The sequence below is a fragment of the Gymnogyps californianus genome, chromosome 5 (genome assembly GCF_018139145.2).
Source record: "Gymnogyps californianus isolate 813 chromosome 5, ASM1813914v2, whole genome shotgun sequence".
NCBI lineage: Eukaryota > Metazoa > Chordata > Aves > Accipitriformes > Cathartidae > Gymnogyps > Gymnogyps californianus.
Window position 1 is genome coordinate 59,198,733 of NC_059475.1, and position 227,620 is coordinate 59,426,352.

At 42.1% G+C, this 227,620-nt stretch overlaps 6 protein-coding genes and 1 non-coding gene across 13 annotated transcripts; 4 read left to right on the forward strand and 3 right to left on the reverse strand.

Annotated features, from left to right (window-relative positions):
- The first annotated feature begins 5,813 nt into the window (after positions 1 to 5,813).
- On the forward strand, positions 5,814 to 53,656 carry WDR20 (WD repeat domain 20). 4 transcript variants are annotated; one of them, XR_007766528.1, is made up of 5 exons: positions 5,814 to 6,062; positions 35,386 to 35,568; positions 40,533 to 41,810; positions 43,587 to 43,653; positions 53,239 to 53,263. XR_007766528.1 is itself a non-coding variant. In XM_050897740.1 (4 exons), the coding sequence occupies exons 1-4, from the start codon at positions 5,814 to 5,816 to the stop codon at positions 53,290 to 53,292; spliced, it is 1,764 nt and encodes a 587-aa protein (XP_050753697.1). In that variant the 3' UTR covers positions 53,293 to 53,656. The 4 variants fall into 4 exon arrangements, 3 of the variants coding, with proteins under 3 accessions (XP_050753697.1, XP_050753699.1, XP_050753698.1); XM_050897740.1 differs by lacking the exon at positions 43,587 to 43,653 and having other exon boundaries at positions 53,239 to 53,656; XM_050897742.1 differs by lacking the exons at positions 43,587 to 43,653; positions 53,239 to 53,263 and adding an exon at positions 51,433 to 51,441.
- A 5,829-nt stretch (positions 53,657 to 59,485) lies between these two features.
- On the reverse strand, positions 59,486 to 79,459 carry MOK (MOK protein kinase). The gene is given in 15 exon segments (XM_050897914.1): positions 59,486 to 59,593; positions 59,679 to 59,822; positions 59,824 to 59,881; positions 60,867 to 60,903; positions 60,906 to 60,976; positions 61,209 to 61,382; positions 61,804 to 61,905; positions 64,303 to 64,481; positions 65,414 to 65,462; positions 65,972 to 66,050; positions 69,782 to 69,852; positions 71,456 to 71,545; positions 73,352 to 73,466; positions 78,090 to 78,164; positions 79,444 to 79,459. Coding segments are annotated over 15 exon segments (1,368 nt in total).
- Positions 79,460 to 79,675: 216 nt separating this feature from the next.
- On the forward strand, positions 79,676 to 79,749 carry TRNAI-AAU (transfer RNA isoleucine (anticodon AAU)). Its single transcript has one exon. It is a non-coding gene; the product is annotated as a tRNA-Ile (tRNA).
- A 1,274-nt stretch (positions 79,750 to 81,023) lies between these two features.
- Positions 81,024 to 92,838, forward strand: ZNF839 (zinc finger protein 839). The gene is made up of 8 exons (XM_050897737.1): positions 81,024 to 81,180; positions 82,120 to 83,049; positions 85,072 to 85,323; positions 86,107 to 86,199; positions 86,548 to 86,700; positions 88,388 to 88,528; positions 89,547 to 89,685; positions 91,468 to 92,838. The coding sequence occupies exons 1-8, from the start codon at positions 81,085 to 81,087 to the stop codon at positions 92,457 to 92,459; spliced, it is 2,796 nt and encodes a 931-aa protein (XP_050753694.1). The 5' UTR covers positions 81,024 to 81,084; the 3' UTR covers positions 92,460 to 92,838.
- A 2,840-nt stretch (positions 92,839 to 95,678) lies between these two features.
- On the reverse strand, positions 95,679 to 102,857 carry CINP (cyclin dependent kinase 2 interacting protein). 2 transcript variants are annotated; one of them, XR_007766529.1, is made up of 6 exons: positions 102,813 to 102,857; positions 101,751 to 101,919; positions 100,463 to 100,589; positions 98,749 to 98,878; positions 96,373 to 96,650; positions 95,679 to 95,734 (listed from the first exon to the last, which is right to left on the reverse strand). XR_007766529.1 is itself a non-coding variant. In XM_050897751.1 (5 exons), the coding sequence occupies exons 2-5, from the start codon at positions 101,825 to 101,827 to the stop codon at positions 96,448 to 96,450; spliced, it is 537 nt and encodes a 178-aa protein (XP_050753708.1). In that variant the 5' UTR covers positions 101,828 to 101,919; positions 102,813 to 102,857; the 3' UTR covers positions 96,316 to 96,447. The 2 variants fall into 2 exon arrangements, 1 of the variants encoding a protein (XP_050753708.1); XM_050897751.1 differs by lacking the exon at positions 95,679 to 95,734 and having other exon boundaries at positions 96,316 to 96,650.
- A 298-nt stretch (positions 102,858 to 103,155) lies between these two features.
- TECPR2 (tectonin beta-propeller repeat containing 2) lies at positions 103,156 to 149,913 on the forward strand. Of its 3 annotated transcripts, XR_007766504.1 has the most exons (21): positions 106,759 to 106,798; positions 107,650 to 107,934; positions 108,048 to 108,176; positions 108,601 to 108,732; positions 110,293 to 110,450; positions 111,585 to 111,897; positions 112,691 to 112,823; positions 114,165 to 114,635; positions 115,287 to 116,281; positions 117,738 to 117,921; positions 119,908 to 120,081; positions 122,344 to 122,524; positions 124,013 to 124,154; positions 125,492 to 125,732; positions 127,147 to 127,236; positions 128,087 to 128,320; positions 131,951 to 132,099; positions 145,868 to 146,009; positions 147,250 to 147,399; positions 147,667 to 147,884; positions 149,199 to 149,913. XR_007766504.1 is itself a non-coding variant. In XM_050897229.1 (20 exons), the coding sequence occupies exons 2-20, from the start codon at positions 107,701 to 107,703 to the stop codon at positions 147,822 to 147,824; spliced, it is 4,410 nt and encodes a 1,469-aa protein (XP_050753186.1). In that variant the 5' UTR covers positions 103,156 to 103,188; positions 107,650 to 107,700; the 3' UTR covers positions 147,825 to 149,913. The 3 variants fall into 3 exon arrangements, 2 of the variants coding, with proteins under 2 accessions (XP_050753186.1, XP_050753185.1); XM_050897229.1 differs by lacking the exon at positions 106,759 to 106,798 and adding an exon at positions 103,156 to 103,188 and having other exon boundaries at positions 147,667 to 149,913; XM_050897228.1 differs by having other exon boundaries at positions 147,667 to 149,913.
- A 16,364-nt stretch (positions 149,914 to 166,277) lies between these two features.
- Positions 166,278 to 167,404, reverse strand: ANKRD9 (ankyrin repeat domain 9). Its single transcript, XM_050897759.1, has one exon. It carries the CDS (start codon positions 167,399 to 167,401, stop codon positions 166,466 to 166,468), a length of 936 nt encoding a protein of 311 aa, XP_050753716.1. The 5' UTR covers positions 167,402 to 167,404; the 3' UTR covers positions 166,278 to 166,465.
- Positions 167,405 to 227,620: the final 60,216 nt, after the last annotated feature.

The following is a 227,620-nucleotide window of genomic DNA, read 5'->3' on the forward strand; positions in this document are numbered from 1 at the left end:
TCTCCTCCTACGACTGGACAGAAAGCAGATATAGCCATTCTTCCTCTGAAGCTCTCTGCAAATGTTTGAGATAATATTGCCTCATGTAAGAAAGGTGATAAGGGAATGTAAAATATGCTAACAAGTTTTCAGTCCCCCTTAGAGAAATACACCAAAGCAACAGAGAAAGAACTCACCATCAATTAGGTAGATGACCTGGGGGAGACTGAGGAACCTAGATAAATTTATAGACATAGATAAATTTAAGAACCTAGATAAATTTAAGACATCCATGCACATACCTCTCTTAAGTGCAAAATGTTCAGAGGCTCTTGATTCTGGTCACCTTTTAGAACGTACTCACTCACTTCTTTGTTTTAGGCTGGTAATGCTTCCCTTTCCTTGGCTGTTAAAGTCCGTTCTTTCCAAGGACACCTTTCTCAGCTTTCCTGATTTCCTGTTCTGCTTAGGGAGTCTTAAATCACACAATGGCAGCCACTTTTCTTGCATGGATGACTGTTAACTAACTGTTGCTCACACCAACTACAGGTTGCTTGGCTGACCTGCAACACCTATCAATAACCACGTATTATCATAACATGATAACCACAGGCTTCCCAGTGAAAACCAGTTGAATGAAATAGCTGATTCTGATGGAAGAGAAAATAATTTTGAAGCATTTATGTACTGAATCTTTTGTTGCTTAAGTTACAAACACACAAGAGTCCATTGCAGACTGCAGTTTAGGAGTGTTCTTGGCCTTCTCAATGGCACTACATTTTCACACTGCAGCACTGATAAGCGTCACGGTCTAGAAATTCCAGTTTTGTAAGAAATGCAGTCGTTGCTGCTGGCCAACAATCAGACCTTACTTATTCACAGGTTTGTCATTCCTCAGCTGGATTACAGCAATACCGTATGTATGGATAAGATGTCTTCCATATTTAGGGAGTTTTGAGAAGTACATAATGCTGTAGCACATCTTAGAAACACAAGCTATTTGTAGGCATATCAAACCAATCTCTCTGGCTTTCCATAGAATTTAAATTAAATTCATTATCTCAGTCTCATCTTCAGAGAACATAATTTCCAGGACAGCTACAGCTTCAAGATAAGAACTGTTGCTGACAAGAACAGCACTCTTCACTATGGAGGTAAGGTAGTCTGTTCAGGAGACAACTTACAGAGAGGTGATTGCAAACAGCAAAATGAAATCTTCCAAAGACACAACAGAGTGCACTGTCATCCAATCCCAACTGCAAAGCAGATTTCTTTTACCTTGCCTTCTTCAATCCAAATGTTTGTTTTTAGAAATATCCATTTATTTTTAAGTAATAAACCCCCCCAACTATGAAAACAAAATGTTTCACATGCTTTTGCTCTTGAGGAGGGATGAGAGTACAAACAACATGCACTGTATTCTAGCATAGCAGAAACTTATTTGATAACACCCTTTCACTTTGTAATGCATATCATAATGCATTATCTCATGTATTTAGTGTTAAAGGTATGTAGTGGTTGAGAAGAGATTCTTAATGCAAATAAGGAGCTATGAAACTATGCCATAAACAATATTTTCTAATGATGAAAGCAAGTTAGACGTACTTTAAAGTCCATGTAAGTAATTGGAAACATATTTCCAACACTGTAGTTCTTTTTCTTCTCTCCATATTAAATGGAACTTGCATGCCATTCTCCTCACCAGCATCAATCTTTTGACTAGTTCAGATGTGTCACTTACATATCTCTGTATGCCTTTGTCTGTTAGTAATTCACACACATTCATAACTTGTTAAAATTTGACACATTGCAGAGCTTTTGACTCTTAAGCCAGTCACACACTAAATGCCTAAACTGGTTTTGGCATCAGAAGTCCAAGCAAGACTTGACAGACCTACTATAGTTGACAGACACTGCAGAGATGGTCTCCTGATTCCTGCATCAAAATCTGCAGGCAGTGCATGCTAAATACTGTTTGCATGATGGAATATGGGTGTAGTCACCATCCTCTTACTTTTTTTTTTGGCTCAGAAGAGCTGGTACAAGCATCATTAATATCAGTTGTTGCACTTTTAGGGAAGTAACAGATGGCATTCAAATTCAAGCATAGAAAAGTTTTGTTGATAACTGTACTTGTATTGCATAAGTTTTAAGGCTGCAGTCTCCTCATGGCCAGCAAAAGCACTATTAATAGTACATCCTGAAAAGTTGCAGGACCAGTTTATGCTCTGCATAAATCAATCTCAAAGGACCACACAGTTTTACTAATGTTAGTGAATTTTGCTCATGTCTGTTTTCCAGTTGTCCTAGTTTTGGCTGGGATAGAGTTAATTTTCTTCTTAGTAGCTGGTACAGTGCTGTGTTTTGGATTTAGTGTGAGAATAATGTTGATAACACACTGATGTTTTAGTTGTTGCTAAGTAGCACTTATCCTAAGTTAAAGATTTTTCAGTTTCCCATGCTCTGCCAGCAAGCAGGTGTGCAAGAAGCTGGGAGGGAGCACAGCCAGGGCAGCTGACCTGCACTAGCCAAAGGGATATTCCATACCATAAAACGTCATGCTCAGCATATAAATGGGGGGGAGTTGGCCAGGAGGGACTGATTGCTGGTTGGGCATCAGTTAGCAGGTGGTGAGCAATTGCATTATGCATCACTTGTCTTTTCTTGGGGTTTCTCTCTCTTTTTTGTTATATTCCTTTTCGTTACAATAATTATTATGTTTTTATTAGTAGTAGTATTATATTTCATTTTACTTTAGTTATTAAACTGCTCTTACCTCAACCCACAAGTTTTACTTTTTTTTCCCGATCCTCTTCCCCATCCCCCTGGGAGGGGGAAAGGGTGAGCGGCTGCATGGTGCTTAGTTGCTGGCTGGGGTTAAACCATGACACGAATTTGCCAAAACATTTGCAAGAAGTAAAGGTACGAGATGGACGTGATTCTGACTAACTTCTATTTATTGGTTGTGCGGTGCATACAAAACAACACATCTAGGGGTGTCCTCATGGGATCATTTCAGAACTATCTTCTTTGGTTAGCTTGAATCAGAAGAATTTACAAGTGGTACAGAGAATTTTTTCATAAGGCTTATCTCTGTAATCTCTTTTTTCCCATTCTTTAACCAAGTGTTTGATGAGCATTGTTGATGGAGCTGTACAATAGTGTTCTTGTGACTTGCAGCTGTGTTTTTCAAATGAATATTTGTCTTGGATTCTCTGTGGAATCTCTCAGCAGCTTTTATTGATGTTTCTTGGTAAATGTTAAACACTACATCAGTTCTTTGACTTACTGCACCATCATATACTGCTGATAACCAGGTATTTGTTAACTTTGTTTATTCTTTGGATCACACTCATTCCATCAGTGACAGATGGCCTGCTGTGGTTTCAGTACGATTTGCATTCCACACGGTCCCTCTACCAAAGTTGCCTGCTTTGTTCTTCAAAGTGATCTATCCAATGTTGTCAGTGTGTAATGAACAAGACATACTGAGTATGATGGCTTGGAGCAACGCATTTTTTTTTAAATTATTTTTTTTGTTGTTAAATCCTTGTCTGAATAATAATAATAATAATATTATTATTATTATTTAGAGATCCTTGCATTTCCTGCTCTTCTTTTGGTGACTGAAAACATTCTGACCTTCTCTCTGGAAGTCCATTCATGAAATTTCTGCATGAAAGAACCACTCTCGAGACGATTCTTAAAATACTTGCAGGTCTGCTCACCTACTTTATGTGCTTTTAGGAGGTCATCAATGCCATCTGGCAGGGCTGGCTGATAAGCTGACAAGATCTATTGGTCATTATTGATTGGCTTTATCTTAAGAATTTCAAGCAAGGCTTCAATACTTGGCCTTTTGGAAGTCTGATTATCTGTACTTGTTCAGATATTCACTCAGATACATACTCTATTCTGCATGAGTTAACCCAGAGATCCTTGGCTGTTTCATGTTTCTCAACTACCTTGTACTAATATTTTGATGTTCAGCAGCAAGATCGTATTTAGCTGCAAACTAAATCTCTTTGAACTAAATTGATTTGAAACTAAATCCCTTTAACCCCCTGGCGTCTGAGTGGACTTCTGTGGTTGAGCTGATCTAGTGGAAAGAAAGGGAGGTCCTGCTTCCCTCCAGCTCTGCTGTGCATTCGTGTCCCCTCCCTTACATAGTCAGCGTTTTTCATTTAACCCTATTCATTTCACATTTGCAGGGAGTTTAATTCTCTATCCATTTATCTTTCAGAAATGGCTCATCATGAGGTCAGATGAGCACTGCTGCTTGTGAAAGAAGCAGCAGCAGCAGCTAGTCACAGTCAAGAAAGAAGAGAGCAGGACAACCCCTTTGGTAGCAGCCACATTAAAGCAACACAGCTACAGCATGAAGCTATACCTTGAAAGTGTGTTTTTTATTGTTAATATAAGATGATCTAACTCTGTGCTGCTTATCTTCCGCTAGTTGCACATTCCCAACTCCTTCCTTATTTTGGCTCTAGCAATTCTGTGATGAGTTGGATCAGCCTGGTTGCTGATCAAGTTTGCTTACCTGCAAACCCATCATTTCTTTGTGTGTGTTAGTTTTCAAGTGGATCTGACTCACCCTTTGGTTGCATGATTACTAGAACTGATGCAAGGGAGGTAATGGAAATATGTACCTGAAGATAGAGGAGAGGTCAAAGCCCCTTTATTACAGTTGGAGATCAGTCTTAGGTTAGCTTGAGTCAATCATGAGGCTGTAGTTAGACAAACTCTTTAAGCTGAAACTGCTGCCAAAAGAAACAGTCCTGCCTCCCTGCCCAGTGAAAACAATCCTTTCCAACCCTATGCCACTTCCTTCTAACATTGATCTGGTTCACCCTGCAACGCAGCTGCTTGTATAGTTGCATGATGATCAGAACAATGAAGTGAGTTATCTGACAACCAGTTTTTCAGGTTAACATTTCAGGTCAACTCCCCAGCCTGGCTCTGCGTGCAGCTGGCAGTTTAGAGGCTGGTGCAGAGCCGGAGGGATGGTGGTGCTGTCTCCTTCAGGGGCAGCGTGGCCTTGACATGAGGCGTCCAAGTACTGCTGCACACTCGTATTTGCCGTCTCTTAGCTGACTTACCATGTCTCTTAGCTGACTTACCCATGGCACTCTCCCGGCGGGGCTTAGCAGCCCCACCTGACCAGGCTTTCAGGAGCCGGCAGGTGTGCTGGCAGTAACCTGTGGACCAAGCCGGCCAGGGCCGAGGCACACGAGCCTATGAACGCAGCCAGGGTGGTGGCACCCCGTTTTGGCTGCCTCGCGGTGCAGGCTCTCACCTGGGAGCCACCACCCCTACACAACGGCGCAGCCCCAGCGCACACCGACACCTCTCCAATTCGGCCCCTCAGGCGGTGGCGGTCACCATCTCACCCCACGCGCTGCGAGGGGCAGGCGCCCACGTACTGAGGCGACGGGTCCCTGTGGGCCCGAAAAGCCTCTCCTCAACCCACCAGCCGGACCCCGACCCTCTTCTCTCCCCGTCCCCCACAGCCCTCGCCCTGCACCGCTGCCCCCCGCACCCCGCCACCATGTTGAGCGACACCCCCCCCTCCGTGGGCGGCCACTGCCCGCCCCCTCCCCCAGCGCCCCGCCCCCCACCCCGCAGGCCCGCCCCTTCCCCGCGAGGGCCCACCCAAGGGCAGGCAGCCCGGCGCGTGCGCAGACGCGCAGTAAACAGGCGCCGCCGCTCCTCCCCCTTACGCCGTTTGCGTGGCCGCCTCCGCGCAGGGCCGCGCGAGCGCCGGCGGCGGCGGCGGTTGCGCAGTGGCGCTACATCCGGGCACTGGGGCAGGATGAATGCTCCTTTCCAAGATGGCGGCGGAGGGAGGAGGGAAGGAGATGAACGAGATTAAGACCCAGTTCACCACCCGGGAGGGGCTGTACAAGCTGCTGAGCCACTCGGAGTACAGCCGGCCTAACCGGGTGCCCTTCAACTCGCAGGGCTCCAACCCGGTCCGCGTTTCCTTCGTCAACGTCAACGACCAGAGCGGCAACGGGGACCGGCTCTGCTTCAATGTGGGCCGGGAGCTCTACTTCTACATCTACAAGGGGGTCCGCAAGGTACCGGGGCTCGGCCGCTGGGCTGGGGGGGGAGTGGCGGGGGCTCCGCGCCGGCCGCCTGCCGAGGGTCCGCTGGCTGCCGGTGGGGTGTGGGAGCCCCGCCGCGGGGGGCTGCGCCGTGGGCGGGGGGCAGAGGCCGCCCCGCCGGGCCGCCTCTCCTTCGCCCCCCCCCGCCCCGGCGGCCTTGAGGCTGACAGCTTGTCGGTTGCGGCCTGGTTGGGGCTGGGAGTTCAGCCGCTCTCCCAATTAACTGGCCTGTGGGGTAGCGGTTAGGGGAGGGGGAGCATAGGCCTGGGCTGGAGGGCTGTGTGAGGGGACCGGTGCTGGCTCAGTACTGGTGGGTTACGTCAAATACTGTGTCGCCAACGGTAGGTGCGTGTGGGAGGGCCCTTTGGAGGGATGCGATTGCTTGGGCCCTCTTTGGCGTGCAGGAATGAGGGTTGGCTTTCTATTGGCAAGGCAACCCTGGGCCTCCTTCACCTGCTGCTTCAGGTCTGAGTTTGCTGTATACTAATGCCTGTCGTGATTATGGTGGTGTCAAATCCCTGCTTCCAGGATCTTTCTGGCTTTGACTGAATGGCTACACTATTCACTGTAAGTTTAGGCCTTATCGTGACTTTGAAATGTGGACTGATTTTAGGATTGTTTCTAAATGGGAGCAGTGCAGTGAGCTGAGTTTTAAATGTCAGTTAATTAACACAGAGAAAGTTGCTTTTACAGGAAAGAACCATTGATGCACTTGAGAGAGATTCCTTACCTGTCATTATTTGATGCAGGACTAACAGTGCATGCATTTGATCTCTCAGGTCACCATATTTATGAACAAACCCTTTCTACTTGTTTCTTAAGGCCCTTGATTTTATGGGATTTAGAGAAGGATTTAGAATTTGTCACACCGAGTGAAGGTGTGTCACTCCTAATATATGTAAACACAGATGTAATGATTGTCAGCTTTCTATTTTATGTTTCAAAAAGTGGGTGTTCATTATCTTACATACTTGGGGCTCAGCTACTATAATGTAAGTACCTTGAAATCTTCCTGCTCTTAGCCCACCATTCAACGTGGGATGAAGGCAGAGAGAACTAGTGACGTATGCAAGGCTGTGCAGGAAGCTTGTAGATGAGCAAGGAATTATACCTGAATGTACTATGTCCTAAGCTAGTGTCCATATCACTCCTCCTCTGTATAAAATGTAGGCACCAACTGGAGAATAAAGCCTACGTGGTTATGTGTTGACTGTGACTTAACAGATCTGATATGTCCTGTATAATTATATGGAAAAGTGTGCATATGGATTTTAATTTCACGCTTTAATGAATTTTAATAATCTAGTTATGTTTTAAATAATACTTGGACAATAGTTTCTTTAAGCATGCGATGAGTATTTTGTATCAAACAGTATTTGCTATTTATAAGCAGTTGCTATCTTTACTATTTACAAGGTATTGTGGCTTGCAATATCTCTGAAAATCTGTATCCTAAATTATTACCATGTTTGGATTCTGATATCTTATGTTCGTTTTTCCATACAAAGTAACTGCAGAGTTCTCTCAGATTACAGAGCAGGCCTTTATGTAGTTTAGTAATGGTGCATGTGATTCTTGCAAGTTGTCTTAGTCATCTCTTGCCACACTTCTGAAAAATAAAAATCTAAAGCCTGGAACTTCATTGAAAATAGGGAACTGAATAACTTTTTCAAATTATAAAAGTCACTTTGAGCCGAGTATTTTAATTTTTTTTTAGATGCTGGTATGATACACAGTAACTGAGAAAATTTTAGTTTGTCAGATTGTTGAATTGTGAGCTTTGAGATGTACCCGTTACGGTGTTAAATACTTTTTTCTCTGAGTAGTGTAAAACATACATATTGTTAGAACAGAATTTATTTCAATGACCTTTTACAGTGTTAACAATTTAAGATACACTGTATATTCTATATGTCTAATATGTTAACTAGTAAACTAAACTTGGAGAAGGAGCTGAAATAGATTGAAACACACTTAAGGAAAATGCTTTAAATGAGATTGGGGAAGATGGTCTGTTTTAAGCTTGTAATACTTGCTGCTTTGGAATTTATTTTGAAACTATTCAACTGGAAGTAGTTTTGTCTATGTACAAAGTTGATATAAGAACAGGCTGATGGTCTTTCAACTGATTATTTGAGCTTTTCAGAATCAAAAGTTATATCTTGTGGCTGTCATAAAAGGGAGAGTGCTATTGTTAGCTAAATTGACAGTATGTAATTCTGCCTTAAACGGGACAAACTATCAGACTCGACATGCCTTCCTGTTCTTGGGGACAGGAGGGGGAGAGGGATTTCATCTGTTGAAGACCAACCTGTTTGCGATCCTCTGCATAATACAGATACTGATAACTTCTGTTTTAACTGTTAGTTCATAATTATCCAAGTATCCCTTTAAAAAATTTCCCGAATTACTTTAAGACTATAATTTTCATTTTGGCTAAGTCATATTAGAATATTAAAGTAAGAGTTGAATTTAGTGAAGCTGTGCTGTGTGTATATATCAGGTAGCTATGATTTTGTCTTTTTTAATCTTTTTTTAAGGTCTGCTTCTTTTCTTGCTAAGAAAATGCTATCATTTTACTAAAATGAGTGAAAGAACCACTGGGACTTTATTTTAAGTAACCCTGTCTGTTAGATACTGAGATAATTCTTGCATCAGTAATCCATTGCAGATCAGTACATATCAAGTAAGAGTCACACTTAAGCCATGAACGACACTTAAGAATAAATAATGTACCACTTGGAAGGATATTTCTTGAAATCAATGATGCTAAGGTTTCTTCTTTTAGTTTCCCTTAAATCCTAAATACGTTGCATCTGCTACATCTAGTTTGTAAGTCATCTTTTTAAGTAGACTGCTAATATATGTGTTCTGTTGAGGATATTTAACCTATATAAAGAAAAAATGTTTCCAGGGATGTTTCTTTAACCTTGATTCTTCTTCCAAGAAACTTGGTTGAAAAGTTACGTCTAGTGTCCAGGACAGTGGTGTGGAGATTGGAGTACTAATAGACAATGATAGTAGTTTAGTAGAGAGACAAGAGAGATTTTTGGACAGCACTTCAAGCTGTCTTTAGAGGCTTTTTGAAGCAAAAAGGTATTTTGTCCCAACTTTGTTCTTTGCCTTTTTAAAAAGGAAGCTGAGTTTTTACTGGTTTATGTTTCCATGTTACCATTAAACTTTACCATTGCCATGAAACATGTTACCATGTTTCTGTGTTTTCCATGTCATAGAAAGCACATCAATTATGAGCCAGTGCATTGTTGTTTTTATAATGAAAATTATGCAGCTCCCTTTGTCTTAATAAGGCTATGCAGGCTTCCAGAAAACTGCTGCTTTCTGATTTGGATCCACTGAAAAAAGAAATGAACCTATAGTTTAGTAGGGAGAAATTAAACTGTGATGGAATGAGATATGGTTGCTTTACTTATGTAAGTATATAATTATTCTCAACTGCACTGAGTGTCAAGGGGCTTTCCCTTTCAGTCCTCCTTAACTTTGGCTTAAGGTTAGGTGTGTACAGTGATCTCCTGTTAAACAGAAGGGGTACACTTTCATGAACTCAACTGATCTAGTGACAGCTGAAAATGATGGTCTAGCAGTATAGCATCCTCTTGGCAGTGCACTCCTCTCTCCTTGCTGTCTTTGGCAGTGCTCAGCCTCTGGTTGAGCTGGTTCAGCTTGCTAAACCAGCAGCAAAGTATTTGCTGTTTTTCTGGGCAGATTTTCTCTTGATTTGGTGAGTTGAACGGATATTAGCAGGCACAGTGAAAGCGAAGGAAGGGTTGGGGTGGGGGGAAGGAACAAAGCTACCCTCTTCAGTGGCCTGGGCTGTCAGATCAGATCCACTGCCTTATGAGGTCTCTCCTGAATAAAGCCTTTACTTCAGCCTTAAGTCAGATTCAGAGTGATCTGTTCTTGGGGGATTGTTGTCTTAATTTTGCTTAAGAGAGTTATAGGTGTTAAAGGAAGCAATTTCTATTATTTTACGCATTTAATTCTTCATGGAGTAGGGTTATAAGGTAATAATTCAAAAATTGTTGCTCAAACTATGATGCATTGATGCTTTGGATGGGTTGCCTTTTCCTGCAGCCCCAAATTAGGAGTGAGGGATGTTACTTGATTCTTGCTTATGAGACAGTCTTGGGGTACTTAAATATGGTTTGTGGCTAGCTTTGCAAAATGATTTGTTAGTTGATTCATTAGGCTGGAAAAGGAGAGTGCTATCTCATCTTCCTTGTCTTAGGAATGACTGACAAAACAAGGCTTTCTAGATTGCAGCTGACATTAACTATCAAATCTGTTTCCCTTTCTACTAGGAAGCTAGTACATTTTCCTTTAAGAAATTGTGTGTATGATAATTAATATGTTATTCTCTGTATATTGTAAAGGTTTCTGGGCAAGTTAGTCTGCAACTGTCACTGCAATACAGTCATATACAGGTATATATTAGCAATAGTGTTGCATGGTGCACAGTCTTAGTTTTTATGTAACATATTGGGAAGTTACGAAATTTGAATGTGTAGTTTAGCTTATTACATTATGTTAAACTTTTCGCATTGTATTTAAATTCTGGCTACCTACTCTTTTTGTAAACGTGTGGCAGACTTTCCTAACATTGGTTGGTTGTTTCACTTTTTGGAACCTGTTTCTCATTAAAAGAGACTTTGTCTTTAGTTCTACTTTTTTCCTGCAGCTACCTAAAGCAGCAGTCTGTCAATAACTATAGAATATTACAGTATGTTGTAATGGTGTTGGAGTAGAAACATATGTATGTGATAAGCTCAGGTTGGCAGAGGCACGGAGGGCAGAATCTGTTGACGGTCTTTTTAACCTTATGTAGAGCAAGTGGCTTAGAAGTAATTATATTTGTACTAAGATGCAAGGAATCTCGTACCTCAACTTCTTTTATTAAGAGTTAGCATACTGGCAGTCCCTGGTTATCAGCAAAAATACTGATGACATGTAGGATTCCTTCCTTTGCAGTTCTCTAAATTACCTTTTTTGTGTCTGGCTTGATACCGGAGTCTTTGTTGTCCAGTTGAGAAGGGTTATCCTTGGTGGTGACTTTCATTCTATAAACTGTTTATCTAGGATCTTGTTGCAATGACAGAATGATAACGGGTGGCATTTGTCACTGTGCTTAATATATTGCTCTGGGAAGACTAGTGCGAGACAGTTCTGGGTTGGAAGCTGGAATCTGTGGAGAAAACCAGCAAATCTTCTCAAGATGTGGTGGGAAGATGAGTTTATATTACTGTATATTTAGAGATCGCTAAGCTGTGTCAGGCCTCCGAAAAAGATGTATGTTTTAATAGCATATATGAGCTATAAAAATGCTGAGATTTGTAAGGATCTTTGAAGATACACTTGCTCTGAAGCAGAGGGAAGTATACCTACATCTTTGTGACCAGTTCTTAAACTTGCAGTCACAAGAATTCCACAGCCTCCCTAAATAACTTGTTTTGGTGCTTAGTTTTCTTTCTCTCCCCCAATAACTAACTAAACTTCTTGTTCAAGGAAAAAAAAAAAACAGGCTGAATGCTGTTATTTACTGTGGACATAGAGAACAGTTGACTATTGTCTTTGGCTTTTACATATTTGAAAACTTGTTAATTTGTCCTCTCATTTTTCCTAAGGTAAATAAATCTTGTTCCTTTAACGTTTCTTCTTAGATCGTGAGTTCCAAATGTTTGATTGCTCTCCTCTGTATTGACTTCTGTTAGCTTGCATTTGTGGTACCTAAACTAGATACAGTACTTCCACCATGACTTCAGTGCAGAGTAAGGGAGAATTATTGCCTGCTGTGTCTGTCTTCTAATATTCTCGTTAACATATTGAGTAATGTTGACATTTTTGAATCCTGCTCATAGTGTTGACTCACTTGGATTGTTTCTTATCATATTGCAGCTTTTCTCCATTTTTATCCATGCTTTGATTTTTGTTGTTGTTGTTGTTTATAAATGCCATGTAGCATTTTCATTGAATTTTGTTCTATTAAGTTTATTAGAGAGTGGTTTTATTTCCAATTCTGTGCTGCATACTGCAAAAATCCTTCCAATGTTTGTCATTCACAAATTTGATGTGTACTCTCATCCATTAACAAAAGTATCTCATAGAACTTAAAAACCATGTGTTGCATTTGCTGCTGACATTTTTCTCTAGTCCGGTTATTTTTTCAGAAGACAATTAGATTCGTTTGGTGCTTGCTTTTGGCAAGTTTACGTTGCGTGTTTTTTCCCCCCTTTGTCTAGGTGCTTACAGTCCAATTTGTTTCAGTGGTTTTGATACCAAAGAAAGGTTTACTACTATGACTGTTGAATTCTGCTACACAGTGTTCGGTATTTAAATATTTATTTATACCAGAATCAAACATCACTCTTATTGTCAGAGATGACAGGCAAAGGTGGCTAATGGAAGTACCACAGTAAAGACAGCAGAACTTTTCTCAAAGGTATCTGGTGCCATCCTGCAACTGGGAAGATACTCTTTTCTGTGCTGGAGGAATTTGCATAGTCCACATTTCTCAGGTGTGCTGGATGTAACACTCTGTAAATCTATTTTGTTCCTGTTCAAAAGGGTGTTGTAGATTTATTTTTTTTTAAGAAATCCCTTAATTTCTTGCTGAATTTTTTCTTATCTATCTTGTAGATAATAGTTGTTATGTTGGGACCGGATTTGCCAGTCCTGTGGAGGTACTGTGGCTAGGTCAGTAGTACTTTACCTGTTGATCTGTGCTCGTGAAGGTATTTGAAAGTCTCTTGGAAATTTGTTTCAAGTGTTTAATGGATGGATATACTTACCACCTTGAGTTTTATGATGGAGATAGATGTTTTCTTTCTTCATTCTAGCTGGGCTGTACTAATGACTGACAAGACATGTTACAAAATGTTCCTGTAGAGTTTTCTGGAGGGTGGGTTTTTCAGTAACCCCTTTCTTTCAATGACACTTCTGGAGGAAATAGTGAAGAGCTAATGTAGGTTACAGGAGTATAGGTAGATTTAAGTGTTTAACTTTGTTGTGATGCTTATATAGAGCAACTAGGACTGGCTCAAGTAAGAGGAAGGACTAAAAAGCTGCTCTAAAGACTAAAAGGCTGCTTTAAAACGATACTGTTACACAGTTAAATGTTTCTTGCTGTGGTGGAGAACAAAATGTCTGCACTTGATGGAGCTTGCAAGATGATTATTATCTGGGGGCTACTTCTGAGTTCTAGATAGTGGCATTAGTCTGTAGTGCTTTTACTTCTCCTAGTCTGTGCTTCAAGCCTGTATCACAACTGTTTGACTTCAGTAAGCTATTGCAGTATATCCTCTGAAGGATTGCTCTCCAAGGTAATAGATCATTTATCTATGGCTGCCTGTTTGGCTGGCATGTTTGAGAGTGAATACTAGGCTATGCTGGCCAAATCCCAAGATTGGTGTGCAGTATTTTATAGGCAGTGAATTTGTGTGTGTGTGTGTATGTGTGTGTGTGGTTGGTTGGGGTTTTTTTGCCACTGCAGGTATAATTTGGTTTTTGTTTTGTATTGAAGTGTATTTGTAATAATATTGCACTTGCATCAGTTCAGTTGGGGAATTTAAATTAGTGTAAAACCATTAATTGTGGCACTTACTCTTTGCAGATTGACAGAATTTTAGTCGTAATGCTTCACAGATGCAAATAATGGTCATTTGTAACAAACATTTCTGTGTCTAGTGAGTTTTGTGGGCCAGCTTTGTCAGAATATTTTACAAAAGTGTTGTGCTATGTGCTTAAATAAACAAGGAGTTTGCATTGTGCTTTGACATCTGACAGTCTGCAAAACAGTTTAGTTAACTGTTAGTAGTTAAAACATACATTGAAGATGCCTCAAACAAATTAAACATTGCCTAGACCCATCTCTGAGAAGATTGCAAGCCATAATTGTGTGACATTCTAGAATCAAATTTAATGCACTAGTTTGAACTATTATTGTAGTTCTCTGGCTAAAGGGAACCATCTGAAATACTTTCTTTTGAAGGACGTATCCAAAGGCCACTTGCTGTCCAGTTGTCATGACTGAGTTGACACACTTGGACAAATTACTATTTGAAAACGGTGCCATTTCGTGCCAATAGTGCCCAATGCATTGTCCTCTTAGAAAGCTTAAGGAAACTAAGCAGTAACGTTAAATGTGCCATACTGTAAGTTAAAGTAGTAATATTCTGTTGTGTCCTTCTCAGAATTCAAGTATTTTTCTTTCCTTAAAAGTAATAACATTCTGTTGTGTCCTTCTCAGAAATTGAGTATTTTTCCTTCCTTACCTCACCCCACTTGTAAGTCCAAATGTGTATGCAGTCCATCTTCTAGCATCTACATCCCTCCCATTTCTTGCCCCCTGTAACTTAAAATAAAGCAACTGCTTTTGCTTGTTCCGGCTTCTGTTTAGCAGACTGTTGGCAGACTAGATATAGCCCTGTAGTCTTTGTGGGCAGGACCACCAGCCACTGCAGTTGAAATCTTTCCAGTGGCAGTGTTATAACTTGCGTTGGGATTTTTCTCTTGCATTATTCAGTAAAGCTGTTCATAATGGAATGATCCATCTCTAATAGATACTTTCTGCAAATTGATTTCAGTTTTGGTTTACCAACTATAATCGGTCTTTAATTTCCTGAGTTAATCATAAGGTCCTGATGTGGCTGTAATGGTCAAAGAAATAATACTTACAAATTTTTTTTATTTTTTATTTTTAACTCTGTGTGGGATTGGAAGGTGGCTGTATTAAGCAGTTCTTGGTTTAATAATGCCTAATTTTTGTACACCTAGAGAATGTGAAGTGCTATATTAGACTAAATGCTAGTCTAAGCAAGAACTTTAACTTAAAAATGCCCTGGAGTAGGGAGAAAACATTGGATGTCATGAACAAACTTCATTATCCCCAATCTCCTGGGAATAAAAAAAAGTAATTCTTACTGCCTTACAGGAAGTTTACATACATTTGATCAGGAAAGTGATACCACATAAAACTTTGAGAGGACTCCAGTTTATGGCTTTGATGCTCTCTTTCAACTAAAGAAAGGGAGAGCAGTGACAACAGGAGACTGAATGGATGCCAATATATATTGAAACTATCTGTTAAAAATCCACGAGTCTGGTGAAATAAAGTATTGGAACGATGCCTTAAGGACGCTTTAGCCTGCACAGTCACAAGGATAACTCAGTAAATCTGAGTAACATAAATGTCTTCTCTTCCTGACTTATAAATGTAACCATAACAAATACGTAATCCTACAAGTCATAGTCTCATCATATTTTAACTATGGCAGTTTATTTCTAAGGAAATTTTTTTTGGTCAGAGTTCTTGTAACTAAGACTTGTACAAAAGTTGTGCAGGTTTTCTTTAGATTTGAGGTGGATATTGGAGCATGACCCTGATACAAGTTTGAAGCTATCATTGAAATGAAATTTTGGCAGAAGTTGTTGTAAAATATTTTTCTTGTCTTGATTTTTCTGGTTTTCTGTTAGTTGTTGTCCTCGGTATTACAGAAAAATAGTTATGCAATGATTTCTTTTTTAAATCATGTTCATAAGATTTAAATTATAGTTTAGATGTTTGGATTTGCATAATTTAGTGGTCTGAATGGTAAACACTACCTCTAAAAATCAACTTTAATACGCTATTGTGAAGCCATAGATAGAGGCTTAGTCTGCATTTTCCTTCAAATTTCCACCTTTCTTTCCTACTGGGCTCTATATAGCACACAGTTGGATTTATTTTTCAGACTTTCTTTTTAAATGAAAGTATTTCTAGAGCTTTTTTTTTTTTTAAGCCTTTTTAAGAGGAGAGTGGGCCAGAGACCTTCAATAGATACCTGTTTGCACTTAGGATGTCAAGAGGATCTGTGTTTAAAAAAGAATTTATAAGGGCAGGAAGAGTTGCATGGTTAGGCAATACCGCTTCTGAAGTTTGATACCATGTATACTGCTGAATGCAGTGTTTCTTACCTGTCTTATAGCCCATCTTGTATGTGTCAGTTCAAATTATTACTCTGTTGCTTATAAATAACCAAAAAAGATTTTTTTTTTGTAAAGTGTGCCTTTTCAGTGTGATATATTGATCCAGGAGGCGTTTTTCCCAAAGACGACTTTCAGAAATACAGGGTGGAGCTTGTAAAAGAAAGATGCTTGGATTGACTAGGAATTGTTGCTCTTTAATGGCATTAGCTATATGTCTCAACAAGTGACTTCTAGCAAAATCTTACTGTTACTTCAGAATGTGAACTCACGCTCTATCCCCTCTAAAGGAAACTGTCCAATTATGTTCACATCAGTTTAACACATGGGGATGGCCTACCTTTCTCACCTTCAGCAGTGAAACTGTGGTCCCTTGTACAGAATAACTTACGGCTCAGTGTCATGTACAGTTACCAAACACCTGCAAAGTTTTAAGATGCTGTTCTAGGTGAAGTTTCTGACTTTCTAACAGTGTTGGCAGAATAGACTCTGTGCCAATGAAGTGACTGTTCAAGTGTAGTTCTGTGTTTTAGCCAAAATGCAGCCTCCATAGATGCACTAGACTGAACTGGGATGGTTAAGTGTGGGCACATGTTTTAGTGCTTTTGAATCAGAGAGATGGGGCAAATAACTGTCTGAACAACTCATACAGATGCCCAGATGAAGCTGCCTTTAGTGGTGCTCAAGGTGATTCATACTTTTCCTCATTGTTAGAGTAACAAAGTGCTCATTGTCAATTAAGTTACTGCAGCAGTCTGGAGGCAGCTTGCTTAGCTGCTCTAAATCTGTGTTGCACTGTAGCAGCATGCATGTCTGTTCCCTCTGAGCAGTAGGTAACCCCCTTTGCAAAAAAGTGTCGGGCTGGCATTGATCTGTGTATTGTTTTTTGTTAGTCCTAAATTGATAGAGGCTTTGCTTGTACATCAGAGAGCGCCAAAGGGGAATGCTGGTAAGATCAGTGCTCGGAGAAGTCCAGTCTTATGATACTAGAACATGCTTCTGCTGTGCTTTCTCTTCAGTCATTTGGGAACCCTTTCTTCATTTGTATCACCTCGGATTAGTAGGTGTCTTGCAGCAGTGCAAGCTGATATAAAGGAGAATTTAGATTTGGACAGTCTACTGATATCAGTGCTGATTAAAGGTATGATTATTTTTGACAACAGAATGCATAGTATTAGTATGCCCATATCAATGGGAGGGATGATTTAATAGCTGGGCTGTGTTCTGTCCATAGCCCTTATATAGGCCTCTGTTAGAACCTTTAGCAAAACACCTGAGATGTGGGCAGTTACTCAGTGGCCAGCACTACTGTCTGCAAGAAGATCAGTAGGTGACAATAGATAGTCTGATCACTCCCTCCTACTCTTGAGACAAAAATCAGCCTGAGGAAAGAGACAATGTTGTGTGTCCATTTGGTATGTTAAACACTTTTAGCCTTTTAATGGTAATTTTTAAAGAAAGTGATTAATAGCAGGCAAAAGGGATTTTTTTTTTTTTTCCTACATAGTATCTGTATCAGTGTACTGTCAGCACTTGCTATTACTTAAGGTATCTTAATACTCTGCTTACTTTAAGGCTGTTGGGAAAGCTAGTGCTGAAATTGGGAACGTGCTGCCTTTTGCTCTAAAACTTCTGAGGCAGGATTCTGGTTTGCAGACTAGGTGATATCCTAGAACTTGTACGTATAGGATTGTGGGAAATCTGAGTTCACTGCAGTGTATCTGTGTTAGGGATTTGGTCCTTGATATTTGTTTTCTAGTAGCCTGTGTTCTTGTTCTGTAACACTTTTTGCCTAGTTGGGTTGTTATGAAATGTCTTCAGCTCCAGAAGGAACATGCATTGCAAATTAACAACTTCAGGACAAGAGTTAAGGCAAATATGTTATTTTGTCTGTCTGTTACTAAATATGACCACAAAAAGCATAAACCAATGGGCCTCATTCTGGTTTTGGAGCATAGGTTATACATTTGGTCGATAATTTATTCACGTAACTTCTGTAGGACTGTTCTGGGGCTCTTAGAATAACAGCCAGTTACATCTTATTTTTAGTACGAAAGTAATTAGGGCTTTGTTCTAGTAATATTTCGTGAACATGCTGCAACATGATGGAGTTATGGGTTTAATAAAAACACTATCAAAAATGTCCAGCATTCCTGTAGGGCTTGCAAAATCCAACAGTAGCCAGAAGAGACATTATTCTGACTTGCTGGACAGACATTACTGTGTTGTATTTGACTTTATTGAGCTTTGCAATGAAAAAAATATAAATTGATTAACAATTAACTGCTACAGTGAAGTAAGTTTCTATAGCAACAGGGCAATGCAAGGTACAATTATTCAGACTGCTTTTCTGTCACAGATAATTTTTTCTTACAAGCAGTGAATTTACACTGTTGGACTAAAACATTGTTTTGTTATAGCAACGGATAATCCTGAGCTCTTTTGCTGCTGCCTTCCCCCTGCCAAGGAATAACTTTTCCTCTTATGTGCTGAAAAGGGGATGGGGGAAACTTTCAAAGATAAATATGAGGGTGGTAGACTGGTGGAAACTCAACCTAATACTACTTGCCTGTATGTTATTTAGTATAATGGAGCTATGCTGGATAAGTTGTTATGCAGTATGAATTTATACTTCACTTCTCCCTGTTGACAAGTCTACATGAAACTGAACTTGCTCTAATTTAATAATAATGATCATATAGTAGCTTGCAAATTTCAAGTAAATCAATTTATTCCGAATGCTGATTCCCTGAATCAGCCAGGCTTTTGGTTACTTGTTCTTTGTATGTTTAAAGTCTCTGTATATTTTGTTTGTTTCAATACTTCTGGATACCCTTAAAGAGAGGAATGTTTTACTTAAGCTTCACTGTTAAAATTGGAAATGATTAGGGTATTGTCAAGGGACTGCAGGTGTTGGGGGTTTTTGCCATAAGACACACTTGTAAAGCCAACTTTTCAGTGTTACTGTGTTTTGATCTTTTTCAATGTTAGAAGAAATGAAATCTGAACAACTTCAGTGATGAAGCTACAGCAGCCTTAGTCTTTCAACAGGTAACTTAATTCTGTGTGATGTATTTTAAGGATACTTTGGATGTCTGATCCCTTGAAAGAAGAAACAAAAGCAGCAGTTCTGTCTCTGGCAAGCTGTATATACAGTCAACCTCAAAGGGTGCTATTGATAGGTATGCATGTATTGTTAAAGTGCATTTTTGTGATATCATAACAAAACCATACCAATGGTTTAGAGAAGAAGAAAATAAGATTCAAAGCTAAAGTGAAAGTAATGGCTTTGAAGGTGTGACTGACTAGAACACTAGTCCAGCAGGTCAGGTAACTTTTTTTGTGTGTGCATGGGGAAGAGATGAACAAGTCAGAGATGACGCTATCATTAAGTCATGCGATGTTTCCAGTTTGTTCCGTGTTTTGGGGGCCATCTAAAAGCAGTCTGCCAGCTCTAATTTAAATGAGTGTCACCTTTAACAGGTATAATTTTCTAACCAGTTTTGCTTGCAGAGCTGAGCCGATTTAAACAATTTCCCAGTGAAAGTAACTTACTAAGCATTTAATAAGTATCTCAACTGAGCCTGTGAATTGAATGAGAACAGTTGCTGAATTGTGCCAGAATGTGTGGTTTTACTTGGAATCCATTTGATATTTACATACCTATTTTCCTTACTTTAACTTTTTTCTTACATCTAGTATATGTATCTTATCTTTGTTCAGCTCATCTGAATCATGCCTCATTCAGCATTAAAAACAGGTGAGAAAGGACTGATGATAAGTGTAGGCAACAGTGTGACTAGACTGTAGGAGTAGGAGGAAATGAAAGGATCCAGTGGAGGATAAGGAACAAGGAGATCAGAAAGATAACTATTACTTTCTTACTTTAGAGCTATGAATCTGTTATAACTTACTAGATTGTAACTATTGAGAAAGGAGTTGGTTAACTAGGCATAAATCTTAAGTGAACCTTGCAGAACTTAATTATGAAGTGTAGTTAAGGAAAGAGATAATTGTTACAGTACACCTAATTTTCTCAGTTCCTCAAAAGTGAAGAGACTAAAATGTGTGCTTCAGTGTATTCCAGTCTTTACAGATGGTGATATATTCTTTACACAGCCTGTGACAGTCCATAAGTAGTGTTGTAGCATGAACTTTATTCAGTGCCTGCTAATATTTGGTGTGGTCTCTACTATTCTGAAATCAGTTGCTTTTTAATTCACCGTATTCCTAACAGTGAAAAGTTCTGCTAAAAACCCTTTGACTGCCTGTGACTCCAATGACAGACAGGTATTTTCTTAAGGCTTATCCTTGATTGTATTTAGGTAGAGAAAAACATGCAAGAGTGCTACTCAACACGCACCCAGCCCCACCACCACAACAACAAAAACCCCAAAACCTGAGAATTCTCAACTGCTTCAAGTTACTTTCAGTTTTAGCTTTTGAAGTTCTGAGGTAGTAGACTTCTGTGTTACTTTAAGCAGAAAAAAAAACCCCTAAAACATTGTCTCCCTGCAGTGGGAAAACATTAATGTGTAACATGCATTATATAGACAGCTTTATTTGAAGTTCAGGTGCTCAGCTTTTCTAGTGTAACACTGTGGTAGTAAGAGAGAATTGTAATTTAAGTTCATGTCCTTGTATGAACTGGCAATTTTAGATTGGTATAATAGATATTTTAACTGAGGGAGTTCTAGAACCTTAAACTCATTCTGTTCTGAAATGGGGAGAGAATTAAAATGCTTAGTTCTTGATATCTTTTTACATATTTTACTGATTACAGGGACTGTAACAACTGTTGAGAAGAGACCTTCAAGTTGAGGTCTTCTAGGAGTGGTTTTGGAAACAATATTTTCATTGGTGACATTGGGCAAAGAAGTAAGAGCACGTACATGACGGCAAAATTCTCATAATAAAGTTGGGAGGCATCACTGTTCATAATCAGAGTATTTTATGAGGAGAAACAAGCTGATATCAGAACAGTAACTGAAGTGAAAATTCATTGAAAAAAAAATACAGTTAGGGAATTTTTCCTTCAGCCAGAAAATTTTGAAAAGATGATAACCAGAGCGTAATGATGATTACAAGCTGAGCCAACTCGTGATACAGCTGTTAAAGGCAGGAGGAGATAAATGCAATTCAAAGATGTATCAGAGAGACATTGCCAGATCTCCCACAAATCCCAATCATGCAAAATTTACTATTAATTCAGAAGGATTCTGGTCTTTGACCAGCCCTGCTGTAAGCTATTGCTAATAGTTGGACTGCACAATGAAAATACTGTGGTGTGATAGGCTACAGACTCTATGGGAGGTACAGAATAGATTTTAAGAAGAGGCAGAGCGTTTAATCCAGAAGCTTCTTAGAGCTGAGCCAGATGAACGGAATGAAGAAAATGTATTTATAGTGATACAAGTCCAACTATCTGTGTGGTACTCGGTGAGGCTACCTTACTGGCTTTTAGATCCAGGAGAGGAAAAGTAGTATAAGATACTGAGGAGCTGGAGACAGTAAAGTCTAATGGAAGTACAGCTGACTTTGCAGATATCATGGAAAGAGCATGCTATGTTTTATGGTAACAGTATGTCAGTAGTTTTGTAGGGAAGCTTCGGGGGGGGGGTTATTTTGTGTTTTAGGTATTCTTGAAGATGATTCTCTGTATTGTAAGTCTGCATTTATATAGCAGGCATTGAAGGTCAGAACTATTTCATACTATCTTTAACCATAAGCAGAGTAAAGGATGAGATTTCCTTGAATAGTAACATCAGGTAATAGTGGGTGCATTAATTCGTTATAAAAAGAGGTGACCAGCCAACCCTTACTTCTTTTTTTTTTTTTTTTTTTTTTTAGTCATATGGGGTAGTGAGTCTGAAAAAACTAAGCAGTAAGCCTTTTTTTTTTTTTCTGGTTTTCCTAATCTGTTTTTTACTTACCTCAGCACACTAAAATTTTATATAAAAGTATTTGGTATGTTTTCTGGGAATTAGGAAAGATTCCATGTGCTTAAAACAGATGTTTTCTTGTTCATGATCCTGTATTTGAGATAAATGTTTGAAGAAAGATCTTTCTTCAAAATGGAAACTGAGAGAAGCTAGCAACAGTGGCTTGGCTTTGCCCTGCTAATGTTAATCCTAGAACTTCAAGTTAGCCAGTTACCTGGCCCCTCTTGCACCAGAACAGAACAGTTTTCCAGCAGGGTACAAGCTTTAACGTATGGAAACTGTCTTTTTCATTCAAATGCACTCTTGGAACAAATTTTCCTTTCTGACATGAATGCAACGTCTTGATTCACAGGAGAGGAGATAGTGTCAAATAGCGACTCTTTGCTGTTCTAATGTAGCTCCTTATATATTGAATATACCCCGTTCCTCACATCTGAGTGCATTCTCTTTATTTGGTAGCTATTTATGCACATCTTTGGCAATGACGTTTCCCCATTACCCTCCCATATTAAACAACAGCAAAAATCCTTTGAGGTTTGTAATAGTTAATAAGGTGATTCCTGCAGTAGGAGAATTGCTCTCTTCACTCTTTGGAATACATTAGGATGTTAATGTGTCTTGGTCAATATGCAACACTAAACAGTTAAACAGAATTTCAAGTAGAGGCTCAGGCTGCTTAGTTACCATGGCAAACACAGTAGGAAATTCATGCCAAAGTTTGGAAACTAAGATACACAAAAGAAAACTTGTAAACTGAAATAATCACTTCGGAGAGCAAATGTAGTTGTTTATAATTTATTAGAGTCTGTTTTTTCAAAGAATACTGTTTTAAAATCCTATTTTATCAAGCAAATCTTAATTGCCAGTTCAGAGTTTTACACAAAGCAGGCAATATTCACAAGCAGGGAAGAGTGACATTCTTTGTTGGCTTGCCCTCTAACTGTAAGGGCATTGAGTGAATAGAACAGCCTCTTGCAGACAGATAAATTACTTAAGTACTGTAATCAAGGTTGACGTATTTTCAGTGTGCCATGTCTTGTTTAACAGATGTGACCAGGATAGTCTGTGTGTGTATATATATAATGATTTGTCTGTGTTAATGATTATGTATATTATTTTTTTTAATGATTTGTGTATGTTAAAGATCTTGCAGTATTTAATTCACTTTCCCACAGTTGTTTGTCTTAAGGCTTGCTAACTGTAACAAAGATCTATATGTTGGTATTTTAGTGGGGTGATTTTCAGTTTGATAGGTTCCCTGTTTAATCAGCTGTCTTTGAACTGTCTGTGAACACAGTATTTCACATTGCAGTCATGTCAGTATATTGTGGCAAAATCTGATATTTTTGCATGTGACTTGCTGTACAGTTTTCCATAGGTGTGGTCACATGCAAATCATGCAGTTATTTTTCTCTTTGTGAATGTAAATTAGTATGTATATTTACAAGCATCTTTTCCAAAATCTCATCCCCCAAAGGGGAAACTGTTATATAGAAAGGCCAGTCTGTGGCTTGAGAGACACTACTTCTAAAAACTTCCTGAAGATCAAGGCTAGAGTTGGAGTTAGACATTGAGATTGTGTGCACCTACCCTAACATGCGACTCAACCTCATCACTTTATGCATTGCATAATCTGGATTGGAGATTATGTTAGATAGTTGGAGGCTAAGGGAAAGCAGTTTAGGTTATTATTGAGAAACTATGATTAATTTGCCTCTGCCTTTATAGTACATGGTGTCTTGGGAAGGAAGGCTTGATGTCATGATAACTAGGAAGTGGTGTTACTGGAACATGAAATTTTGGAGGTGATGGAACAAACAGTTTAGTGTTAGGTGTTCAGGAGTTCTCATGAGTTTTAAGTGTAAAGAGGCTGAGCTGTAGACTTAGAATCATAGAATCATTTAGGTTGGAAAAGACCTTTAAGATCATGGAGTCTAACTGTTAACCTAGCACTGTCAAGTCCACCATTAAACCATGTCCCTAAGCACCACATCTACATGTCGCTTAAATACCTCCAGGTATGATGACTCAACCGCTTCCCTGGGCAGCCTTGTTACAAGTAGTAAATGTTATATTGAATTACAGGTTAGTCTGTGCTTTTTGCTGACCTCTTTAATAAGGAATCACTCATTCACTTTATAATTAAAACAAAAGTAGAATGTGAAAACATCTGGAAGATTATACTAGGGTTTAACTCAAAGGAAAGTAAGGAGGCCACAGGAAGAGATGAACTGTGCCATTGATTAGCCGCAGTAAATAAAACTTTAAATAGCTTTCATCCCACTAAGTTTAACATATGGTAATTTGTAGTTCTGTGGTAGATCCATAACTTCAGAAAAAGAAATAAAGGAGAAAAGCTGCAGAAATCGAAGGTGGACTAATTTGACTAACTGGCAAGAGGCAATTATAAGAAACTTGGGAGGTGCAATTATGTTAGGTGAATGAGCAGGAGTGTTTGTTCCCACTCATCTTTTGGTGGCACACACTGGAGGAAAAAACTTGAGTCAGTTTGGAACCACTACACAAAAAGAAGAGGGGATTGCTATAGATGATTGCCTTAATTGTTCAATACTTGAGTTCTAATTTTTCTTTATTGTAAGAAATGAAATGGGGAAGAATATTAGAAACAAGAATGGAGTAAATCATATTGCATTGTATAAATCAGTAGATTTCTGTAAGTGTTCATACAGGTCAAAAAAAAAAAAAAAGATTCAGAGAAATGGTGAAAATTGTGATAGCTGAAAACTTCCGTGGAAATACTGAGAAGGATGGGACTGCTTATTCTAGTAAGCAGTACAAGTGCTGTGTATGTAAAGAATGTTAGGCATCATTGTCTTTTCCTGGGAACAAGAAGGTATTCAGTAAAATCAGAGGGGAACAAAATTCAGAACTGATACTTTTTTGCACATATTTAACTTTATCAGGATGTGTTGCTTTGGTCATCTAAGTAAATAATGAACAGAAAGTGGGTGTTAAAATCTGGCAATATTTGCAATTCCATGCAGTAGTTAATGTAAAAAAAAATCCTGTAAAGGGTTATTAAACTTCCATATTTGCAATGTAAATGGCTTCCTGAAGGAAATCTAGGATGGACAATAATCCATTAATGCAGCTAACTTCTTGAACTTACTTCTGGAACATGTATCTACCCACTGTTGAAGAAATGGTATTGGAGTAAAAAGTCCTGGATTGTGGTCCAGTTCTGCAGTCCATAATTATGAAGTATGTATGTGCCATGACTTGTTAAATCTGTGTCTTAATTTTTAAGCCAGTGAGGGAGAGACCAGTATAAAAATGTGACCTGTCACCCATGGTTTATTAATAGCCCTGAGAGATCATTGTTTTGAACTTAAAACTGCACAGTGAGATATTTCTTACATATGTCCTTAAAAAGAGCTGAGTAGGGGGAGAAGAGGAGGAAGGTGTCTGCATTGCATGCAGAACATACGTGATTCTGAATTAGATTTCTGTTGGAGAGGTGTTTATCCAGCAGGCTGAGCTACAATTGAGCCAGGATTCTGTAGACCAGCCACTGGGAAGAAACAATAATACTGATATCACGCCTTCTTTTCCCTTATTCCTATTAAAAAGGGTAACTAATTGATTAAACCAAAATAGAATATCTAATTCAGTTCATGTCTGTTGGGAGTGTGTGATACAGTGACTATATTCAGAGTTGTTTGAGTTTAACCAGCCTGTTTACAGATTTAGTGTGGCCAAACGCATAACACTGAAGTCAAAGTCTCAATTTTTATCTGAATTGATCATGTCATTAACTGACACCCACAAAAGGTGAACTTTGCCAAAGGAACTGTGAAATACTGCTTTTGTTAGCTGTTCTTCAGTGTGGGTTTCTGAGTGGTTGTTGAGGTGCTCAAGAACAAGTTAAGCTCTTGTGCTATTTCTGTATCACAGTAAAGCAGTATTGTGCAAAGCCGGATGTAAAGGGTTGGAGTGCTTCTAGGGAGGAAAGGGACAGGTTTTCTTCTGCAGGTATAATAAAAATTAAATTTGTTAAACATGTAGAAACAAACACCTTTTGAAAAGTTAAGTTACAATGTCATGTCATTTCCCTGAAGTTTTAGTGATTTGATTGTAGTGCAGCTGAAGATTGCTCGAGTTACTTGGAGTGCTTCCAGTCTATTTCCTGGCGTGAGCAGGCTATTTGGTTTCTTTTGGAGATGCTAAGCTCACAGACCTTTTCAGGACTGACCAGGACTTGCTCTGAAGAGCTGTGCTGAGGGTTGTGGTCAGTTCATTAGAACACTTTGGGTCTGACCTGGCTCTTTGAACAGCATTGTCACAAGTTGTATGTTTTGGTCTTCCACTCAAAAGCAGCACTGTCAGCATGGGTGTAAATTTTGCCAAATGAGTAACGCGTTGAATTGAAAATGCTTTAAGTTTCTAAAGGAACAATTTCAGTGACTTGAGACCTCTGTTGGGTTGTGACAGATGGAGGCAGCAGCAGCGTTCTCTGCTCAGAAGACAGAGGAGGTATTTTTTGTGTGGAGGAGTTCAAAACCTTGTTTCAATTTCCCTCAACCTCCCTGGCCTACAGTAGTTCAAATGTGTTAACATTACTGTCCTACTTTAATGCCCTTTGCCCAGTCTTATAGAGAAACAAAGGGTAAGTTGATTCTATATGCACCTCTAAAGTGAATGGGGATTTGCAAACAAAAAAGGATTTCTCTTTTTTGGGGGGAGTCTGCTGTTCTGGATTTTTGAACTCTTTTTAAATAAAAATTTCTACTTTTTCTAGAGTTATTGGTAGACTGATGCTTTCACCTTAGATAACTTCCAATAGGATGTGCTGTTCTATGCTGTAACCAGATAAATATTTTGGTTATAGCCTTACTAAAATGGAGTTAACATTGTTATGGTAAGTTGTAAATCAAACAGTCCTTTACACATGTTCTTTATGGTGTTCACATTCACTTTCTTGATCTTGCCTATTATATAACCATTGTTTCAGTCAGTAACACATAGATTTATTTCAAACCAGTGTGTGCTCTCTGCTCTGAGTGCTTAGAATAATTCTTCTCGAAACAGATTATTATTATTTTATTGGATGCTTCAGAAAACTAAACTGATCTTTGCCTAAATATGGATTTATGTCCAGTTGTCTGGACTAGAGCTTTTATCATAATGTATGTGGTCATAGTTGTCTGCTGTATGAGTAAATGCTGAAATCTTGTTAAGTAGTGCTTTTCTCCTTTCGAGAGTCATGTATGTCTTGTATGGCCCCAAGTGGAAGCTAAATCTAGAAAGAAGAGTATCAAGTAGCTTCCCAAATTTGCAAGTGGCTTTGTACAAAATTGATTTTTAAGACTTTGTTATGGATGAATTGCGTGGAACACTTGAAAAAATTAGGTTAAATAAAATTACTTGGTGTCCCTGTTTTACTAACAGAGCTGTTCTTACACAGTATCCTAGAAACTCTGTCACATGCCTTAAGTGTTACTGTTCAGCATTTAATCAAGTGCTTTGTAACTGATAAAAAACCTTCTGCAAAGATACAGGAACCCATTTATGAGGAACAGTGTTGTTTAGGAGAGTAAATGTTCTGTTGAGTGGAAATAAATCTTGAAATGCTTTTGTTGGGAGCAGGTATAAATGCAAATTATTTTAAACTTTAAGTAAGATAGTTCAAAATATTTATGTATTAGAAAAAGTACATCCGAAGATATGCCACTGAAGCCAAATGAATAATGATCATGTCTTGAAGATCAAGATCTTAAGATTTATGAAAGTTAAAATGGCACCAATTGGCAGCTACACTTTCTGGAGACTTTCTAGAGAAAGGAAGCTGTAGAGATAGCTTAATGGAAAGTCTTTGAGGCAGTACGTTAAAAGTAGCAGGTTCTTTTTCCTGCATGCTAATTGTTTTTGTCCCAATTTCTTAGTTTTTAATTTTCAAAATTCATGTTGTCCAGCGCAACTTTCATCCCTTTCTCTTAGGTTCTCTTGCCTTCAATTAGAGAGGAATAAGGGAAAGTGAATGCATGTGCTTGTTTTTAGTGTTGGTTCATACTTGCCCTTATATTAATTGGCAGCAAATCCAGCATTGGTTGTGCTGTTGTGAGTGTTAAGCTATTGGTGCTTCAATTCATAGAAGGATCAGCAAATTTTAAAAGCAAAACTAAAAATGAAATAATAGTTTTCTTGAGGTTTATAAATGTGACTTTAATATAAAGCAGGTGCATTGAAGGCAATATTGCAAAATAAAGATCTGCAATTTCCCTAGCATTAATGGCTTTGCAAGGCTTAGGAGACACTTAAAACTAGTCTGTGTGTACATAGAAAACACCTATTATGCAGCCCTTAAAGCTAAGCACATCACTTGGGTATGGAAAAAGCAGCTCGCTCTTATTTAAGAAACTGTCCTTACATTTAAGAAACTTATTGTAGCTGTGTATAAATAGGGCAGCTTTACAAATGGTGATTGTCTGATGGCTTTTTATAGAATCCTGAAAAGAATTTATACCTTCTTTTTTTTTTTTTTTTTTTTTTTTTTTTTTTTTAGTTTGAGTGTTCCCAGAAGCTTTCAAACTAGTTGATAAATTTTTCTGGGGGCTTCTGAAGTGGCCCTGAATGTGTGTTCACTTGTACGCTACCTGAAAAGTTCATGCTGTTGCATCTGAAGAGACCCTGCAACTGATGTGAGTTCTGGCGAGACCTTAAACTTTCTACCGAGAAAGCTAAGGTCATTAGTCAGCAGTCCGTCAGCTTACATGCAGTTATATTTGTAGAAGCCAGTTTATTACTGATTGGCACTGTCAACTGCACTGAAGAGTGTTTTATTAGGGCTTTATAGTTGCAGGAAGCATTGCCTGGACTTTCTGTTGTGTGTCTCATAAATTAAGCAGAACTTTAGCTCTACATCAGCGTTCTTTATAGGGAAAGACAACTACCTTGTTCCTGTAGTTTTCTTCCTGCATGAAGTTCCTTTAAGACGTAAGCCAGACCTGTTAAGTAAGCTGGCAGTGGCCATGTTGCTGCTGCTTTGGATGATCCTAAGCTTAGGATCTCCTGGTCATTCAGGTTGGAAGGACCTCTGAGAGTCTCTAGTCTAACCTCCTGCCCAAAGCAGGGTCAGCTATGAGATCAGACCAGCTTGAAGCAACAGTGAAGTAACTACAACTGATTCTATTGCTAATATTGTGAGCTGTATTTGGGCTCTGCAAAAAAAATCTGGAAATCTACTCCTTTGATAATAAAGTAATTAGAGGAATTTCCAGTGTGAAGTATTGAAGCTAGTGTTTCTGTCAGAAACACTTGTGTACAGAAACAATGAACAGTTTGCCAGAAAATTCTACAAAAGTCCCTAGGATAACTCAGCTTTCTTGCCTTGTTCCTCAACTTTCTCTGTCCTTCAGCTAGCTCTGCAGGAAGGAGAGGGAGACCAGCACAGACATGGAGGAACAATAAACAAGTTGTAAGGGGCCTCCTGGTTTAGTTTTTCCTGTCCTTGCTAATACAATTAGCAAGTCTGTCCTGGAAGACTCTGCCCTGTTCACTAGGGGATACTGTAAGGCAAAGTGCTGCAGCAAGGGTTACCTTGCCTGTTTTTTTCAGCTAGGGTTTAAAGAGCATCTGTGAAGTTCAATAAAGTTCACTTAGTAATAATTCTAAGGGTTGATTTCTCATGTTACTTGTATAGCATTATAACAAGCACAGCTTTCTCAAATTGTTCTGTTTATAGATCAGGGACCATTAAATCCCTGGACAGCAAGGTATTGAAGAAGTATCAAGCTAAAGGTAGTAAGTTGTGAATTCTAAACTCCAGAAATGCTGAGGAAATTGTTTTCAAAAGTATAATATCTTGGTTCTTTGTGTCTTCTCTTCTCTTTTGCGCTGGAGCTCCACACACATAGCCAATCTGTAATCTGCCATTCAAGATCAATTAATTCTCTGGACAGGAGAGATTTTCTGAAGAGGATTTTTGGAAGTAAAATTTTTATTAAATGTTTCCCCTCACTTCCAGGCTTAAAGACCTAATATTCTGTCTTGATCTCACTTATAGCTATGACCCATTGAAAGCCAGTCTCCTGGCAAATGTGATATTAAATACTATTAAGTATCTAAAGGAAGCATCTTGATGACTACAGTTGAAATTATCTGAGATAAATTAATAAATAACTCGTTTCCTTTCTGATCTCAGAGATGTGTTTTAGCTTGGAAGGCGTATTGGGTTTGCGTGGCAAGGTTTTGGTAGTGGGGGGCAACAGGGGTGGCTTGTGTGAGAAGATGCTAGAAGCTTCCCCTGTGTCCAACGGAGCCAATGCCAGCCGGCTCCAAGACGGACCCGCCGCTGGCCAAGGCCGAGCCCATCAGCGACGGTGGTAGCACCTCTGGGATAACAGATTTAAGAAAGGGAAAAAAAAGCTGCACAATAGCAATTGCAGCCAGAGAGGGGAGTGAGAATATGTGAGAAACAACTCTGCAGACACCAAGGTCAGTGAAGAAGGAGGGGGAGGAGGTGCTCCAGGCACCGGAGCAGAGATTCCCCTGCAGCCTGTGTTGAAGACCATGGTGAGGCAGGCTGTCCCCCTGCAGCCCATGGAGTCCATGGTGGAGCAGATATCCACCTGCAGCCCATGGAGGACCCCACACCGGAGCAGGTGGATGCCCGAAGGAGGCTGTGACCCCGTGGGAAGCCCGCGCTGGAGCAGGCTCCTGGCAGGACCTGCAGACCTGTGGAGAGAGAAGCCCAGGCTGGAGCAGGTTTGCTGGCAGGGCTTGTGACCCCGTGGGGGACCCCTGTTGGAGCAGTCTGTTCCTGAAGAACTGCACCCCGTGGAAGGAACCCACGCTGGAGCAGTTTGTGAAGAACTGCAGCCTGTGGGAAGGACTCGCATTGGAGAAGTTCATGGAGAACTGTCTCCCGTGGGAGGGACCCCATGCTGCAGCAGGGGAAGAGTGTGAGGAGTCCTCCCCCTGAGGAGGAAGGAGCGGCAGAAACAACATGTAATGAACTGACCGAAACCCCCATTCCCCATCCCCCTGTGCCACTGGAGGGGAGGAGGTAGAGAAAATGGGGAGCGAAGTTGAGCCTGGGAAGAAGGGAAGGGTGGGGGGAAGGTGTTTTTAAGATTTGGTTTTATTTCTCATTATCCTACTCTGATTTGATTGGTAATAAATTAAACTAGTTTCCCCAAGTCAAGTCTGTTTTGCCCGTGACGGTAATTGGTGAGTGATCTCCCTGTCCTTATCGTGACCCATGAGCCTTTCGTTATATTTTCTCTCCCCTGTCCAGCTGAGGAGGGGAGTGATAGAGCAGCTTTGGTGGGCACCTGGCGTCCAGCCAGGGTCAACCCACCACAGAAGGAAATGTAGCATCTGTGATACATTTCATTCAACTAAAATTTGCAGAAAGCTGCAGATGTAAGTTAGGAAAAGAAAAGATACAGGAAGAAATCACATCTGTCAAGGAGAATATTTCAAGTCAGCATTTAATCAATGTGATTCACTGTTTGGGAAATCTTAGTATGAAAGCTGTAAGTCTCGGATCAATAGTGCATAAAAAGAATGACTCTCGGACAGATATTAATCTGGCTTTGACCTTAGAATTATATAGAGCTACAGAACCAAGGTGGTTGATGCCCATCCTAATCAGACATTTCAAACATCAGAATCGGAAAACTTAAATATTTGCTTCAGATTGAGGTAACTGATCTCTGTCTGTGTGTGTCCCCGTCCCGTCCCCCACCCCGCATTTTCTTCCTAGTGTTTAGGTACTTAAAGCTGTGGTTAAGATGTTCCACTTGACTGCCTTTCTGCTGAAGTCATGATTCAGGGTGAATGGGCAACTGCTGGACTGTTAGATTGCCACACCCCCCCCCCCCCCCAGCAGAGTAGGGGTAATTTTGCTGCAATAACGTGCTGTGAGAGTTAAATAAATGAGACTAGGAAGTCCCCGAAACAGTTACATGGCTCACATTTTATTTCTAGAGTACAGTTTCATCACAAAGAACTAAATGGCAAAGTTGGTCCATTTTTCTTCTGTAAGTGTAAGGTTCTCTAGAGAGTTTTAATCTGTTCAAAGACAGGACTCAGAAGCTGTTGATGCCCAAGGTACACCTATTTTGTTAAGGTGCATCACTGACTTTAGACAGGTGGTGTGTGAGATTCCTCTTGTTCTTGTTGCCTGATAACCATTATTCCTTGTTCCGTTGCCCAAGGGGTACTTGAAATACCACTGTATGTTGGAAGGAACAGACTTCTGACGCAGGTATCAGTTGGCCCAGGTGCTAATACCAGAGTCTTGATTAGCAAAGATGTACTTCAGTAGCTTGCACAGATTTTTATTTGAAGGGCCCATGGTATTGATTCTTAACCTTGCATTAGATGCCCCAACCTTCTTTCAGTTGTGATTAGACTTCAGTTCTAATTACAAAAAGTTGCTCTCATCATGAATCATCCACAATGGAGTAAGTTTCTCAAAGTGGACCAGCTGGAATAGTGCTGAGTATTTTTTCAGAAGGAAATGTTAAAGGAGCTGGGACAGGAAGCATGCAAATAGCTTGCTACCAGCTCAAGCAGAGGTGAGGGTGCCTGATCCTGTGCTTTTAGCCTCCATGTTTGGTAACAGTTAAGATCTTTCTGTTCTCTGTCAAAGTACATCACCATTCTTCTCAGAGTGGGGGCAGTTCACATCACCTTGTTCAGTAAATAGTGTCATATCCTAGGATTTGACAGTTGTAGACTCAGATCTCATGTAAAAACTGTTTTCTGAGAATCAAATCTTCCACAAAATAGCTATAGGAAATGGACTTAGTGGTGAGCTAATGAAATGCTGAGTCCCAGGCACGACTGAATTTTATGAGTAAGGTCTTTTCTTGTTCTTACCAAAATCCAATAGCAACCTTCAACTGTGCAGAAATAAAGAAAATGTCTCCTAGTTCTTATGCTCATTGATTCTACCCTCTCTTTCAGTTAAGAGATATCAAGACCAAAAGAATACTTTTGTGCTTGTAGATTTGACTTATTCCATGAGACAACTATATTATAACTGAAAACACTAGCTGCATGTAAATAAAAGGTGGGGCATCCCTGTCAGAAGCCTGCTAATTCTGGGTTGAATTAGTTTATTTATACTCCATTTAAGTTCAGACAGATTGTCGCTGCCATCTGGTTCCCAGAGAACAGCTAGAACAAGCACAGTGAAGTCTGTGCTTAGCTTTAATTTATCAGAATTTCATGTCTTGCTAGATCTGTTATCACATAATTTCAGAAGATGGGGAACTTCAGTCACACCAAATTTGTCGGACAACAAAAGCAAAAGCTAGTGATATAAAACCTCAGCCAGACAAAAGAGCAAGGTATAGTTCCAATCTGAAAATAGCTGCCTCTTGATTCTTTGCTGCTTAAAATGCTAGTGAGGATTCAGAAGGAGAAGAACCTGGGAATACGCATGTTTTCTGCTGGCTGGGAGAGTCTATGGTTCTCTGATCATTCAGCATGATTCAGGCTGAGTTCTATTTACTTTAAAAGGGATCTTCTTTCTTAGGCATTGGGTCCTGCTGGGACTTTTGTCCAGAGGACACAACCTCAAGTCTCATAGGTGAGAGGAGAGAGATGCGGTACCTTGTTACTCTGCATTTCTTTGAGGTATGGAGGGATGCATCTATATGTTTCTGTAGAATGGTCTTCCAGATAGAAACACGACCTCAATTTTGAGAGTTATCCCTTGATATCACTTATTTTGTAGCGATACAGGACAAGGGAATCTTGCACAATATGAGACATAACTGTATGGCCTCTAGGATTTGATCTTTCAGCTTCAAATTACAGATTTACATGTGTCTGTGAATGCTTCTTGGTAGGCATGTGCCTTATCCTATGATCTCCCAGTACAGCTAGTATTCTATTTAAGTTCTCCTTGAAGAGGTATTGCTAATATTCTTTTTTAGCTTATAATGGATCTCTGGGCTCTGGAGAATGACTTTTTAATCTGCTGACTTTGGAAGCTGAAATACATCATCTCATTTTTCAGTTTTCAGCCAGGGGGCCGTACACCTGATTAAACTGGTTTATAATATATGCTGCAAAACATAAGTGCAACTTTAATACTGTTGCGTATATATGCTTATCATGTATATCCTGTAGTTAAATTTGCCTTGGAAATGGCTCGCCTGACATGATTCACTGTGTAGCTAGTTATGATTTTTTCCCTGCTGACAGGTCTAGTTTCTGTCTGTATAACTCCATGCACACCAAGGATTTGCTGCTCTGTAGACCTCATCCTCGAAGATTTAATACGCTGGAGCAGTTTTCTTTTATGTGAAACTTATCCTCTTCCTCAAAGAAGTTTTATTTCTTATATTGCTGGCCCAATTTCCTCTGACTAAAAATACTGAAAAAGTATATATCAAAATTAGAATTCGAGTCCCAAATCACAGCTATGTCTCAGGTCTGTAATATTGTTGAGTATTTGCAGCTTTCTAATTACAGACTCTGAACCTAGTAAATAGGGAGTTTAAAAAAAAAAAAAGTTGAACCTGATGTATGATCTTACATATTAAATGTGTGGGTTTTAATCGCTGGATGATAAAAGATTAGGTTGCCTGTTCAGAAGTGATATAGGGATAAACATGGGTTACACAACTGAGAGAGCATTTTAAATTGCTTTTCTGTTCCTTTTGATTGTTCTGACACTTTAGTGCCAGATCTTCAGTTGTTTATATTGAAGTTCCTCAGTTTTGTTAGCACTTATTTTGTCTGAGCTGTGTTTGTGTTGTGTTCAGTGTCAGAAGCACAATTACTTTGTAGCTTAATGGCTTAAAATGTATTTTATAATCACAGTATCAGCATCTTGAGTCAGTGTTCCTAGAAAATGCTCTACTAGGATCTAGTTGATCATTTTTTAAATTGAGACCAGTACGGTATGTTTGCCTGTTACAAAAGGATAGACTTACACTACAAGAATCAGGTGATTGAGAATATGCTATTTTTAATCCAAAATTGGTTGTACTCGATATTGAGAAAGCTGCTACTAGGAAAGTAGAAGATATCTTGTCTCTTGTGTGATGGAATGCCTCTTCTGGCAGGAGAAGCCTTCTGGGAATAGGTTGATCTTGAGGACTCACCGGAGCCTTTGTGTTACTGAATGGTTGTCATTGGTTTGCCGTGTGATGTAGTTGCAAAGGCTAGGTAGGTATAGTGTTTAGCAAAATTGAAAAACACAAGTATTGGATTATATGAAAAGATAAACCTTTTGATGACATCTTGAATGTCTTTGATAAATACAAAGCTGCTTTTTAAAGTAGGATTTTGTGACTGCCTAAATTGTTGCTTAGTATAAACATTATTTGCAAATAGAACTGGTAATCTGCACGCATTGTGATAAACTGTCTTAATTCTGTTTGCTCTCTTTGCAGGCTGCGGACTTGAGTAAACCAATAGACAAAAGGATATACAAAGGAACACAACCTACTTGCCATGACTTCAATCACTTAACAGCCACAGCAGAAAGTGTGTCTCTTCTAGTGGGCTTCTCTGCAGGCCAGGTCCAACTTATAGACCCTATTAAAAAAGAAACTAGCAAATTATTTAATGAGGAAGTAAGTAGAAATCTTAACATTGTTGCATGCAATGTATTTGTGATATTAATGATCCTAGATTCTCAGAGTTCTGTAGATGGCTCCGTTTGCCTATGGAGCTTATCATTCAGTCACTACCTTTGTTTTTCAGCTGTTTTATTGGCTTGGAATACCTACACAAAAATGTTATTCATGAAGGAATCTTTCAGGGTTTAAGATTAAAAATTAGGACTTTCTAGTTTGGGTAATATTGTAACTAGAATTAATGACAGTTAACTGATGGAAAAAAGGTCTACAAATCTAAATATTGCTGCATGTGTGCTGCAGTCAGTTGTTTCTGAGGCTTCTGGTTCCGAATGAAGAAGAAAACATTTAAGCCCCTATTTAACTAATATATTATGGTCAAAATATTAAACAAGGTAAAAATACCAATTTTTATGGTCAGGATGTTCCAGCAGAAACTGTCTGTATCAAAGATTCCTAAAGGCTTGCTTGGGGAGGACTAGGATATCAAGCTGAATGCTGCATAGAAAAAGCTGAAGGCTTATGAGGTCTTGGCCATGTGATGTTCCTGAAAGAAATTCTCCATCTGCTTTTTCTGCTGCTGTGCAATAAGGAAAGATAGAAGGGAGTACTGGGCAGGGAGAACTAATGCCAAGTTACAAGACCACTGGCTCTGATTATCTGGTAGTATTGGCATTCTTAGAAGAATAATTGTCTAGATGCTAACAAGGAAAGAAATCTGGTAACTGGTACAACTTTTGACAGCATTTTCTGCAGAGGATAAGCTACGGGAATTTGGGTGCCTTGGGGGGGATGATTGCTTTTTTGGGAGTGTTTTTTTTTGCTCCTTTTTGTGTTTTAATCCAGCTGCAGGTGAATTGGGGGGGAGGGTAATAAAGAGCTTTGCAGGTCTTTTGGTTTTTTTTTAATAAATTTCAAATCTGGATAAGAGCTTTGCAGATGAAGTTAAGCCTTGCTCAGCTTTCAGACTGAGCAAGCATATCTTTCCCACCTCAGAGAGATGTGTTGCCTTGGTCTGTCTTTGTGCAAAGAAGATTGAAGTATTGTTCTCAATGGGGATGTTTTATGATTAGAACTGTCTAATTCCTCCTCAGCTTTCTAAAAATAGCTACATCTAGATCACAGGAGGGGTGTTTTTCTTCTTACCTAGCCTTTTCCCACCTGCTCTGTCTCTCTGCTTGTGTTGAGTGGGAAACAGTGCTGGAGAATCTCTTAATGTTGCACAAAGTACTCTGTTTGGTAGAAACCTCTGTATAAGTAGTTGAAATGTTCATTTTAGCATTGTCCGAACACCTCTCTTCCCCCCCCCCAAACCACAACCCATTCGTATGGTCATTGGGGCAACTTCACCACTGCGAGTGCTAGTCTGATTGTGAATGAGTTACTTGTGTAAGTACAGCTCTGATGTAATCTTGTGTGATAATAGTGTAAGTATTACAAATGGCAGTAGAAATACTATAAACAGAGTTTCATATCACAGAGCAGTTCCCACTCTTGTAGCTGAACTATAGTTGCTTTGAGAAAAACATCTGCTGAAATACTTACATAAAGGTCCAATGCACGTTTACATGCCTTGATGTTAACTGTCTAGCGTCTACAGTGTAAAGCTGTGTTGCAGGCTGAATAGTTCTGTGGTAGTCCACAAATGATGGAAGCACTGAAGCCACTTTCCATTAGACAGTATTGTCTTTTCTTTGTGCTATAACCAGCGTTACTTGACTTTGGTGGGAATACATCCTTGGACAGTTTGGTGGAAATTAAATGAGATGATCTATTTTCTACAAAGCTAACATAAGGATTTGCTCAGTGCTACCAAAACTACGTGCACAGTAGGCTAGAGTTAAATGACAAATTCTTGTTTCCTATACTGATCTTATCTGCAGTTAAAACCAATTCTATAACTTTTATATATTTTTTTAGTCTGTCAGTTACAGTATTGAAGTTTGCCCTGGACATGTTCAGAAGTTCTGGCTTGTATCTAAAAGCCATTTCAGAGAAGCATTAGTGAGCATTGATGTTTGAGCCAGTTTGTTTGCTTCAAGATGAAGATGCATGTTGGGTTTTGAATATATTTAGAGTTTAGGTAGTGTTTGAGAATAAACATGTCGTCACAGGCAGAAGGTGGTCTAAATGAGTGTTTACATCTTTCAACAGATTTAGCACTAGTGCTAGAGGTAATAGAATTCACCACCTGTCCTACTAGTAATTTGGTGATTCAGGTAGCCCAAAGCTTTGTTTTGACTATCACCTGTGATAAAGCAATCAGGATAACACTTAATTGTATGTGATATGTGAAATAACCTTCTGTGTCATAACAGGTTAAGTTATGTTGAACTTAAAATGCAATAGCCTTAATGCAGTCTAACTTGTTACTCTTCCTTTTTTTTTTTTAAATTCTATTGATGTAGAAGACAATAGGGACTTGAAAGGCTGAGGTGAGTGATACTGTGCAGCTTGTGGCTGCCTACCTAAATCAATCTGTATCAACAGTGGTATTCCTTCTAGCTGTGTCAGAATTAAATTAGTGATATTTTCTTATTCCCGAAACCAACCAAGTATACCTCACAGATTCAGTTGTTTCCAGGTGGTAGTTGGTTATTCTCAGGCTAGCCAATTGAATTATGTTTCTTTAATCTTATTTTTTTTATTCTTTTTTTATTTAAACTAAAGCCTTAAGCTGCATTTTTTTTCCTAATAAACTTTTCCTGTACCTGTGTTGCCAAAGCTCTTTGTCAGACCTTAATGCACATTCCTTGATTGCCTCAGTTTTTTCCACTCCTTTGTGGCCTATGCCTGTAATTTTGTCCCTTCAAGCTTGTTCAAAACATGGCTACCAAGATAATCTTGGCTTGTCTTCCTGACTGGTGACTGAAGTTCCTTCACTTACTATTCTTTCACCAAGCTGAACGTAAGCTCCTTATCCCAGCTACTCCACTGATTTGCTTGATACTGCATTCAGTCCATTCTTGTAGTGCATCTACCAGTCATACTGACTTCAGGTCTTGTTTTGTTGTGCTGAGAAGTGTGTGAGCCCAGTTGAAAGCTTTTAAAACTTCAGAAAGTCATAACTTCAGAGTTTTTATCTTCCTGCTGAATTTAAAGCTCTGCTGGTTGAGAAGGGGATGAGTTGTAGTCACTTGCTACATATCAGCTTAAAGTCTCTCTGCATCTTGTCTCTTTGAGCTAATCTGTTCTCATTGCAGATTGCAATCTTCTGTTTTGTTCATAGCCTCCTTGAAGTAAAAATCAGGTTTGCAGGATTTCTGTATAGTATTTAAGATCGTGTAGCCCAGCATGATTATGGACTTAAAATGCCATTTCTGATATAAAAGTTGAGCAGCTGCTGTTATGAGTAGAGGTTGTATGTCAGGTTGAGCTGCTCTCGTAGAGGAGAGCAAGAAATTTCACTTTGTTGCCATATTAGCGGTAGTTTCGTAATGAGAAGACTATTCCCTGTAGCAAGCCAGCTGGGCTGATATTCCCTGTCCATATTCTCTTGGTGTGTACCAAGTAACTTTCTGTCTAATATTTCTGATATCATCATTACTGAGACATGAATGATATATATCAATGAACACATGACAGACTATTTCAAACATCACAACGGAAGCTAAGAATATGTTATTTCAAAGCTACTGCATTTGAGGAAAAGTTCCCAGATTAAGTTACATCTCTTAGCTCTCAAGTACAAAATGGCTAATTTAACCAATGAGAAATTACAGAAGAGAGGCTTCCCGGTCTTACACTGAGGTTGACAGCAGCAAAAGTATATGCAAAAGTACAATCTAAAATGACCAGGTGCTGCTGTCCAGTGATAGTTACAGGCCCAGAATGGATAACAGTCAATGTATTATCCATTAGTTTGTTTTCTTTTGTTTGTGATAAACAGCATAGCAAGGTTTTTTGAGGATTTGTTTTTTCTTCTTTGTTTTTTAATGCTTTTGTAACTTGTTCTGGTATTTCCTTAGGCTCTTTGTATTTGCATTCTTGCCTTTTGTGTAGCTCAGCTCTTCTTTCAGCCTATAATCAATCTATGCCAAATACAAATCCTGAATGTGCATGTAAAGAATTACTTGTCTCCAAGTTGTAGTTGAGTGATGCCGTGGCTGACTTGGTAAGTTTTAGAAGTCCATCAGAACTACACTAGCCAACTCAAGGAGTCAAACTTTATCTCTCAGTTCTTACAGCATTGAAGACATTATGATCAGGAATGTGTGTTTAATGTGTGTGTTCATTCTTTTGCAATGATAGACTCTATTAAAATGTTTTTCTTTAAAGGAAAGTTCTTGATCAGGTGGTAACAGAGAGTATTGACAGGTCCTTGGCTAATGAATGAAGAGTAATTGGAGGGTGGGGATTCCAAGGTGAAGAGTATGTGGTGCCTTCTGAATTCACTGAACCACGTGCATTTAACTACTAACTTTCCAGCCACATAACAGGGTCACTGTGTATGTAGCTTTTGCTCCCTGGATCAGTAAAAGCTGGTAAAGGCTCCTAAAGCCTCTTTCTTTCTTTTTTTCAGAGGATGGATTTGTTGATTTGTAATCTGTTTGCTATGTAGTACAGATGAGTAACTGCCTTTTTTCCCTTTAGCTCAGTCTGTGTTTTATTGATTGTTTTCTTCTCATGCTCTTCAACCTACACAGCGAAAAATAAACCTAAGAACGCTACCTTTAGATTCATAACAACAGATTGGCTTGATTGAAGTATGTTCTTTGTGGAATGTGACTGAACCATAATAATAACCTTTGGTAGCACTTCGTCTAAAAATAATTTCCTCTTTACTGCCTGATAAGATGCTAAGTTTTTGCAAATACAGTAACATAGCTCCTTTCTAGAAACTTGAGTTCACTTTGCTTAAGTATTGTTCCCCATCCCCCCAGCAAGCTCAGATTTACAGTTAATCATTAAAACTTTTTATTTTCAGACTTTCTGATGTGTATCTTCTTTGTTTTTCACAGAGACTAATAGACAAGTCGAGAGTAACCTGTGTAAAATGGGTACCAGGTTCGGAAAGCCTTTTCCTAGTAGCTCATTCCAGTGGCAATATGTACTTGTATAATGTGGAGCACACTTGTGGTACCACAGCCCCGCACTACCAGCTACTTAAACAAGGAGAAAGTTTTGCAGTTCACACTTGCAAGAGTAAATCCACAAGAAACCCTCTGCTTAAATGGACAGTAGGTGAGGGTGCCCTGAATGAATTTGCCTTTTCCCCAGATGGGAAGTTCTTGGCGTGTGTGAGCCAGGATGGTTTTCTTCGTGTGTTTAACTTTGATTCAGTGGAATTGCATGGTACAATGAAAAGCTACTTTGGAGGACTGCTCTGTGTGTGTTGGAGTCCTGATGGGAAATACATAGTGACAGGTGGAGAGGATGACTTGGTAACAGTTTGGTCTTTTGTGGACTGTCGAGTAATAGCGAGAGGCCATGGACATAAATCGTGGGTCAGTGTTGTTGCGTTTGATCCATATACCACTAGTGTAGAAGAGAGTGACCCGATGGAATTTAGCGGAAGTGATGAGGATTTCCAAGACCTTCATTTTGGCAGAGATCGAGCAAATAGTACGCAATCTAGGCTATCCAAAAGGAACTCTACAGACAGTCGTCCAGTAAGTGTTACATATAGATTTGGTTCAGTAGGCCAGGACACACAGCTCTGTTTGTGGGATCTTACAGAAGATATCCTCTTCCCCCACCAACCTCTCTCAAGAGCAAGGACACATACAAATGTCATGAATGCCACAAGTCCACCTGCTGGAAGTGGTGGAACTAACCCAGGAAGTAATGGAAACAGTATCACAACACCTGGAAACTCTGTACCCCCTCCTCTTCCACGGTCAAACAGCCTTCCACACTCTGCAGTCTCAAATGCTGGCAGTAAAAGCAGTGTCATGGATGGTGCCATTGCTTCTGGCGTTAGTAAATTTGCAACCTTATCGCTACATGATCGGAAGGAAAGACACCATGAAAAAGATCACAAGAGAAATCATAGCATGGGACATATATCTAGCAAGAGCAGTGACAAACTGAACCTAGTTACTAAAACCAAAACGGACCCAGCTAAAACTTTGGGAACACCTCTCTGTCCCCGAATGGAAGATGTTCCCTTGTTAGAGCCTCTTATCTGTAAAAAGATAGCACATGAAAGACTGACTGTGTTAATTTTTCTTGAAGACTGTATAGTCACTGCTTGTCAGGAGGGATTTATTTGCACATGGGCAAGGCCTGGTAAAGTGGTAAGTTTTAATCCTTAATGCTGCATCAAAGAACTAGAACTCTGAATAGGTAGTTTTCTTGAAATATAAATGAATGTTGAATATAAAATTTCTTTATGCTTAATGTAAAAAAATAAAAAAAATAAAAAAATCCTCAGAGCCATACTTTTGGATACTGCATGCCATATTTCTGAATGATTTGAAGTGTCTTGGATACAATTATTAAGTATAGTTGCCTTCCAGCAGAAGAAATAAATACTGTGCATCTAAACTATTGATCATTGTTCTTATACTTAAGCATAATCACAATATGGTGAAAGTTATTTCTGTAAAAATTGAAGTAAAACCTGTCAATCACTAAAATAATTATAATCCTAATGTTTTCTACAAAATACAGCACTCCCAATGAGAGTAGCTTATAAAAGCTGCCGCTTTTAAGTCTGATGAGAAATGTGAGCCTTTGAAAAAATTAAAACCAAAGTGTTTTATTCCTCCATACTTTTCTGTGGTGGCCTGCCGTTAATGTAAAACCACTTCTTAAAACGTCAGCAATTTTATGCACAGATTTGTGAGCCCTTTACTGACTGTAGTTTATGCTCTTGAAATTGTGAATCGGTATTATCAAGGAACTCTAATTTTAGCCAGGTCTTGATTTATGCATTTGTTAAGTGAGGGAAAATCATGCAAGCTTTCTCTAAGTAGTTTCAGTGTTATGTTACTGTCAGTTTTGTTAGGCAATTTGATCATCGACAAGCTGTGCTTTTTGATGGCACCTGTTCTATCAGTTGAACCTTCATTAAAATATATTACTAGTTTTAACTCTTGTTGTTAATGCACTTGAACACAGATAAAACTTTATTTTTCTTCTGTCCAATGTATAGCAAGCTAAATTTTGAATGAAGCTAAAAATGGTGATTATTTTATTAAAAAGTACTTTGTGCTACAATAGCTTTGTTTGCCAGCAACATTTTAAAGGAATACAGCTATGAAAATATTACCAGAGTTGATCTAGCAAAAAGGACCATTATTTTTGTGAAAATTTCTGAAAGGGCATGTAGGTAATCACCTGAAGAAAAAGAAATAATCTGGTAATACCTGAATATTGCCACGTTGGGCAACCTAAATGAAAATCTGATGTTCATTAGGTTTTAACCATTTGGTTCATAAATCTGACTTTTGAAGTGGAGGTACTGTATATATTTATATAGCACATCTTCATTGCTATAAACTTTTAAGTAAAACTCAATAATTTTTCTTAAAACTGTTTGTATAATGTAAGTTTCTTTGAGATGTTATCAAATTTGTCACTACATAGGTATGCATAGAGAGCTATGTCCGCTCTGCATCTTAATACGTATTTAAAGGTTGAATCTAAAACTAAAAACTGTAAACCCTTTTCTGGGCAGAAGGGAGGAGGGTGTTATCTAAAAGTATTTTTTTGCCTAAGAACTACAGATCCAGCATTAATTTAAAAAAAAAAAAAAAAAAAGCACCCCCCAAAACACTAAACTATTTAAAATGTTTGTCCTAAATGAAAATACTAAAGCAGTTGTCACTTCTGTGACTCAGTGCAATTCACATATCTTATGCATTAACTTTATACACATACAGCAGTGCCTCAGATTTCTGTTGTGACCTATATTTTTTTTTTTGTTCTAAAACTCCTTTGTGTACTACTAAACACTACACTGTTAGATTTATTTTCAGTGGCTGAGGTGGGTTTTGTTAGACTGGGTATAACTTAAATATTTTTGTGTATTGACTTTGATTTGGAATATGACATTTCAAATATTTCAGAGATAAAGTATGCAGTACCAAAAATCAGGATTTATGTATTGGCCAATATGGAAAACTTTAATTACAGGTAAGTAATTTTCATGCTGAAGTTATCACTTTCAAAGTTAATATATTGCACACTGATGTAAATGCCATATTGTTTAGGAAGTATTTACTTAGAAATTTTCAAATGAATTTGTTTTTCTGATTTCACTTGCATTTCTAGTGAGCTCACTCTGCTGGTAAAAACTAAATTTTGGTGGCATGTTTACAGGGCTTTGATAGGAAAATATTTGTGCCAGAAGGATGTTACGAGCATCCTTTTTGTTTATAGGAAAGCACTTAATAATTTTATTTAATGAAAATTGTCAAAGTATAAAACACTTATGGTAATGTCTTTCTTACTGGGTTATATACCATTCATTTCTGTCTCGCCAGCTGTTTTATCCTATAGGCTATCCCATTACTCTGGGGTTTAAAGCTGCTATTTCTAGTCTTCCTTTTGAAATATGGGTCCCCAAGTGATCTTAAAACTCCGTCACTTTTTTGTCTGCCAACTCTAGAGTGAAAGCCTCTGAATCTTGCTGCTTCTTCCATCATTGCCTCAAAAGGCCTTCATTAAATTCATGCCACTGCCAGCCTAAGAAAGAATTGGATGGAAAACTGAAGCAGGCTCGCAGTGTCTAACGTAATTTCCATTGAGCCAGTGCTACCTTTCCCTCTCATTTTTAATAGCCATCAAAAGAAGCACTGGATAATTGGACAGTGTATGACAACTTCTCTTCATTTTTCTGGTTGGGCTGGTGCTGCCCTTAGTAGAAAAAAAATCCAGAAATGTCTCTTCAGCCATGATCTTTATGATAGTTGATAGGCTGTACAGTACTTACAGAGTGTCCTGACAGTTTGTTTATAAACTTTCCAAATTACTCCTTCAGTGTATACATAATCATACCTTGAGCTTCCTCACTTGGATATACCATTCTTGCATTACACTTCCAGAACTGTTGTGCTAACTCCCAGTCAGAGTGAGGTGAAGTGAATGGCAAAATTCAATTAGAAACAAGTTGAATGAGGCTCAGGGTTCATTAGTTTCAATTTTTTACTCTCATTTTTTTGTTAGACTGTTTTTACGGAAGAAGGTTCAGGGTGGCGAGAAAAATAGGTTGCCTTAACAAGAGTATGAACTTTCTTCTCAACATGGTGACAGTTAGCTGTCGCCTCTCCCCCCTGTCCTTCCCAGGCCCTGATGGGAAACCTAAATGGGATTACAGAACTGTTGTATTAATCTGAAAATGTAGAAAAATAATTTTAAACGAACCAAGGTAAACTTCATGTGCTATCTTTATAGCGGATTCAAACGGAATTACAGGACCTGCAGAAGCAATTAAAAAAAAAAAACCACCCAACCCACAAAACCCAACAAAACCCCCGAAAACCCAAACTGGTACCTGGATATGCAAAGCAAGTTTTCTCTGAACTTAGTGGTCAGAGGAACTATCTGTGTGGTTTCTGTGTTTGACTTCAGAATTAACTGTTCACCATCTTGTACAGTGACTCCATTTTACCTAGAAAGTTGCTGATTAGTTGTTTCCTTTGTAAGAAAGCTCAAGGTAGGATTGGCCAGAAGTATCAACAGGTGAAATGGCAGTGTATAACCTAGCAAGATAAACATGCTACCATTTTGTAAAACAAATGCACATGGAATTTATTTATTTGACTTATTGTACAGGAAAACTTAGACTTAAATTATAACATCCTTGAATTTTCTAGTTAACTACAATTGTAGTACAGTATCATGTTTTAGTATGACTTCTGTTTTAGTGAAAGTACTTTAACATTCATGTACTATATTTGAGTGAGATGAGCAGCTATACATACTAATTCTTCCTCAATGGAAAGGAGCATTTCATCATTACAATTGAAGTTCAATTGCTGGTATTTAAGTACTATCAAATAGATTTCTTTCAACGTGATACGGTATCTGTATAAACTTCAGGGATGATTATAGTAAAACTGAAACACAGCTATATGACTTCAGGTTACCATGCTAAAATTTGAAGCTTTCTGTAATGTGCATAATGGCAAAGTTGCACATAGCATACCCGCATTATCAGGGTGAATTTAAACCTAGTACACTGGTGTGATATTTATAGCAAGGTATGTGTGTTTGCGCGTGCGTGAGAAGGTGTGACTAGCGGCTCCAGTAAAGCCAGGAGAGATCATAACCCTGTAAAGGCTTTATGATGAGGATGTCTGGATTAGGAAATAACATGACTTTTACTAAACACTTTTTAGAAAACCCACGTTCTGAATTATCACCTCTTAAAACTTGATTATGTACTTGGAATGACTGTATATGTCTGCCCCTTTAACAACATAAAGCTACTAAATTAATATTTAAAATGCTGGCCTGCTTATGTTACAATAATAAAATTTGTGTCAGTTAATTTACTGTCAATTTACATGTAAAGATTAAACAATATTTTTTCTGCATTTTATGAATTCTGTATACTGGAGTTTGTTAAAGATTGACATGTTAGGTGATACTGTACAAAATTGTATTGACTACCTTTAGTGAAAATCAAAAGTAAAATTCATATGTATTTCCTTTTTACACTTCCATCTAATTTCTTGACAACTTGAATAAATTTCATAGAGCCTTTCTAACATGAACTATTGTTAATTTAACTGTTGCAATAATTAAGCTTTAAGAAGTATTGTTGGTATATTTATAATTTTAAGATGATCATGTTTGTTTCATACTGCTTATTTTTAGCTGTTCTATTGTCACTGTTACAGCTGAAGAACTTTACTAAATACTTGACATTACAAAATAACTTGCTGGGGTTGTCCTCTGTATACTGATGTTAAATAAAAATGTGTGATTGAACTGTAAATGTAGATAACTTTCAATAGTCCTTTCCACATTTGAGTTTTAATTTATCTTGCAGTCCTTAGGTGGTCTTATGCTATCATACTGTGCTGAACAAATGGCCACAATGAAAGCTGTTAACTTGCCATATTTTAAAATAAGAAGTTGATCGCATCCTGTAACCTGCTCTGAGTAAATGTTTCACTTCATCTCAAGACTATGCAGACGTTTTGATGTTTAAATCTTGCTGATAAGGTCATGTCTCATGATACTTTTTTTTTTTTTTTTTTTTAGGACTAGAGTAATGTGAAATAGAATACTTATCAAACCACTTATCAAACTTGTTTAAACTCAGATTCAGTAAAACGCGGACACGGATGTATCCAGATTCTCTCTGCCTACCTGTCAAATAGGAGCTGGGGCAGAGCGTTGTCATTCCTTCTAGGACTCTACAGGAGCTCTTTCCTCTGTGGACTCTGGTGCAGGGCATGTTCTTTATTCCAGCTTTAGATCTTGACATTTACCTACTGAATACTGAATTTGCAGCCGTGAGGATATGGCTCACTCAGATGATTCAAGCATGTTCTGTCTAGAAAAACTGTGGCTAGTCTAGAACTAAACTCGTCTGAACTAAAACTACACTAGTCTCAAACTTTGGCTGCAAAATTTCTTGGAACCAATTTAGGCGAAGACTTAAGACGTTGCCCTCCCATCTGAGCGGACTAGGGATTGCGTCACCCTTGCAGCAGTGGTTCTGTGTTAACTGATGGAGCCAAACAAGTGATATTTACTAAAGCGTTTCAAAGGCACTTTTGAGAAGTTTCAGTGAAAAAGTTAGTTAGTTTGGGCCCAGTCTGAGGTAGGACTGTGTTTGTCTCTTGGGCAAAAATACTCTGTAGACTAAAGCTGAGGAAATCATCTTTCTTATGTGAACTTGAGAACTTTCTGGTACTTCAGAAGGTATTGATTGACCACTATGATGGTCTATACATATAATATACATGTATATTTAAGAACAGGTGCCAGTGGAGGAACAAAATTAAATCCGTCCTGAAAGCTTCTGGGAACATCCAGTTACATCAAATGATGGAAGAACTGGATGGTCAAACCAGTTTCTCAACAGTCAGTGTGAGCATGAAACAAAACCAACTTCCACAAGTCCTGTGGTCATAGAAGATACTTTGGCAAAAGATGTCTTGGAACATGAAAGTGTCGTCTTGCTTGTCTTTATTTAATAACGTTGCACAAACTTCTCAAGGAAATAACTTGTATGGTCACATTATTTTCTGGGTTTTGAAGTTGGATTTTAGGTAGGTGCTGGTCAACCTTATCAAATTCATTTGGCTCATTTCTTCTCCTGCTAAGACCACACTTATTTTACAACTAACCCAAATGGGGTTGCCTTAAGTCATATGCTTTTCCCTGAGGTTTTCCCTGGTTTATCTCAATTTCATTATTTTCTAATCTGAAAATTTTAAATGTTACTGACTTTTATAGTTTGAGGAAGCTAGAGAAACAACCGTTCCTAAGCATGTGAGCCCTTACTACCTAAATGAAGCTTAAGGTCCTATTGCTCGAGCCAGATCAGGTTTCTGCTGGCAAAAGCCTTTTTTGCTTTTCCCAGCACACAAGTAGTTGCATCTTTAAATTATTTTTTTTTTCTCTTGGACATGCATATCTCCCATTTGCCAATCATATACTAGTCTTGAACTAATGTTGCCTAATACCACTAGACAGATTTTTAGTTGGTCTTAAGCATCTTAAGTTTGTCTGGCTTTCTAGCAGCCTTGACTTTTCTTTTTGTTGACAATGAGTAAAATGGTGATAAACTTCGGTTAGGACAAAAACTCCTGTATGTACACAGAAGAGAAGTTGCAAGTGAAACCTCCTTGATGCTACTACATGCTTTCACAAGATCTGGTGTCAAATGGTTTAAGCATTTATACTTTTCTGTAACACTGCTAGAACAAAATAAAAGCGGCGAACAGAAGACAAGTAGTACACTTAAAACTGTGTTAGTGAACACAGACTCTAAAGATAGGTATCAGCTTTGCTGTGTCCCCCTAAATCCCATACAAAATATTTCTCTGTAGTAGGTTATATGAATGTTCAGCATGTGCTTCCTTGCACTTTCTCAGTTAATTAATTTTATGACTCCATTAGAGATTAATATCTGATTTAGTGAGTATATGCAGTTCAGAGACTTATGCTAATAAATGCTGATTCATTTGGATAAGAAACTGTTGGGAGATTTTGTTCATGCAGATCTTAAAACCAATTCAGCTAATTTGACTACAGAATTTTAAACAAATGTGAAAAATCTCATTCTGTTTTGGCATATTATTATTGCTCAAATACTGTATTGGACCGTGGGCTCTTTTGTCAAGCAAAGGTCTCAGTCCAGATTTTTCAAGTTACTCCAGGAATATCACAGTTCTGGACAAGAATAAACTACCCCTAGAATATTCTTCAAATAATAAATTCCCATTATTTCATATACTGGCAATAGCAGAAACAGTTTAACAAATCAGTGCTATTTTTGTACGGGCATTTGTTAATTCAGCCTTTTTTTTTTATTGGTTTAATTGCATTAGTGAAGTGTACTACGAGACCTTTTTTTTTTTTTTACATTGGTTGGTTGTTACATTGGACCCTTTGCTTTGTTTTTTCTACCTTTCAATTTCAAAACAGAAAGTAGGAAAGACATGCGGAGTTCTGACATCCAGCAAGTTACCGAGAGTCAGCTGAGCTGTTTTATGAAGGAGCATGCTCTTGTCCAGGGCGAAGGCTGAGGGTGTGCCAAGAGTGTTGTGAAGTAGCACATAGGCATTAACTTCCCATATCCTGCTCATGTGTCCAGACTTGCAGTTCATTATCTAGATCAGTGAAGCTACACAGGGTTGCATCTTTGGCTCCAATTAATCCCATTCTAATTTACATGAAGAAAATATTAACTCAGTAGTTACTGATGGCTTTTTTTCTACTTAGTAGTGTCTTCCTGATTTTTTTTAAATATAGCAATTACACGCTGATCTTTCATAGAATTAGTTGCTGTTGTGAAACCTTGTGTTTCATATCTTCAGAAAAAAACCAAACTTTTGGCTAGAGCATATGTGGAATTTTTAAAAAAATACACCCCCCCTGCAATCTCATGAATTGTGAGGAGGGCGAGTCCTAACACTGCTGCAGGTCTTTCTGAACAGACCACAGCTAGGAGTGCCATGAACCTTGGGTGCAAATGACCTTACTGATCGTATTTGTTACGGCTTTTCATTCCTACCCATGCAAGCCTATTTTTACCAAATATGCAAAGTCCTGTGTGTTTTGGGAAGTCAGAGAATGCGTAGATGAACATGGAATAGCCCTAGCAACTAGTGCTGAAACAGTCTGTGTTCAATACTCTCACATTGCTAATTGATGTAAGAAAAACGACCCTGTCCTCTGCAAAAGCAGCACATTTCAGCCGTAGAGTATTCCATTGAGATGGCAGATGATGTAGCACCTACTTGGAGGACCCCCTCTGAGGTTGTGATGAAGATTGTTTTATCAAATTCCTGACTTGGGTCTCATAACTGTTCCATTTCCCACCCCCTGCTAGACCCACATGCTGACAAAATAATAAAAGACTACATTTATTTTTCAAAACTTTTTTGAACAGTCTCTTCATTTGTTTCTGCTGCTCGCTCAGTATGATCTGTTTGTTCTTAAACTTTAAGCTGATGTACTGTACCGCGTGGCAGATCCGCAGTTGTCGCATCTCAATTCTTCTGTGTTTTCTGTCATGGCTGTTAAACTGTGCAGCTTTGCTGTTGTGCTAATAAGTTGCTGCAGCTTTTGTTCAATCTTTTACCACCTGGTTGACTACACTGAGTGGTTTCATCACAGAAAGCACTGCAGTCTAATTTCTTTATTCTTTCTTTACAGGCAGGAGCTTTCTGTATTTTTTCATAACCTTATCCATCATATTATTCCAGAGAATACAATATAAATATTCTAGTCCCGCACCCTTTGTATTATAGATCAGACTCTTATAGGGTAACTTTTGTGTCAAAACTCTAATTTTTTTTGAGCCCTCACTTGCTTTTCTAATGTGGCTTTCTAAAGTTTCCCATGTTACACCTAACATACCTTCTTAAATGGCCTTGCTGAAAGGCTCTGATATAATGGCAAAATTCTGTAGAATCTTTTTTGTTACTCAGGACCCACCGAGAGCACTTGCCAATTCCGTAAAACTTCTGTGCCTAAAAAACGAATTCTTATTCTTCCTTTTCTTGTATGAACATCTAAGGTCTAAGATGTCTTCTGAAATTAAGTACTTGGAAGAACTCTCAAAATTTCTGATCTGTCCCACAGAAGTGAAGTTCGGGAATGGCCGTTGTAGCCTGGTCAAGTTTTAAGGCAGTACTCGCAAAGTTTTTGAAATGTCTGTCTGCAGTAGCACAAGGATATTGATCTTGAGATTCTTTCCACTTTGGTGTTCCTCTGGCTTGCCTGCTCAGAGTTGCAGAATTAATTCAGAGCAAGGGTTGAAATATAAGGAGTTCCTAGTATTCACTTACTCGGAGCCGCCTGCACTGCACTTCTGCTCTTTAAAGCAGGGAGTATTCACGGCCTGGGAGATGAAATCAGGACTGAGTGACTCCTTGTTCCTAGTCTTGGAACTTGAATTCCAGAGTGTCTGGTAGTTCACAGGGAACGAGGCACCACACTGAATTTCAGTATGTGCCGCCTGTTTCTAGAGGAGTTGTAGGAAAATGAATGACTCTTCATTTTGTTTCCCAACAATTGGTTGCCTTACAGTGTAAATCTGAGATTAGAATAGTGCTTATTTCTCTTCGTCTGTATAGCATGGTTATGAGCCTGTTGAAAAAGACTTCATATTATGCCATCCCTAGTACTTTCTATGTGCTTATAAAGCACATATTTGCATATGAACAGTTTGGATCACTGATTTAGTAAAGACTGAAAATAATACCTTTGGATGTCTTTTTCCAGGGTACTTGAAAGTTGCTTAGTGGATGTAATCTTCTGGCAAGAAAGACCTTCCAGTTGCTGCTGGATTTAATAGGCTTCTGAAGAATGCTTTGGTAATGAACTAGAGAGTTCTGATTCATCTTCATCGCTTTCCAACAAAACACTCTTGGTAAAAATTTTCCAAAGTGCTTCAGTAGCTTGTTTGCTCTAAAATTCTGTCTTTTTTCACTATCTATTCCTTAACTAATAACTAGGAAACTTTTTGTTCTTTTCTCATGAAATATGCAGTATCTTTGCACATCCTGAATGTCAAACAAGTTTAAAGACCAACCTACTTCAGGCTACCTCAGCAGTGTTTGAATCAGATAGCTACTACATAAACAAGTAAAAATAAAAAACCTGTTCTAGTTCCTGCAGGTGTGATCTATGGAGGGCACCAAATTAAGCGCCACATACTTCATTATCTATAAATGTAATATAAAATGTGTGCAGGTGTATATACACGCATCCACACACATACAGTCTGCTTTAAATCCTACAAATGTGTCCAGATTCATAATGTGTCTGAACTGGTAGATTAGATGGTTTTTAAAAGGAAGGGCTATGGTTTTAGTAGAAACTTGATGACTTGAATCCAGCCAGTCCAGCCCTCCTTCCGCCTCCTCTGTCTATGGTCAGGGTTTTCTTCCATCAGTCATGACTTTTCGGTTCTTGGGCTAAGCAAGAAAGAGCTCCTGTAGATTCTGAAGATGTGACCTAATTCTACATTCTGCGCTAATTGCTGCCTGAGCTTTGTCTAGTTTGATGGATCTGAGTCATAGGATCTTAATTTTGAGGTAAGAACCTAAGCTGGTAGCTGTTCAGAGGAATTGCTACAAGTGCATTTATCATGCCTACATAGTAAGGAGTTGCACAGTGATACTCACTGGTGTGCTTCCAGCTTAGCTGCCATTGTGCTCCTCAGCCTGCTGGCACTCGTTATAACTAAATCATGACCTTGCAAGAAGACTAAATTGTATTTTGATATTAAGCTTTTCCTAAATAAGTCTGATATACGGTTACTTGTATGTGAATGATGAAAAGGGGCTACTATACATAAATCTGAAATGGAGTCTGTCCATTGATATCTATCTGTAAGGTGTAGTTGCCTTAATCTGGAACGGTAGCCTCTGTCTCGCAAGGGGTGCTGTGCAGTTGCAGGATTATGTCTGAAATGAAGTAAGTCTCACTTTATTTGAATGGTGATGTAGTTAAATGAGCTGGTAAAAAGTTTTCCTGAATGCAAGCTTAAATTGTAATGGGAAATTTTTACTGAACTCTTGCTCAGTGTTTCATTCTCTTTTAAAATTACCAAAATAAATATTTGGTTAGATAATCTATTTTTCTATTCAAAGCTTGTAATATTCAATAGCATATAAGAGATTGAGCGTTTCCCTGTATCAGGTTAGCTGTCAAAGTTGTTGATACTGGCATAGGTTTGTTTGTTGCTACCCTAATAAAATGCTGATCACTTTTTTGGTGTATGATTTTTAAAGTTTCACAGTTCACAATGACTCAAAATGCAAGGTAGATTAAATCAAATGCTGGGATCCGATTCATCGTGTGTCTTAAATGCACACACTTTCTTACTTACTGAAAGCTCTTTTGTATGCTGCTTGACTGATACAATAGTGGCTTAGATTCTTTTGTAGGAAAGAAGGTGCTGATGTCTAAAGTAAGCAAGTGGTGGTGAAAATAAATTGTAATCATTGTAGCTTCAGGCTAAGAACTTTATAAAATTCATGTCAGGTTCTCTTGCTGGATTAATGTAAACTGCTTTGTTTGCAGGGTTTATTGTCATCCCAAAACCAGGCCAATTCTCCAAGTGGAACTGTAGTATAGCCATCACACTACTGCTAGCAAATCTCTGAACGCAGGACAAGAAGTAATGACAGTGGAACCAGGAGCTGTTCTTCAGGCAAAGAGCATCACAAATTATAATGTGGCAGAGTGTAAACATGGAATTATGTGAATCACATAGTAATCTGCAAAGGAATAATGTAATGAGTTCTTATTACAGCTAATACTGCTAGGCTGCTCACCCAAGGAAGAGTTTTCATTTAAAAAAAAAAAAAAGCTTCCTTTGGTGCTGCAGGAAAAAAATAGTAACATTTTTGGTTTTCTTTATACTTTTCAAGTCCAGTGTAATTTAATCTCTCTCTATAAATATATAAATAAAAGATACATATATATAGTGTAAAATAAAGTATGTTTCTTAAATTCAAGTAAGTTCAATGGTTAAACTAGTACTTCACCATTGTTTATTTTGCACTGATTTTTTTAACCAGAGATGGCTAGAAGACAGCCTGGAATGCACTCATGGAAAATGAAAGTCATTACTTTCTGGCTTCAAAATGTTATTCAGGAAGATGGATGCTGCAATCATAGATTTTTAAAACAAAATTGTTTTGCACTTAAATAGTTTAATGCTAATAGAGAATTACTTTAAAATTGGTGTCCAGACACCAGAAAAACTATGTTGTGGAGAAAAGATCCTTTGTATCTATTAAACATTTATTTTAATATTGTTGTTTCCAACTGCAATCGGCTCTGTATTATATGTATAAATAATGTAATTCAGTGATGGGGGATGGGCGTAACGGATCATTACACTAGAAATTCTCATTCATTTAAGAAAGTGATATTTCTAATTCAGAAAATACATATTAAAATATCTTGAATATGCATTTTTGTTTACTTTCTGTTCAAATTTGATCACTTTTAATGTAATCAATCCTTTGTTGAATTAAATGTTTGGTACAGAAATACCATCTAAACTTTGTAGAACAAATTCCTTTCAAAGGTATCTCATCTAGAACATTGCTTCATATTTAATATAGTTGAATTTCAATTGGGAAAGTGAAATAACATTGTTCTGTTCTCGTTCTTAATGGTTTATCTCTAAATACATCATACAGCGGATATCTGGCAGACAGACAGCTTTGTGGGGTAAGGATTTTGTAATCCCATAGTCCTGTATATTTGTCTTGGGAGTTGTGAAGTGAAAGATCCAGCAGTAGTAGATGTACACGCTTTCTGACTTGGCAATCTAAAATTAGGTCAACAGATTGGAGTAGATGCGTTTCTGAGACAACTTGTTTGTCTTACCTCAGGCACCTCATTTATAATTCAACGCTCTTATACTGATAAGCGTTATGGAGATAGACATATCCATGTATTTGTATAGTGTAATGCTGCTTGTCTGAACACACATTACTTTTAATCAGTCAGCAACAGAACACTTAAATTACTTCCAGTAGTTGCAAAGATTAAAAAATCCCCCAAGAGATGTTGCTCCGTGTCAAGCCCCAGAATGACAGAAGACAGATGTATGTGCCACATCTTTCCCTTTATCCTATGTAGCAATATTCGCAATTAGGCTTTTGCTGAATCTTGCAGCCGGGCGGCAGGCAGGCAGAGTGGAACGGCGGCCGCTAGCCTGGGAACGCAGAACGCTCCTGAGTACGCACACGCTGTATCTGAGGGCACACAGTAATGTCCTTCCTGTTCTCCAACAATAAAACTGGGTAGAATTTTTTAAATTGCAAGTAAACTTTAGACATAGAAAAGTTAATTTTTTTCAGGAAATGAATGAAAATTTGAGGAGAAACAACTGCAGTAGCTACTTGTAACTAAGTCTTATTCTTGTAATGCAGCTAGCATGTAGAAAACTGCCAGATACATTTATAAGCTGGCAATTAGATTGTCTACTTTATTAAAGATGGAGCTGTACTTTACAATTCTTATCTACTTATGTTCTTCTAAAATATGAGGAAAATACCGAAACTGAGCAGGATTATTGTTCAGAAGTTTTGTTTTATTAACATAGTGGGTTTAACTGTTAAAATACAGATAAACCTCATCACTGAAAACTAGTGTAGTTATCTCCCTGCAGACTTCTTTTATTTAAGTGCGTGCTTTATACGGTCTGAGTCAAAATGAAACAGTTGAGAAAATATGTAATAACTTTAGAAGACTTTTTTCCTTCAGCTGGAAAACTACAAAACCAGTATGGAAAGGACGGTAGTGTCCAACATTAGGGTAATAATAGCAGCTACTTGCATATGCATTTGCAGAGTATGTCCCTACTACAAATCACAGTTCAACAGCATCCAAGGAATGTATGTGGTTTTTCTTTTTTCAGCCTCTTCTTTACTACTAGGCAGTCATCTAGAAGCTTGAACTGCCCATCCCACCCTTTACTCCATATGGAAAAAAATTATTTTAGGAAGAAAAGGGATACTAATAACTTACCTGGAAAGAATGGAGAGCTCTACTATAGATACAGCTCTTAATAAATAACTTTTTCCTACTATGTGAAAAAAAAATTGAAAAGTGAGTGGAACACAGATCATCTCAGTATGAAATTTTAGCTGGAAGAATGAGGGTAGAAACAATACTTGCCAGTTTGTAGTTTAAAGTTGAGTGTATTTTAACTATAAAGCAGGTGGGGAAACTCAAGTTTGCCTACTAATCCAACAGCCAGAGGAGTGTAAGCTGTCTCCAGAGGTGTAACGGCAAAGAACTTGTTATGAAATAAATACCCATGAAGCACCCTATGTGCCAAACTGTGTAAGATCCACCTGAAAGCGTAAAATAAATGAAGAAAACGTTCCAATGTGGCCCTTTGCTTCAAATTTCCAATTTTCATGGCAAGAACAATCTGCTGAATGTGAAATTGCCTTCTTCATTATAACAGCCTGACAGTCCCAGATACAGAGTACGTGAGAGAGCATTGCTGGTAACATACAAGATAGTACTCGGATAGCCTTTTCTCTCCAAGTTAAAACTTACCAAAAATTCTGACTTCATCTTTTTAAAAAAAAACACTTTCCTGGTGTATGAATAATTACCTACCTGTTATATTAATTATAGAAGCAAACAGTTGCAATAACACTTTTGAAAACAGGAAAGTATCTTGTGCATACGTGATCTGAGGGATTTTTTTTTTTTTTTGGTTGAAATGTTTAAATATTTTAACTTCAGCGTCTGTGGTTTGAGGTTTCCAGAAAAAGATTATGGGAAGCTCCCAACACAATTAACATATCTCCATCTGGAACGTACTCTTGATCATATGAGTGTTGGCCTACTGTATAATGCTAGGTAAGAGAGCTCTGAGCCTGAATGATCAGTCAAATGTGGGTAGTAGGATTTGTCTTTTTTTTTTTTTTTAAATCTTGTAAGAAATTAATAACTGCGGAGAGCAAGATCCCTCAGATACAATAAGTTACCTATTTTTAGACCATCATTTTTACTGCTGCACACCATGCTCAACTCCAAATATATTAGCACCACGCAACTCACCATCTTCCTCTCTGGAAAAAACACTGGATAAGCTCATGGCACCTTTTGCTCAGAGTTTGAAAGGTAAGAAGTCAGAGGTTACTGTTACACTGTGTTGCCTGTAGAGCTGCAGTCCTTAATTCCACTTCCTAAGCTTAGCATCACACCCTTCTTTTATATATAAATATATATAAACCTATGCTAGGTTTATATAATTTATTTTATATATGTATAAACCTATGCTAGGTATTCAAACAAATATTAGATTGCCTTATTGTTGAAGTTCTCTATCTGTTTTATCAGTATGAGCTGCTAACATGAAAGCATGACGAAGTGGGGAGATGACTAACTGTAACAGAGCAGTAAACTCAGCCAGTCACTCTGTCTTTATGTACCCCCTGCTGCACTTTGAGATTGGTCAGGGGCGTATTTGCTGCTTAGAACTGCAGGAAAGACAGCATCCGTCCAGTATGAGTTTCAATAAAGTGAGAAAGAGCAGTTAGCTATACCATTATGTTCTGCTGTTTAATTCTTCCTTTATTATGATGTTCTCACTCTACTAGTGTAGAATGCTTCCTCCACTAAAACTCTGCTTATGTATTTGTTCAATCTTATGTATTTGTTCAATTGACGAGTAGCAGCAATGCAGGTTTCTCTGCAGAGCCTTGTTCATGTGCTGTAGGTTTATTTTAGAAGAATTCTTGCCAGGGCTGGGATGTTTTTCCATTCTTGCTACTGAGATTCTGAAAGTTTGCTATGAAGAAATGGAATAAAATGAGCAAAGGTACAGTAGGCCACGATGCAGGTGCAAGATATTCAACTTGGACACTCAAATTTGAATCAACACCAAAAAATGATTCCCATGGTATGCACCACAAATGTTTAGCCTGCTAATATTTTCACATTTAAAAAAACTCTGCTAGTAAATGTCATGTTGATCCTCAGTACAGTATATGAAAATAATACCTTCTTCAAAACATGAAGATAAACATAAGATAAACAGGTGCTTTTAAGCAGTTGATCTCAAAAGTATCATCAAGAACTTGAGTCTCATGAGCTTCCCCACATTGAAAAGCTACAATGTGGAATTTGGGCGTGCTTGCAGTTCTCCAGCAGCTGAATGGCAGAACAAGGAATAGGATCTAACGCAGTCACAACAGAATCCTGCAGGTGTTGAGATGCCACTTCTTAAAAAAACAACCAACCAACCAAACACAACAAAAAAGCTACCTACTGGAAAGCCTCTAATAGAGTGAGAAGAATCATTATTTTCACAAATGCATAGCCTAATAAAATCTCAGAAGGAGAGCTGAGAGCATAATGGGCGTAACTTTTATTCTAGATGACTAGTATTTTTATAAAATCTTTACGTTAACGTGTATTTTACTGTATTGTTTGAGCTGCATCATAACTGATTAGAATAAATAGTTTGTCTGGATTTAGAGCATCAATCTCAAATTGGTGCTTAAGGGTTGGCTTAGTAACTTTAACCTGATCTGCAACCGAGTGCATTTTTTTGTAGTGCCTCATGCGCAGCAGTGATTTCTAATACAACATGGGCCTTGCCTGCCTTATTGCTTGGGTTTCACTTTTTTGTTGCACAGAAAATTCTGAACAGCAGCAGCAGTCCCAGAGGTGTTTGGTTACTGGAAAGAGAGCTGATCACTTCCCAATTATGAGCAGAGTAACTTTTACAACTATTAAAAAACCAAAAAAAGTTATTTGCAAAACCTGTCTTGCATGCATACTGGTAGGCAGAAGATTTTTAAACCCCCAGCTAAGTATGACTTGCACAAACTCATTTGTTTTTTAAATAGCAAAACTGTTTCGTAACACATCACCAAATTTAAGTATTGCAAATTAATTACTGCAAATTTTTAAGAGATCTCAGGAGTTTTAAAATCAATGGTATCAAATTGCAATAACTACTCTTTCCAAGTAAGCTAAAAATGCTGCCTTTTAACTCTGACCTTTTATAGCACTAGGAAACGGTAACATTATATTAAATTGTTACTGGTGATCTGTGTGCAAAGTTTCTGAAACGTGATAAGCTATATGCCTTTACTGCTCTTTTAAGCAACTAGCTGCAATATCAGTACTGTTAGAACTTTTGATTAATTTTAAGATCAATGGCTTGAAGAAAACTATGACTCAATTTTATTTGCTTTTGAATCAGATAAAAAGTTGCTTTAGCTTTTAGCTAGATTATAGTTATATAAAAATATTCAGCAGTTACAGAAACTGCATCAAAATCAAGTATCTCTCATGACTGCATAATCTGCACATTCTCAATAAAACTTGAGGTTGAATACAGGAGGTGAATACTTTCCAGAGCTGACTGAAAAATAAAAAATTTTTACACCTAAAAAATATACAAAAGTTAGCTGTCATTTATAATATAATATGAAAACATATTTTGTAGATAACATTCCATTCCTAATACTGAAGCTCAAAGAATCCTTTCACGTTATTTTTAACCAACCTCCTCCTCCATCAGGTTCTAAAAGGAAAAAATACTTAGAAAGTTCAATACAGAGCGCTCTCTAAGCTCTGCCAGGACAATGCTTTAATTAAATGTTGATACTCTTCAGGAAGAGAACCTACCAAAATGGTAGGTAAGCAGCCCTCATAACCTTGTGGGGTTTTCCTACAAATTGCCAGAGAAACACAAAATAAGGCACTGGTGTTCTTGTTAGATCTCTAACAACGGAAGCATGATGGGGTCTCCCTCACTGCATAGTCGTGCTTTTCCTCACACTCCAAATACTTTACAAGGTGGCCAGTAACCTCCTCCTCCTCATTCTATAGCAGGTAAGTGGAAATGTTTCGGGGAAGACTTCAGTGCCTTCTGTTTCTCAGACTGTTGAGGAAACAACAGAAGTTTGAAATACGCTCTGTAAAACACATTTTGCTATTAACTTTAATGAGCAAGTTAGAGTCTGTACCTTGATATTTGATCCAATAAATCTAGCAGACTGTAACACAGGGGTTTCACCACTTTCCTTAGGTGCCCAGAAAACTGAATGCAATGTAGGAGTAGGACAGGAAGTCAATGTGGCTACTCCAGAAAGATTTAATTTTGGTAATTCCTCCACCAGAAGGTCCATATTCTTCTTTTGTTTTTTTCCTGGACTTTCCTAAGACAATGCTTTTAAAATAAATAAACAAGATTCAGTTTCTTTCTGAGAACGTCTTAAGGAATGAAATTAAAAGAGAAAATCCAAATAATCAGAAAAAAAACCCAACCAAACAAATACTACTTCAGCTAATTCTTTTTAAAAAATTACTGCCTTACTTGATGTTTCTTGCAATTTTTCCTGAAGGAACTTCTTACAAAGCCTACATTGATGAACCCCAGAACTAAATTGGTGGAAAAAGTGGCTGCTCCTGTGGAAGGAGAGTTCATGCTTTCAAGGTTAAATGCACAGCAGAAAATAATGTATAATTTTTGCTACTGTAATTTGATTTTTTGAGAAAAACCTGTATTTGAGAGTTTTTCAGGTAGTACTAACTTCTGTCTCACCTTGCAGATATAGCAAACCCTTAAGAGTGAATATGATGTTGAGTATTTTTCACACAGCTTGAATATAAACAAAGTTTTAGTTTGTCAGAATTTTTAATCAGATTTTAATTTTTTGATTTCCAGTGTCAAATACAAGTTTAGGATTTTCCCAGATATCATCTAAATACAGGATAATTAAGTTTAAAAAAATTTTTATTTGCTCAAAATGTAGACCGAAGGCCTGAAAAGGCAAAAGCACACTTTCTGTCTCTGCTACAACTTCATCTGTAAAACTCTTTAACTCAAAGGCAGACAGCAAAAAGAGGAGGAGGATATTTTTTTTTTTTTTAAATGTGGAACTGACCCTTTAAGTAATAGCAACTATGACTATGACAAGAGTCTACTGAAGGGATTACGTGGTATCACAGCTTCTAAATTCTAAAAGTCATGTGTTTCAGGGCTTCAGGGGGAGGGGGAGAACTGCATCAGACCAAATAAAGATCAGTGCTTAGGCAGACTGAATAAAACCAAGTAATCAGCTTAAGTAAAACATTTGTGTCTAGCTAATAAGCTCAGTGCCACAAATTACTTTCTCTAAATGGGCTGACAATTCTTCCACTTAAATATTAACTGTCTTTGACTTTCCTTTGAAATTTGCCACAAATGAGAGATACTTGCCCTGTTGTATTTCCTAATAATCTTAATTTTTTGTGCATGGCCAAAGCTTGCGTATCAGCTGCCCTAAAAAGTTTGGGAAAAAAGAAAAAAAGAGAAAAACATCGGTTGTGCTTTAGGTGAAGTTTGGACTCAATGCAAAGAATTATGTTGACTGAATTATGTTCATTGTATTGCAAGCTAAGTACTAGCACTGTAAGCAAACTTCATTTCAGTCCACTTTAAATAATAAGCACATAGCACTCCCCCCACTTTTTAATTTTAGTCTTCAAGACTGAAGTGATTTGAAGTCACTTGCCAGAGTCCTTGAAAATAAGGGTGCTGTAATGCTTGATGGGCAGCAATTCTCTCATCAGGATCATAGTTTATCATTGCATACAGGAGAGAGAAGCCTTTGGGATACAAATTGTGCACAAGAGGAGGTATTCCTTTTCCTTTTTTAAAGGGGAAATCAAAACTTGCAATTCTTGACCTGTGTTAAGCAAGTTGAGAACAAACAGTTATTCATGCATATTCAGAGAGAATTACAATTTACTGCAAAAAATTATTCTCATCTGATTTAGGTAATCATTTATTAGGGACAAGTAAGTGATACTTGGGAAAAACAATGTTTTCTTTCCTAGCAAGTTATGTCATTGGCCTTAAAGACACTATGGAAATAAAAGGCCAAATAAGATCGATACAGGCTCAGATTTCCTCTGCTCTGCCTACAAGGCTCATGAATGTGTGACTGTTTCTGGGCAGGGACAGAAGACACTGCTCTTTGGTCAGCAGCCATCACAACAGAATTAGATTTTTGTGGTGGTTCCCTGAGCAGAAATTGCACACAGTTGTACAGTTATATTGTGGATATTTAAACAGCGAGACTAGTAACTATGGGAGTGCATACTTACTGCTTGAACTTCTTGAGAGTTTTGTTAGCAGGAGTGCCTATAACATCATGGATTTTTGAAATTTGGTCCAGCTCATTAGATCCAGGAAAGAGAGGCTGAAAACTGCAAGGTAAGAGATGGTATTAGCACTAGAGAAGACACAATTAAACTAGTTTAAGTGGCATAGCTGCCACTTCGGCTAAAAAATTTTCATTTACGAGGAAGATACATTTTAGAATTATTCATTTGTGGACAGTTTAATACCAACCAACAACTGAAGGATAACATGTGAGCAGCAGATCAATACAACTGCATGTTTGGATGGAAAGAGTAGTTTGGGTTATTAAACGGAAACCTGTAGTTGCCCTCTCCTCACAGGCTTGGGGTAAAATATGTAAAGAGAACATCCCTCCGCGTGAAAGGCAATGGATATGGGATTGTGTTTTCTTCTAGTGAAGTGGCAGATCCCAGAAGACAACGTGTTTTCCTCATTTTAAGACAGCAGCAGTCCCTCTTGCTATGTATGCACATAGAAATACATATTTATAAGAAGTGTTCCATTCCTAACACACAAGTTCTTTGCAAGCAGCAATACTGGAAAGATGCTAATTTGAACTGCGTTCCTGAGCTTGATCCTCAATATAAAACTTGCAGAGTCCTTGAAAACACTGTTATCACAACAGAGCAAGGTGACTTAACGAGTTAGGTCCACTAACATTTGTTTCTTGCACATGTTGCTTTTTTCCATATTAGCAGAACATCTCCTTGGGCTTATAATTTAAGAAACACTTCAGTAGCACCACATGATTCTTGAAAGCAAAACGCTCAGCCCTCTTTGTAGACAGGGGAAACTTCTTTTAACTGTTTGCAAATTCAATCAAACAGCTGGCTGCACGCTTCTCTGAATGTCTCCATAAAGCTTTCAGCAGAGCAAGGAGAGAACAGAGATCTGACTCATGTTATGCAGCTATATCAGGACAAGCAGTTGGGAGTAGCTTTTGTGTGAACTACAAAAATGTGCTGTCTCTAAATGTAAAACTGTAACACAGTGAAGAGCAACTGTGCAATCCACAAAAAAATGTAATCCAGGAACCATGATTTATAAGAAACAGAAAGAGGGAGACCAAGATTTGAAAGATAAGCATGGCTGAGTAAAAGACTAAAAATTCTTGCACAATGTGGTGTAAAGCATAAAGGCTTACACAGATGTTCAACAGCAAAAACTGCACGATGCACTTAAAAAGAAACAAACCTGTCCATAACTTCCTTTAGCTTGGCAAGACTGTACCTTTTTTAATTCAATAATTTCCAATAGACATCCCTCATTTCTCTCTGAACACATCTGTCAGGTCTCTGAGAATGTGCAGTGGTTACAAAGAATGAAATTTGTTACATTAAGCTAAAATTACAAGGAAATATCTTTAAGTTTTTTTGCCCTAAGAAAACTTAAGTTTGCAGCGTGTAATTTTCTTGCCAAACTTCAAAGCCCACCTGATTCAAATTGAAAACCAAAACCACGGCATTTTTAAAGCTTTTGGTCCTAATTTACTTTGCAAGAGAACTGCCACATTTGGGATTTTTCTGTTAACAGTTTTCTGACCGAAGTAGAACTGTTTCTACAAGTTAGCAGGCAAAGCATAAGGGTTGTCATTTAATGTGATGGTGATGGCAGCAGCTGCACTTGCCATGTGGAGGAGGAGGAAAGAAGCAAAGCAAATGTTATCACTCCTGGTTGCATATCAGAGACAGCAGTGTGGGAGGAGAATAAAGAAGAACTGCTGCTGTTGCTAGGGCACAAAGATACTGGAGAAATACTCATGGTGGTTATTTTTCCTTTTTTCTTGAAGACCAGTGACAAATTTTTGGAGTTATAGTTTCATCATCATCAAAAAGCTTAAAGGACTTTAATCCGGGTTTTCCTGAACTCTTCCTTCATCAGAATCTGACTTCAAAATATTCCAGGACATAAGGTCCTGGCATAAGGGTCTTAAACACACTACATTATAAATCAAAGTAGTAAATCAGAGGGAGCATCTTCTCTAATCTCCTCTGTTTTTGCAGAATAGTAAGTCAAAAAAATAGAGAAAAATTTTACCATCAAGTGCATTAACAAGATTGAGGATAGTCAGTGATGCTCATGAGAGGAAATGAGCCATACTCTATTCAGAGACAAAGCAGAGAAAATAGATTTTTACCAAACTCAAATATGAAGCCAGTGGGGGGAGGGGAACAAACAACAAAACAACCAACTGTTCAAAAATGTTATTTTCCTTATAAATAATTTTTTGTTGGTACTATGTTCTCTTGAACATCCCACTGCTTTATTACTAACCTGCCATAGGGTGAAGAGACAGGACAGGATTACTGCCTCATGAACCCTGCAGTCTAATCACAGAAGCAGCTTCCACAAAACCACGGAAACAAAGATCATATTACCCATACCACGTGCTCCTTATTTGAGTTATTTACCTTTGATTTTCTTGATTAATAATAAGCAAAATCCTCCACTGAACACCGTACCTTGTGATTTCATAGAAAACACAGCCAGCACTCCACATACCAATTTTGTAACTATAGTAGCTATTTGTAAGTAAGCATTCAGGTGCTCAGTACCAGCGTGTGGAGATATATTCCATATGTGGCTGCTTAGAATAGATACTCCTACAAGATCCAGTATCTCCTAACTTCAGGGTATTCTGCTGCAAAAATAAATAAAGTATTTTGACAAATGAGAAACACTGAAATATTCAAGCAAAGATTTTCCTTAAATGTGTGAAGTAGTCATCATAAAAGAAATCACAGATTACTTTAAGAATAAACTTGCAGAAATCCCAGGGGTAGTATTGTAGCAGTAAAACTGCATTTAAATAGCAAGTAGCTCCAGGCTTGAAGATATCTGTGTCCCATAATATGTACAAATACCATTCTGTACATCATTAAAAGAAAGACCTGAGTTAACTGAAAAGCATATGGACTATTACTGAAGGGAAGACTGCTAAATAGGACATCTGGATTAAGTTATTTTCTTAGAGTTCTTGTGTTTAGCAGTGATATAATAGGTGGCTTTGGCTTCTCTTTGTAACGGCTTCTCCTGTAGACTTCTAAGACTTAAAGAAAAATTTATCTCCAGAAAATAAGATTTCATAAACTGAATTTTGAAATCCTTGCTTTTCAGACATTAGCAAAATAACATTCTGAAACTGTCAGGAGAATAGATTTCAATGAAGAAATCTTCTGAAAGCTAATACCTTCTGCTCTCTTTTGTATGAATAACTTCCACTAAACGTAGGAATTGAATGTAGAAAAAAAGAGATGCAGAACTGAACCCTACCGCTTATTTCTAGGTTAACACAGAAAGGAAAATATATATTAATAGAAGATAAAGAACAGGTTTTTAGATTGGAGTGAACACATGCAGGCTGTAATGCATCTGATTCATTTCAGGTTTTAGCCAATAACAAACTTGCTTGTTCATTCCTCTAGATCAGGAATACGGTATTAGAGGTAACTGGCTATATATTTTTTAAAAACTGTACTTTTATTCATGAAGAAACATTACCTTCTCAGAGTAAAGTGAAAAATACTGATGTACTTCACTTTCAGTTAAATATTCTCACATAAAATTAATTACCTTTATTAATATGTTTTCTGGTTTCACACCTCTGTGAAATATCCCATTTCTGTACCAATATAAACACACCAGAGAGAATAGTTCTGTGAAAAGATAAACATTATCAGTGCTTCCAGTTATTTGTACAAAAATACTTAAAGAAACTAACACTTTCTTCAAACTTATCAACAGCATAGTAAAAAACCTGCATTTTGCCACCACGGTGAGACACCAGGTACAGGTATGGGAACGGGGAAATGGCAGGTCCCAGGAGGGGAGGCCAGGCTCTCTGCTTTTGCTCTCAGCAGGGTTACCAAAGGATTGCAAGGGCCACCCCCTCCCAGGAGGGCTTCCTGCAGCGGGTGCTGGAGCTCCTTCGGGGTGCTGGCAGCAGCATGGGCTGCCTGCCTCCTGCCTTCCAGGGCCCTGCTATAGGCAAAGATGCACGTGGGCAATGGCCTTTTTACTCCCTGCAGCGGTCTGCCGCCCCAGACAATTGTATGTCTCTACTTAGAGATGACCCTGAAATAAATGTATGATACATTTACTGTAAAGCTGTTGCTGAACCAGTTCTCTTACCTAGGTATGTAATCAAGAGATTTGCATAACTGGTACACGTAGTTCTTAATTTTTTTTTCAGGTAATGGCTTTCTCCTTCCTAGAATTAAATTTCAAGTTGTGCAAGTCCTTTTTAGCAAACAACAGAATACAAAAAAATTACTCTTCAGCTTCCAATAGTGCATTGATACTACCTTTTTCAATTATACTATTTCTGTCATTTATAGCTAGCTTTGTAATCCATTTTCCACTCGATTTCAGACATAATTTAGATTTCAGTGTGCACCAGAATAGCTCAGCTAACAACTGTCAATTCAATAGTCTGTAATCTGCCTTAGCTTTTACTACATGTTTTTCTTGCAGTATCAGTCTCCCAGGTTCTAACAGAACTGCAATATTTCGCTTCTAAACATCTAATTTCCTCTCTAAACAAATAACTGCCCTTAAGGTTCAAGATTCATATCAATCACCTCAAATTACCGCAATGCTTAAATGATTGTGATTCACATTTGACTTGCAAATTAAAGGTTAACCTATGTAGTTTAGCTTGCTATTGCTGTTGCACAATAATGACAGTTATAAAATTTATCTATTTTTCAGAGCCATTCAGTAACTACTCAGCTTTTTTCTTTCATAGGCTCCAAAGGCCTTTTAAGCTTGCTGTAATGCCTTTATGTAACGCTGCAATGTCATCAACGGAGGCAGAAATGATTGCAGTTTTGAAAAACAAAGCAGGTACTGATCCGCCTGATGACAGTAGTATGAGTAATTGGCTGGGGAGGAGGAGGGAGATTATCAGGACACTAACTCATTGAGGCTGCAAGTCCTAGCAGGCAGCGGGACTTGTGTTCCTAACTGATTACAGCACTCCTCCAGTCAGCCACATAATCCACTGAGCAGGATTAGATAACAAAGCACTTGAAACGGAGTGCCATTTACATCAGGAATTGTAGTATTATCACTCCAGTAGAGATAAATGGTATTTTCAACATCAGGATTTTTGCCATTTGTAGTAGAAAAGGTTTTATAAAATGCAGCTATTCAAATCAACTCAGATTATTATTAGTATTTAAAAAATTAGGCCCTCATGAAAAGAAGTCATGCTCAATTGTTTTTTCATTACAGGTCACTAGTAAATTCTGGAGCAGATGCTTTTCTACTTCCAGATTTATCATTAGAGAAACCTTATTTGGAAGTAATGATGAAGCGAATCATAAGGTGGCAGCACTTGAGGCTACGATCGTTTTCGCTTAAGGTATCTTCCCCACCTCTCTCTGAGCCATATTTTTTTCATCGCTTTAAATGACCAAACTGTCCTTGATTAAACAAAAGGCAAGACTGTTTTTCAGTTATTAAATGACCTGTGATACCACTATAAATTAATACCAAGAGAATTATGACTTTGTGTAAAGACAAATAGCCTTGTCTTGATTGAAATAACATGAATCTGTCAGTTTATTAAGGAAAAAACCAAAAGGATCAACTTTCCACATTAGCAGCATTACAGTGAACTGTTCTCCTAATTACAGAAGTCTCCATACACCTTGTTAAATTAGAAATTCATTTTCAGTCAACCCCTGCTTCAAGTTTTAATTCATTACAAAATTTCGTACAAACCATGCTTGCCTCTAAATTTTTCTAAATAGGGCTTTTTTAAATTGTTCTGCACCTCTATTAAACTTAATTTTGCAAGATACAGAGTAGTCAGGAAATGACAAGCATTCGCATTACTATACACGGTAGAAATTTACAAAAGACTACAAATCATCTGAAATGTAACTACTTTTGTACACTCTGAAAACTTTCGTGACAGAGCATCGCTAATGAGCAATTTAATTGTTCTACAAATTAGTAATGCACTCCTTCAAATCACAATGCTGAAAATTCAAAAGGAGGTCCTTCTACTTGCCATTGTTATCTAGATATCCTCAGTCAGTAAGTGTTCTGGCTCAGAACTAAGATTAATTTGCCAATTTAATTACGTACTTGGAATCTTTGCCATATTTATTGCTTGAAATGACTGCCACGTTACATTTCTTGATTTTGCAATAAGCCACAAGTAGAGCTGTTTGGGGGAGAAAACAAATAAAAAACTATTTCTGCCCCATAGGAAATTGTGGTGTCGACACATCTACTTTGAAACACCAAAATTAATTTCTGAAAAATGCAAAACACTTGACACAAATGAAATACTTTAATACTTCAAAATATCACAATACTTTTTTTTATTTATTATAATCTCCATAGGAATCTGTTGTTCATTTTACCATTTTATTCTATGATTTAACAAGCTCCACCCCATGTGCCACCACCTTATACAAGGTGAAAAAAAGACATTGTATCATGGGAAACACAATCCAGACACAAAATCCAGGCCATAAAGAAGAACCAGCAATTTATAGAAGTCCAGGTAGACCCAGATTAATGTTCAGATAACCCCTAACTGCAGCATTACAATTGAACACAGATTTCATTTTTAACTGATTCACCATGCCATACAAAAGGAGGTTTTTAAAACTAAGTGGTAGGAAAACAACCTTCTTATGGAAAACTTGAATTTGATAAAAACTGTATTTTAAAATAAAAAAACCACAGCAGAACATACTGAAACTATTAGACTAATTTCCATCTGTATACAATGCTTAATACAGCAGGCTTTTTCACATGAAAAGAATGAGAGAAACACTGAGAGAAACACTGAGAAATGTAATGAAATTAAAGCAAATACTCTGTGGTAAAAAAAAAAAAAAGACAGTTAAAGAACACCCTGATTTTTCATAACTGAAGTACAGTACCTTTCCTGAAAGGAAAAGATGCAGGATTGTTTTTAATGCACTGGACTAACTTATGAATGAAGACTCCTTCCTATATGCTATTACCCTGACTTTACAACTTAAAAAAATTATCCTGGAAAAATAAAATGTCTTATTAAAACCAGCAAATACTAATGTCTGCTTCAGTGATCAGCAGACAACTGTATTTTAATCTCAAATTTTTATCTAGGTCAGGAACAGGGTTACTCCTTTTGTTAAGAGACCTGAATACTCAGTGTCACTAATGTAATGTTTCGGAGCAAGTCTTTTATCTATTCTGTTACACTGAATGACAGTTGCATGCTCGGTTATTTAAATGAATCTCCCAACTGTTAAGACATTACAAATTTTTAATTATTCAGAAAAAAAATCCTCTTTTAATATTGAATTGTAAGTAAGTGCCCCTTCATTTGCTCTATCCAACTCCTTTGGTGTCTATATGAGATCTGGTTTTAAATCAGCATTTGTTCTAAACTTTCTTGTAGGAACTCTTCCTTAAGCTTTATGGTCTCCAAAATGCTTTGACAAACAGCTCCAGAATTTTTAAATATAGGAAGTTTCAGGGAACAATGTTATTTTATAGAGATAACTTGGTAAAAGGCATTTTTACTAGATATAAAAACTGAAATAATTATTCATTGATTTGGTAGTTTTTGAAACAAATGGGAATAATTTTCTCAGTCCTGACCTAACAAAGAACCTATTTAAGTTGTACTTTTTGTTACATAAAGCAATTATTTTGCGTTTTGCACTCAAGGTTGTTTCCCTGTTTTCATGTAAAGTTTGACTGTAGAAATAGATGGCCATTGACCTGACTCTCTAGAAACCTTCTGCATGCATCCATGCCTTAAACAAGTGGGTATATGGCACTGGAAAGAAAGAAAGAGTAAAGCAGTACGGCACAAAATTTCCCTATGAATTTTATAATATGTAACGGTGAACAACAAAGTGAAAAATAATTAATTCCACTTTGTGATCTATACAAGAAGGGTGTGTTTCTTAAGCATATGCTACATACTTTTTATCAGGTCATAAATATTCATGTCCGTAAGTTCACATATCAGTGAAAGGGAGCCAGCTTTTTTATCACTGAAGAAACAAATAAGGAGACTTTAAGCTAGAAATGTTGATTTGTACACAGCGTAGAAAAAAGTACTTAGTTTAACCAGTATTAAAATGGATGTTTTCATTTTTAATTGATACTTTCTCATAGAAGTTTTTCAACTTAGGATCTGAGGTATCATAGTTTTAGTTTATACTATCCAAAGTGTCCGTTGCAAAAGTTAACTAATTTACTCCATGAAGTTATTTGAAGGCATGTTTCCTGGGCATACTGCACTGTTCAGTATCAAGAAATTTCCAGTAAATTAACTGATACAATCTTACAATAAAAGATAGGAAAGCCATTACGCCATATATGAAAATACTTTCTAGTTAGGTCACCAATAGTGTTCTATTGCATGGAAATTAGTATCTGACTGGAATCTGTGTTTTGCTGGCAACAGCAGTTTTAAGTATTATCACGATATGATAATACATCTGACACTTTATTTTCCATTGCACTGCCCTGCAGACATCTTTAGGTCTTCAGTTTTTCTTATAAGATAATTGCATTAAAGTACATCCCCTCTGCACTGTTCCATTAACCCAGACAGCAAAAGGTTCAGGGTACAATCTGCAATCCAGTTTGCAGACAGACTGTGAAAGACCTAGGCGAGCTGGCTGGCCATCTGGATTACACTTCGTTAACAACACGGCAGCTGAAGCTGAGAATTCCAGAAAGCTAAGCTGCTGACAGTTACTGGCTTTCCATATATTTGTAGAAAATGGGCCTGTCAATAACAGTATAGTACCAGAGCCTTGAGCAGAGGAATAAGACAGCCTGAAGAGCAAGAAAAAAAAAATTTAGAGCAGTCAACAAGTTTTGTGTCAAGTATTTGAATAATGATGAAGTATATGTCTGCTGTTGCATAGTGATGAAGTGTAATGCATGGTAATGGAGTAAATGCTGTCATAAAACCTGATCTCTTTGTGAGACAGAACATGTCCCCAGAAGCCACTTAAGTGCCTAATGAGGCTAAGGAACCCAACTTCATCACTGATTGATCTCCTTCCAAATTCATAGCTCAGCTGCTGCCTAATTCAGAGGTCTAAACTTCTATTATTTGCAAAGGGGTGTCTGTAAAGTTGCCTACGAAATGATAGTGCCAAATAGTTTGCTTGGATCCCTAGTTCAAACTGACAAGTCAAACCAATATCCTTGAAGTACCAGAGCCTATTCCAGCAGATAAACTCTGAGCGTGCCTTACCAAAATAGTGTCTCCTGTAGAAATGATATTGTGCAGTTAAAGCACTCACTGGATATGGGACATGGGTTGAAATCACCAGCAAGTATTACATATTATGATACGAAGTTTAGCTACGCTTAAAATATATCTAGTCTGTAATTTTAATACTGACGTTGAAATATTTTTGGTCTGCTGCAAAAGAGCCAGAGAAAGTGAGAGCTACATCAGATTTGCTTAACAAAAAAGGCATGAAGACTTCAGAATTTGACAAATTTGTTGTTTTTTTCTTTCTGTTGGAATAAAAAGCTGGTTAAGTGCCTACAGGTTGCCTCTAGACCCAAAAGTTACTGAATATCGTTCAAATAAAGGAATAAGGAAGAAAGAAATGAATGCACCATACTTACAAAACAACTTCATGTAACACAAGGGTATTAGGATGCGTACTCAGCCTCCTTAGTGCTTCTATTTCTCTCAGATTATTCACTTGTTCCGTACTGAAGTTGAATTAAAGAGAAAAGAGGAAGACTGACTTGCAATCAAAGAATGGATTATAATTGTCTTTCTTCCCTGCCATGAGACCGTCAGAATCTACTCCACTTCAGTCTGTAATTGAACTTTCAAATGTAGGACCTGATAAATTGTTTTCCTGCTTTGTTTCTTTATAGAGCAAATCAGTAATCAGGAGAATGGCTTTATTCCTTCTTGCAGCGCAGAGGAGCTGGACTTACCCAAACAAGATAAGTAGTAATGTTATTGTGCTCCAGACATCAGTTACCATGCCAAGGAGCTATCTGGGAGGAATTTTGTGTTGCATAATACTATGTATGATACTGTTTATTCTGCGCTGGTGTAGCATACATTCCAACTATTGCTCAGCATGATGCTGAAAGTGACAATCTAGCCTTGCCAAATATAACATTTAAAATTAAGTTTTGATGGTAACCTCTTACATGAAAAATAGACACTATTCAACTATTGTTTAATTATTATGTTGCCCTCCTAGACTTTAATCAACAACAAAACTACACGCTACAGAAACTCTGGGGAGGAAGCAGGAAACAAAGAGCTTTGCACACTATTTAATGGATCAGAACAGGACATATGCACCTTTTCACAGTCAGACTTAAAGCTAAACACCAAAACAATATTTTCCAATTTGAAACTAGGAGAAATATCTTGTATGGGCAGGTTCTGTTTAAAACACTGTTATCTGTTGCTAAAAGAGTTCATTTCATCAAAAGAATTTGTCAGTCAATTTATCAAAGGGTTAAAGGGCTAAAAGATGTTTTAAACATGCTACATGAAAAAAAAGAGTCTGCTTGTTATGCCCTATTGTTATGCCCTACCACTGAATTGTATACCATCTGCCCTTGATATAGTTAAGCAGTTAGTTTAAATACTCTTTTGATCATAAATTGGACAATTTGGTCAGTTGTAGGTAATGTATAAATGGACCAACAGTTCTCTAACAACACAAGAGAGAATCAGCAGCCACATTACTTGAAGATATTTGAGGGGGTTTTTTTAACTTACAGTCTTTGAAGCTCTGAGTTACATTGTGAAATCTCACCTAAGAGCAAAATGTCCCATTTTACTTTGTATGTACAAATGTGTCACTCCCACTGATTTCACTAGGAACTTAATATATTTAACTGAGAATACAAAGTCAGTGACCCAAAAGGCACTGTTTGGCACTTACATATTTGGAGGAGAACGTCAAGTCTATGTCTACTTCCACACAGCCCTCTCTATTTTCCTAACTGATAAAAAGCACCTATTTTGTGACCATATAGCATCTTGCTGATGGATGTAATTAAATATAAATGCAAATATGAAGTAGAACTAATGCTATACATGGACTAAGGATAAATACAGTGTTTTCAACTTGCAATAAAACAGTATTTAAAGTAAGACTGAAAAAAGTATTGTCCAGGGGGAGGACTGACACATTTCCTCCTCCTATTACTACTTACAGCAAAAAGAAAACCAGCACAAGTATATTCAGTGCATTTGGAAAGGCAGAAATCAACTATTTAGTCCTCATTCTTCTCATTTCACCCTCAATGCAGCGGCCAGGCAGCATTTAGTACAGTGGATGACATCAATTAGAGTACTCAAGGAAATAGCCCCAATGCCAAATGGGAAGGCCCTGCATAATCAGCAGCAGAGTTCCCTTTCTGTACTACATGCAAACCTTTTTAATACATGTGTATTCAAAAAACTTCACTTAGTCTTAATTTCACATTTCCCCACAGAATTTAAATAAGATTTTCTGTAGTACTATGATTAATTACGCATACCTTTCAAAATGTTGCTTCGTGTGTTTATATGCATAGTACTTTCCATCCCTAAGACTCAGTGTCTTCAGAACATCAGAAAATGTTCCCTCTCCTATCTTACCAACTGGCTTATATTCTAAAAACAAAAATATAGCGTTTCAGTATGTTTAAAATAGAAATTGTTATGAAGACTGCATATCAATCCATACTTGATTTGTTAAATTCTGACTAATGGAAATTTTTTAGATAAAAGGGTTTTTTTGTTAACATGTAAGTTATTTGAGACAAAATATAATAAATAACAGCAAATGAAGTTTTTCTGCCCGTATTACAGAAATCTATATTCCTGAAAGTAAAATAGAGTAATTCTATCTTAGACAATAAACTACTACCTCCTTACTCAGAGACATCATGCCTCTGCACACAGCACTTCATACCTTTTTTCTGCTGCAGCACATTAGCAACTCATACCTGAACTTATTATTTGCTTCTTTCACCAAACTCAAACCCTCCTTTATTTACATTGTACTGAAAACATAAAATTATCTTGAAAATCAAGTGTATCTTGTCATTGTTCCAACATGGGGTTTTTTGTTGTTTTGGTGGGTTTTTTTTTGTTTTGGGATGGGTGTTTTTTGGTTTTTTACACAAAGCAGTTGCTGAATTTAAAGCTTTATTCCCATATTAAATTCAGATATGAGTTTTGCACTAGGCCAAAAATAATGCTTGGCTTTGATAATGAATTGCACCAAACACAAGGATGTGAAAATCAGTCAATTCTAGTTCTGCAGAATTTAAGAGATGAAGCAGATAACAGAACGGTTAAAAAGAAAGCTTTATTTATATTAATTTCTGAGTCTTCTCCTAATTTCCTTCATAACTGACGTTTCTTTTCTTTCCTCCTTTATTGTCCTTCAGCTTTGTCATTAACTGGTCCTTACCAATCCCAGTGCCTGGTTCCCTTCACCCACTTTGTCCTCCTGTTTCCCTTTATTTTTAGCACCTACAGAGTCTATCCTTGATAATTCTTCCAGTAATTTCATCTGAGCAAAACCCAATTCTGGTTAGCTTTATACTGCTATTGCCTTTGACATAGTCTTATTATTTAAGAAAGATCCAAACCCAGTCATTTTGAGGGAGGCAGAGCAGGAAACCTCTTTTATCATATTCAACCCTTTAAGGGAGTCAGAATAACTGTAGGAGTCTTAAGCTATGTTAATAGCAGTAAATTCAATGAAGTGTAGTTGTCTGTATTAGTTACTGTGACAACGGTCCCTGGCATGGATTTGGCCTGTGACAACCAGCACTCTCCTAGGCACCTTCCCAGCCTGATGTGAGGACTCCTTCTAAGGTCATTTCTCAAGCAGTTTCTGTCCTACTGCCTTGTTTTGGAAGATAAGAGAATGTACTAGCATAGATGTGGGCCATTTCATGCCAGTTGCTCTTTGTGTCCAAGAAGATTTCCAGATATGTTTAATTTACAAGTATAAATACAACCTCACAGTGGAGAAAACCTGCCAAGAAATTTTGCAGAGGGAAAAGTTACTTAGGCAGGGGCATTCTAATGCTGTCTTCCAACTAGCAATCAATTTGTGTTGTCTTCATCTCTTTTCTCCTCCCCAACTTTCACACTTACTCCTGCTTAAAAAAAAAAAAAAAAGTCTTTCCTTGTGATCCAAATGCTTATATTTTAATCAGTAGAAACCTTCCCCTTGCAAATCCCTCTTTCTCCAATACAGTAGCAGCACCTCTGTGAGAACTCTCAGTTGCTCTTCTCATTTTTATCACCTGCTGCTTAGGTTTTCTGATCATTATCCATCATGCTGGATCATAAACTAATTAGGCCATCTAAATTTGAAAAACAGGAAACAGCAGAGTAATTTAAAATCAATGACACCATCTAATGCACTCTATACAGACAATTTATATATAGAACTATTTTAAAAGCAGAAACAGAATTCAAAAATCATTATGGGTAAAGGAGGCAATCTCTAACAGAGACTCCAAAACAGGGAAGAGACCATGAGACTGTTTAATTCATGTGGCTATTATTTGATAACTGGTCAATTAGTCCTTTAAGCGAGGTGATCCCTAGCCTTCGGCATTCACTAAGCAACGTGACTGAGCAAGTAACATGCTTTGTCAGCAGAAATCACACTTTGCACCGTGCTCTCTACCCCCACCTTAAGTTTTAATTTCCTGTCTAAATAGCTAAATATAAGATGGAGATCGTAAATTTAGAATACTTAAATCCCACTCTTACAGAATTTCAAAGAAAAAGTGTCAACAGATTTTTTTGGTAGCAACTGATACTCTCCAATCAGTTCAGATACACACTGGCTACGTTATATGTTCATATAATGTCAGAGCCAGTCCCTGCGGCAAAAAATACCCAAGGCAGATGATACAAAAAAAATTGGCTATTTGTTGACCTACTCTTTGATTCTAATAAATGGCAATCCCATATTTTTCTTTTCTTAAATGTGAGTAATTGATTCTCTAGCACAAAAAAAAATTCAAATCATACGATCTGAAAATAAGGTCTTAGTATCTATGGTATACCAGCCATAGGGGTTAATGAACCAAAGTACTTAGGCAGAGAAACACAGGGAAAGCATTATTGTACAAATTTATTGAAAATATTTTTAGATATATAAAGAAGTCAGTATATGTTTATATAATTTGTTTTTGTTTATATTTTCTTCTATACATGTATTCTGCTCCTACAAGAGAAGTCCAGATGACAGTGGAGGGCTCAAAATAATTTGATTTTTTTTTAAATTTTAAACTGAAGAGTTCTAATAGTGTAAGAAGAGTTAATTCTTTACACACTTTAAAACATTTTTACAGCACTAAAGATTTTTTTCATGTAAGCGTGTAAGGTTTGTTCTTTTAATTATTTACAATAGAGTGCTATATATACAAAATAAAAACCCCACACATAACAAACAACTGAGGCTTTAACCTAGCACTTGAGACAGCCATCCAGTGAAAAGCATGACAGCAAAGACCTGAATAATTTCAATTGATTGAATAAAGTGCAGAATCAGAAATTAAAATTGCATTATTTGAAATGTCTCTTTGATGCATAAAATCAACGTGTAAACTCTCAACAAAACAGGTCACTGAAGATGAGACATCTTTTCTCATAGGCAGAAAATGAGAATGATCATGTGACAAGTTAGTTATTGTTTAATGAGAAGCTGAAAGGAACTCGGACATTGTAAGAATAATAACATAAAAGTTTATATAGAATAAGAAGAAATAAAATTTAGACTTCAAATGTACTAACAATTTAACACAAATTTTGAATTTGCATCCACAAGCCAAGATTTCCGGAGATTCTTAAAAATCCACTTCAGCACCACATAACTGATCCTTTGAAAGTGACCAGGTGGCAAAAAAACCCCACCAAAACAACGGGCTTCAAACACACACTGAAAGAGAACAGTCAGGTCAAAGCCTGCCAATTTTAAGCTATGAAGCTTACTACAGCTACAAAACAAAACTAATTACCAGTTAGTTTACCTGAATTTGTGGTACTCAAAGATGAAGAATGACAGAAATGTTAACAATTCTATCAGCATTTTAAGACCGAAAGCTTTGAGGATGAAATCAAATAAAGTGTTTTAATTACACTTGCATATAACATTAAAGAATAAAGAAGACATAATCACCAGTTAGCAATTCTTTCATGGCATCTATAACAAGCTAGATATTACCTAACCTCTTCCTTCCCTCCCCTCTGTTTCAGCACACACAGATGTTCAGGCTTAGAATGGTTAGCGGAAAGGCAGATAAAGGTTAGGAAGAATAAGTTGTAGCACAATCTGAACTAGTCTAACACCAAAAAAGTGGCCATGAAAATGGCAGAGGTAATCATTCAATAGAAGGACAGTTTAATGTGCAAGAGGCTACAGGACCCAGGAAATTAAGAACCATGTAAATTAAAATTATGGGCAAGTGATGGAATTCAAAGACTACACCCGTATTACTGTAACTAGAGAGCACAGAAAATCAATCATCATTTGGAATTAAAAAATCGAATGCAAAATGACAGAAAAGATAGCACTACAATAGTCAAAACAGGATATTATAAAAACCTAAAGAAGATATTTTGTTGCGAAGATGCCGAGATGCTGAGGAAGAAAAAGCCATGACATTTAAATATGGCATTGATGCATGTGAGAAGAAATAACCAAAAAAATGAAGAAAGCAACATGAAGTTCAGCTTCAGCCACAGTCACAAGGCCATGGCACATAATTATTGCATTCAGAAACATGCCAAATGTGTAGGATGTGACATGGGATGATTTGAAGAAGGATGCTAAGTAACGGGAGGAAAGGCTTGCAGAACGAAGAATGAAAAAACTTAGCAATTTCTGAGAAAGTACTTAGAGAGACCAGAACACAGACAGGCTACTGCTTCACAGGAGTGGGAGAAAGATTAGCACCCTATTGAAGAGGACTGGCATGCAGAGAGAGACCAGCATTTACATGCGCGCTCTAGGCAGGGAGATCTAGGAGCTAGCAACGGGCTGCAGGGACGGCGGTTGCCAGGGACTACAAAAGCACCTACGACCACCTCAGCCCGGGCGCTCCCCGCGCGGCCCAGGACCCCGGTCCCCTCGGGCCACGGTCACCGGTGATCGCCGGCCTCATCAGAGGCGCCAGGGCCCACGCCACCCCTGAGGAAGGGCCCTCTGCCCGCGGCCTCCACACCGAGCAGGACCCGCTGCTTTCCCCCGCACCCCCTTACTGTTCGTCCTGCGCTCGCCTGCAGGTCTCGGAGTGAGCGAGAGAGCGGCCGAGCCCCCTCCCGACCGCCGAACACCTCCCAGCCCAGCCCTCAGCGCGCCATGTTGTATGCCCGTCACCCTGGCAACCGCGCAGGCTCCGGCTCCCCGCCCCAGGCCCCGCCCCCGCCCCCGCGGCGTCCCGTCCCGTCCCGTCCCGTCCCGTCCCTCTACCTCACGACACGCCGGGCCACGCAGGCGCAAGGGCAGCCGCCCGGCCGGCGGGGCGGGAGCTGACGCACGCGCAGTGGGCACCACGCAGGGGCAGCCGCCTTAATTGCCCCGCCTCTGCCCACGCTCCGCTGTCGGGGTCGCGCTGCGGCCGGGGGTCCGTCAGCCGGCGGGCCGGTTGTGCGGCGCTGCTCGCTGAGGGGGGGCGGGCGAGCGAGCGCCGGCGTGTCGGGTGCCCCTTTCGGCCAGGGAGCGTGTGGCGGCCTGGCGTGTTCGCCTCGCGGCGCCGCTTGGGCCTTCGTACCTCGGCGTGCGTCTTGGTTTGTGTGGAGCGATTCTTCTCGGCGCGCTCCACGGGCCTGTCTTTCCTGGGACGGTGGCGTTGAGCCTTACCTTGTTAAGGGATTAATGCGTGCGTTGAGCCTTACGTTGGTAAGGGGTTAATGCGCGCAGCCCTCGGTCCCAGTGGATGAGTAAATCCAGCGGCGGCATCGGCGGCCCTGGCTTGTGTCAGGCACTTGCACGCAGGCGGCCGGTGCAGGCGCTTGGTCTCCGCGGCGCTCCCACGGGCTCGAGTTTCTCTTCGGTGATCTCCTGATCCCTGGTGGTTTCCGTGTGCCACTGCAGGTTTAAGTTACGCGGGCTTTACTTCTGGCTTGGTTAGGGGAGTGCGGTGCGCGTCTCCAGTTCCCAGCTTGCACGAGGAGTAAATGGAGAGAGGAAGAGCTGGACGGTGGCCCCGCTCCGGATTAACCACGTTCTCCTCACCGAGCTGTAGTGAGCCAGTCTCCAAAAAACCCCCTGCATTTTGGAGAGGTGTCCTCACCCCTCCTTCATGGCATTTGCCTTTTGCTAAATGGACATAATGTATTTTAACGTAGGCTTCAAAGTTAGAAGTTGTCTTTTAAATGCTGCATGGGTAGCAAAAAGCAAAATACTAGGAAAAGGTGAATCATTTGTCCATGCAAAGTAAGATCCTAACAGTGCATTAAACAGCCAGAAGAGTAAATGCTTTAAAATAAATGCCCAAAGTAAATATTTTAACTAAATGAAACTGGAATCGTATCCTAGAAAACCTGGGGAAGTATTAGCCTATTGACTTAGAGGTGAAGTCACCCCACGAACGTGTCCTGTGGTGGTCGTTACCTCCCAGGCGCCGCATCTCCGTAGGCGAGGCAGAGTGCTTTCTGGTTGAGCTGATCAGTTAAGCGTGCGTGCTCACCTGTGCGGGCCCGGCGCCGGCGCTCTCTGGGGTCGAGGAGGTCCCTGCCTGCCTCCGTCCGCCTGCCGCCTCCCCTGCTCCGCCGCCCCGGCCGGGATAGGGGCGGTAGGACCGGTGTGTCGTTATCTGCCCCGGGGGCAACCCCCACCATCAGCTGGCCGGTTAGCTCAGTTGGTTAGAGCGTGGTGCTAATAACGCCAAGGTCGCGGGTTCGATCCCCGTACGGGCCAAGCAACGGCTTCTTTTTTGCCCCCCACCCCTTCCCATTTTGTCCCAGCGCCTCCCGTCCCGTGCACCGCACCCGTTTCTGCGTTGTTCACTCGGCGTTGCCCCTGCACAAGGACACGGCGGCGGGGCGGGGGGGCCTTACCCAGCGCGGCTGCGGCGCGGACCGTGCTCCTGTGGCTGATGGAGCGCGGGCCGACCCCGGCAGAGCGCGGGTTCCTACTTCTGCGAGGGCGGCTGCCACGCCGGCTGGCCTGCAACGTGCTCGGGTCACCCCTTCGGGGGCGTTTTCCTCCGTGCGGGTTCCACTTCACGCGTGGCACACGCTCACTTACCACCTGCTTGTTGGTCTTACTCCCCGCGGGCGTGCGAAACCCCACCCAGTAAGCGTGAGTGACGAGTCGCGGAGCGCACGCTTTGTCTTAAGAGAGGGGAAACCCGACTCGCGTGAACTGCCTCCAGCCGGTTTGCATCACTCGCGGGTCTCACCCCCAACCCTGCCCGGGGCCACGCGCTCCGGGCGCCGCACCTCCGAAGGTTTTTGCCCCCGCGAGGCCGCCGTCGGTGCCGGGCGGCCCCGCCCAGGGGCGCGGCGGGCCGCTGCCGCGGGCGCCATTGGCCCGCGTGCCGCCGGTGCCCCCTCGCTTCGCCCCGCGCCTCCGAGACCTCCCCGGGGGGGGCCGATGCGGCTCCCGCCCGCTGACGCCTGCCAAGATGGCGGCTCCTGAGGAGGGGGGCGCTGAGGCGCCGCCGCCCCCTCCTCCCGCTGAAGACGAGCCCCCCGGAGGGGCGGCCGCCGCCTGCGGGGTTCCCCTCAGCGTGGCGGTGGGCAGGGCCGCCCGGCCGGCGGCGGCGGAGGGCGGGGGCGCGGTGGGACCCGTCGGCCCGCCGCCGCCCCCCGCGGAGGGCCCGGAGCTGCTGGCGGTGACGGAGGAGCTGGCGCAGAGCTTAGCCGCCCTGGAAGCCGGCGCGGCGGCCGGCACCGTGCTCTACCTGCAGGCGGACGGGAGCCTGGTGGAGGGCGCGGGGCTGAGCGCCGAGGAACAGCGGCGGCTGCTGGAGCAGCTGCTGGCCGCCGCCGAGAGCCCGGGGCCGGGCACGGCGGAGCCGCCGCCCCCGCCGCCTCAGCACGCCGCCACGCCGCTGGCCCCCGCGGAGCTCCAGCGGGTCATCGAGCAAGTGAGCAAAGCCCAGGAGCAGCAGAAGCCGCCGCCGGTAGCCGCCCCGCTGGAGCCCTGCCCGGGGCCGCCGCCCTCCCGCGGCGGGGGTGCCCGCCGCCCCGGGACGCTGGCCCGCTGCCGCCGCAGGCCTGCGGGGCCGCCCCGCCGCTGGCCAGCATCATGCACAACGCCGCCCAGCAGCTGCAGAGCGTGGCCCAGCAGGTCGCCCTGCAGCAGGGCAAATCCATGGCGGCTGCCCGGCTCCTCCCGCAGAAGGTAACCGAGGCGGGGGCTGGGGAGGGAGGGAGCCTGCGGCACCCGTTCGGTGATGAAATCCACCGCCGAGGGCAGGTCTCGGGGGGGCGGGGGGGTTAACGTTTTCTAACTCTTTTTTTGCCTTCCTCCTCAGTCACACCTGCCCTTGGGTGTAGACTCGAGTCTTGCAGCTGAAAGACAGAACTTTCAACATGGTTTAAAAAAATCCGCATTTGAATGTAGATACTAGTTGCTGTGGTCAGTATTTCTGTCCGACTGCACGTGGAGCTAAAACAGCTTAGAAGAGCGGTTTCGTAGTGGTTAAGTGGTGACGCACAGGTAGATAATGTGTGCCACTCTTGCAGAAGGTGACAGTACCTGGGCTTTCAGCCCACATTTTGGGGTGCAGGCGTTGTCAAGTGATTGGTTCGAGCTGAGGCAGAAATTTGGATGAGGAGGAGAGACTATGAGGGAGATGAACAGTAACACATACCTCCTCTTAATCATCATCACAAAGTTTTTTTTGAACTGAGCACTTATTACAGTACGTCCTGGATCTGGTATTTGTCCTGTGTCATTAGCAGGCTGCAGTTCTCCTGCGTTCGGTTTGCTGAAGGTTATGAATCTGCCTAGGTGATGGCGTTGGCTCCGCTGTTCCAGAACAGGCCTGCTAGCAGGAAACAAAGCTGTGACATGGCCTAAGAGCAAACTTTACATGCTTTAGTTGAACAGCAGTCACATTACTCAATGTGCAGGAAAGCCTGTAGCTTGAAGGAAGGGAATCTGTGCTTTGATGTTAAATCTGTGCTTTGATGCATTAAAATGGAAAACTAATGATGCGCATTGGTTTCTTTGTGCTTTGCTTTAAGGGCATGTGTATATCATCTTGATAAGTATTGTCTATATTTATAAATACTGTATTTGTGTAATTTCAACTCTTCCTTTTTTCCACAAAAGCAGCTGGAAGCCATTTGTGTCCAAGTTCAGCCAGGACAGATGAAGGAAACTGAAAGGCCAGTGCCATCATTGGCACCAATCCAGTCCAAAACTGTAACGCTGAGTCAGTCGGTTGGTAGAAATTCTAGCATACCAGGACTTGGCATTATTAATCCCCAGATAATTAGGATACAACCTGTTACAGGAGCTGAGCAGCAGCAGCAGCTATTCCTGCATAGTTCTTCCGAGTCTCCAATTCAGTTGCTTATGCAGAGGCCTTTACCATCTCATGGATCAGTGTCTGTGAACAAGATTCCTACATCTAAGACGCTAAACGGACAGAAAGCTGCATGTGCCACAGTATCGGCTACAAGGTCTCCAAATATTACCATGGTTGCAGCCAGTTCAGCAAATACTCTGATACCATGCCTTGAAAAAAAACAAAAAGATGAAAAGCTAAAAAAATCCTTGAAAGTGAAAACTCGTTCTGGACGGATTTCACGCCCCCCAAAATACAAAGCTAAAGATTATAAATTCATTAAAATGGAGGATTTGGCTGATGGTCATCAGTCTGATTCTGATGACTACTCTGAGCTGAGTATAGAAGATGATGAAGAAGGAAAGGTGAAGGGAAAGGATGCATTATTCAGTTCTTCAAATTATAATCTGAAACCCAAAATGTTTAAATGTCAGACTTGTGAAAAATCCTATATAGGAAAAGGAGGATTAGCAAGACATTATAAACTTAACCCAGGCCATGGACAGCTGGAGTCTTCACCTCAAAAAATACCTTTAAATAGGCCTAATGGAAGTATATTTGTGGACAATGCCTGTGGAATAAGAGAGGAAACAATGAGTCTAGCACATTTGGATTCAACTGCTGTCACTTTAAACAATGAAAATGCACTAGCTACCAATCTGGAAGAAACTGTTGATTTGAAGGCTGGAGAACAGGTAAAGTGTGTTACGTAGAAAAGCTGTCAGTTCTGTGGAAAGTAGAATGGCAGTTTTGTAGCCATGTAGTCTTGTACTGCTTGGAAATATCCACTGATACAGTAAATTAAACAAATTTCCCATTGAAGTGCTTTAAAAATCAAATTATTGTCTCTTGCAATGTTGCAGGAATAGCATTGTTGCACGGGTGCATAAAACAAAATGTTCACTGAGTGTTCATTTGTTACTGGTTTTCTGACATCCAGTTTTCAGCTCAAAAAAACCTTGTCTGCGTAAATAGCATTCTTTTCTGCATTCGGATAAGAATACTATGTTGTTCAGTTACAGCCTTTAGCATGACAGACAGCAAGACATCATCTGCTGTATCAATTTCTGTTACTGAAATAGAGGTTTTTCTGTGATGACACTTACTTGGAATCCAACGGTGGACTGCAGCTTTTCCTAGAGCAGGTTTTGAAAGTGTGGCTTAGCTACCCCTGCAAACCAAACACTTTGGTGAAACTTGAGTCTCTGAGTTGGAAGCTACTTTAGCTGCAAATTTTTTTCTGTGGTGTTTTAAACTGGTCACTTCAAAGTAAAGTTTCTCTTTTAATATTAAAATTACTCTAACATCTTGCAGCAAGAACTGATACAGCTGCTGTCTAGGAAAAAATAGTCGTTTAGATGTAGCAGTGTCACATTTATTACTTTTATTTGTAAATGTGAAGTTGTTCTCAGAAACGTGAAAATTTACAGCTTAAGATGCCACTACAGCAAACCAGCCTCCCCCATCCTCTACACTCTTCTATCATCTGTGGAAAAAGAGAATTGCAGAATATTGAAGTCTACTCTCTGCATTACTATGTAGTTGTTACTGCCCTGTGCACCACTTATTTTACCCAGGATGATGGGAATTTAGAAAAATTTCAGTCAGTCTCATACATAATACTACTACTGACTGCTAGATTGCTATTGCACCTGCTGCTTTTAACTAGCAAATACGGATTCTACAAATTTGCACTTTAACTCATTGATTTGTTATGGTTTTTGGCCAGGTAAATACTTTTTAGAAAGAATAGCAGGATTATTAAAACTGGTACATTAATACAGACAGGAAGGCAATCAAGATCCCCATGCTCAACCTAGTCTTATGTCATATTTAGAACTAATTTAGTAATTTAATCCCTGGATAGAACTGACATAAATTTGCCCTTTTTAGAGCTTTCCTAATCACTAGAATAGTAGGGAGCTACTGAACATTGGGATGAAAATGTACTGATTATGAAAAGAAACCTGATATACCTCAGTACTATTGTAAACTCCTCTCTTAAAAAATACTGGGACATTCTTAGAAATTCTAGCTTGGAAGGGCAGACAAGATGTGTTCAGTACGAAATCACTGCTTTGATCAGTAAAAAAATTTTGCACTGAAATCACAAGGATAACAATAGAAAATGTACTTGGAGTTTGCCATGTGGTCTTAGAAGCTACTTCTTAGCTGTGTTCTTAGGGAAGACTAAGGATTTTGAAATGTGGAAACTGGGCAGTGTATTGTGATTTTTAGTTACCGGGTTTGTGACTGTTCATGGCTGTTCAGAGTTTTTGTCTTTCAGATAAAGTCTTCATGTTTTGACACAGTTACAGTGAAACCCAAATTTTTCTTTGGGTGTGTTTTACTGCTAATTATTTCTACATCTTTATTCAAAGAGGACATATTTTACTTCAAAAATATTAAACATATTTAACTGACATAAAACGGCTCTTTAATTCTATTCCCTTAATCTTTGTGTTTTGTATGACATTTTGTGGATCAAAAATGCTAACGTTGCAAATTATGGCATATATGTGTTGCAGAAGTAGCAGTCTTACTAATGTGTTGGATTTATTCCACAACTTACTTTGCAGTTATGCTTGTATCCAGCTTTGCATTTATTTAATATGCTATTTATTGTTTGCATAGATGAAGAACTTAATTATAAAATTGTCTTCCTCAAACACTGTTTAAAATGGTGAATAAATACTTTTCTCTTTCTTTTAATTAAGACTTGTAAGTCTGCAGAAAGCAGACTAATGTTGGCAGAACAACAAAATGAAACCAGTTCAGGACACCGGGGACCCATAACACCAAAAGGACCTGGAAGACCCAGACGACCAAAGAGACGTGGTCGACCAAGGATGGGTGGAAGATCTAGGTGTTCTGGAAGGCTTAGCAGACCTGGTCAGTCCCCTTCAAAGTCACTTAGTAGTGTGTCAGCAGAACACAATGTATTCAGAAGAAAAGCTAGGTTAAAAGAGGTATGGTTCTCTTCTGCAATTACTTCACAAGTATCTTCCCCCCGCCCTCTTTTTTTTTTTTCTTTTTTTTTTGGATCACTTATTTTTAAGGAATCATTTTCAAAAAGATTGGTTTTTTTTTTTTTTTTTTTTTTTTTTTTTACATCCTTGTGTACTGACAAGATGAAAGCCTAAGCCATCTTCTAAGAAGAAAACATTAAGTTGTCTTTTAAGGAAAAAATACTTCTAGCAGAACACTGGACAAAGGGAAAATGGGAACTCAGTCTGGAAAGGGACTTTTGACACGTAGATATACTCTCGCTATCCTTTTTCTGGAGAAGGAAAGTTACTAGCTACTATTATGTATCTCCTCCAACACAGTAAAAAGAAATAAATCCAACTGAAGTTGGGCAACATCGAAAAAGGAAAAAAAACCAAAACAAAACACGAACCTCTTGGGGGAGGATAGAATGGGGATTAAAATCCATGCAACTAACACAATTTTTTTTTTTGTTTCCTGTGTGTTGTAGAAGATTCTTTATGGCTACTAAATCTACTGATGTTGCTCTTTCTATGAATTGGCAACATTTGTGCGACTGAGTTTTGTCCGTATATGGGTAGTAACTGTTTTGAGGTTTTCTAATTAATCTCCTCTTTTGGTGTTATGTTTGCATCTATTCTCAAAGCTGCTTAAACATATAGTGTGTCTTTCAAAAAAAGTAGTGATATTTTATGTTCTGAATGTGGGATGCATAGCCTCTGTAGGCTGCTTTGCTCTCATAAACTCATTCTGGCTTTTGACAGCTAATACAACAATGCGACAATGAAGACTTAATGGAGCTGGCTCTCCCACGTCTTACAAAGCTCGTTACGGTATATGAATTTCTGTTGATGAAGGTGAGTTTTTTATGTAAAAATGTTAAATTGTTTTAGGGAGACTTTCATTAGTATACATAAAAAGATTCCTTTAGAGATGTATCTGAATTTCCTAAGTTAGAATTGTGCAGAATGTAGATGTACTGCATGTTGCTTCAGTCTTACACAGGCAAAACTCTGGTAGGTCTCTTGATTGAAAGCCTTGCTTTTTGCTGCCTGGTTCAGTGGCATTTTTGAATATTCCATAATCTTTTGACTTGATTGTTTCTATTTTAAAATGTTGAACAAAACAAACTGACAGATTTTAATTTCATCTTTTTTAAAATATAGGGGGGGAAACAAACCCTTTTTTTCCCCTCTTATTTCTAGGTTGAAAAAGGGTATCCGGCCAAAGCTTACTTCCCAGATGTGTATAGGGAATTTGAAGACTTGCATAATATGGTAAAGAAAATGGCTTATGATCACCTCAGTAATTCTGATTTGCTGAGTTGCCAGCAGCCTGTTGAAATAAAAGATGCTAAGGTAATAAAGCACTCCATTTGGAACTGTGTTTTTTTTTTTTGTTTGTTTTGTTTTATTTATTTTAGATGCTTTGCATTTTAATTTTTCTCTGATAAGCTTTGTCATGCTGGTAAAGTTATTTGAAGAAAACGTGGTTTTTGATGAGCAAAAATAGACATTATTGTAAAAAGTCCAACAACTAACCAAAGAGAAAAAGAAATGCATAATAAAACTACAATTCTGGTTTATAGCAGTAGATACAACTAGGAATATTAAAAAAAAAAAAATTCTAGCAGCGCTGGTATCTGTCTTGCATATCTAGGGTAGTATGAAGCTGCATGTTACTGCAAGGTGTATTTAGCATTAACTGCTATAAAAGTACATCTTGATGTTTGATTAGGAAGGAGGGGTCTATATTTAAAATGAGTGGCCTTGATCTAAAGGGATAAGTGGTTCCATTGCAAAATGAAGACAAACTGAATGCATCTGTGCAATTCAGTCATACTAACAAGTATGAAAGGTAGTGAATACATTAATAAAACTGCAAACTACTATTTCAGTGATTCTTCAGCTGCATAAACAATGACTATCTAGAAAGACAATGTAGATTTGGTTTTCTGGTTGTTGGTTTTTGGTTTTGTTTTTTTTTTTTTTAATGTGGATCTGTTTATCCTTATGGATCCTTATCAATCTGTGTTCCCCTTGCTTAGAATAAAACAGCTCTTTGTACATAACATATTTTTAGTTTTCCCTTCTCTGTTTCCAGTAGTGAAAACACTATTTTGTATACAACCTCCAACAAATTTTCTAAACGATGTGCTCATTAAGGTACATCAGTACTGAACTTGCAACTACTATGAGAGGGAAGCATACTGGAAAACTCAGAGTAGGGATGGTGGAGATAAGATTTTGGTTCATATAGTAATCCTGGTTTTAAAAATGAAGTCCTGTATGGACTGTTAGCAGTGGTTAATATTTATTTTTCAGAATAAATTGTGACGTTCACTGTATGTACTAAAAAACTTTCTAGAATTACTGCATGCTTATCTGGCTATTTTGTAATTAACACTGATGTTTCCCTTTGGAGAAATGAAGTTGCACCAAGTAATGGGATGCTGTTGATACCAGCAGTCCCAAAATGGAACCTCTTCCTTGCTTCTCTTCAGTGTTAATGTGCATTCTTAATACAGAATTATGTTCTTTAAAAAAACAAATAAACACAAACCAAAACCCAAACCAACCGACCAAACAAAAAAACCAACCCAGCTTTGAGAAGTTGTATAGTAGCACACCTACATAAGGATGAAGCACAGGAATGGAATGGGGGGGCAGAATCCTTAACTATTAAGAGATACTCTTAAACAGGAAGACCTAAATGTTTTTTAAATAATGGAGAGCCTCGACAGTGTTCTTTAAACTCTGCTCTTAGTAACTGTCTCTGGATTCTATATATAACCATTGTATTCCTAATTCTTTTGAGTTAGCCTGTTAATATTCACCTTCAAATGAAGGTCGTGTTCTATTAATATGGAGGCTAGTAGAAAACATGGGAGTCTGAATACTTCATTGAGAGGTGATGATTGATTGTCAGATTAGACCCCGTGTAGTTCTAGTTCAATTTTAAGAAAACGAATCAGCATTTCAGCATTTATGTATTCAGACTGGAGAGGCTAACTTTTACTTTCTTTTCCTATAACTGTTTTTAAAGGTTGCTGAATCACTAGGAATTACAGAAATACTCACTGGAGAACGAAAGATGCAAGGTGTAGACTCTTGTTCACAATGTATAACTAAAATGGTTAGTGAGCAAGTGCCTGTGGAGATACTGGGACAAAAACGGTTAGCTGAGGTATGGAATACCTTTGTGAAAATTAAAAATGAAACTAAGATGAATTAAAACTTGTTAAAACAGATACTAGTATGATTTTGTAAGGAATAATTATTATCTGACTCGTGTTAAAGTAAGGCTTTCATGGTGTTTGGAGTTCAGAAATACTTAAAGAAGTACTCTCTACTGTGGTATCATAGCAGAGTATATGAACTAGCACGCTAAAGATGTACTTTGGGAAGACACTTGGTAGCATTCAGGGCAGAATCTCAAAGGCTTACAGGTAATCTCATGATATAAGGAAGAAAGAATTTTGTTGAGGCAGTAGTAAATGGGGGCCCCACAGTGAGAAGGATCCCCAGATTCTAATAACTTGTGTTGGAGTAAATGGGCTAACCTACAGCAGGCTCAGACGTTGGAGAAGTGGTTGCTCTGCTAATTGGTGGTTGGTAGAGGTGCATGAAAACAGTTCCTTTCTTTCTAACAAGTCAGTTGACCAGATTTAGTGTGTTTACAGCTGTAGCAGGGAGCCGTGTTTCTTCTTGAAAGTCACATCTCTACGGTCCGTCCCCTCAACTGTTCTACTTTTTATTTAATCCAGAGTTGTTTCTGGTGGTGGATAAATAAGACTAGTGCTTTTCCATTTTCTGCCTGTGGTTAAACATAAAAAGCTGATCAGTCTTTCTTCATTAACCAAACAATGCTGGGCAGGCTGTTCACAGCCCTTTACTGAAGTTGGAGAGAGAGCTTATAGCAGGTTTCATGCCGTACAGCTAATCACAAAGGCTCAGAGAGAAGCTTTGATGTTGAAGCAAAGGCAGATTGTTTCAACAAAATACAAAACTAATCAGTGGCATTTTGGCAAAGTGTGAGGGCTGTGTTTAAATCCTTACGTTTTAGGAAGACCTTTAGTGTAAAATCCTGTTTTCAAGGAGAGTATCAGTTCACTGCCATGAAGTGCCCACAGTTAGTTTGTGATCTTTTCCAATATTGTCAGCTGTTACGGTGGCAGCCAGTTAATTATCTCTTGTATTGACAGAGCTCAGGGGAGGAACTGTTGCCATCAGCCAAAAGGACCAAGTTAGAAGACGTAATGGAGAATGTGAATAATGCTTATGCCAGTCAAGATGAAGTGAAAGAAAAGAGTGGGAATTTGTGTACACTGTTTGAAAAAGATGGTAACCTCTTCAGATTTTCCAATTCTGTTCTGTTCGTGGAGGAGCTGAGCAAATCTCTTTGTTCTTCAAGCTACTGTGGTTTTTGTCTTAAGGTTTCGTTTCTTAACTTGCTTCTCAGGTCCTTAAAAAGCAGCTGTTTAACTGGAAAGGCCTCATGGGGGGGGGAAGTTACGGATGACGCCAGTCACAGCAGTTGCTCAATTCTGAATGCATGATAATCTAGATATTGATACTACTGCAGTACTATGAGAATAGTACTGTCCTCTACTGCGTACTTCCTGAATGCTTCCTGTTCGCCCTATTCCTTATAGCAGAGATGGTGCACGACCTTTGTGTCAGCAGTGGGAGAGCAGAGGAAGAGGAAGCAGTGTGCGTGTCCTTCCTCTTTGCCCGAGCAGGCTGCAAATAGCAGAATCATCAGAGCTTTGTGGATCCTGGGGGAGGGGGAGAGCTGGTGCAGGCTGTCCTGTATCCCAGGGGAGATGAGGGACCTGAAGATTGGAACTGAGGCACCATTTTGCACCACAGTCTTTGGGTGGTGGCCTTTCTTTTTCTCTCTTCTGTGTCTTTATTCCCCCTGCCCCTCAGATTGGCAGGGTAACAGTGGATTAGAAAGAAAAGTGAGATGGGTCCCCACCTGTAATCTCCCAAAACTCCACTGGTCTTTTATGCGAAAGTGTTGCAGTAATTCAGAGGTGTTATGATCACTGTTGTGAAAGATTCCAGCCCTTACTCATCTCTAGTAAGATGTGTATATCAGTAGCATCCTCTTGCTTTGTAAATATCTTTCTTTGGTGTTGCTGTAAGCCGCTTTGCTTTTACCCTTTGCAAGTCTTTCTGTCAATGGTTGTGGTTTTGTTTTCCCCCTTATTTTTCTTTCTCTGAAAGGCTATCTGCATGACCATGCTTATTTCTTGTTGTATTATCATTTTCTTCTGGGCTATGAGTTTTTTAAATTTTGTTTCACTTGCACCTGCTAGTAGGGCTTTTGCTAGTCTGCAGTACAAAAAGTTAAAAATGGTCCCTTCTGCAGTGTTAGGCCTCCTCTGTTGTGCAGTGATATCTTTCATAACAACACAAAAAACCAACCTACTTGGTCCTTTTGATCTTCAATAATAAAAACTGACAGCTCATGCTACTGCAGCTTAGTAGTTATTGTTCAACTACCTACTGGGTTTGTGACCTGGCTCTTGGTCCAGGTCAAATAACTGGTAAAACACACTAAATTTCTAGTGTTTTTTACCTTTTGCGTCACAGGATGAAAGTGCTCCTGGGGCTGTTAGCACAGCTAATTAGATATGTAGTAACTTGATGACATGTCTGAGTCCAGGATGAGCTTGATTATCAACAGAAATTTTATCAAGTTTAAATGCTTCTGTCCATTTACTAATGGTAATGGGGGATGAGCAGCTGACAACTTTGTGCCTGGTGTATCTTTATCTTTTAGTGATACCGGCTGTATGCCAGATGGAAAAAACTGAGTTTGCCTTTCAGCCCAGGTTGTTTTCAGGATTAACAGAAAAATGCTGCTTCTAATGTAAGGTCCCTTGGTATGGAAATATTCAATATTTCACTATCCAAAAATTCCTTAAGTATTTTTATACTGGCTTTCTCATTGGGAAGTGCTGTGAAACTCTTGTAAGGTACTTCAGGTTAGCTAATTTGGGGGAAGAAAGCAGGGAAATAGTCTAGCTTTTCCTCCAAAATTATTGCTGAAAAATAATTTTTTGGACATGCAACACTAGATTGCCCAACAAAATGATATTTCGTTCACCTTTTCAGGTTTTAATCCATTAAATGGAGAAATCCTGCTTTCAGAAGATGGGCATATCACTTGCTGCGCAACCAGAAGTACATTACCAACAGCAGAGGAACATAATTCACTTGCTGATTCAGGAGTTAGAATCGATGCTGAAAATTCAGGTACCTTCTCCCAGACTGTGAAAATGAGGATAGAGTATTCCCAAACTGTGAACATACAGGGACCAGATATGGCAGGTGACGCATCTCTGCTACATACTGAAGTTGTATTGCCTGTTGAAGCAGATGGCTCACCTGAATTAGTTCAAGCGCACTTTGTGAGTGAGAATACAGCAGGTGGACTGTCAGCTCCTGAACTTTGTAGCTCTGTGTCGGAGAATGCAATGGGCAGTCAGAGCACTAACTTACCAACAAATGAAGAAAGTGGTCACAATCAAAAATATCAGAAACTGCAAGAAGAAAACCGTACTTTTGCAATTAAAGAACATTCTGAACAACTTCATAATGCTGATATGACTGATGAGATGCAGGAACTTGAAAAAGTTTTTTCAACGAACATTGTGCCAATAAACTACCCACGCAGTGCTCAGACTGAGTCGCACCAGAACGCTGTCCAGGAAGCCTCCCTGTCTGCTCATGTGAACCATGAAAGCTCTTTCAAGAACATGAATGAATTTTCTGGTGGGACAGAGGAACAACATGAGCTGGAGAATACAGTTACTGTAGATGAAACTGTAGCCTTTGAGATTACTGATGAGAGCCATGATTTTTTGTCTCAGGGACATGAACAGATTTTTATTCAGACTTCAGATGGGCTTATCCTGTCTCATCCAGATACTGCTGTTTTGTCTCAGGCAGAAGGTATTGTTATTGTAACAGATTCCAATGGTACTACAATGCACATTCGCACACCTGAGGGGATACCTTTGGAAACTGTGGAAGCACTACTGGCAATGGAAGCAGATGGCCAAAGTGAAGGTATTTTGCTCTCGCAAAGTGAATTGGAGCCATAAATTAGAAAACTGTATATGCTTTCTTCTGGAAAAGACTGACTCTATAAAATGTATATTTTTCTAATGTGAATACTGAAATAATTGAAATTTAACTTATTTGTAAACTGTTTCTATGCCCTGTACTTTTTATAACTTATGTTTATATAAATCTAGCAGCATTGCAACCAAAAATTCTAGAATTAACATCGTTCTATTTGCTTTATATGTTGGGGGTGGGTGGAAAGTGGAAATCTGTCAACCCTAGAACTGTTGCACTATTCCCTTTTGTTACATAATTCCCTTTCTCTCTAGCCATCTAAAAATGCAGTAAGTTGTACTGCTGTTCAGCAGTGATGTGCTGTGTACTGGCAAGCTGTATATGGGTAAAATAAAAGCTATATTAAAAATGTGTGTTTTCTGTGCCATTGAGATTACAAAACACTTTGTTACTGCACTTGCTTAAAGCTAGCTTGAATATTCATTAGCATCTAGACTTGATGTGCATAAATCTGCCTGGAAAAATGGGCAGTTTTAAATATAATCCGCACTTGTGCATTCCGGGAACAATGTGACAGCCTAGCTGATCCTTACTTAAATAAGCATCCACTGAGTTAGAGACAAAAATAGCCTCAAACAAGATCTGGTCTGTACTGAACTGTTGGAAATGTATTTAAGTATGCTTGTCTAATGTTCAGCCACACCTTTAAAAACTGCTGTTACTTAGACAGAAGTGGGAAGGTGTGTAAGGAGTGATCTGATTTTCCTTAATGAGATACCAAATTCTTTTTTTACTTTAGTCCGTGATGGTCTATTTTTGTTAGACTTGTATTATACTTCTTTCTTTCAGATGATGCATCCTTCATCAGTTCTAAGCTTTGACCTTCCTAGTAACTCCACACTGCCCTGTAGTATTTAATCATAATCAAAAGATATCCTTGACTATAATCCCTGTTCCTCTATGCAGACAGAAAACTTACCAAATTACTTATCTACTGCTATCTTGTATTTTTGTCATACCATCCAAGCAACATACTGAAAGTAATATTTTTGTGGAGATCTCCTAGCAGCAACAGTCCAAGGCACTGTCTTTTCTTTCAAGAAGCTTAGCAGGTGAAAAAGAACAGCCTTAAATGACCAGTATCTTTATTTTGTTCATGAGCTATTGTAGACCTTACTGAAAACTGGTAACGTACCTTTTAAAATGTGTGTGTCGCCTCATTGCTAAATGCATGAGGCTACTGAGATAACTGGAGAAATCGGCTAAAAGGACCTGTAATATGCAGGAGAACTGTTCTTAAACCCCGTATGAACATTGATTTTTCATGGTCTTGTTACTGAGGAAAAATGCTAAAATTGAATCCAAACGAGAGAGGACAATTCAGAAATGAAACAGTCTGCTCTACTATATCTCTTTAACATAGTTGGTTTTGTTTGTTTGGTTTTTGCTGGTTTTTTTTTTTTCTTGGTTGCCTAAGTAGAAGATTAATTTGATTAGCCAAAACACTGCATTTTATGTGTGGATGTGAAAGATGTCGTCACGTTAGTGAGCTCCTGTCTGGTGGCTGGGTTTGTGGTGTAGTTTTTCTTTTGGGTTTTTTCTCTTTTTTTTTTTTTTTTTTTTTTTTGTAGGTGGTAATGGTCAGAGGATACAGGCCTACCTGATAAATGAAGATACCGTACAAAGCAAGGTTCTGCTGGTCTTTCAAAGTCTTTGATTGCAGAGAGAGCGACTCTTTATTACACTGTTTTGTACCGACTGTCCAATAGCTACATCTGAGGGCTTCAAATGTAACAATCAACTGCTTAGAGCTATAATGGCAAAACATCTCTGCAATGATTTTGCAGTAATATTCCTGTGGCTGATAGCAGTCAATGAGCAAGGGGGTCTGTGAATATAAAGACTCCTTCCTGAAGAGCTTATTTCCTCTAAGAAACAAGAACAAACCACAATTGCCACCTGTGCAGAAAATGAAAATTTGCTTCAATTCTGCATTCCCTATTGATTTGCACATGCTGGGAAATACAATACACCTACTCTCATCTTAAAAGAACAATTCTATAAGTGAACCAACCTTTTCTCCTTGGAAAATATTTTTCAAGTATGAAAGTGTTTCCATAGTGACAAGGGTCTGGCCCTACTCAGATAAATTAAGGTGGCTGTTAAACTAGGTGGAACACTTGCACAGAAAAATAATGAAACCCAACAAAGCTATTCATAACTGATTGTATTCTCCTTGAGCTACAGCAGAATTTCTTCTTAGATGCTAGAAATTTGGGGTAAGAATAGAACACTATTAAGCTGTCAGAAATAACCTCATTGTTGAACAGAGCAACATGTTGAGAAAACTTTTCCAATTCATGTCTGTCTGTTCCATTATTGCAGGAAACTCATGTATTTCCCTTATCAAACTTAGGGGGTTTCAGCTTGGAACTAGTTAAGTAAGTGACCCTACTTTTCCTATCAGAAATCTGTTCCAGAATCTCTCACTGTTTTAATTAGATTTTTCTAGTGTCAAACCACAGCCGTTATGGTCATTTCATAGCAGTGTGCATTTTGTGTTACTGTCTTTTAGTTCAAATAGTTGTTTCAAGGAGAATCGATGGTAAACATCTGTCAGGGCACAACAATGAGTCAACAACACTTAGAAACACTACATAATTGTGTGAAATAGGAGATCTAAATCAACAGTTTATATAGGAGCAGGTCATACAGACAATCAGTAAGTGGGAGGAATTTAGATTATTAATCATAATGAAGTAAGCAGAAGGCCTAAATTCAGTACCCATTAGGGATTTAACTAAAAATTTGATGACACAGCTGCGTAGTTTCCACATTGTAATACACTTTTCTGAAAAGTGATAATTTGCAATAGCAGCTAACAGTTACTAAAGGCTGGGTAAGTGTAGCAGCTTCTCCGTGCTACCCAGGTCTGACATAATTATATGCTACAGGGATTATTAAGTCTTTAGGAATGCAAGCAAATAAGGGTATTGAATTCCACTTCAGCATTTAGCTTTTGCATTAACTGTTTCTCCTGAGCACGCTCTCTACTCTCTTTTCCAAGAAAGCAGCATGAAAAAGAAAAGCAAGAATTTGAGTCACCAATTCTTGTCATGTAAACTGCTAACCAAAAATACAGAGGGGGCACACCTTTAAACCAAAACCACTTGACATCAGAAACAGTAATCCAAGGAAAAACTCACTGAGCCCTATGACAGGAAGCAAACAATAAGGGATAAGGCCATGACTGAAGCAGGTCTTGTTTTTATTCAACAGATGCTTTCATGAAACATCTCTAAAAGAAAAAAAGTTACAATGAATTAGAAGAGACAAGACTTTTCATATAATGACTGTGGAATGGTGAGTTGTACTAAACCTTCCCAGTGTGCTAGTTCAGGCTTGGATCACTCTTCAAGGGTGATGTATCTAACCACACTATAATCAAAACCAAACCAGAATTTACACTAGTGTCTGCAACAGCATTTCAGAACCACGTACCAAACTATGTATATCCTTTCGGATCCACTTTTGGATGCTTTCCTTTCCTTTTCCCCATTTATAAAGCCAGTACAAAAGCACTAGCCCTGTTAAGTCATGCAAAAAAACCGCCACAAAAGATCAAGAAGTGCTGAATTTCTATGGTGAAAGGGACAATGTAGGTACTTTAGACTGTCACGACTTGGAAAGTAGTTAAATTCTTTGCTGTAGGTGTCTGTGTGCATTGAATCCCCCCAGACCACCAAGTAGTGCTTACCTCTTTCTGATTATAGGGGACTTGGCCTCCTACCTGTAGCCTCTCTATTGCACTTAAAATAAAATAAAGCAACCAAAACCAGATTGTCCCATGAAGAAAAAGGAGTATCAGCTGAGACAAAATAATAAATACAAATAGAGAAAAATATTTTTAATAAGTGTTACAAAAATTCAACTTACTTGGTAAGCCTTGCAATTTGCCATTTCAGTTTCATGTAAGCATCATTAGAAGCAAGCCATGTAACATTTGAAATTCTAGCACTGTCTGTGTCCTGTTTCCAGCAGCATGGCTTCAAGTAGTAGTTTGCTGCTGTTCTCAATGTAAGGCTGGTATAACCACGACGATAAATAGACCATCATCAGATCCTGGTCAGCAGAATGAGCAATTTCTTGTACAATTGTTTGCTTGAGTTGTAGTTCCTTCTGGTACATTTCAGAGAGCTTCAGAGAAACCTCATCTGAAATGGATTGAAAAACCAAGCACATTGACCAGAACATTTCAGCAATTCTCTAAAAGTTAAATTATACTTTTAGTATGTTGATCATTAAAAAACCCCTACCTTACATAAGCTATTCCCCATATTTAGACACCTTGTTTTTTACAGCATTAATAATGTTTGTACGCTAGAATATAAAATGCTACACAATTTCCTCAGCTTTTGGATATATTTTATACACTTGAGATTTTGACGTGAATCCCCTTTTAATTCTAGAATAAGGAGGGGTATTGATTCTCAGGACCCACTGTAAAATTAGCAATTATAGCTATTCTTTCAAATAACTGAAATTTGATTTTAAAATTTGATAATGCTATCTTGAAATACAAGCTTCACATTTTAGAGTCACTATTGATTTTAGCTAACCTAAAGGATGTCCTCACATGCTTTCAGGCACTTTAGCAATGCATGATCACCAATAAGCGATACCAATAGTGAAAAATAATGGTAAAACAAAACAACGGACCAAAACTGAAGCGTGTAATATAAAAACTAATATTGTTACTAGTTATGTTAGTAATATTGGTAGGGGGGTGTCCTGGTTTCGGCTAGGACAGAGTTAATTTTCTTCCTAGTAGCTGGTATAGTGCTGTGTTTTGGATTTAGTAGGAAAAGAATGTTGATAACACACTGATGTTTTTAGTTGTTGCTAAGTAGTGTTTATACTAAGTCAAGGATTTTTCAGCTTCTCGTGCCCAGCCAGCAAGAAGGCTGGAGGGGCACAAGAAGCTGGGAGGGGACACCATCAGGACAGCTGACCCAAACTGGCCAAAGAGCTATTCCATACCATATGACATCATGCCCAGTATATAAACTGGGGGAGCTGGCTGGGAGGGGGGATCGCGGCTCAGGAACTAACTGGGCATCGGTCAACGAGTGGTGAGCAATTGCATTGTGCACCACTTGCTTTGTATAGTTTAATTCTTTTAGTATTGCTATTGTCATATTATTATTATTATCATTATCATTGTTTTTCATTCCTTTCTGTCCTATTAAACTGTCTTTATCTCAACTCACGAGTTTTTTTTTCCTGATTCTCTCCCCCATCCCAGGGGTGGGGGGGCAGTGAGGGAGCGGCTGCGTGGTGCTTAGTTGCCGGCTGGGGTTAAACCACGACAGGGGGTTAAAATATATTTATGTAATAATGTTTAATTTTTTGACTTTCTAAAAAATAGCCACATAAATTATTTTTAAAGAGAGACTGATCTTGTGTTTCTAACTTAGCCTGAACTATCGCTGCCTTCAGGAGGATTTAGTCTTTCATGGAGTAGAGAGCATCACTAAATGATTCAGTCACAACGAGTGTTTTGACAGTGGTTGTCTTTGTCATTCTTACCCTTTTAAGCTGGCAGAAACTAATACATAAGATTCCCGCTAACTTGTGGTAGCGAAGTAAGAAGCAGGGCTTCACAAAGGTATGACTTTCACTTCACAAAGGCGGCAGTTGGTTTGCATGCAATCAGGCTTCTCTTGAACTCAAACAGTTTTAAAACTGCGGTAACACCAGTTGGGAGACAGTACCTTTTGCCATCAAGTGAATGCTAAAAGGACTGATATTAATAGTAGACTAACTGAACATTTCTTTACTTGTCTTGACTGACACTGAGATCAGAGAAATTTTTCTTTGGCTGCCTGAGAATTAACTGAGGTATAGCTTGTTCTTTGCATTCAAGGATTTCATTTCAGTGTCAAGTAACAACTCAAGTCAGTTAAGCCTACGGCTTAACACTACCAAGCTGCAAATCTCTCTCTCTCTACAAAGGATGTGGCTGTTGCAGCTTGGACACTGTAAGCTGCTGACAAGCTGAGTTCTATGCTGTAATTGTTGCACGTCAGACAACGCTTAGCAATTCATACAAGCAGTCATCAGCAGTAACCCTAAGCCAAGTGGTGCATTCATGTGTTTATTGATTAGTCAATTATAAAGGAGACAGATACACTCTCTCGCTCGCTCTCTCAAAGGCAAGACACCCAGATAAAAGGGTTTATTTTTCAGTACTAAATTAGGTGACATCAACGACACAATGCAATTAGCTAAGATAATCAATATTTTACTTACAGAAGTATGGTGTGGGCCACGTATGAAAGAAGGGTGCTGTGCAATTCCCAGCTCCATGGTGGAATGTTTCCAAGTCACAGATTGCTTTAGTAGTTGAAGTAAGCTTTTCCATTTTCAGTTGTATTTTTGTCTGAAAATGATGAACATGTAATGTTAATGAACATCTCAGGAACATTAGGCTACTATAATCTTAAATATTTTTTTAAAACACACTATTTCTGAAGACTATTTAGTCTTAACATTTCTAACTCACTTTTTTTAACTCCAGACGGGAATCAAAGCTGGAATTTATATACAGATTTAACATGAGATACCCTAAAATTTTGAACATGGCAGATATGACTTACTGACACTGATTTTGCATAATTCTTTTGTTTCCCCCATGTAGAAATATATTAAAGCCCCCTCTCATTTTTTCACCTCTCTCTGGGTTTCTCCTATAGCAATTTAGTACTGGGGAAAAACATCAGGCTGTCTATGAACAAGCGTGGCGCAAGCCCTATAAACACATGCTTTCTTACATTACCATGACAAGACGACTTAAATTTGATTTCAAAAGATCAGCGGCAGGTGAGAAAAGCAGCTCAAGCTATGACTGACAACATATCTAGGCTGATTTAGCAGCTTGCTTCGAAAAACAGGTCATTCCATCCACTTCCTTCATGTTCACCTGACTTTGTGCATTACTGGTGGGGACTAATATTTACAACAAAATGGAGCTTGCAGGCAGTATCTTTAAGTCAAGAAGCTAAAATACAGATATTTCTAGAAACTTGTAAGCTGGTACAGACTCATAAGGAATGAAAAATAAAATATGTCTGTAGTAGCTATGTTTAGTATCCAATCTAACTCTGGCTGCTTAGACTCCTGTTACTCAGGAGTAATAAAAAATTGCATCAACACACTTGGTAGTCTGAATACAAAACTATCTCAAGGAAAAAAAAAGAAAAAAACCTAAATTACTGTTACTTTTTCCCACAGAACAAAATTTGAGGAAAATCTAGCTGCTTTCCTGCTTATTCTAAATACTGGACTGGTATCCTGTCCATATAAAAAATAGATCTATCACCTTTTTAATGGGCCTCCACTATGGCAGAAGGCTGTAAAAGTTATTTTTAATAAGAATTTTAAATTACAGTATCAGGCAAAAAAAATTATTTTTGTTTCCTGTCAAACTGACAGGTGACATTAATTCCTAGCAATGTATCCAGAAAAAAGATGGGTTACATCATAATAATTATCTTACTCTACTCTCTAGAGAAGGAGTTCTGCACAGAAAATGCAGGTAGGCAGACTAAAAATATAACTGCATTATGTCTGATCAAAGGTAGCTGCAAGGATATGATGGCAGGTAAAGCACTGCTTTATGCTTTGTTGTTTGTTTTGTTCTAAAGAGAGGGAATATTCAGGATGAGAAAACAGGTGCAGTTTTAGAATGCATTTTTTGTATGACTCGTTTTCAGAAGATCACTTTATAAAGTGAGGAGTAGAATTATAAGCAGAAGGCAGATGTAAAACCAACTTTCAAATTTACCAATCAAGCAAATAAATGGTGCACACCGGATTTATAATCATTTAGGTTTGAAGCCAAAGAACTATGAATAAAAATCCCAATCTTCTGTTTACGACAAATACTTGAGGACATTTCCTTATGTCATACTTGAACACACTTGGAATTGATTCATATTGACTAAGATTGAAAAACGAGCATTACCATATGCTTTAAGGTCTCAAGTAATTCTGCACAGCAATTGTCCAGTTCTTCATTGTATTTTGGAGTTGGCTTTTCAGATTCTGTGGCACTGTTATCATATGCTATCTCCGGTTTGTTATCTTGAAATCTAAAATAGAAACATAAGGCAGAGTAAACAACTGCATATAGGTTTACTCGAGCTGTGCAGATTTAAAATCCATGTGGTCTGATCCTACAAAATCTCTCTCTCACAGGCTGTTCATGAGAATTCCTACATAAAAATAGTAAGAGACATAGCTAGCCATGTGAGCAATTGGGGCTGGTACCATAATCTTCAGAGGAACATAGAATTACTCTACCTTAGAGCCTGTGCTTGAAAAAACAGTTGCAGGTGTTAAGATAACACCTCTTCCCACTTTACCTTGCCCCTGTATCGAAGGTTATTCTCTCATAATGGACAAAGTATGCCCAGGCTCCAGCTGCTCCAGCTGACAATCTGGTGCCTCACCACAATCTCACCTTCATGCACAATTTCAGCTAAGACATTTAACTGTGAACCCAGAGCAGGTAATGTGCAGACACATATCCTGTCTTGCTGACTTCCCCACATAAGCTGTAAACTTAGACAGGGGAGAGGGAGTTGCTAGAGAGTGAAAGCAACATCTGACACCATTACAGCAAAATATTCCTGAGCTTGTGCCTGTCAGAACCCTGTCAGACAAGCCCTGTTCAGCTGTCAGGAGTCTGGAGAAGTTTCTTCTCAAAACCCTGGTAGTTACAGGTTTTTCTATACAGCATGAAGATAATAGCTCTACCAAAGTGAGGTTTTTGGGGTTTTGGGTTTTTTTAAATCATCACTGTTATAACTTTTTTGTCTATATAAATCACTGATTCTTTCTTAAAATCTGCTGAACTTTGGACTTGAGTGAAATTTGGTAACACTGGCCTCTGTAAATATGCAAGAGGGTAAGGGAACTCGCATGGGCTGAGATCTATAGGATTAGATTCTAACTTTGTACATTACATAAGTATTTTAAATATCCATTATGCTTGACTATGTATAATAAACATTTTCCATTTCTTGCAAATATCATTACTTTATGAGATTATTTTAATCTTTGAGACATCTATTATTTGAATATAAGTAGTTTATGTAACCAAAAAGTACAACTGCTGAGTTTGCAGCTTATCCACTCTGACATCTTCTTTCCCCCACCTCCAAAAAGAACCTTCTAGTGAAGAAAACAGATTAATTTCTCAATAAAGGCAATCTTTATGCTGTCTTTACTTGTCTATATAGCATACTTACTGCTCACTGATCTTCATGTTGACTATTTTGTTTGCTGTAGTAAATCCATTATCATTCAGTCTCTCCCATTTCATCATTAAATTATGCCAGTCTGCTGCATTATCTTTAATTTTTCTTGCACTGACAGATAAAACAGGTCTTCTTGGAGTACCATCAGCAGGACTTTTTGCTGTATGAGAAAATAAAGAAATTCAAGCCATTTAAAGCATACAGAAACAAATCAGTGTGCTGTCCAGCAGCTGCTTCTGTGAATTATTTCCTTATTTTTACTGCTGCACATTGATTAAAGTAAAATGGAATTTACATTAACTGTCTTCAGCCATGAAATCTAATTCTTCGTCTATCAGCCTTATTACTATTTACAAGAAAATCATATTATTAAAAAATTGCAAGCATGTTCTGAGATGTGATATTGTTACATGGACAGTAGTGGCTTTGCAGTACTGACCAATCTAGAAGTCTTCTGTCAACGTACGACAGTCAACTGCTAACGCAGCATACGACGGTAAGAAATCATGGCAACAATAACTGTATGCATGCAGTGCTCATGCCACGAACGTCTGAATTAATCCACACCTACACGTGAGCTTGAAGTGTTTGGGAGAAAGCTGGGTCCTACTGAAGACAGTGGGTGCTTTACCACTGAGCATAAAGCCCACGTTTCACAATGTGTCCTTAGCGGACCACACAGCAACGGGAACCTGCGATACATGACTCCCTTCACACGCATCACCTCAAGGGAGGGCTGCGAGCAGCCATTTCTGCCCAGCACCTTCACACCTCGGGCCCTGCCCCAGGAAGCACGGGGGCTGCGAGCCCGGCTCGGCGCCGAGTAATAACGCCCGCCGCTCTGCCCGCGCGTTCGCTGCTTTTAACTTTTATTCGCAGAGACGCCCGAAAAGCGGTCACAAACGTGAAGCCTACGCGCATGGCAAGACACGGGTGTCACTCGCTTCTCCCGGGGGCAGGAGCGAGGTGCTGGGCACCTTCCTCGCCCGTACCCACATCCATGCGTGAAAGTAACACGCCGGCGGGCTGGCAGGGCGCAACAGACACACGCACCTTATTAATTTAGTTAGGAAGCGCCAGGACCCGGCCTCTGGCGGCTCCCCGCTGCCCCAGGCCCGGCCCCGGCCCCCCACCGCCCCTCGCTCCCACCCCAGGGCGGGCAGCCGGCACCGGAACCCGGCCGGCACCGCCGCTCGGCGGGGCGAAGGCAGCCACTCTCCCTCGCCGCCCTCACTCACCCGCCATGGCGGCACCGCCCCACCCCGCCCCGCGGAAGTGCGCTCACATCCGGCCCCGCCCAGGCCCGGCCCCGCCGACCGGCGCAGGCAGCCGGGGCTGCCGCCGCCGTCGCCTCGGGGCCTGGGTGACGCCGCGCTCTCTCCCTCCGCTCCCCCGCCGGCAGCGGCGGCCGCCCCGCGCTCCTGAGGAGGTGAGTGGAGCCGCGTCTCCGCGGAGACGGGTGGGAGCCGCCTGAGGGTCTGCCCCGGCTCTCGCTCCCCTCCCCGGCCGCCGCCAGCGGGGCCTGCCGTGGCCGCCTGTTGCGGCCGCGCTGAGCGGGTGAGCCCGGCGCGGTGAGGGGGAGCGGGCCGGCTCTCCCGCCCGTCCCTTGGAGGCTCGCCTGCGGAGAGCGCTGGCGTGAGGGTGCGCTGTGGCGTTTGGGGAGGGCGGTGGGCTGCGGCGGGGGCCGAGGCGGCCGTTACGCGCCCGCGGAGCGGCTGGAGGGGCTTGGCATCCCCCCCTCCCCTCCCCGGCCCGGCTGGGGCCCTGGGTCTGGGCGGCAAATCCGGCATAAGCTGAGGTCAAGCCAGCGGGGAAGCGAGGCGGCGTTGCTGTCTGTGTGTCCGGGAGCCCCCGGCTGTATTCTTCCTGCTCTGTCAGGAGCTGCAACCTCTCAAGTGCTAGAAGGCAGCATACTAGGAAGGAACGGTTTGAAACATCTGCCAGAATATAGAAATACATTTAAGGAAGGAAGATTTCCTAGAGAAACTGGGTGTTCCAAGGCTGTCAGAGTGAGTAGAGCCTGATTTCTGCTGCCCCCTTGGCGTACCTGCATGTGCGGTGACCCCAGGTGCTCCTTTTTCTGTCCTTTCCGTCTGTGTCACCTAGGTTTGGGGTTTGGGTTTTTTTTTCTTTCAAAAAAAAAATCTGCTGAGTCAAAAATGCAACATTTCATGAGTTGTGTAAAGCGATGCACGTGTTAATCAGGTAATCGCGACCTGTGTGCTGGCTGGTCCTCTGCCTGCAAACGGGACGCATGAAAGCAGAGCTCCTTCAGTGGGGTGTGAATTTGTGTTCTCCCCTGTGCTTGGTAGCTGTTTGCTGGAGTTCTGGAGATGTGGCAGTCAGGTAGCCTGCTCCTTAGGCTAAAAATGTGAGAAGTATTAGAAAATAAAACTGGATTTCTTTTTAGTTGGCAGGATCTAGCTGAGATCAGAGACTTGTGTTTAACTGTGGTCATATATATGAGTTTGTCAATACTCTGAAGAGCTTAAATTTAAGTTTTTATGCCAAAGAATAAAAAAACCAGAGCTCTTATCCCTCTTGTACGGACAGGACACTTGGGCTCAGAGAAATGTAGTGGCAGCTTTACCCTCCTGCAGTCAATCTGTGGCATACCCTGGCATTGAACCTTTAACCACTGCCTATCTGTTTAACCATGGGATTATCTCTCGCCTTGGTTGCCTCTGTTAGGCAGCATTAAGCCTTATTGCTGTTTCTGAGACCAGAGAAAATTTTTAAAAAGTTTGCTTTTCAAAACATGGCCTTGAATGCAATATTTAAAAGCTTGTGAACTTTGTGAGTTGAGAAGGAAGGACTGTCTTTGTCTGGTGATTGTTTTTGATATGCAACATAAGGTATTTTTCTCTACTTTATCTCTGCTGCAGGATAGCTGCTTAGCACAAGCTGATTTGCCCTATACGACTGTTATGTACTTCAGAGTAACTGTGGCTGACACAGAGTGAACATGCGCATCCAATTCCAAAATCTGACTGAGAAAATAGATTATATCCACTGTTTGCCTTTGATTAATGAAGTAGGAAAAACAGATAACAAATAATCCTAAAGCTGTTAATAAAGAGAAAGAGACTACATGTGATACACCACTGTGATTGGGGGGTTTCACACAAGCAGTGCAAGTGTTTTGTTAGTCTGTAAACCACTCGAGATGAAACTAATTTGTGTATGATAGCAAGAAATTATTAATATGTTTTTTGATTGTGCAAGGTGAGTGGGTTAGAGAACAAAACTTAATTTCATTTTTTTACAACTTTGCCATCAGAGAAGATTGAAATAAGATTGTATATGCGTTTTATGAAGAGTGAGAACCCTAACCTGACAACAGGTTTTATTAGTTTAACTTAGCATATGACAAGAAATAATTCCTCCCAGTGTTTTCTGTGGGGGGAAAAACCCTATCAAACTCTCCCTTTTTTTTCCTCTTTTTAAATTAAGTGTAAACTTATAAAACATGCATCAGGTTGCACATAGGGTTGTTGTACAGGAAAGAGTCTTTTTCTGGATAATACAAATTTCCATAATTCCATAGTTTGTAATGAATTACTATGTTTTTAACAGTTTAGTTGAGCTGGAAGGATAAGTGATGGTAACTAAAAGAGAGAATGAGTTTTGAGGACTTGCAAGGTCCTTTGGCAACTGGGGGAGTGTGAGATGGTTCCAGCTACGAGAGCAGCTTCAGATGATGACAGATGTGAATTGTAGGAGTGGCAAAGGGGACTTAAAAACCAAAATATGTGAAATTCATGAGGCAGTAGCTGGGGAGTGATAGAAGTTGAAATTAGACAGAGGAAGATTTGTACATGTGAGACTCTGGACAAAGAATGGATTTTACTTTATTAGAAAAAAGAAAGAAGGAAAAAAAAACCCAGCAGCTAGTAAAATTACTAAACTGGCAAAGCAGCATGTTTAGAACAGCAAACGAGAGACTTTAGCAGTGGGTTCTCTCTTTTATTTAGTGGAGTGTAGATAGAAGGTAATGCTGAAGAAAAGGGCAGGAGACCTAAAATACAGGATAGGAAATAGATGGTGTGTGAAAATACTGTAGAAGAGTGGTGATGCACTGAGGTTATCTGTTAACTTAGTAAACAACTCTGAAAGGAACTCTTCATTCAAAAATAGTTTGGACACATTAATCAGCTAATCCTTGTGATATTTTATGAAATAGGTGTCATGACAGGTAGTAAACACTGGAGGAGACTGGAATTAATTTCTAAGCTTTAGCAAGCAGTAAAATTTATCACAATTAAGAACATCTAGTAACTACTGCTAGTTTATTTACTGGCAGTTTTTGTAACACAGATAAAATATGGGTCCAGTAACCAATCTTTATTCCTGCGGCCTTGTCTAACATGAGCTTGAATGGGTAATGTCACGCAAGTAATCCCTTTGGATTTAATGGAATTGTGTGTTGACAGCAAGTGTTGCGGGGCCCAAAGCCAGCGTGCTGGATCCTGTTGCACAATAACTGAAATAGTTTGAAAATTGAGACATGAGAGCTTTTCACAGTAATGGAGATATTAAACTGGAACAGATGTATTTTTTCTAATTTAGTTCATATATACTGTAAGCAATGTGTGAAGCTGCCAAACAAACACCATTTTCCATCCTTAGAGAAATAAAAACTAGACACAATAGGACATATCACACAAATTGCAATAGGAATACTTACAGAATAATTTTGAGCATTTAGAAGTGTTTCTAACTTCAACTGGCATATTCCTGTTTTTTGTTTCTCTAAGGAAGCTGTAACTCTGCTGAAGCTTAAGAAAATCTTCAATATTAGGGGCTTAACCCTTAATCGGACTTGCTCGTGGCAAAATAAAATTCAAGAAGTGAAGGTTTCTTTCCTTTTACGTGTTCCAAAGTCATCCATGAGGAGAATAACTACTGCTGCAAAATGTTCTTGTCAAGGCTGTCACCCCACGATGAGAAAAATTACTGGGTTTAATTAAATTTAAAAAATATTTTAATGTCATGGTCGTATCAGCTTTTTCTGAAGATCCCAGTACATTATTACTATGGTGAGCTGTGACTACATTTTTTTCTCGAAGGAGGCAAACAGAATCTTTGTTTCCGTTATTCTTAGAAAGATACCAGGATTGTCCCCTAAGTATATTTGCAGTGTCGCTCATCAGCATGAAATTATTTGCTTAACCATAAAGGGAAACATAGGCATATGGTACTTTTTTCTCTTTGCTCCTTATCTTTCTAAATTCAGTTGCTACATGGATATTTTCCTGTGTCTGTCAAACTGGGATTTCTTTCGTTTCTGCATTGCCCCTTTCTTCACACACTATTCTTATTTTTTGGTTGTTATTTGATTATATAGCAGATGTAGCTCTAACTGAATTGTTTCTCAACAATGTTTTCTTGGGGTGCAGGGCCTTAAGGTGTTAAGCATAAATACTATTCTGACGCTTTGATCTTATAGCACTGTCTAACACAGTGACTATCCCATGCTCTGAGCCCTGGGAGGATTAAGGGTAGAATTTGCAGATAGATGAGGAAGTATACCGCATGGATTGTTCAGCGTCAGAGCCCTTACAGTTCTTTCACTAGCCAGATGAGGAGAAATACTGCATTTGAACTCAACTTTGTCAGACTCACAGCTGCAAGAAAAAGTGGGTCCCATATTTAGTGGTTACCATACATCCTTAAGATAATGGCTGAACCTAAGAAATAAGCTTATTCTTAAGAAAAACGTTCTTCTAAGAATGACTTACAGTCACTAGAAGAGTTTAACTTGCTTTTTCTTTGTACAAAACAAAACCTAAGAATTTTCTGCATCCCTACTTGCTAAATGGTGGTTTTCTGTTAACCATTTACTCTTTCCAAAGAAGTTAATGACATGTCTTTTGCTTTTGTCTTTCAGATTTCCTTATGTGGTCAAGTAGATGTGTTTATTTCAGCCTTAAAATTGTTTATGCAAATGCTTGCTATGGCATCTGTGGCTTCACCGGTTATATTTAAGGAGTTTTGCCCGTTATATTATCTTCTGAATGCCATTCCTACAAAGGTCCAAAAAGGCTTTCGCTCTATTGTGGTATACCTCACAGCACTTGATACCAATGGAGACTACATTGCTGTGGGGAGCAGCATTGGAATGCTTTATCTCTACTGCAGACATTTAAACCAGATGAAAAAATATAATTTTGAGGTAAATACTAACTTTTACTCTTGTGTCTTCTAGTGAAGTTGAGTTGCTCAGAATTGAGCTGCTGTTTGTCGCTCATTAACTTTGTGGGTTTTACATATGGTTTGTTTCAACAGGGGAAGTGTGAATCTATTACTTTTGTAAAGCTGTTGAGTTGTTTCGATGATCTAGTTGCTGTTGGTACAGCCTCAGGTCGGGTTGCAGTTTTTCAGCTTGTCTCTTCATTACCTGGAAGAAACAAACAGGTAAATCTTTGCATTTGGCTAAAATTCTGTGAGGTTTAGTATCGTGAATCCTAGTAGAGTGTTACTGTGATTCTTTATAATAGTGAAAACCAGAGAATTTTGCCTGATGAAATATCTGTGAATATGTTTTAAGCTTCATATGTCAAGCTTATAAAAGCAATAATCTTACAGCATGCTTTTAATTACAAAAGGTATATTTAATCAAAAATGTTTTTGAGAAGTTCCTCGTTTGTAATAACTGGCTGAGCTATTTGGTGGTGGGTTTTTTGATTGTTTGTTTAGGGTTTTTTTGTGCTAAATAAAAATTAGAATGACCTGCAATTTTGTACTTGACCTCTGATTTATCAGTCCAAGTCACTGAATAGATTTTTGTCTGCGTTTTCTCTTCCCCTCATTCTTGTATTGCTTTGGTATTGTTTCATAGCTTCGGAGATTTGACGTTGCTGGTATCCACAAAAGTAGCATTACAGCTTTAGCTTGGAGTCCCAATGGAATGAAATTATTCTCTGGAGATGACAAAGGGAAGATTGTCTACTCTGCCCTAGACCTAGACCAGGTGAGCATTTATTATAGAGACCTTAATTCCCATTTACAGTTTTCTGAAAGAATGCTTGTGTGTTTAAATATTTAGCAGTTAGTTAATTGCTTAATATCGTGTATTTAGTTGGACTGCTTTATTGCTATGTGTACACTTGGCCAAGTGTGCACACACCCAGCAAGACAACCATGGGGTATCCTTCACAACTGCCTTACTGTCCTGGTTTCGGCTGGGATAGAGTTAATTTTCTTCTTTGTAGCTGGTACAGTGCTGTGTTTTGGATTTAGTGTGAGAATAATGTTGATAACACACTGATGTTTTAGTTGTTGCTAAGTAGCGCTTATCCTAAGTTAAGGACTTTTCAGTTTCCCATGCTCTGCCAGCAAGCAGGTGTGCAAGAAGCTGGGAGGGAGCACAGCTGGGGCAGCTGACCTGAACTAGCCAAAGGGGTATTCCATACCATAGAAAGTCATGCTCAGTATATAAACTGGGGGGAGTTGGCTGGGAGGGGCAGATCGGTCAGCGGGTGGTGAGCAATTGCATTGTGCATCGCTGTTTTTTTTCTTGGGTTTTATTTCTTTTTTTCTTTTTTCCTTTTTTTGTTATATTCCTTTTCATTACTATTATCATATTATATTTTATTATTATTATATTTTATTTACTTTAGTTATTAGACCGTTCTTATCTCAACCCACAAGTTTTACTTCTTTTTTCCTGATTCTCCTTCCCATCCCACTGGGAGTCGGGGAGGACTGAGTGAGCGGTTGCGTGGTGCTTAGTTCCTGGCTGGGATTAAACCATGACACTTACCTTTTTTAAAAAATAAAGTATAAAGAAAAAGTGGTGATCTTTCTCATTTTATCATGTTTCTGTCTGAAATAACTATCATATCTTCCTTCAGCTTTCAGCCAGTACTTTCTCTTTTGTTTGGAAAGTTCACTTTTGAATAATGTAATGTTGCTGATTCACTATATTGGTGAAGTACTTTTTTTAGAATTGTTTGGCATCTCAGTCTAGAGTGTAGAATGACAGTAATATTTGGGTTCTACTGGATGACTAGCATGTTACCAGTAAATGGAATTTTTCTAATGTCTTGTTAAGCAATACAGACCTGGGACATCAACAAAATAAGTACTAACTTGAATTTCTATATGGGGGAAAAGTTCAAACAACAGCCATCCTGATTTGCTTATGACTGTCCCTCATTTGATTTGACAAAAAGGTTTTACATTTCCAAATGCAACGATTGTCTCAGCATTGTATGACCTGGCAGTGCCGAAGAAGGAAGAAAATGTGTCCTAGAGTTTCTATGGATTTCAAGTGAAATGTGTTAGCTAATATTCCAAGAGAAATTGAATTTCATAGTGTGCCACTGTGGTACACACAATCTGACTCCCCTCTTGTCTGCATAAAGGAGCTCCACATTCATTAAGTGAACTTTGTGCAACAGTAGTTAAAAAGCTTTTGTTTGTTTGTTTGTTTTTTCTTTCTTGGGCTTATTAATTTCTTTGAAGTGTTAGTTATTACCTTATATTTTTAGAAAGGTTGACTCTTGTTAATTGCATGTATCTTTAAAAGGGTATTTGCAACTCCAGCCTTGTATTGGAAGAGCCATCTTCAATTGTCCAGTTGGATTACAACCAGAAAGTGCTGCTTGTCTCTACTTTACAACGGACTCTACTTTTTAACACAGAAGAGAAATCTGTCAAGCAAGTTGGAACACAGCCCAGAAAAAAGTAACCCTCATAAAATCTTGATGCAGGCACATCTATCAATTCTAGCTTTTCAGAGTGGATTACAGAAAGTGTGATCTAAGCAGTGAAATTAATACAACACAGCAGCCTGCTCATAAAAAGTTAGTTACAGTAGCTATGTGTGCTCAAACATGAAATGACAATTCTACCTACTTAGAAAGTACATGGTTGCAAATATGTTACAATCATATTTTCAGGGCACTATTATGCAAAAATATTTAAGATGTTTTGTCATTGTTTAGAGTGAAATCGCTGCCAAACTTCCTCTGCCGTCCCTCTTGGTTTAATGTGACTTGGTGTGAGCAAGCATTGTAATCAGGTTCATCTAATGGGTGATGTAATATCTGATGCAAAAAGCAAATCAGCATCCCAATTTTTCTTATACACTGAAGTGAATTAAAAGGGAAAATGTACAGTAAGCACTTAAAGTTGACTTGAAGGCTAGGAACTTCTTGTATGACTTTCTGGCATCTTCTGTTGTGTCATCTCTCTTGAATATGAAGGAAGAGGGAACCCAGTCTTAGAACAGCATGACTGTATGTATCTGGAAGTAGAGGAAACTGACTCTTGAAAGAAGGTTTATAATGTATCTTTCAGGGATATGAATAGTAAGAGGAATACCAAGGACTATCTTCTGTATGAGGGGTTTTCTTGGGTCATAGTAGTGGTGTTTTTATGCATGAGAGATGAAGATTTTTAAGAGTTGAGGTCTGTTCTGTGCTTCTTGCAAGTAGAGGTCGTCCGTTTCTTAGCATTAGTTTGTAGTGGTTTACCTGTTTTTTATTAATTCTGGGAGAAGGATGACTGCATAGTAGGATCTTTCCGAGATGGACAAAGAGTACTGTTAAGGCTATGAAGCTTATTAGGAGGAGTCATTTAACTTGCCTAGTAGGTGTAGTGTCTGACCTCTAAAGCTAAAGGAAAACTGTTGTTATTTGGAAGCACTGTTCTTGTCTTACTGTAACCAAATTTGTACTTCAGACATTTAACTGAATACTTTAATCAAAGACTTTTATTTTTGATAATTTGCAGTTGTAAATTTGTGCCGTTAGTTTTAAAAATTGTTTCTAAGTTTAGTATATAGTTTTTAAAATAAATTCTTCTTTTGCATTTTAGCACTGGCAAATTTGGAGCATGTTTTATACCTGGCCTATGTAAACAGAGTGACCTGACACTATTTGCTGCGAGACCTGGGCTTCGTCTCTGGAAGTCTGATGTTCACGGAACTGTTCAGGCCACATTCATATTGAAAGATGTATTTGCTGGAGGAATAAAAACTTTTGAACTGTATCCTCGTTTGGAACCACCTGACAGAGGAAGTTACAGCTCTCCAGAGAAACACCTTGGGCTTGTTTCGTGCTTTTTCCGAGAAGGATGGGTGCTGACCTGGAATGAATACAGCATCTACTTACTCGACACTGTGAACCAGGTAGATGAATCTTGTGGGTGCATATTTTGTTTCTTACTTGGTTTTGTTCATGCTATGCCGTGAGTCTCTCTTTGGGTTATCCATTATACTTCTAAGATTTAAATCCATATTTAAACCTAACAAAGAAGACTTTATTCTCTCCCTCTTCAAGTTGTCATTGTAATGATATACTCACAAACTAGCTCGGTATATTATAGGTGAAAATCAAATGTATTTAAAGCTTTCAGTCCAGGTGTTAACATCATAATCAATTCTGATACTTAGCAAAGCATATATAAATCTAAAATCTAGTAATTAATGCAAAAAGAAGTTTTAGGCCTATAAACTGTGCCTGGAACTACTTATTCTTTCCCTTCGACTACTGTTGGTGTCTGCAAAAAACCAAGTATTACATTTTATTTGGTATAGAGTGAGCTGTTAGCTATTTTGTTGTCTTAAAAGTGCGTATGAAAGTGAATACAAGCTAGTATTAAACATTTATACTGTGGCTCTTCTGTGCCACCAAATTGTATATTGTTTAAGTTGTTGTTATGTTGTTGCTGCTAGTTTGGACAGAGAAATTGAATAGATCTATGGAATTAAAATTAGTATAAAAATGAGCTACATCATGATTAAAGGGTGCTTTCCTGTTTCTTTTTTCTATTTTCTTTATTTTTGGTAAGAGAAAAATCTTTATTCTGTAGCTATATATGTTGAAGAAATTCCAGTGAGCACTTCTGTTAAGAGCACCATCTTGTCCAAACAGTGTGTTAATCTGATGCCAATTATTTCTTTCTGTGTTGACTCTTTATAGGCTTTGATTGGTGGCTTGGAAGGATATGGTGATATTGTGTCTGTGTCCTGTACCAGCAATGAGATTTTTCTGTTAAAGGGAGATAGAGACATAATAAGAATTTCAAGTAGACCTGAAGGACTGTCATCAATAGGTTTGTATAGATTAGCAAACTTTATGTACCTCATGGAACATGGTGCCTATCATACTTTTTTAAATATTAAAAAAAACCAAACAAACAACCCAAACCCCACACAAAAACCTTCAGGTTATTGCAAAAACCTGCCAGGTTCTGTGGAGTTACTTATCTGTTTCTACAGATGATATTTAGAGGTCTGATTTATCTGCTCATCTGAGCTTCTGTTTTGGCTGCAGTGAGAATGGGGGCATTAAGAAATTAATTATGATTCATTTTTTTGAGAGTGGATCAGCATTATCCTAGCCAGGCATCTCTAATCTGTGCATTTGAGACCTTATTCTAAACCATAATGCTGAAGCAATCTGGATTCCTGATCATGGTTATCTCTTTACTGATCAGCCTCAATTGTCTGGGTTGGAGATACCTGAATATGTTGATTCTGTACCACCTGTCAACACCCACATTCCAGAGGAAATCTCAGCCTTCCCAGCAATAAAAAAGAAAGAACTGGCAAAAACCCCAAAGAAGACTCACTAAAATTCCAAAAAGAATTTGAGAGATTATTTTCTTATTTGTTGCCATCTGAGTTCAGCATCTATGTTACTAGAACTCTCTAAATGGGATTAATAATACTTCCTTAATGATGATGCTGGCTGATTTCTCAATCATAAAGATTGTAAACACCATTATCCAGCATATTACACTCACAGAAGGACTACTTATGCATTTAAAATACTCCATCTTAGCTTTGTATTAGCAAAATGCTAGTAAATACACTATGAGGTCTTACTGAATGCTAGAGAACTTAACTTTCTTATCGTTGAGTATTAGCGATAGGTTTAGTCATTTAAGCAGTTTTTTACTTACAAACTTCTAGGGGGTGTTTATTATTTTAATCTTAACTTCCAAGTGTAGCTTGAAAGGAGCCTTCTTGAAATATATCGTCTTCTAATTACCACAGTGGTTTATCTGGTAAATTTTCCTGGATTTTTTTCAAGATACTGAATGTTTGAATGAAGAAGTTGAACGTACAGGGTGGCACTTCACTGTGTGATACAGTTGGGTCTTCCAAGCTAAAGACCTGTACCATTCTTCATACATAAACATAAATTCAGAATTTTGCTAATAGAAGTTTGATACAGGCTTTAGGGATTGATTTTACTAAAATGATTTCATATAGATTTACTTACATGAAGTTTAGATTGTGTGTGTGCATATATATATTTGAAATGTTGCGAACTTAGATAGAATGTTTTTCCATTGCATAAAGCTTCTTTTCTTTCAGTAGTCTCCAAGAACTATGCCCCTACCCACCTGACGCACTAGTATTTATATTTTTATTTTTCTTTTGGTCAGTTTCAGATGTGAATTCAAAATTGTGGAATCCTTTAACAGATACAAGTCCTAAATTGCTGACCCCATCATCAGTAGTTGCATCTGTGTCATCTAGCCCTTCAGTGGAAACGGATAAAAAAATGGTTACTTCCCCTTCAGTTATTGGTGATAAAAATGACTCTTATTCTTTAGTGAAAGATGATCTGGAAACTCCAACGCTATCGGAGAAAAGTTTTGATAGAATGGGAGACTTGAGCAATGAAACAAGAAAAAGGGGCTGCTCTGTAGTAAGTGAATCAAGAAGCAGGAGCAGTTCAGTAAATTCTGGGGACAGTGGCTCTAGCTTTATGATATGTGCGGACCAACTTTCAGAAGCTCAGAGAGAAGGTCAACTTTCTTCACAACGGTTCAGCACAATCAGCTCTGAAGATTTTGATCAAGAACTCATTGTAAAGCCAATTAAAGTGAAAAAGAAAAAAAAGAAGAAACAAGGTAAGTCTAGCAGAACTTGCCCTGCCACTGCTCATTATTAGAACATGTCACTTTTGATGTTTCACACAAGAGTGTGTGTGTGTTTGACATGCTTTGTTTATATTGTGTTGTCATGCTCTTGAGATATTTGAGTGGTTGTGGGCCATTTATGTTTAAGATGAAAGTCTGTTTTGAAAGTGATAAATTGATTAAGTCTTTTTAAAGCTATTTGTTTTATTCTTTTAACTTTGTTTTGCTTTATGTAAACATGCTTAAGGTTCTAATATATGGGTTAATGTTAACATACAGTGAACTCTGCTTCCAGTTTTATGTTGGAATTGTGTAGTATCTATTAATCCTATTTAGAATACTTGACAGTGTCTTTCTTAGCCATGGTTTTTAGTTTGTTAAAACAGTGTGAGTACTTGATTATTCTAATTGTTTACTATATTGGTGTTACAACTTTAAAATGTTCTGCTATTAAGCCTTTTTTGGCTTTATGTGTATCATTTAGTGTTGAAGTTGAAAAAAATCAGTATGTTGAAATTTAGATTTAACTCTATTCTTCCCCCAATGATAAAAATATTTTAATTTCTTACTTTGCATCATAATTTAATAGATTTTATTAATATTATTTCTCCCCCCCCTCTTTTTTTTGTTTTGTGAGAACAGAAGGTGGGACCAGGAAAACCCACAGCTCTCTGGAACGTACACCAATTTATGAGCGTCAGCTTTCTGGTGATAGTCCACACTCATTGAATGCAGACTCCTTTTCCATGACTTCCAGCCTAATGAGTGGCAGCATTGATCACTTGAGTACTGGATCTCCAGATCAGGAAAGCATGTTCAGTGTGGAGTCGCATACAACCTTGCAAGAAGATAATGGTTCGGAAACTTTCAGTGTCCTACAGTCTCCTGAGTCTGCGACTGTACTAATTAATGAAGAAAATGGAGATATGGTTGATTTACAGAAACTTCCAAACAGTGACAGTGGCATGGGTACTTCAACTATTATAGATACTTTGACATCTGTCTCTCCTCTCATCCTCACAGAAGACTTGACAAGCAGTGTTGATGGTGAATATAATGGTAGTGTGGTTTCTGCAAGCAATGAACGCTGTCTTGGAAAGCTTAGCCAAGAGGAGGAGCAGGATTTTCCTACATTGTGTAAAATAGATGAAAATTTAGATAAAATGAAGCTGCAGGATACTGAAAAATCTTTTGAAGAGCCAGACCTTACAGACCAAATGTTTTTGGAATGTGACAGTGTACTTGGTGTTCAGACATCACTGACACCAAAGGAAAGTGATGAAACTGATAGGGAAGACCAACAGCAACTCTCTCTAATACACAGCGCCCTGTCAGATCCTTCTGTGCTCCACTTTGGCATCTCTAATGATGTTTGTTCAGATAACACTTCCATTTCTGGATGGAATTTTGAAAGTGCAATCAAAGCTAAATCTAGTTCTAGCACTGCTGAATGGGTAACAGACACTCATGAAAGTAAGACTGAGAAATCTGCCTCAAGTGATGAAGAGGATATTTATGGACATGGATTACCGTATTCATCCTCAGAGACTAGCATGCCTGAAGTTGGTGCTGGGCCTGGTTCCCAGGATGTGGCCAAGATAAGCCTAGATGAAATGGTGCTGTTAAAAACTGATCAGGTATACGTTTTCAATTTAGTTAAAATACATAATTGCAGCATTTCAAAAGAAACATCCATGTAATTACTATCCTTTACTTCTTTAGGAAAGCAGGTTTTTTCTGACTTGATTTGAGTAAACAAGTAAAGCATAAAGCCAAACAGCAATATGTGTTGTAACTCTTAGGAAATGTGATGTATCTGACTTCAGAATGGTTGATGTATGCTTACAATGTGAAGAAGGTGCACTGACTGTATTATTCCCAGCTCAACAAAAGTGCTGTCATAAACCATTGAAGAGTGAACAGTAAACCCAAGTCATGCTCAAAGGCTGCTCCTTGTTTGGGTCTCCAGTAACCCAAATTCTGCACGATGCTGTTCCCAACTTCAACTGACTTCGTGGGGAATTAATGCTGATTATCTCACATAGCTGGTCCCTGGTTAAGGATCACTTTACCTGTAAATACTCAGAATAAGGATTAGTCTTTCTTTGTGCCCTAGACAGCAGTTAGTACTATTTAAAATGTTGACATTTTTCATTTTTCTGTTATCCCTCTTTCCTTCATTGTTACTTTGTGGGTGAACATTTCCAGAAATAGTAATTCTCATATAGACTATAGAAAAGAAGTACTAAAATTAATTGCAAAATCTGCAAAATTGCCCAAATCACTGAGAGTTTTAGCAGAAGTCTTAAGAAGGAAATACAGTTCTTCTAGGTTGGGTTTTTTGTTTCTTTTTACACCTATAACAGCATTGTATTGAGATCAACCAAATATTTGTTGATAAAGGTTGAGTTGTAAGTTGATGGTGTCCTATCTAGTAACAACTGCACCCCAAAGTGTAGAAAACACTTAATTTCAGGTTATGATATTCTTGCACTCTGGAATGTTTAGAAAAGCTCCACAGATGCTTGCATTATAGGTCAGTGCTTGGGTTCACCTTGTGCAAGCTGTCAAAATTTAAGATAGTCTGTAAACCAAATTTCTGCAATATGTGGCTCCTGTACCATACAGAGAGTATCGGAGTTGGATATTTAGCTGTGTCTGCACTCCAGCTATCTTGTTCCCTTTGCTCATCACTTCATAGACAATAAATAATTTCCTGAACTACAGACAGACTGTACATTTTTATGTATTCCTTTTTCCATCTACCATTTACTTTAAGTATGTGTTCTTTAATTAATAAGAGAAGATTTTCCACTTTTTGGAGGTAGATGACAGTGTGGAGGTTTTTTTTGTTTGGTTTTTTTTTGCGCTAAAACTGTTGTAGCAGTCTTATTTCACAGGACATACTACCTTAGAGAACACTGACAGATGTAGTTTTATTTTACACAAGGCAAATTTATTCATTGATGAAGGTACTTAAGAACCTTAAGTTCAGCTTTTTTTAATCAAAATATGGGAGCTGCTGGGCTTACCTAGCCATTTTCTTGTGCAGTTTGGAGACACCTGACACTGTTCTGACTCTACAGTTTTTAGTTTGCAGAGAGCTGGATGGGATACTCTGGCCCTGGTTACGGCATCCTGAGCCTGGTTGTCTCAGAGAAGTATATTTGGTGCCTGGACTACCGAGGCAGTCTGTACTGCAGCGCTCTTCCCGCGGCCGGGCTGCAGTGGCAGAAGTTTGAAGATGGTGTCCAGCAGGTGGCAGTTTCCCCCTCAGGTTGGTTGGCTTCTGCTTCCCGGTCACCTCCTAAAGAGAAAACTTGCACAGGCTTGTGCACTTTCTTTGCTTTTTTTTTTTTTTAATAACGGCAGTTATTTAATGAGGTGAAACTTGTTGTTTTTCTGAGATTACGGATACAGTTCAGTGCATATGTAATTTCCACGTAGGCAGGTTTTTTTTTTTTAATACAGTACTTCTAGAAACTTGGTTGTTTGAGACTTGTTTCATGTAAAAGTAGTGTGTTGGTTTTTTTTAAAAAAAAAAAAAAGCCATATTGGGTGATATGACTGCATCTTCACTACCTCTGCATACTGTGTTCTAGTGTAAGTGGCTGTCTTTCTAACAGGTTCACATTGCATTTTGGGAAGTTTTCAACATGAAATTTTCAACATGAAACATACCCGATTAAAGTGGACTTCAGAAGCAGCAGTTCAGTGGTGGGCAGAGATGAATGAAGAGGTCCTTGTCTATACAAAACCTTGGGTTTTGACACAGAACTGCTTATGATTCCAAATTTAAAATTATTTTTGTTGTAAATGTAGAATTGGTTTTGTGTATGGGTTTGTTTGTTGATTTGATTTTTTTTTTTTAAATACTAAAAAAAAAACCTTTTAATTTTTGATGCATTTGCATATGAGTTTTTCTGGATGGCTGGAAATGAGGATTATGTTGGATTAAAATTAAACGGGTTTTCGTTATAAACTTGTGTCACTTTTGGCCTTCCAGATTGTTCCAGAACTGGTGTGAAAATACAAGTTTCTCAGACATTTTCTTTACTTAGTCTCCTGTCTTGCCACTACTTTTCTTCCCCTGTCATCTCTAAAAGCACATGTCAATCTTCCCTTCTCTCTGTAGGGGAAGATTTGTTGTCTCTTTTTAAGAAAAGTGTTCTATTTGATCTGTAGCTGAGCTTTGTTATGGACAAAAAAATTTAGTGAGATCATAGGTTCATCCAGCTCAGTATCTTGTCCTTAACAGTGGTCAAAAGCAGATGCCTGCAGAAAAGTAAAAGGAATGGGCTAGCATGTATGATGTTTGCCCTTGGTAGTTTCAGACTGCAATTGTTGGTGGTTCAGAGATCTCCTGGGCAAAAGGCTGTTTCTCTGTGTTTATTAACCGTCAATTCCAGGAACTTGCCTGGTTTTTCATTGAATCCATACAAATTTCTAGCATCCACAGTTTCCCGTGGATGTATTAACACAAGAGCGTGTTAACCACAAACATCAAAATGGAGTCAAATGCTACTTTGTGGAATTATTCAAAGGAAGTTCATATGACAGTGCTCTGTATGCTCTGGTAGGAACCAGTATGGATGCCAATCAGCACTTAAGTTTGGAATTCCATTTGGTTTTCTTTTTCTGAGCTATCCTTGCTAATTCGAGTGAGGGGAAAAAATTCTCAAGATGGCTTTGTGCAGTTGCATTTCTGAGTTTTGTCTGCTCGTGACGTGCTACGTGACGAGCAGGTAATAGCACTGCCCACTGCAGTGTGAGACAGCATACCTGTTCAGGTGTTTGTCACTCATGAATGGTCCACGAAAGTTATGATTTTCTACTAGTATTTGTAAAAGGTGAAAGTACTACAATTAACCCCATTTCCTTTATGTACTGAGGACGTACCAGACTAGTACAGAAGCAAGCCATGAACTTCAGTCTCTTAACAGTAGGTTTATTTGGCCCTGACATGGAACTCGTTTTGTTTGTTAGTGTTCAGTGTATAACTAAGCAGAAGTGACTTGCATTTGAACATTTAAAAATCGCACATACTCTAATGGTAAATGCATTTCAGCAATTCCTAGAGAAGTGGGCCACTGTTCTGGTCTTGCTTTTTAAAAAAAATTATAAGCTTTTTTAAATCTTGCATTTTTGTTTAACGCTCCTGGTTTGCCTTTCCCCTCACATTAGGTGTAGGTAGGACAAGTCAGTTGTCTCTGTTACAGTAATAGCTAAGTGATACTATGTTCTCTCTTGACTCCTCATACAGGGGCTCTTCTCTGGAAGATTGAACAGAAGACTAACAAAGCATTTGCTTGTGGAAAAGTAACTATAAAAGGAAAACGCCACTGGTATGAGGCTTTACCCCAGGCTGTATTTGTAGCTTTAAGTGATGACACCGCCTGGATTATCAGAACAAATGGAGATCTGTATCTGCAAACAGGTACCTAAATTAATTGCAGGCTCCTTGAATTTTTGCGGGCTAAGATTATTAGGGTTAAAGTCTATGGAATGATTACAATTTGTTTTAAACTTTTATCCACAGCCAGGACAATGTAGGGAATAAATAGGGAAACCTTTTTATCTTGAGAAATGGTTGGAAACAGTTGTGAGATTCTGTGTAATTAGGAGACTGGAAAAGCCAGTTCATGGCCACTTATTTTTTTGTGCCAAGTGGAGTACGTACAGTATAGAGAATTTATGACATGGGAATGATATGGGATGGATGCAGATAAATGGAAAATGATTGCAGAAAATATCGAAATAATATCCTTGCCTTGAAAATGGTATGGTGCACTGAAACAACTGAGCCTTAAGTGGGTTTTCTTTTCTTGTTTTAAGGATTTTAGCAAAGTTTTAAGAAGGACTTTGAAAGGCAATGAGATAGTGTGTGGCTGTTCAGAAGAAATTCAGGTACAGGGGGCAGAGTAGGGGAAAGTAGAAGCTGTATGTTTTGAAAAGCATAGATCTGTTGGAGGTAAGAGTTACCACTTGATGGTAACTGAAAGGAAGGTATTCTGAGACAGAAGATCATAAAGTGCTTTGGAAGTATAGACAGGTGGTATGTATTTTATGTGATAGAGAAAGCAAAGCCAGTGGAGGAATGGAATGGGCTGTGAAGCAGCAATCTTTACAGCTGTCTTCTCACTGGATGTGAACGAGGCAAGAATCAGAAAAAGGGGTAGTGCAGTGGCAACTTTGAAGTCATGGCCTTAGTTTTATCTGCTTCAGGAATAGAAGAGGATGCATTTGGAAGGTGTTATGCAAACAATATTCAGGCTAAATACAAGGAGCTAGGATGAAGGATGGAGCTCCAAGTTTTAGAGTTAAGGGAGAAGAGTATCAAGGACTCTTGGGCATGCGGGCTTTGCACAAAGAGCTGAGTTGGTAAGGAAAAATTACAAATAACATGATGAAGGAATTCCTGGAGAAGTAAGAGGAGGACTGGGTAAGGGGGAAACAGTAAGACACACTAAAGCAGGACAGCATTTCAGAGTGGCTATCAAAATTCTCATTTATCTTCCATTTAATTCTGGTACTCTCCTAATTTCTCTTGTAGATTTAATAGCTGTAGCACAATATAGAAATTCTTCATGATTAAGAAAGCTGTTTAAATACACAGTGTTGTTTCAAAGATACTCTACTCTTAAATTATTTTCTTTTAATTAAGTGTAGTAGCTACAGAGAAATCAAGTGGCCTGCCCAAGGTCACATGCATACTGCCAACAAGTATGGATAGTGGTGACAGAGTGAACTTTTGATGCCAGTCACATGGGGCTCTTGTGGAGGTTTGAATCAGTATTTTTCTTCCCTGTGAGAGATTGATTTGATTACGTCAGCTTACATTCGGCTCTTCTTAGGCTTCTAAGTTTGTCTTTGCCAAAAATAAATTCTCGGTCTATCAGTCATTGTTAATGTGAGGCAACCAGTGGTAGTTGTTTCTCCAGGATCTTTTCATTCCCTCCACTGTCCTGTCTGACTCCTATAACAAAAGTGTGTGCTCAGAGGTTTGGAAATGAGCATTCTTCTTGTTATTTTAGAATATCATACAGATGAGTCTGTTCATACTTGCTTTGGCAGCATGAGAAGATTAAGCAAAAGCTACGTCTCTTGAGGTATTTCACATGCAGCCATGTAAATCAAGCTTCAGTGTAATTGTGAAGAAGACATGTCCCTTTAGATTATATGTATAAACGTGTGCAAACTACCTGTAAATCTACCAGAACCTCTCACCTTCTTTCAGTACTACACACTGTGGCATGCTCTTTTGTAATGGCTCTGCTGCCACTGTGCAGATCAGGTTGCCTCTCTCCATGGCATGTTTTGGGCAAAAGTTCTTCCATTACTGCATTTTTCTTTGGTGATTTTGCCAAGTCTAATACAGGTTTTATAAATGGAGATTCCTGATATTGACACTAGAGGGAGAAAAGGAACAGAAATTACAGGACAGGACTTGTGCACTCTGTAGGATGTGGAAGGATATACAGTGTTTTATTTCTTAAAATATAAATTCAGCTATATTAGAGGAAATGATTAATAGTTTATAGAAAGAACAGTCAAACAAGGAAATAGTGATAAAATTAAAAATGTTAGCATGTCAAGGATATTCCCCTCCTCATTTTCTTTTGTTAGGTAGCTTTGTCTCTTTTCTTTTACTTGCAAAAAGCCAAAGTTTGTAAAGCAATCCTCATTTTTTGATTTCTAGGCCTGAGTGTGGATCGTCCTTGTGCCCGAGCAGTAAAGGTTGACTGCCCTTATCCACTGTCACAGGTTACATCCAGAAATAATGTTGTGTGGGCATTGAGTGAGCAGCGGGCCCTGCTATACCGGGAGGGAGTACGCAGCTTTTGTCCTGAAGGAGAACAGTGGAAGAGTGATATTGTCAGGTAATGACACTGTGGTGGGACAGCGTCATAACCAGAAAGACACAAATAATTGTTTTCAGTGCTGGAACTCCTTGATGTTTAAAAAAGTGTTACCTGAACCTGTGTGTGTACATACCCATATATATGTGTGTGTGTATATATATGTGTGTGTGTCCCCTTTAATCTTTGTCCAGACATATTCAGAGTAACTGGTGTTTTTCTGTCTGATGAACAACTGCTATGTAATGAAAGAAATTGCTGTAAACAGAAGCAGTAACACAGTTAAAGCAAGTTTAAGAAAGTGAGAACAATTTTAAAAAGATATTTATAATGTCTGTCAATATGACTTTTTTGATTAAATACTGTTTCTTTAATCTGTGCTATAATGGCTTTAATGAGCTCTCCAGATATTTGAGTGAATTTTTTCTGAGATTAATTCTCAGCATTTTCTTGGTCACCCACACAGCTGGACAGTACTTTTCCACTTCCCAGTCACAGATTTTTAGAAATATTCTGGGTAATTGGTATTTAGCTTTGTAGTTGATCCTATGCTCGTGGTAGTTAGTTTGTGATAAAGTTAAAAGCACTGAGTGTTTACTGCTGGCTTTGAGAATGTAGAATATAGTCTCTCTTGTGACATCAGCCTGAAGCCAGTATAGGAAGAAATTCCAGTTCTTGTTGTCATATGATTTTATCTTCTACTGAATGTCCTATTGTGAAGCTTTAACTTGTGTTACCTCCCAGCCTGGTATTTGGCTCTTGAAAAGTCTGAGGAAATATTCAGTGTCTTATTCACATCTGAAATTTGCATGTACTTTAGTTAGTTCATTTAATGAAAATATCTGCTTGACCTACACCTTAGGTACAGTTAATGTTCTTGGGCTTTGTATTAAAATTGCAGAAAGCAATCTCTATTTGTTCTTAAATTGTTGAGAAAGGTTCTCTGAAAGAAATAGCATTGTTGGCTACCTTTTAAATGTCTGATATGATCACCTGATCCTGTGACTTTCTGAGCTTGAAAATTGTTTACTTATACAGGGAACTTTTAGTCCTAAACTCAACATTTATCTTTGCCATATAGTTAGGTTGAGTTTTCTATTTATGGTCCCTGAACTGCTAGTATTGTTCTCAGAATAGGTCAAGGAAGTTGGAGGAGATACATTTATGAAGCTGTTTTATCAAAAACTTAAAGAACACAGCTCTTTATTTCTTACTTACTGAACAAAATAGTTTTTCTTTAGTTTTACTTTTATGTATCCAAGTTTCAAATCTCAAGTGATCTTTGAAGGACTCATTTTTTTGTTGTTGAATGGTTTTTACTTATGCAAACTAATAAAATTTGAATTACTGAATAACTGTGAAAATTTGAAATCAAATGTGGTTTTGAGCTTGGCCACACTGAGTTCGATCATTTTGAACTGCTGTTAGCATTGTAACAGCTTCCTTAAAATACTGTAAGCATAAATTTGAAGTAAGGTTTTTAATTTTTTTACTTGTTTGCATTTCCAGTGAAATGCAAGCTTTGGAACCAGTGTGCATAACCCTTGGCGATCAGCAGACATTATGGGCTTTGGATATCCATGGAAATCTGTGGTTCAGAACTGGTATAGTTTCAAAGAAACCACAAGGAGATGATAACCATTGGTGGCAAGTAGGCATTTTTTTATTTTGCTTTCAGTTTAGTCTTTTACCTTGGGTTTATTATTTGCATTGTTTTCCCATGAAATTCTAAGATAAAATTCAATAAATTGTTTGATATATTGTAGCACTCTATTCAATATATTAAAACCGCGGTGTGGCTATGGCTGAAATCCCTTCTCATGTCTCCTATAAAAAAGGGAGAAAAAAACATCCCATGGTCATCCAGAGCAGCATCACAGCAGTTTTCAAGAACACAAGAAATGTTCTACCAGGTCATATCGATGGCGCATGTAGCTTGGTATCTTAACAGTGGCAATAGGACATGCTGTTCAGGCAGAGCATTCAAGTCTGGCTGCTGAATGCAGTCTCGTCTCTTGTCTTCCAGTGCCCATCCTTTTCCTTAGCTAGATGAAATAAATAATAAGTAACCTTGCAAAAGTTTTTTTTATTAAGCATTTCCCCGTTCAGTTAAGGTTTCTTTGAACCGTGCAGGGCTTCTTGCTTCAGTTGCAGATCATGTGGGTAAAACCAACTCAGTTACTGCAAGTACTCCCTGGTATTGATTTAGAATTCCTGACTCTGTTTTCCCCAACTTTTCTTATTCTCCCCAGAGGTAGGGGTGGGGGAGAAGGGAGTACAAAAACAGTTATACAGAAAATTTGTTTGTCTACATGTCTACCTAAGTTAAAAGAATTTCAGTTTATGTGCATATATAATGTCTTCTTGCATGTGAGCATCATGAATAGCTTGGCTTTGAGGTTATAGGCAAACTGCTCTTCTTTTTGTGCTCTTAAGCATTTCCTTCCTTTCTAGGAGTATCCCAGAGTGTTGCCAACCTAGTTGTCCATGACAGAACTTGGGCAATTGCTTATTTAGACCTCCGCCTGCCTTATGAGTTAAAATGCCCATGAGGTTGTTGTAAAGGAGTATTACATACAAGTTTTTGTGATGTGGTTTAAATTGCTACACTATGCAAGTTTCTTTCTTCCTTTGGGAGATTGAAAATTCACCTCTTAGTTTGCAGAGTTCAACATGTTTTTAGGGGGAGAGAAGAGATGTCATCCCTAACAAAAGGGCTTTCTTAAAATGCAGAATTCGGAGTGGATTGTTGGGTAGGAGGGAGTTGTAAGCTGATGTTTAATATTGGTTCTGGTTTATTATTGAGACTCTTACTTATTCAAAATGCACTGTTTTTATTTTTCCTTTCCTACACTTTGAGGGTTTCTAAACTCTGGGTAGATTTCCTGTACATAAAGCACACACACACAAAAAAAAGCTTCTGATGAAAGATTCTGCAGTTCGCCCAAAAGCTTAACTAGTTATCAAGAACACTTCTTTTTTTTCCAGGTAAGCATCACTGATTATGTAGTGTTTGACCAGTGCAGCCTGTTCCAGACGATAATCCAGGCAACTCATACAGTGGCAACAGCAGCTCAGGCACCTGTGGAGAAGGTGGCTGATAAACTTCGAATGGCATTTTGGTCACAGCAGCTTCAGTGTCAACCCAGCCTCCTTGGAGTTAATGGCAGTGGAGTCTGGATCTCTTCAGGCAAAAATGAATTCCATGTGGCAAAGGGAAACTTAATAGGTTGGTGTGCTTTTACATCTAATATTTTGAAGTTAAGAAAAATAAATAGGAGAGAGTAACTAACTAGAGTTCTGTCACCACAAAAATTGTCCATGGTGAGTCGGGGCACCTTTAACAAACAATTCCACGTTTAAAAATTAAATGAAATGATTCCTTCACGTTTGGTCTTAAATACTTTCCCATTTAAAGGGAAATATTTTTCATGGAAAATGCATTGTCCACAAGTGAACAGTGCACAAGTTACTCCTTTTAGTACCTACACTTGTCTCTTCTCTGGGGTGAGAAGGCAATCTTAATCTATTGTACCTGTTATATCTAGCACAGTGGAGTCTGGTTCATGATCGGTGTGACTACGCAAAACAGTAATGTTATGGTTTTACAGTGCTAATAGAGGAATTGCTTTATTTTTCTTGCTATATTTCTCAAAATAGAATTTTGATTTAGTATATTTCTTTGATCAGGTAAACACTAAGAATAGACCTAGAACATCGTTTAACCTCGTCACCAGATTGGTCTCCTGTTGAAGAGCATTAATCTTCTCCCTTATCCTCCTTTTCTGCATTCACAGTTTTCTCTGTGTGTGTGTACATATGTATACGTATGTGTCAGGAGGAGGTTTTCTTCCCCCCGTCCTGGTTTCGGCTGGGATAGAGTTAATTTTCTTCTTTGTAGCTGGTATGGTGTGTTTTGGATTAAGTGTGAGAATAATGTTGATAACACACTGATGTTTTAGTTGTTGCTAAGTAGCGCTTATCATAAGTTAAGGATTTTTCAGTTTGCCATGCTCTGCCAGCAAGCAGGTGTGCAAGCAGCTGGGAGGGAGCACAGCCAGGGCAGCTGACCTGAACTAGCCAAAGGGGTATTCCATACCATAGAATGTCATGCTCAATATATAAACTGGGGGGAGTTGGCTGGGAGGGGCAGATCGCTGCTCAGGCATCAGTCAGCGGGTGGTGAGCAATTGCATTGTGCATCGCTGTTTTTTTCCTTGGGTTTTCTTTCTTTTTTTTTTCTTTTTTTCCTTTTTTTGTTATATTCCTTTTCATTACAATTATTATTATTATTGTATTTCATTATTATTAGTTAGTATTATATTTTATTTTATTTATTAAACCGTTCTTATCTCAACCCATGAGTTTTACATTTTTTCCCGATTTTCCTCCCCATCCCACTGGGAGGGGAGAGGAGTGAGTGAGTGGCTGCGTGGTGCTTAGTTGGTGGCTGGGGTTAAACCACAACAGCCCCCTCCTCACCCCAATAGTTTCTTGGAAGATTTACATAGAAAATCTTGTCTAGATGATATTTAATAATTGATTGCAATAGAATTTCTTTAAAATGGTAACATTGTAAATAATAACAAATTTTAATAGAAAATTAAGTTTCATACTAATACCACTCTGTTCTTTCTGTCAAGGCACTTACTGGAATAATATTGTGCCTCGTGGTACTGCTTCTGCCACAAAATGGATTTTTGTGTTGGCTTCCACAGCTTCATCTAAAGAAGGTCAGTGAATCAATAGTGCAGGCATATAATATCTGATTTTTAAATAGAGTGGAGTTGATGGTGTAAGTAATTAAATATCCTGAATTACTTCAGATTTTAGGTGCCTTTTTTTGTATGCAAGGATCTAAAATATTTGAAGTAAGGTGGAAATACGTCTGTAAAACTACTGGAGATTAAAAAAACCTGTCATTCACTCTGCCACCTTTGGTGCAGGGTGGCATCCAACAGAGAAACGGGTAGTCCTTTAGGAGCAGTAACTTCCTAAATTGCCAAAGCACAAATTGCCATAATTTGTAATATGAAATCTTGGAGCATGCTTTGCTGGAATGCCTATATGAACCAAGTACTTCTCCTGTCAGTGCAGTTACTGCAGCACAATTACACATTTTATCGGTAAAAGTGCAACCATGCTAGGGAATTCAACTGCTAGTTAAAATAGTTAGCAATTGCATTATCTAAGTACACTGGCTTTATGGGCAAAAATGTGTGATTTAGAGCTGAAAAAGAATGCTGTTTTCCAAAGGCAATTATCAAGGATAAAGAAGAGCAAAAGAATAAAGGGAAGTGATAGGGCACTGTTATGTATGTCTTCTATTAGTTTTTTCAAATGAGATACGTCTTCAAATGAGATCACTTACTACTTACTTGATTTGAGAAAGGGAGTATTTAGGTGCCTAAATAAGGGCTTAGGATGCATATTTGTACTTCAAAATCTTACCCTATGGACATAGCCAAGGAGCTTTAGTTTTGTCTTCAAATGTACTGATCAATTTTTCAGAAGAAGTAGATGTGTAAGCTTTCTCAGGGTGGATTAGGAATTATTTTAATAACAGAAATGTCCTTTCCATAGGAAGCTTTCTGTGGCTGTGCCAAAGCAACAAGGATCTGTTTTGTGTCAGTGATCAGAATCCTCAGTTTCGTCCTTCTACAGTGCAGCTGCCGCCGGAGGCTGAAATGGTGCACTACTCTGCCTGCCAGGATGCCATTTGGGGTTTGGATAGTCTTGGGCAGATATTTATCAGAACACTTTCATCCAGCTGTCCAACAGGGATGCACTGGACAAAACTGGATCTGTCTCAACTAGGTATGACACTTTTATTCAGTAGACTATCCCTTAACTCTCTTAGTGGACAGTCGATATTTTCCTTCAGAAGTATCTTTTGGTTTACTGATACAGAATATTGCATTTACTGGATTAAATAGTACCTTACAATAATGGGCCTCACAGCAGAGGACTGTAAAACATCAGGAACAACTATGGTTTTCAAACAGTGTTTCATTTAGCCTTTTGCTGGAGACAGCATGTTTACTGTTTGCAAGATACTTTATATGTGTATGTGCTTCTTACAGTTTGTCAGTCTGAGATATCTCGGCCTGACACAGTGCTGTGCAGGTGTACCAGTAGCTTTAACTAGTCTAGTTCTTGTACTACAGTGTAACCAAAATGGGCAGTTCCATACACAACGCCCTAAATTTTGTGGTTAAACACATTCTTAACAGAGTGATCAAAGCTTCATTAGGATCCTGTCAAGGAAAAATTATGCTCCAGGAGTTGCATCATCCATGAGTGACGCAGCTGATAACACTCTTATGTTCAGGTTTATACTGATCTAGTGATTCAGCATAATGTTAAGAATGTGCTGCTGGTTAACTGCTCTTTTCATTTGATTAGGCATAAAACCAAGGTGGTTGACCATGTTTTTGATCATTAAAATATCCTCCCAGTTTGGCTCTGGGGTAATCAGGCTACTTGTCAGCTTCATCAGTAATATTCCAATTAAGATTTATTTCTTTGATAGTCTGACTGTTAGAACATTCTTATCTTCGTGCTAACTTGCATTCCTCTTTCAAGTGAAGATAAAAGAAATTGAGACTATGCACCATTCTTGCACTATTTTAAAAATAATTCAAATGTTTTGCAATTTTTCCATTTTTAATGGCAATGTTCGTGACACAGCTGAAAGACAGACACAGCTGGCAGACTTTAAGCCTCATGTACAATTTTAGTGTACAATTTGTAATACTTCATGGAAAACTTTTTAAAATGTGTCTTTTAAAATTAATTTGTTTGCCAGTTATACACCAGGTTTTCCAGATCTGATGAATTGGTTCCAAACCACTAATTGTACCATAGTTTAAGCACTGCTTGATGCCTTTTACCTTCACTGACCTACACGACAGGTTTGTCCACACTCTCCTTCTCATGTTGCTTAGTACAGTTTCAAACTTTTCTCATGATACCATTGCTTTCCAGCAGTTTAGACAATAACTATTTAACTGAAATAATAAATAACTTCTTGCTATTGTCTGAAAATCTCAAAGCATTCATAAAGGAGATCAATGTAATTGGTGCTAGCTGACCGTAATACCTGGCTTGTGAACTTCAGCAGTTCAGAAGTTCAGCCTTTAGATTCAGCTGTTCCTCTTAGCTTCACGGCACATGGTGGTGGTATTGCAGAAATCTGGGGTCAGGAAATACTTCAAATACTCCACTTTACCTGTCACTGTGGGTTAATACTTAAGTGTGAAAATGTTTTAGGCATTTTTCCTCCAATTAAATGTGTATGGTAGATCACTGCTGACAAGATAGTGCATATCCATGGTTGTAATATAAGAGCCTTTATTTGCTGTAATGGGGCTGAAGAAATTGGAGAACTATTGTTATTGTTCAAGTGTATGTTTAAGTTTACTCCTGAAACATTAGGACTGTAATTTGGGAGGGGGCGAAGCAAGCGGCTGTAAAATGCAGTTCAGACTTCTGTATGGAAGTGATGGAATTGCCAGCATTAATGTTGAAATATTCATAGTATGTTGGTAGTATCTTCCTCGTGCCTTTACACTATGTACTGGGAGTAGTATCTAGTAAATTATTTTGATTAGAGTTCCACTATCGCTGTCAAGGTTTCTAAACACAGTAGAATGACCTTTAGGTTTCAACAATAAACAATGCCTCTGAATCATGCTACTTTCTCTAAACAGTAGATGAATGTGGTTAGCATGACCGTCTCCTAAGATAAAAACAGTAAGTGGGAGGAGGGAGAACCCCCAAAACATTTACATAAGGGCTGCATTTTTGAATATCAAATTGTACTGTAGACGTAAATAATATCAGCTATGCTGAGTAGGTGATATGTGATTCCATGTTTGAGTGCTCTGATGCTTGTTTGGATTGGAACATTTCAACAGCTGAGACATCATGTAACAAAGTCATTACTTCAAGTCATACTTTATGTTAGAAGGAATAATGAGGTTTTAAGTAAGATTTTGACTTTGTAGCTGAATGTAGCTGCCTGCAAAAGAAAGTTGTTCTAGATGTTCTTATCCCAAGCAGTAGAAGTTTTTGTGTATAGTTTTGTCATTGAAGCTGTACGGTTAAAGGAAATTTTGGTGTGAGATGAATTAATTCGAATTCCTATGAGTCAAAAAGTTAAATAATTTTGCTTAATGAGAAGATCTGTTTACTATTACAGATAACTACAAGATAAAGCTGTGTAGTCCTGCTGTTCCCTGTTCTTTCCCACAGCAAGCCTTAATGACAGGGAGTATTGCCTGCTGTAGAAATAAATGCTATAAACTTGCACTCTGTGGGATAAAATTGCACCCCCCTCTTTAAGGAATGCTATATCTGATGGACTTTACAAGGATTTGTTGCCAGATTTCACATCACTGAAGAGAGGACTGTTACCAAGAATGGGATATCCCAAGCAGCACTGGCATGTTCAATCAACCAGCGAGGCCTATTTTTAGAGTCTTTAGTTTGGAGACTGACCAGAGCATTCCTTCTGTAGTGTATCTGTACTGATTGGGTCCCTCTTTCTGTAGACCATGTTTTCCGTTACTTAGCATTGTGTTGTCCCAACACTGGGAGAAAAAAAAAATCAAATGTTATGTATATTACATCACATGGCTATTTTAAAATGAATGTGAAAGAGTTCCAGTTGACAATTAACTAGCAGTTCTTTTTAGCCTAAAATATCAGGTATGCTTCTCTACTATCTTGGCAAATTTTTAATAGCAAGATTGGGTGTGATTGGGTATGCAAAAAAACCACCACACCCCAAAATTCCAAAACATCCTTATTTGGGAGCTTTGTTTTCATTGTGCTGACTTACACAGGGTTAAAATATTGCTGCACTTTTGAGATAGGTGTAATAAATATGTACACTGTTGAATATAAATCTATTTGAAAATCAACTCCTTTATTTACAGACGTGACACTGGTATGTTAACACTGAAATGCATAATCCATATGCTCTCATATTTTTAAAGTGCTGGTAGCATTAGTTCTTTTTTGAATGTATTAGCAGATCAACACCTTTAAAAGCCTACAAGCACAGCCAGCTACAGAGAAAAGTTCACATTAGGTCATGTGAAAGTTTGTCTAGGCACTGATAACATTTGTCACAGAATGTTTCCCTGCTTGAATTCAGTTATTTTAATAGCATATTTTTAGTGTGCTTTAGAAATTGCAGTATCCTATGACTAAAACATTTATTTTTAAGGTTAAAAGAGAAATACCTCACATACACTACCTATTGGTTTTATTCATTGTATCCAGTGATTTTTTTCTCTCACAAGTTGTATTAACTTTTAATCATTTTTATGTGACTGTGTTTAAAGCTAGTTTAATACAATCAAGTCTAAATAAGAGTTCTCATTATTAGCTGAATTTGAAAGGAAAATGCCAGGTTGCTAATAGTCTCTTTGTTACTAGGTGCGGTAAAGCTGATCAGCTTGACCTGTGGAAATCAGCATGTTTGGGCCTGTGACACCAGTGGCGGCATTTATTTTCGTGTAGGAACTCAACCTCTTAACCCAAGTTTGATGCTTCCTGCATGGATAATGATTGAGCCACCTATACAGGTAAAATGTTGGTTACAATTCTTTGTAACCCAGTGGTTTAGCTCTATGCATTTGAAAAAGAATAATTTTAACACTCATGGAAAACAATAGAGCCAGATTTTAAATGTATAGGTTAAAACTTTGTCCCACATGTTTGAATTCTACAGAATTTCTCTCCCCTCCTCCCCCCCCCCCCCCCCAAAAAAAAAAGAAAAAAAAAAACCCGGAGTCTGTATAATGTACTCTGAATATGCTAGCTTATCACCATAAGTCATTCCAAATTCATCTTTAATTTTTTTTTGAAAGCAGAGTTTTGTTTTCCTTTCTATCCTTAATGAAAGTTTACTCTTCTTGTAACACACAACTTTATAAGCATGTAGTAGAATGCAGCCTTGAACCATATACAGAACACCTGCTGTATGCTAGCCAGGAGGCTGGACTGGCAAACAGCACAAAGCAGAGGGTATGGGAAGGCTCTGCTCAGGTGGCACGGTGCTGAAGTGCCTGCCTCCCTCTTCCTTTATCCTCACCCTTGTGAGTCTGGGATGCTTGCCAGGGTGCTGTGCCTGGATTTAGGGACTTTCCTTATCATCGACTTTCCTTATCATCCAGTGGTCAGTAAGTGTGCAGTACAATTGCAGCTCTTCTCCCTTGTTCCCAGAATGGGCAAACTTTATATCCTTTCTACCTGCCAGCTGGGAGGATCAGAGTGGAAAGAAGCCTCCTAAAGTACCATGGAAGCATCTTTTCTGAATATAGAGAATGGACAAAATATGTTTCTCCAGTGTCTGGTTTCTTTTTTTAATCTCTCCTTAAACCTCAATGCTTGCTTTCGTTGCTGCTCCAGTACTTTGCAAGTTAAACTATGAAATGGGAGTAATTGCTGTGTCGTGGGTTGGGACTGCTGTAATGGAGCTGACCTCTGACTACTGATTTCATTCTTTGCTCCTTGGCACGAAATCACTTGAACTGTCTGCTGATCTAGCATAGTAGCACTGGATGTATTTGCATACTTGATTTACATTTTATAATGTTACAGAATTTCTCTTGAAGATTTTGAAATGTGTGGTACTTTTGAAAGGACATATTAAGAAATGAAAGTAAATCTGTGGCAGTGGAGTTGCAATAGTTTACTTGGTTTTTTACATCATTCGCTTTTAGTTCTGCTCTCTCTCATCAGCCAATTATTAGCTGCTTCTGTGAATCTCAGGGTGTAACAGCAAAGAAGGGCAGGGAAACAGGAACATGAAACTGCAGTTTTGCATCCCATCGGTTAGCACAGCACTGGTTAGACTTGTTCTTCTGTGCTGGGAATGTGGTCAGTCAGACCTGGAGAAATGGCACCTTGTTTTGCAGAATAGCCTAACAGACTGACAAATAAGTACCAATATCACTTGCAACAAGGGCTAGATTACACTGCTCATTCTTTGTGTGCTGCAAGTGGGTCTTTTTGATGTAATCTATGAGGGAATTTTTTCCTGCTAACAGAGGGTAGGGCAGTAGGAAGAGCAGACTGAGGATATCAGTGATTATGTCTTCCATGAGGGTAGTATTCCTAAAAAGGGGGGAAAACACATTCCAGGATGTGTTCCACTTAAACTGAATTTGCCAAGAGACAGAGAATTAAACTTGTGTAATATCTTCTTACCAAAGATTTGTCTATGCAGGAAAATAGCCCGAAAAGCTGTTTCTCTACACTGATACTATTTTGTCTGTACTAAGTGCATTCTCTACTCCTCCATTGAAGTAGATTAAACTACTCAGTACAAAGGTGTGTACAAGAAATTGGGACTTGCCACAGCTCATTATTGAGCAGTGACTTCCTTATGTAGAAAGTCTTTAAGTGGACAAGGTTGAAAATCAAATTATTTCCTATTAGCTTATCGAGGAAGCTGGATGATGTTGCCTTCCAAAATGATAACCTTCTGATACCCAGAGCAGTGTCATTCTCTTTCCTGTTATCTTGCCAACACCTGCCATTGTAAATTTAATGAGTCAATATGAAAGGGCAAAAATTCAAACATTGCTTGCAGAGAAGATGAAAACTCATGGGTTACATGCGTGTTTTGAGACAATTCCAGCGCATTAAAACAAGTCATTAAAGTACTGAAGGAGCAGCCATTCATGCTTTTACAAAGGCTTAATGCAAAATAAGAAAATATGTGAACTTTAACATTATTTCCAAATTCTAGCTTAGTGTTTGGATAACAAATATAACAGATGATGGTTGAAAAGTGGACTATTCAGTGAACAGTATTTGCTTATTAGCAGCACCTTACTGTTATCTGTGCCTCAACTGACTTTGACACAGTTCATGCTGCATCACTTTATCTTCAGAAAAACAGAAATATTGTAAGAAGTACTTGTGAATGATTCAGTCATTTTCTGTTCGAAGAAGGAAATCAAAATTGCCTTTCACTTGCTTTAAGTACAGGAGCATTCTCAAGTAACGTAATTTAAAACCAACTATGGATATTTCATTCCCTAGTAAATGTCAGAGCCAATATGACTTGCCATATCCCAGATCTCATGACTCATGAGCAGCTTGTGAGCAGCTACAGACTCTGCTTTTATGGTGTCACTTTTCATTAAAGGAGTGCTGCTGTTGCACAGCATCCATCTTTGCACAGCTTCACAAAGGTATTCAGAGACAATAGTTTTGATGAGATTTTACTCATGCTAAAATCAGTGAATATAATTTAAGTTCAGTCTTTGTGGTGCTGTATGGTTGTTTTTTAATCTACACTAAAACCATTCTCATTTGTTACTCTTCCCTTTGTAACTCCCTACTGCAGTATCTCTTGAGATGAAAAATAACATTTTATGTTCTCTGCCCTCGCTCTTCTTTACTTTATCCAACACTTCAGAAGTGGTTGATAATATCATTACAGTATCTTGAGCAGTAGTAGTTTATATGTAGATGTTTTCTGTGCTTCATCCATTCTGTTCTGCAGTCTTAGAAGTCAAAATAATTATGTAGTTAAGCAGCTTTTTGGAAGCTGCTTTAAGGACATTGACAAAGCTGATCAAAATTCTTTTATGAAATTTTTAGTCCAGGAAATAGAAAGTGTTTTTCATTCTACTATTAATATACAGGATAAAACTATTATCTGCTGTAGCATGCCTCAATATACATTAAATTTAATTTTAAAAAATGAACAGGAAATATAAATATTATTTCTGTAGATACTATAGAGTATGTTTCTACATGTATGTGCATGTATATTTATGAAGATTTAATGCTTTGCAGATTTCTGGCCTAAAGAAATAATAATTAAAAATCAAATACAAAATTAATATAGTCAATAAGACTAATTTGGGTGATTATGGAGTAGAAGTTGATCAAAAGTTAAAAATCATCAAGTTGCTTTAAAAGGTCCGCAGAAGTTGAATGCTTGTTTGAAAAGAATTCTTTCAACATTTCAGCTTTGATTTTTGGCACCTTCTGAAAAAGATGCAGAGACAAAATCAGACCTTGAGAAAAGCTCACTTCCTACAAGTACTACTTAACGTAAAAACTGGCCTTAAGAACCACCTTCTCAGGTTTACATTAAGGGGTCTATCAGATAAGCAGAACTTTATTTAAGAGGATTAAGGGAAACAAAGATCAGGACAAGTATTTGTAATGAGTGACCAATCATCTATTGTTTGTAAACAATCAATCTTACTCTAAAAATAGATTAAACATTTTATTAATTGCCATTTGCTTAATTGCTACTCTTTGCTCTTTTGTAACCAAATTTCATAGAGAATAGGATTGAAAAAGCAATTTTATTAAATTGAGAGGTTTATTTAAATATCCATGTAGCTTGTCTGAACTGTGGAGTAAAAGGCATTTATCTAAGGAGATGTTGGCTATTTGGCTACTGTATAAAGCTTTCGTTGATCCTTTGTAGTTCCTAGGGTCTCAGCAGAAGAGTACTGCTTAACTTAAACTTAGTTGGCCATAAAATGATTTCTTGCAGTATGCGCATTTCAAGTTAGAGAAACTTTTGATTTACTGCTCTTCCCATAAACAACCTAGTTTATAGTCTCTTTATATTTTAAGCTTGATATCATAGGTAAGAGAGTCGAAATTCTTACTGATCTAGGAGGAGCTTTTTTTTTTTCCTCACACACACACAAAAAAAAAACTGTTAAGGCTGTTCACACTTTCACTGTCATTCAAAAACTAAGACGACAAAGCAAATGGTAGTTAAAAATATAATTTGAAATTTAGGAAATTTCTCTGTAATTCTGCAAAATAATACACGCTAGACTTTATTTCAATACCTTCCTTTCTCTTAATCTACCTTCAGTGTAAGGAGGTTGGCTGTGCCTTACGGATGAGTGGTGGGTTGTTAGAAATGGTTGTCATGATCTTTGTTTCCTTTCCTCTCTTTAAATAAAGTTCTGCTTACCGTACAGAATACTTAATGCAAATCTGGGGACTTTCTTCCCCTGCCATCTGCATTGCCTTTGCATTTTTCAGTGAGGTTTCTATTACTATTATTAAGGCCAATTTTGTGTGAAGTGGTACTTACAGGAGGAAGCGGTGAGCACTCCTCAAGATCAGTTTTTGCCATTACATCTTTTTCGGTAGGTGCCAAAATCAAAGCTGAAATGTAGGAAGGGTTTATTAGAAATGGTCTTCAAGGATCGGATATCTGGAGGGGGAGGGATTTTTCTGTTGAAAATACTTCATAACTCTTACTTCAGAATCATCCATGCTACTTTAGAAAGTACTCTCCTGCACTTGGGTCACAGCAACCCCATGGAATGCTACAGGCTTGGGGAAGAGTGGCTGGAAAGCTGCCTGGTGGAAAAGGACCTGGGGGTGTTGGTCGACAGCCAGCTGAATATGAGCCGGCAGTGTGCCCAGGTGACCAAGAAGGCCAGTAGCATCCTGGCTTGTATCAGGAATAGTGTGGCCAGCAGGGCTAGGGAAGTGATCATCCCCCTGTACTCAGCACTGGTGAGGCCACACCTCGAATACTGTGTTCGGTCTTGGGCCCCTCACTACAAGACAGATATTGAGATGCTGGAGCGTGTGTAAAGCAGGGCAACGAAGCTGGTGAAGGGTCTAGATCACAAGTCTTATGAGGAGCGGCTGAGGGAACTGGGGTTGTTTAGCCTGGAGAAAAGGAGGCTAAGGGGAGACCTTGTCCCTCTCTACAACTACCTGAAAGGAGGTGGTAGCGAGGTGGGGGTCGGTCTTTCCTCCCCAGTAACAAGTGATAGGACAAGAGGAAATGGCCTCAAGTTGTGCCTGGGGACGTTTAGATTGGATATTAGGAAAAATGTCTTCACCGAAAGGGTTGTCAAGCATTGGAACAGGCTGCCCAGGGAAGTGGTGGAGTCAGCATCCCTGGAGGTATTTAAAAGATGTGTGGATGTGGCGCTTAGGGACATGGTTTAGTGGTGGACTTGGCAGTGTTAGGTTAACGGTTGAACTTGATGATCTTAAAGGTCTTTTCCAGCTTAAACGATTATATGATTCTGCTTGCCATGGAAAACTGTTCTTTCTAATGCATAATCCACATGATGGTTCTTTTCAAGTCTGATTGTTTTCACTAGCACAGACTAGCTTGCGTTACGTAGCTGTTGCACAGATATCGTTCTGAGTTGCTATGAGTTCTACTTTGGAGTGCTAAGGCGAGATGCAGAGGAAGTATCTTTTATTAGACCAATTCTGCTTAGGTTGGAGGGGTAATACTCATTAAACCTTCTGGTTATCTGTAGACCAGACTAGCTAGTCTATTGTGCCATATATCTTTACTCACGTGAGGCCTCCTGAAGACATTAATAAGGGGAGACTTTTCCTGGAGGACTGCACTTCTCAAGATAATGTAGAGAAAAACTGTTTGGCAGTAGTAAGAGTAGCTGTATCAAGGTGCATTGCAAATAAATATAGGAGATCAAAGCTCCTGCAGCAGTGTATTTTGTTTAGCTGATTTAGAATGCCACAATGTTTAAGTTCAAATGTGTACTATTCTTCACAGGCATGCCTTTCTTAAGAAACCGTAAGTTACATAAAAGGTGCTTTAGATACTGAAAAAATGCAATTCCAGCATTTTTACTGAAGTTGCCTCATGTCAATTCCATTGCTCAGTTTAGTGCTTATTATCTTCCCTTTTGTTGCTTGTTAAGAAAACTGCTGTCACTATATTTCACTGTATTTGCCTGCTTTGGTGTTTTAGCTTTCTGGTATTGGTTTTAAGGCATTGCTATCGCCATGTTCAGAAAAGCATGCATGTAGCCTGTCACGTTAGATAGCAGTTATCAGCACCAGAAGCTTTCAGATCACAAAAAGTGCACAAAATGAGATACACCCAGAAAACTGAGCGGATGATCCTTCCGTATCCTTTCGAAATATGATCTCAAGGTGGTAGATTTGCTTTTTGACATGACTAGTTTACACTGAAAACAAAAATTGTGGGAAGGAGAACCTTCTGTTTTCATACTTTCATTTGTTCAGTACTAGAAACATCCTCACATTTGCACTCTTCCAGTGTGCCCGTATTTTGGTTAGCTAACACAGAATTGTACATTTAATTATTTTTCAGAGAGATTAAGAAATATATTTAACATTCAGTAACTACAATTATCGTTTTTGAGTTTTGAGAGTTTTTTAGAATTATTCTATTTAAAAATAAAAACGTAATGGTGTAAAAATTCATGGGTAAAGGATATGTGTCTTGATTTAGCAAGCATGTGCTTTGGTTTCAGTGGAACTGTTCATGTGCTTGCAAGTAGTGAAGTGCCTGAAGTATTTAATAAATAGGAGTCCTTGAAAAGTGATTTTGAGAGACAGTCATAAAAAAATTACTTGTGCTAGCATAAACTAAGAGTTTTGGGATTTTTTTTGTTTTGTTTTGTTTTCATTAAAGCTACATCTGCATTTTCTGAATTCTGGTTAGAGCAGTTTTTATTGTTGTTTTTTGTGTGACTGAACTTCAGCTTGCTTGATTTTAAAAGCTGTGGGGGGCTGGATCCAGTTGACATGTTTGTAATTGGGGGCTTAGCTTTTGTGAAGTAAATTGGGGCAGCAAAGGTGGGTGCTAAGCTCAGAGTGTATGGTCAATGAAGAGAACCTCAGTGAGCCAACAAGTCTGCACAGAGTAAGGAGACACCCTGGGATAACTGGTGGGCACATGAGACCCTTCGACCTTGAATTAGGAACTTGGAGGCCCCTAATACACCCCTGTGGTGTATTACTGTCTCCCTATTTCATGATGATGATGTAAGCAGACAAGGTGCTGACGACCTCTCTTTGCAGACCAGCCTAGCGCTCAGTTGCCTTCCCAGGGAGCTGGAGCGCTGGGTTGTGGTGTCTCTCCTGCTCGGATGGCCCTTCCTACAGAACTGCCAAATAGTCTGGTCTGTAGGAAGACCCTGTCTACTGAACCCAAGTCTAATGATGCTAAGAAGTAAGCAAGGCAAAGGAGGTTGGACTATATAGTCTAGTAAATGGATCATCTGTCTGGGAGGCAGTGACCTCATTTCTGATCCTTGACCCCTGGAGTACTATTGTTTTTATCCAGTAGTGTAACATATTGCATAGCTTTGTATTTGGGGACCACGCTTTACCTGGAACAGTACTTAGTCCAGAGCTTTAGCACCGTATGAGTACTACTAGATGAGTAGTAATTGTTGTATCCTGAGTGCATTTCCAGTGTTCCTGTGGCTTGCAGGATGTATTTTGCATCCTTACAGACTATAAGTTTTCAGAATTGGTCAACATATGTTGATTTTTAATTGTTTTAATTATTATTTTTTTACCCTCTCCCTGAGCTAGTGTGGTTTTCTTTTACAGATGTTTTGTTTTGTTTTTCCCTTTCTGGTTATGTAAATGAATAGTAACACATAAAGGTTATATGCATTTGTTCATAAAGCAGTGCAGTAATGAAATGGGAATTTCTGTTACTATCAAAAGTGTGTGGTGGTTTCATCACAAACGTGTTAAATAACATGGACAAACATTAACAAGCAAAATGGCAGAAAAAGCAACAGTTTAATAACTGTTTAAAACTGCCAGAGCAAAGCAGAGCTGAGGCTGAAGTTAAAAACGCATTGGTGTTTTTACCTTATAAAAATGCTTTACTTTCTTTGGTAAGGTATTTAAGTTTCAAAAACTAGAGGTGCACTTTACTGGCATACCCTGTGTGAGAGGGTGTTTTACTGATGCTCGTTAAAGGTGTGTTTTTAAAAAACAAAACAAAAAAAATGCCTTGGTTACTCAGAGCTTTGCTTATACAAGGTTTTTATTACCTCATGCTAAATTATGTTCTGTTTCATGGGAAGTTCTTGCACATAGAGTTTATTTAACATACATTTCTGTAAAAACTTAGTTGTTCTTGTGCTAATAGTTCATTTTTTCAGTATGTCATTAAAAATACCTGTAGTGGTAATTACAGACAGCTTATCATCTCTTACTATATAATCTTATGTATAAGACAGTGTGACCAGAAGGCAGTTGGGCAAACCTGAGTAGGCCTGTAGTTTGTATGGTCTTTAAAGTGATTGTGTTAAATTTTAATTATTTTTTTTTAAGTGCTTGTAAAGAACAGTTGTACTAAATATTTTGAAAGGATTTTATGGTTCTGTTTAGCTTTATCATGTTGAGTAGTCGCATAGGTTTGGTATGACCTTTTCTAGGATTTGATGCCATATGTTGTACTCTTTCCCATGTTTCTGCAAGAAAAACCCTTGGAATGAAGAATTTAGAGTCAACAAAGGAGAGGTCAAGGAATTGACTCCTTGGCTTTGCCTTTTCTTCCTGATTGTGCTAGCCATAGACTGGAGATATCCAAGTAAAGCTCTCGTCTGTTTATTCACTAAAGGCAGAAAGTGGGGGAAAGGGTCATGTTGTTGTTCTAAGGCTTCTGAGGAAAATAGTGCTCCAGTTTTTCAGTCAATAAATAGTAATCTTTTTCTGACAATTCAGTGGCAGCATTACTGAAGAACACGTGGCTTGCAGGAAGACTAAACATAGATTCATCTTTTCTGCTGTTGTATATTGCCTTGAACTTCTCTGCAGAGAAAAAAGGGACACTTAATTTAGCAAGCTGTTCTCCTCAAAAGTCTGAATGCAAAACATTCTGGTCAATACTGCTCTTGTGTTGCTCCTACTTTCTTGATATCTCTAATGCTGAAAGTGCTTTACAACCTTTGTTGAAATGGAGCTCAGAAAATAATATCCAAATAGTTAGGCCTATATTAGGGGAGGGTCTCTCTAAGTTGCATTCTTTGTTATACTAGTTAATAGGGTCTGGATGTCCGTTAGCCATGAAAATGGTCAGATCAGTCTGATATACAGATAACGCTCAACAGTGTGAGAAGTATCTCTTCTTACAGCCTGGCCTGGACCAGCTGAAGGTGTTTCTGATTTGTCTTTTGAAGGTGAGGAGAACATTTGTGCTGCTTGTAGCCACCAACCTGTTATAAAAAGGATTGGGCCTGGACAGACTGAGAATGTTATGTTTAGTCTTCCTCATCCTGGGTATTTGCAGCAGAACAGAGATAGTGGAGGTCTGCTGATACGTGGTCCTGAAAAGTGACGTGGCAAATGTTCTGATGCCTTTTTTGTGTGCGTGTGTTTGTCCTTTCTTCCTTGACAAGGAAGTTGAACCATTGTGTTTTGGGTTCAGCTGTGACTGAAGTAGTTACAGTAAGAAAAAACTTTTTAGTAGGTTGGGCGGGGGGGAACTGCATTGGTTTTCACTTTCGATTTTGTTTGATACTATTGTTTAAATGAAGTTCTTACACTGAAGCTTATTTCTCCGTGGTTTGCAGAAAGAAACGGAATGACTTGCACAGAATTACAAAGCTAATGGACAACTTTATAACTTAAATATGTTTAGCACAGACATCTTGATATCATTTAACAATTGGTCGGTTAAGTGCTTCCTTCACGTTTACTTCATTTTATCAGGACTGTTTTCTCATCAGACAACATGGGTGCTAGCAAACTATTTTTCATTGTTTTTATTTGTAGCAGACAATAAAGATATTCACAGCTTTTAGTATGCAGTTTTAAATGTTGAAAAGTACATAGTTGGCATGTGTTGCAGTCCATGGTTGTAATGGGAAATCCTCAGTATCAAAAGACAGAGAGCAACTGGGGTTTTTGTAGCTGAGGTACAAGACCAGAGGGCAGGAGGATCTGTGTTCTGTTCTTGGCTAAAACAGTCAGTCTCCTGAGATTTTTTGAGTTTAGAAATTTTTGGCACCACAAGTAAAAGGAAAACAATTTTCAACCATTTTTTATCAGATAACACTGAATCCATTAATGCTCCATAACAAGTCAGTCTCTCACAGTGATGAGTATTGTGGATAAACCTATAAGCAGAGTTTGGTGTGTCAGCATCTGAGGAGGAAGGCTGAGAGACTGGTGAGAGACTCTAAAATTCCAGACTCTTCAGTAAACTACAAATATAACATATTTTGCAGTCAAGGTATATAAATCTCATGAATGCTATTGGAAGTTAAACCAGCTAAGAAAAGGCTACGCTGAAATAATTTATTAATTTTCATGATTATCAGTCTCTGAAATGTTACCAGCAGATTTATAAATTTGCACAGATATCTCTCTTTACTGCTATGAGAGAACTGTATTTAGTCTTTAACTGCAGCTGTAGAGATGTTTCTTGTTATAGATTATAAAATGCTTAAAGCATGCTTATGGTGATTAAAACTTAGTGAAAATGAGGGATATCTGAGATGTCAGTATGATTGTTCCAAAAAATGGTACATTATGTCAAGAAAATTTAAAATTAATTTTATCCACCTACTGTGGTAGCCATGAGAACAGCTTTTTGTTGTAGATGGCTGCTTTCTGGGTAAAAAAAAAAAAAAAAAGGTAAAACCAGAGGTAAAACCTCTGCAACAGACTCTAAGAATTGCCTGTACTTGTTTCCCAATGTCTTATCACTGTTTTGTGCCAAAAGCTGCTGTATATAATCATACCACTAGCTGTCCTGTCGATTGTGTCCTTTACGATCTGTTTCACAGCAGAAAGCTGCAGTGGAGGGGGGGATGTTCTGTTAAGAGCATTGGATGCTGCCACCAGTGTGTTGCCTGGATCCTTTATAATGAGAGCGAGTAGGAGGATTGTTTTATTGATGCGAGTTTATCAGAAAGACCTAAGTAGCCTGAAGAAGGAAGAGAAGCTGAAAGTGAAATACCCAGAGAGGTAGGGAAACTTAAGGAGGAAACAGAAGCTTACTTAGAAAAACAAAGAATGAGAAGAATTCTTGGCCAAGCTTGTAGAGATGTTACTTTGAACTTGATAATTTCCATTTGTTTCTTAGATATGTAGGTGCTGCAGAATAGAGTAGAGGTAATTGCTTTGATTATACTTGAACTTGCAGTGGTATCAGAAGCAATCTAGCTGAGCATCATGCAACTCCTTTCATGCTGCCCCTTTGGGGTGTTTTATCTGCTTTTCTTAGCTTCCACTACCTATAAATCTGTAGTCATGCACAGGTTTAGGTACTAGGTGTAAGTGCTCAGTACGTCTTTCTGGATGGAAATTCTCCTTCAGTTCTTTCTCAGGGAATTCTTTTCTAGACATGAAATGACAGAGGAAGAGAAGAATGGGATCCTGACATGGAAGAGTGGAGAGCAAGGTGCACAAATCTCAACAGTTCAGTAACAAGGGTCACACCAAGCTGTCTGGCACAGTTTGTGAAGGACTGTAGTTGGAACATGAAGTGTGTTGCAAAGGTGGGGCATAGACAGACACACTGGCAATTCGTGGTGTGAAGGAGATGGGGGAAGAGTGGCAGAAAGTCCTAAATCTGAGGAAGAGGTGACTGTGGTAGAAGAACACTGCGGGGAGAAGGAGATAAGTGGATTTAAAAAAAAAAAAAAAAAGAAAAGAAAGAAAAAAGGCAAAGATCTCCTGTTACGTGCAGTAATTCAGTCTGCATAAGCTATTAATTGCACAGCTCCCTTACTTGAAAACATGGACTACAAGAGGAGAAATATGGAGAGGGTTGTGATGAAGCTGGAAGCAGCACAGTAGTGAGGCACACCACATGACAGTGGTGTGGGGAGGTGAGCAGGGTGAAGTAGGAAGGAGTCAGAGCCAAAGTAGCCATAGAAAGAAGCAAATAAAAGTGGAGGGGAGAAACAGGAACAGGGCCAGGAGTGAGGATAACTTCCAGTGAAGAGTCAACAAGACCAGAGGGGAGAGTTGTATGGGGTTTTGGGTTGTTTTGTTTTTGTTGTGGTTTGGGTTTTGTTGGTTGGTTCGTTGGTTTTGGATTTTTTGGTTGGGGTTTTTTTGTTGTTGTTTTGGGGTTTTGTGTCGGGGTTTTCGTTTTTTGTTGGTTTTGGTGTTTTGGGTTTTTTTTGCAGTACAGTAGTTTAGTTTATTTGTAATATGGCAGAATACCAGTTTGAAAGTAGCTAGGTAGTTATATATTCTATGTAGTCAACACTCTTCAAGACAATTAGTGTCTTACCGTACGTGTTCAAACTGCAGCCATTGTGAATTTACTGGGACCAGAGGTAAACATTTCATCAAGCCTCTACCAGCCTCAAGCTTTCAACAGAGGGCAAGTACCTAATGAGAGCACAGACATGAGAAGATAGTCTGTCAAAGGCCTTGCAACCTGAATAGACAGGATTGATTCGGTGATGCAAGTTGAATTTGGTTATAGCTGGGTCAGACACGTTAGCACCAGAATTTTAATGGCAAAACCAAAGCAGGTGACTGTTATGTACACAGAAGGCCTATCTTGGACTGGGTTGTGTGCTTATATACAGATGCGGATTATGCTTCTGTATTCCTGGGTTTATACATGCAAAGAGCTACTTGCTCTTCTATTTATCACACTGGAAATTCAGTTTATGTCTATGAGGCTAAAGCAAGAAATTGCAGTGCTGCTTTGTGACACGATGATGTATTTCAGGGCGTCTTACTGTCTTCTTCAGTAACTTTATTAGGCTGATGTGGAGAATAACTTTTTTTCTTGTTCTTATCTGTGTTTTATTTAAAGTACACGTTTTGCAGGATATTTGCATTCACTAAACCTGTTGGCTGATATATTTTGCTACAAAATCACCATCTTTATGATGTCTGTAAAATGTTGTGGTCAGTAACACTGATTGTGAACAGTAGTTAAGGCAAATCTCCATAGAAGCAGACAGAGTAAGGACTTGCCTGGGAGCAGAATGGGAAGTCTGTTTCACCTGGATTTGGCAGCAGATAGTATTGTGGATACTCTCCTGCTGGTGTGGCTGCTCCAGTACTGCAGTGGTCTGCAATGAGTTCCATGGTCGCATTCCTGTAGAATGGAGTATGGGGAAGAAGGCAGATCACCATTTCATTGCAAAGAGGAGACATTCAGACTGTAAAAATGTACTGCTTGTATATGTTTAGAAATAAAGTGCAGATTCATTTATGTTAGGAAAACTTTCAGGAAGGCAAGAGGAAAATGTTGCACTTTGTGCATTTTAGTTCCCTCTTCAACTTGCAATTGAAACTGTACCTGATTGGAATAAGTGGTTAAGCAAATAGTAATATTATTAGACTTGGATGCTGAACATTAAATATGAGTATCTTTATCAGTAACTTTGGGTGACATTCATTCATGTTCCTTTTCTATTTAGGAAGGGATTGACTTTTTGGAAAATTGGTAATTTTGTACCATTACAAATAAAATGTTAGTTAAATTTCTTCCTGTCTTTAGTATCTTGTAAATATTTTACTTCTCTTGCCTACTTCTGTGAATAACAAGTGATAACAATAGTACAAAGATACAGTAGTACAAAGTTTAAATACTGTGCTTAATTTTTATAGCCAGTAGGAATCAACTTGGTCAGCATTCATTCAAGTCCAAATGATCAGATGTTGTGGGCAATTGATAGCAAATGGAATGTCCATGTACGAGTTGGAATTACAGATGAAATGCCTGTAGGCACTGACTGGGAACATGTACCAGGTAAAAATTAATGCATCAGTTCCTTGTTCTTTCTGCCATTTTCTCAGTGTTGGGTTTTTTGTTTGGTTTTGTTTGGGTTTTTTCCCTGTTGCTTTTTAAAATGGATATCAGTGCTTAAATCAAATATTTTTCTCAGCAGTCAAGTGTGCTTATTTATAGGAACATAGTAAAGTATTTGATAAGGGTTATCTTTTAAAGAGGACCTTGGTTTTACTTAAAAACACTAAGTAGTTAAGAGAAATCTGATTTTTTTTTTGATGAATTTCCATTGTGTGTTATTTCAGGCTGCTGCCACTGAATTAGTAAATGGTATACTTCCCTTTCAGTTAGAACTAAAGCAGTATTCCTCAGCAATAGGAGATTACTGTGCTGTGGGAAGTTTTGTATTTAAACGTGATACAACATGGGGTTCCTATCTAGATGTGGCTAACAAAAACCTAATGCTATTTTGCACATCTTTCTATTAATCCTGTGTGCTGGACGCGTTCTAGATTAGGTAATTACATTTGTGCCTTGCCTGTAAATGAAACTAAATTTTAGTTGTTTCTTTCTAAATAACTGTGTATTGATGCTGTCTGCTTTTTAAAGATTTTTCACTGCATAAATGCATGGCACTTAATTGCGGAGCACTTGCTTTCTTGTGAAGAGGAAGAATCAAAAAGTCCACAATGTCTATAATGTTAACCATTTTTAGACAAACTAAAGTTATAACTGTTGGATTATTCCCCACGTGGTAGTAAAATACAGCAGAGGCTCCAAAAGTATGTTTTGAAGATCCTCTAATTGGTTGTTGCTAGTGGCCGTGGCCACATAACAAAATGTATCCACAGTGTGATACCCTTATGGTCAATAGATGCAGCGAGTACAAAGTCTGCAATTAAAAAGCTTTTTTGTTCACCAGTGCTTCATGTGCTGCAAGTGGCCTACTTTCTGATATTCTGCTTACACAGGGCCAGAAGCTCAGATTTGAATAGCATCTACTCTGTTCAACTCCCCTAAAGTCAGTGTAAGGAAATACGTAGTCCTAAATTGTCTTCTTGACAATCCTTTCTTAGAAAGCCTACTGGAAAACTAGGTATTTCTTTGTGCCTTTTATAATGGAGAGTTCTTCTCCAGTATTAATATAAAAATATGTAAAAACTGTTATAGTCTTGTCTTCTCTTAATAAACTTTTCTGCAAGTGTATTTAGTATATAAGAAAGCCTGTGATTATTCCCTCTTCATGTCCAATTATCTTTAGGTTTGCAGGCTTGTCAGCTGGCTATAAGTACAAGGACTGTTTGGGCACGCTGTCCAAATGGAGATGTAGCTCGTCGATATGGCATTACTGACAAGAATCCAGCAGGAGACTACTGGAAGAAGATTCCTGGAAATGTCTCACGTTTAACAGGCAAGTTGGTTCTGCATGACAGTCCAAAACGTTGTGATGCCTGCTTTGACTTCTGCCTGATGGTGCTAAAGCTGACCATATGCAGGGAGAGCTGCATAGTCTAAATGCTTTGTTGACTATGAGAGTTTCATCAAGGGTGCTTTTATCCCATTAGTAAAAACCTTCTCTGGGTATAATTAGGAAAATAGATCCAAATATTATTTATTTAATGTTTATAATTGGAACCTGCTACTTTTAATTAAAAGATGGATAATTTATGCTTTGCAGTGACCCCTCTAGATGAACTGTGGGCGATCAGTGCTTCAGGATCCCTTCTCCAGCGCCTCACCAAGACCTTTAGCCATTCCCATAGTTTGCAGAAAAATGATGACACTTCTGTTCTGCTTCACCCTGATGATTTTGAAGATGAATGGGAAGTGATATGAAGTCTCTCAAGCTTGTGAAGCAGTGAAAAAAAACGGAAGGACATACAGAATTTCTGTAATGTATGTACAGAATGTTGGATCTAAAAGCCACTCATGTTGGACCTGTAATGTTAGCACTTTTGTATTGAAAAACTGACCTGTTAAATAGCCCCCAAGCTGTGAGTTCTGATGTTTGTTCCATTATCTCTTGGGAGACTCTTTAGGTGTGGCATACTGCAATTGTTATACCGTACTACTGTAGAAGCTCCTTTGGAAATATAACTCTTAAGTTAATCTTACTAGCAATGAAAGTGACTACTTCACAACAGCATGCACACTAATACATGTGTACTTATTTTGAGAAGGAATTCTGTTGCATTAAATATTTCTCTACAGCAGAAGCATTAAGCATTTCTCAATTTCTTCTTGTACTTGGAACTCCAAACTGATGGGAATGCTCTCAGACTATTGTACATATATTTAGAATTATTTTCCCTTGCAGCATGGAAGAAAATATGGCAAAGTATTTCTTAGTAAGATCGTCTAATGTCATGATTACACAGCATTGGTGTTGAAATGAACTTAGTTTGATCCATTTCCGTATAAATATTTGCAAGGCTATGCTAACCTTCCATTTCTAGAAATTTGGTTCATAATTTGGCTTCATTCGCAAGGGAGAAGTTTGGATTTCACCTAATATCAGGGGGACTTTTCCCCATTTCACACAGCCATCAGGAAGCTGACAGATTTTGGGGGGTAAGTCCCACTTTGGAATAGGAAGAAGTTGCATGTTGGGTTTGTAGTACAAAGCAGGAATGTACAAGGCAGCTTTCATAATTCCTGTTGTGCTGTATTTGTGCCTCCAGCCAGTGCTTTAACATTTGGACTCAAATTGTTTTGAGTACCAAACTTAGATGTGTTAAAAGAAAAAAATGGTAATTGATAGAATTACCTATATATCCCATTAAAAATTGTGATATTGTGAGAAAATACTTAACAATATTCTGATTTTTAGCTATGTTAGCTAAATTTTGAAGTGTCTTATACTTAACAGATGTTGCAGCAGAGGTATGTGATGAACTGGGAAGGAACCTAAGTTAATCATTGCAGTTTATTTTTCTTTAAACTAAATCTTCTTTGAAAGATACCTCATCTTTTTTAAGCAATAGAACCATAGATGAGAGAACCTGAGTTCAGTATGTAGGCGGAGGAGTTATTTTGTGTTTGTTCTAAGCTTATAAATCATCAGAATGTTTTAAGCAGCTGCTAACCAAGACTGTAAAAGAGCCAGCTTCGGAAAATGCCAGGAGTTGAAAAGTGGGGATGTTTCTGTTTTGAGAACTTAATACATACAGAAAAGGATGTGTTTTCTTTTTAACCTCTGTTCTCTTTCAGAATAATTCATGCGTGTACTGCACTAAACTTGGAACAAACATGGTGCAAGGTGAGAATGTGAATCGGTGAAGAGAGAACCAAGTTGTGTCACTTTTTTTAGTAGCACTTGTGATATTGGCTGTCAGCTCTCAGTCTGATCTTTAAGTCTTACAGTGAGGACAGATTTGTTTCCCTTTTACAGATGATATGTTTGCTTCATTGCTATCTCGTCCGTATATGGAGATTACCCCAGAGGGTTTTTTTAGCCTGTCTGGCAGTGGATTGTAATGGAATCAGCTTGTGAAGTAACCCAGTCTGTTTTATGCAAGCATAGTTTGGTATCTTGAGGACCCCAAAGAAGCTGAAATTCAGCTTGAAAGTATCTTGTGGCAGCTCCTGAGTCAATCACTTTGGAGAAGGGACATGAGTACTTTTCTGTGCCCTGCCAAGCACCAGATGCTCAAGTACAATGGCATTATTTAATAGTGACACTTTTTGTATTACATTTTTCAAAGTCATCTTAGTAATGGCTTGAGCTTGCTAGTTGTTTGTTTACTGTATAATACTGTACCTTGCTATGGTCGTTAATATTAAATTGGTGTCAAGAGCTCTTATCAGACTACTTTTTAGGGTAGTTTTAATGAAATTAGGATGGGTTTTTTACTTTTATTTCTGTATTTAGGTTTTTGGTTTTGTTTGTGCTTTGAGACAAGTGCAATAAACTAGATTTTTAAGAAATAAATTACTGTGGTAAGACTTATCTGTTGTATGATTCACAAGAGTTCTCTGTGTCTGGAAATTGTCTTGATGTGGCAGACAGATGTGCTTATGAAACCCCTCCCCTACTATTACCCCAGACAATATGGTAATGACAATGTAAGGACCTAGATATTGTGAAGTTTATTTCATATAATTTTTTAATTGTGACAGGTGTGTCAAACCAGCAAAATGGTCATCTTCCAAGCAAAGACAATTAAACACACTTCGTATTTGAATATTAAGCTTATTGCCTCCATATTAAGGTGGTCTTGCTGTAAGAGAAGTAAACAAGTTTCTTTCCTTGCATGCTAAACAAAAATTGCACTTGCATGTTAAATATTTTAGCTTTCAGTGAAGCATATGCACGTTTAGTCACAGCTAGAAAATGTTCAAGCAGAAAATAGGTGATTGTACCACATGCTGTAACTGCACCCTTCCTTCCATTTTAAAATATCTGAGCTCATGTGAAGACTTCCGGTGTTTCTGGCCTTGAACTGGAACTGCAGCTGGGGCTTCAAGAGAGCACCTTGGCTTCGCTTCCCAGAGGGGAGAGCTGTTTCCTGACAGAATTGCAACCTGGGTAACTTCACACAAGAAAGCATAGCAATGATTAATGATGCTTCTGACACTTAAACCCACTTCCAGCCACAGGAATCCTGTTCAGATTCAGATGGCAATGTCCTTGCTAATTATGATAGCTTTTATCTTGACAAACCGGTTCAGCTGCTTCTGCTGCCTCCCGCGGGGAAATGGTAGTCTCCTTACAGCACCAGCCCCTTGCTATTATGCAGGAGTAATCCTTATGTCACAGCTTAAGGAAGTTCATGTGACTGTGATGAGTTTGTGTGAAACAGCTGTCTTAGATATCTAAGTAACTCTTGTTTGTCTTGCAGCAATAAAAAGGAATAGGGTCATGTTAACTGGTACAAAGAAAATCTTTCTCTAACAAGTATCAAAGAAAATACACTAATTGCTTAAGTAAGATAGTAGAACTGTTGTTAGGAAACTCTGCTATGACTGAGAAAATGATAATGAGGAACACTTAATTATGGACTTGGGTCATTGTCTAAACATAGCTTTATTTATACAGGTACAAAGAGTCACACTTATTCCAAACTCTTAGTACCTGTACAGAGTGTCTTTGATGCGATGGACAAGAATCCCCGCTTCTTCCCCACACACGCGTGAACATCAGAAGGTCTGAACCCCATAACTCCCCTATGTTACTTCTCAATAGATGAGTCCTGTCAAGTATCTCAAAGGCACTTATGGGTTATTTCAGACTAGGGTGGCATTCTGGCTTATCTTTTTGCTTCTCTCTTAAAACTCCCATTAATGAGTAAGCTGTTGCTAGTTGTTTCTGCTAGAGTTCTGGATAGATTTCAAGGAACAATCTTGACACAACTTTTCTGTAAATGCTGTTCTGAGTGTAAAGGCTTGAAATTCAAGTGCCTGTATGCCTATGGCTTTGCCTTGTTAATTAGCAGTTAGAAAAGCATAAATCATATATGAAGATACAGAGATCTCCTCATTACCTTCGTGCAAACTCCCTGGTCTTCAGTTTTTACATTAACCAGCCCTGTCCATGTCCCATCCCTACCGTCAGGAGTAGAGAGCTAAGATCTGGATTGAGGATTTCTAGCTGTAAAATGTGAGATGCAGGCTTTATTCCTCTTGCAGCCTTCCTGAAAGTGAAAGTTGCATGTTGGAAATAGCATTATGGTGGCAAGTAGCCAGCAAAGTAGATCACCCTGATTGTTTGATAATGAGTTATTGTAGTTAAAAATAACCACTCTCACATCAGCAGAACAGAAGAGAACTTGTAATATAGAGGACTAGATTTTAATTATTGGAAAGTGAAAGTTGAGTTGTAGCCCTTATCTTTTGTGAATTACTACAGCCAGAGCTCCACCGATAATTTCCTTTATCCAGATATTTTAATTTTTATCTCCCTAGTCTGCTGAATGGTGATATCTAGGTTTATCACATAAATAGCTATGGATTTCTCATCACTTGAAATCAAGATAAGAAGTGAGGATTTGGGTTCAGTGCAGGAAATGTAGATAATACTGTGGCTGGTATCGTACTGGGAGCTAGGTGAAATTACCATTATGATTCCTTTGGTCTTCGAGTTTCTGACTCGAAATCTATTTGAATAGGTCTATCAAAGTTGTTATATTAGCCATAAAGTTAAAATCCTGCTTGATGCTAGCGGGGAAAAAAACCACTGTAGAAAAAGTAAAGATCTGTTTGAGGAACTTTATGTTCTTATGGAATGTGGACTTTTTATGTACATACATATACACGTATATAAAAGCTTTGATTTCTGTTCTCTAAAAGCTAATACAATGATAATAAAATACCAAAAAATACTAAATCCTACAAACTGAAAAATGCCCTTTTTATCTTGGCCCTCAGAAATGACTAAAATACACTGATTTTTATAGCCTGTGATTCTCTGATAGAAGCACTGAATAGTGCACAACTGAATAGCACTGAGTGGAGCTGTAGTTATGAATTAATCTTTCAAATATTATTCACTATTTCTGTCCAATGTAGAAGAAACGAGTAACTTATTTTTCCTTTTTAATATACCTTTCTCATAACCTCAGCTGAGATTCATTTATGGCAGATAAAGGAAGGAGACTTTAATTTACAACACTTGTGTTTTGAATCTCATATCCAGAGAAAATATACCTAAAGATGTGTACAGAATTGTATTAATGTCCTGTACTTACCATCTTGAATTTGCATGAGTTGACTGCATGCTTTATTTGTATTCAGTGGACCTGTAGTCTAATCAGTATAGTGAGCCTTTGCCAGGAGCTCTGTGTTGTTATGAGTGTCCATAGGTATCTTGTATATAGAATGGAGAAGTGGCATAGATGTTATGTCTGTTAAAGCATGAAATGAGAATACTCAATAGATGACTCCTTGCTGAAGTTGTTACACTGCTGTATTTTGCCTAACCGTGGGCTGGATGAATTTAGCAAAGCTTTCCTGGGTCAGGTGAAAGATCAAGCTAATTAGACCTCTTCCAGAAAAAAAAAGAAAGACTGGGAGGAAAGTTTCAGGGAAGCCTGGCACACGTGCCTGGCTACGCGGTAAGGGGATGTAGAAAAAAGAATGAATTTGCTTGAGCTGCAGGCAGAAAAATGCAACTGCCAGCAAGAAACCCCACAATCCCTGGTTGTTATAGGGGACCGACCAGCCAGCTGATCATGGGAAGTGCAAAGTAAGTAGGGTAATTGCTAGGATGACTGAGACTTTACTTGCTCAGCTCCCACGCTTGTCTTGCTAAATCCGTTCTCTGCCTCCACAGATCAGCTATAGTCTGTTCCCTCCGTGAGCCGCAGCCAGCGCTCCAAGTTGGGAATAACAAACGTGTGAAGCAGTGGATCTGCACTTCATTCCATGGTGCTGTGGTGAAAGTCAGTCCTTTTAAGTTACAGAGAACGTGGTAAATGATCAGTGTAACACTTTGAAATAACAGGTTTAGCACTGTTAATTCACTTTATAATTATTGTAATAATAATGCTGACCTTGTTAAGTATTAATGTTGATGCCATAGGTACTTGTGTAGGAGATCTATTGGGCTTCAGATCTAATTAGATGGTTACTTAAAATACTGTCAGCGTGGGGTCTGTGTTTAAAACAACAACAAAAAAATCTGAAATACATGTTTGTCTGTACTAAGAACAGATGCATTGGAGAGCTGAATCCTGTTGCTTTTAAGGCCTGCTGACTTCTTTTCATACTGTTCTTTGCTTAATGGAGGGATTTTTCTCCTGTCCTTCCATGCACGATTACATGGTGCCCATATAGAGCATTCCTGGGAGGAAAACACAGGACTGTGTAGTGGCAATTCTGAGTGTTTTGTATGTCGCCTTCTTTCCTTCCTCCCTATCTTGCCACTTCTCATTGCTGTAGGACAGGAGTTGAGGTACAGGGAGATAGTGAAGCAGCTCCTTCTACTTAAGCTTCGGTATTTTATTAAAGCCGAAGTTAAAGCCAGCAGGTTTTTGTGTTACCTTTGACCTTGTCCGTAGTCCTTTGCAGCATGTTTTTCACCATTGCTGGCTGCTTGCAATATGGTAAATTCTTAAACCTGATTTTAATAGAAGACTTTCAAGATGGAAGGTGACAGATGGTTGGTTGTTTTTTTTTTTTTTTAATGGGCAAGAGATGCTGTATCTTGCCAGATGAGTTTTCAAAGCATACTGAGCAAGGTGAGCTCAGCTTTCACTTAAGAGGCCATGCGTCATTCAATCCCTAAGTTTTGCAATCGTACATCCAGTGATTTCTCAAAGCCAGTTTTAGGAGCAGGTTGGCGTCTACCTTGCTGTCAGGTTCAGAGACCTAAAGAACAATATTGTCTCTGCAGAACTGTACTGCTAAGAGCTAGACTTCAGTGTCTCCCATAGCACATTTGTTCTGGGCAGCATGGACAGGCTTGTAGCCTACCTATGATTCCCTACCTTGTGAGTTTTGCCAGCTTCTGTGGTGGATGATAGGAATCTTTTGCAGATCTTGGCAAACGTGTGGTTTCTTAGGTCTGTCTAAGGATTCTTGCTTTACGTCTAGGGTTCCCTGCTACAGTTCCTGAAGTCAGCCGAGGTGGAACACATCAGCATAACACAGACATAAATCACATCCTTGATCAACTGTTACAAATGAAACTTCCTTCATGCTCTCTTCATGCTGAATTTCACCAAATTTCATGCAGTTTTTCATTTAAAAAGTTAGCGTTGTGGGGAGTAGCACAGCTGCTCTTGTATCTACCATCTACAATTTTTTGAGGACCTTAATGGCTCACAGTGACTTTCAGCCTGAGCTGGGTGTTTTTGAAATCCAGTGTCTAATGGACCCAACAATTAGACCTGTCTCTCTGTACCCAGATGATTTGCATATCATTATCCTATTTGCTCTCTGCATTCAAGATTCTCATCTTTCATTATTGATCTCTGTTAGTTTTACGAGTACCAACTTGTACGGAGTGAGTAGATTTAAAATAGTGATTCCCCAAATTCTTGAGTGGGTTGACCTGGGTCACCACTAAAACTTCCTTGCACATTTTCCTGAGCTTTTTCCATCAAGCTTTTAATAAAAAGCACTGCAGAAGTTGTACACTTCTGTAAACCAAATATGGTCCACTTGTCAGTGCCTGATGGAGCATCGTTTGAGAATCACTGCTCCAGAAATACTGCTGCAGTAGAAATGTCTACATATTCTTGCTTTCCCCAAAAGAATAAATAATCTGACAACTATTGAAAATGAGTTTATTTTTGTTTATTAACATTGGTATCATTGATCTCTTGCCTTATATTTAGCTGTTTTCCCAATAGCATATTTACAATATCTGAATTCAGTTGTCATGTTAAGCTCAAGAAATACTGGTAACAGTTATAACCATACCATGGTTATAACTTTTGATTATTTCGAAAAATTATTTTGTGAAAACTCAGCCAGGCAAGTAGGGAATATTGAAACGCTTGTCTTTCATATTTAGTCCTGTGTAAGTCCATGGCAAAGCTTTCACTACAATGGATCTGGATATGGCTTCAGGATTATTATTAGTAGGATCTAAGGCTTCGCCATATGACATCTCTAGAGGCAAGTCTGCTTCTCTTCAGCCAAATGAGGGATGTTTTTTGGAAGCCATCCCAGGCAAGTGATTCTGCAAAATAAATGCATCTGCTTTGTATGAAGTGATAGCCAGGTCCTGAGTGTCTGTCTTCCTTGGCAGTGACTCATAAAATTTTAACATGGATGACACTTAGGGAAGAAACCATCTTTTTTTTCCTCTCTTTATCCCAGTGTCTCTGCTGTAGTCCAGATAAGTAAGGAGTATCTTTGGAAGCCATTCTATGCCACTGGTTGGGAAACAGGAGCATATCTTTTCAAAAGATAGTAAAGTCACAGGGGGACCTGTGTAGTAGGTTTTATATAATATTTGCAGTTTTGGTCCTAGTTTGGGGTGAAGCTCTTTTGCATTGCATAGTGCTAACGTAGTTTCGTTTCCCTCTGATATTGATGTGTTCACGTCTAGGTTACTACAAACAGCTGGAAGCACCTGAAGTTCAGAAAAAGTTCTGAGAAAACCAGTATTAATCATGAACTGAGCAGAGATAATGACTTGGGGAGCGGGGCAGGAATAAGTCAAAGAGCCTTTAAAGAATACGTGCCTTAATCCATGCTTGCTAGGGTGAGTAGAGGTAAGATGATGGTTTCAAGGAATACTGAAGAGAATAATTCTGACGTATGGAAGAAGAATGAGGAAATGAGAATCAGGCTTAGTGGCAGGAAGAAACATTTCCTCACAATAAGGCTTATTAGGTTGTGCTGTTGTCAGGAAATGGTGGCAGTCCCATTCTATGAAGTATTTAAGACTGCACAAAGGGAACAATCCCTGTAATGATATAAAGGGATGAGAACATCTATCCAAGCCATTTAATGTTTTGTTGCTTTGCTTGATTCTTTTATGTAGGTGGTATCACCTTGTTTTCACTTCTTTAAGTACTCTTACGTCCTTTTGTGTTCTGTTTGGTAGATCTGAATGGCATTAGCAGAAAGTCAGGGCTTTTGAAGGTGCAGAACATGTGCATCTTCCATTGATGTCATTTGGTGCTGTGGACACTCAGCATTTCTGCAAATCAGTCCTCCTGCTGTCTTGGTTTATATGTGAGAACATTCAGGGCTTATTGATGGCCTGTGTGAAAACAGTGCTCTTTATTGCAGAGGAGGTGCGAAAGCAACCAGCTGGCTAGTAATACATGTAACATCACCTGTAATAGCTGTAATAACATATGTGGGGGTTTGTTTGGTTGTTTTTATTTTCAGAATCAGTATGTCAAGCATGAGAAGGGTTCGTTCAACCACTGATGATTTGACATTACAACAATATGGCAGATTTATAAAAGGAAATTGGTTAGACTTATGTAGTAAATCCGTTCTTGTCAAGCTCTAGGTGCTGGTTTCAATAATCTTTCTCCCCAGAGGTGATCCCTCCACAAGTGGATGCTCACATTTACTATCAGCCTTTGTCTTCCACAGGCCTGAGCTGTGTGGTGTAACCCTTTTATTTATTACCTGGTAATTTGCACCAAAGCCAGCCATCTCATGTATTTCTCCATGTTTTCTTGTGGTAGCAGCACTTTCCGAAGGGATGATCAGCAGTAAACTTGTCTTTACCTATAGGCAGATGAAGGAGGGCAGGCAAACAAGAAATGAGAGCTGAAGGTTTGCTGCTGACAGACTTACTGTGCTCAGGAGCAGTTTCCAAACGCTGCTCAGAAAGAAGTAACCCTGAGTGGTGAGCAGGCTGGGGTGACCCTCGCTAACCAGAAGTTCAGCAGGGTGTCAAGCTTGGAGTTTACAATGAGGGTGTGGGCTTGAGAGTAGCAGATGGTCAGGGCAAGTGCATCCTACAGTAATAGAAAAGTGAGCAACAAACCAATAAAGAATGATGTTTTGCCATTGCAGAGGCTGGGGAACTAGGAAGGCAGGCAAAAATGCCGTCATCATTGTGCTACAGTTTCATGTTTTGATACCACAAAGAATACAGGTTCTCCGTAGGCTCTGAGCTCAAGACTTGCTGTCACAGTGCATGCAGCCCTTTTGCCAGCTGAGCTAAAAGCCATCGGCTCAGATAGCCAAATTGGCTTTTTTTTCTTCACCGGCACCAGCTAATAGAGAGAGGTAGGGCAGGTATCTTTCTGCTACACTGTATTTAATGCCTAGGTCATCAAGACCACTTATGGTCAACATCACATTAAAACAGCATGTTTGGTATGTGTCCCATCAGGGAAGGGTGTCTCCTACAGACTCAGCTGCATCAGTGTCAGGTTTGGATCTGAGTAAAGCTTCAGTGTAGCCTAATTAATGAATAGGGCCTGGTAAGGTCACAGTCCAAAGCAGGGATTTGGTTGCATAAATTTCTATGCTTTTGTTTTAACAGGGAGTCTACACAAGATTTGTTTGGTATCTGAGCAACCAGTTTCTAAAGCATCAAATCCCAAGCAGGAGGCTGGAAAGGCTTCTTTTGATTCTGGAACAAAAGACTTCCAAATACCCTCCCAGCTCTGTATCCTTGGTTTGGTACAGTAAGTGCCACTTCTCCATGCATGAACTGCAAATGCTGAAAAGGTGAATAGATGCAGGTCCACACTACCAGCTGGGACTTGTCACCTCCCAAAGTGAGTGGTCAGGGCTGCTTAGCACCCTCTGAAAGGCACAGCATTTGCTAAGGGAGCTTTTCCTTTTGAGTTGGAGGTGGGCAGGGCCAAGCTCTGTGTTACTCCTCCGCTCTTCTGCCTGGCTCTAGTTTGGAAAGTTACTCCCTCACTATCAGGGGCAGCAAGGCAATTTGCTCCCCCTTTTTCCTTCTCCCATCATTCAGCAAAAGTGGAAAGAGAATGGGAACACATCAGAGTCCTGCTGTTTGAGCAGAGCATAGAGGATTGTGGTTCTCTTTTTGGCCCCTGTGGGCTTAGCTGTGCAGTAGAGAGAAACAGGTGCCTGATAACTCCCTGGCTTGTACAAGCAAAAATGCTGTTTGCAGGTGCAGCGTGGACTATTGCAGGACAAGGTCTGCTACTAGCTGGCTTGTGTTGAGTGAGTGCCTGTGAGACTTGAGGAGTTAAAGGCCACTGCTGTGGCCACCGCAGGGCAATATGGAGCCAGAGACCTCTGGTGATAAGAGTATTTGCTGATATTACTTGAGAAAAAGCTCTAGCTCAGAAGCTGGGATTTAACTGCTCTCTGTCTCTCTAAACTGGTAAGGGGAGGAGATGTGATGTGAGTTGGCTGTTCATCATGTGGGCAATGCATCAGTACCACAGGCACATCGTTGCTAGCCATATCTAAGCACGTATGTAAGTATAGCTGATACCATGTGGTACCAAAGAATTAGGACCTCAAGTTCTCACAGCATTCATGAGACAAGCCACTGTCTGCTTGGCTGTGCTGTCCTCCCCAACCCCCAGGTGCCTCCTACTCTGTGCTTCCCCAGGGGCCTGATCTCACTGGGGAACTGAGAGACTTAGAAAGTCTCTTCAACAGTGAAGGATAGCTTGGATGCTGGCCATACTCTTCACCCATCACCATGCTGGTAGTGTGCCTCCCCTGCACCCTAAGAGCAGTGGTGTAAGCAGTGCTGGAAGGGGCCAGTGGCAGACTAGAGTCTCAGGACAGGCTGTGCTGGGGCAGAGGGCTTTATTCCTGAGAGAAGGAATGGAGGGTGGAGTGTCTCCCACTGCACACCCAGTCTGGGGTGACGACTCTCATGAGAAGCCATAGTCTCCCGAGAGATCAGACTGACTGGAGCAAAGGGTTACGAGGAGATACACCTTGAGTCTTTCACCTAGAGCTTGGTACCATGGCCCTGGCTGATGGGGTGATAGCTTGCTGACCTGTCATGAAGGGGGGATGATGTTGCTGGATGTGAACTGGCCACTTCTGGCCAGCACATTGTACAGAGCTCCAACACCGCAGCCGATGTTCTCCATAGTGAAGTGTTCTCCTGGGTGATACGTCCACTACTTTAGCTGTGCAGCTGGCATTTCACTTTGAAGGAAATGATCTGCTTTTATCCTTCAAAATACCCTACCCAACGAGTGACTCAGTGAGTGACTCACCTGGTCTGCCCTCCCAGCAGTTCTTACCTCAGGGCTGTCTCAGAAGGTGTTTTTCTGCTAGGACGTTCTCGGTGTAACCACAGCCCTGGTGCTGCTACTGGCAGGGAAGATGAGGTGGCAGCAAAGCTGAGTCAAACCTCGGGTGTCTGAAGGAGACGGCAAACCTGAGGGAGTGCCACGCTCTTCCTGCTGGCATGTGAGTGTTTCCCCTTGCTAGCACTGAGAGCTCTGCAATGGCTCTTGGTCAGACGGCCGTGGCCCTACGGGGCTCTCAGTAGTTTTCCTAAGCTCTGTGGTCCCTAAGGTCCCTGCATCCCTCCTGCTGGGCAAGCCTGCAAATGTGTTGTAAGTGAAAGAAGCAATGTGCCCCTCTCCTCGCAGAAGCGGTGGACAAGCAGTCGCTCAGGTCAGCTCCATTACTAGTTCAAGAGTTTTGTCCAGCCTGCCTTTGGCCGTAGCCCTGTCTGTGCACGTCATTTAACAAAGGACTGAAATCAGTTTGAGAGTCTGCATCCTTCTGTCTTGTCACTTAGAGTGACTGACCATGAATAGCTTTCCTTATTGCAGGAGTGGGAGAGAGCGGGAGAGCGCTAGCAGATGGTTTTGGAGGAAGGGACATTCAAAAACTCAGGTCCTCAAGGGACTTCATTCTCTCTCTTACTGTGAGTTAGAAATTACTTATCCTTTTAGGCTTTGCTCTAAAATGCTGCCTCAAACATTGTCAGGGAAATGACACCGCATTAAAAATATGAATGTGATGTAGTATAATGTGTTTACTATAATTTACTTGCACCATTAAAGAGAAGAACCCTAATGATTATAAAATAAAGCCTGAATATTAAGAGCATGATGCCAAAAAACCACCCTTACATCAAAACAGTAATTACCACTGGGGCTGGAACAAAGGAGCAGAGGGACAATTTTGGGCAGGGGAGCTTTGTTGGCTGAGAGAGAAGATGGGGCTGCCCAGTCTTCCAAACAGAATCAGGGTCTGTGGACACTGCCTGATCACTGGTGTGTGAGGTGGGAGGGCTGCTGGGAGAACAGACAATTTGCCCTCGAAGCTGTGAGGCTGTGGGAGAGGAGCCGTGGTGAATGGTGCAGGAATCAGGGAGCCAAGCGGCAGGGAGGATGCTGTCCTCCTCGGAGCTGGAAGCTGCTCCCTGTCCTGGCTGAGGCGTGGAGCCAAGTGCTTTCTGCCTGGAAGGCGCTCTCTCTTCCCTTGGCCTCCTTCCATTGCTTTTCACAGAGGACCCTAAGGGAAGGGCTTGGCTGGCCCTGATGCCTTGCTCATCTCCCTGTTGAGACCCATGGAGCTTCCAGCCCTTGTGTTTGCCTTGGGTGGGGAGTGCAGGGAAGGGGAGACTGGCCCATGGTCTCCCCTCATATCCCAGGCATGCAGGTGTCTTGCCATGGCTCAGAATGGGTTGCACCAGGCCTGAATTTGGGAATTGAACTTTTTGGGCCCAATATGCTTTCCTGAAGGAGAAGGGTTGATTTGCACTGTTTCCCATTAGATTTGTAGTACAGGGAACATAACCTTAAAATGGCTGGTGTGACTGGAGCTCACCCAGGGTCCTGACTTACTGGCTCAGACTCTTGCTGAAACCTTGGTCGCAGAGCTGAAGCCCAAGTGTGGGACAGATCAAAGTCCCTCTTTGGCTCCCTTGCTTCTCTGAAGAGGGTATCTGCCTCCCTCCTTGCTGACTCAGATCCATTCTGGTCAGTTCTCACATTTGCATTAGGAAGTGATTAATTTTTCCTACAGAAGAAGGAGGCAGGGTTGATGGCAGGGGATGTTTTGTGGTTTAGGAACAGATGAGAGGTTGAGGTGATCTGGATGGGACCTTTGCTGGACTGAGCCACAAGTTCCTCAGAGAGCCTTGGATGCTCCATCGTTTAAAAAACTATAAAATAAGGTTGGACTTAAAGCAGATGCTGCAAACCAATCAGATGTGATAGGCCCAACATGGGAATTGCTGGCCTGTGTCATACACAATTTGGACTAGATGACTAGACTCTTCTGACTTTAGCAATAATTCCTAAACGTGATGAGTTTCTCATCATTTGAGGCTTCTGAAGATTTGCTTTGTTGATTTATGTGGTCTTTCCATTTATCAGCTAAACCACTGGGCAAAGAGATACCGGTCCTTTCAGAGGTCATCAGGGCAAGTGTGGGAAATCTTTTTATCCCAGCCGAACTTGGATCCATTTCTTTTAGCAGCAGTAAGGGATCTCTGATGTTTTTGCAAACTGTATTTCTGTTTTCTGCTATGACTGCTGAGTTTTGCAAGAGAGCTCTGCTCCTTCCGTTCTTGTGCTACACATGCATGTGTACTTGCTTAGTGGAAAGAGCAGGAGTAAATCAGTGCAAGCAGCAGCCTTGCAACACCGTAGATGTGATTCTTGTGCATGATAATAGAGGACAGTTTGATGTGGTCTGAGCAAGTAATAGGCAGAGTTTCTTTTTCACACATTGTAGGTGGAGGAGAGACCACTGAAGCCAGGCTGGGAATTAATGGTGATCTAACCTCAGACAGCTGCTGACACCAACCCGTGATGGAAGTACTGTTACTAACATAGTGTTATGAAAGCTGGTTTGGAAGGATTTACAGTGCTGTTTAAATATTAAGCACATGGCATGGGTGCCTTGTTTGCCTAGTTGGGAGCACTGATCTGAAGATGGGATGATGCAACGCACAATGATCTGCTGATGTCAATAGATTTGTTATATTGCAAGGCAAAAACCCATATGACTTGAACACCAGACGTAGGACAAATAGGGATTAGGAAACAAACCTGGCACCCTGGCCCGTTTCTAGTCTCTGTCTTTCCATGCCTCTGTGCTGGATCTTTGTCCTTGCTATTTTCAACTTCATTTTCAAACCAGCCTGTAACTGCGGCCCTACCTATAGCCAAGGCCTCCTCTCCCAGCAGGTCTTGCTCTCGGTGGTTTCCTGCTTCCTTTACTCCTTTACTTAATGCCTGCCTGAGTCTGCAAGACTTGTCCACACAGAGGAGCCTATTCATTAACAGCCCTGTTTCTCTCCCTCTGAAACTGTATGAAATCCTTACCTATTTGCAGCAGATATTCTTTGTGTGGCGCTGAGTGTTAAACTGATGTTAGGCTTGAGATTCCATACCATGCATATTCATGAAGTGAGTGATTTTTCAGGTGTGCTTAATATCTGCATCTTCTGCCAAATTTAAGGTGCCCATGTCTGGCAGTGCTCATACCAGGCTGTGACCATGGCAAGAACAAGGATGCAGCTTTTATGGCAGGACCGTACGTCAGAGAGCAAGACTGAGACAAATGTTATAGCAAGGGATTTTTTAGACTATTTAAACTACCTAGTTTTGTGTTCATGTCAATTTAAATTCTTTAGCTACTTCATGTTTTGGGTAAAAGATGACTGTTAAAGATCCCAGATCTATTTTTTAAACGAGTTACGCAAAATTACGATAGACTTCAGCTCCTTCAGCCAACTCTAGACAGGCTAAACTTTGTAACTCCTGAAATATTTAAGGGAGCTGCAGAGAGGAGTCACTTTTATTTTTGACTCTTTGCAATTAACCCAGTACTTCCTCTCTCCCCTTGCTTTCCAAATAAAAGTGTTTCAGGCCTTTTTTACCTGTCATAGCAAATAAAACCACTTTGTACTACAAGGTGGGTAGTATATGAATATTTTGTTTTGAAAGTGCTTGAGCAACACATGGGAAATACTTATTATATTTCAGCACGGTTTCATGATAGGAAGTAGTTTTTTAGAGGAACTGGCTGTAACTAAGCTTTTCAGGAATGTTGGCTCTACATACTGCCTTATATGCTTTTGAAAGCATTTCCTACAGATGAGTAGTTTGCCTTGTGTGACTAGATTTACCTGTGCAGGTAAGACAGAAGCTTTTAAGTATATATCCTTACTCCTGTGCTCTCATGGTGTTACGACTTGGTGAATCTTTCCCACACCTTTGTGGGCAGCTCCCTGACTCTAGCTCTGGCAGTCCTCTGCTGCAGAGACATAATGACTGTCCATGTTTGCTCTATTAAGCTTGGCAATGGTGTTGCAAGTGGCACTAATTGGCATTTTTGCTGGCAGCCTTTGCCAAGAGACAGAGAACTGCACGGGCTGTGGAGCCTGTACTCCACTGTGCTCCAAAGGTGGCAGAGGACAGAGACACGCTGGCAAGTCAGTCTGTGGAAAGCTGATGCCACTATTGCTTGGTCTATAAACAAAGGACTTCTGTTTCCAAGGCTGAGAAGCCCCAGCCTTTTTCCAAGCTGTGACTCTCTTTGAAAAACAAGCCTGGACCCAGCTGGGTGAGTGATCTGTGTAGTCACCGGTGTAGTTTGCCCACAGTTCCTCTCAGCCTCTCCAGATTAAGCATCTCAGACACATCGACGAGCCACACGTAGCGAGGTCCGTCAGTGACCTGCAGCAGAGTGATCCCAGCATGGGCTTGGCAATAGGCTTGACTTCTGTCCTAGAATAACAGGAGGGGCACAGCAGTTAGCTGACTTTGGACCTGTCACAACGTATTGAGGGGACCCTTTCTGTCTGCTGAAGTGAATTACCCGAGAGCTGGTGGGAGGGCTGTCGGGAATCGCAGGGGCAGCTTTGGCCTTGAATTCTTGTTTTGTTAATGGGCTCATTTTAAGGTGTAGGATGTCCTGCCCCGCCTGTCATGCTGTTCCAACGTGTAATTACCCTCACAGCTTGGGAGCAGGAGCGTCTTCCAGCGCTCAGTTCAACTAACCAACTCCCCACTGCTGAATCTCATTATGTCTTTGTCAGCAAGGCTGATAAACCTTTCCTCCCACCCCCAGCTCTGTCTCTTCCCCCACCTCAAGACACTATTCCATGTGCAAGTTAGACCTGACTGCTTTACTTCTCGTGTTTGGAAGATGCTTCCACACCATTATTACAGAAGCAATGGGGAACATGTACTTAAAACATCTATCTTGCTAAATTCTTTATTTAAGTGGCTAAGCGAGGGATTAGTTCTTTGGATTTCTGTATTTTTATTATCAACAAGGAAGCTGAAGAGAACAGTTAGAGTTGTTCTATGCTTTCCAGCAAGGGACCTAAATTTCCCGTGGCAATTAGTTTGAGCATGTATCAGCTTGGTTTCCTGGGAAAAAGGAACATTTGTTCTTCTAGGAAACATTTTCGGTGCCATCAGTCTAAGAATAGCAATCTTCTTTCTGTTGCATCTCAAATTTCAGAAGTATGGCTTATCTTTTATTGTGCATGCAGTATGCAGATTATTTTAGATGAAATACCACTCTGTTCTGCTGAAGCATGAACAGCTTATAGTGCCTCATTCTGTGGTTTTCTTTTTTTTTCCCCCCTAGCCAAAATTAATTCACGAATAAAGAAATTTGTGCCTTGAACATGGCCTCTTCTCTCTGAGCGCATCAGTTCCTTGATGACCCTAAAGGGAACAACAGTGCTGAAATAGTTTGAGTGGCGAACAACTCCCTGGCTACAAATTTAAGCACTGAAACAAAACCCTACAGTTTCACTGACGACTTCCAAGAACAGAGGCAAAGCTCCAGTGCTGTGGCCTAGGAGATTTCTATCATTGCAGTGCTGGTGGAGCTGGCGCAGCTCGCTCCCTGCAGAGCAGGCAGGGCCAGTGCCAGTTTTACAGGGAAGCAAGCAGTGTGACTGTCCTGAATGCTGTAGAGTAAAGGTTGCAGAGCAAAGAACTGAAGCTGTACCCTTTGCTCAGGACTTTAATGTGTCTAAACACAAGTGTTGGAGGCCAGACATTACCTCTAAAGGGCTTTTCCATCTGGAGCAGCTGTGAAGATGTTTTATGTACCTTGGAGCATCTCAGAAGGGATAGTTGGGGGAAGGCTGGATACCTAAGCTACTCCTTTGGTACTCAGAGTGGACACCAAGACTGCCACAGCTCTGTCAGCTGAACCGAAGCCATCACATCCTGCTGGGGACTGGCAGTGGAGGGGCTGGAATCCACCGAAAAAAGCTGCTCCAGGGTCCTGGGCCATTGCCATACCTACATAAATCCCTCTGGGCGTAGCAGAGGGCAGGCACAGGGAGGCTGGCGCTCCTGCTCTGTGCTCCTCTCCTCACACCTCGCGCTGCAGCAATTCTACAGAGGGGCTGCAGGGTCCATTCCTGCCTCCTGCCAGGGCAGGAAGATTTTTGGCCAGAGCAGTGGGTGTACTCCTGCTCTCCTCTGCCCGACAAGCAGCACCTTGGCTCTCCAAGGGGAACAGAGAGAACTTTGCAAGGAAGCCAACTGTTATTTATGCATATTTTAAAATATATTTTGTTCAGCTGCACATCCCTGCCAGCCTTGTTTAGGGAAGTTTTAATAGTATCTGGCTTCTCTTTGGTCTTGTATACAAGATGAGGAAGTTTTCATCTGTGCCTTTAAAAAAAGGCCACATCCCTGCCAAGATGTATTAGGAGAGCTGTAAAAAAGGAGTCATCCTGTTCCAGGACCGCAAGGCTTATGTAACAGGGAAATCCTAACAAAAAGATACACCCCCACGCCACACACGCTTTTCCAAGGCACATGCCGCTTCAGGCTTTTCAGTTGCTCGATTTGTATTTTGATCACATCTGCCACTGGTTTATTCAGATGTATTTACAAATATATTCTCCCACATACCCTCATTTGTACATGCCATAGAATGTTTTTATAAAACGCAGTGCAGACCTCACCTCACCACAAGGATCTTTAAATAAAATATATTGTAAAGTGCCAGATACAATTCTTTTAAAAAATACAGTTCTAATTAAAACAGATACTTGGCCGCCACATTAGCAGCTTTGTATACTGATACATTTTTAGCACAACAGTCTATTTCTGTCAGGTGAGCAGGAGGCTCTCATACCACCCCTCGGCTCTCATACCACCCCCCTAGCTCTCCAGTTTCAAGTCCAAAGGCTTTAGAAAATGAGGCAGAGGCAGATCGTCCAGAGCCTCTGGGAAATGCTCAGGTGAAATGGTCCTGATCAAGACACGCATGGCTCTGACAAACAGTGACGGGGGAGCTAAGCCCACCAGGCACTGGAACCTGTTCTCCCCGAGGAGGTCCTGCCACCGCTGCCCGTTGTCCAACAGTTGCTGTTTCATTGTGAACTGGAGGTCTTGAGGCACGAAGAAGAAGAGGCAGTCAAGGCAGAGGAGCTTGGCGCGCATGTTCGCTGCCGGCACGTGGGAAATCTGCTGCAGCAAGGTGTCGAGGGGGGTATTCCCGGCACTGTCCTGCAAGCAGGGCGACGCGCCGTGCCCGAGCAGCAGGAGCAAGCACTCGGGTCGCACCAGTTCGCAGGCCACGTGCAAGGCCGTCTTGCCGCCCTCCACGCGGCTGCAGCCCCGGCGGTCCAGGTGGCCAGCTCTGTCGCTCGGCGGGAAGGCTTGGACGGCCTTGAGTATTCGGAAGAGGATGCGGACCCGGTTGTAGCGGACAGCCATGGCCAGGTGCGGGGCCGAGGACTGGCAGCAGCTGAAGCTTTGGCTGGGCACGGCCAGGGCGCTCTGGGGGAACTTAGTCAGCAGGTGCCGGGCGTAGGGCTGGTGGTCGTGCACCAGCGCGTAGAGCAGGGCCTCCGAGGGCGAGTACACGCTCACCTTGCCCCCGTCCTCCCAGTGGAAGACCTCCATGGTCCGCATGTCCTCCAGGAACCAGACGGGCAGCAGGTCCCTCACCGCCTGGTAGAAGGCGAAGGAGGATTTCTTGCACTGCTTCTGGGACTGGGCGCCGCGGCCGCCGACCCACCGGACGCTCCAGGGCATGGCGGGCGGCGGGCTCCGCCGGGGGCTGCCTCCCACCCCGGCACACAGAGGCTGCATCGGGCCCGGACCTGCGGGAGCAGAAGGGCGGTCAGCACCGGGCGGCCGGGGCTTCCCGGGCTGCGCCCGCCTCCCCGCCGGCCTGCCCGCCCCTCTCGCCGCCGGCGCGGGAGGGGCCAGCGAGCCGCGGCGGCCCCGCTGCACCGGACAACGCCCCCGGTGCAGGGGACACCCATACCCCGGTGCATGGGAGCTCCCTCCCCCGCTGCACGGGACGCCCAAGTCCCCGGTGCAAGGGAGCCCGGTGCACGGGCCTCCCATATTCCCGGTGCACGGGAACCGCCTCCCCTCGGCGCACGGGACTCCCATATCCCCGGTGCACGGGAACCGCCTCCCCTCGGTGCACAGAACGCCCGTATCCCCGGTACACGGGAACGGCCTCGCCTCGCTGCACAGGACGCCCGTATCCCCGGTGCACGGGACCGGCCTCCGCTCTGCACAGGACGCCCGTATCCCCGGTGCACGGGACGGCCCCCCCCCCCCCCCCCCCGGCCTCCGCTCCGCACAGGACGCCCGTATCCCCGGTGCACGGGAACGGCCTCCGCTCCGCACAGGACGCCCGTATCCCCGGTGCACGGGAAGCCCTCCCCCGCCGCTGCACGGCAACCCGCCGCTCCCGCCGCACGGCCGCCCCGCTCCCGGCTCCTTCCCGCCCCGGCCGGCCGCCCTCCCGGCGCTCACCTCTCCGCCGGCTCCGCGGTGCCGCCGGCCGCTGCCCGTGGCCGCCGCCGCAGCCGCAGCGGAGGGGCGGGGGTCGGGCGCGCGGCGCGCCGCCGCGGGGCCCTTTTATCCCCACCCCCGCCCCGGGCGGTGAAGGTCGGTCAGGACCGGGGAACTGTCCAGCCGCCGCCGATTGGCGGCCGCCCCGGCTCCCCCGGGCGCCCATTGGCTGCGCCGAGAGGACGGGGCCCTGCACCATCGCGTGCGTCACGGGAGGCAAAGTTCCAAGAAACTTGGCTGCCGGCTGGGAGCCCCGGCGGGGGCGGGGCGGGGACTGCCGGGGGGGGGGGGGGGGGTAGGGGGTAGGGGCCCCGGGTCCGGGGGGGCATGGGGTCCTGGGGGCATGGGGTCCAGGGGGTATAGGGACCCAGCTGCACGGGGTCCCGGTGCGTGGTCTCCAGGGGGTGTGGGGTCCTGGGGGTAGGGAGTCCAGGGCACGTGGGGTCCAGGGGCACGTGGGGTCCTGGGGGTGCGGGGTCCTGGGGGTTTGGGGTGCGACAGCATAGGGTCCTGGGGCATGGGGTCCTGGGACATGGGTCCTGGGGGTGTGGGGTGCAGACAGCATAGGGTGCTGGGGGCATGGGGTCCTGGGGACATGGGGTCCTGGGGGTGTGGGGTGCAGACAGCAGAGGGTCTGGGGGCATGGGGTCCTGGGGTCCTGGGACCCAGGGGCTATAGGGACCCAGCTGCACAGGGTCCCAGGTGCATGGTCTCCAGGGGGTGTGGGGACCTGGGGGTAGGGAGTCCAGGGCACATGGGGTCCAGGGGCACGTGGGGCCCTGGGGGTGTGGGGTGCAGACAGCAGAGGGTCCTGGGGGCATGGGGTCCTGGGGTGTGGGGTGCAGACAGCAGAGCGTCCTGGGGCATGGGGTCCTGGGGGCATGGATCCAGGGGTATAGGGACCCAGCTGCATGGGGTCCAGGTGCATGGTCTCCAGGGGGTGTGGGGTCCTGGGGGTAGGGAGTCCAGGGCACATGGGTCCAGGGGCACGTGGGGCCCTGGGGGTGTGGGGTGCAGACAGCAGAGGGTCCTGGGGCATGGGGTCCTGGGGGCGTGGGGTCCTGGGGGTGTGGGGTGCAGACAGCAGAGGGTCCTGGGGCATGGGGTCCTGGGGGCATGGGATCCAGGGGGTATAGGGACCCAGCTGCACGGGGTCCCAGGTGCATGGTCTCCAGGGCGTGTGGGGACCTGGGGGTAGGGAGTCCAGGGCACATGGGGTCCAGGGGCACGTGGGGCCCTGGGGGTGTGGGGTGCAGACAGCGTAGGGTCCTGGGGGCATGGGGTCCTGAGTCTATGGGGTCTGGGGCACACAGCGACCTGGACACATGGGGCCCTGGGGGCATGGCGTCTGGGCCACAGCGAGAGCTGTGCACAGGGGCTTTGGGACATCCGGGCTCCTGGGTGCAGGAGGCTGCAGACGTGCAGTGCCCCGGGCACACGGAGTGCTGGGCAGGTGGCGTCACACCTCCCTGCCTGCCCTGGCAGGGCCCAGCCTGGCCCACGCCAGTTCTCGGCTCACCCCCTTCCCCGCCCCCCGCGGGGGGCTCTGGCCGGAGGCTGGCACTGCCCTTCAGCCAGCGCCGGCTGCGGGCCCCCACGTGTGTGCGCACGCGTGCTCGCTGCGAAACTCGTGGCTCTCGCTTGTCTTCCGGATAGTGACATTTGCCTGCAGACCTTCCTGCTGACAGTTGCCCATCAGGTTTTGGCTACAGAAGAGCGAGGAGGTGGTCGTGGCGTGGGGTGAGCCCGGCACTGCTGGCAGCCCTGCACCAGGAACTCCCCCTGGGGTGCCTGCAGTCCCTTGGCTCTAAAATGTGTGTGTACAGGTAACAGCCATACCCTGGTAAAGCAAGCGCTGTTGTTACTGGGATCTGCTCTCTCATAAGGCCTCCTTACTGACAGCAAATCCTGGGATCTGCTCCATCCTTATCCCCCCCCCAAGCGGGTGCAGAGTATTTCCCTCTTCCGCACTGTGTGTTTGACCCCCAGCACCTCCCCTGCTCGCAGCCATCGCCCTCTCAATCAGGAAGGTGTGATCAGACTCTCTGCCGGTGGGCAATGCCGGTCGCTGTCGGGTTCATGGCCGACAGCTCTGGTTTCTCCGTCCTTGGGGTTCCCCAGCCTTCCCCTCGCCAGCGCGGGAGCGCAACTGCTGCCAATCGCTGCTGGAACAGGCGATGCTTTCCACATGCCCCAGCACGACATGCATGCGTGCACACCGGAGGGGCTCGCCAGGCGTCTGCTTAAATGCCCTGCTTCCTTGCAGCCCTCCCTGTGAAGCTGCTCGGGGCGGCAGGGAGGGAGCCCGCAGCACGCTGCCAGCCCCCCCTTGACCCCGATGAGAACGAAGCTGGCGAGGAACAACCGCTCCCTTTGTCATGCCTCTTCTGAGCCGCCATTCAGCCAGGGAAACAATGCTTAAACTGTGCTTGGTTTGCTTTGTAACTTCTTTCCTGCCATGCGATGCTCACACCAAAACCCAGGGGTCCGTGCGAGGGGATGCAGGCAGGTGGGTGAGCCGGGCAGGACACTGCACGGCACTGTCCCACTCAGAAACTTTTGGTGACCACATCTGAGGGAAGAGAAATCAGGGTAACGTGCGCTGAGCTGCTTTGCTGGAGAGAATTACGTCCAGCGTTTGCCAGTGCGATTCGTCATCTGAGGATCCCCGCAGATCCACCACAGCTCCTGGCGTCTCGGATGTCAGCCGTAGCATGGAAAATCCTCTTTCATCGCTCGTGTCCGATTCCAGACGAAAACTCATTAAAGGCAGCCGCTTCCACCACTCCCCGCTGTCACTGGGGCACTCGCCTGTCAGTCGCATCCTGTTACTGCAGGCACGGGATAATTTGTACCAAAGCGCAGGATCAAAAGAAATGGTTTAAAAATAGCTAATTCTATAGCACTTCCTTTGTGTCCGGCGCAGCCCCACCTGCCCATGCCTCACTGCCCGTCGCTGATGGCAGCGGTACCCGCCACATCTCTGCGTGCCGCCTGCTCCGGGAGACGGCCCTGCCCGATCACGAATCTCAAATCCTTTCCCTGCCGCCGCCGGGACATTGGCATCGATTCGGATGTCCAGCGCAGTGATGAGCCAGGTTGCCCAGCCCTTTCTACTCATCTTCCACACATGCCTGGGTAAGCCAAGTGGTGTCAGAGCCCAAAGGCAGGGGATTAGCGTAGTCGCAAAGCAAATTGGCTTTTGTGGAGGAAATTAATGTCTTTGGCGTGGAAGCGGGACTGTTTTTCTCAGGCCAAGCTCTCCTGTGGAGGCGGGGGGACCAGCTACAACCATAGGGTGCTTCGGGCCCCAGCACTGGCTTAAAAATAGACCAGAGCGTGCTGAGTCCTCGCAGCCTCGCAGCCGGTGGGTAACCCAGAGGCTGGCCCCTGTTTGCAAAATATATTTGTCACATACATTCGAAGCAGGAGCTTGCCTGTAGGAAAAGCAGCCTGTTTGTGGGCTGCACTGGAGAAAAAGTATCGCATTTGCCCCCAGACTTGTTTATAATGTGCCCAGCACTAGTGATGAAACACAACAGCCCAGAAAGGTTTTAATTTTGTGATATATATTTGATGTGCAGATTCACGGACATGACTTGTTTGTTTGCAGTCCAGCCTGGTTTTAATCACTTTGAATTAAGTAACTGATCTTATTACTGATCCGACTATGAGAGGGCTTATTACAGGTTCCTTGGCACATAATGAAGATTACTCTGTCGGTGCAACCACATCCGAGTAATGTGACGTGTCCTCTCGGAGCTATTTTTTTCTTCCTCCTCCAGGACGTCGATCCTTCGGTTTCTCCAGCCAGTGACCAACTAAAACCTGCTTAACGCTACCGAAACCCAGCCACAGAATGGGATGAAGGGAAAAGCTCTGCCATTTCTTGTAGCAGACATCATTCGTTTCCTGAGGTTTTCATTAAATTGAGGGCAGGACCATATTGACTTAATGGACATGATTGTGGGTGTAATTAAAAGCAGTATGAAAATAGACAGTATCAGTGAGCACACTGAACGTAGGTAATGTTCAGCGCTGGTTTTGAGCATCAGATGAAAGATGGGCAAAGAGTACATCCCTCATTTTTGAAAAAGGCTGAAAGATACGGGTTTTACTCCAGTCCTTACAAGGATTTTGTGTGCGGGTTTGACTCTGAACATTTACCAGTCTCCTCTCTCAAAAGCAGGCTCAGGACCAAAGGTCAGCAGAGTTCGGACGACAGCCCCAGACCCATGGTGGGCTGGAGCAGCAGAGCTGCCGCTTTGCTTTAAGCCTCTGGCTCTGGGGTCTTCGTCAACAAGTCAGACAGAAACGCCTAATGGCCCGTTTAGCTAAAATTAAACGTCTTCAGAGAGAAGTAATGAATGAGGAGAGTCAGGGGTTTGCAGTAGGGGTGCTGGGCTGGAACATACACGCTGTATGTCGCCCTCCCACCGCAGGTACGTCATTGACCTCCAGTTTAATCTCGCTGTGCCACCAGCATCCCATCTGCAGAATGGGTGCAGTAACGCCGCTTTGACCACCCTGGTTTAGCCAGTGAGCATTTTAGGTCAGGGATAATATGCAAGTATATCGGTTTGGTCCTTGGGGTCCTGGCTCTGCATGGGGACCCCTCTGCTCTGTTGTGTTAGACAGGGGACAGAGGCTGGTCATCCTGTGCTGGCCTGCAGGGAGACAAGAAGGCAGAGCTGCTGGCAGTCACTAGACGGGACTTGTTCTCCTTTGGTGAGGACATGCCAGGCGAAGAGGCGATGGCAGCCCCAGGCACCTCTGTTTAGCTGTGATGAATAATAGCTGTTGCTGACACCTCGTGGAAGCCTTAAACATTTTCTCCGGAAACCTTTCTGTTTCGTTTCCTCTGCTGCTGCTGGTTCCCCACCTGAGGAGCTCACCCTTTATTTCTATGATCTCTGGAGCACCCAGCCGGGAAGCAGGCAGCAGGGCCCTTGGCTGCCTGCAGGACCAGGGATGGGAGGGCAGCCGAGGAAGGCTGCCCGGGGACTGTCCTTTCTCTCCCCAAGAAGGAGGAGGGCATGTCTCCTCTCTGCGTGGTGGTGAGGGCAACTCACCATGGATGTGTGTTGCACATCAGATGCAAAGAGGAAAGCATCCCTCTCCCGTACCCACCTCCAAGTCTGTAACATCCATCACGTACATGCCTTTTGTGTGCCTGTTTTGCCCCTCTCTGTTTTTCGGGGGGGCGTATTTGCAAGTGGCTGTTACAAATCACTCTGTCCTTTCATTTCAGAATCTCGAATCACTTTGGAAAAAAGGCACAGAAGTTTTCCTGGGAAGTGGGAAAATATTTTCATTTGAGAAACAAGACTGCTGAAGGTGCAGCAGAGTCAGCGGTGATCTGGGTTGGGGCATTGCTCCTGGCTCCCTTGCTGAAACCATCAGACAACATCACTCCATCCAGGGGAGGAGTTGTGGCCTTGAAACCTGTTCTCATCGCTCACCCCCGCACTGTCTTGCTCAGCACCCACCTCTTCTTCCCCCTCAATCTTCTTTTGTATTACAGTCACTCTCTACTTGCCTGACTTTGTATGAGTCATCATTTTACATGGAGCCTGAGCTGCCCGTAACCCTGGCTGCTTTGCTTTCTCTGCTGCGCTACAGGTTCAGCTCCATCCTCACCCACAGCATGAAAGAAAAGCTACTTTGGAAACAGCAAAATGAACAAGCCTTCTCTTGTTACTCTTGTTTCTTGGCTGCTGCTGAGCGCATGTGACACCCTTCCAAAACTCTGCATCACAAATGACACTTGGGGACGCAAGTGAAGCTCTGAAACACTTCCTTTTAGAAAGGAAATCTCTCCACCGGTTCTGGAGGGGGTACATACCATGAGGGTCGACTGCTGCTGAACGTCAGTGCCAGCTGATGGGAGGCTGAATAAATGGCTCAACTGGTGTCACAGATCTGTTGAGGTTGTCAGTATCCACTGGTGGGATAATGCAATTTTTAGGCTTTGAACCTTATTTTTTAGTCTGGTTCCTTGACAGAGAGCACAGAAAAGTGTTCTGGCAGAAGTGAGGTGGGCAGCAAGGTGATAAGGCCCTTCAGCTGCAGGTATCTCACAAGCCCTCAGGGCTGATCACAGGCTACCATCAGTGTCCTCTTTATTTTGGCTAGGTTTGTGGCCCACCCCTCATTAAGCCTTGATTTTGGCACCTGCAATAAATGAACCACGTTCATCCTTTTGGAAACCTAGGGAAACTCCCAGAGCTGCAGCAGAGATTAAATTTGATCCAGTATGTTACAGGGGGATGCTGAAACTTCCTACTCATCCCTTGAAAGACAAAAAAGTACCTTTTCAGGAGCCTTTCTGTTTTGTAAGCAAGCGGATGAAAGGGGTCAGAGAGCTCCTGGTGCCTGTGGACGATTTTGGCCTTCAGCTTGATGTTGGTTGTTAAAAATATTTTCCCAGATGTATTAATACGACCAGACTGGATTGCATCTGAGCTGAACATTGTGAGCCTAAGGCAGGACATAAATATAGAAGCAAAACAGCCTGACATAAGAGTCATCTGTCCTCTTCTACACAAGAAGTGAAGGGGGAAGAGAGGGAACTTACTCTGCTGCATTTTTTAGATGCTTCCAGGCATTAGCCTGAGCCTCAGAGAGTGCCTGCACTGGGGTCCTGGGGCCCAGAAGACCCCATGTATCCCTCGCTCAGCCTCTAGCGTGCTGTGCCACAGGACTGCGCACTCAGCACATTTTTAACCCGGGGTTAGATTTGCGTAGACAAGGTCTGCAATCGGGAATGACTATTTGTTTGATGTGTTTGCCTAACAGGATTACCCTTATCATAATGATACAGCAACCTGGCCTTGGCAGAGCAAACCCCAAGGGCTTGAGGGGTCAAACCCTCGCCTCCCTTGCCCCAGATACGCACAGCGTAGCCTGTCTCTTATCATGCAGTATCCAGCTGGTGCTTCGGTTGGCATTCAGTGCTCCACTTTTGGAAAGAGCAATTGTGCCATGTACCACTGTCTGCTGACATCACGCCTGGCATTTCTTTCTCCATACCTGAAAGAGAAAAAAAAATCAATAATATTCAAAGGTCAGAAAAATGATGCAGTGTTTTACAATTAGAGAATGGGATGCCTTCCCCATTGGGAATTGCTCTGAGCAGGTGCCTGATTGAATTCAGTGTGAATTGGTTGCCCTCTGGCTCCCTAAGAATAGGTAATGAACCAACGAGTTGCCTGCTTTTTGTATTTTATATCGTGAACGTGCCTAAAATTGTTACAAAAGCATCTGTTTGTCTATAGAAGTATATCTGTGATTATTAGTTTGCTGACTTAAAAGACTCGAGGAAGGTGTAGGATGAACGCTCCATTTTCCTGCAGATAAGTAGGATAAAGGCTTTGCTAACGCAGAGCCTGACCCCACTGATGGTGGCCGGGCTTGCCCGCCCCAGTTTCTGGGCAGGGTGAGGGGCACCTCCTTGCTCCCTGGTGGTGTCATTTTAACTCCAGCATTTCTCAGGCCAGCTGACGTGAGCCTGGCCTTACCAGCTCCCCAGGCTATTTGCGGAAGCAGAACCTGCCGCTCGTTATTTGCTGGTTCCAAATCAAGCAGGATCCTCTATTTATAATGTGCTATAATTGGCTTGAAAGAAACCTGTGGTTCTCCGGGCTGTAGGGCCCCAGGACTGCTGGTGCAGCAGCACCCTAATTCCAGGGGATGCTGCCAGGGATGCCGAGATGGCTCTGCATAAAGCTGAGGGATGTATAGGTACGTAGTGTGAGCTGTACATTCACAGGCTCCTGGTTTCTGCAGCAGGCTGTACTTGCCGGGGCTGTGTAGATCCCCTTCTCTAGATGAGGTTTGGGGGGATGGAGCCTCTTTGGAGCAAGGCAGAGAGACATCTTCCCACTGCGGCAGCATCACTGTGGAGATGCTCAGGTTGCCGCAGGGAACGTTACCCTAACCATCCTTTTTTTCCCCCAAGGCATTTATAGCTGGGATATGAGCAGGGCTCTGCGACTCAGAAATGACCTATCCAACCATCGGGCCTAAACGATTCGAGTTCACCTGTGATTAGTGTATATTTAATTTTGGTGGCGCGTGTGGCTGTTCACACCCCGCTGTTCAGAGTGGAACTGTTCTGACCTCGTAGCTCATTGCAGGACGAACCCCTCCTGTCTAAGACAAAGAAAGCAGCCACCTCACTTTTCTTTAGAAGCAGGTACATGTAGTATCATGCTTACCCAAGGGTTGTATCTGATCTGGTTTTACTGTAATAAATCCCCCTGCCATTTGAATCGTAAAACACAATAGATATAAGGCCAAGCAGAAAGATAAAAAAAAAAAATTGGCTAATGCTTTGCATGTCTTTGAGGACTTATTTTTATTCCCATTTGTTCGTTCTCTCCGCTCTTGGCTGCTGCTGGGTCTGTTGAAATAACAAACAGTGATGAGGAAAGAGGGCAGCTCTGTCATGAGCTTCCTTCGGTGGGAAGCGGCTGCGCTACAGCAGTTAACTCTAAAGGCAACTGCAGCCTCAGTAGGCAGATGTTCATCTGTCACTTACATCCCAATAGGAAACCTGGTTTTTTTTCTGAAAAAGATTGGCTTATCAGTTAAAAGCCTTTTTGCTGCAAAGTGGTGTTTAGAAAGAGTCTGTCTTTCCCTTTTGCTTTGTAAAAAAAAAGTCAGAAGTCTTCTAGTGCTGCCTGAAGCTGCTCTGCTGCCAAGAAAACCTCCCAGGTCTGGTGATGAGGCTTCTGTAATATTTCCGGTTTCTCTGTAATTATTTTCTAATGAAATTTTCAAATCCAAGTACAATCAGGAGGTTAGGCCATAGCGAGTTCACAGTAGGGTTTTTCAGTTTGCTTTTTCTTTTTCTACATCAGTAGCTATCCCCTATGTAGAGGCAATAAGATAATTTTGTGCATATAAAGGCGCCTAAAATCAGGGTGGCAATGCCTTTTACCTGCCAGATTCAGCACTAGCATCATTTTACGCAATTCTCCGTTTGAAAGCATTGCTTTTGCACTGAAATTATTGTAACTGCCTGATCAGATTTGTCCTTTAGTATGTCTTTTCATGGTTTATTAAGCAGCTGGGGGATTAGGGTGCAGCTCCCCTCGCTGGGATTTCCCTCTGCTCCTGCACATGCGATTTAGGGAAATGGGAGGACTGATGTTTCCAAGGTGTTGCCAGTATTTTGTGATGCCTCCAACCCAGAAAACAGAAATAAAAAAAGGCTAAAAAGATGATGTAAAATAACAGGGAGATGAGATGCATGAAAAAAACAAGCCAGGTATAAATAGTGAGGCCGTTATAAATAGTGAGGCCGGTATAAATAGTGAGGCTGAGAAACACCCGAGCCCAGCTGCTAAGCACGGCAGAAAGGTCGGCTTGCTCCCTGCCGCTGCCTGAGCTGTGCAGGGGCCCTGGTGGTCGGCTCCCCTTCGGCTCTGCTCCCCAGACCTCTCCTGTAGCCCTGCTCGGATACCGAGACTGGGACGGGCTCACCAGGCTCACCATCGCCTTCCATCTCAGCAGCGGGGTGGCCCACAGCTGGGGCTGGAGCAGCAGCCACCATTGACATGAACAGCGTGTTTGGAGCACACGCTTTTTTTTTTCTTGCAGAAAGGTGTGAAGTGCACTTGGACAAGGTCTTGAGCTCCTTCAGATGTTTTCCCAGAGCCCGGTGCTGCTGGGGCCGCAGAGCATGGCATGCTGCGGAGGCTGGGCAGGGCCGATGCCCGTGCCGGCCACGCAGCCCATCTACGTACCCCGCATACGCCAACGTGGTCCGTCGCAGACGAGGGTTGTTTGATGGGCTCTTGGGAGTGCTGCCGTTTGGCACCTGACCCGGAGCTGGGTACCGCAGCATCTCCTGAAGTGCCCGACAACGTGGGTGGGAATTTCACTCCAATAAAATGGGAATTTTTACTAAATCAAGTAGGAAGACAGGTAACACAAACAGGAGGAAAGGTCTATGCATGGTGAGTTACAGCTCCAGGGGCTGGAAATGTGTATGAATAATGAAACATTCCAGAGTTTCATAGCTCATGCTACGAAGTGTTGCAGGAGAGAGACAAAATACTCAGGCTCTCCTCTTCACATTTCTGCTTTGCTGCTGCCAGCCTTTAGCCCCGCTCTTCTGCCCCCAAACCAGGGATGACAGAGTAAGAAGTGCCTGTGTCCCAGTTTGCAGCCAGGTGTTTCAGCTTAAACTACTGAGGAAAGTGGGTCTGGGCTAATACATCAGTGTAGTGTGATAAAGGGATGTAGGTCTTGGAGTAATGCCTGTGCTTGCGAGAGGTAATGCTGTTGGGTTGGGTTTTTTTAAATGGTGTCAGCATTTGAGATCCCTTATACTTGTGATTGGGTTTAGACCACAAGAAACATAAGATTTCATATCAGTTTACCCTGGAAATCTTGCTGCTGTCTCTGAGGCACAAGTACTCCTGGAGACAGGCTGCTCTTGCAATGCATGTGTTCTGTGAAGCAGAAAGAAAAACCTTTTGGCGAGGGTTCAAGCACCTTTCTCTGTTCTCCTGGTGATAAGTGCCTGATAAGAGTTCAAGGTCTTTGCTTGTTTGTATAGAAGAAAAGCAGCTTTGCTTAAGTTCATGCTGGCATCCGTGGGCTCCCCGAGGGTGCTGGTCTGTTGTTCCCAGTGTCTGGGCTGTTCTTGGTGAGTAAGACAAGGCTGTGCTGTGTGGGTTGTAGTTTGTCCTACATCAGAGGTGAGCTTCCAGGTTTTCTATGTCTGGCATACTGCAGTGGCTATGCCACAGCAAGCATTTGGGGTAAGCTGGATGCTCCCTCCAAGGGGATGGGGCTTTGTGGAAGGAGCACGGGATGGTGGCACAAGCCCACTGCAGCTGGTAGCCCACTGCAGTGATCCCTGGAAGCGAGCCAAGGATGGCTACTGTTTTAGCACCATCATTAGGTTTCAGAGTTGACAGCCTGTGGAGATGTAAAGGCAAGGCAAGCCTTCCTGGTGCTGCTGCTTCCAGCTTTTTGTCATCTGGGGAAGATGGGACTGGTTCTCTGATGCTTGGCTTGTGCTTTCAAAGACTAGGTGTGTCTGAAGGCAGGATTTTTTTAGCAGGAGGGTAAGGATGGCGGTGTGGGGAGAGGTGAGGCGAGTTCAGAGCAGCGGGATGCGACATTCAGGCTTGCTCTCGGCGCTCCAGTGGGCTGAACCAGACACCAGGAGCCGAACTCCTCGGGTCACCTGCAGTGGTGAGGATGGAGCTGCATCCACTCTGCTCTGCTGCCTTCTAGGCCCTGCTCTCATGGGGCTTCCCCAGCTCCGTCTGCCTGATGCCGTGGGTAACTTCCCAAAGCTGGAGCCTCAACTGCCTTCGTTTCTGCAAAGGCCTGTTAGTCATTTCCCACTTATAAACAAACATTTTAGAGACACTGGAGAAGCTGAGCCACCAAGAGGACAAAGCTCCGTTGCTGTTAAAGTAGCTCATTCATCAGTGAGTTTTATTGTGCAACAGCTCAGCCACTGACGAACTGAAACCACCCTCTGCTTGTTGTACAGGGAACAGGAAAACGTGCTTCTTGCACAGGCCGATCTTTCAAACTTCAGTTTGACTTCCATTTTAAATGTGTTGTAGATGAGGTGGCTTTGTTCTGAGATTTTTAAAATTTTATTTTTTTTACAATTTTTAAAAAATATTTTTAATTTATTTTTAAATTTATTTGTCCCCTTTCTTTTGCAGTGAGGCCTGCATTTGTCTCACTGCTTTTCCACTGATGAGCCCATGCTGTTTTGAGACCTTTCCTTCTTCCTTACATCCAGAGGTCTCCCCAGGTTTCTCTGAGGACGCTTGCATCGGTAGGCAAAGGGGATCTGAGGCGTGGTTGTTGCTGCAAACTAAAGGCAAACAATTCAAATCAGTCCTTGCAAAAGGAGGAATCTGCTCACCCATGTTTAACTGCTGCCTGGCTTCGGCACTTTTCTAACCTTCATTTCCACTTGCGTGACCTGCCCGTAAGTGTGGGCTCACACATTCCTCCTGCTAACCTGGGCAGGGCATCGGGCGCCTGGTGCGCGGTTCCACACTGACATGTTTCTTGAAAATCCGATGTGACTGAGGGCATGCACAGCTTGGGGTGAATTATTGCCAGGTCTCCTGGAGCATTACTGAGCAGCACTGGAAATGGCCCCAGGGAACAACACTCTTGCAAATGATCAGCCAGCCCCTTACTTGAGCAGCTCCTCAGAAGAAAATGTTTGTAGGGCTTAAAAGGGGAAAATTGCTTCACCGAAAAAATCCCACAGAGAGGGCCAAGTATTCAAAAAACAGTGGGAAGTGTTTAAATCAAATTTTGAACAGCATATTGGACATTTTAGTTAAGACAGTTATTCTTGACTCATTAAAAAAAAAGCACCCAACTTAATTGTTTGCCTAAATGCTGTATCACGAGCGGTGGAGACTGTAAGCATGAGGCAGGCAGAGCTGAGAGCTGCGGGGCTGAGTCAGAGCTCCTGGGTCTCACCTCTCGGCAGATCCTGCGGCCACTGGCCCCGCTCTGCCCACGGGTCCTGCGCTGGCACAAGAGCCCGGGGCCGGCAGCAGAGCTCCTGCCTGCCGCCAGCCTTGTAAACACGGCCTGGCTAGTGCTTGCTGCCGAGTGCTAGCTGGGTCAGACTCTTGATAAATCTAAGCCAAAACCAAAGTGTGTTTGGCTGCTGGGGATGGACTCGCTGTCAATTTTTTTTTCTCAGCTCAGCGGAGTTTCACCCTGAGATCTCCATCAATGAATAGATGCTCGGTGTCACACTGTCCTGCCTTAGCTCCCCATTGCAGGAGGTGTGTGCAGCATCCCCAGGCCGGCCCTGAGGGATGCGTGGCCTCTGATGGCCACCCAGAGCAGCAGCTTGGGACCTGGCTCAGCATTTAGCTTAACTCCTATCGAAGCTGCTGGGGTTCACTTCAAAGCTCAGTGTGTGCCAAGTGGTCTCTGAACTGGGACACCTACTTGACTGCTGGTGCGAAAAGTGCGTCACTCTGTTGCATAAGCCTTTTAGGTTCCCTCTGGTTTACGGTACTTCTTTAGGAGCTAGAAAATAATATTTTCTGCTGGACTTCACCCTCTGCAGTGACGACCTGGCTCTGTGTCCGTGAGGCAGATTCGGGTGTTCAATTTGAGTATCTCCAGTGACATTGGTCAGGCACAAAAATCACGCAGTCTGAGAGAAGCAAAATAATTATTTTAGCTACCTTACTCGAAATGTCAGATTCTTACTGTCTTTTTTAATTATTTGATTTTTATTTTTAGGGCTCTTTTTCCTAAGCTGTTTAAAACTAGGAAAACCAGAAGCTTGCTGTAATTAAATTGGGATCACGGTACAAATCACCAGGGCTCCTGCCACCGGAGTTTCCTCTGGGCCAAAGCTGGCTTGCGGTGCCTGTTCCAACTTGCCTTGCCGCAGGAGCGAGTGTATCAGCAGCCAAAGGTTACCCCCTGCAGTACATCTAAAGCTACTGCAGGTATAACACGAGCTGGATCTCATTTATCGGTGTGGATTTTTATGTTTAAAAAAAAAGGGGGGGGGACAGAAAAAAAGCAGCTTGCTCTGCTAAAATCCAGAGTCAATTCTACCGACTTCAGCAAACGCAGATGGGGTTGTTAATGGCAGGAAGGAATCTGCAGTTATTGGCACTTTTCTTCTTCGTGGGACCCAACTGGGAGAGTTTCCCAGGGAGATGTGTTAGGCCAAGGATTGTGGTACAATGACTAAATCCACAGGTCAGCTCCAGATGCAGTTTTGCCCCTCACTCGTGACCAGGCACGAACGAAAAAGGAGCTAAACGTTTATGTAGGTCAAGGGACAACTGAGAAAATTCATGGGGAAACATGCTGAGGGATGCTACGGCTACACCGCAGCCCAAGGACACGCCTAAGAATCAAACTGTTGGAGGCAGTGGGGGTTTTTTGGGAAGGCATTTTGGTCGAGTCTCTGTTCTTGTAGTACCCCCTCCTCCGGGTGCACCCAGGACCGACGGACCCTCGCGTGATCCAGCCCCGCAGCTCTTGTTCTCTCATGGACATCTGTGCCAGCGCTTCCTGAAGCAGTTCAGGCTTGCTGTTGCTGCAGAATCTTGCCAAATTTAGGCAAATGCAGCTGAATGTATTACACAGAGGTCACAGCTGAAATGTCCTTTCCAGCTTTACCTGGTTAGATCTTTTTCCAAAGGAAAACTGAGCTCCTGAAGAACATGCTGGCCTCGTGCATCACCCACACCAAGGTCCACCCACCTCATGCATCACCTACACCAAGGTCTGCCCATGCTTCAGGGGCATCTACCCCAGTACATTGACCTGCCCCATTTTAGAGATACAGTGGGGCTTGGCCAGCAGTTGGCAGCGGCTCATAAAGCAGTTGGGGTGCTTTGTCCCCCTCTAACATGCACATACAGACCCCTTGAGCTCTTAGCTGGCTGCTGGCACAGCCCTCAGCGTGGCACAGCCTGTGTTTTCTCATGTGAAATTCAATAAATTCAGCATTTTCAGGACCTTGGCATAATCAGGGTTTTCAGTCTTCTCCTTCATTGCCTTCTAATATACCCTCCTAACAATTAACTCTGTGTGTTGGGAGAACGCCAAATGCAGGGTAAAAGACTTTGTTTTTCTTTCCCATAATTAAATGTCATGTTTGCTGCTGTCTCTCCCACTCGATTAAGTGTCCATGTATGGTCTAAAATGCTCTTTGGTGAATTAGCATAAGGTCTGTCAGGATTCGACCAATATTCTCCCTCCCGCTGCCTCTGTGCAGCTCACAAAGAGCAGCGCTGGCTGGCGGCGGGGGCCTGGAAATGGGCTGTTCCCCCAGCCTTTTGTGGGGGGGGACGGGCTCAGGCTGGGGGAACAGCACGCTGTGAGGCTGTGTGCCCACCTCCCCTTGCCCCCTGCCCGGAGCAACCATGCCTGGAGATGGAACCCGCGACCCTCTGCACGGCGTCGTGGCTGCACCTGGCTCGCTCCCACAGGAAACATCTTGGATGTCAGAGGAAACAGCTTTTTACTGCAACTCTGTAAAAACCACTTGCAAAACCTCTCCCGGGTCTCCATCCGTGCTGCAGGCTAATTGGGGCAGCCAGCTCCAAAAAAAAAAAAAGAGCCCTTTTTTTAATTACATCTAAAGACATATTGGAGAAACATTCCCCAAGCCAGACTCTGGCGACGTCTAAAACACTGCAAGTGATGGCAAAAAAATATAGTAGGGTGTCACTGACTAATAGATGTGTGAGTTATGGGTTGGGAGGTGCAGTAAGTATAATAACTTTCTACCAGTTCAGGATGAGCTGAAAGTGAGATGATGGCTGGGGTCCTCTGGCTGGCAGCCCTGTCCTGGGGAATGGGTTGTCCCTGCTTGGAAAGTTTCCCCAAAAAACATTCCCTGGAGCTAGTGTCCCTGTTGCCACATCTCCTAGGGCTGCCCTGTGCCACCAGACTCCAGATAGAGGGTGCTGGTATGTACCTGGGCGGTATGACATTTCAAAGAGGCAGCATACTTCTGCTCAACTTTTTGGCACAGCCGCAGCTCCCACCGGGCGTCTGTCCCTGTCTCCATTACATCCTGCAGTGCCCAGCCCTGCTCTTTACCCTCCAAAATGTTCCTGGAGCCTTCTTCCCCCACTGTGCTCATTCATTTGCTTGATTCTTTAATTTTCATAATTCTTCAATTTTCACAACTTCAGTTTCGTTACCAAGTTCAGAAGTAGTCTTTCCGATACAGGAGGATGGGTCATTATAAGTTGGGAGAAGACTTAGTGGTGAGGGGAACAGAGCTGGCAGATAAACCTGGGATGTGGCTGCAGGTGCCAAGCCCTCCTTGCCTGGAGGTACCTCCGCTCCCTGAGGAGGGACCTTGCTAGGTGGGATCTCCAACCACTGCTATTTCCCCACCTCCTCCCGCACCCCTCTCTATGTCCTTTGGATAAACAGCTGAAAAAAGGAAGCCTTTGTTTCCAGCAGCATTGGGGGAATGGCTCGTGGTGGTACAGATAACCCTGCCTTCAAACAAGCAGAGAGGCTGCAGTACAACCGGGAGGGTACACAATGAATTATTCACCAGCTGTTTCCTCTCCTTTCAAGACGGTTGCTGTAAAACCAGGGGCCAGAAGTGGTGCGTGTGAGATGTGTAATCAACCACACAGAAGGAGTTTGAGCTTCTGGCTCGCTGGGTATTCAGTCCATCCCGGTCACGGGGACCTGGTTTGTGCAAATCTGTGTCTGGACCTCTGCGGTGTTTGACTGCGGGTGGCCCATAAATGTGTTTTCTTTGCTCTCTGGATGCCTGCTGAAGACCTGAAAATCTGATTTACAGAAGTGCCAGGTGCTCACAGCTTTGACAGACGTTAGTAGGAGCGATGCTTTAAACATACAGAGAGAGTCACAGTGCCACGCGCTCCGATGACTTGGGTCTTGGGGCTTTCCACTTGGGCCCCTGCAATTAATGCCTGTTTGCAGCCTCTCCTTTGTGTGCCCCAGTCCCTAAGCTGGGGGTAGCGACAGCCCTCCACTCCTCGGGCTGCAGTTAAAGTAGATGCTCTCATGCTGGTGGAGCACTGGGCTGCATTGGCAAGGTGCTCCGGAGAAAAGCCCGTGAGAAAAAAATACAGGTCTCCATGCCTGAGTCCAGCACTGAGAAAAAACCAATGCTGAGCTCAGGCTGAGCAAGTACTGCTCAGTCTAAGGGTTCTGTGTGTATTTTATTTCTACCTTTGGCTGAAAACTGTTGGCTAAGATGTGAATAAAAAGCATTGCTGTCTTTTTTCTTTTCTTCACCCTGGCTATTCAAACTGCCATGAAAAATATGTCTGTTCTTTTCTTTTATAACATCTTATAAGGTCTCAATTTTAGCCTCCACTCCCCAGAGCCCATAAAATAAATGGGTAGAAACACCATAAAAACGAACAAAATCCCAAAACATAGCCAGTTAGTATTCTGAGTGTCTTATTAAATGTGTATTTTAAAAAAATCCCTCTCCTTACATAAATATGTGATCTTTAACAAATCTGTAACTAATTTTAAGCTATTTGAAACAGCCTTATAGTAGAATGACCTAGAAATAGAGCTTTACAACGGGGTGCCAGATGACCGCACTAAAGGACAAGAACAGAGCAGATGTGAAATACCTGTTCAAAAAAGTTTTGCCTAGAAAACTTATAAGTTTCTAAGGAAAAAAAAAGGTAAAATTGTTCATTTATTTCATGTATTTGGCTTTAAATAATAAGAATATTTGCCCCCTAGGTGTTCAGCACCCTGCCATACCCAGGAACTGAGCCCACAAACCAGGAATCAGCTGGCTACACCACCTTTCTCTCCAGCCTTTCACCGCCTAGTAGTGGGTGCCCCAGCCTGCTCTCTGCCAAGACCTCCACATCTACAGAGCCACAGCAGAGACCTGAGAGAGATTATTGGAAAAGGACAGTGTCCTCTTGTACCGCCTCATCTATTTGCATAACAGCTATCTCGGAGCTGGAAAGCAGTCTTTTGTGCCTGCAGTTTCAATGGAAACTCATCGTGGGAAGGAATAGAGGAGTGGACATAAAACCAAATGGACAAGCACATTGCATTTCTGTTCCTTGTGCTGAATAGTGATGCACAGTGCGTTGAAAACCTGGCCTGTGCGGCCAAGTCCTACCTGATCTGGCCCTGCTTGATGCGGGTGGTGAGAAGTGCTTCCCAGCCTCCCGGTTCGCATGCTGACAAGGTCTAGGCATGAAGTTGAGACTGGTCCAGCCATTCCCCAGCCTCAGCCAGGTCCTATTCCAAGGTAAGAAGAGTACGGTTAAGTTCTGGATCCTCCTTCATCATTGCCCCAGGACAGGAGCGTCCTTCACTGGTGCCCTCCTGCTTCCAAGTGTACCTTTGTCATTAAACCAGAGAGTGGCTCCAGGCTTTCCCTCAGTCTGTCTGGGAGGAGAGGAAAAGGAAGCCTGTCTCCCAAGGGAAGGTGGAAATAGCTGAGCTGATAAGCAGAAAATCCAGCCCTGTCCTGGCTGTGCCCGGGCTCTGGCACCCATTCCCTCTGCAAGTGCCTTGGAGGGGGGTTAAAATGTTGCTGCCCCTTTGGTGGAGGCTGAGCTGGCCCCAAAGCGGGGCTGAGCTCGTGCCGCTGCTGCTGACGGTGGGTGCATGATGACAACCCACATGATTACGTTCCCAGCAGTGGGTACAGCAAAGTTTTGCCAGATGATGAGACCTCACACAGTCTCAGGCATGCTTTTAGATTCGTCTATTAATAACTCCCTATGTTTTCGTTTCTGGGAACATAAATATGTATCCCCAAATGCTCCTGATTGATTGTCACAGGCCTCATCAGGCTGGGAGTGACTGATTTCAGTTCTGTCCAACGTAAAGTTTTGTGATTGATCGGCGTGGCCAGAGCCATCCTCGCCTCACTTCTATGCCAAAATCCTGGGTGCGTGGGCTCATTACAGTGACAGGCTGGGAACAAAGCTCAGGAGAAAAGCTGCAGGAGCTGGGCCAGTCCTGGAGCAGGCTGGCATAACTTCAACTGATTTGAATGTGAATTACACCCATTTAGGCCAGGCCTGGAATTTGCCCCTGGCATGGGCTGGCTCTCTGCAGCTTCACTAATCCGGGTCATTTGTACCCCAAAATGCTGTTTGTGGGAAAAGAGCTGAGCAAAAGCAGATCGTGGTGCCAGCCAGAGCTGTGACTTTGCCTATGAAAAATGTGACTAATATGAGCGATGCTTTTCGCTTGTGATCTAACTTAGATTCTAACTTTTGCTAAAAATTAAAGTAGTTTGGGCTCTGGACTACCTGAGCTGCTGGTTTTGGGGTACATGGGCATGTTGGTAGGGGCCCCCCAGACTGGAGATCGGCATTTCCACTTTCCCCAGGGGTCACTTTGTAGTGTCTTTTAGCTGTTGGGTGACTAAATTAAAGTGTTCAACCTAGTGGCAGCATAGCAGGGACATCAGTGACCCCACTGATGGGAACACGTGTGCACACGTGTGTGTAAGACCAAATACAGTGTAATGTCTATCAAGAAGATATTTGCAGGTGACAAATTAGATCTGCTGAGACAAGAGCTGCCCCGGTCCCTCCACAGCTGGTGGGACCATGTCCCTGTGCCCAGCACTGCCTCTCCATCCCCTGGAAACATGAAAATCACCCAGAGTGAGCTGCGGCCTCCCTGCCAGCTCAGCATGGATCTGCCAGCTTCAAATATCACCCTGAGCCATTATCTGTTACAAATGCAGCTCTTCCTGGGATCAAAGAGAGCAACCGGCATCGAAAAAGACTTATCAGAGCTTTGACTCCATCCCCCCTACTCAGGGCAGGACAGCCACCCCCCGGGAGCCACGGAGGACACAGCGGTGCCCTGCAGAGGTCATGCTTAGCTCCAGAAGCAAATGGCACTTCTGGGCACTCTCTGGCCACTTTAAAAAGTCTTAATAACTTTAAGTCCCACATTTGGGCTAAGGTAAAACAAATCGCAATTTAGGGAGTCCGTATTCTAGTCACTCACATGAGAATTATTTCAGGACAAAGAGCAGCGGCATTTGCAGTCCGGTGCGACACTCTTTGCAAGTATTAATTTGGTCTTGTTGCTGGGGGCACTTTCTGGAGAAAGGAATGGCGAGAAGAGAAACAATATAAAGAAAGCGGAGAAGGAAGCCGGAAAGCGAAGCTGTTGCCTCCCCTGGCATGTTAGAACCAGCATCCTGTCTGGAGATGGTCTTCACCAATGGTGGTGAAATGTCCTTGTCTAGATCTCCATGCCTGAGCACAGAAGGGGAGAGAAGAGCAGTTTTGGCCCCAAAAATGCTGGAATAGGAGGGTGAAATTATGCTTTCCTGCTGCAAAGCATGCCAGCCACATGGCCTCATGTGGAGTCACCCAAAAGCCTACTGCAGTAAAGAGCAAAATGTGGCCGTAGCGATTCAGCTGCTTACTGAGCTGGGGAGGGCCTGAAGTCAACTAATTTGGTAACAGAATGTTTGTGTAGTGTAATCGCGTGTTAGCCTTTAAAATGCTAAATCAGGAGTGAAATCAAGATTTTTCTCACCACATATGATAACACAGCAGAGTGGCACATTCATTGGACTTGTTATGTTTCATCTCATCTGATTTCCGAGTTTGTCTTGAATAGCCGAGGACTTTCCAGTAAAATAGTTTTGTGCTCTGCAGGCTGTTCAGAGCAGGTCATATTAACGAACCATGGATAATGTTTCAGAGAGCATCTCAGAAATGAGAGGGTGTACCTCCAACCCTGGCTGCAAGCCCCTGGGCTATCAAACGTCAGGCTTCCTATTCTAGCACCGGTTTTCCCCAGCAGGACCAAGGCTGTATGAAACAAGCTATCGGTGAGTTTACTGCATGGCTGGGCTCTGCTTTTAGGGACCAAGAAACTCCATTGAAGAACCAGTGCAAGTTGCAGGGCAGAATGTGCACTGTGCTGAACTGGGTGACACTGGTTTGGAGGCTGCTGGTACATGGGGAACAGTGGGAGATGGTGTTTCCTAATGTTTAGTCCCAATGCGCAAAGGCTGTCACAGGATGCGTGACTCATACTTAATGGGCCTTCAACTGTTTTTGTTAATGTTGCTGTCCCAAATGGCCTGGGAAAGGCTCGTCAGGAGAGATCCCATGGCAGGCAGTCCATGCACAGCCTCCTCTGCCGCCGCAGCAGGCCTGGCGGGAGGCCGCTCCTGGGGGAGGGCAGCAGGCTCAAGGGCCACATCCGCCCTTGCCTGCCTCTGCCTGACTTGGTCCAGGAGGCATCCTTTCCCCTGACGTGGGAGAAAGGCACGTGTGCATTGGGAGAACTTTTTGGGGAATCCTCTGCCGTTGGGGAAATCCCCCTGGTTTCCACCAGCTGGGTGCGGGATAGCCTTGGTAGCAAATGAGGGCTTCCCAGCCCATTCCTTAGGATGGGTTGGATGGAGGCATCCTGTGTGCAGTGTTGTGAAATCGGATCTGTTTTTTTTCCGTGGCACAGATCTCATTTTACCTGCCCATTTCCTATCCACCAGCAGCTCAAGGAGCCAGCCGTGTGTTACGTTGAGCCCTTGCTTGAAGCCAGCAGTGTTTCTGCAGCTTTCAGTCGCAGATCTGAGTGCGCTGATGACTAACAGCTTCCAAGGACCCCTCCATGCATGCTGTCTTCTCTGTCCCTTGTGAAACAGAGACGTATGAACAGAGAAGGAAATCAAGTAAGTGACAACGATGACAGAGTCCGTCACAAACTGAATGAATCAGCAGACACCCTGTTTTCAGTTATTTACGTTCAATAAACCAGATCTTCAGGGTTGAATTTTTCTTGTTCAGTTCCTGTCAGGTGCTCAAATCACACGCAATAGTTTGCAAATATAGATTTCCACCTCGTGTGTAAAAACGGTGAGATGAATGGTTTTAGCACAGCTGGTTCTTGTAATACTGTTCTGGTTTCAAATATTGAAGGATCCTTTTAGAGCCCCAGGTCCTCATTCCTGGTAGTAGAGTCAAACCTTAGCTTTTATTTTATTTTAAATTCTATTCCAGCTTTCAACTTCTAGCTTATAATTTTGCCCTAGAAAGGCTTAGAAAAATGAAGAAATTAAAAGACACTCTCAAATGCATTGTTTTTAAGATCCCTGATAATTTTTACATTAGATAATTTGAGCTCAGCCTTATCTTTAAGTGCTGGAATCACAGCTGATTGATAATGTCAAAAATAGGGTATTCAAGATAAGGTCCCTTTTAAACAAATAGTACATAAGGAGCTGACCAATATTAAAACCTCTTGAAAAAACCTGTGACACAAAGAAAAATAGGTGGTGTGAGTGCAACCTAGCATGGTTTCTGCCTGGTTCCGCAGGATGCTGGGTGGGCGCAGACACAGACCCAGGGCCAGTGCAGCTCAGTTGCCTCTGACCCCTTGTACAGCATCAATGCCCAGATACCCACAGAAACCACCTGGATTTTAACCTGGGTGGTTAAAGCTTTCATTTAGACAGAAAAAAAACCTCAACAACCTATAGCTCCTACAGATTGGCCTTCAGGTGACACCCGAGAGGAGGTACTGCCTTGGGGCATTGCTCTTTGCTGCTATGTTCAGTAGCGGTGTGGCAGTCCTGGGATGTGGGCTGGAGGGAAGCTTGTTTTGCTGAGCCTTCTGCCTTGGAAGATGAAGGTGGGCTCCCGCCTCCCTGGAGGGTGTAAGAGCTGGGCTGAGGCTCATGAGGCTCATGTGTGTTTTGGAGGATGGAGGAGTGGAGCCTGTGCCACGTTCAAGGGTTGGAGAGCTCTGCGTGCCTTAACAATGGTGAGTGCAGTGTGGGCTGCTCCCTGGTATGGGAACACCTGCCCATCTAAATTATTCAGAGCTGGGACCCGAGGAGCAGGTGGGGCAGGCTGGGGGGGGAAGTTTGCAGTGTGAGGCTGGAGGAAGGCACGTCTGCAGGCAGCCGGCCACAGGGGACATCTCCCAAAGGTCCCCCACAATAACTAGTCAGTGCTTCCATGGTGTTGGTGATGTACGTGGGAGCAATGGTTGCTGCACTGGCTCTGAGTCTCCTCGGCCAAAGTAATTATTTCTCTCGGAAGTATTGTCTTGCCACTTCGGATGTTTTGCTTTTAGGCTGATTTGTGGCTGGGTCCGGCCCTTCCAACAGCGGCTGAACATTAACAGCTGAAGGCTTAACAGTAATATGCTTAGTGTAATAAGATTTATTATTTTAAATGCCTGATTAAGAGCCCTAGGGACTTGAATCCTCCCTCTTGACGGGGCACCAGCAAGCACCCTGGCCCCGGTGGGTGAGGTTTCCCCTCATCGAGGAGCCACCAGTGTTGTACACCTCACTCCCTTGTCCAGCCTGCTTTTAGGTGTAAAAAGGCATTTTGTTCTGTTCCTACCACCCTTCGCTCCCGGTGCTGGTTGCATCAGGGACTCCTCTGACGTGGTTTCTGCCCTTTGAGCTGGATGGACATCGCTGAGTTGCTTCATCCTGGCTGGGAAACAGGCTGTACGTGAGGGCACTTGTAATGTGGGGCTTTGGGGCACAGACCTTTGCCTCCGAGCAGCTGCGCTCACGCAGGGAGCGGTGCTACAAAGAACCTGTGCATTGCAAAATTAGCCTTACATGTAACGGTGCTGCGTGTGATATGCCCCAGACAGGGGGGAACAGGCTCAGGGCAAGGTGGGAAGGAAAATATGTTTCTACTTCTAGCAGCTCAGCCTTCAAGTTCCCAGACGAAATATAAAATTCAGCTTGACAATAAAGTATATTCTACTAAGTGTCTTCAACTATATAATCAAACTGTACCAGAGAGTCAGACCAGAAATTTAGAAGAGAATTGAATCTGAATATTAAACCAGCAATTCCCTGGAGGGAAATTTTCTCAACTTGTCTGATTCTCCAAGGAGGTGGTATTCCCAAAGAACTAATTTTGTAACTAATGATCAGATGAAATAAGGCTCTATCGATGGTTTAGAAGACCTAACTTGGCACTAGTTGAACGCATATGGAATTTGTCATTAGTAATAATGGAAAAATTGTTTGAAACTTTTTCATTGAATGTGCATTTTTCCATTGAAAATCCACATGTAACTACACCACTTTCCTTCTCAATCCGTGCGGTTGGTAAAAGATGATTATGCCCTCTGTAACCTGTATCGAAGGGGACACTCTACCTTTCTATAGCATTTTCCTTTTATTTGAAGACCTTTTACAGAAGCCGATGGAAGTTGTCGTGACGTGAGCAAGAGACAGAAAAGTTGCCAAATGTCTTGGAAACACAGGCAGCTACTTCTGGGAAAGCGGATGGCTACAGGCTAACAGAAAGGCGACTGCTTGATTCCAAATTTAGATTCAATGTCCCAAATAGCATAAATCTGCTGAATTCCTTCTCTGTCTATTCAGGCCTCTTAAAAATCTTGCGCTTGGGATGCTGTGTCTCAGGACGTTTGAAGGTAAATGCTGTCCCCATTTGGCACTAGCAGAATGGCTGAGCAGATCAGGGATTATTTATTCTTTATTATTAGCACGTGTTGGAAAATATACTAATTTTTCAGTGCGCTCTGCCCTGGGCAGTGGAGGAACACGCAGAGCACAGCAGCTTTGGGCTGGGGTGGGTGAAAGAGTTGCAGAGAGAGGGCTGGGGGAGGAGGAGAGGTGCTGCTGGGGAGAGGTCGGTGCAGTTCCTCCCATGGATGGACTTTCCTGGGGCAGGAGAAAGGGCTCTGCCTCCCTCCCTGCCTCCTGCCTCGCTCAGCAGGAGCGGATGTGCGGGTCCAGCAGTATGGACCATCGGGTGCCTGCGATGGACCTGCCATGCGCGTGGCTGTCCCCAGAGGGGCACAGCGTCTGCCAAGGAGCAGTAGTGAATGAGGAACCAGAGGGTCAAACGCTGCTGCTTTTCCTTCAGTCCTTGGCAATGAGGTGCGATGCCATTCCCAAAAGGAAGAGTTGTCCTGGGCCAGCCAAAGGACTGACGTTCAGTTCCCAACACAGCAAGGGAGCTGTCAGAAGCGGGGAGATGCTTGAAGTGAGCCATTGCCAGGTGGGTGTTTGTTGGCTGATGACTGGGAGGACCTGGGTGGATGTGTGAGAAAGGGATAGGAGTAAAACTAGGAGGAAAAAGAGTGGGAAAGAGAAGGATCTGACTAATGGGCCTGTCTCTGCGGGGCATGTGAAACGTGCTGTAGAGTCCGACAGTATATCCTCACCAAAGGTGGGTGATCAGCTACGTACCGCTGCCTAGCAGAAGGGGATTGTGCACTTCAGTCCAGTGTCCTGCACATCTGCTCCCCTTTGAAATAAAAAGATGGATTAGGTCAACAAGACATACTATAGATGGCTTATTTATAATATATTCCTGCACCTATGTGTTGGCTGAGCAAAGATTATTTAGCCTTGTGAACCACGCAGGCGTGCACAGGTACTCAGGAGAAATTATGGAAATGTTAATTGTTGGCAGAACAACTTGAGCAGAAATATTGGGGAAAACTGAATGCTGTTTGCCTCCACAGTTCTTCTCTCAGCAGGGACAGCCGGGCTTTTAACCACTGACCCAGGCTTGGAGGAAGGAATGCCTCCTGTGCACTGACCTCCTTTTCCCTTCCTTTCCTGCCCAGTCTTGGATGGTTTTGGTGCTGCTCTGGGCACGTCCTGCAAGAGCTGGGTGCACCTCTGGTGCAGGACCTCACCTGCATGGCCTTCACACCTGAGCCATGGTTGTAAGGAGCACAGAAGGAGAAAACGAACCCAAAAAGCAGCTATGGACATCATGTGCCCAGCCCTCATTGAGTGTTGGTGGCATAGGGACACCTGAAACTCCTGCATGGAGGGATGTTGGCTAACTGGGAGGGTGTGAACCTTCCTGGTTGAGGTGGATCAAGAGAGGGAGAAGACTTTTGCTGCCCTCTGCGCATGGGTCCCTGCCTCCGTGTCCTGCTGGGGTGCAGCGATCTGCCCTGTATCCTGACCAGGTGCTGCTGGCCAGGAGACATGAGGATCTGCACGCTTCGACCCACAAACCTGCCCTGCCCAGTGGTTGGTGATGCCCACAGTCACCCCAGGAAGAGTGTGGGGGATGTCCTTACAGGGGAGATGAGTGCCTGAGGGGGACGCCAGCCCTGGCAGGCTCCGGTCAGCATCTGAGCTGGATGGACTTCCCCTCAGCAAATGCTCATGCTGGATGACTCCGCGGTGCAGTCATGCGGTGGCAGCCGTCCAGCCCCACAAACCACAAAGCAACAGAAACTTTAAACAGAAGTTGCTGAATGGCACCTCGGGGGAGGCCTGCAAAAGGCCCAAAGTACTCTGGTTGGGACCATCTCTCCAAGGCTAAGTGGGACAATGCCCCAACCCAACGTGGCCCTGAGCTCCTGGTGTGGCTGGTGGCATCCTGGGGTGGGTGAAACCTGCTAGGGAGCACAGGGTGAGGCTGGTCTGGGCTGACCTGTAAGGCAAAAGTAGCCATGTTTCTTTTAACTTTAACTGGTTTTAGGTGGAGGAGTGGCATGAAAGCTCAATTCTCCTCTCATATGTGCTGGCTTTCCACCAAGCCCTGGCAAGAGTTTGGCTTGTGCTGGTGCAGTGGAAGAGCTGTCTCGATGTTGGCCTGACCGACTGTGTGAAAGCCCTCAGAGTTATTGCAATGAGCACACCAGGTCTTGCACTGATCCTCCCTTACTGGATTTGGAGTCAGGTTGCCAAAGAAAATCAACCCCTTGGGAAGGTGGGCAGCTTTCGTAGTGGTTGGAGATGCCTCTTGGATTTTTGTGGCTCGCCTTGAAGCTTCTCCTGTGGCTCTGCCCTGCAGGAGCTGGTAGGGATTCACCCTGAAACCACTGCTGGGAAAAAGGGCTGCTCCAGCCTCCCCCAAGCTTTAGGGGGGTGCCTGTGTCTCAGGACTGAACTGCAGCTTAAAGGCTTGGCCCCAGCCTTGGGGTGTAGCATGCCCCATTTGTCACGGGCAAGGCCAGCAGCTCCCAGCCGTGCTGCCCTTCCTTCAGAAGTGACAGGCTGCTGTCCTGATAGTTCACAGGTCCTGCAAGATGCTTTGAAATCTTGTTGTACGTGAAGATATTTGATCTCGATTTTCTCTTCGGGTGCCAGTGCGGGAGTGATGCAATTAGCCTGCTGGCAGGCTGGAGCAGCTCACAGCGATCGCTTCGTTCCTAACCCGCTACCTCGGTTGAATAGTTGGGAGTGTTTCCCTCTCAAAAGCATCTGCATTTTAGAGGTTGGTAACTGTTCGCTTAAATTCCTCCCTCCTGAGAGGAGAAGCGTCTCTTGTTGCTTGTTTGTACTAAACGCAGCAGCCTGTGCATAACGCAGGCTTCAGCCCGGGGTGCAAAGGGGAACCAGATGGCGTGTAAAAGGCCCCGGCCTTGTCTTGTGGGACGGCTGTAAACTGTGCTCATCGGCTCTGTAAAGCCTGCTTTGCTTTTCACGGGACTGAGCAGCACGGAGGGGCGGACGCTTGGCTCTGGTGTTTCTTATTACACGGCCAGCAGCTCCCTGTGCTTCGGGGCTTTGATACCCCCCACGGCTCAGCGTTGGGTGCACTTGGGTTGCTGCCTGTTGGATCTTGTCGTCTTCAGAGAGTGGCTCCTCACGCATGGGAGGAGCTTGGTTGGGAGCTGCTCTGCTGGGTTTGGATTTTGTATTTTTTTTCTCCTTTTCCCCAGTCATTGTCACTGCTGGCTGAGGGCTTTTTATAAATTCGACTCCACTAGAGGGCAATGTGATCTGGCGTGGGAAAGCGAGCGAGCCGGCGAGGAAATGGCACAACTGCACGTACGGATGTGATGGTGCTGGGCGACCGTGGGTCCCGGCCTGGCGTGGGCCTGAGCAAAGGGCTCGGCTCATCCCTCAGTGGGACCCCAGTGTTGAGGCGAGAGCACCTCCTGTGTCGCTGCTAGCCCACACGATGCGAGGCTTGCTGGTTGATGCAGAGACAGGAAAGAACTTGACAGTCAATGAATGTCACCGAAAAGAGGGGGGAAAGCCCAAAGTAACACTGAGCACTTCTGAAATGGCAAAGAAAATGCGTGGGTGGGGGGATGGATGACACGCACAAGTATGTGTTCCTGCTTCAAGTAGAGGAGCTTGCTCTGGACACATCTTTCTCTTCGCTGGAGATGTCAAGGATGATTGCTCTGTGCTTTGAGCACCGTCCAGTGCGGCGGGAGGTGACAGCACCTGTCATGAGTTGTCTGTTCTCTTGTCCTCCCCGGAGTGGGGGGTGGTGGGTGCAGGGGGCACTTTGTTTTCATCAGGTCTGGGGGATTGTATTTTATTCAATATGTTGAATATAAAAGAGAGGATCAGCTTCCTTCCCTGGTCTGGGTGGGTAAGGTTTATTATAACATCACACCACTCGGTTTTGAAAACACGTGTGATAGTGTGGCTTCTGCTAGGGGCCCAGAAAGTTGCAAAAACTGAGTTTGTGGTTTGGTTTTTTTTCTTTTTGCTTTTGAAGGGCATGGAGGTTAGCTGATGATCTGTGCTTTGTTACATGTGATCAGGCACAACAAAACCTGCAGGAATGGGCCCAGAGGGGGATGGAGGCAGGGGGATGCTCCAGCCAGGTGACCAGCCCAACTGTGGGGTGGAGGACTGGGGGTGCACAGGGCTGGCTGGATAGAGAGGTGAGGGTGATGAGGTGCCTTCATCAAAGAAAAGCCCTGGGCTTTGCCAACACCAAGGGCAGACTTGGTAAGTGGCTGTGGCAGCTGGCCAGCAGCTGTGTGGTGTGACTATGAAGCGCATACACCTTCAAATATGGCTTGTCGGCTGCAAGCTGAACCCTCCCGCGGGCAGAGCCTCCCTGCCTCCGCCTCAGGCGCTCCCTCCTGTGCCCCTTCCTCCGCAGAGGGTCCTCTTCTTCCAGGGCCAAACGCTGTCCCAAATGCTTCATGTCCCAACTGCTGTGGTGGCTGAGCAACACATCCTTTGAACGTAGGGAAAAAGTGAGGAGGAAGATGACCTGAGGGAGTCTTTATCTGCTCCAAATGTGGTTTCGGGGCTTAAGGCCACCTCTCCATCCAAATTTCAGGGGGTTGTGCTGCGGCAGTAGACTCTAATGCTCCAACAGTGACTCTTGGCTTTGTCACTCTTGTTGTCCCATCAAAGCCCCTGCCTTGGGCTGTCCATGCTGGTCTGACTGCTGTCCCCAGGAAAGGCTGTGGCACAGTGTGAGTGGTGCCGGGGGGGGCCATGGGACCCTACCCGCTCCATGGCTCTGGGTGGCCAAATACTTCTCGAGCCCAGGGTGGCCCTAGCTCTGCCCCAAGCTGGCTCCCGGGGTAGCCACAGCCAGGGCTAAGGGTTCCCTGTGGAGGAGGTGACACACCACAGCAGCTGCCCACCCTGCTGGAAACTGCACCCGTTTAAATTTATGTGGAACCTGCTGCAAGGTGGCACATCAATAAAAAAATGTGAATTGCTGACTTTGACGTTCTCTCGCAGGAAAACTGACCTTGGGAGATGACAAAATGCAGCTGTCCCAAGGAGCTACCTAATGAAGTTTGACTTCAGTCATTCTAGGTTTTCTCCAACTTTTGGTAGATGGCCTTCACTGCATTAACACTAGCAGCTCTCCTCTCCTCCTGTCCAACACCGTGGGCACAGGTGTGTGGGACTCGGTGACTCCTTCCAGAAGGCTGGCAAGAAAGCAAAATTAATTCCAATTCAGAACATTACGTCATTTTGTTTTTCTTCTGTGGTTTATTTTTCTTTAATTTCATCTTCTCCAAATTTGGCTATGCAGAAATTTCCACTTCAACCCAACCTGTGAGCTTCTGGCAGACAGGCTTATTTAAGACGTACAGCTGGAAGAAGTAATTAAGGTTCCACTGAAAATGCAACCTCTTGAACTAAAGCAAAAGTACTAAATTTCAACTTAGTCTTACTTTATAATCTCAGGTTCAGCTTCATAGGTATGTACTTTTTACTGCTGATTGTGGAAATACGGCACTTGAATTCCCCTTTTCTTTTTGTGATGGAAGCTCACAAAGTCATAAAAAGCCCTGAAAATGCATTTTTCTCCCTTCACAAACCAATGCCTATGATAGGTGTCTGCCAGTGATGGAAGGGAATTATTTTTTGTTTTCTGCTAATGTTTAGTATTGGAGGTGCTAAGCAGGACAGAATAGTCCTCAGCCCAAAAGCCATAGGGAAAGGGTAAGTGGGCAGCAGAAGGTGCGGTGAGTGTCCACTGTGCCCATGGCCCTGTGGTCACTGGGTGCTCTAAAAGCGGAGAGAGCCAGCCCAATGGGTGATGTTTCAGTGGGGATTCAGTGTGTAGCGTATCGGTGGCGAATGGCGGGTGCGCAGGCACTGAAGAGGATGGGTGAGGAGAGAACTCTGGCTTCCCTTCTAGAAGCCCGGACCAGGCTAGGTTTGCACCAGCCATACGGAGAGCTGGAGCGGATGCAATGAACCAGACCCACCATGGGAAGCCCGATCCTTTCCTCAAGAGTGTTTCCACCTCCAGCCTTGACTCCTTGCTTTCCCGTTCCCACCTCCATGGGGCTGCTGGTGTAACTTGGGGAGCATTTGGGCATCTGTCCTCCTCAGCAGCCCCTTGGGACAGAACTGTCCCCAGGGACCACAGGGCCACGTCAGCAGCCCGGGTGGGCTCCCACGGTCAGGAGGCGTGAGCGGTTGGCAGCACATGGAACTGTGGGGACCCTCCAGTTACAAATACGCCCAGATCCTTTGTGGAGCAGCACAGAGAGGCAAGAAGAAAGCCACCAGGCTGAGAGGTGCTTTATCTAAGCTGGCGTGGGGTGTTCACCCTCTGTCCAGGCTCAGAGAGAAGAAACCCACTTCCTCAGTATTCCCCTCGTGAACCAGGATGCAGCCTGTCGGGTCTTAGGAGTTTGATTTAAAAGGCCGGCTTTTGTGTTCAGCGCCTGCTGTTGCCTGCCGTTGGAACAGGAAGCCCGTGTCGGTCGTGAGTTGACAGCGGTGATGAACTCCACGTGTCTGTCCTGTTCCTCTACTCCAAATGGTGTCAGGGCTCAGGCAGCACTTGGCAGAGCACAGCAGGGAGCAAGTGTTTTAAAAGCTTCAGGAAATACCCATTAAATGATTTTTCTCTTTTTAGAGTGCAGCAAAGAAAACAAGCACTTTTAAAAGTTCACCTTCATTGCAGGGCTGGTGTTGCAGAAGCCAGGGGTTGTCCTCGTTTCACCAGGACTGGGATGAGTTGCCTCTCCATGCCTGGTTCTTGCACTGCTGACCCGAGCTTCGGAGGTTCCAGCCCTGAGACCTTCCTGGGTGATACCTGCTCCAGGTCAGCTATGGCCCTCAGAGCCCTAAATGTGCTACCAGCCCCTCACCCAGCGTTGGCCATGGGGATGGGAGGAGAAGCTGTGCCTTGCCTGCATCTCCCCAAGAGCAATTTCCATGCCAGAAGGGGGGGAAGTTTAGGCCTGGCTCAGGGAGAGGGTGTGTAAAACTAACACTACAGCTGCCTGGAAATACGCCCAAATGGAAATATGCACAAATTTCTTAAAAATCAATAAAGCAAAAAAGTAGTGTGAAATCCTTAGAAAATCAGATGATCAAATTTTTGTCATGGAACAGCACTCCACACTGATTTTTGTTTATTAACTTGCAGGCATCCTTGAACAGCCTTCTCCTGTCATCCCTCCTTCCTCCCCCTCAACATTTCTAAAGGTTTTTCTGGGAAGAGTGGCCAAGGAAACTGCTGATGCTCAATGGAAAATTTAGAAACAACTCTTTTTGAATGAAGACTTTTTTTTTTATAATTGCAGGGACAAACCTTGTTCTGTTTTCCGGAAAAACTTTACTTAGTTAACTTTCTTGGATGAATCACTGCTGTTGAGAGGAAAGCACTGCTGGTCTTGTCCCTATTGCTTCCTCTTGCGCCAGTACCTCATCTCCAGAATATGTGCTGTTAATCCTGTCTGAAGCCAGTCGCTGCCTTAAAATTCTCCCTTTTTGGCTGGCCGGAGCTGTTGCTACTGTTTATCAACAAGCACAGTTAAAATGTGCTGCTGCTTTTTGCTTCATGCCATGATGCAGATTTGTCCAACTTCAACATCAGGAGCTAGATGAGAGGAGAACCACGAGCTTGGTTTGCTGGTGCAGTGAATACTTGCTCCTGGAGACTGGATCACTGCCGTCATAACCCCCTTGCTGCAGAGCCTTGGTGCAGCACGAGCTCCTGCTGCATGTACAAATGGGCTTAAAACATTCTGACAAGTAAACTGTATCGGCTGGCTTGATGCAAGATCAGATAGTGTTTGTCAGGGCTGCTCCAGCTGCATGGTTCATTGGAGATTACCCATCTTCCCACAGCTGGCACGGCCCTGGCATGTAGCACAGAGCTAACCGCAGCGCTCGGAGTAATTCAGTCTCCCTGTGCTTGTACCTGAGCAAGACCAATTTTGCACTGCGGGCGACCTGCTGGTGTTCACACCTGGCAAGGGTGAGGGTGAAGCCATGGCTGGAGATGGGCATACTTGTTCCACCCTGCCGCTGGTGAATACTGGCGAAGGAACAATGTTTTAGGTGGGCAGGGACACAGACCCCAGGGGACTGCCAATGTGCTCGGGTAACCCAGCCCAGGCAAAGCTCTGCTGCGGCAGGGATCACTGGCCCTGACCTGGGGAGGAGCTGGGATGGTCCTCAGCCCCTCTGAACCCAGAGGCAGCTGAAGGCATGCTGCCCGAGCCTGGAGGGTTTATCCCTGCCACATACAGAAGTGCGGTATTTGTGGAAGAGGAGATGGACTGTGTTTGCTCAGTGGACCCAGAGGAAGCTGCGTCCTGGGGAGCAGAGAGTGGGAGGCAAAGGGAAAAGCAGAGAGCAATTTAAAGGAGTCCTCTAGTATTCATTCGCCTGCCTGTGCCGTGAGGTTAATGAGGAGGCTGTTTGGGAGCTTACAGCACTGCTGCTGCATTGTGGCGTTTGCTAACACAGCTTTTAAAGCAAAGGGGGAGAGAGAGAGAAAGAAATCAACTGAAACTTTTTTAAAATTTAAAATCAAATCCTTTAGATTTGGTGATGCAAAAAATGCAATCCCTGTCAAAATATTTTTGAGACTGTGCCAACTGCCTCATTTTCATCGATTTCGCAATAAAAAGCACCCGACTTCTCACTGGGGTTGGCTCTGGCAATGTCCCTCAGTGACACGTTTGCAGTTGGCAGGGGGAGGAGGGAGAAGTTAATGTGGGGCCAAACACATCCCAAGCGGGTGTTCCTCCAAGCGGGGAGCGCTGCAGTGCAGAGATGCATCTGCGGTGTCTTGCTGTCCTCGGAAAGGCCCTGCAGGGCTGGGGAGGGACAGTAGTGTCCCCGTGCCAGCTCTCATATAGGTTCAGCAGAGCCCTCCCTCTGCTTCTCCTTGGTCCTGCTGGCTCCACGTGGGCTCCTCAGGGTTTGAGGAGGGGCTGTGATGAGCTGGGGCAAATCCTCCAAAGCATCTACGCAGCCTGGTGCTCGCAGCAGTGAGTCTCTGAAGGTATGGGTCTGCTACGGCTATTCTCAGCAAAACTGTGCTTTGGGTGTCACTTCGGTGGAGTTGACCGTGCATTTACAAGTCTCAGCCCCCAGTTCCTCAGTTACCTCCAGTAAGAGATGAACCTGCTATCCCCTATAGCCTTTATGGGCAGCCTGGAAAGAGGCAAAGTCTGGGTGTTGCAGGCAGTGCTGGCCAAAACCCAGCTTTGCTCTAAGTGCCTGTGTTCACCTCCCGCATCCTCAGGCGGATCACGTGTACGAGCAACACGACTGGAGAACTCCTGCTACTGGCAGATAAGTGATGTCTCAATGTTTTCAAAGTTTAAAAAAATCTACTTTTCTTGTTCCAAATGATTTTAAAAAGCAAGCTAATTGTCTAGACGATTGCCCTTGCGCCAGAGAGTTCATCTTTCCATGTTTGGCACAGTCAGGGTCTAGTCCAGTAGTGGGGCTTTGGTTGCTCTGATGGTACAGACAAACAGTGATGGTCAGGAGGAAAAATGACAGTGACATTGAAACAAAATATACTGAGCTGGACCGGTTTTCTTTGCAAGCATTTTGTTTTCTGACAGTTGCAGAAATCTTTGCCTGGGGATCCCGTGCTGGGACAAATACCTCTGGGACAAGCAGCGCAAAGGTGTTTTTGAGAGGGGAAACTTTCTTCCAGCCCAGCTTTGGCAAAAGCACACGCAAGTGTAGGAGTACAGAGCAAGAACCCTCTGACCTCTCCTTCCATCTCCTCTCCCAGCAATGGGCTGTGTTTCTCAGGAGCCGCAAGCCCTCCTCTCTTCCCTTCTTGAATAGAGCCATCCCAGATACTGGGGTTTTGGCATCTGAATCATACAATTTGTCAGTGACCTGAGCTATTTGGAGACTTGGGAACTTGCCACCAGGACGCAGAGCAAGACTCTGTTTATAAGTTACGCTGCTGCTGTAACATACGTCCTTGAGGGCAAGTGGCAGGAACAGCAGCTCTGACATGAAATGCTCGCATGTGGCTCCGTTCCCCTCTGCAGGGAGAGCTGCGCTGCACCTCGGCAGCCCTTCCCAGCAGCTGGCATTTCGGGTGCAGTCCAGCCGCGCGTGTCCGACCCCAGATGGTCGTGATTTGGGACTGCAGCGGAGGAGTTTGCATGCGGAGCTGGGGATGCTGGGGGAGGAAGGCGGACGGCATGGCGGCGCTGGCAGAGCTGGCGTTGGCGGGCTGACCTGCTGGTAATGATTTGACCTCTTTCTCTTAATTGGTGGGCCCCGGTTGGGGTGATTGTAATTATGGTGGCTCCTCACTGATGCTGAGCTGCGCGGGGTGGCAGACGTGCACATAGCGCGGGGCTGGGGCTGGGTCAGCTTTCTGAGCAAGGGTGTTCTCACATGGGTTGCCAGAGCCCACGCAGACCTCTGGAAGTGCTGGGTGGCCTCTTTATCCCAGGAGGGTATTAAAGGCAAGCCCGGGGGGGAAAATGCCAGGACGAGGGGGTTAGGAAGGCATGGAAAGGGAGCGAGGGGGAAGGGAGGCAGAGAAGATGTTTGCTGAGGGTCTAATTAGCACGAGTGAAAAAATGATGATAGGGCGAAGAGAGGCTGGGAAGGGAGAGCTGTGTGTATGGAGAGATCAGCTGGTGGAGAGAAATCACATGAAAGGGAAGAAACCAGACACAGGAGAGGAACGGGCATGGGGAAACTGGAGGTGGGAGGGAGAGGGGGAGAGCAGGAGGATTAGTTGTTTTGAGGGACTTTTTCAGCAGAAGAAAATTAGGGTTAGGGGAAATGGAAATCTGTGGAAAGTAGAGAGCAGAGATGAACTGAGGGAGGAATATTTGTGCTTTAATATTTCTCCTCTCCTTGGAGAGGAGAAATTAGTGTCAGGATAGCTGTGCACTTGGTTACACTGAGAGGAAAACCTGGACAGCCAAAGCAAGAAAAAGAGGACCAAGGTCCATAAGGAACAGAAAAAAAGCAAAGGAATAGAAGCAAACTGTAGAGCCATTTATTGCAGAGAGACTGCAATTGGATTTTCTTTTCCCTGCTAAGCAGGGTAAAAGTGGGTTCAGCTCCCCTTCTCTCTCTGGAGCAACCCTGGGGCAACTGTTTTGCTGTTTCGCTGTTGGTTATGCTGCTGTTGGGTTACATCCATGCTGTGCACATGTCAACAGGGCTTGTCCACGGAGCTGTTTTTCATTCCCAGGCCTGCCCCAGGGGCTTCCCCTGCAGTGCTGGGCATGGGCACTGGCTGTGCCTGGGTCTGCAGCCCTGACAACCAGGCACAGGGCTCAGAAAGCCACGTGGTGGTGGGGGTGCTCTCCCTCGTGAGCTGCACCCCAAGGATACTAAACCGCCGTGTCAGCCTCCCCTGGTCCAGCTCCTAGCTGTGTGCCAGGTGAGAGCTCAGTTTTAATTACTGAGCAATAAACTTTTTCACATCCCCTTTGGAGCCACTGCTGTTGAGCTGTGCTGGCACGCAGTGCTCAGGATGCTGAGCTACTGGGTGCATCTGCGATGCCCAGACTACACAACTGGGAAAGAAACTCAAACCAGGGAGAAGCCCAAACCACGGCACCAATGGTGACCCTTTGGACATGGCTGTGGTGGGACCATCTCTGCTGTTGGGCAGAGGTAAGACCAGGGTGCACGTAGGTCTCTCCTGTTTCTTAGTTTCTTTCTGCAATATCCACCCTCTATAATTCTGGTTACATGGGTGTGATCATGTATAGAGCTCTCAGTTGCTGTTCTTCCCCAGCTTGTACAGCAATAGTGGTGTGCTGCCTATAGGCTATAGGCAGACGAAATGCAGATCTGATTCAAGAGAAAGTTGTTATTGCCCGGACAGTACATGCTCTGCCCATACCTGATGGCTGAGCACATGCAAAACAGCACTGGCAGCCTGGAAAGTGGATTTTTGGTGTGTATAAGTGTGTTTCTTTTTTTTTTTGCAACTTCATTTTATGTATGTGAATTTTTGACAGACCTGGTGAAAATGTTTAACAGCTTCTGCATCACTTAAAACACATCCCCCTTTTCCCTTACTGTAACAAGGTCTTCAGTAAAATAGAATGAGAACTATCCATGTAGCCTATCAATCAAAGGTGCTCATGGAAAGGGTCCTTCTGTGAAGTATAAATAGTTTTGCATTTTAATGCACTTCTGGATAGCTTTGGGTTCAGTATGAGGCTTGCACTCAGCCGAGAGGAAAAAAATGTCTGTTTGTTAAGCAGAAGTCATTATCAAAATAATGACACCATAATACAGGCCCAAATCCTGCTCCTTGTCACCACCCAAGCAGTCATGCTGGACCAAATGCAAGCAAGAGTATAGTGCCATTCCTATAGAAACCTCTAAATCAGCTGTAGTGGTAAACCAGGATTGACTCCAAAAAGGCCGCCAGCATCACCCTCTGCACTTGTCCTTCACCGGGTGTTTCTGAAAAGGGGGAAGGCACGCCATGAGCTGTGAAGTCGGGGATATGAGTACGGTGTGGTCCTATGTATGCCAGCAGCCTGGGCAGGACTCCAGCAGCCAAGGGGGAATCATTCCTCGGCAGTGTTTGTCCCCGGCAAGACAGCAGGGGTGGGGGGGTGCCCGCGCCTTTGCAGCTAGCCTCCAGCAAAGTGATGCTGTTTTGCTGCCCTTGTTGCTTGCCCTTGATGCAAAACGTACACCACTGTGCAAACACGGTTTTGCTTTTGATGGGGAAAGGAAAAATCCAGGACTGGGCGAAACGGAAAGCAAGGTGATCCTGGATGAGTAAAGTGAATCCTGTCTGAGGACATAAGTGATGGCGATGGCCATTATGAGAAAATCCTTCTTACATGGGCATCTCTGCCATAATATAACTGTGCTTCAGGCAAAAGGCGCAGTCTGATTTGGCAACAGATAAAGGCTAAGCGAAACTTTTGTTGTTTATTTTTCTTAGCTTTACAGCTCATAACTGGAGTGGCTGGGTTTCTTCTACAAAAAATGCAAAAATTCAATGACATTGAAATGGCTGAAAGCTAAAGAAAATTAAAGCTGAACAGTCTCCTGCTTTTCTGAAAATTTCAAACAACACTTTGTTTCAAACTTTGCTTCTATTTTTATTCAACTTTAATTAATTTTAATTAAAAACCTTAACGCCATGGTTCAGTACCAAACCAGGTATTTAATTTCACATCGAACTGAAGTGCCAGTAGCAATAATAATCATATTAATAGCCATTTTCATAATACAAAGAAAGGGACATGCTGAGGCTGGAGATCTTGTTTGGAAGGGGAGACTCAGTGGGCACCCTGGTGACAGCAGCAAGAACACAAGTGCATGCGGTGGTCTGTCCCTTTCATTGACAGAGTAAGATCATACAGCCAAATTGTACAGTCACTGGCCTTACAGGCAGCGTGGCCCTTCTGGGATGGAACAAGGAAACTACAGTCCCTCCTTTTCTGCCTTTAACAGCAGTTCAAGACTCTGGATCACACTGATCCCCTGCCTTCTCTCCTTCCAATTATAGGAGGCCAAAGTGATTTTGCTTGGTGAAAAAAAAACAACCCCAAAATCCCAGAAAAAATACCAAACTCCCTCCCCCAGCCGAATTCGGTATTTTTTATAGGGTGACGTTTTGAGGGAAGCAAACGTCATCAGACAGAGTGAGCACCGAGAGGGCTGTACGTGATGCATGATAAACTGAAAACATACCGGCTTGGGTAGTTTAACCGTTTTAGCAGACAGCAGGCAGATGCAGAGGGGTGGAAGGATGTGGGGATGTACATATAGCCCTGCTGCCCACAAGGACCGAGCCTGTGATCAGAGCGACGAGCCGGTGGGTCCCCGACCTCTGCCACCCACGGGCGCGAGCAGGGAGCGGTGGCTGGCAGCAGTCTTGCCCTCGGCTCTGCCTGTTGGCTTCACTTTTAACGTTTTTGTTTCCTGTGTTGTGGTGGATGGGTTCGCAGGCAGCGCTTCCTGTCAGACATCAGTCGGGGACCACAAAGCGAGGTGGATCAATAGTCTCGCCACTGTGATGTCCTTTTGATTAGCGCGGTGTCTCGGTGGCCAGATCCCGGTGTCGTATCAGCTGCCCTTGGCTGGAGGTATCAGACTGAGTCAGGCTCGGCCTGTCTTGGAAGTGACAAGGTTTTCTATAACATCCCGTTATTGGCAACTTCTACTTTGTGTCAGACACAGACAATAGACTTGTCGGTTTTCATCTGCCAGAGGAGAAGCAGCTATAGATATCTCCCCTATGCAAATCTGCGCAGCCAAGCGAAGAGCACAGCCACTCGCGGGGTGTCAGGGTCCCCTCCCAGGTGCCCAAAGACCTCTCTGGTTTTCTGGTGAAGAATCATTGTAACAAGACCACACTTGCTTCACTCTTCCCCTCCATCTTTAGAATGAAAAGAATTTGTAAAGGCCAAAACACACTTCCAAGTCCTCTTCTGCATGTTATGGGTTTGAATTGCAAGGTTACGCTTGGGTTGTTCTCTGGCTTTTCCTGGGAGCACAACGTTTATGGAAAGCTCGGTTATCACACATGCATTTGGGAGATCAGACCTTAAGAAAAAAACCACCCAGTGTTGCAAAACATGCGAAGAAGCTACAGGAATTACCAGCTGCCGCGCTGGCATGGGAGCTGGGGCAGAGCCCACCACCTCGCTGCAGTAGTGTCAACGCTGCCCTCGGCCTGGCCCGTCTCAGTGTTGGGAGCGTGCTTCCCCATCCGTTTTATAACTAAAGGCTGAAGGATTATGTTCAGCCTTTGACTATCCAGTTCCCTTTCTCCACTCCTTCAGACAGCGTCGCTCTGAGCGAAATCTGCTGGAGGTGACTCAGGCCCATTTCTTTGCTCTGGCTCTGAGAACCGGTGGCCGGCAGCCTGCTCGCCTCAAACTGCTGGCCGGGCAGGGTCCCTCTCAAACACTGGATGAATAAAAATGGATATATAGACTGTTCCTGGCCTTATAAGGGGTGAAAGAAAAAAAAAAGATTCTCACTGCGCTGCTTATTTTTATTTTTGTTGTTACCTTTGCGAGCACACGTGGCCGTGGGGCAGTATGACAGGACACAGGCTGCGCTGTGAGGCACAGCTGTTAAACTGCTCAAAATAGTGAATCTTGCACCATTTTGATCAAAAGCATTCTTTAAAACGAGGAACACCTTAGCATTGACTTGAAGTGTAGAGCATTTTACGTTGCAGTTTGCCCCTGAGGCCAACTTAGATACCAGCTTGGCCCCCCATAGCAGAAGCATGCCTGGCCGCCCACCAAAGCTGAGACCCCCTCGGCAGGGCAGATGTCAGGAGCCACCAGCCCCACCGCTGCACAGCCCCTTCCTGCTACCAGAAGGTGCTGGCATGTCCTGATAATCCCGTCTGTTAAAAATGCTTGATGTAATTGAGAAAAAACGCTGTATTTATCTTTTGCTCATCTTAACTCAATTTGAAGAAAAGGCTCTGCTCTCATTGCTTGGGAAGGATGTTGTCCAGAAAGGTTAATCACAGAGGATGTTTATATGGGAACAGAGTTTCCCAAGGAGGGAGCTGGGCAGAGGAGGTGTCTCCTCCAGTTGTCATTTTAATTTCCTGTTTTTAAATGATCAGTCTCAGCCTTTTAGAGGGAATACAGGGGCAAGCTGTGCTGGATGTGTGCTTTGCCATCATGGCGGTGTGAACTGAATAAACTGATGCCTCCGGCCCCTCTCATGGAGGCCCTCACAGCTCAGAAGCCCAGCATCTGCCATGGGTTGGGTGGTCCCATCTTTCTTTGGAAAACAGCCACCCGCCGGAGGGCCCCTTAATTCAACAACAGGAGGGGTGTATCAGCGATGCGAGAGACTTGTTCCACCTTTAGTGCTACCTTGTTCCACCTTACACGTGCCCCATAAGAGCTATAGGGCAGTTGATGTGGTTACCCCATGGGCTCCTGGACCTTCTTCCCTGCTCACACCCATGCAGTGGTTGCACCCAGCCCTGTAGCAGCACCCAAACCTCTTATGGGTCTCCAGTGGTGTCATGTCAACCTGCTAGCCAGGAACTTGATGGACAAAGACGTACTGATGTCTTGCTGGAGATAGGGGCTGGAATAGTGCTCTTTTGCCTCCAGATGCCCAGCCAAATTTATGCATCAGCACAGCCTCCTTCCCCATCCTGAAAGCCTGAGAGAAATTGCTCCATAGCTCTTCTGCAGAAGGCACCGTGGAGAGGTGGGGACCTAAGCAGTTTTGGGGCACAATTCCCTGTGTAAAGACACTAGCAATGGTTTGGAAGATAGGTGTGAGCCAGTAGACTGGAAGGGTCATTCCTGCTGCCCATGGTACCGGACTGAGGTTGGAAATATCGATGGACCGTGGTTGTTTGTACTAGCGAGGGTTGCATTATAAAGGGGCTAGCAGATGGATGCTTAACACAAAGGACTGAATTCAGTGCTGACCTGGACCACGTGCAGCCCTTCAGAGGCTGGCGTGGGGTGCCAGTCAGCTCTCAGTTTGTCCCCAGTGAAGCCGTTATTCTAGTTGGACTCTATTATACGGCACAGGGTTTGCTGCGTTAGTGGGAGTGGGATCAGAAACGCCTATATAGGAGACACTGCACACAAACAAAAGTAATTTTTCAGTTTTTCACAATTTGACTAGTGTTTCTGGGAAAAAAAAGGCTCCTGATGGTGATTCGTATCTAAAATTTCTGCTAGGGTAGCTGCATCCTGCTGTGTCCTGCCCTGACCCTACATCGTGTTCAGCTGTCACCGGCTGTCCCGTGCTCTTGCCTTGTGAACTATGCAAAACAAAACAAGAACAAGTACAGCATGAAAGTGTGAACGGCCTGTGCTGCAGACCCTCCTCGGGCTCTCTCCAAGAACAGAGGCGGGGGGTCAGAGGCTCCAGAGACGTGCCCTGGGTGAGCTCCAGAAGACAACTTGCTCTGCACACCAGCAAACAGTCTCTCACCTGCGTGGCTGAGGGGCACCAAGCTCCTGGCACTTGTTAAAGCAGTCAGTGTGGGGTCAGGGCACAGAAAGGCAGAGCCTGAAGGTCTCTGTGGTTTCCAAAAGGATGGGCTGGACTTCTGGGCAAGCAGCACCTCTGCTGCTCCTGCCCACTGAGCACCCTGCCTTCCTCTTCCCAGGGCAGCACTGGGCTGGGGAAGCTCCTCCTTAACTTTCTCATGTAATGCAGCACAAAGTCTGTTAACTTCTGCTCAGCCTGGACCTCAGACAAGCTACTCAAAGTCTGGGTCTGGCTGACTGCAAAAAGTGTTAGCCAGCTTTTTTGTTTCCCCTTTTGTTTTCCCCTCATATTTTTTTCATACCGGGTAGGGGGAGCATTTGAATCCCCAGCAAACTATTGCAAGATAGATTTTTAGCAACACCTAACATATCCACTGCTCTCCTGCAGTCAGAAGAAGCCAGCAGAGGAACTGTGCTGAACTGCAGTGACTTGGAGTGCCTTTATTGTCCGTGTACACCAAGGTTGGAGCTGGCAGCCTGCAGGCAGCGAGAGCAGCCGCCTGTCCTCCTGCCTGCTGCAGCCGACTCACACGCCCTGTGCTTGTGCTCCCTCTGCCTTTTCTTCTGACAGACACCCGGGTTTCTGTCTGTATATATATTTTTTTAATGTGTAGCAGAAGCAATGTTAGGCTTACCTTTGGGTGTTTGTGGGTTTTTTGGCATGGCAATTGTTTGACCTCTCTCCCTGCTCTGCAATGGAGAGGAAGTTGACTGAATGTTTATTACATTTTGTAGATTACATATGCCCATCTACAGCATATGTTTACAATGAATTTATAGACCCCTATAAAGGGGCTTACAGGCATTATATTTAATTAATGTGGCAGAAATTATATCATTGTAATAACTGCCTGGCCTTTAGAGGTAAAACTCAGTGCCAAGGATTCCCAGATGAATCATCTCTGATAAGAACCAGAAATGACACAGGCCATATATTGTATGGTGAATTTGTTTGGATTGGTACCTTTAGGGTATTCAGCCTTGCCAAGTCTCTGCGGTGCTGACACAGTTTATTACACATTTTCATTTATTAAGAGATTATTTGACTGCAGTTTGTTGTTTTATTGTACAGCAGGTGATAATTTTACACTAAATTAACTGTAACATCTCTGTTAGGAACAGGCCGAAGAGGCTTCTTGCTATGATGCTAAATACTAAGTAATGGCTTTTATTCATCAAGGGAGTAATTTAATCTCATGTGCAGGGCTTGAATAAGACTCTCCACCAACCTGTTATTAGTCTGTGCGTGTATGCGGTTCAGGTTAGGGTTAATGGGTCCTGTGCCAATGGAGGCTGCCTCTTAAAAACAGATATCTGTGCTAGCATCAGATAGCTCTCTACTTTGAGGCTTGACCAAAAAATGGTTCGAGGCTACCAAATCTGCACTTAGGCAGACAAATGGCCACTGAGGTCTGGAGGTGGGTGATGCTTGTCGTGTCAGCCCAGGAGCCCGGCTTTTCACATCAGAAGAGGTTACAGCTGGGCAGGCAAAAAAGTGAAGGCTTCTAGCACAGTCTGACTCTTCAGTAAAATAAAAAGATGCTCTTTCCGTTCCTGGCTTAAATATTTGTTATTTCAACCAAAGAAATAATTCAACCAGAAAAATAATTTTCAAACCTTTTATAAAAACAAAGGAAAAAATGAGCAACAACAACCATCCCCCTTTTCCCACAGAGATTAATAACTTTTGATGGAAAAATATTTATTCAAAAGTCCTTTTTTCCATTTAAAATAGATTACAGATGAAAATAATTTGCCTATCCCTTAATGAAGTCCATTATACCAGACTAGTTTCATAGTCTGTCTCACACAGATACCGTCGAGTTAAGCTTTGTGTTGGGAGATGGGAATTCCACACCAAATTGAATTGGAGACTGAAGCAGGAACAATTATGGCTGCAAATTATTAAAGCTTTGCTATATTGGAAATTCACAGCATGCTTATAGCGGTAACTTACTATTAAGAAGAACCATACTACAAAGCTAAAAATAGAGGAAAAAATCAGAACCATATTGCTTTGATCACAATTCCATGTTTAAAGAAAGTAATCATTGGCAAAATAATCCCCTTCCCAACCGCGCCGTGGATTAGCTTTGGTTAATGCTAACATTTCCTTTATATGGAGCACATCAAGGGAAAAATTATCAATTAAAATCTAGGGCTGAGTAAGTAATTCATAGTAAACAATTTACTTGAGGGAACCCCCTGACACACACACACTCTTTTTCACTTATGACTTTTCTGCAAGCAAACCCTGACTTTCAGCACATGATATTGGTGAGCAATAACTTACTGAGCAGTTAGCTGTGAGTTACACACATTTGTTCTGACTGGACAAGCAGATGAAGTGTTATATTTCTAGCTGCTGAAGGGATGATCAGAGCTCCTAAATTAGGTGTCCAGTGTATTTTTTTTATGATTAGTTATTCCAAATTGTCTTCTGGGGAGTATTTTCTAGTGCTCCTTTTAAAATTTGCTGCTCAAAGATCATTCTGTGGCAAGCTTGTTAGCTGGAGCGCTCACAGAAAGCTGCTACCAAAGCAGTGTGCATCCACACGCTAAGAGTAAGAAAAATTATTCCTAACTATTTTTTGCAGTATTCCCAGATCTAAAAGCATTGAACAGGCTTGTCTGTTTTATTGATTTGGGGGTGTTTGTTATTGTTTTTATATGAGGGAATGTGAGACTATAAATGGCTGTTGTCTCTTGCCTTTTGGGAATGACATTTGATTTCTTCCCCCCTCCCCAATTTTTTGAGTCCCTGTCTTCTGCAAAGGGAACATACAGCCGATTTTCAGCTCATCCTTAATGTGGGTTTGGTTTTTTTTTCAAGGGCAAGGGTAATACCAGCCTATGAAGCAAAACTCTCCTGGGCCCCAGGCCTGGGAATTAAGTGTTTGCGAGTGGGAGGCTCTGCCTGTGCACCCCAGCTCAGGTGTGAGCATTTGGGGAAAAAACCTGCACACTTGAGAGCGGAGGAGGTGCATGGCACCCTATGGACACCAAAGGCACACCTGCGCAGAAGGTACGCTTGAGAGCGAATCCTTTGCTGAATAGCTTACAAAAGCTGCTGCTCCTAAAGCCACCAGCAAAAGAAGATGAGCAAATTGGAGAATAAAGTGAGATTCAAACAAATCCTTTGTGCATATTCAACATATCTTTTGTGCATAGTTGAGAATTTAAATGCATTCGGTCCTTTGAAGGAAGTTTCAGTCGGTGCATTTTTAGAGGGATGTGGGCTTGTGCCTGGACTGGAACCTGCAGGTCCCTTCTGCCCTTGTCCTGTACTTGTACCCAGTGAGGTACATCTCTGTGGTTTTTAGCTGGCACACAACAGCATAACGTGAGCTTGTAAAGCCCTGAGAGAGCCCTAAGTGAGGGCTGTTCTACAAGGGCCCACTGAGATTACCAAGAACTGTTGTGTTCAGACGGGATTGCCAACAGTGAGGTGAGCTGGCATGAGTGACATGAACATCAACTAGAGCATGTCTATTTTTAACACCCAGCAAAATTATTAGAACCACTACTGTTATCATCAGCGAGGACAAAAAAACCCTAAAAGGACAGGGCTACTATGGGACATCCCATACAAAATGACGCTTGGAGGCTGCACCACAGTATGTGCTATTACGTTACATTTCCACTGATCTAGATCTAGTGTCCCTATAGCCTGTTCAAAGAACTGTAAGTAAAACCTGAGCTGCTGATAACCACTTTACACATGAAAACCTTGACTTTATTTGATGGTGTAAGACTTGAGAAGAAAATGGGGGGAAAAACAGAGAGCAGATTAAATTTTATTAGTAGAGTAGATGCAGCAGAATAATTACAGTTTCTGGGAGAGTGTTGGGAACAGCATAAGAAGGCTGGAAAAGAAATAGCAGCTTAAATTTTGATTGTCTGTTTGGGGTGATAGTAAAGTCAAGAGTGCCATTTCCAGTCTAAAATCCTTATAGCCAATACTAAAGAGCATTAGAGCCTAAATAAGGATTTGAATACAAATGTCTTCAACTCTGGCTCACCACAAAATTAAAGGATCTGTTCCAGGAAATACAGTATCCGCATGAAGAGACCCCCTTAGATCCATGCCTTTGAAGCTTAAGTTTTAATTTGGGATTAAAAAAAAAAAAAAAAAAGTTGCACAAGGCCCTGCAGAAGTCTGACATGGCGTCCTGGAAGAGATTCTGCGCTGCTGCTGGCAGCTGGGCTGGAGGTCTTGCCTCTTGCCCGCCCCGGAGAGGGAACGCTGCCCACGGTGATGCTGCTGATGCGAGGGTGATGCTGCTGATGTGAGAGTGATTCAGCTGCAAACGCAGAGAGAAACGCTGAATCCAGGCGAGAAGCGCTGAATCCAGGCGGGATGGCACACAAGCTGGCTGAGCCCCGATGATGCTGGTTTTAAAGCCAAACGCACATGGTTTGGGTTAAGGCTGGCCTCCCTCTGTCCAAATGCGTTGCAGATTACAGATGATATGGGCTTCGCATGGGTAATTTTTTCTTTTTCATCTTGGTATAAGGCAGCCCAGGAGACACTATCATGTATGATGTGTGCATTTTTCTTGTGCTCTGTGTTTCATTTACTCAAAAGAGCTTCTTAGCGGCCCAGATATAGTGGGTGACCACTTCTATTATTCTCAGCATTGCGTAACATTATCATTTTGCCCGTCCTCTTTTATGTGCAGGCTTGAGCGCACTTAGAAACACCAGGCAGACCTCACACATTTAGGGACATCCGAACTGGGATAAAATAAGATAGCCAGTAGCTTTTACCATCACGCCTTTACCTCCTAGTGTAGACAGAGCTGGCAGTAGGCTCATCTTCAACAGATGCCCATGAGCGGCCCTATCAAACAAGGTGCCTCAGCACTGGAAGTGCTGTGTCCCTGCAGCAGCAGGGTCCTGGGATGCAGGGGATGCTGTTAGCTGAGCTGCTTTGGAGCTGGGGCTGGCCCATGGCTCCAGTGCTGGGCTAGCTGGCTCCGGGGTTTGTGGCCTCTGCGGTGTTTTCCCTGGGTAGGCGTCCCAGACTCAGCAGCACCGGGAGGCTCTGCCTCGGGGTGACAGTGGGGAGTCACTGACAAGCCTCACTGATGCTCTGCCAGCTGCCCAGTTGCTCTGTAAGCAATTCTGAGGTTGGGTGTCATTTTTATTTATTCCATTACATAAAATATTCAAATTTGAAAAAAAACCAAAACCCCACAACACCCAAAGATATTTCCAGAGAACAATATTTTCCATTTGCTCCTGCTGGGCAGGGTCCCTGGCCCTTCAGCCCGTGGTGCGGCAGTTTCCATTCTGAGCTCCGAAGTTCTTGGGTCAGACCTGGCTACAGGAGCCTGTCCAAAATAGGGGCCGCCTCAGCCTGGTTCACGGGCCACTTGCAAGCTCCACTCCAAGGTGAGTGTATGCAAATTCACTGGCCGTATTCCTTGTCTTTCTGGAGCTGTTGTGCAACTAAAGATTGGTTTCTGAGTGATCCCACTGTGCATCCCGAGTCCTGCAGGGAGACATGCCAGTATGAGCCATATTAGTAAAAAGATCTAGTAAAAGGTTAGGCAACTTCATTTTAGCCAGTGAGAGAATATATGCATTGCAGCTCAGCTGTGGGCTCGGAGGGCAAAGAAACCTTTGGTAAGGGGCTGCTGCTCGGCAGACAAGGGTTGTAATTTTTTCACCTGGAAGAGCTGCATCTTCCCGAAGAGGGACGAGCCTCCGAATCCCTCCTGTGAGCTCTGGAAAACATTTTGAAAAATTTTCCCTTCTTCAAATAAAGAACTCATTAAGTTTTCTGTTCCTCTGAGTCCTCATGCTTCCCATTCCCAGAGGCATAACATTGAGCCTAATCACCAACTAGAACAACTGAAGCCTTTATTTTGGTGTAAAGCTGCAGGAAAAAAAGAAAGTCCCCTGTGTATACAGCTGTAACACTTGCATGATTGTAAGAAAAATGGAGGAACCCACAACCGATTTCCAAATCTGCATCTTCCTTTTTCCTATAACGTGTGATGCATAATTTACACAGGCAAGAAAACGTATGAAGCTGATTATTTTTTTCTTTCTGTTGGTTTTCATTCAGTTGCAGAAGGGCTGGAACTCCAGAAATCTGAGATAAGAGCCCTACCCTTTCCTCGGTGCGGCAAGCACGATATGGAGGATGGAGAGGAACTCAAGATACAACCATGAGGATTTAGCTGGGTCTTTCCAGCAGCTATCAAAAACCCCCTGTCTCATCTTTTTCCTGTTTTGAAAAGGAGGAGCATGACAGCCATGGTGTGAAACACTCAGTGGTGTCAGGGGCAGAGTCTCAGTCACTGAGATACCTGCCCACACCCGGGACTATGGCAATAAACTGCTGACTACAACCAATATTATAAAAATTCCTCCCTGGATGCCGTAGACACATCGATGGTTTTGCATACGTCGAAGACTCACTGGGCGATGACATATTTCCTCTTTGGGTTGACTCATGAGCTGCTCCTCCTGGTTGCTATGAAAGTTGGAAGCACTTTAATGCTGCCTGCTGCAAGTGCATTTCATGAAAAGAGAGAAGAATCTCAATATTATTTCTGGATTCACTGATTTGACCCTTTCACTTTTGCAGTTGGTGAGCTTTGCCACTTTGACATTTATTAAATAGCCTGTTAGTGGCAGAAGCAACAACAATAAAATTTGTGCATATAATTTAAAGCAAACAATTTCCGCTGTTAATCCAGCCTTCAAGGCCTGAAGTAAACAACCGCATTTCAAAGGAACGCTGCTAAGGAAAGAAGAGTCTGTCAGGTGCTACTCTTTTTTAAATGATGAGACAAAATGTTTAACAGTCTAAAAGCTCTAAGCCCGGAGTTGTTATGGGGAGAGAACAGCTCCGTTAATCAGATGATCAAATATTACTTTATTAGTAAATTCTTGCATTGGTCTGCCATGGCTTGTGCTGGTTTATGAGACATGTGACTCTCTTCTTTTGAGCATTTATAGTATTCCAGTAGGTTATTTAATGTAATTGCTGTAATTCTCTAATCTGTATATTTGCATCAGTGTTGTGTGTTGATTATGACCTGGTTCAGGGTGTTTATCTGTGCTGATTTTCAGCAGCTCTCAGGAAAAAAATAAAAGGTCTTTTCACGATGTGCAAGTTTGCCACCATTTCAGACCTTGTTTTCTGTCACTCGCCAGGAGAGCTGAGGCTGGTAGATCTGTGTACTTGAGCTCATTCCCAGTTAGTACCACGCCAGCATGTGGGCAGAGGGGAAAGCGAAAGCGAAGAGGCTGGATAAAGCCATTAGGGCAGCTGACAAGGGAGACCAGGAGCCGACCTAGCTCCCCTGCCACTGACTCCTGAGCAGGGGCAGTTTATATGGGGATGGACAACATCTCCTGCTGTGTCTGCTCGCCCTGCTGCACGGATGGTTAAATCGCCTGCGAGCTGCTGATGGCCAGAGCTTCCAGCCTGGTGGCTTAAGGGAAACTAAAATCACTGCTGATCCACCTTGAAGCGTGGGCTGTAGGCAGAGCGCTCAGGGGTGCGGCAAGAGCCGGCGTGGGGAGCCGGAGGGACGGCGGCAGAGCTCTGCCAGCAGAAGTCACCCGGCCCTCAAGTCAGCGCCAGGCCGTCTTGCTGGGACGTGGGCTGCCCAGATTGAAATTGCTGGTGGATTTAAATCAGACCTAGCATTTCGCAACGCAATCTCTCCTTGTAGTTCCCTACACAGGGCCCATATACATTTGTATATCGTACAGCTCCTTCACAGCCTGCAGTACTTTTAACACATAATATACATGTTTATCTCAATGCGGGATAGGAACCAATTAACACTGCTCGTTAATGAGGGCACAATCAACTTGCATAACCTTGAACCACCGAGTGCACACAGTGATGTATGAATGAGAGGTTAACTGCAGATGACAGCTCATTTCTTTTTGTTCTTCTGCCCAGAACATCCTGCCAATACACACATTATAAATAACGTGTTCTTGTGATGGTAAGGGGGGGCATTTCAGAAGTGAGTGTCGCTTCTTTGTTTTAGGAGTGATTGCATGACATTCGGGGTTTCAGCCTTAATACCATCTATTGCCTCGGCTGCTGGGATCAGCTGTTTCCCCCCAGGATCTCCACTGCTGGTACCCTCGACCGCAGCCCGGTTCTGCTTTCTGAATTAGAAAGTTGAATGTGAAACGGATTAACTTAAAAACCTACAGAAAAGGGCAAGTGGCATTTTTTATGTGCCTGAGACGCCCGTGCCGATCTGACTCACAGTTCATGACTCGCGGAGCGGTGTCATTTGTAATTCGTGTAAATGCTCACTTGCTCACCCACCCACAGCTGTGTTATATACTGCTTTTCCATGCAAAACGCTCAGCCAGCGATAAAGCCCAGTTAGCATCACGCTATCTCCGCTCGCACACAGATTATGCCACATCAGTGTTCTTTCTGCAGGGAATATATTTACTTGCTGTAAGGAGCCATCTAGTGAGGGTTTACTGCACATAAAATCAAAGTAACCGTTTCTTTACTGTTTCCAGGCAGTACCGAAAGAAAAAGTGCTATTTTTTTTTCCTCTTCCCCCCCTCCATGTGCTCCTGCTGCACTTGAGCCACAGCTAAAGCAAACAGCTTGAGCAGGTGAGGCTGTGTGGGACTGAATGCTTATTCCTCTGGCTCTCCCTTTACAAAAGACAGGGAGCACACGCGCTCACCCTCGCTCAGCTTTACTCTTGGGGTACCCACATGGACTAAGGAAGAGTCCCGAAGGACCTGCCCTCTGCACTGGCAAGAACGAAAGCAAAGTGAGTGGGTGGAGAATACAGGGAAGGGCCGCGCTAGGCAGAAGTGAAAGGCCTTAAAGCTGGTCCTGTTTTAGCGTACGGGGAACGGAAGCACAGAGCCAGCCAGTGAAGTGCCCCTCGTCACGCAGGCAGCGATGGCATAGCCGGGAACTTAATTCAGTTTACAGAAGGCTAAGCCAGAGCCTCAGTCAGCAGACAGATAAGGAGAGCGGTGTTTTAATGGTGGGCACTTCTGTGCTAGTTTGCTTTTTTGTTTGTTATGTTCTTTAAAGAACAATGAACTTCAGCAGATGAAAATGCGAGAGTAGAGTTGAGAGTGTCCGTGCACTACAGAAATTTGAAGTTACTGCTCCTGGAGCATCAAAAGCACGCCTACATTGCAAATCTATATTGTTATGAATTTTACAGTCTGCAGAAGGTACTGAACACACCGAGTTAAATATTAAGCACCCAGTCACGGAAATGACAGCAGCTTTTCTACAGGTTAGAAGTAAGATTTTGTGTTGTGCTCTGAAACTATACCCAGCGAGCGTGGCTGGGTGGAGGGAGGGGGTGCAGGGGCAGCATCATTCATTTTGGTTGTACTGAAGCAGTCTCCAGGCTAAATCCGAGCAGGCGCAGGCAGCGGGGTCTCCGTCGGGGTGTGCCTGGGATGCTCCGCAGCAGGCGCTACGCCTGAGTCTCCATTGTGCCATTCACTGTGGAGCCTCCTCCGGCCCCTTCAAGCCTCTTGGAGTGGGAGTTTGCAAGCAAGCAAGCAAGCAAGCAGCTGCGCATCACTTTGAGCAGCCTTATGCTGTGCTGGCACTGAAGTAATCCTCCCCATCTCCTGCCTGCGTATTTCCAGCGCTGGTTCTCAGTAGGCAGCTTTTCCGTCCTTCGATAGCTCAGCTCTGTGCTCTCCCGTGTTGTCCTCAGCTCAATTCCCCTAGGCACAACCGGCCAGCCCTCGATGGGAGAGAGCCGAGCGTCAGCTCCTCTGTAGGGCTGAAAAAAATGGCTGGCACACTGGAGGAAAGAGACTCTGAGACGTTTGACACTGTAATACACAATAAACAGGACAGTAATTTTTCATAGCTATGCTGCATATCAGTATAGGGAAAGTAATCCAACTTTTATAAACAAGCCTTTATTCTACAAAATCCAGATACTCTCTCATGCACAAAAAAATGCTCTGAATTATGAATGCCTGTCATTTTACAATAACTACTCCTTGCCTTTTTTTTTTTTTTGAAAATGCAAACAATGAAAATTTTTTTTTTTGTGAGAAAATTCCCATTTTTACTTGGTGGAAAGTAATTGACTACATCAATGATTAATAGGTTTAATGTAATAGCTGCAACTGAAATTTAAAAAGCAAAAAAACCAAACAGAGCCGAATGGATTTGTTATAAGGATTTCATTAGGGATTTTTAAAAGTTTGCTTTATACTTGCAGTTTGTTGTCAGAAAGAATTGGCTGAATTCAGCCAAAATGGTTTGTTCTTTGTCTGTCCGCGGTCACCATAGCTACCATTTCAATCTGTTAACATATGTGGTATTATTTTGTTCCTTTCTCTTAAACTCCGTTCACAGATGCTGTCAAGATTTTCCTTTGTACATATCTGATCGGTTCGTGCCAGGTTTGGCTCCATGCCTTTTCAGACGAGAGCCTCTATGATGAGGACAAGGTGGTTAGGCACTCATTGCAGCAATGGAGGCAGAAGGAGAAGCTGGGGTGGGGATGGCTCCTACTCTACTACGGCATGGGATCCGTGAGCAATACCTTGGGAAGACATTGTCAGAGGTGTATCTTTTTTCTGGAGAGGTAGGTATTCCCTGGATGTGCTGTGGCAGATCCTCAGCTGCTGTAAATCAGTATAAATGCATTCATTTTAGTGGAGCCGTCGTGCCTGCTGATGGTCAGGTCCTGTGATGTTGCTCATTACACAGGTTTTGGGTAAGGAGCCAAGAGATGAAGGGAGGCACAGCTACAACATTTTAAATAAATAAGTAATAAGATCGTATAGCCTCTATTCTCTTGCTTTTTCCAGTCTTAGAAAAGGCTCAGGTTGCCACTGAGTATGGAGGTGTATCCACTCTGTACAATGGAGGTGATTGGAATATTTAGTGGAGATCAGATTATCCACATTTCACATTTTAATTGGCATTGAGTGGGGAAAAAAGTCAGTTTTCTCTATTGCTGAATGTGAAGATGATTGAGATGGCTTCATTTTCTTTCCAGCTGTGAAGCAGGCAGGTAAATGTATTGATGTGAGTATGTATGCAGTACAGTTTACAGTGGGGAAACCCTAAGAGAAATCAGATAGTCTGGAAAATATATAATTTTCTTTCACAACAAAGCTCTCACAGTAAAGAGTAAAGTTAAGGTGAGTCTGTCTTTTTTTTTTTTTTTTTTAACTAGTATAAAAGCCTTTGTTTAAAGCTCTGTGGGTCTGATTTTCAGAGCCGCTGAGCACCCTGCTCTCTAATTTCTTTTAACTGGAGATGTAGGTGTTCAGCATTTCTGGCAGCCGGGGCCCCTCTACTAATGCCTGCAGAGAGTAGCTGCAGAAAGTGTGAGAAACATTATTGTAATGAGGGGCTAATTCTGCCTCTCCTTCCTGCCTCTCAGTGCAGATGAAAGAGTGCCTGCGAGTCATGTTATGTGCACGGAGAAAGGGAATTCTGATTTACTGGCTCCGGCTCCCCAGGGGCAGGGATGCTCTCCTAGCACAACTCAGAGTAAGTCACATCTGCATTTCCAGTATAAGGCCCATTTTTAAGGACTCCTAGTTCAGCTATAAAAATTCACTTAGCATGCATGAATAGAAACCAAATTGACAAGATAGACCATAACTGCTCTGAAAGGGCCATTAGTTCCTGTCGTATGAAAAATCCACGTTTTAAAAAAGCGAGTATTGTTCACATTTGCACAACAGGCTGTAACTGTTCCTTCTAAGTCATTATAGCCTGTACGGAAATAATCATTTTCAAAATCACTTTTGATACCACAGGCACAGAAACAGCAGGAAGCAGATGCCTGTGCTTGATATTAATTCAGAGCCTTCCAGTGCCTCTGTGCAGGTTCGGATCAATGTAAACTCTAGATTTACACCGATGTAACTGAGAAGAGGAAGACCACGGTATAAAGATTTGGTCTGATGACTGAGAGTTTGGTGCAAGGTTTCTGGTGTCCTCAGATGAATCCCAGCGGTGCAGTGGCTGTGAGAGGGTACCAACAAGTTGTCTGTTGAGAAACACCATCCATCCCCTGTGCTCAGTGCTAGTGGAGAAGGTAGGGGAAATGCATCTGTATTTGGTGCTTTTGGTGTTTAATAAGGGAAAAGCCCAGGGCAGATAGGAATGTAGCTCTTTTTTTAATTGTGATTTTAAGAGATACTAGGTCATGGCATTTTCTAAAATTGTTTCTTTTACTTGGCGATTAATCCCTCACTTGACACCAAATTGAGGTTTTGTTGATTTTTTTCTTTTCTTTTCCAGGTTTTCACGTGTTGCAGGTTTTCTTTAGACAAATAGCAGTGAGGAACTAACTTTGATTTCTCTCTCCTCCCCCTGAGATCGCTAGCATTTGAGATTTCCAGATTATATTTGGAATGAACGGAAGAGCAAGTGTAAAAGCAAAGGTTGGCACTAGAGTCCTGATGAGCTGTGCTTTGCCTTAGGGGTGTGTTCACGGAAACACTGGGCCTGAGCCTTCTTGTACTGGTTCTACAACAAAGGGAATTTCCAGAGATTTCAGCAGAGTGATCCCCACGTACGTCAGAAGGATGTGAATAAGACGGTTTTCTCCGCTCCCACATGTGTGTATGGACATACTAACCCATATATTTTTACTCTGTTACAAAAGTTTGCTTGGACCTATGACTACGTGTTTTGAGGGCAATTTCAGATGAATTTCTAACAGTTCCCTTTCCCGTGGGAATGCCAGTGGTCAGAGGCCCTGTAGGATATCCCTGGCTGAATTTCCCTAAGATCATCCTATGTCATGGGAAGAGATTGGGCTGAATGGTGGAGTAAAGGGGGCTGTGTTGGCAGAAAGTCAAACCGGGGATTTTTTGGTAGGATTTCAGGAGCAAGCAGCTGCCTCTCAGCTGGACCTCTCTTCCCCATTGCTGGGATTACCATAATAGCAGCAAGGCAAGCGAAGAGGACCCCCAGGGAGGCAGGAGACCACCTGGCTGAGGGACTTTGCTGCAGGGTTTCTGTCGGAGCCCCGGACAGCAGCGTGCCTCCGTGCGAGGGCACAGTCCAAAGGTGGGACACCTCTCTCTGGGCTGCCTTTTCTGCTCCCACCAGTGGACCGCAGCAACATGGGCCACTGGAACACTGCCACCGTGGAGGGTCTCGCATAGAGGAGTTGTCCTGCTGGATCTGGCTGATGCTTCTCGTAGTCCGTTAGCCTTGCTGCTAGCAGCATCCTTCAAAGGTAATGCCACAGCACTGCGTGAGTAGCTGCTCCTGGGGAAAGCTTCTTCCCTCACTCGAAAAAAAAAAAAAAAAGAGATTGATTTAAACACTGAAGTGCAAGGGATCGTATTCCTTGCAAAGCTCTTAAAATTAATATCTACTGTTAAACCCCTGGATCTCTTAATGTACAGCATCCAATCTTTGTTCCATTAGGTCTTGTGACAAAGAGCTCCCCGAAGAGATTGTGTGCATTTCTTGTTCGAAATCTCCTGTGCGAAAAATTAAGTTATTGGACTCCCGGTCACCCTGAAAACGATGGCAGCTGTCCCCTGCAACTCTGTCTCCCCTCACAGACTTTAGCATTGCACGCTGGCTGCCCCGCTGCCGAGATGGTGATGATGGAGAGAAGTGAAATGAAAGTTTATAAAAAGAGAGTGGTATCTTCCCAGGTAAGCGCTGTGCTAGCTGCAATCGTCCCTATGATGAAGTGGCTCCTGAAAAGGAAATCTTTTTTCCCGTTTGTTTTTTTAAGGAGCGATGAATCTTTTCGCACCTTGTGTTTCTCTTCTGATATGGAGATTTTCTACTTAAACACAGAACTGCGTGGAGCAAACCCATCAGCTATCTGAGGCTTTCTATTCTGATTTTGCAACGTGCCTCTTCCTCATCCTCAGGAAGGGAAAGGTGCCTGTCCCACTTCATATGAGGCTTGGTTTCTGTGAGAAGGCACCAGCTATGGAGGGGTTAATAGCACCAGAGCCTAGCTCCTGTCTCACCCCCTCTCACAGCTGTCCCTTCCCACTTTCTCCTCCTGAGCTCTTCTTCAGGGCTGCTCAGGGGTGCAGGGTGGGGAGCACAGAGGAGCTGCCTGCTCTGGGTGCTGCCTGCCGGGGGGTGCCCCTGCTCCGGAGCCCCGCTGGCTGGGGAGGTGGGGGAGCTGAGGGGGAACAGGGCTCCTCAACAGCCTTAAATTTAATTAGCTGAGAGAAGCTCCCAGGAGGAAAAGGAGAGAGGGGAGTCCTGTGGGAGCAACACGGGGTGGCGGGGAAGGCCATATGCCCCAGGAGCCAAATCCTTGCTAAGGGGATGCTCACAGTAGTGCGTACAGATGGGTGAATCCTGTTCCCCTCAGCTTCACGAGCTGTGAAATAGCTCCTAGCACGGATGCTGAAACAAACCCACTGGGGTCTACGTTCACACTTCGCTGGGATAGATGGGGTGTTCTCTGCAACTCTGCCCGTGCCAAGACGTCATGTGTTTGTCCCACTGCTCTCCCTGGCATCGCCAGCCTCTGCCTGTGCAGGGTTTCAATCCCATCCTCTCCCTCCTCCCAGGGCCAGCTCTTAGTGCCTCCCTTCTGGGCCAGCCAGGAGCCCAGCTCCAGGCCACGATAGGGTTTCCCCTGCCGCTGTGGCTCCCCTGGTCCCGCCATGCTCTCCCCGCAGCTGCCAGCAGCCCTTCTCCTGCCTCCCCCTGCTGATCCAACCCCAGCTGCCTCTCTGCACCCTCGCACTCCCACCACGGTCCTCCCCGTATTTTTTCTGCTGGCCTCCCACTCACTACAGGATATGAGCCATTCTCTCCAGTGAGAAATAAAAGTTTGGATTAAAATTTGCCGTATTATTCCTTCTCTAAAAGCAGCTTTCAGGCTGAAAGGCTCCAAGGACAAATTTCCAAAGGAGCACAGGAGATTTAGGGACAGATTTTTAAGGTCTTTTAGTTACCTTAAAATGAAATTAGATGCCCCTTGGGATTTTTTCAGCAGAAGGAGGTGTTTTTGAAATTTGCATATGATGTCTGTTTACGTCTTTAGGCATCAAAATGCTTCCAGAGATTTGGGGTTTGAACACCTAAGTCCCCTTGAAACCAAAGAGAGCCAGGCATCAACTCCCGTACATTCCTTCCAAATTCCAGCCAAAATTGTTGTTGAACTTGGAGCACGAAGTTCTAATGTAAGAGATTATAAACCCGATTTCCGCTCTGCTTTAGCAGGCAGCTTAGCACCAGGGAAAAAAAAACAACCCATAGTGTTGACTGTATAAACATCTTGTTCAAAGGGTAACATTTTCCTGATTAATAGCCTTTCAGTATTAAAAACAATCAGTCTAGAGCGTGATTAATTGTCCCTTCTACTACTAGTAACCAAATATATGTGTGTGTATATACATACATACATATATATACACACTCGTGTAAACACACAGGCACATTCTGACTGGGGTAAGCATTTTTCGTGTGTCTGTTTTCAAGGAAAATACAATATGCAGGAGGTGAGAGCTGCTTTTTACAACTCGGGCAAACGGGAAGCGTTTTAGCTCTTGTAACCCTTTGTTGCAAGAACTGGCAGCCCCAGGGATGTGTGGTGAGCATTGCCATCCTGGTGGAAGGCAGGAAACACTCACCTGGGCAGGGAGTAGACCGAGAAAGAGGCAGAAGATGCTTTGCTTTTCGTCCGGGGAATGAAGGCTGCTCAGTTGTTGGGCATCCCGGCTGTGTTTCTACTTCATCTGTACTTTACTTGTGGGACTGACAGGGTTAATGACAATAAAAAGTTTTCATTTAAAAGTTGGCAAGGAGAGGTGCTTTTCCCTTGACAAAGATAACCAAATTTCAAGAAATTATTTAAAAAGACAGTCCTGCCTGGCCCAACCTGTTAGGCTACAGCAAACACACAACAGTGACACCATCTTTATAAGGAAAAGACTTCCCCCCCCCCCCCCTTTTGCTCTGATATCTAAACAGCTGAACAGGTTAACCATTACGTTACAGTAATGTCCAGAAGTTGCAGTCAAGCTCAGGGGCTAGGAAAAACGCCATCCTTGCTGTATGTGACTCAGTCTGCTACAGATTGTATATGAAACTCCTCCTGATCCTACACACGGCTTGATGAGCCTTGGCAGGACATACGGGCGTGTGCAGTCACGTGTAGGATCATGGCCTAACATGTCTAAATGAAGTATTGATCCAGGTAAACAAGACCCCGTACCCACCAGAGTCTCTCTTAGTGCTCACAGGATTTCCTCCTCATCTGTCCCAGCTTCCAGAACTTAAAAATAATGAAGTTTTAACATCAGGTTTCTCCAGAGCAAGTGGCGTGAGCCGGAGGAGTAGAATTTGTTGCTCTTTTGGCATTTGCAGCAGTCAGAGGCTGCAAAAAGTGCCTTCACTATTGCTGCTGAAAAATAAAATACAATTCTGTATTTTGTGTACAGTCTCTGTGTACACACTCGCCTACACTCTGTGAAGAGTTTTCTTTATGGCCAGAAAAGAATTTTTCAAAGTTTCCTTCAAGAACAACACCAAAATCTGTAGCGCTGTGTTGGGACACTCTCAAAACTTCAAGCTTTTAGCCCGAGCAGAAAGAAACGCAACACCACTGTTAAGGAAGCAAAAACAAACACGAAAAATTTTCACAATGGTTAGAAACAAAAGGCTCCATCAGCATCAGAGATGTTATGTTCAGGGCTCATGAGTTTCTGCAGCAAGGTCTGAAAAAGAAAAGCAGCCCTGCCGGGGATGAAGAGGGTGTTGTTGGCTTGGGACAACAGCTGTGACAGGTGCAAACTGGCTGTGACGGTGACAACCCCGAGACTTCCTGCTCCGGGGACAGACACACGTGCACGGCGCGCACACACGCACCCCTTGGCACCCAAGGGAGAAGGCACCAATCCGCTCCTGTTCCCGGGCATCTCCTCATCTTCTGCCGGGGATAAGGAGCGGCCTGGTGAGCCGGCGGGAGTGGCAGAGCGTGCTGCTGTCCAGGGATGGCTTCGGCATGGGTGGCATTCCTCACGCACTGCCAAGCAGAGGTGGGGCCGCAGGGGATGCGCTGCTCCTCCAGCCCCCTCCTATGGGACTGCTCAACCCCGCTCCCAGGAGAGCCAGGGCCAGGGCCACAGCTTTAGGAAAGGCAAACAGTTGCGAAGTGCCGGCAGTCAATGTCGTTTCAACCATTTAAAAGAGTGAAATCGTGTTATAAATATTTTAGATGATTGACTTACTTAGATTTTAATCCTGGGGCCTAAGCGGGTAACGGCTACGAAGAGAGGAGGAGGGAGGGAGGGAGAGGAAGTGAAGGAAGACCAAAATTAGGCCCCGATTTGCAAAGCTGTACACACGTGTCTTGGTGTAAGCACATCTGTGGTCTCAGGTTCAAGTTCAAGTTGAATACTCAGGTGTGCTTCAGCCTAATTCTTGGGTGAGCTTTTCTTTTTTCAGGGCTGGGACCTGCAAAGCAGATGGCAAAACCTTTTGAATTTCACTCAAGCTCATTTTTAAATGAAAAATCGGGTGTTCCCTTCCTGCCCTTGCATTTCTGGAGTAGAAATATTGGAGTACAGAGAAGGATAATGAGCACTCTGCCATGTTTGCATTCCTGTCTATCATGAAAATGTATTCTGTGCTAAAGAACTAATACATTTTGCACCGGGAAATATTTGTGGCTGTCAGTGCTGGGGTTTAAGAGCATTGCTAATTATTCCCCTGATTTAGAACTGATATTTTTAAAGAGTGTGGGATCAAGAGTCGCCGTCATAAAGTTTAGTTTTGTGAGCTAGAAAAAGTTATTTTTATGTAGTGTAAATAAACTTATTTTTTGTGCTGTAAATAAATAGCTGTGGTGAATAAATACTCACAGGTACATGCGTGTGTACATGAAGGAAACTGGTTATGCATCCATCAGTATATACACACAACACATATACTGAGTATAAAGTAAATATTGTAAAGAGGTCAGTATACTGAAAGAAACTACCATGCATTTCAAAAAGGTATTTCTTTCCCTAATTTTAATGGAGCAAATATTGCATGAAAATTAAGGAGGACCCTTTCCAAACTACTACCTAGAAGTGAAATAATTTTGATAATCTTAAGCACAATATAGAAAAGGAACGGTAAGCCCAGTACTAGAGACCGTAGCTCTCCCTCAGCAGCTCTTTCCCCCTCCCCCTGTGCAAATTCTCTTGGATTAAAATGGCAGAGGGAGGAGGGGAGTGGCTGGGGACAGTTTGTCTGATATGAGATAACCGCTGCTAGTCAAATTGCACTTTTAATTGCACGGGCCAATAAAAAAACCCTTGCTACAGAAGTTAATTTGAATGAAAATAGAAGACACACCCCACAAGCTGCTTGCCATGATTATGTATTGCTTTCCCTCACCCTGCTGTACAGTTCAAGTCCGAAATAAAAGCGAGCAGTTTGTATACTTTTGTTGCCCATTTTTGTCAGGATGGGTCTGGACCCCCGTCCCCGTCTTCCCCCCCCCCCCCGAGCAATTCCTCCTCTGAAGCGTACAGGGTTTGCCGACAGGAGCCTCGTGCGACGAGGAAAGGAAAAGTGGTCTCGCTTCCCCTTTTGTTTCCTTCCCTCGCCCCTCACACAGGCTC

Coding starts and splice junctions, on each gene's coding strand:
- ANKRD9 (XM_050897759.1), bottom strand. CDS start 167,401: ATGCAGCCTCTGTGTGCCGGGGTGGGAGGCAGCCCCCGGCGGAGCCCG.
- WDR20 (XM_050897740.1), top strand. CDS start 5,814: ATGGCGGCGGAGGGAGGAGGGAAGGAGATGAACGAGATTAAGACCCAG. Junction 6,063..35,385: donor TCTACAAGGGGGTCCGCAAG/GTACCGGGGCTC, acceptor CTCTCTTTGCAG/GCTGCGGACTTGAGTAAACC. Junction 41,811..53,238: donor GGGCAAGGCCTGGTAAAGTG/GTAAGTTTTAAT, acceptor CTTTGTTTGCAG/GGTTTATTGTCATCCCAAAA.
- ZNF839 (XM_050897737.1), top strand. CDS start 81,085: ATGCACAACGCCGCCCAGCAGCTGCAGAGCGTGGCCCAGCAGGTCGCC. Junction 86,200..86,547: donor ATGAATTTCTGTTGATGAAG/GTGAGTTTTTTA, acceptor TCTTATTTCTAG/GTTGAAAAAGGGTATCCGGC. Junction 89,686..91,467: donor TACACTGTTTGAAAAAGATG/GTAACCTCTTCA, acceptor TCACCTTTTCAG/GTTTTAATCCATTAAATGGA.
- CINP (XM_050897751.1), bottom strand. CDS start 101,827: ATGATGAAATGGGAGAGACTGAATGATAATGGATTTACTACAGCAAAC. Junction 100,590..101,750: donor AACATGAAGATCAGTGAGCA/GTAAGTATGCTA, acceptor TTTCTATTTTAG/ATTTCAAGATAACAAACCGG. Junction 98,879..100,462: donor TTGAGACCTTAAAGCATATG/GTAATGCTCGTT, acceptor CATCATTTTCAG/ACAAAAATACAACTGAAAAT.
- TECPR2 (XM_050897228.1), top strand. Junction 117,922..119,907: donor GGTGGCAGTTTCCCCCTCAG/GTTGGTTGGCTT, acceptor CTCCTCATACAG/GGGCTCTTCTCTGGAAGATT. Junction 124,155..125,491: donor ATGATAACCATTGGTGGCAA/GTAGGCATTTTT, acceptor TTTTTTTTCCAG/GTAAGCATCACTGATTATGT.